The sequence below is a fragment of the Mesoplodon densirostris genome, chromosome 2, assembly GCF_025265405.1.
Source record: "Mesoplodon densirostris isolate mMesDen1 chromosome 2, mMesDen1 primary haplotype, whole genome shotgun sequence".
Lineage (NCBI taxonomy): Eukaryota > Metazoa > Chordata > Mammalia > Artiodactyla > Ziphiidae > Mesoplodon > Mesoplodon densirostris.
In genome coordinates this window covers 114891131-115179488 of record NC_082662.1, presented here as the reverse complement: position 1 = coordinate 115179488, position 288358 = coordinate 114891131, and the positions used below count along the sequence as shown (strand labels likewise).

The 288358-nt window shown below is 46.7% G+C and overlaps 2 protein-coding genes and 1 pseudogene across 4 annotated transcripts; 2 read left to right on the top strand and 1 right to left on the bottom strand.

The window, feature by feature from the left end:
• The first annotated feature begins 8263 nt into the window (after window positions 1-8263).
• On the top strand, window positions 8264-26275 carry PMVK (phosphomevalonate kinase). 3 transcript variants are annotated; one of them, XM_060088057.1, is made up of 6 exons: window positions 8264-8537; window positions 10721-10784; window positions 13439-13591; window positions 16175-16304; window positions 17374-17526; window positions 26257-26275. In XM_060088057.1, exons 1-5 carry the CDS (start codon window positions 8443-8445, stop codon window positions 17508-17510), a joined length of 579 nt encoding a protein of 192 aa, XP_059944040.1. In that variant the 5' UTR covers window positions 8264-8442; the 3' UTR covers window positions 17511-17526; window positions 26257-26275. The 3 variants fall into 3 exon arrangements, with proteins under 3 accessions (XP_059944040.1, XP_059944030.1, XP_059944049.1); XM_060088047.1 differs by lacking the exon at window positions 26257-26275 and having other exon boundaries at window positions 8266-8537; window positions 17374-17894; XM_060088066.1 differs by lacking the exons at window positions 8264-8537; window positions 26257-26275 and having other exon boundaries at window positions 10732-10784; window positions 13558-13591; window positions 17374-17894.
• A 42982-nt stretch (window positions 26276-69257) lies between these two features.
• KCNN3 (potassium calcium-activated channel subfamily N member 3) lies at window positions 69258-239877 on the top strand. The gene is made up of 8 exons (XM_060088035.1): window positions 69258-70166; window positions 120185-120280; window positions 180461-180879; window positions 215563-215704; window positions 222701-222811; window positions 232847-232974; window positions 233721-233790; window positions 239526-239877. Exons 1-8 carry the CDS (start codon window positions 69258-69260, stop codon window positions 239820-239822), a joined length of 2172 nt encoding a protein of 723 aa, XP_059944018.1. The 3' UTR covers window positions 239823-239877.
• On the bottom strand, window positions 104332-114670 carry LOC132483700 (bolA-like protein 3; annotated as a pseudogene).
• Window positions 239878-288358: the final 48481 nt, after the last annotated feature.

The following is a 288358-nucleotide window of genomic DNA, read 5'->3' as shown; positions in this document are numbered from 1 at the left end:
GGCCTTGGATGGGACAAGGACAAGGGAGAGGGAGGAGTCAAGGACACCCTGAGCTTCCCAGCCTCATGACAGGTGGATGACTGAATCCTCATGCAATATCAGGAAAGGAGGAGGAAAGGCTGAAGCTGGTTTTGTAGGCGAGGGGATGGGGGTGAGGTGGAGGTGGGGTGTGTGGGCAGGGTGGGGACGGGGAAGCTGCTGGGCTTGATTGTACAGGATGTGGAATAGGGATAGAGCCAGCCTCCTGGCAGGTCTTCCCTCTGCTCCATCAAGTTGCACGTCCCCACCTCGCAGTCCTTGTGTCTCTCCTACCCCCCACCCCACGCCCACGTTCCTTTCCAGGGCAGGGGCCCTTTGGAGAAATTCTTACCAGTCTGTACACTTACCTTTACTGGAACTGATGGGAGACACCCAGCAGAGGGGAGTGACTCGTCCACTGAGGTCATCACTGAGACCCTTTTCAAAGTCAAAGTGACAGGTCATTGGGTGGGGCAGGACGGGCAGAAACCTGAAGCCATGCACCGTGCAGAGGGAAGTGTTAGACGGGCCCCTTTGGAAGCTCAGTCACTCATGGGCCAAACAGATCCGCCAGAAATGCTTGCTCATCTGGAATGTGGCCTGGGCCCTCGTGGAGGCAGTTTTGTAGGGAGGGCCCAGTGCAGGAACCGTGGCAGGAGGCCTGCAGAAAAACAGGACACCCCTCTCATCTCCCAGGGCTGGGAACTTTCAGAGCCTTTTCTCTACCTTTTATCTCACGGAGTAGACCTTAAAGAAGGGAAGGCCATGAATCTCTCTCTTTTATACAGATGAAGAACTGAGAGAGAGAGAGGAGGTGACTTGCCTCAGGTCCTATCATAGCTGGACAGTGACAGTGGAGGAAGACTGGCCCCCGGGCAGCCCTTAGGACACCAGTGGGCATTTGAAGTGTCTGGAACTGCTGCTTGCCACACCCCCTTCCCCAGAGCTGACCCAGGGGTTGGAAACAATATCTGAGCTCCCATCTGTGGGTCTCTTTAACCAACTCCTCCTCCCTGGGCCTGTGTGTTCCCTTCTTCAGCTACTTGGGGCACCTGGCCCTGGAGGCATTTCCTCTCTGATCACCAGCTGCCACCTGATTGGCCCCAGCTTGTGGGTAGAAGGCCAGCCCTGGAAGGTCCTGTCATGGGCATCAGTCCTACCTCTTTTGTTGTTCAGAGGCGGAAACTGAGGCCCCGAGAGGGAAGTGACTTGTCCAAGGTCACAAAGCTTGCTAGGGACAGAGTGGAGACCAGAGCCCAGGGCTGCTGACCCCTGACTAAGAGTCCCCTGTTCTTCCTGCCTCCGCTCCTCTCTCTGGCTCTTCGTGCTTGGCACTTAGGCTCTGAGGTGAGGTCTGGAGGAGCGGCTTGCTCCAAGGCAGGTCTTCCTCTGCGTCCCCATGAGCACTGACTTCACTCATGGCTCCTTCTGCAGAGATGCCTGGTGGTGGCCACAGGGGGGCAGCAGTGGGAGGGACAGGAAGGTGGCCCTGCGGTGGACTGGGCTGAGAGGGAGAGAGGGACCTCTGAGAGCAGCCCTGGAACCCGAGTAACTGAGTGTGGGGTTATGAGGTCTCAGGCTTGAGGATACCCATAAAGGGCCCTTCTAGCCTCAGGAGTGAATCCAGGCTCCCCAACTCTCTGCCTAAGAGCCCCCATTCATTCACTCATTTATTTATTTGTCAATCACTTATGGAGCACTTATACTCTGTGCCTGGCCCTGGGCTGGTACCACTTGATATTCTTTCCAGCAACCTGGTGGGTGTTGAGTTCAGTGTTGTGGGGAGAAACATGGGAAGGAGTGGCCACTGCCTGCTGAGGCCAGGCCTGCAGGTCCAGGGGGCTGCCCTGGCTGGGAAAATGCTGGCTTTGGAGCCACACAGACCTGGCTCCACCACTTCTAGCTCCTGACTCTGAGGCACGTGTCTCAATATCCTTTGGAAAATAAACATCAACGTTTATCACTAAGATTGTTAAATAACAGTCCCAATGGGGAAAGGTGGGGGCGGAGGGATAAATTTGGAGTTTGGGATTAACCACTATATATAAAATGGATAACCAACAAGGACCTACTGTATAGCACAGGGAACTCTACTCAATATTGTGTAATAACCTTATGGGAAAAGAATCTGAAAGAGAATGGATATATGTATATGTATAACTGAATCACTTTGCCGTACACCTGAAACTAACAGAACATTGTAAGTCAACTATACTCCAATATAAAATAAAAATCAAAAAAAATAAACATCAACCTTTATCACTGACCATTAAATAAGGTAGATGAAATCAATAAATCACTCTTTTTTTGTTTTTTGGCTGCCCCACGCAGCTTGCAGGATCTCAGTTCCCTGACCAGGGGTTGAACCCAGGTCACGGCAGTGAAAGCCCAGAATCTAACCTCTAGGCAATCAGGGAACTCCCCTAAATCACTCTTTCATAGTAGTTGAAGTGGTGTTTGTTCCCCAGCTACAAGGTTGCATTCACCACAAAATAATCTAATGGAAAAACAAAACTATGTCTCAAAATCATGAATCTTTGTTTAAAGAAAAATCTCTGTTCTCTCACTGTATTCAAGATTTAGATGTAGCCACCATCCTTGGGTACGCTAGTTAAATTTTTGGAGCTTATTTCTTTTGAAAATTGGAGGATCCTTGCTTTGCCTACATCATCATCATCGTCATCATCATTATTATTATAGCATGTATGAGAATTTTATTCTTTTGTAAGGCGGAATAATAATCCATTATAAATATGTATCACATTTAGTTTACTCATTCATCTGTTGATGGACATTTGAATTGTTTTCATCTTTTGACTATTGTGACTAGTGCTGCTATGAATGAGAGTTTTATATCTGTTTGAGACTTACGTGCAAATCTGTTGGATATATACCCAGAAGTGGAATTGCTCATCAAATGGTCATTCTATGTTTCATTTATTTTTTGCATAGCACTTTGCCTACATTATGGACGTGATAAAACAGGAGTATGAAGTTAAAAGTATTTACCGACTATAGTAGATGCTCTTTGAATGCTAGAGGCATGTTTTTCTCTCTATATATATATTTAATAATTTCTTTTTTTAATCAATTTATTATTATTTTTTTAAAATATATTTATTTATTTTTGGTTGCATTGGGTCTTCGTTGTTGTGCGCAAGCTTTCTCTAGTTGTGGCGAGCGGGGGCTACTCTCCGTTGTGGTGCGCGGGCTTCTCATTGCATGGCTTCTCTTGTTACAGAGCATGGGCTCTAGGTGCGCGGGCTTCAGTAGTTGTGGCACATGGGCTAAGTAGTTGTGGCTCACGGGCTCAGTAGTTGTGGCTCACAGGCTCTAGAGTGCAGGCTCAGTAGTTGTGGAGTGCTGGCTTAGTTGCTCCGCGGCATGTGGGATCTTCCCAGACCAGGGCTTGAACCTATGTCCCCTGAGCTGGCAGGCGGATTCTTAGCCACTGCGCCACCAGGGAAGCCCCTGTTTTTCTATATATTAATTTACAGATTGCTCAGATTTTATCTTGGCTGTACAATATTCATTGAATTGTGCCTCAGTTTCCTTAGCCATAAAAATGAAGGCAAAATCTCTACCTTACAGTGATGGAAATAATTTGTAGACCAAGGACTGAACAGGAGAATCCAACTTTCCATTGGTCTGCTGGAGGGGTCACACTGTCTGGTGGGAGGTTGGTTGCTCCCCTGGCATCCCCTTGAGCAAGCAGCCTCTCACCTCCAGGGACATCTTCTGCCTGATGCATTTCTTAAAGCTAGAGAACGGGACAAAGTGAGAGCTGACCATACCTTATATTTTCTCTGGCTTCATCCTCACTGGGTACTTAAAGAATTTGGAGGAGGGGGTTCATGAGAGGAGTGGGACCCTAAGTGTCAGATTCTTCAGTTGTTTGTTTGGAAGTTGTTTTGCCCCTTCTCTTTGGTGTGGGATCCCAGGGTTGGGGGCAATGTACAGCAATCTATTTGGTGAATGCCTGGGCAAATCTCTTAGTTATAATGAGCTTCGGTTGCCTCATTTTTAAGTAGGGATGGTATTGTTTATGTCATATGATTGAGAAAAGGTCTGGCACATAGTAAAGGCTCAATAAATATTAACTATTAGCTATCTGAGGGGAGAGAAGTGAGTAAATTGACAGTTACGATGTAGTGTAAATTGCTATGTAGGGGTGAGCATAGGGTATATCAATCAGGAGCATAGAAAACAGGCATCTACGTCAGATGGGATGGGAGGTCAGGGAAGGCTCACTGAAGGAGGGAAGACAAGCTAAGTGTTAAAGTACAAGTCGGAGTTTGTTTCACGGCAAAAAGATGGGAAGGGTGTTTCAGGCAGAGGGAACACCATCTATGAGGATGCATAGAGCCATTTCCAGTTTATACCAGAGCATCCTGCAAGTGGTAATTTATATCAATTTTCCCTCTCCAATTCTGGGATGAAGGCTCTCATGCCCCATTTTTTTTTTTTTTTTTTGGCCATGCCGAGCAGTATGTGGGATCTTAGTTCCTAGACAAGGGCTCGAACCTGCACGCCCTGCATTGGAAAGGCGGAGTCTTAACCGCTGGACCGCCAGGGAAGTCCCTCTCATGCTCCCCTTTTTTTAAAAAAATAAATTTATTTGTTTATTTTTGGCTGCGTTGGGTCTTCGTTGCTGCGTGTGGGCTTTCTCTAGTTGTGGCGAGCGGGGGCTACTCTTCGTTGCAGTGCACAGGCTTCTCATCTTGGTGGCTTCTCTTGTGGCGGAGCACGCACTGTAGGCGCGCGGGCTTCAGTAGTTGCAGCATGTGGGCTCAGTAGTTGTGGCTCGCAGGCTCTAGAGTGCAGGCTCAGTAGTTGTGGCGCATGGGCTTAGTTGCTCCGCGGCATGTGGGATCTTCCCAGACCAGGGCTCGAACCCATGTCCCCTGCATTGGCAGGCAGATTCTTAACCATTGCGCCACCAGGGAAGTCCCTCATGCTCCCTTTTTAAGCTGTCTTGAAATTGCCTGTCTCCCATGAGAATAAATGCTGAGAGTAGGCTCTGTCTGGTTTACTGTTGCATCTCTAGCAGTACCTGGCACGTTTTAGACATTTAAATACATGTTGAATGAATGAATGAATGGACTTCTCTCCATCAGCTTCTCATAGACTCAGACTCCCCCTCTTTTCTTTCCCTGTTGTACTACTTCCTCACAACCCCACCACATTCTGTCCTTCATCTGCCAGGCTCCATTGCCCCTGAAGCAGTGATCGTCAAACACATGAGGACTGATTCACAAGTCACATTTGCACTGATCACGCCAGCAGAGGGGAATGCTTGGGTCAGTTGGACAACGACCATGGGAAGATAAACTGGAACCAGAGCATGGAGCTGAAGCAAGAGTAATTGGTGGTGTTGCTGAGCCAGGATGGCGTCTGGTTCCACTGTGGGACAGGCTTGCCCTGGAGGGGCAGACCTTGGTACCTCCTGCTCAGGGTTCCCTCTGCCTGGGCAGGGTTGGAGGGGCACTGACAAGCCCAGCTCATCCCTCTTTTAGGCTCTGCAGAGCTGTATGAGCTGCTCCCCTGCAGGCTCATCCTGTCTCTGGGTGTGTTAATACAGTGAGCAGGCTTCCTTCAAACAGGGCTTCCTTCTAAGCTGTCTTCTGGGTCAGTGAGGCAAACCTCTCTTTAAATGGTCTGCCCCTTTAGTGAGGGGTGACTCTCAGAGGTAACTGTATTCCTGAGTTCTGGGGGTACTTCTCTGTTTTCGGGGGCCAGCACTGGCTTCCTCAAGTGTCATCTTCTGGAACCCTCATCGGGCAGCAATGTCCGGCATCTCTGGCTTCCAATCTCAGTCCCCAAGAAATCTGGTTGCTCCCTTCCTGGGTGGTCTCCGCTCCTGTCAGACACTCCTGCTCCTTCCCCCTTTCCTGCCTCACCCTCTGCAGCAGCCTGGCCTTTAGACCAGCCTGTTCTACCCTAAAAATAGTGCCTCACATTTGTGCAGTCCTGTACAGATCAGGAAAGCTTTCCACATATATTCTCTTATTTGATTTTCCCTTTGGTTGTGGAAGGAAGGAGGAGCAGATGTTATATAGCATATGAAGAGTTTCATGGGCCCTAGGAGGGAAGCACTCCTCTGGGGAGTGCTTGAGCAAGTGACCTTGGAGGGTAGGGTGGATGGGTGTGTGAATTTGCAGGTTGAATGGTTTCTGGTGATGACAGGGCCCAGGGTGTGTCCATGGGAGCTGGTGTCTGAGGAGGAGAGGAAGAAAAAGCCTTTGGACATCTGAGGTCAAGGCTTTGAGCTGTCAGGGTGTTGGATGGGCTGACCACTCGGATAGTGAAATCACTGAGAATGACGATGGGAACCGGGTGGAAAAGAAGACAAGGCGCCAGTGGCTGAATCTCAGTACATGAGAACGACCATCAGGATTGGTGGTTGTCAACACTGAAGAGGGGAAAAGGGTAGCTCAGCCAGGTGGTATGAGTCTTAGAGAAGCCAGAGTTTTCCAAGAAGCAGAGGAAGAATGGTCTGGAAGCTGAAATGGGGCGGGAGGGAGACGACAGATACCAAGTTTCTGTATGCTGAGGTCTGAGGGCTGGGGGAGAATAAGAGGCCTCCCATGGGAGGGTAATAGGGGACAGTGAGGTTCAGTTGAGGCAGGGAGCAGGAGAGAGCTACTGAGAAGAGGCTGGGGTGTGGGTGATGTTTTCTGATCACTGGGAATTCCAGGGGGCTTTATTCTAGGAGGGGTGTGGGGAAGGGGTGGGGTGTAGTTTGGTCAGGTGAGGGAAGAGACTCTGGGAGTTCTGACTTCTTAGTGATGACTCAGGGAAGAAGGAGTGTGAGTGCAGTTAATCCTTTTTAGTCTCTGCTGGCAGAGGTGGGATTGGTGTTTTCAGTGGAGTCCCAAATAAAGGCTTGTTGAAGGTGAGCCGGGAAATCTGATCCTGTGTTGGAGTATAAACTTTGAAATCACACAATGCTCAGAATAAATAACTCCATATTTGGATGACACTTGAAAACATACAAAGCATTTTTATTGTACTTTATCATTTTTCCCCTCATTTCCTTCTTATTGTAACCCTGTGAGGTGGCTACATTCCTGTGAAGTGTCAGAGCCGGGATTACAACTCCATGCTGCCTTCTAAGTGCATGGATATGTACAGAGTGCTTTCAGAGTTGCTTACAAGAAAAAAGACCTTCCCGAAGTCCATTCTTTGTGCACCTGACCATTGACCATTCTACTTTCCTTAGCTTCTCCTGTGCCATCTTTTCAATATTCAGAGAATTAATGGTTTTTTCCAAAGAAAACCTCACTTATCTTGATATGATAGCTTGTAAAATGGAGGCAGTCATGGGTTGCAGGCTCTGTTTTGACAAGCTCAGAGAGATACAGGGCAGCGAGTCATAGCTAAAGATGACTCCACTTACTTAACTGGGACTAGCTGTCAGCTGCTGTGGGCAGAAGTGGGAATTCAGGGAAGGGGCAGATCACCACCACTTATTTTTGCCCCTTGAACTCCTGGCTGACAGCCGGACTCCAGATAAAACTAGGTAATCTCAACAAACAAACAAACAACCAAAAAACAAAAACCAAAAAAAAAAAAAACCCAACTAGGTAATCTCGTCCAGGGGTGGCTTCAAAGCCCCTTTTCAACCTATTCTATTGATGTCATTCCAAGCTCTCTCGCTTCAGAAAACCTTTGGAGAGGAGGCTGCGGCTAGAAAAGCGATGTGAATCTTCTCGCTGGGCTTAAAGGGTCGAACTGTAGTGGCTTCTCCAGTTATAAAACCCGTTTAACGATAATATAACGCGTTTGTCTAAGCTCCTCCCCAGCATGACGTCACAGACACACCCCTCGAGTCCTCGCCTCATTTCATATGCAGAAAGGCCTATTTTCCCTGTGGGGCATATACGGATTTGCTTTAGCACATGCATGAAAATGCACGGATAAACAGGCAGTTTTGACAACTTTCTCAACATGAACACGTTTATTCTTTTTTTTTTCATGTTTGTAGGGTTGAGTGGAAGGCAATGTGAGGTTCACTTAGGAAACTTTAAGACGTCACCCCCCCTCGGAGGAAAATAGTTGCGTCCATTCCCGCCCCGCCACGTGTCACGCGTGTCGGCTAAGAAGGCGGGACCGTGACGTCAGAGTCTGGGCGGTTTGGACGGTTCCAAATGAGTTCTGGTAGGGGAGCTTCTTTAGGCTAGAAGGCTGCCCTAAGAATTAACCTTCTTTCTCTCCATAATCCATTTGTGCAGGCTTTAATTTAAAGTCACGGAAGCACGTGTTGCGGGCTGACAGTCCTCTCCACGGCCATGAAGAAGACGGGGGCGGAACCCCTCCTTGTTGCCACTCCACCGAGTGGCCGCGTCCATTCTGGGCCCGGTGGCCTGATTTAAGGGGTAGGGAAAAGTGTCAGTTTTAGGGATCTCAAAGGGTGGCGGCCCCATGGCTCCGCTGGGAGGCGCCCCGCGGCTGGTGCTGCTGTTCAGCGGGAAGAGGAAATCCGGGAAGGACTTCGTGACCGAGGCGCTGCAGAGCAGGTGTCCGCGGGGCGGGGAAGGGGGAGGACAGGGGAGATCCCGAATCACGTGACACGAGGGGTCTGTTGGGGTGTGATGGAGTGAGCTTTGGAGTTGAGGTCCTCGGGTTGCAGGGCAGAAGGAGCGCTGGGCGGCGAGAAGTGAAGGACTGTCACCGTCACGTAAAACAGCAGTCTGCACACGCCCACCTCAAAGAACCAGGCGGCCACCTCTCCTAAGACTGTAAGCTGTAGGTCTCTCCAAGAAGCATTAGTAACAGTTACTACCACGGCACTTTTTATACATTATTCTTAATCCTCCAGACAGTGTTGCGAGGTGATGGTTACAGAAAAGGAAACTGTGTCACAGATAAAGGATTTGCCTCAGACCACACCTCAGTTGTATCAGACTTCAAAGACGAATCCTTGCCCAACACACCACCTAATCGCTGCGGTTTACTGAGCTTTTATTGTGTGTCACATAGTGTTGTTAGGTACTGCGTGGTATTATTAATCAGTATCTCCATTTCACAGATGAAGAAACTGAGACTCTGAAAAGTTAAAAACAAACAAAAACCCAAACCCAAACTTGCCAGAAACACAAAGTAATCAGTAGATCCAGAACTCAAATTCAGCTTTAGCCTAGCTCCAAGGAATGGGTTCTTTTTGCTTTACCTCACTGCTTCTCCTAATAATACCTTTTGCTCAGGTTTTCTTCCAAAGCAAGGTGTTCTGTGTGGGAGCATTTTTGTTGGGCTAGGAGAGCACAGAAGCCTGAGAACGTGGAGTGGGGCTCCTCTCCTCTTGAAGGCCAGTGTGGTGAGGGTAACAGGAGGCTGCTTTGGGGCACCATGGGGGTTCTAAGAGGTTGCAGAAAAGCCCAGGGCAGAATTTGCCGCCCTAATCTTTCACCACTAAGTATCCGCCACCTTTTCCTAAGTAACATTTCTTCTTACCACCCAACACATAAATCAATTCGTGATCAGAAGCACAGGCTCTGGAATTAGACTGCTGGGGTTCGAATCCTGACTCAACCACTTATTCGATTGTGATCTTGTACAAGTTTCTTTTCTTTTTTAATAAATAAATAAATAAATAATTTATTTATTTATTTTTGGCAGTGTTGGGTCTTTGTTGCTGCGCACGGGCTTTCTCTAGTTGTGGCGAGCGGGGGGCTACTCTCCGTTGCGGTGCACAGGCTTCTCATTGCGGTGGCTTCTCTGGTTGCAGAGCACGGGCTCTAGGCACAGGCTTCAGTAGCTGTGGCACTCGGGCTCAGTAGTTGTGGCACATGGGCTCTAGAGCGCAGGTTCAGTAGTTGTGGCGCATGGGGCTTAGTTGCTCCCCAGCGTGTGGGATCTTCCCGGACCAGGGCTCGAACCTGTGTCCCCTGCATTGGCAGGCGGATTCTTAACCACTGCTCCACCAGGGAAGCCTGTACAAGTTTCTCATGAGAAAGTTTTGTCATCTGTGAGATGGAGATAATAATAGGGTGATTGTAAGGGTTAAATGAGATAATGCACATGAAGGGCTTGGAACAATTCTTGGCATTTAGTAAAGGCATAGGAACTAAATGTTGGCTTTTATATTTATTTTACCCACATTGGCTTTGTTACTTGCAACGGTGCTTTGGGTGAGTCAGTTTTCCTCACTCAACCTCAGTTTCTCATCTGAAACATGGAAATAAGAACATCTATCTCACCATGTCAGTGTTTAAGTGAATCTGTAAGGTCAAGGTCAGGGCAACGTCAGGGCAGAAATCATGTATCTTATTCACATTCGTGTCACCTGGATCCAAATATAGAACCCAACAAATGGTTGGTTGAGTAAATTGAACAACTGAATGAATGAGTTATTTATGTGTGGTGACCAAGTCACTTGAGACTGAGATATCCCTGGCTGTGAGAGAACTAGTTCAGGGGCCCAGCAGTAACTGAATCCAGCCAGAATATTGCCAGGATGTTCACACTGTAATTATGCTTTTATTTGTTTTCCCTGTTAGTTTCAGGGCTCTTTCACATTCGAATTTCATAATAATCCTGTGGGAGACAGAAAAGAAACTGTTATCCCCATTTTACAGATGAGGAAATCAGGGAAGTTGAGACCTGACAAAGTTATATAGATGCCAGTAGCAGAAATGGTGCTTCACTCTTCTGGGGCCTGGAAGCTTTAGGTTAACGGGGTTCGGATCTCCCTGTCTCACAGACTTGGAGCTGATGTGTGTGCTGTCCTCCGGCTCTCCGGTCCACTCAAGGAGCAGTATGCTCAGGTAGGTGGTGGTTCTGTGGCATCTGGTGGGTTGGAAGAAGCCAGCTCCTGAGCTTTGGTTGCTGTGCTGTTGCTTGAATCACTAGCAGCGTCTCTCTGACTCCTTTTGGGAGGGTGGCAGACGGCTCTCCGCTTTCTATAGGTGGACCTTTTGGGGGCATTTTCTGTTTAAGTTTCTTTCCCATTGGCCTTACTCACTTCAGGCCACCTCCCTAGAGCATGTTCAGGAAAGTGTGTCCAGAAAAGGCTGTAGACGTGAGTTGGCAGCTATGATGCCATGTTATTGGTAAGGGTCTGTCCCCTTATTCACAAAATATGACACACATCACCCCCCTCCCCCCATTAAAGCTGGCCAGCAACCACCCTTGGAATTCTCCCCTTAGAAATTTAATCACATGAAAAAAGCAAGATGTAGAACAGTGTATAGAGAATGCTGCATTTGTATAAAAATGGGGAAAATTGTAAATATATTTGCTCATATACTTAGCCATTCAACCAATATTTATGGGGTGCATTCAGCACCGTTCTAGGCGCTTGGGATGTGTAAAAGCCTGGGCAGGATACATAAGAGACTGGACCATTGGCTGCCTCCAGGGAAGGGACCTACATGGCTGGGGAATAGGGGAGGGAGAGAGATTTTTCACTGTAAACGATGTTTATCTTTTGAATTTTGAACCATGTAGATTAAAAAAAAATAGGACTGCAAAAAATAAGTAGGAACTCTCAGGATCTTAGACTTCAGAAAGGGAGCCTGGAGGTTGGGATTAGCTCCCCACACAATGAAGAGCCTGATCTTCGCTTACATTTCTGTCCTTGACCTCTAGGTGCACCCTTCCAGGGACTTGTGCTCATGGCCCCTTGGTCAGTTGGCCTGAGACTGAACTTCTGGGTCCACACAAAATGAATTTGTCCCCTCCTTCCATATGACGGCCCCATCTCCATGGGAAGCATTCTCCTGAACCATCGGGTCTTCTCCCACCACCTAAACAGACCCATTCATAGGGTGGCAGCCTGGGGGATCCTGGGAATAACAGATTCAGTGGTTTTCAATTTTCTTTTTTTTTTTTAGTGGGAACCTTTCCCAAATGAAATTGGATGCAGAAATTCCTTGTATCCAGTAGATAGACTGGGAGTGACTCTGAGTGGAGCGGAGGCACTCAGCCTTCCCCAGTGGGTCTTGGGCACCTCCAAACCCCAGGGCTCAGAGGAGCAGTTTGAAAACCACTGATCTGCTTCCCAACTTCCCAAATTAGGCCCCACTCCAGACCAGTGAGCCAGGCTGGAGGGTGGGGTAGGGTGAGTGGGCAGGAGTTTGCATTTCTAAAACCCCAGTAGGAGATGGATAGGCCAGCCTGCGCCTGCTGTTTTTAAGTCCAGCACCGCTTCATCCATTACTCCCATTTGAAAACAAATTCAAAATGAAATGTTAATGCATTGATTTTTTTAAGTTGCAATGGGGAATATAATTGACAAGCAGACCATAATGCTCCTGGTGGCTAATCTCCCCCTGTGGTAAAGAGTACATGGCGGGGCTTCCCTCGTGGAGCAGTGGTTAAGAATCCACCTGCCAATGCAGGAGACACGGGTTCGAGTCCTGATCCGGGAAGATCCCACATGCCGCGGAGCAACTAAGCCCGTGTGCAACAGCTACTGAGCCTGTGTTCTAGAGCCCACGTGCCACAACTACTGAAGCCCGTGAGCCTAGAGCCCGTGCACCGCAACGAAGAGAAGCCCCTGCTCGCCGCAACTAGAGAAAGCAGCCAAAAAAAAAAAAAAAAAAGTACATGGCAAACTAGTTTATAGTTTATAAATGGGAGATGGCTGCCGGCCCCACTGTGGAATAGGGTGCAGGTAGGTGATTTGACTTGCTGGGTCACGGCCCCTTCAGTTTGTACATGAAGAAACTGAGTCTTTCGGGAGAGGGTCTTGCTGCAGTGAATGCCAGGGGAGCTGAAACCTGAACTGAGTGATGTTTTTCAGACCCCCTCCCATCCTGGGGCCCTCTGGATGGCCCCTCCTGCTTGTCAGTGTCCCTGGAGAAGGGAAGGCTGGGTCTGGAAGGGGTTCCCTAGGGTAGTCAGAATAGCCCCTCCTGCTCCAGGGGTCCAGGAGTGCACAAAGCCAAATGTAGTGATGCTGATGCAGCAAAGGTGGCAGGAATTTGGGGATGAGGAAGGGGGTGAGGGGAAGGGGAGAGAGACAGGGAAGCTAAGTCTCCTGGGCTTTGGGATGGGGACAAACGATGCCAGAGGGGTTGTGGAAGGACACAGAATGTGATGTTTTCAGATTTCCCACTTTAGTTGAAGACTAAGCCTGTGCCCAAGGGAGGTAAACTAATTTCAGGTTTAGTTTAAGCCAGAAATGATTGGGAAGGTAAAACCGTTGCAAAAGAGAAAACCGCATCACACATTTAAAGACAAACTGAAACAATCTCTGGATTATCCCAAGGTGTTTCTTCCATCTGCCAGTGTTTGGGAGTTCTTAGTTGCTAGGGCCCTTTCCCCTGCAGGCCTCTGGCCTGGCAGCAACCTCACGAGTCCTTGCGGCAGCCCTCAGGGAAGGCAGGTGAGGGGAGGGGTGGCCCTCCCTCTGTTTTAGGGAAGACCTAAGCGAGGTTGAGAGGGTGGTGGCATAAACAGAATGTGCGTTGGGCAGGAGCACGGCTTAGACTTCCAGAGACTCCTGGATGCCAGCACCTACAAGGAGCCCTTTCGGAGGGACATGATCCGCTGGGGGGAGGAGAAGCGCCAGGCCGACCCAGGCTTCTTCTGCAGGAAGATCGTGGAGGGCGTCTCCCAGCCCGTCTGGGTAAGTGGGCTCTATGGCAGCATAAGGAAAATCTGTCTCCCCAGCCGTCTGCCTCTCCCCAGACATATCTCACATGTGTCCATTTCTCTCTTCCCACGGCCACTCCCCTGGTCCAAACTCCTGCTGTCTCTCACCCAGACAGTCGTAGTAGCCCTCACACTGGTGCCTGCTTTGGCTCTTGTTCCTTGTGATCCATGCATCACACAGCAGCCAGAGTGACCTTTTAAAAACATCAACCAAGTCATGTTTAGAACCCTTTGTTCCACTGTTTTGATGGACAAAATCAAAATCTGTAATGTGAACTTCTGGGCCTTGAATGATTGGCTCCTGCTGCCCTTTTAGCCTCCTTACTCCTTAAGCCGCAGCAACACTGGCCTTCTCTCTGTTCCTCAAATAAATCAAACCCCTTCTGGAATCAAGGCCTTTGCCCGTGTCCTTCTGCCTGCCCGGACTGCCCTTGCTTTCCCTCTTCACCTGGTTAGCTCCAGCTCAGCTCCCATGGCACCTCCACAGGGAAGACTTCCCTGATGCCCAGGTCTTAACTGGCGCTCCTGGTCAGGTGCTCCCATAGCACCTTATTACCCTTTTCCTTCCTCATTCATTCTGGCAGCCAGTAGTATCTTCTTGTAGCAGGACTGGTTCCAGGTGATTTGGGGATACATCATGTGAAAATCTGATGAAGTCCCTGCTCTCAGGGTACTTACATTATAGCTGGGGGCAGAGGGAGTTAGGCCCTAAAAAAATATAGAATATGTCAGGTGGAGATAAATACTAAGGGACAAAATAAAGCAGGCCAGGACTCTGAGGAGGGCTGGGTTGCTGCTTTATTAAGAGTATCAGGGAAGGTCTCATTGATGTGATGACATTTGAGCAGGACCTGAAGGAAGTAAGGGAGTGACCCAAATGGGTTTTTGTGGGTGAAGGGAGAGTGGCAGGAGGTGAGGTCAGATCATGAAGATTCTCTGGAAGAGCCTGGGGTTTCTCTTGAGTGAGATGGGGACTCACTGGAGGGTTTGGAGCAGAGGAGAGGCATGGTCTGCTCTAAGGTTTACAAAGCTCTCCCTGGCTGCTGCGGGAGGTCAAGAATGGAAGCAGAGAGGCCAGGCAGAGGATCTTTCCACAAGACAGCAAAATGGCCGTGGCTCGGCTCGGGGTGGTGGTAGAGTGGAGAGAAGGGGAGGATTCTGCACAGATTTTGAGGATAGAACCAATAGGATTTCCCGATATGATGGCTCTGGGAGACAAATCCAAGGGTTTTGTTCAGAGTAGCTAGACAGATGGAGTTGTGATTTTCTGAGACAGGGATGGTGTGGAGGAACAGGTCTGGGGAGAAAATCAGGAGTTCAGTTTCACAGTGGTAAGGTCGAGATGCTTGTTGATACGCGCTGTGATTACATGGTAATTAGTGAAGCTGCATCTTTAGAGTCTGTCTCTCCCACCAGACAGTGAGCATCCTGAGGGCAAGCACCAGGTCTGTTGTGCTCACCACTCTATCCCCAGTGCCTAGCACAGTGCCCGGCACACAGTAGGTGTTTGACATAGTACTTGTTTAAGAGCTGGGTGAATGAACATGTCCACAGCATGGACAAAAACAGCTGACCTCTTTATTCGCTTATTCATTCGTTCATTGACCGTGTGCTCCTGAGTGCTCCTTATGTGTCAGAGGGTGCTAAGGGCCAGGGATAGAGCAGTGAATGGAGACAAAGTCCTTCCCCTCATGGAGCTGACTCTACAGAGTGCAGATCAGGCAATAAACACACAAACAGATAAATAGTGACGGTTTCATGAATACTTAGTGCTCAGAGAAAAATAAAAAGCATATAAGAATTGAAAGGGACAGGAAGAGAGCCAGGAAGGATGGTAGGGACAGCCTCTCCGAGGAGGTGATATTTGAGCAGAAACCTCCATGAAGCAAGGGAGCCTCCCTCATGATTATCTCGGCAGAGGAAGTAGGATGTGCAAAGGCCCTGAGGAGGAGACCTGGTTGGTATGTTTAAGAAACAGCAAGGTTTTCAGTTGGCTGCAGCAGAATGAATGAAGGGTAAATGATGGGAAATAGGTGCCAGATCTTATAGGTCCTTGTAAGTTGGGGTGAGAGCTTTGGATTGTATTAGAATTATGGGAAACCTTTGAGAGATTTAGGGCAAGGGACTGACAGGAATCACATTTACATTTTAAAAGGTGCTGGGGGCAGGGACCGATTAGGGTATCTTTGTTTCTGGCCCCAGTTTGCTCATCTGTCAAATGAGTGCATTGGACTGGCTGATCTGACTTCAAAGCTTGAGGCCTCTTCTTCAGCTCAGCGATGACTGACATGACCGTAGAATACAGTGTGGGCATATCGGGCTGCAGACTGCAGCAGTCAGGAAAGGGCTGCCTGGAGGGAGGAGGGGATGTCCGTCCCAGCTGGCTGGGTAATAATGGGGAATGGGGCTACACTTTTCTGGGTTTTGTAGTCCATGCTCCTGTTTATTTGGACTGGGTCTGGGCCTTCCCCTCTTTCTCCCTTACCCCCAGTGCCTTGTCCTGTTGCTCCCTGCACCATGCCCCTGTTGGTCACTTGTTTGTGTCCTTTCCCTGCAGCTGGTGAGTGACACACGGAGGGTGTCTGACATCCAGTGGTTTCGGGAGGCCTATGGGGCTGTGACGCAGACGGTCCGCGTGGTGGCCACAGAGCAGAGCCGACAGCAGCGGGGCTGGGTGTTCACACCAGGTGAGCTGCTCACAACCTCTACCCCAAGGCTCGGCACGCAGGCCAGCCGCCCCACCTGTAGACCAGGCCACCCACTCCTGGGCTCTTGGTCTGGTCTTCCGCTGTCTCCCTGGCAGGATGTGGGGAGTGAGCAGGGGATTATAAAAAGGAGTCTGAGGCCTGGGGCTCAGGAGCACCTCCAGATTAAAAAGTGGAGTTGGGTAGAGGATGGTATCCTTGGGGATGAAGGTTGCCCTGTGACCTTGGCCTGGTATCCTTACCTGGGCTGCCTTCTCCAGGCCAGTGGGCTTCTGGAGGTCTGGCTGGGACCCATTCCCCTGGTCCTTCACCTTTGCTTTCCAGCCTGGTGGGGGGACTGACAGTGGGTCAGAGGGTGGGCCTGACCAACTTCACTCCTGTTTGATTAACAGAGTAGGGGGAGGGGGAAGAGGAAGCTCTACTAGGCAGCCTTACTGGTGCCAGCCCAGGACCTACTCTGTGGCAGTTCAGAGGCATAGCTCATATGTCTTCCCTGCCCTAGGTCATTGTGACTCGGGGAAGTTCAGATCAGTGGGTACGACCCTTCCTAATGGCTGCTCACCTCCTGGGCACTCACTCTGGCCAGGCCCATGCTAAGCCCTTTAAACATTATCTCACTTTATAGTAGCAGCAAACCCACCAGGTAGATGCTCTTATTACCATTCTCATTGTCAGGTGAGAATGGCACACCCTGCCTTCCAAGAGAACTGAATCACAGATACAGGGATAGAAATGGACACAACCAGCTTCACATAAAATGAAAACAAAATGGCCATTTGGGTTGTCTGTGGTTTGAGATGGCAGTGACAAGTGAAGACTTAAGTCAGCGGGACCCTCTGTGGGGCTCAGGTGGCTGTGGACTGCTGAACCTGCTATCCTGGTGTTTCATGGGGTGGGGAAGTGCCCTCTGGGGTAAGTGGAGCTTGGTTCCGGAGGGACCGAGGGGAGTGCGAGAGAGGGTGGCTCCATGTGGGGTCAGCAGGCCACAATGCCCGATGCCTGGTGTTTGTCAGGAGGGATGGGGCCTGACCTCGCCATACCTCCTCTGCAGGGGTGGATGATGCTGAGTCAGAATGTGGCCTGGACAACATCGGGGCCTTCGATTGGGTCATTGAGAACCACGGAGATGAGCAGCGCCTGGAGGAGCAGCTGGAGCAGCTGATAGAATTTGTCCGCTCCAGGCTTTAGCTGGCAGGTTCTAGGAGTGAGTGGGGGCTGCCAGGGTGAGGGTGGGCTCCCTGGGCCGAACATGTGGTTGCCGATGCTGGCCGAGGTTGGGGGAGCAGACAGAGGGCCTGGGTCAAGGTTTCTGGGGGCTGGTAGATGTCAGACAAGTTAAGAAACCACCAGGGACCTCATTTCTTTGCGGAAAGGACAGCCCTACCTCTTTACAAGGAGACTTAAAGGGCAGAGGGGTGTGAGTTGGCTGTGCTTGAAGCAGAAGCATCACCACCTCCATGGGCGCCAGACCTGTCAGCCTGTGGTGGCCTTGCTTCCCCGTCTGGATGCTTTCAGCCTCTTGTTCTCGTCAAGAGCCTGGGGATCCCCAGTGTGGATACTAATAAACCTTCTTGGAGCACCTGCTCAGAGCTGGACATCTCTCATTTCCCAGATGACAACCCAGCCTGTGTGGCTCCGTAGGGCCTGGGTTGTCCTGGTGGCTGTGGGTTTCTGCTCTGCCTCCCAGCTGGGCGGGAACATATCCTGCAGAGGCTGACCTTGATCCGGGCCAAGTGGGTAAAGGCTTGTATGTGTCTGAGGCAGGATTGGAGTCTGAGGGTCTTATCTTCTGGGATGGCCCCAAGAGAGGCTCAGCATTCCACAGAAAGTGCCACCAGCAAGTACCCAGAGGGACTGGGGTATCATAGAGGGGCAGAGGCACCAGAGCTTGATGGCACCTGGTAACCATTGTTTGGCCCTGGGCAAGTCACCATAAACCTCAGCTTTCCCGTAGAAGGCCTTGGACTTGACCCCTTTTATTTATATAGCCTTATACAATTTCTAAATTTCTTCCAGATTCTTCACAGCCACCCTGTGAAATATTCAAGGAGGGCATTTTCATCTGCATTTAGCAGATGCCAAGGACTCAGAGAAGTGAACAACTTGCCCAGGGTGGAGGGTTAGTATGTATTTGTGCTCCGGCCAGGACACAGGCTGCCTGACTCCTGACCAGGCCCCTCGGCCACGTGCCTTTGGGGTACGGTGCAAAGACCTGTGGCTCCTGGCCGTCCTCAGGCCTAGCCTGAACCCGCCAACTCTCTGGCCCTGGCTTTGTTCTCCTACAAATCCTGTGGGTTCTCACTGATAAGGGGACAACCAAAGAAATTCCATCAGTTTCACCGTGACCCAAACTGAACTCTACATATTCCTGCCCACGTCTCCTCCCTACATCACCTCTTCCTGATGCTAGTTCCCTGGCTCTTCAGTTAACCAGGCCTGAAAGCTTGACAGTCATCATGGACTACTCCATGTCCCCTGACCCCCGGCTAATCAGCCCCCAGGTTCTGTTAACCTGCCCTCCCTGTGTCTGCTACTGTAGGGAAGTCTGTGTGCCCGATGTGTAGTGAGGCCAAACAATACTAAAACCTCAGAGTTTGGAGCAGAGAAAGGTTTATTGCAGGGCCGTGCAAGGAGACAGGTGGCTCATGTCTTAAAAACGCTGAACTCCCCTCAAGCTTTCAGCAAAGCCCTTTTATAGGAAAGGTGAGGGAGGGCTGTGGTTAGTTGTTGCAAACTTCTTTGGTATCAGATCCTTTGTTCTTGAGGTCAGGTCACGGTCAGGTCACGATGTTCCTGTAATCCTCCACCAAAACAAATGTTATTCTCTGTTCTAACCAGAAAGGGCAAGGTCCCAAAGGCTCAACTTTTACTCTCTGAGGTCCAGGTCCTGGCTAAGAGGAGGGGGTCCCTGCAGAGGTCAGGTACCCTGCCGGGAGCGTTGGTTAAGCACCTAGTCTGGGTCTTACCGCCAGTGCCCAGGCCCGGCTGAAGAGGCAGATCTCAGCTTGCAGCACCCTCAGGGCCAGGTCCCCAGACCCTGCCCAGCCATCATCACTGAGGGAGCCAGGTGCCCAAGGACCCAACTGGCCCTCAGGCTCCTCAGGCCACCCAAACGGCGGGGCCAGGTCACGCAGACTACGAGCCATGTAGACTGCTGCTGCCATTAGGGTCGCAGAGGCGGGGATGGGGGAGAGGTTCACTGCAGCCTCAAGGCCTGGGCCCAGCCAGTGGGCGGCCATGGAGCGGGCGTGAGCTCTGCAGGACACAGACTTCAGCCTGTCGCTGGGCGCCCAGCTCATCCGCAGGCCCCGAGGCCAGAAGGCCTGGAGGGCCCCGGGGAGAAGGCTGTGACCCGCCTTTTACCGCACTCTCTGACACAAGGACCACTGCCAGGCCGACTGTTGGTGGGGCGGGGCCACTAACCGCGGCGCTCAGGGTCTCGCACTAACAGGCGCGAGCTAAGGGCTGCGTCCCCGCCCCGCCCCTATTACGCGTCTTCTCTCTGGGATTCTCACTGGAAGGTAAACTCCCTGATGGTTGGGGCGTGTCTGTCTTGTAGTTGTAGCCCTGCCTCCCAGAGTTGTAGGCCCACAGTGGGCACTCAGAAAACGGATGTGATTGGATGCACGGTGAGGCAGGACTGTAGGAGTCACGCTGGAATCAGGTGGTGATCATGCTGTACATGTTTCCTCATCTTCACCTGGAGGCTCTGACCCAGCCCCTGGGGCCTGGTACCTCTGCTCCCCGCTGGCATTGAGCCAGGACTGGCTTGGAGGCCACTGGGGTCCTTTCCAACGCAGAGACTCCGCCTCCTCGGGGCTCTTCTCAGCGTTGACAGCCGAGGCTCTTTGTGAGGTCATTTCCCCCTCCGTGTGGTACCAGACCGAGAGATCACAGATATGTTTTTTTTTTTTCTTCCTAGCTTTATTGAGCTATAATTGACATAATTGACATATAATATTGTATAAGTTTAAGGTGATATGATATCACATGATATATATATATATATTTTTTGCGGTCCGCGGGGCTCTCACTGCTGTGGCCTCTCCCGCTGCGGAGCACAGGCGCCGGACGAGCAGACTCAGCAGCCATGGCTCACGGGCCCAGCCGCTCCGTGGCATGTGGGATCTTCCTGGACTGGGGCACAAACCCGTGTCCCCTGCATCGGCAGGCGGACTCTCAACCACTGCGCCACCAGGGAGCCCCAACATGATTTTTTTTTTTAAATAGGTACTTTTATTTATTTATTTATTTATGGCTGTGTTGGGTCTTTGTTTCTGTGCGAGGGCTTTCTCCAGCCGTGGCAAGCGGGGGCCACTCTTCATCGCGGTGCGCGGGCCTCCGACTATCGTGGCCCCTCCTGTTGCGGAGTACAGGCTCCAGACGCGCAGGCCCAAAAATTGTGGCGCGCAGGCCCAAAAATTGTGGCCCACAGGCCTAGTTGCTCCGCGGCACGTGGAATCCTCCCAGAGCAGGGCTCGAACCCGTGTCCTCTGCATTGGCAGGCAGAGTCTCAACCACTGCACCACCAGGGAAGCCCCCCAACATGATATTTTGATACATGTATATATTATGAAATGATTACCACAGAATAAGGGTAGTTAACACCTCCGTCACTTCACATAACTGCCATTTTTTTGGGTGGTGGTGAGAACTAAATGCAACCTCCAGGTATATAATACAGTATCGCTAAGTACAGTGACTATGTGGTACATTAGATCCCCAGAACTTATTCATCTCATAACTGGAAGTTTGTAACCTCTAGCCAACATCTCTGCATTTCTCCCGCTCCTAGCCCTTGGCAACCACCATTTTACTTTTGTTTCTATGAGTTCAGCTTTTTAAAATTCCATATATAAGTGAGATCATGCAGTATTTGTCTTTCTTTGTCTGAATTATTTCACTTAGCATAATGCCCTCAAAGTTCATCCATGTTGTTGCCAAAGTCAGGGTTTCCCTCCTTTTTTTTTCTGGTTGAATAATATTCCATTCTGTGTATATATATCACACTTTCTTGATCCATTTGTCCACTGATGAACAATTAGGTTGTTTCCATATCTTGGCTATTGTAAATAATGCTACAATGAACATGGGGGTGCAGATATGTCTTTGAGATAGTTATTTCCTTTCCTTCAGATATATCAGATCTATCTATCTATCTCCTTCCTTAAATATCAAGGAGGCAGGGATGAAGCAGAGAAGGGGAGGTGGCTCTCATATGCCCTTGGTAGGGGTACTGAGCTGGTTCCTGGCTCTGGGTATTTGGAAGAGTCACAGGATGTGACTTGGGAAGCCAGCGGGTCCACTCCCCACCCTTTGACAAGTTGGCACTGATGCCTCTTAACATGGGAGGCCCCAGTGGCTAACCAGTCACTTCTGATGGACTTGAAGTTTTTCTACACTTAAAAAAAAATCCCAAACTGATATTTCTCTAAATATCAAAATCAGTAATAACCCTGACTTATGATACCCTATGTTTTGATGAGAGCTTTAGCTGCTTTTTGTTCAAGACATTTTGTCTGTGGTTATGATCTCGGAGTATAGCTCTTATTTTTTAATATTATGTATATGTTCTTATATTTTTTATAAGATTAAAAAAAATATATATATATATATATTTATTTATTTATTTATGGCTGTGTCGGGTCTTCTTCGCTGCACACAGGCTTTCTCTAGTTGCGGCGAGCAGGGGCTACTCTTCGTTGCGGTGCGTGGGCTTCTCATTGTGGTGGCTTCTCTTGTTGTGGAGCACGGGCTCTAGGCCCACAGGTTTTAGTAGTTGTGGCTCACGGGCTTAGTTGCTCCATGGCATGAGAGATCTTCCCAGACCAGGGCTCTAACCCGTGTCCCCTGCATTGGCAGGTGGATTCTTAACCAGTGCGCCACCAGGGAGGTCCCTATATGTTCTTTTAATAATTATTTGTATCACTAACATTCTCTTAAAAATTTTATTATTCCACTTCTAAACTGCTGAGTTGAGGCGTAGTTGGCATGTAATAACTGCACATATTTAAAGTGTACAATTTGATAAGTTTTGACATTTGTATTGATATATATCCATGAAACCAGTATCATAATCACAATGAACATATCCATCACCCTCAAAAGCTTCACCATGTCTCCTTCTCTTGCCTCTCCCAACCCCTGTCCCCAGGCAGCCACTGGTTTGCCTTCTGTCTCTATAGATTAGTTTGCATTTTCAATAATTTTGTATAAATGAGTCATACAGTATACATTTTTTTTTGGTCTGATTTCTTTCACTTAGCATAATTATTTGAGATCCATCTACATTATTGCAGGTTCATGTCAATAGTTCATTTCTTTTTATTGCTGGTGTGTGGTATGAATATATCACCATTGTCTGTCCATTGACCTGCCGGATGTTTGGGTTGTTTCCAGTGTTTGGATATGACAAATAAAGGCAGCTATGAACATTTATGTACAAGTTTTTGTGTGGACATGTATTTTCATTTCTCTTGGGTAGATACCTTCTTAACTTTTTAAGGAACTGCCAAACTGTTTTCCAAATTGGTTGTACTACATGTCCACCAGTACCGAATGAGAGTTCCATTTGCTTCATATCCTCACCAATACTTGGTATGGTCAGTCTTTTTAATTTTACCTATTCTAGTAGGCATATAGTGGTACCTCATTAGCATTTTATTTGCATTTCTCTAATGATTAATTTGTTACAAATCCTATGTTCAGTTTTGATAAAATCTCTCAACAAACTAGGAATAGAATGGAAGATCCTCTACCTGAAAAAGAACATCTACAAAAGTCCTATAGCTAACAGCACACTTTATAGTGAAATACTAAATGCTTTCACTCTAAGACTGGGAATGAGGCAGGGTTGTCCACTCTTATCACCTATTCAACATCATATTGGAGGTTCTGGTCAGTGCAATAAGACAAGAAAAAGAAATAGAAGGCATCCAGATTGGGACCGAAGAAGTAAAACTGTGTTTATTCATATATGACATGATCATTTAATAGAAAATTTGATGGAATCTCCAAAAAAACTACTAGAACTGATAAGTGAGTTCAACAAGATTTCAGGATATAAGATCAATACATAAAAATCAATTGGGGCTCCCCTGGTGGCACAGTGGTTAAGAATCCGCCTGCCAATGCAGGGGACATGGGTTCGGGCCCTAGTCTGGGAGGATCCCACATGCCCTGGAGCAACTAAGCTCATGCACCACAACTGCTGAGCCTGCGCTCTGGAGCCCACGAGCCACAACCACTGAAGCCCGTGTGCCACAACTGCTGAAGCCCACGTGCCTAGAGCCTGTGCTCTGCAACAACAAAAGAAGCCACTGCAATGAGAAGCCCGCGCACCACAATGAATAGTAGCCCCTGCTCACCTCAACTAGAGAAAGCCCTTGTGCAGCAACGAAGAGCCAACACAGCCAAAAATAAATAAATAAATTTACAAAAAAAAGTAAACCTTTAAAAAAAATAGCATAAAAACATGGAATAGAGATAAATCTGATAAAAGACATGCCAAACCTGTACACTGAAATCTATAAAACATTGCTGAGAGGAATTAAAGAAGACCTAAAAAACAGAGATTATACCATATTCATAGATTAGAAAACTCAATATTAAGATATTCATTTTTATTGACATCATTACATACAGTGAAATGTACTGATCTTAAGTGTACAATTCAGCAAGTTTGACAAATGTGCACACCTGCGGAACAAAACTCCTTTATAAGATAGAGACATTTCCATCACTCTAGGTTTCTTTTTAACCCTTCCCAGTCAACCTCTGTCCTCCCAGAAACAACTATTATTTTGATTTCTTTCACCATAGATTAATTTTGCCTATTCTGGAATTTCATATAAATAGCTAACATCCAATTTTAAAACACATTCACAATTATTTATTATTTATTTATTTATTTATTGGCCATGCCATGTAGCTTGCCAGTCTTAGTTCCCCACCAGGGATTGAACCTGGGCCACGGCACTGAAAGTGTGGAGTCCTAACTACTGGGCCACCAGGGAATTCCCCAACGATAATTTATTTTTTAGACTTAACTGGTCTACTGCTCACTTTCAATTCTTTAATGATACCTCAACTTCCCCATGTTTGAATTTTGTATTTTAATTTCTCTCGAGACAGTTGATGTGTCTTCAAATGCTTTTTTCAAAAAGGGCATGTGGGTGATATAATTTTCTGAACCCCTATGAAAGAGAGAATGACATTCTGTTGCCTCTACACGTGGACAATGACTTGGCTGGCTTAGGATTCGTGACCTGGTTCCACTCTCTGCTTGTGTTTGATATTGCAGAGTCTGAGGTCACCTTGAGTTTTGTTCCTTTGAAGATAACCTTCTTTTTCTGTCTGGATGCTTTGGATTTTTTTTTTTTTTTGGCCTTCATTTTTAAAATTCAAATTCTGGCATTCTCCAAGGCAGAATGTGGACATGTTTCAAGAGAAAAAAGTTGGCGCTCATTGTTCCCTATAAAGTGTTATGGAGAAATGAGATGGAAATTTAAATGGTTTCATACATCCAAGTGCCTGCTGCGACGTGAAGTCCCCTTGACAGATGTTGCCTCTCTCAACGTCTTGGGGAGCTCCCCTCTGGTTTGAGGAGTTGGTCTCAGGGATGACAAATTCTCACTCTCTGAAAGCATATTTGGGTTTTGGAAACAGCCAAATGAAATCTGGTGCTAAATTCTGCTGAGGGGAGTGAGGTGAGAGATGCACTTTTTGGCTAGAATAAATAATGCCTATAGTGGAACAACTCTAAAACTTCCTCAAGGCCAGTTCTAGAGAGGAATTTTTAAAAGTTGTCTTATTGTCCATGCCTCTGTGCCTTTGGATATGCCATTCCCTCTGCCTGCAGTGCCCTTTCAGTGGCTTTCACTTGGACCTTCACAACTAAGGGTTGGACCACTGCACTCCCTGAGTGTCTCGTAGTGTGTGCTTTCTCACTGCTCCATCACTCTGTGAGCAATTCAGGAAAGGTTTTTTTGTTTGTTTGTTTTTTGAATCTTTGTCTGGTGCCTGGCATGTAGTAGGTCTTAATAAATGTTTGCGGAAATGGAAAAGCTTTTTAAATGTTAGGAGAGAATATGACCTCCCAAGCTTACTATCTTGAATTCGTCAATGTTCGTTTGGACATATAAAGTTATGGAGAGTGTGTCTGAAGCAACAACTCACTGACTCCTGTTGCATTACTCTTATTTATAAACAGTGGTGTGCTGGTAAATGTTGAAAAATTGGCTCTCTGAGGGGAAGAAAGACCCCATTTGACCATTTCTGTGATGTAAATACTCCTGCTATGGCTGATTTCAAGCTACTAACGTCATGTCAACTGGCTAGCAAAATTCCTGAACATTTAAAAATTAGCTCTTGCAAGCTTGCTCCAGTACATCACCATGAAAATTCTACACCTCTTTTTGTTTTTCCACCATTACCCAGTTTGTCTGGGTGGCTTTTTTGCTGTTTATACAGCACATGTGTTGTATATTTTATCCCTTGCATCAGTCCAATTATTACTCTTATCCTCAGAGACTAAGGGACTTCTCCAAGGTGGCAAAGCTTTCCTGTCTATTCCTGGGTTTGGTCTCTGTCTGGAGCTCACTGCCAGCACCATGAGGGGCTGGAGAGATATGTGTTTTGCCCAGTCTTCTGTTTGCTGGTGTTGAGGTGAGCTGCCTGGAAGGACCCAAGGACCTGTTCTTGGCCCAGGACGTCCCTGCTGGCAACCAAGCTGTGACGTTTGATGGCCTTTGTCATGTTCACTTGTGACCTGATGAACAGGTGACAAGGAGGTTTGCAATTTTTATTATATGGGGATGAGCAGCTGTCACTTTCATGGCCTAATTCAGGATCTGGATGGTGCCTCATTGTCTGACAGCTGAGTGAAGTGATGCGCTCCTCTTTACAGTTTAGAGTTTTAACCTATTTCTTCCAGGTGCATCCAGGGAGTGTCCAGTCAAAGCTGAGTTCCTCAGGAGCCCAAGCTGAGGGCGATGAGGGCTCCCCCAGGAGGTGAGAGATGGACCTGCTGCCTGCCTCCTGCTTTGGTGGTGGGTTTTTTTTTTTTGATGTGCACCATTTTTAAAGTCTTTATTGAATTTGTTACAATATTGCTTCTGTTTTATGTTTTGGTTTTTTGGCCGTGAGGCATGTGGGATCTTAGCTCCCCGACCAGGAATTGAACCCGCACCCCCTGCATTGGAAGGTAACGTCTTAACCACTGGACCGCCAGGGAAGTCCCTCCTGCTTGGTTTTTGTCTTAAATGATAACCAGTTTCAGGGCCTGTGGAAGGTCTGTGTTAGGGACTGTTAGGTTTTCTGGGGAGTCACCCAGATATGTGACATCATAGAAAGCAAGTACTGTAGTGGAACTCAGTGATCTAGCTTCAGATCCTTCACTTACAGATGAGGAAACTGAGGCCCAGTGAGGGGAAGTGTTTTGCTCAACGTCATACAGCAATAGTGGCAATACCAGGACTAGGCCCCAGGGCTCCTGACTCCCCATGCAGGTCTCATCCCCTGCCCTTCGTTTCCCTGTGGGAGCATGAGCCTTGTGCCCTTTATCAGAGGGTGGCAGAGAAGGCCCAGCTTGAGCTCTTGGGAGCTCTGCCAGGTTCCCTGCTTCCTGGGTTTTTCCAGACTTCCCTGAGGAGGCTGGGCCACCTGCCTATGCCACCTGGTGTGTTCTGTTTAGATGAGTCAAGCTGTACCAGGAGAGGCCACAGAGGCCGCTTCCCAGGAGGGAACACTCGTGGCGTGAGGGGGATGAGGAAGGGAGAGATGGGTGTACACCTGGACCTGCCGTTCCTCGGAGGCTGGGGCTGGGATGCTGGAGGTGGAGGGCCGTGCCCTGCACCACGGCTGCTTTCCATCTGGGCGTTGACAGTGTCTGCTAGGTGGAGACCTTCCCAGCAATGTCCCTGTGTCGTGAAAGCTCTGGTGAATTTCCAGGCACACCCAGACCTGAGCCAGTGGTACTTTTGGCAACTCATGTTTCCTGCTGCTGTGGCTGGCTGGTCCCGTAAGGTGGTGTGGAGGCCCCAGGACATCTGGCCTGGGCTGATCATTGTCCTAGCAGATCTGGGATGTTCCAGGAACTATGATAAGCCCTGTTGAGTATTGGCCAAGCAAGCCAGGAAGGGCAGGGAGCTGAGGCCTTGGATCCATTTGGCAAAGTCATTCTCAGCACCTGCCCTCTCGAGGGAGCACCAGGGAGGGGAGGCGCTCAGACCTTGCCCCAGTGGGGGGAGGGGCACAGGGAGGATATTAACTCGGGCGTCAGGCTTTACAGTTTACCATGTGTTTTCATGCATATTATTTCATTCCATTCTCCCAGTAGCCCTATTATTGTTCCCATTTTAGACTGAAGAAATGGGGACAGAGGAAGATGAGTGACTTAGCCCAGCACGCTTTGTCATCAGGCTTGAATCCCACGTGTCATTATCCAGGTGTGCAACCTGGAGCAGGTTAGGTCACTTTCTTGATTCCCACCTGTAAAACGGGAATCTTGCTACTACTGCAGAGGTTGTGCAGGTAGCACTGCGCTTGCCCTTCGGGAGCTCAGCTAATGAGACTTCTTCTTTTCCCCCCTTATCCCAAACCACATGGCCAGCAACCGGGGAGTTGGGCCTGGAATTTAGGTTTCTTTCCCTCTGATATGTGTGAGATAAACTTGGCATTTTTGGAAAAGGAATTCTTACTAAGAGATAAAGGGAAACACAAACACAGAAATGAGTGTGTGAACTTAAGGGCAGAGTGCTGAGGCCAAGTCTGTGGTGCTGAGCCTCTGGCTGGCTTGCCTGGGGCTCACCCACACCTACCTCTGGCCCTTTGTCCCCTCTCAGTGTGTCTGGCTGGCCTAGACTTGCATGGGCACCCTGGCAGGTCCTCCAGGGTCCTTACGCCTTCCCAGAAGTTTCTCCCACCTGCTCTGGGATTGGACCCTCAGGGCGGGCTCGCTGATGGATTGTCTGAGCCCACCTTGAACTGGGAGGGAGTGCTTAACCAGAATCAGCCCTGGAGCAGGCTCAGCTGTGCCCTTTGGAGGCCCCAGTGCCCAGAGCGGCTTCTCAACACACCTCAGGATGCCCACCCCTTCCCACCCTGGCACGCAGGCCACAGAGGTTTTTCAATTGACAATCAATTGACATCCTGAGGTCCACACTCAGGATGGTACTGGGCATGCAAGCACAAGTCAGGTGCGATTCAGCGCTTGTTCAGACCTGGTTTACTTCTGTCAATCATTCCTTTTTTAAAAAAAAATAAATTTATTTTATTTATTTATTTTTGGCCGCGTTGGGTCTTCGTTGCTGTGCGTGGGCTTTCTCTAGTTGCAGAGTGGGGGCTACTCTTCGTTGCGGTACGCGGGCTTCTCGTTACAGTGGCTTCTCTTGTTGCGGAGCATGGGCTCTAGGCAGGTGGGCTTCAGTAGTTGTGGCTCGCAGGCCCTAGAGCGTAGCCTCTGTAGCTGTTGCACATGGGCTTAGTTACTCCGCGACATGTGGGATCTTCCCGGACCAGGGCTCCAACCCGTGTCCCCTGCATTGGCAGGCAGATTCTTAATCACTGCACCACCAGGGAAGTCCTTGTCAATCAGTCTTCAGAGGCCTCACTTTCATGACATCTGGTGGGATTGAACTTGACCAACTCAGAAAAATCCCAATTGTCAGTTACTTTCAGCTTCCATTAAGCCAAGCTGGTACGGGCTCACTCCTCCCTCCCTCCCTCCCTCCCTCCCTCCCTCCCTTCCTTCCTTCCATGATTTTGATGGTCACTGATTTAGCTACTGCAGCAACTCTCCCCTCTCCCCACCACCACTGCCCCCTGGCAAGGGTTATGGATTATATTCAGTACACAATGTACACAGTTTTTTGGTCCCAGGATATGGTGACCTATGGAGGCCTGTACTCATAATTAGGTAATTATTTTTATTTTATTCTGTATTTTTTTGCTAAATATCTCAGGCAGGCCCTGTTCCTACGGCTTCAGTCTCATCCCTTGAATAAATGTTCTGTGCTCTGCTTTCCAGCCATCCTGAACTTATGGATCCCAGTTCCTGGAATCACCAGGCTCTTGCTCATTTCTGTGCTTTTGAGTGTACTGTACCCTCTGCCTGGAACACCGTTGCCCTGTTGTTCTCTTGGCTCACTCCTCCTCCGGCTTTTGTTCTCTGCTTATGTGTCACTTTCTTGTCCCGTGCTCCCTCCCCAAGGTGAGGTATCCTTGCTCTGGAATTCCATAGCCCCCTGGTCTAGCCTTACCATCCCCTGTGAAGGTCTGCTTAATCATGCTCCCTGCTACCCTCTGAGCTCTGTGAGGTTGGGGCCGGTCCCTCTTACTTATGTAACTCCCAACACTCAGCGCAGTACCTATCACATAGTAGCAGGCAGTAAATATTGTCAAATGAGTGAATGAGAGAGTGAACCATGGCCAGTCAGGAGGCCACGATTATGACCATGAAAGTGACCAGGCTCTGGGGCATACGGGTCCCTTAGCTCAGATGCCAGACACACGGTGGTGGTTTGGCCATGCTGATGTTGTCTCTATTCCAGGCTGGGGAGGTGATGGCAGCCAGCGTGGCAGAGCCCCAACCTGTGTCCCCCACCTCCCCTCCTCAACTCCGTTCTTCTTCTCCCGCCCCTCCTGCCTTGGTGGTGGAGGGCCTGCCCTGGTTCTCTTCAATGCTTCACTCCCCACTAGTGTCCCATGCCCGCTTCTAGGGCTTGGCTGCATCAATTAGCTCCTTTCCCTTGGATTTCCCAGTTTCTCCATCTTCCACTATCCTGAAACAGCTTCCCTTCCATCTGCTGACCCCTCAAGTACCATCTCGGTTCTCTCCTCCCTTCACTCCTTAACACTCTACAATTGGACCTTTGCTCCCATCTCTTATGAAACTGCTTCTTATAGGTGACCCACCATGCACACAGTGTTTTCAGTTCTCACTCATGATCTGCCTGCATCAGCAGATACGACCACCCACTCCCTCTTTCTTTTTATTTATTTATTTATTTATTTATTTATTTATATATGGCTGTGTTGGGTCTTCGTTGCTGCACGCCGGCTTTCTCTAGTTGTGGCGAGCGGGGGCTACTCTTTGTTGCGGTGCGCAGGCTTCTCATTGCAGTGGCTTCTCATTGCGGAGCATGGGCTCTAGGTGTGCAGGCTTCAGCAGTTGTGGCAAGCGGGCTCAGCAGTTGTGGCTCACGGGCTCTAGAGCGCAGGCTCAGTAGTTGTGGCACATGGGCTTAGTTGCTCTGTGGCATGTGGGATCCTCCCAGACCAGGGCTCGAACCCGTGTCCACTGCATTGGCAGGCGGATTCTTAACCACTGAGCCACCAGGGAAGCCCCCCTCTTTCTTGAATTCACTTTTTTTTGGCTCTCCTGCCTCTCTGCTCCTGCCTTTTCTATTTCTGACCCCTCTTCTCTTCTTGTCCTAGAAATACAGGTGTTCCTCAGGCCCTCACCTTCTGTTCTCTCTCTCCCCCGCTCCGTTGGTGAGCTCGTCTTGATGCGGATGACTCCCGAACTTTCTTGCTTTGCTACATGGATGTTCCACTAGTTATACTCAGACCAGCCTTGTCATCACCCCTCAAAGCCTGCTCCTTCCCGAACATGCTCTGTTCCATTGCTCAAACTGTAGCAGGGTGCCCTGGCTGAAACCAATCCCTCAGACTTTTGAAACCTTGATGAAAAACTCTCACGGAAAGGTCACAAGAAGTTTTTGTCTTTAGAGGTGGTGACTTCATTTCACTTTTGGATCAGGCAACTCCTTTGTTTCAGGAAAATTGCCCAAAGCAGCCCTTTCATTACGCACATGTGAAGTAAGCATTTACCCATTGTTCTCAGGGAGAGGTGAAGTCATGGGTTCCCTGAGTGCACTCACAGCTGTGCAGTCATTCTGTTTGGTAACAGCAGCTCTTGCATATAGTGGAGTCAGAGCTCTGCCTCTGAGACATTGTCATTTTGGGGGGCGGTGGAGGGGTGTTTGCAGGGGGAAGTATTTCTTGAATCTGTGTGAATATAGAGGACACTGAGCTGCAGACTGCTGTTTGTTCTTGGGCGTTTTAATTTTTTAAAACTTTATTTGGCTGTGCTGTGCAGCCTGAGGGACCTTAGTTCCCCAACCAGGGATCGAACCTGTGCCCCCTGCATTGGGAACACAGAGTCTTAACCACTGGACCGCCGGGGAAGTCCCTGTTCTTGGGTGTTGAGTGTTCTTGTTGGGCCAGTAGTCTGTGGGGCATCCAGAGCCGAGTGAAGGGGCCTGCTGGCAGGACCCACAGCATGCCCACCACACCTTGCTTGGAGGAGAGACTGAAGCCAGAACAGTCTGGACCTGGCGTACCCCACCTGGACTGGATGGGCTGCAGGTGCTCTCTCTGTGTGATCTGGTTTCACCTCCCTACTAGACTGAAGGCAGCATGAGGGTGGGGACTGTGCATCTGCCAGATGAATTAATGGATGGATAAATACTGTGTTCTGCTGTACCTGGGGCCATAGAGCAGGAGCACCCTCTCTTGGTAGGCTGGGGTTTCTCCCAAGGGTCCATCATCCCGGGAAGAGGATGCTCCTGGGTAAGGAGGGCAGGTATCTGCCAGGCTACGGGGAAACCATCTTTCTTCCCTCTGCAGGTGGGCTGGGAGTGCATCATGGAGGGGCCCACAGCCCCTCTGTGTGCTTGTCTTCCATCACTCTCAGTAAGAGTCTGAAGGCACAGCCAGTGGGCCTGCCCATCAGGTTTGTGGGGCTGGGGCGAGAGGCCTACATAATACGTCTAAATATTTAAAAGTTACAAAGAAAACAAACTTAAATAAAATACCTTCTAACCTCCTACTTTGACAAATATAACTTTATAACGACAAAACTGGAAAATATGTAACTCACAGTTGACAAAATACCAAAATTGATTGAATTTAATTATTTTCATGCATGTCTGTTAATGGTCCAGAAACGATTGGATAAGTAATAAAGATAAATATCATTCATAAGTTATTATATAATGTTCCACAAAATTTATTTTTCTTGTCTTTATTTTAACAATATCACTAATTATATTAATTTGGTCAAGATTTTCCCTAATTTGTGTGCTGTTGACAGCAAGGATCTAAAAGATGAACGTACAAAAAACACTTTCCAAAAAGTACAGTAAATTGAAATAAATGTAAAACATTAAACAAATTAAAATTAATTTCCATATATTTTCAAAGAAATTCCATTTCTTGCAAAGTTGCCATTAAAATAAAAGGCAAACTACTAGTTTAAATGAATTGATGTAAAAAATTTAAAGCAAAATTTTTGAATAAAGCTGATGATTTAAAATTTTATTTTATGAAGATTCAATTAAGTCTTTTTTTTTTTTTTTTTTTTTGGCCATGCTGTGCGGCTTGCGAGATCTCAGTCCCCCAACCAGGAATTGAACCTGGGCCAGCGTGCCCTGAGCTACGCTTCTGAGAGAGGGAGATATCCCTGTGGGGTGTGTGTGTGTGTGTGTGTGTGTGTGTGTGTGTGTGTGTGTGTTTGTTTTATCATTAACAGCTTTATTCTAACAATATTTACATATCATACCACTTGCCCATTTCAAGTGAATAGGTCAATGATTTTTAGTATGTTCACAGAGTTCTGCAACATCACCACTAATTTCAGAGTGTTTATCAACCTCTAAAGAAATTCTATACCCATGAACTGTCACCTCCCATTCTCCCCTCTCTCAAGTCCCTGGCAACTACTAATCTACTTTCCGTCTCTATGGATTTGCCTATTTTGGACATTTAATATAGACAGAATCATAACATGTGGCCTTTTGTGACTGACTTCTTTACTTAGCATAATGTTCCCAAGGTTTGTCCACATTGAAGCATGTATCAGGACATCATTCCTTTCCGTGGCTGAAAAAGATTCCCGTGTTTGGATGGATAGACCACATTTTGTTTATCCATTCACCTGTTGATGGACATTTGGATTGTTTCCACTTTTTGTGGCTATTGTGAATAATGCTACTATGAACATCCATGTACAAGTTTTTGTGTGGTCATATGTTTCTGTTCTCTTGGAGATGTACTTAAGAGAGAAGGGAATTGCTGAGTCACCCATGTTCTTTAACAATATTTGTGTAGATGCGTATGTGTGTGTGCGCATGCGTGCGTGAGTGCACAGGTCCCGGGGCAGGGCCGCTTTGCCTGGGTCTAAGCATGGTGCTGGCAGCATGGTTTCTGCAATGCAGTGTGAGGAATGGAGGCAAAGGCTTTTGTCACAGTGATGCTGGGTGGCCAGCAAGGAGTATAGGACCAGAGTGGTAGCAGTCATCTGTGGAAGATGGCCAATTGTTATTTGGGTAATTTACATGAAATGGGACCTTATTTTGTGGTCCTAGTCTGGTGAGGTGTTATCCTCCTGGTTTAAGGCCATCGCTCTCCCCATCGTCCAGGCTTAAATTTTGCAGCACAGGTTCTGTGAATCCTGTCATATCAATAGCCTTCGTATCTGTCCTCTTCTCTGCACTGCTTCTGCCACTGTCTAGTTCAGCTGCCTGTCATTTATTACCTCTTGCTTACCTTTAAAAAATTCTGGCCACAGAAGTAATGCACAGATATACAAACCCAAAACATTGCAGAAATACAAAATTTAGAAAGTAGAGCCCCCCCGCCAATACCCCCAGAAATAACTATCACAAACGGTTTAGTGTATTCTCTTCCAAAATTTTTATACACATATGAACAAATTATTATTTCTTTTTAAAAACAAAAACAGGATAGTATTGTGTATATGGTTCATCCTGCAAATTGTTTTTCTCCCCTATTGGAATATATTAGACATCTTTCCTTGAAAACACATATAGATCTACCTCATTCTTTTAAGTCTACTGTGTGGCTATACAGTAGTTTATGTAACCAGTCCCCTATTTATGGACATTTGAGTTGTTGCCAAATTTCTGCCATGATAAACAATGCTGCAGTGTTTTTGTATACATTTCTCTTTATGCGTTTGTGGGAGTTTTTCTGCAGGATAAACCCCCAGAAATGAAAATGTTGGGTCAGAGGATATAAACATTGACTATTTTAAATAGATACTACCAAATTTGCCTCCAAAAGCACACCACAGTTTCTAATATCATCATCAGTTCATAGAATGCTGGTTTCCCCGCCCCTGCCAGCACTGGATACTACTGACTTTTGTTATCTTTTACCAATCTTGGCAGCATGTCCTCTTGCCTCCCTTGTGGCATCAGCCTCCTAAAGTTCCCTCTACTCCCAGCTTCTCTCCTTTTGCATATTAATCTTCTAATACCTAGTTCTGATTGTGACCTTGCCAACTCTAAAAGCCCTTTTGAAAAATTGAAATAGGCTTGTCCAGGACACCTTTATGCAGTCAATCAACAAATAGTCATTGACTATTAACCATGTGCCAGGCACTGTCTAAGCACAGCATTGAACAAGAATGATAAGATCTCTGCTGTTGTGGAGTTTAATTCTTGTAGTGGGAGACAGATCACAACAAATGAAGAAGCAAAAAATGATCAGTCAGTCTAGTACTAGATAGTTGTGTTATCCTGAGAATTAATATAGGGAGACATGATGGTTACGAGGAGGCTGGTTGAGATTGGGTGGTTGAGAAAAGAATTTGTGAGGAGAAAACACATACATGAACGAATGATAAGAGCAAAGACTGGGGAAGAGCATGCTAGGCAGAGAGAACAGAATGTGCAAAGGCCAGAAAGTAGGAAGGAGCATGGCATGGTAAGGAGCTAAAAGAAGCCAGAGTGGCAGAGTAGAGTGGAGAGGGTGCTGGGCAGGATAGGATGTGATGAGAGTTGAGGCTTGGTTAGGGGTTGGACAGGTACAGTTTTATGAACCAGGGTGAGGACTTTGAATTTTAAGTGTGATGAGAAGCCACTGGAGGATTTTAATCATGGAAGTGACCTGATCTAAGCTATGTTTTTAGAAATCACTCTTACTGGGTGTGGAACGTGGATTATAACTGGGCAAGAGACCCATCATGGGCAAGGGTGGAAGAAGTGTAGATGGAGAGAAGACAACAGATTTTGGATGGAGTAACTAGGTAGAGGGTAGTGGTATTTATAAGATGGGGAAGACTGAAGGAGGAATGGATTTAGGGGTAGGAAATCCAGAGATCCATTCTGCCCAAGGCAAATTTTGAGATGCTTATTAAACATTCACACAGAGGTGTCATGTAGGTAGTTGGGTATTTGAGTCTAGAATTCCAGAGACATCCAGAGTTCTCTGCTATAAATGTAGATTTGGGAGCCATAAGCATACAGATGGAAGTTAAAACCTTGGGACAGGATGTGGTCACGTAGGGAGAGTGTATAGACAGGAGAAGAGATCCTAGGACCGAGCCCTGAGATCCTCCAATGCTGAAAAATCAAACAAAGGAGGAAGAACTTAGGAGGAGGCTGAGAAGGAGCAGCCTTGGAGGTTGAAGGAAATCCATCAGGAAAACAGGGAGTAGAGAAACCAAGAGAATAATATGATTCAAGGAGGGAATGGTCAACTGTGTAAAATACTGATGGGGGGTGACCATAGGATTTGGCAACATGAGGGTCATGAGTGTCCTTGACCTGAGCAGTCTTAGTGGGGGTGGGGGGCGTTGAGAGAGAATGAGGGACGAGTGGGTGGAGCCTGGGCTGTAGCCACTGTCCTACAGTTTCTCTGTGGACGGGGAGGAAAGCAAGGGTCGAGCACCTGGAAGGGGACATGAGGTCAAGGGAGGATTTTTAAAGATAGGAGATGCTAAAGCGTGTTTACATGCTGATGGGTGGATTTGGTAGAAGAGAAGAAGATCGTGATGCAAGAGTGAGGTCCTGGGCAGGACCCATGTCCTTAAGGAGCGGGGAAGGGTGGGATCTGGGCACCGACGGGCCCAGGGACGTTATCCCTCCTCACAGGAGGGAAGCAGACAGGGTGGTCTTGATGTGAGTAGGCCAGTGGTTTGTGGTAAGGAGAGGAGGGGGTTTCTGTCAGATTGCACCAGGTTTTTCCCCAGGAAATATGAAGCAAGACCTTTGGCGTGGTGGTAGTGGTAGTGGTGTGGGGGAGAATGTAGGAGGTGTGAGGAGGGAGAGGAGGAGAGCGCTTATCATCTTGGAGACTGGGGAAATGTCATTCTGGGGAAGCATGGGCATGCGGGTGCCTATCTGAGATTGACTTACAACTGTCCCCAGCTGTTCACTCAGAGGGAAGCCTTCTGTCCTTCCAGGCCCAGCTGTCCCACTCCTAGCTTTGCTCATTCACCTCGTCAGTTGGGAGCACTAGGTAGAAACCAAGGTGGAGTCCCAACCAGAGAGCTGGAAGGAGGAGGTAGGCGAGGAGGGAGGGCGCACAGTGGAAGAAAACCAAGCCAGTCCCTGTCCCCAGCTCAGGAAGTCAGTGACCCTGGACAGCAGCAGGAGGTCTGGCAGGGCCCTCCCGGGCAGGGCTGGAGGCCGAGCTAGCTAATTTTAGAAGGCCTCCAGGTTCTATTGTTCCGGGTAAGGCTGGGCAGTTGAGGAGGCGGCTTTGCACGGTGATACCAGTGTGGGAAAGGAAGCGTGGCTTCGTGTTAGAAGGATGGAAACTCTGAGGGTGGTGTGCAAGTTTCAGCCCTGGGGACATTCTGCCTCGGTTCCCACGGGGCAGGTAGGAAGTCGCCCCTCCCCTGACTCCTTTCTGCCATTAGTAGCTTTTCCATCATCCCGCTGGGCATGGGGTTGGCTAAAACCCTCAGCTCCCACACCTGCTCCAGCATCGTTTCCCCGCAGCGGGCTTTCAGGCTGGTGGAGGGTAAATGCCAGCCCGTCAGAGGAATGCAGTGGCCCTGCGTGATTGTCCCCACTGCCAGTGAGGCAGCTGATGTCCAGTTCACATGGAGAGATTTGAGGCTTGGACGCATCCAGTGACTGCCCAAGGCCTCACTTTGGTAGCTGAGCCCTGTCATGGTCCACTGGGGGATTCCTAGATCTCTGGAAGGACAGAATACTTTGTTGTCCTGGTGAGGTTTGCTGCTGTTTGTATGGCAGACTGTGTAGGCACAGTGGAGATGCTTTTCTGAGAATTCGTGTAAGAAGAGAGGCAGCGCAGGGGTCCAGGAACGGGCCCCACCAGGTGTTAGCCTCGTGAACTTGAGCAAGCCATTTAATCTCTGGGAGCCTCTGGGTCCTCATCTGCTATTGGGGCCTGGTAATCCCCAACTGGTTCTCAGCTCGGATGAGATAATGTGCTGGAAAGCACTGTGCACGAAGGAACTCTTATCAATGTGAAGCTATAAGGCCACATCAAAGGCTGTATTTTTATCTCAGCCCAAGAGGGAAAGGATTGCTTCTCAAAAGGAAAGAGGATTCATTGTACTTATTTGGGGGCTTCATGACTATGTGGATTTTGTTGTTAAAGTCTTGTGACTGAAGGGCACACAGGGGAGATGGATGAGGTGTGCCCAGGCTGGGAAAATTCCGCACCCTGCTGGTCTCCAAGGCCCTCTTGAAGTGGAGAGCTCTTATGGGCTGGGAAAGCCACTCAGAAGGCAACTTGCATGATTTAAAATTCTAAAGATGACTTGACAGCTGGGTATGTTCTTTGTTGCTTAATAGGTTTTCTCCAGCTAATTCTCCTGGGTTCTTTCCATTTCCTGGACAGAAGGAGTCGGCTTTAATATCTCCCCTCACTGGCAGTAAGCTGCTGCCTGGTGAACGGAGGTGAGAATGTGCAGATTCGTGGGGGAGAGAGGACTGAATGAAAGGATCTCAGCTGCAGGACTGGAGGGAAGTCAGGCTATCCTCAAGGTGACCTGGAGGTCATGGAGGGCCTGCCCTGCTGCCTGACAGATTCAACCCTGATCATTCTTACCTCTCTTGTTTGCTGGTGAACTCCTACTCAACCTATAAATGAAAGGTCAAATGATGTCCCCTTTGGGAAGACTACTCCAATATTATCAGACAAAATTAATGAGCTCTCTTCCATGCTCCTATATCAGTAAGGATGCTTTTGGTTGCAAGTAAGAGGAAATTCCATTCAAATGGACTTAAACAATAAAGAGAATTCATTATTTCAGATGACTGAGAATTTCAGAAGTTATAGCTTCAGGCATGGTTTGATCAGGACTCTGGCTCTGGTTTTTTTTTTTTTTGTCTTTGTTTTTGATGTGGACCATTTTTAAAGTCTTTATTGAATTTTTTACAATATTGCTTCTGTTTTATGTTTTGGTTTTTTTGGCCGCGAGGCATGCGGGATCTTAGCTCCCTGACCAGGGATCAAACCCGCACCCTCTGCATTGGAAGGCAAAGTCTTAACCACTGGACCGCCAGGGAAGTCCCAGGACTCTGGCTCTGTTTATCATTAGTTTTCTAGACTCTATCCTCCTCAGATGTGTTGACTTTGTTTTCAGATTGACTTCTCCCAAGGAGGCACGATGGCTGCCACCAGTGCTGGAGACTACATTCATCCTTCTTGACTTATGGAAAGAAAGAGAGAATGTCTTCTCCGCCAGCCATAGAGCAAAAAACCTTAAGCCTCACTGTGGTTAGACTGACCTGAAGTGGAGAAGAGAATCCATGCACCGATTGACATTAGCTTCTCTTCCTGAATCAGTCAGTGTGTGGTACAAATGATGAAATTATGCCAGGCAGGGACCACCATGGAACTGGGGTGAGATCGATCTCACCCAAGCATGTGGTTCCTACAAAGTACGAGTGGGGTGGTTCCCAGAGGGAGAGTTTTTGTTTGTTTGTTTGTTTTTGTTTTTTTGCGGTACGCGGGCCTCTCACTGTTGTGGCCTCTCCCGTTGCGGAGCACAGGCTCCGGATGCACAGGCTCAGCGGCCATGGCTCACGGGCCCAGACACTCTGCGGCATGTGGGATCTTCCCGGACCGGGGCACAAACCCGTGTCCCCTGCATCGGCAGGCGGACTCCCAACCACTGCACCACCAGGGAAGTCCTGGGGGAGAGTTTTTAGGACAGAGAAGAGGGCAGTTATTGCTGGGAATGTAACCAACTAATGCCCACTATACTCCCATGGCACTTGGGATGATGTACTAAAGTCATGCGCATTTTGTTAGGCTCTCCAATCCCTCTTAATTCTGATGAAGTCCAATTTATCATTTTTTCTTTTATGGACTGTGCTTTTAGTATTGTATCTATTGATCTATAGAGTCAATGAAATCCCAGTCAAAACCCCAGTCTAACCCAAGGTCACAAAGATTTTCTCCTACGTTCTCTTCTAGAAGTTTCATAGATTTAGGTTTTACATTTAAGTCTGCAGTCCATTTTAAGCTGATTTCTGTATGTGGTGTGAGTTATGGATTGTTAAATTTTTCCTTTTTTTGCGTCTAGTTATCCAATTATTCTGGCATCATTTATTGAAAATACTATCCCTTCTCTACTGAATTGCCTTTGCACACTTGTTGAAAATCAGTAGTGCACATATGTGTGGACCTATTTCTGGAGTCTCTATTCTGTTCCATTGATCTATTTGTCTATTTTTATGCCAACTCCACACTGTCTTAATTATTTTAGCTTGATAATTAGTCTTGAAATCAGGTAGTGTAAATCCTCCAACTTTCTTTTTCAAGGTTGTTCTGGCTCCTCTAGGTCCTTTGCATTTCCACATAAACTTTGGAATAAGCTCATAAATACCTATAAAAAAGCCTGCTGGGATTTTGATTGGGATTACATTGAATCTATAGATAATTTGGGGAGAATTGGCATCTGAACAATCTTGAGTCTCTGACCCATAACCATGGTATATATCTCTTCATTTATTTAGATCTTTAATTTTTCTCAGCAATGTTTTGTAATTTTCAATGTACAGATGTTGCATGTCTTTAATCAGATCTATCCCTATTTCATAGTTTTAATACTATTGTAATTGTCACTGTTTATTTCCATCTTTGATGGTTTATTGCTAATAAGTAGAAATACAATTGAGTTTTGTATATTGATCTGGTATCCTGCAACCTTGTTGAACTCACTTATCAGTTCTAGTAGCTTTTTTAGAGAGTTTCATCAAACTTTCTCCATAGATGATTGATCGTGTCATCTCTGAATAAAGACAGTTTTAGTTCTTTCTTTCTAATCTAGATGCCTTTTATTTCTTATCTTGTTGCACTGGCTAGAACCTTCAGTACAATGTTGAATAGGTGATGAGTTTGGATGTGACTCAGTCTTAGGGAAAAGCCCTTAGACTTTAACCATTATGTATGCTGTTAACTGTAGTTTTTTTTGGTAGATGCCCTTTATCAGGTTGAGGAGGTTTGTTCTATTCATAGTTTGCTGAAGGTTTTTAATCAGGAACGTGTGTTGGATTTTATCAAATATCTTTGCTGAATCTATAAATATCTTTTTTTCTCTTTTTTAGTTTGTTAATATGGTGAATTATATTGATTGACTTTCAAATGTTAAACTTTGCTTTCCTTGGCTCAATCTCACTTGATCATGGTGTATTATCCTTATTATATATTGTTGGATTCAATTTGCTAAGTTTTGTTTTAGAATTTTTGTATCTATGTTTATGAGGAATTTTGGCCTGTGTTTTCTTATAACGTCTTTGTCTTATTTTGGTATCATGGTAATTCTAGCCTCATAGAATGAGTTGGGAATATTTCCTCCTCTTCAATTATCTGGAAGAGTTTGTATAAAACTGGTATAATTTCTTCCTTAAATACTGGGTAGAATTCATCAGTTAAGCCATGTGGGGCTGGTGTTTCTTTGTGGGAAGGTTTTAAACTATAAATTCTATTTCCTTAATAGGTATAGAATTGATTATTCACATTATATATTTCTTTTTGTGTGAACTTTAGTAGTTTCTGTCTTTCAAGGAATTTGTCCATTTCATCTAAGTTGTCAAATTTATTGGCATAGAGTTGCTTACAATATTTCCTTAGATAGCTTCTTAATATCTAAGAATATGGAAATTAGTTACATTCCTGATGTTGATGAATATTTTTCTTATTAATGTTTCTTTGGAATAACATCTCTTCCAATAAAAAGAAAGATTCAAAAAGTTCATTTTTTAAAAAAAGTTAAAAGTACATACTGTGAGAAAAACTAAATTCCCTCACACTCAATTACACAAGACAAATAAACTTATATGCTCCTTGCTTTGGCATTCCCATAAATACATATTTTTTTAATGATCAGATAGAATAAGAAATTCAGTAGAAAATAAAATTTTATACAGAAAGTTAGCTGCACATTTCAGTATTAACATAAATCTTGTAATAATTCTCATGCCACATTCAAACATTAACCCCCATAAAAGGAAGTACCAGTGTTCAGAAATAGTATAATAGCCATCTGCTGTAATTTTTCCCCTTATAGTGGGAGACAGTTTTGACTACTTGTTCTTCATACACATGAAGGAACAAATAGGAATACTTCTCTGTTCAAGCACGGAATGGACAAGCCCCTAATAGAATGTCCCACTTAGCCTGAGTATTTCAATTATTATCCACTAATTATACATATATATATATTTCTTTTTTCTTATTAGTCATCCATTTTATATACATCAGTGTATACATGTCAGTCCCAATCGCCCAATTCATTCCCCCCACCCCCACCCCCCAATGCTTTCCCCCATTGGTGTCCATACTTTTTTTCTTTACTTCTGTGTCTCAATATCTGCTCTGCAAACTGGTTCATCTGTACCATTTTCTAGGTTCCACATATATGCATTAATATATGATATTTGTTTTTCTCCTTCTGACTTACTTCACTCTGTATGACAGTCTCTAGATGCATCCACATCTCTACAAATGACCCAATTTTGTTCCTTTTTATGGCTGAGTAATATTCCATTGCATATATGTACCACATCTTCTTTATCCATTCATCTGTCGATGGGCATTTAGGTTGCTTCCATGACCTGGCTATTGTAAATAGTGCTGCAATGAACATTGGGGTGCATGTGTCTTTTTGAAGTATGGTTTTCTCTGGGTATATGTCCAGTAGTGGGATTGCTGGATCATATGGTAATTCTATTTTTAGTTTTTTTTTTTTTTTAGATGTTGGGGGTAGGAGTTTATTAATTAATTAATTTATTTTTGCTGTGTTGGGTCTTCGTTTCTGTGCGAGGGCTTTCTCTAGTTGTGGCAAGTGGGGGCTACTCTTCATCGCGGTGCGCAGACCTCTCACTATTGCGGCCTCTCTTGTTGCGGAGCACAGGCTCCAGACGCACAGGCTCAGTAGTTGTGGCTCACGGGCCTAGTTGCTCCACGGCATGTGGGATCCTCCCAGACCAGGGCTCGAACCTGTGTCCCCTGCATTAGCAGGCAGATTCTCAACCACTGCGCCACCAGGGAAGCCCTATTTTTAGTTTTTTAAGGAACCTCCATACTGTTCTCCATAGTGGCTGTATCAATTTACATTCCCACCAACACTGCAAGAGTGTTCCCTTCTCTCCACACCCTCTCCAGCATTTGTTGTTTGTAGATTTTCTGATGATGCCCATTCTAACTGGTGTGAGGTGATACCTCATTGTAGTTTTGATTTGCATTTCTCTAATAATTAGTGATGTTGAGCAGCTTTTCATGTGTTTCTTGGCTATCTGTATGTCTTATTTGGAGAAATGTCTATTTAGGTCTTCTGCCCATTTTTGGATTGGGTTGTTTGTTTTTTAATATTGAGCTGCATGAGCTGTTTATATATTTTGGAGATTAATCCTTTGTCTGATGATTCATTTGCAAATATTTTCTCCCATTCTGAGGGTTGTCTTTTTATCTTGTTTATGGTTTCCTTTGCTGTGCAAATGCTTTTAAGTTTCATTAGGTCCCATGTGTTTATTTTTGTTTTTATTTCCATTACTCTAGGAGGTGGATCAAAAAATATCTTGCTGTGATTTATGTCAGAGTGTTCTTCATATGTTTTCCTCTAAGAGTTTGATAGTGTCTGGCCTTACATTTAGGTCTTTAATCCATTTTGAGTTTATTTTTGTGTATGGTGTTAGGGAGTGTTCCAATATCATTCTTTTATGTGTAGCTGTCCAGTTTTCCCAGCACCACTTATTGAAGAGACTGTCTTTTCTCCACTGTATATCCTTGCCTCCTTTGTCATAGATTAGTTGTCCATAGGTGCGTGGGTTTATCTCTGGGCTTTCTATCCTGTTCCATTGATCTATATTTTTGTTTTTGTGTCAGTACTATATTGTCTTGATTACTGTAGCTTTGTAGTATAGTCTGAAGTCAGGGAGTCTGTTTCCTCCAGCTCCGTTTTTTTCCCTCAAGACTGCTTTGGCTATTCAGGGTCTTTTGTGTCTCCATACAAATTTTAAGATTCTTTGTTCTAGTTCTGTGAAAAATGCCATTGGTAATTTGATAGGGATTGCATTGAATCTGTAGATTGCTTTGGGTAGAATAGTCATTTTCACAATACTGATTCTTCTAATCCAAGAACATGGTATATCTCTCCATTTGTTGGTATCATCTTTAATTTCTTTCATCAGTGTCTTATAGTTTTCTGCATACAGGTCTTTTGTCTCCCTAGGTAGGTTTATTCCTAGGTATTTTATTATTCTTGTTGCAATGGTAAATGGGAGTGTTTCCTTAATATCTCTTTCAGATTTTTCATCATTAGTGTATAGGAATGCAAGAGATTACTGTGCATAAATTTTGTATCCTGCAACTTTACCGAATTCATTGATTAGCTCTAATAGTTTTCTGGTGGCATCTTTAGGATTCTCTATGTATAGTATCATGTCATCTGCAAACAGTGACAGTTTTACTTCTTTTCCAATTTGTATTCCTTTTATTTCTTTTTCTTCTCTGATTGCCATGGCTAGGATTTCCAAAACTATGTTGAATAATAGTGGTGAGAGTGGGCATCCTTTTCTTGTTCCTGATCTTAGAGGAAATGCTTTCAGTTTTTTTCACCATTGAGAATGATGTTTGCTGAGGGTTTGTCATATATGACCTTTATTATGTTGATGTAGGTTCCCTCTATGCCCACTTTCTGGAGAGATTTTTTTATCATAAATGGGTGTTGAATTTTGTCAAAAGCTTTTTCTGCATCTATTGAGATGATCATATGGTTTTTCTTCTTCAATTTGTTAATATGGTGTATCACATTGATTGATTTGCATATATTGAAGAATCCTTGCATCTCTGGGGTAAATCCCACTTGATAATGGGGTATGATCCTTTTAATGTGTTGTTGGATTCTGTTTGCTAGTATTTTGTTGAGGATTTTTGCATTTATATTCATCAGTGTTATTGGTCTGTAATTTTCTTTTTTTGTAGTATCTTTGTCTGGTTTTGGTATCAGGGTGATGGAGGCCTAATAGAATGAGTTGGGAGTTTTCCTTCCTCTGCAATGGTTTGGAAGAGTTTGAGAAGGGTGGGTGTTAGCTCTTCTCTAAGTGTTTGATAGAATTCACCTGTGAAGCCATCTGGTCCTGCACTTTTGTTTGTTGGAAGTTTTTTTTTTTTTTTTTTTTTTTTTGGCAGTACGCGGGCCTCTCACTGTTGTGGCCTCTCCCGTTGCAGAGCACAGGCTCTGGACGCGCAGGCTCAGCGGCCATGGCTCACGGGCCTAGCTGCTCCGTGGCATGTGGGATCTTCCCGGACTGGGGCATGAACCCGTATCCCCTGCATCAGCAGGCGGACTCTCAACCACTGCACCACCAGGGAAGCCCTCTTGTTTTTTGAGGTAGGCTTGTATAGCTATAAACTTCCCTCTTAAAACTGCTTTTGCTGCATCCCATAGGTTTTGGATCATCATGTTTTCATTGTCATTTGTCTCTAGGTATTTTTTATTTCCTCTTGATTTATTCAGTGATCTCCTGGTTATTTAGTAACGTATTTTTTAGCCTCCAGGTGTTTGTGTTTTTTACGTTTTTTTCCCTGTAATTAATTTCTAATCTCATAGCATTGTGGTCAGAAAAGATGCTTGATATGATTTCAATATTCTTAAATTTACTGAGGATTGATTTGTGACCCAAGATGTGATCTATCCTGGAGAATGTTCCGTGCGCACTTGAGAAGAAAGTGTAATCTGCTGTTTTTCGATGGAATGTCCTATAAATATCAATTAAATCTATCTGGTCTATTGTGTCATTTAAAGCTTGTGTTTCCTTATTAATTTTCTCTTTGGATGATCTGTCCATTGGTGTAAGTGAGGTGTTAAAGTGCCCCACTGTTATTGTGTTACTGTCGATTTCCTCTTTTATAGCTGTTAGCAGTTGCCTTATATATTGAGGTTCTCCTATATTGGGTGCATATATATTTATAATTGTTATATCTTCTTCTTGGATTGATCCCTTGATCATTACATAGTGTCCTTCCTTATCTCTTGGAACATTCTTTATTTTAAAGTCTATTTTATCTGCTATGAGTATTACTACTCCAGCCTTCTTTTGATTTCCATTTGCATGGCATGTCTTTTTCCATCCCCTCACTTTCAGTCTGTTTGTGTCCCTCGGTCTGAAGTGGGTCTCTTGTAGACAGCACATATATGGGTCTTGTTTTTGTATCCATTCAGTGAGCCTGTGTCTTTTGGTTGGAGCATTTAATCCATTCAGATTTATGGTAATTATCGATATATATGTTCCTATTCCCCTTTTCTTAATTGTTTTGGGTTTGTTTTTGTAGGTCCTTTTCTTCTCTTGTGTTTCCCACTTAGAGAAGTTCCTTTAGCATTTGTTGTAGAGCTGGTTTGGTGGTGCTGAATTCTCTTAACTTTTGCTTGTCTGTAAAGCTTTTGACTTCTCTGTTGAATCTGAATGAGATCCTTGCCGGGTAGAGTAATCTTGGTTGTAGGTTTTTCCCTTTCATCACTTTAAATATATCATGCCACTCCCTCTGGCTTGTAGAGTTTCTGCTGAGAACTCGGCTGTTAACCTTATGGGAGTTCCCTTGTATGTTGTCATTTTTCCCTTGTGGCTTTCAATAATTTTTCTTTGTCTTTAATTTTTGCCAGTTTGATTACTGTGTGTCTTGGCGTGTTTCTCCTTGGATTTATCCTGCCTGGGACTCTCCGTGCTTCCTGGACTTGGGTGGCTATTTCCTTTCCCATGTTAAGGAAGTTTTCAACTGTAATCTCTTCAAATATTTTCTTGGGTCCTTTCTCTCTCTCTTCTCCTCTGGGACCCCCTATAATGCGAATGTTGTTGTGTTTAATGTTGTCGAAAAGGTCGCTTAGGCTGTCTTCATTTCTTTTCATTCTATTTTCTTTATTCTTTTCCGTGGCAGTGAATTCTACCATTCTGTCTTCCAGGTCACTTATCCGTTCTTCTGCCTCAGTTATTCTGCTATTGATTCCTTCTAGTGTATTTTTCATTTCAGTTATTGTATTGTTCATCTCTGTTTGTTTGTTCTTTACTCCTTCTAGGTCTTTGTTAAACATTTCTTGCATCTTCTCGATCTTTGCCTCCATTCTTTTTCTGAGGTCCTGGATCATCTTCACTATCATTATTCTGAATTCTTTTTCTGGAATATTGCCTACCTCCATTTCATTTAGTTGTTTTTCTGGGGTTTTATCTTGTTCCTTCATCTGGTACCTAGCCCTCTGCCTTTTCATCTTGTCTATCTTTCTGTGAATGTGGTTTTCCTTCCACAGGCTGTAGGATTGTAGTTCTTCTTGCTTCTGCTGTCTGCCCTCTCATGTTGATGAATTTTTGTCTTTCCTCTTTTTTCCTGATTCTTCTGGCTAGATATTCATCAGTTTAAAAAATTTTTTTAATTAAAAAAATTTTTGGCTGCATTGGGTCTTCTTGCGGCCTGCAGGAACTTCGTTGGGTGCGCTTCTCTCTAGTTGTGGTGCACAGGCTTCTCTCTAGTTGAGACATGTGGGCTTAGGTACTCCATGGCATGTGGGCTCGATCAGGGATCTAAGCTGTGTCCCCCGCATTGGACAGTGGATTGTTTACCACTGGACCACCAGGGAAGTTTCAATTTTTTTAAATGTTTACCAGTTTATTAAAGGATATAAACAGCCAGATACAGAGAGATACATAGGGCAAGGTCTGGAAGGGTCCTGAGCACAGCAGTTTCTGTCCCTGTGGAGTTGGAGACCATTATTCTACCACCATGTGGATGTGTTCACCAACCTGGAAGCTCCCCAAATCCTGTACTATTGGGATTTTATGGAGGCTTTCTCACGTATGTATAATCAATTTTAATTAACTCCATTTCCAGCCCCTCTGCCCTCTCTGGAGGATGAGGAGTAGGGCTGAAAGTTTCAGACTTCTAATCACAGCTTGGTCTTTCTGGTGACCAGCCTTAATCCTGGAGCCAGAGATTCATCAATTTTAGTAATCTTCTCAAAGATCCAGCTTTTGGTTTGATAGATTTTTTTCCTAATGTTTTTACGTTTTCTATTTCATTGATTTCCACTCTGATATTCCTTTCTTTTGTTTACTTAGGTTTAGTTTTCTCTTCTTTTACTAATTTCTTTTTTTAAAGTATTTTTTTAAAATTAATTAATTAATTAATTAATATTTTGGCTGCATTGCATCTTCGCTGCTGAGCACGGGCTTTCCCTAGTTGTGGAGAGCAGGGGCTACTCTTCGTTGTGGTGTGCAGGCTTCTCATCTTGGTGGCTTCTCTTCTTGCAGAGCACGGGCCCTAGGTGCAGGCTTCAGTAGTTGTGGCATGTGGGCATAGTTGCTACGCAGCATGTGGGATCTTCCAGGAACAGGGCTCGAACCCACGTCCCCTGCATTGGCAGGCGGATTCTTAACCACTGCACCACGAGGGAAATCCCTAATTTCTTAATATAAAAGCTGAAGTCATTTATTTGAGATCCTTATTCTTCTCTAAGACAGGTGTTTGGTGCTATAAATTCTCCCTAAGTATTGCTTTTGTGGCAAATTAGAATTTGTGTGTTTTCTTTTCATCCAAAATACTTTCTGTTGTCCCTTTTTATTTCTCCTTTGACCCATGAATTATTTGGAGGTATGTTATTTTGTTTCCAAATGTTTGTGGATATTGCTGAGATCTTTCTGTTATTGATTTCTAATTTAGTTCCATTACAGTCAGAGAATATTTTTATGTGACTTAAATTCTTTTAAATTCTTTGAGACTTTTTTATGGCTCTGGATATACTTTGTCTTGGTAAATGTTCCATATGCACTTGAAAATAATGTGTGTTCTACTATTCTTGTGTGGAGGGTTCTATAAATGTCAATTAGGTCAACTTGGTTGATTGTGTTGTTTAAGGCATTTACATCCTAACTGATATTTTGTTTGTCCCCTTTATTCTTTGTCCCTTTTTTTCTGCCTACTTTTGGATTAATAAATATTTTAAATAGTTCCATTGTTTTTGTTTTTTTTTTTGCCTATCCACATAGTTACCGATTTTGATGCTCTTCATTCCTTTGTGTAGATCCATATTTTCCTTCTGCCTGAAGGACTTCCTTTAACATATATAACTATAGTTCAGGTCTCCTGGTGATGAAACTTTTTAGGTTTTGTATGTCTGAAAAAGTCTTTGTTTTATCTTCATTTTGAAGATATTTTCACCAGGTAAAGAAATTATAGTCTATAGTGCTTTTCTTTCAGTACTTTAAAGTTGTTGTTCCATAGTTCTCTGGCTTGAATTGTTTATGACAGGAAGTCTGCTATCATGCTTATCTTTTTTCTTCTGTATGTAATGTCTCTAGTTGCTTTTAAGATTTTCTCTTTAGCACTTGTTTTAAGCCATTTGATTATTATGTGCCCCTACTGTAGTTTTCTTCATGTTTCTTGTACTTGGGGTTCATTGAGATTTTTGGTTCTGTTAAGTTTATAGTTTTCATAAAATATTGTGAATAATTTTGGTTATTATTTCTTCAAATATTTTTTCTTTTCTCCATCTCCTCCCCTTTTTTCTAAGACTCAAATTAACATATATTAGGCCACTTGAAGTTGTCCCACAGCTCACTGATGCTCTGAGAAAAGTATATTGGATGGGTTTAACAGCAGATTAGATATGGTTGAAGAATGTATTAGTGAACTTGAAGACAGAGAAATAGAAATACCCAACGTGAAACACAGAGAGAAAAAAGACTGAAAAAAAATGAAGCCAACTGACATTTTGACTGCAACCTCATGAAAGACTATAAGACAGAACCACCCAGCTATGCTGGACTCTAATTCCTAACCCACAGAAGCTTTGAGATTATAAATGTTTGTTGTTTAAACCACCAAGTTTTGGGGGTAATTTGCTATGCTGCTGCAATAGATAACTAATCCATCCTCTTTGCATTTTCCTCTAGCTTCTCCATGTGTAAGTCTCTCCTTTTTATGACCAAGTTCTAAGAAGAGAATCATTAACACACTATCAGCTCTACTTTCTTAACTTCCATTTGTCCTTGTCGCACGCAGTCAAGTTACTATTACCCTCCCTTCCACCCACCCCACTGACTCAGCTCTCACTAGTGTCATCAGTGAACTCCTTGTGGCCAGGGACATTTTATTGCCCTCTGTCTAGACCTCTCTGCTGTCTGGGATGCTGTTGATCAATCCTTTTCTTTCTCTGGCTCTTGATGCTCTGCTCTCTCATATTCCTTATTTTCAGCCATATCTTCTGGGTCTCTTATGTAGGTTTCTCCTCCATGACCTGTCCAATGTTTATTGTTTCCCAGAATCTTGTCCTGCCCTCTCCAAATTCTTAGTCTACATATTTCATACACCTTCTCCCAAGGGCATCTCATCCACACATTTAGCTTCAACCACAACTTCTGTGCTACCACAATCTTGTCTATGGCTCTCCTGACCAGTGTCATGGCTTCTATTCTTTGCTTCTGTGTTGGTTATGATGATTTTGGCTCAAGATAACAGAAAATCCAACCCAAGTTGTCTTCAACATAAGGGATCACATTTTAAGAAGTTCATATGACAAGACTAGAAGGAAGCAGCTCTAGGGTTGGTTGATTCAACAACTCAGTGATGTTGTCAAGCACTTAGCCTCCTTTTATCTTTCTGCTCTGCCATCCTTGTGAGCTTTCTTCAAGCTAACTCCATTCATGGTCCCAAGATAGCTTCCATAGGTTTAGGTATCACATACAGATTCAGCAATGTCCGGCATCAATGTAAACTTTCTCAGAAGCCTCTTACAGACTCCTCTTGTCATTCTCTTGGCCACCACTTGCCCATGCCTAAAGCAGTCACTATTAAGGGGAATGGGATCACCATGGGATCAGCATTAGGCCAATTATGATTCAATCCTCAGAACTGGAGATGAGGCACTCCTTCTCTGAGACATATGGCCACATGGTCCAGATGATTTACCTGGACAAGTCTTGGGTTCTGTTATAAGGAGGAAGGGGGACAGTGGTTGTTGGGGAGGTAGCCGTGTCTATGTCCCTCTGTCTGACTCTGCCTCCCAACGTGGTCAGACATTTGACTGTGTCAGTGCTCTGATTAAACATGCCAATGGCTACATAATAACTTCTGACTAAATTTCAAGTACCTAGCATGACACTCCAGGTTTCCATGGCCTGGCCTTTATCTGCTTCTCCAGCCTTATCTCCCAATACCCCCACCTTGCATCAGCAGCACACCATTATCCTTCAATGTTCAGATCAGGCATCACAGCCCCCAGGAAGCTTCCTGGCACTTGCAGGTGATCCAGGCACCTTGCTGTGGGTCCCCATAACACCTGCACATTCCTCCCTTAGTCCTCTCTGATATCGACATTTCTGAGCATCAACCTTGCATTCTAAGTGCTTGACAAATCTTTTCTGAACTGACCTACACACCTGCTGGCCTCTCTCCTGAGCTCCAGGCCCGTTTAACATGTGCATTTGGTTTGGCCCACAGACACCTGAATTTCAACATATCAAATAAGTGGTGTATCATCATCTTGCCCTGATCTCTTCTTCCTCCTGCACTCCTTATCTTAGAGAATTTACCTTCATTGAGCTGCTCAAGACAGGAATTTGGGAATGACCCTTTCTCTCTCTTAATCTATTTTGTCACCAAAGCCTGTCAATCCTATCTTCAAATCCCTCTCTAATTTCCCTCTTTCCCTCCTTTCTCTTCTCAGTGCTTTAGTCCAGGCCCTTATCAGCTCCCTGGATAACTGCAGCAGCCCCCAAATTGATCTTTTTGCCTCCAATCTTGATCCTAGTCTATCCGTTCTCCATACTGTAGCCAGAGTGTACTTTTTAATAAGGTCAGTCTCAGGACTTCCTTGTTGGTGCAGCAGTTAAGAATCTGTCTGCCAATGCAGGGGACACGGGTTCAAGCCCTGGTCCAGGAAGATCCCACATGCCGTGGAGCAACTAAGCCCGTGCGCCACAACTACCGAGCCTGTGTTCTAGAGCCCGCGAGCCACAACTACTGAAGCCCACACACCTAGAGCCCATGCTCCACAACAAAAGAAGCCACTGAAATGAGAGGCCCGAGCACCACAACGAAAAGCAGCCCCGGGCCTCCCTGGTGGCGCAGTGGTTGGGAGTCCGCCTGCCGATGCAGGGGATACGGGTTCGTGCCCCGGTCTGGGAGGATCCCATATGCCGCGGAGTGGCTGGGCCCGTGGGCCATGGCCGCTGGGCCTGCGCGTCCGGAGCCTGTGCTCCGCGGCGGGAGAGGCCACAACAGTGAGAGGCCCGCATACCGCAAAAAGAAAAAAAAAAAAAAAAAAAGAAAAGCAGCCCCCACTCGCTGCAACTAGAGAAAGCTCTTGCGCAGCAACAAAGACCGCCCCCCCCAAAAATAAATAAATAAGGTCACTCTCTTGCTTAAATCCTTTGATGCTTTCCATTCCCTTATCAAACTACCTTTCTTGGTTGTAAAACCCTTCAAATCTCTCTCCTATTTAATTCTTCAGCCACCTCTCAAAGTACTCTTCTACTCATGTGAACCCAAGCCATCTGGGATTATTTCCGTTTTCTCCAAAGCAATTCTGCAAAGCTTTATCTCTGCCTCAAGTGAGAATCTCTTCACTTCTGCCCCTGGTTGGCTCACAAATCCCCATCCTTCAGGACTCAGCTTAAGTTTTACCATTCCTAAGAAATGCTCCCAGCCCCACCCATTTTCCAGGGTTCATCCAGGTGCCTCTTCTGCCATCCACTGTCGCAGCTCCTAGCTCTATACGAGAATTGTCACTTAACAATTTCTGTAGAACCTCTGCACTCCAGGCCCTAGGTTACCCTGTACCCACTCTTTGGAGTTTCTGTTTTAGTGGGAGTTGGGGTGGAGGGCCCCCAAACTAAGCACATACTCTTTGATTACAGTTGAGACAGTGCCAGGGAAGACAGTGCAGGGTATTAATGGAGTAAATAACAGAGGACCTGCCTGAGCCTGAGGATCAGGGGTGGCTTCCCTGAGGAAGTGATGGCTATGTGGGAACTCTAGGAGGAGGAGTTGCTGGCCAGGGAAAGAAGATGGTGGGAGGGGGTGTTGGTGGCATTCCAGGCAGAGGAACATCATGTAGGAGCACCCTGAGTGGTGAGGTCACCTGCTCTCTGAGGAGCTGGAGGGGGCCAGTGTGGTGGGTGTGCAGGAGCAGGTGGGGAGAGGTGAAGGGTGATGCCAGGGAGGAGAGTAAGGTCGGCCCCCTCGGGCCATGGGGCCGCACTAAGGAGGACTTTGGCTTTTACCCTGAGGGCCCTTCGACGCCATTATGGGGTTTTAAGCAGAGGAGCAATATGATCAGATTTGCATTTTCAAAAGATTTCTCTGCTGCCATGTGGAGGATGGATCTGAGGGTTGCGGGGGAGGGTGGCAGTCAGACCAGTTAGGAGACGTTGGGATCACTACTTGGACTAGAGAGGTGAAGAGGAAAGGAGGAGGATGTAGCAAGGCGTTTATGAGGCTGGGTGTCGAGGACGGCTCCCAGCATCTGGGGGGTGATGGGGCCTTCTCTGTCTGAGATGGGGGACGCGGGACAAGGGGATGGTTTTGGGGGGAGCAAATCAAGAGTCAGTTTGGGACATAAGGGTGAGCTCCTCAAGGACAGACACATCTATTATTCACCTCGAATTCCCGGGTATTAGGCCCAGCAGGGGCCCAAGGACTGTTGGTGGAGTGAACGATGGGACAGACGCTCTCAGGCCTGCTGACCTGCTTTTGTCGGTTGAACGGCCAGAACACCAGTGCTGCTCCTTGGATGACAAGGAAATCCCTGTTATGTTCTTTCTCACCCAGCGGGTTATCTGCCCAAATAGACCGCTCTGGCGGTTACCCCAGATGAGAGCGGAGAGGCCCACGTGGGTAGGAGTGGGTGGGTGTGTGGGCGTGAGAGAGCACGCGAGGGACACTGGGAGTTGGGGGAGCTTTGTACTCAGCATCTCATCACCATCCAATCCCTTTACTGCTCAGCTGGGGGCAGGGTCTGGCTGCTGCAGGGCCCTGCTGCAGTCCGAGGACTTGGAACACTTCCCTGCCACTAACACATACCATTCCCAGATTTCCCCAGAGGCTTGGGGTTCTGTTTTGCAGTCAAGGAGTATAACATACAGAAGGGCGAGATGCTGCCAAGGTGTCTGAGCACAGTTCATCCATCCCCCAGCCACGCACCATTCGTTCGTTCACTCATTCACCCTCTGTGTGCCAGGCCCTGTGCTGGGCTCTGGGTGTATCATGGCAACCAGATAGGTCTGTTCTCGGCCCTCTAAGCTCACGCACTTCACATGCATCCATACACCAGTGTGGTGCCACACCATCACAGCCGCCTTTAGGGTCAGCTAGCGGCTTCCAGAGCACATTACCCTTGCTTCCATCTAAGCTGGGTGAGATACAGCACTTCTGGAGTCCATAGATGATGCTGTTATTGGAAGTTTTATCTCCCACCACACACACGTACTTGCTGGGGGTTCAGAGCAGTGATGCTTATAAGGGCCGGAAACTGACAAGTGCCCCCAAATAGTGAATGACTGCGCAAACAATAGGCATAAGATGGGAGAGCAAGATGTTACCTAATAAAAACGCCAAGTTGGGCCTCCCTGGTGGTGCAGTGGTTGAGAGTCCGCCTGCCGATGCAGGGGACACGGGTTCATGCCCCGGTCCGGGAAGATCCCACATGCCGTGGAGCGGCTGGGCCCGTGAGCCATGGCCGCTGAGCCTGTGTGTCCGGAGCCTGTGCTCCTCAATGGGAGAGGCCACAGCAGTGAGAGGCCCATGTACCGCAAAAAAAAAAAAAAAAAAAAAAAAAAACCGCCAAGTAGGTGGGATTATACTGATGTGTAATGAGATGGGATTTAATGTGTCTATGAGATTTCCTTTAATGAAATAAACAGAACATAAAAATTCAGGTATACACTAATCACAACTGCTCTAAAACCTATGCACACACACCATAATCTCAGTTTTGTAAGGAAAACACAATGTATTGCGAAAGACTGGAATATGCCAAATATTAACAACACCTGATTTAGGCAGAGTGTTTATACATGATTTGTCTGCTTCTTTATTGTTTTTATTCTTTCCAGACTTTTTATGATGAGCAAGCTATTACTATGAAAATTCAGAAAAGTAAATAACTTTAAACACTGGAACCCTCCTATGTCTACACATTGGCAGAGATCAGGGATCTACTTCCAGGGATGTAAGAAGAGCTTGGTGATCACTAGATTCTGTTGTCTACACTTGTAATAAAACATACACTGATATTTGAGAGCTGGACTAAGTGGGTGCTAAGTGCTCTTTGGCTCTGAAGTTCTGGGATTCAATTTAATTCCACACAAGTTGAGAAGCTCACCATCTAGTCAGGGGAGCAGACTTATTTATTTATTCATTCAACTCAACAAATATTTATGGAGTTCCTGCTATGTTCCTGGCATTGTTCCAGTTGCTGGGGAACATAAACACATAATTACAATGCCACGTATGAAGTGCTACAGGAGAATTCCCTTACAAAGTGCTAGGGGCACGCTGTAGGGGAAGCAACTGACCCTTTTGGGGGCTGTGGGAGGTCATGGAAGGCCTCATAAAGGAGGCTCATTTGAATAGGGTCTTGAGGGATGAATAAGAGTTCTCTAGGCAGCAAATAGAGGGAAACAGAGCTTATGCTAAGTTGAGAATTATTTCTGGAGAGGCCTATGTGTGCTATGAGGGAAGATGGAATAAACAGATTGTTTGTAGACTCTTGTCCTCATCCCAGCCACAGAAATCAGGATAAGAAGTGAGTTCAAATGTCTGAACTCATAGAGTTAGAATAATTCTTTTGAGTCGTGGCTGTTTCTTCTTCCACCTTTAACTAAGAGTCATGCATGTTCAAGGCCTCTTTGAATAATGACCCCTTTGACCCATCAGTACAGCCTGGTCCAGGAACTGGAAACATCTGGATCCTGCTGGGCTGGAAAAACATTGTGTGACCCCTGGATTCCTGTCCTCATGCAGAAAGAAGGATGGCTATAAGAAGATGACCTGGGGCTGGAAATTCTAACTGGTAAACAAGAATCCTTGAAAAAGTGATTGTCAGGCATCTCCTGTCTGTCTGGTTCTGTTGCTTGTCTTTCTTCCCTCCTTTTCTCAGTTTCTTATTTCCTCTTTCTCCTTTCTCTCTCCTTTGTCACATCTATCTTCCTCCTTTTCTCTTGCTTTTTCTTCTCTCTTTAGTCTCTTGGTCTCACTCTCTGCCTCCTTCTGTTTCTCTGAGTGTTTCTGTCTCTCTCGCTTTGTATATTTTCTCTTTCTTTTTCCCTAATCTCTTTCCTGTCTTCAGGTCACCTCCTTGGTTTTCTCCATTGAAAGGAGCCCCAGCCTGCCTTTGAGGGGACTTGGGGAGGGCAGAGTTGGTGGGATACTCTGAGCTTGTTTGGCCTCCCTCGACAAGCATCTCTTTTTAAGGAGTCTGAATTTATAGTGTGACAATATAAAGAGCTCTTTCATTCTGGCTCTCATATATCCCTACTTGAGCAGAGAGATTTCCAGACAGATAATCATCAGGCTTCCTACAGGAAATTAAAGACCTTGGCGCTGTGTAGCTGCTCATCTCACCTGCGTAGCCCATTAAATTTCACAAAAGACTTTGCTTCCCTGGTATGTGATAGAACACATCTTTGATAAGATTTATTTCCCAAATCTCTCTAATGAAGGCAGTCGTGTGTGTCTTCTAGATAAGCAAGCTCACAGTAAGGCCAGAGGTTCTCATTTTGGTGCAGGAAAGGGTGCCTCACCTTTCTTATCTGGATTACAGGGACACTGAGCTGGCATGTGTCATCAGGGTCCACACTGGGGGCAAGAATCCTTATAATGAAGTACATTTGGACCTCTGGCTGGCTTTGTACATGCAGCACTTGCCTCACTTCTTTCTTGAATCCCCACTTTGTCCACACACTCTGGTCAGCATCTTCTTTAGAGGAAGACAGGCCCCAATCTAGACACCATGGTAATCCCACTACCATGGGACTTGCCAGGGATTGACTTAGGTTGGAGCATACAACCCGTTTTTAACCAGTGAGTTGTGGAGGAAAGTCTAGGAACTTCTGAGACAGTTTTTCCCATTATTAAAAAGAGATCCAAGACAGGCGTACTTCCTTTTATTGTCTCTGGACTTTGAAGCGTAATGGTGGGATGCCTGGAGGTGCTGCAGCCATCTTGTGACCATGAGGGAGTGGCCAACATGCTGAATGAAGATGGTGGAGCAGAAAGTCAGAAAGAACTTACATTCACGGTGACACGTGCCATCAAATTAATGGCCCCTGAAACTGTCTTACCTCTGGAGTTAGTGTGTGTCCTTTTTTTCCCCTTTGGCCGCCCTGCTTGTGGGATCTTAGTTCCCCAACCAGGGATTGAACCAGGGCCCTTGGCAGTGAGAGCACTGAGTCCCAACCACTGGACCGCCAGGGAACTCCCTAAATGTCCTTGTTTTTAAACTTTCTTGAGTTGGGGTTTCTTTACTGGCAACTGAAAGTATCTTAGCAAATACAGACAGGGAGGTCCAAGATGGGCCCACCATGTTTTATAAGGGAAGTGTGAGTTCACTGAGAGAGGGGTGGGGTGGGGAAATGAGCTTTGGGATCAGATGTCTCCGCACTGGAGCACCAGGTTTGTTGTTCCTGCTTATGACAAGTCACGGGCAAATCACTTAACCTCTCTGAGCTGTAGTTTCCTTGGCTCAAAATGAGTATTGAGTACCACACAGATGCTCAATAATTGTCAGTTCTCTTCTTCCTAGATATGTTTCTCTTCCAGCTATTTTTAAAGGGGCAAGAGGTGCCAGGAGCAGAGAGTTATTTAATGACATTTCAGTGCTGGGGAGAGTTTTATACAGAGACCATTCTGAGTCCTTTACCCACAGTTGCTCCAAGTACAAATCACATCTCTAGTGCCAGCAACAGCGCTGAGGGGGAGGCAAATACACCCAATTCTCCATTCTCCATGGTGATGAGAGATGTGGATAATTGAAAACAGCAGATAATCCCCGAACCTGCTTTGAGTCACTGACTTCCACCACCTCCCCCAACATCACTTTTTTGGTGCAGCTGACAAACTGCCACATGGATGCACGTCTCTCTCCTCTTCTGTCTTCTGGTGCATCACTCGGCAAAGCTGCTTCAATACAGCCAAGGCCAGGGCGATGGAGGAGAGGCAAGGGGGCTGATGCCACCTCCCCGGCCAAGAACAGCCTGGAAGCTGCATGATTGAGCTTGGCCTTGGAGTTGGGCTCTGTCTACCCCTTGGGCTAGTTTGACTTCAGTTTCTCCAAGCTCCTTCAGGTGGAGATGAGCACCAGAGGTGCAGGTTCCTTGCCTCCAGTGGGCCCCACTCAGGCCAGTCAGTGCACAATTAACTTCACTTGTACTCAGAGCTCCTCCCCTTATGTCACTCATTTCTTGGAAAGAAGGGTGACTTTTCCTTCTCCCAAGCAATGGCATGAACTAAAATGAATTGTATGCCTTGAATTTAGAGCTTTTGGATTCTTGATCCAGGTAGCAGTGACCCTCTTATTTACCAAAGTCCCCTTTCAGTCAGTGAAACACTTTACAAGAAGGATGAAAAGTGAGGCAAGAAAGAAACATTTATTGAGTACCTATCACGTGCTGGCCGTGTGCTAAGCACGTCACATCTATTACTTTGTGGGGAGACCAGATCTTTCCAGTGAGAACTCGTCTAGCCTGAAGTAGGAGATACTGGCTGCTTGCTTGTCTCTGGCAACCTATTCTGGAAAATTCCTGCCTTGGTACCAATAACACACAAGTCAATTTCCTCCAGTCCTAGACCCGGGTTCAGTTCTCTCAGGATCTCTTGCTATCTTGTCCTTTCTCTACACTAGAAGTTCGATCGGATGAGATTTGTGTGTCTGGGAGAACTGGACAACCTGAAACTTCTTGGTTGAGTGAGGGGGAGTTGCTGGCCTTCTTGATCTTAATCGGGAGATGCAGAAGTGCCCCACTGATCAGAGTCAAGGCTCACAGTGCTGGAGGCAACTAGGATAAGATCTGGGGGGCTGCCAAGGCAGGCTCTCATCCCCTTTTCTCTTCTTTCCCTTCTCTGGCCCTTCTGGCTGGTTCAGAAGCTTCTCTAATGGAAGTGATAAGACGTAAGTAAGAAGCCACTGGCCTTTCTCACTGTCTGGGGCTGACATTTGCCAGATCCTGGAGCCACCAGGAGGCTTATTAATTACTAGGTTTGCAGGAGGAAAAAGGTGTTGTATTCAATACTAAGAAAGAGGATTAGTGCTCACCAGGCCCCCAGGAGCTCCCACAACGGGCCACAGGGATTGCGAGAGCTGCAACTTGTCATAAAATCAGTTCTGGGATCATAGTTTCGGAGACAATCAGAGGAGGCAAGGTTTCCTAAATTGTAGGAAAACTCCTCCATTAGAATAATGGCTTATCTTTGGCACATACTCTTTCTGAGATGTACAACCTCATCCCATTCCCTTTCTGAGCATGACTTCCAAACACCAGATGGGAAAATGGCCAAGATGAGGGTGCTGGGCCTTCGGAGTCTGAATGTCAGTTATTTAATCTTGGACAAGTTCCCTAGGCCTCTCGTTTCTCTTTGTAGAATGGGGACGACAGGAACTGCCTGGCAGAGGGTCACAGGGTCAGTGAGAAGTGGCTGCACCATGTCTGGGGCTTGGTAGGTGCCCCCAAACTGTTGTTTGAATCGGTTTCTGAGCTGTGATCCAGGCCTGGTATTGGGGCGATGGAAGAAGTGTCCTTGAGCAGCCCACATGCCCCCTTCTCCCCATCCAATGACAGGCAGCCTGGAAACCCAGAATGAAAATGTTCTCTCTTCTCTTGACCCTCCAGAGAGTCCACTGAGCTCATTAGCAGGCAGGGAAGATTCCCAAGGTAGAGGGCAGAGGCCAGGTCTGGAAGGACTAGGCTGGCGGCCCACCTGACCTCATGTGTGTAGGGGTCCTGTGCTCATAGGCACTTTCCTAAATTGAGGTCTCCCCACTTCTTTGGTGTCTTTCCTTTTCTTAGAAAAACTTACCAGAGGCTCTAGACTGGAAAAGGGAGTCCCAGGCTGGGCTGTGGCTCCCATCAATGGGGAATTCATCACTGCATTAAGTATCCAGCCAGCAGTGGCTGGGCCTCCTCCTGTCTAGCACTGCAGACCCCCAGCATTCTGGCCCCAAGGTCTGTGATAAGGATTATCTTTGAGTGCCCTGTGGACCAGGATGGGGGGTGATTTATGGTTCTCTTGAGGTGTGGGTTGGAGTTCCACTTGTTATAAAGTCAGTGTTGGAGTGAGTCACTGCTAGTGTGTGAGCCCAGCTGACTGCCTTGAACCCACTTCCTGGGGTGACCTCATGGCCCTCTTTTCAGGGTAAGTCTTGGAATTTCCCTTATAAGTCTGGGGGAGAAATAGCTTTCTGTTCTGCTTCACTGTAGTTAATGGCAGAAATTAAAAAATGAGAGAAATAGTGGTAAATATGGGGGTTTGGAAAAGTTTTTGATCCCTCCCTTCATCAATCTTTTTCAACCTTTTAAAAATGTATGTATATATGGGGCTTCCCTGGTGGCGCAGCGGTTGAGAGTCCACCTGCCGATGCAGGGGACACGGGTTTGTGCCCCAGTCCGGGAAGATCCCACATGCCATGGAGCGGCTGGGCCCGTGAGCCATGACCGCTGGGCCTGCGCGTCTGGAGCCTGTGTTCCGCAGTGGGAGAGGCCACAACACTGAGAGGCCCGCGTACCGCAAAAAAAAAAAAAAAAAAAAAAAAAAAAAAAAAGTATGTATGTATAAACCCATGTGTATACATATATGTGTATGTGTGTGTATGTGTTTAGGTCTCTATCTGTATCTATAGCTATCCATCTGAAGGGTCTTTGGGGATAGAGTTGGGGCTTCCCTGGTTCATTCACACGCTTCCTCCAGGATTAATGAATGTGGGGAGGGGGGTTTTTGTAGTGGGGGTCAGGGCACAGCAAAGCTAACTTTATCCTCCTAATGGCTGAGCTCTGAGACAAGCCCAGCCTCCAGAAGGCCACTCTAGTCATCAGTGCACGTGTTCAGTGACTTGTAGGGCCCAATGTGCTTTCCCGTAGGCCCTCTCTTTAAAGGTCCCTTGTGGCCACTGTGGGCACTGGAGGATGAAGCCAGCTATCCTTCCCAGAAGCGTGTGGCTTTTGGTTGAAAACAAAGGATGCTCCACGTTGGACCTGAGTCGATGGCTGTATGGAATCTCGTGGTCTTGGTGACCTGGTCTGATGTGTAGGTGGGCAGCCGCGGGGCATGGGTAGAGGTGACGATGTTCTGATTTCATGGTGGAGAGCCCAATAGTGGAGAAAAAACGCTCGTCTCAGGGTGGGGACAAGAATAGCAGCAATGGCGTCCTGATCTCTCAGAGGGGCTGTTCATAGAGGGGGTACACTCTGGTTCTCATGGCAGAGACAGGACTAGAGGTGATAGTTCTCTGGTCACCTGGTGGGATCCTAACGGGGGGCACGCCTGCTCTGTTCTCATGGTGGGGAAGCTAGTAGTGGTGATAATGATCTGATCTCCTGGGGAGGATAAATGAAGGGGGCTGTGTGGCAGTGGGGAGTTGAGGTGCTTCTGTACACAGGGCAGCAGGGGGTCCAGGAGTCCAGCTCAGAAAATCTCCCGGACCCATGTTTGTTTTTATATAAGAGCAAAAGGGCTGTCAAAGTCTTTCCCTCAGACACTGCTCATGCACACAGCCATGGGGCCTAGATTCTCCCTTCCCTCCTCTCAGAATCCTGCCTGAGAGATGCTGGCCATAGTGATTAAGTGTCGGATTTGATGGGGATCCTGTTAAGACACTAATGCTCTTCTAATTCTGGCTAAATTGGCATTGGTTTTGTTGATCTACCTACACAGGTTGAGCTTGTTGCTTCCAATTTCAGGTGATTTCCATCTTGTCACTCTCTCCTTCCCACTTCGCCCATCTAATCCTCAGGCTCTTCCAGCTGCCTGGTATCTCCTGTGCAGCATCCTGCTGCCTCCGAGGCTAGGCAATTAGAGACTCAGACTCCAGCAGGGAGGGCGGCTACGGATTATTACTGAGGAGGGAGAGACTTGAGTGCAGTGTCCATAGCAACCCTCCAGCTTTCACCTTTACCAGGAGAGAAGGAAGGCAAAGGAAGGCAGGAAGGCAGCAAGATTCCTGCCCTTTTGCATTATTCATATCAAAGTGCTGGGCACAAGGCCTTGGCTGCTGACTTTGCCCTGTGAATGTGGTGTGGGGAGAGGGGACTTTTCCTCATTTAATAGCAGCGATTTGGAGTGGACATGTAGCTGGGAGCTTGAGTTTGGGATGCACCCAGCGAGACAGCAGGGAGGGATGTAGTGAGCTGTGCTGTTGGGTGTCCAACAGCTACTGAGAGATGATAGGGCCCCTGAAAGGGACACATCACATCAAGGGGATCCCGATTCGAGTCCCAGCTTTGTCCTTAACTCACATGTGAGCTTAGGCAAGTCACCTCCCATCTCTGGGAGGTCTTCTCTTGCTAGTAAGGCTGGGCCCTAGGCATATCTGTGGTCCCTTCCAGCCCTCTCATTCAACGGTTTTATGCTGGCTTACCTAGGACAGATAATAGGGGTAATATGTCCTTTCCCTATGGTGGAAAAGCTCGAAGAACCTGCCAAATAGAGGCTACCTTTGCAAAATGTTCACAAAGGTAAATCCTGGCACCAGATGTAGTCCCCGAGTCTCCATGGAAGGAGGCAGAAAGTTACGGGCGCAGTTTCCTTTGGGGATCTCCCTCCACGCCTCCCAAGGTGCCTGGAGTTCAGAGCTATGTGCACGTGCCACCAGCAGAGGTCGCCACACTCCTCACAAACCCGCCACAGGTTGCTGTGCCCCAAGTGGGTGCGCCCCGGGTGAGCATCAGCTGGGGCCTCAATCTCAGAGCCAGAGCTGGGCGGGGAAACGCCAGGACCTTCCCGCTTGAGCTGCCACTGGTCACCTGGAGTCTGGGAAAGGGCTGATGGCACCGGCTGGCTCAGAAGGCTCGGGCTCAAGTCACCAGCCAGGCTCCAGGGATCTGTCCTTCACTCTCGACCCTAACTGTAGGAGGGTGGTTCATCCAAGGCTGCAGAGTGCTGCTGTGTCCCTTGGTGCCTGGGGCCTGTGGCTGCCCTGGTTCTTGACCTTCTCTTGGACAGCTCAGGTGCCAGCTCTGGGTTTGGGAAACCATTAGAGGTAATTTTTTTTTTCTCTGAGCCTTTTGGGACTGAGACCAGGAAGCTGACTTAATCAGTAAATCTTAATTGAGAGCATGCGCTGTGCCAGGCACTGGGGATTCAGCAGTGAATAAAACAGAGATTCCACCCTCAGGAAGCTGAATCTCTGGTTTGGGGGGGAAGGGTGCCATCATCTACACAGTGTGGGGCTGGGCGTGGACACCCACCCATCCAGGGCAGGCCAGTGATGGGCTCTCTCCGCTGACTTAGCCTTGAGCAGACAGGCCTTTGGACCTGTCCTGGCTTTAGGGATGAGGCTTAGATGCTGAGCCCTGGCCAAACACGTCTACATGGGCTCTCCCCCAGCCACCAAGGTCCACCAAGCTCCTTGCACTTGCCCAGTCCACACATGTAGCACTTTACAGTTTGCAAAGTGTGTGCCCCTATACCATCTCCCTGTGAGCCTGGCAAGGCCTCATGGTGACAAGATGTTGGTGCCCTGTACCCATTTCTCATGCATTCTTTCCAGATACTGTATCAGCACCTTTTATTTGACCTTGGACCCCTCAAACAAATGTTCCCATCTGGACTGATCCATCTGGCCAGAACAGCAAGTTCTCACACCAAAGCCATGGAGAAGTGGTGAGGAGAAGCATTTAAAAATGTATCTCGTTTTTCACAAAACAACCACGGAGGGAGGCATGAATGGGTCCCGTTTTATGGGCTCAGAGTGGTGCCGTGTGGTCACCGGCAGGAAGATGGCAGCTCTGAAGCACATGTATTGGAGTTCCAGCCCAAGGCTGCTCCCGGCGCCCCTGCCTGCCTGCTGCACTCCGTCTTCTCTCCATGTCCAGGACCAGCCCTGCCTGCCACAAAGTTTTTGGAGCAAAATCGTCACCCTTCTTTCAGACAGGTCTCAGTGGAGCTGGTCTGTTGAAACCTCCCCCACTCCTTTTGTCAAAGGGGGTTTCCTGGAGAACCTGGGTAGGAGTGGAGGGCAGGAGGAATCTTTCCTCTGGAAGGGGAAGAAGCCCAGTGGTGGTGGCTGAGTGGAGAGGTGACCTGCAAGTGGACAGTCCAGTTTGGCTCATGGCGTGGCCTCTTCCCTCCTTTGAGAACAAGAGCAAACCAGTTGCCTTCTCTGGAACTTAACTCAGTTTCCCAATCTGTGGAATGGGGATACTAATCTAACCCCACTAGCTTGTTGGGACCACATTTGCACAGAGCAGGCTTTCAGTGAATGCACCGGGCGTGAGATGTTGAGCTGTACATCTCTTTTATAGCGAGACCCATACGAAGTACAAAAGTTTCAGTTTTTCTTCAGCAAAGAGGAGATGGTGGGAAGCTGCCCTAGGTGGCTAAGAGCGGTTGGTGGGTGCCCTGGAGGCAGGTGGGATGTGCTGTGGTCCTGTCTCACTCTTTCTGCCATGACTTGGGGGAGGGTGGGTGGGCTTTACTTAGGAGAGCCCTCACTCCGGGTCTGGATGTTCAGGGAATCAGAGAAAAGAAGCATGGATGAGAGACCTACACTTACAGATCGGCGTTCATTGTGGCCAGTGGTGCAGGTAAGGGGTAAGCATTGTGTCCAGGGTCAGAGTGCCCTGAACTCTCATTCATGCATCAATTCACTCACTCACTTCCAGATTTAACACACAATCTGGGTGTGGGGTGAGGTGCAGTACTGTGTGTGTGTTTTATAATCCACACCACCGGCTCCTGTCCCCAAGGAGCTTATGGTGTAAATTAAAAACGGGAGAAAAGTCATGTATACAGAGGACTCCAATACAAGGCAAGAGGTGAAAAGTATCCCCAGAGAGATACAAATAAAGCGCTAAGGGAATTCAGAAGAGGAAGATGACGTCAAATTAGGGGGAAGGAGCAGAGGAGGGGAGGTGTGGGAAGGCTTTGGGCGGAGGCATCACTGTGCTCTCCTTAAGTTCTAGTGGGACTGGACACCAAGTGAGGGGTGAAGTGGCATTCCAGGCAGCACAAATGGGGAATGGGAAAGAGCATGGGTCTAGGGGTCAGAAGGATTCAGGTTCAAACCCACGACTAACTGGTGACCTTGAGCGAGTCACTTCAACCTTTCTATACTTTAGTTTACGGGGGCGAGAGTGTAAAGGATGGAGCAATAGAGCCTTCCTGGCCTGCCTTCCAGGGCTGCCAGGAAGTGCAAATGGAGTACTTTATGTGAAAGCAGTTGGAAACTATAAAGTGCTAGCAAATACAGGGGTTGTTTTTATTTTTAAAACGTGAACTGATCCTGTAACAGAGCTCCTAGTTAAGAACACAATAATGACGGAACCTGAATGGGCTAATGAGCTGTTCAGCCCAGAGCTGTCTCTGACCCAACCATCCAGGGTCTGAGGGAGGTGTCATTGATCTTTAAGATACTTCTGTTCTTAGAAGGTTAAGGATAGTCCTTAACCACCACTAGCTTTTCTAAAAATCCCACTATTGTCTGTCATTGTATCTAAACTCCATCCATCCACCTATCTATCCCTCCATCCATCCATCTATCCAATAAACCTATAATGAGTATATCCACAGCCAGATAACCCTGATCAGTGCTGGGGATACAGAAAAAATTAGACCCCTTCTCTGTGCTCAAGAAGTCTACAGCTTAGTGGGAAAGACAGCTATATAAACCATATATCATTCCTTTTCTTAAACCCATTTTCAGTCAGTTCTATGTTTTGGGGGTAACAAGTTCCACAGACCATAGATTATAGGATTTTAAAGCTGAGTGATCTTAGAAATCACCTCTTCTATCACACTCATTTTACTGATGGGGGAAATTATTATTTGTGTGGAAAGCACTATGACTTCCTCTTATTTGCCTCTCCAAGGTTTCAAGTTCAGTTCAGTTCAATGAATCTTTGTTAAGCATCTATTATATGCCAGGCTCTGTGTAAGAGCTGCAGGTCCGATGATGGAGAAGACATAATTCCGGCCCTCACAGAGGTCACAGTCTAGGGGGAAAAGGACACACAAAGAGATAACAGCTATAGTGCTTGATACTGAAAAACACAGGAGAAGGGCCCCTGATTTGGTTATGGGGGAGCTTGGGAGAGGCTTCCCAGCAAGAAGTCCTGTGAGCCATGTCTTGAAGGGCAAAAGCAATGTGCTGGATGAAGATGTACTGGAAGGGCTTGCCAGACAGAAGGAATAGCGTGAGCAAAGGCATGGAGGTATGAAATAGCATGGCTTGGTGGAGGAACCATAAGAAGCTGGTGGTATTGGGGCTTAAAGAAGGAAGTGGTGAGGAATGAATGTGGAAAGAAGGGCAGGGGCAGAGCGACGGCACACCTGATGTGGAGCTGGTGTGGCCAAAGGCCACCACTACCTTATTGGGTTTCGTGAGCATGTCCTTGTTCACTTTCCCTGTCTTCTCTGGGCTAAGAAACTCCACCACATCCCCTTGACCTTCATCTTTACAGACTTAAGAGGCATAATTTATTTGAAGAGCCTATCCTTCAAGGTGTGGATTTGGACATGCAGGAAAAAGTCAACCCTGATTTGCAGGTGTAAACACTCCCATCATCACTGATTTCAAGCTATCAGTGTGACATCACTGGTTGTGGAGTTGGGAAGAGAGATACACCTTTGGCTTTTAGGAGCCAGTACCAGCCAGCTCCAGCACACCAGCTTCTGGGCAGTGTGTGGGGCCCGGTGAGATAGCCCACTACTACTGACTTGCATGATGTAGGGACCCTTATCACTCCCATTTTATAGAGTAGGAAGCTGAGGATCAGAAGGTAGTTATCCTGCCTGTGGTTACACAGCCATTGCATGGCAGAGAGGGGCTCCAGCCTGGGCAGTCTGACTCTAGAGCCCGAGCTCTAACCATGATATCATTCACTTCCCATTCCCATAGGGTGGCTGTATTGAAGGGCATGAGCTGCATCAGTGGCATTAGCTGTCAAGCTCCAGCCCATTTCCAGATGAGTCTCTAATCTATCTTTGGCTCTGGTATAGTTTAGTCCCCCACCCCACCCAGGTGTTTCTTATCCCCATCCATGATAGCAGGACATATTCTAACAGTCCCTATGGGATCCAGCTGGTACAGCCGGATGGCCCAGAAAGGTCAACTGAGGCAGAAGACAGGTCATAGCGGTGGAGTGGGCACAGAAATGCCCAGACCTGGAGTCTGCCCCTAAAAATTGATTTTTCACAGCCCAGATGCTGTATCCAGCCCTGAGAAGCAATACTAACAGCATATTTCTGCCACTAATGACATAGTAATGATAACTTATTAGGAAATCATTAAGCCTAAGTATATGATCTGGAGCCTTGAACCAAACAGGTGGCTCTGTTTGGGGATGGATGGAGGGAAACCAAGAAGACAGAAGGGAAGGGGAGAGCAGGCAGGGCATGCTGGAGGGGGTGAGGTGGAGGGTACCAGAGGGCCTGCATGGTCGTGAGAAAACACATGAGACCCCAGCTTGTGTCTGAGCCCCAGCACTATGACTTATAGTGGCAGGGGGTGTGACCGTGTCATTGATAATAATAACAGTAATCAAGATTATCAGGTGTAGTTGTAATTATTCAGGTTTCTGGGGTTGTGACTTACAAGTACTATTTAGCTCTCAATCATTCGGGCTGAGAGGGGTTTGGAGAGGTGAGAACCGGCATGTGGAGTATACTCTGGGCTCTTTTGATGGGAGCCCTGCTCCTTCCTGACCTGGCCACTTGCTGCTCACCATTCAGAACTGCTTTAGAACCTCACTGTGTGTGGGCATGTGTGTGTGTGTGCATGGGTGTATGTGTTTGTGGGCCAGTGAGTGCACACCTATGTATACAGGTGCACCTGCATACGTGTATCTGTGTGTGTGTGTGCATGCATGGCTCTCCTCTTCTCCCTTCCTACCAGAGAAGCAGCTGGACAGAGGCCAAGGGGTGATGGGGGAAGCAAGAGACAGGCAGGAAGATGCCACCCTCCTAAAACCCCAGGTGTGCTTGGGGAATCCCATAATGACCCCTTCTTCACTGATCCCTAAGTCGCTGCCGTTAGAAGTGGAAATGAATTCAGCTGGGTCCCATCTTTTTGGAACTCCCTTTGCACACAGTGGGAGCTTAATAAATACTTGATGATGGCTCTGAACCTGGGAAGCCAGCAGCTGTTCCCAGCTCTGACTCTCAGAGCTCCATGGGACAGATCAGGTGGGGAGCGACCACGGGGGTTTTCAGTCTTCCTTCCAGACCTTCCCATGACTCCAAGTCCAGCTGGAGCCATAGTCCATTTCACACATCTTGCTTTGGGGAGGCCAGTTCTTCCTCCACAGCTTCTCTCTGGCTCTTTCCCACCCCTCATTTGAGCAATATTTATGGAGCAACCACTGTGCACTGAGCATCACAGTGGAAAGGCATCCTGGGAGATGGTATAGGAGCTGTGGGGTCAGACTGAGCTGAGTTCGAATTCTAGCATCCTTAATTACAAAAGGGGGAACATCTGGCAAGCTACTTATCTGTGCTTGAGTGATTTTTTAAAAAACGGGTTTCATCTGTAAAAGCAGAAGGATGACATCATTTTCATAGGGTTGATGTGAGGCTTAGAAATAACAGATGCTCCTGCACACATATTGCAGGCAGTTCAGTATTTACCTGGGGTCAGGAGGATGTGGGTTCCCTCTGCTTCTGTGACCTTGAAGTTGTTACTCAGTATCTCTGAGCATCAGTTTGTGAAATGGGAACACGATGCCCACCTCCTTGCGTGTTTGGAGGATGTAGCTGGATAATATGTGTGAAACAGCCTATCGCGCAGACCCTGACCATTAATAACTGTCTTCCTGCTTCTTGCCCCCGCATCAGGGTGCACAGCTCCCCTCCTTAGGAGGACCTCTGCTCCTCCTCGCCACCGCCCCGCGTGCGCGTACATCCCGTATCGCCGTGCGCTGACGGCTTTCTGCCGTACCTGTCAGAGGAAAGAGGGCAGCTGCTCAGCTCCCGGCTGGGGAGCGGAAACTACATTTCCCAGTCTTCGCTGCGCTGCCACTGGGGCTGGGAGCGGAGCGCGGCAGGCCCCTCCTTCGGGGAGGAGCCTATGAGGGGGGCGGAGTTAGGAGGTGGTTGGAGAGTTAAGACAAGCCAATGAGACCAGCTGCTAATAAGTGGGCTTGGCTTACCCTATAACAGTGGCAGGAGGAGGAGAGCAAAGCTATTGAGCCAGCGAGGAGTGAAGCTGAGCCTGGCTTCACACGCTCCTAGAGGACCACCTCCTGAGACAGAGTTCTTTTTCCCCCTTCTTCTTCTTTCTCCAAGCTCCCCTCCTGCCCTCCCTCCCTGCCCAGTACAATGCATTCTTGAGTGGCAGCGTCTGGACTCCAGGCAGCCCCAGAGAACCGGAGCAAGCCAAAGAGAGAGGACTGGAGCCAAGACACTCTGGTGGGGGAGCTTGGATGCCTGGCTTCCTTTGAGGACATCTTTGGAACGAGGGTGGCTTTGGGGTGGGGAGTTGTGCTGCAGGGAATCCAGCCAGGCCCCAAGATGGACACTTCTGGGCACTTCCATGACTCCGGGGTGGGGGACCTGGATGAAGACCCCAAGTGCCCCTGTCCATCCTCCGGGGATGAGCAGCAGCAGCAGCCGCCGCCGCCGCCGCCGCCACCAGCACCAGCACCACCAGCAGCCCCCCAGCAGCCCCCAGGACCCCCGTTGCAGCCTCAGCCTCCGCAGCTTCAGCAGCAGCAGCAGCAGCAGCAACCGCCGCATCCCCTGTCTCAGCTCGCCCAACTCCAGAGCCAGCCCATCCACCCCGGCCTGCTACACTCCTCTCCCACTGCTTTCAGGGGCCCCCCTTCATCCAACTCCACCGCCATCCTCCACCCTTCCTCCAGGCAAGGCAGCCAGCTCAATCTCAATGACCACTTGCTTGGCCACTCTCCAACTTCCACAGCCACAAGTGGGCCTGGTGGAGGAGGCCGGCACCGGCAGGCCAGCCCCCTGGTGCACCGGCGGGACAGCAACCCCTTCACAGAGATAGCCATGAGCTCCTGCAAGTACAGCGGTGGGGTCATGAAACCCCTCAGCCGGCTCAGCGCCTCCCGGAGGAACCTCATCGAGGCTGAGCCCGAGGGCCAGCCCCTCCAGCTCTTCAGCCCCAGCAACCCCCCGGAGATCGTCATCTCCTCCCGGGAGGACAACCATGCCCACCAGACCCTGCACCATCACCCCAATGCTGCCCACAACCACCAGCACGCCGGCGCCACCGCCAGCAGCACCACCTTCCCCAAAGCCAACAAGCGGAAAAACCAAAACATTGGCTATAAGCTGGGACACAGGAGGGCCCTGTTTGAAAAGAGGAAGCGACTGAGTGACTATGCTCTGATTTTTGGGATGTTTGGAATTGTTGTTATGGTGATAGAGACCGAGCTCTCTTGGGGTTTGTACTCAAAGGTAGGGGCTGCAGTTTCTCTTTATACCTTGAACAAAAGGAATATGTAGGTAGCAAGAGAGAGAGGGAGAGAGAGAGCGCGCGAGTTGTGGGGGGGGGCGCGGAGAGAGAGAGAGAGAGAGAGAGATTGGGGGAGAGAGAGAGATGGTGGTGCTGGGGAGAGGCGTTTGCTCAGTTATATGGAACACTCTAACTTCCCATGGTTTTCCTGCTTAATCCCGGGAGAATTCATTCCTTGCTTCCTTGGGAGGGGGGGACATCCCTACACACTGTGTCTAATTTGTAGACTCTGTGTAGGGAGGATTAAAGAATCCCTTCTGAGAAATCATCTTTCCTCCTGGCTCACTCGTACTAAAGCATAACCTAGCAGCTTAACGCACCAATTAATTACACTCTGCCTTGATGTGCTTGCCAGTTCCTGTGACTTCCCCTCCTCTCCTCCCCTCCCTGCTCCACTCCATTTTCCTGAGGATAAAAAAAAAATAAATGTCTGGGTGTGTGTGGGGGGGTGGGGATTCCATGCCAGTCCCTTCTCTCTCTGTCTTCTCTCTCTCTTCCCAAGTTTCTGTTTCCCTCCTCATCCCTGAGAGACTTAGGGCAAAATAGAAAAGCACCCGTGACTTGAGTCTCCTGGGGGCATGGGGTAAAAATGTAGGCGCAGGAAATCAGCGGTCTTTTCCCTCAGGAAAGAGGACTCAGAATAAACCTGCTGCTGCCTTGTAAACATCCCCTGATAAAAATGGCTACAGGTGTTACCCGGGCAGAGCAGATGGGCGCCGCCTTGGCATCAGCTGGGATGGGGGGAGTGCCTCTTCTTCGGATGGGATGGCAGGGCTTCCTGGGAGTCCCCGAGAGCCCATGCCCCCGGCTCAGCCCCAGTTCTCCCCTCCCACCCCAACTCCTTCTCGGGATAAATAAGGATGAGTGTGTGAGTGCGCGCCCCGATGGAGAACGGCGGCACGGCTTTAGCGGGGGAACTGGCCCCACTGCCCCAGCCTCTGTCCAGTCCCAAGACGGAGGAGGGGGTTTCCCTCCCCGAGTGGGCTTGGAAATCGCGTCCTCCAAGGGAGTGGGGCTTGAGGAAGGTGGGTTTCTGTCAAAGCTCTGCTTGCTGGGAGCCCTCCTGCTGCGAGCTTGAAGGCTTGGAGACCTGGGGAGTCACTGGGCAAGTGGATTTTTTTCCCACTCTACCCTTCACCCCCAATTTGTTGGTGTGAGTGTGTGTGTGTGTGTGTGTGTGTGTGTGTGCATGCTTGCTTGTTGTTTGGATTTCTCTACTTATTTGTCATTTTGGGCAGCGGGTAGCTGGGAGGGGTTCAGCTGTTGGAGGTTTCAAATAGAGCGTGTTTCAGGCTGGGCACAGCTGCTGCGAGACTGTCACATTCCTTGTTGAAATCCAGCCACAAAAACCTAGGAGGTGCTGATCGGATTTCCCCCATTCCCAGCCTCTCGCTAGCTGGAGCAGAGGATGGGCAGATTTGCCCGCTCTGGAAAGGGGTGGGGCAGACCTGTCAGATGACCTGAATAGCCAGAATCAAGACTTCCAGGTGGAGGGTCCCCCAGGGACCTGGCTGCTCAGGAGAGGACAGCCCCAGCCCAGGGCAGCTCCTGGAAGCTGCCTTCGTCTAAATGGCTCAAGGATTTGAGCCCCTCAGCGAGCCGAAGCGAGTGGGGTTTCCCCTGGAATCGCAGCTCACTTAGTCATTCCCTGTAACGAGCCTCTGAATCTGCGGGTCCTTCTGCTCGCTGCCTTCTCCCACTGGGCGCTCCGGGAGAGGGGGCTGCTAGCCTCGGCAGATCTGGCAGCCGCCCTGGGCACAATCCCAGCTCCCTCCAGGCACCCCCTGGGGACCAGGAGCCCTTGGTGGGGGAAGCTGATGAAGGCCCAAGTGCTGGGGGTGGGCTGGGGAGAAGGGGCAAGACAAGCACCCTCTCTTTTAGTGAACCCTGTGGTCAGAGCTCTTAGGGGAATGTCCCTTCCTAGAGACAGCTCCCAGTGTGGGATCGGTCTGTGCACATTTGTTTTAATGGGGCGGGAGGGTTGTTGCTAGAGCAGGTGCCTCCCTGATGGAGTATTCAGGGAAAGGGGCTTTCCCAGAGCCGGAGACAGCAGACTCTGGCGGGAAGGAAGGGTGAGGTGATCCAAGGGGTGGGCTTTGCCTAATTTTAAATTGATGAGCCTCTGGCTGTTGGAAGAATGGAGGGGGCAGCAACCCCGGGAAGTCCTGCCTGCCTCAGCTCCTGAGGCGGCCACCTCCTGTGCACCTCAGGGTCGGTATCGGTTGTGATGAGCAGGGCTCACCCGCTCACCAGCCCTTCCATCCTCTATCCATCCGGGCACTGAGTCATTATTGGAACAAGTATTTTCTGGGTGTCTGCAGCAGGCCCTGTGGACCCAGGAGGGGATAAGGTAGCTATTCCCTCTCCTCCTGGGGGCAAATAGGATTGTTTTAAAGAAGCAGACCAAAGCTTGAACCCTAGCTCTGCCACCTCCAGCGTGCGACCTTGGACAAGCCTGAGCCTTCTCTGAGTCTGTCTCCGCAGCTGTCAAGTGGGGAGAGTGAATTAGTGTAAGGCACTCCATACAGGACCTACTGTTATTGTTGTTAATGATGAAGATGAGAGGAAAAGAGATGTCTTTTTCCTCTGTTATCTAACTCTGGCTCCAGAATTAGTTGGGGCCTTGATAGCTTGGGAACTAGGACTTGTCAGTGGAGCGAGAAGTTGTATCTCGGAGGGGAGAAGTTCTGAGATGGGGCTGGGTCTTCTGACTGGAAACCACCTATAGCATGGGTCTGTTGTAGGGGAGGTGAACATTTGTTCCCCAGCCTTGCAGAGAAAACGGACTGTTGTGACAAGAGGGTTTAGCTCAGAATGAAGAATCAACAGCTGGGGGAACTCAGATGCTCAGTGGACCCTGAGGAGGGATGGGTAACAGCCTCTTTTGCTGGAGAGCTCTCTGTGTCTGGTTGGCTTTGCTAACTGGTCTGGAAGCAGGAGGGTGGACAGGGTGGCCTCAGGCACCCCACCCAGACTGGGTTATTCTGCACTGATGGTGGCAGTTCCCACTCAAAGGCCCTGGGGAGAGGGACACACTTTCTTTTCCCCAAATGATGAAGACTGCTAACCTTGTGCTTGAGCTGCTGCTTTCGGAAGTTCTCTGCTCTTTTCCACGGGGCTGTGGCCTTCCTGTTTGCCTGTCTTTAGCTGATATCTGTTACTGGGGGAGGAATTCACCATGCAGGCCCGGCTCGCTTGAGAAGGAAAATGGCATGGCCCCTGAGCATAGTCAGTTAATGCAAAAGGGAGACAGCCTGAGGAGGTAAGAAATCAGGATGGAATGGTCCTTGGCTCGGCTCTCACAAGCCTCAGGTGATGATGGGGAAGGAAGATGGGCTGAGGTAAGAGGAGAGCTGTTTGTGATCACGCCAAGGCCGTGGCTCCTGATGGTACTGGGTTATCCCTGAACCGAATGAGCGCCCAGGTGTTTTCCTTATGGGTGGATTTACCCTCGAGGCCTTAGCCACCATGATAGGCCAGGTCTAGAGGTCCTGTTGAGGAATCTTAGTGGCATTGTCTCTACTACACTAGCACTGGTCAGGATTAAGGAATGAGGATTTGGGGAGTCTTTCTTGGCATGCTTTATTTTCTTCCAGAGCTGGTTTGAGGCACACCCACTTTGTGGTCTTGCACTGCCTGCTGTGCTCTTTCCACTTGAGTCCAGAGAGGGTTGGGGACTCTGTGGATGCCCCCTCCCCACCTTGCCATCCTGCTGGTGTCTGAGCTGCTGCTTCCATCCAGCTGGCAAGTCATCAGTGGGCCTCATTTCTCAGGGACCTCAGGCATCGGGCTGTGGGGTCAGCCCAGGGGAAGCTGGGAAATGCTGGGACAGCAGCAGGGTGGTTCTCTGTCTCTGCAGTTTTGCACAACCTCAAACCACTTCCCCACCCCCGGCCTCACAATCTGTCTGAGTTTCGCTGCCCAGGTAGAGCCCATCCTCTGCCCCTCTTGTGCCCCACTCCTGCCTCCCCCCCAACTTCCTGCCCCTCTGCTCTTCCAGCTCCCCCTGGGGGCCTTGTTGCTGGGGTCAGCCGGGCCACGGGTGGAGGAGTGGATATGCTGGGGCTTCCCTGTCTACTCCATGCGTGGCTTCCTTTCTTCAGGCCACCTCGTGGGAGGCCACCCTGAAAAGGGCAGCCTTCTCTGTATGCCCTGGGGAGCTCAGTCTCCCGGCCGTTCGCTCTTCCAAGAGAGTGGGGTCCCTTAGGGCCAACTTGTATCTCTTTGCTGACCTCACAGAGGTCCACCCCCAGCTTGTAGCCTGAATGACTGAGTGGGCTCACCGGTCCCCGCTCTTCTGTTCCCCTGCCCTCCCTGTCATGGAGGTCTTCTCTGCAGAAGGGCAGAGCAGCAGCCGAGGCTCTGCTGGGTGAATTGTCTACACCTCCTGGCAGACCCAGGAGCCGCTTTGGGGTAGGGGGGTGACTGTGGGGGGATGTCCTGATGATTGGGAGCAGATGCCTCAGGGCACTCGTGTCTGTGGTTTCAAGCATGCTGGGAAAGTAGGAATAGGTCAGACTCCTCTGCATGGAGCCTCCCTGTGGGATGACCTGCAGGACAGGGTTGCAGAAGGCAGCAGACTCTTTATAAGCGATTGGCTAGAGGTAGGAGCCTGGGAGCCATCCACCAAGGCCCCAGGCATACATTTTATCATCACACCCAGCGTCTTGGCCCAAGGAGGGCAAGAGAGACTCTGGGAGTGTGAAAACGAGCCCCTTCTCCCACCCAGGGTGGTGGTGACTCTATTTATAACCTTTGTGGACAGTCTGCAAATGAGCCAAACGTTTGTAGCCCACAGAAGGGACAGCTAACTTTTATATATGCTTCTCCTTTGCATGTCATGACACTATTTATAACTGTCCCGGGGGAAAGACTTCATAACACATCCGGACTTCCCTTCCCCATGGGCAGTGCTCCCTGCTGCTCCGGCCCTGGCATCATTGCTAGGGCATTTATCGGCTACACAGGCTAATTAGAGAGCTGGTGGATGGCCTTGTATTTCCCTTATTGAGCTTGCAGGAAGGGGAATTTGTGAGGCCAGGGTCCAAAGATCTGCTCTAAAAAACATAAGGTAAAGAAAGAATGAAAAGCAATTGGAGTAACCTCTGTGGTGAAGCTGAGGCAGAGAGAGAGATGTAAAATCGGAACTGAAAGGTTTGGTTTTGTTGCAGTTATTTGTAAAGCACATTTGGGGGAGAAAATGAGTGTGTACTAGAGAGAGAGGGAGAGAGAGGGAGAGAGAGAGGAAGGGGTTGTGGAGGGCGGCTGTATATGGATGAAACACCACCTTCCTCAGCTCAGTGGCAGGCAGACCAGCATGTTCATTCATTCGTAGCTGTTTTTCTTCTCTTTCTTTCAAAACCCCAAAGGCAGAGAGAGAAAGAAGAAAGCCTCCTATTCCTCTTGAAATAATGATTCTAAGACTGCACTGTTCTCGGGAGCTTTGGGGAGGAAAATTCTCGTGCCTTTTTTTTCTGGTAAGGAAAGTCTGGAGGAGGCTGATGGGTTTTGGGGGGCCCCCTCCTCCGACCCTGTCATTCCACCCCCAGGAGCTCAGCTGAGCTCCGAGAGCAAGGAGGGGAGGGGGAGCTGGGGGCAGGGACCACCCTGCTTCATCTCTGGGCCTGGCACTGCATGGGCCACGAATGCTGCTGGGCGATAGGAGCCGGGAGGAGGGGACCATTTGTGCCTCACTGGGCCGGCTTTACCCTCGAGAGTCCTGGAGGTAGGGGGTGGCCATGGTGCCCTTGGTAGAGGGAGTCATGGGGCTAAGCTGACACTGCCAGTGGGTGGCGGCGCTGGAATAAGAGTCCAGGCCCGTTGGACTCCCAAGTTGAGGGCTTTTTCCTTGCCTGCTGCTGCTGGAGAAATTGCTTATCATTCTTAAGAGACAAATCAAGGTTTATGGGCCTGAGAGCCTTGATGCAAAATGTTGGGACGGGATGAACTTTACCGAGAGATAGGCAGGAAGCGGCTTGATGGAGGGTGGCAGATGCCAGTGCAGGTACCCAGAGGAGACAGTGTGCTGGGGGGTGGCCAGGGCAAGGGGGTGGGGCCCTGGGTGCAGCCTGGGTCCAGGGTGAGATGTGGACAGGCCCACGGTCCGTCATCGGGATGCCTCCTTACCTGGAGGCCTGGTAATACCGCCCCAGAGTGATGCTGGCAAAGCTGAGAGGGTGGAAGGTGTGGAATTAGACCCCTCCCTGGGAAGGCCTGGACCGGGAGGGCTCCTGACGCAGCCCCGAAGGGCTCCCCTCCACCCTTGAGAGCCAGCAGGCCAGGACATTTCTGCGCACGGCTCCCTGGCCTCTTGGTCCTCCTGTGAGCTTCCTGTCGCCCTCCTCTCCCCTTTCCAGCACCGGCTGCAGGGCTACTTATTGGGGTGACCCGCGCGGGCTCAGCATCTCATATCCAAGGTATTTCCATGTTTGTTTCTCCTCAGGGTCCCCACCTTGGCCCGGGAGTCATTAGAGTCAGAGTATCTCACAGATGAGAAAACTGAACTGCAGAGGGGTTGAGTGGCTACTCCTGGTGCCCGTGTGAGGAGAGATGGTTCTAGAACACAAGCTCAGGTCCCCAGTGCCTTGCTTGTCTCTCTGTTCCAAACCCCACCACAAACCTCTGCTGGGGATTGAGTGAGGGAACCTTTAAGGGCTGCTCTGTCCCTGCTTCTAGCACTTTCTTCTGCATCCTTGAGTCCCAGTTTCCTACTTCCCCGGTGTTAGGCTTTGTTTAGCTCTGTCAGTGGCAGTTAATGTTAAAGAAAGGCCTGTCTCTGCTTTGAAGGAGCCCTCAAGAGGTGCCTCCACCTCTTGCTTCTGACTTGTTTTATGGCCTTTGTCAAGTCCCTTCACTTCTCTGGGTCTCTGTTTCTCTGGCTTAAAAATGAGGGCTGGGCTTCCCTGGTGGCGCAGTGGTTGAGAGTCCGCCTGCCGATGCAGGGGATATGGGTTCGTGCCCCGGTCCGGGAAAATCCCACATGCCGCAGAGCGGCTGGGCCCGTGAGCCATGGCTGCTGAGCCTGTGCATCCGGAGCCTGTACTCCACAACGGGAGAGGTCACAACAGTGAGAGGCCCGCGTACCGCCAAAGAAAAAAAAAAAAAAAAAGAGGGCTGGACTCTGATGCTGAACTCCCTTCCTGCTCCAAAGCTTTCTGATTCCATCAAACATATATTTGTTGCTGTTCTATCACCAAGACAGCAAGCCACGGTCCTCCAGCTCCTGTTCTCAAGGGGCGTCAGGCCTGCACCCAGGCACCGTCCATCCAGGCTGGGCTGCAGTGGTGTTGGAAGCAGGCAGTCATTCGGGATGTTGGGAGGCTCCCTGTAGGAGGTGGGGTGGCCCCTGAAGGGTTAGACAGACCAAGATGGCAGGGTCATGGGCAGGGGGCCTTTCTGAGAGTGAGAACATTGGCAGCCAGGGTACGGGGTGCAGAGTGAGTAGGGAATGGAGCAGGGGCAGCTTGGAGTACCTGCCATGTGGTATCCACAGGGACAGGTAGGGAGGAAAGGGAAGCCTGGGATTTAATATTTAGTTGATAACTGTAATTGCCGGGGGCTCAGAGTTCTTCCTAGAGTTCTGCACCCTCAGACCCTGAAGACCCACTGCTCTTCTTTTCTCAGAGGCAATACTGATTGGCAGAGGTGGCCTGGCATGGCAGCTGCAGCCGTGGGCTCTGGGTTCGCATCTAGACTTGGCAGCATCCTAAGCGGGGGGTCCTCAGGGAGTTTCCTGAACCTGGAGCCTGTTTCTCAGATGTTCAGAGCAAATCACAGCCCCTGCCTACAGCATAGCACCCAGGGCAGAGCTGGGCACACGCTGAGCCCATCAGCCGTTGCTTTTGTGAGAGCAGTGCTTAGAAGATGATGCCATTAGCCCTGAGTCCCCCAGAGAGCCGTGGAGGGCGCGGGTGCATGTGTCACCCTCCACACAGGGGGCTATAGAAAGGGGCTCTGGAAGAGGCGAACACGTGTGGAACATGCCCCCTTTCTCCTAAAATCAAATGGCTTTACCTTCGGACCTGTTTCTGCCTGGGTCCCTGTGGGTGTGTCTGCACAAGTAAGAGGGAAGCAGACTGCTCCCTGGAAGGTGGGGCTGCAGTGGTGGCCTGGCCTGGGCTTCTGGAGCCTTCTTACCTCATGGGACCCAGTTATTCTACACTCAGCATCAGCAATCTGTGGCCTGGGCACAGCTCGTTGGGTGTGGACCTGCAAATCGGACAGGTGGAGAGAGGACAAAAATAAGCCCAGGGAGCGAGGCCAGGAGGCCCGGAGGAAGGTCAGGGGGACACACGATGACCAGGCAGAATGAGGCTGAGAGCATGGATGACAGCGGGAGGGCCAGCCAGGAGGCCTTCCTGGGACAGAACTGGGCAAGCAAAGAATGCTAAGGCTTTCCTGACATGTCTTCAAGAGAACATAATTTTTCCTTCAAGACTTGCGGTGGGGTACCGTCTTGAATTCAAAAGGTTGTGAGGGCTTGTGAATCAAGGTTCTCCCTATCCTTTCTGCTCTGGCAGGTGTTTAACTCTCCCAACCAGGCGCCAAGGAGCATAAAGAGCAGCTGGGCTGGGGAGGGATGTACCAGGGGATCAGGACTTGCCCTGCGTGGAGGCCATTTTTTTCCCCTGAGGCCTGGTTGTAAGGTAACCAGAGTTGTACTCTGAGCAGAGCCGTGATGACACTAAATGAACAACATGCAAATGATGTGTGAAATAATATGCAAATTGGCGTCTGTTATTTTTGAGTCAGCTCGTTGGGCATTTTTCTTAAAGGACAGGCATTGTGCTCAGTGTCAAATGAACAGAAAAGCTGTCTTACAGGACACTCCCACAGGGGCTGAATGGGCTGGTGCCTGCCCCTCAGAGCTCATGGACACCAGGCCTGCCAGCCAGCATCTTCAGGATCATTGATGTGTAGCTTGAGCTGGTAAATGGAGAAGCCCAGAAAGCTGGGGGTCTTGGCCAGGACTATCCCACAGACAGGGAGGGGGAGGAGACAGGTGATGTGCTGGCTGACCGTGGGGAGTGGGGAAGAGACTGCACTGGGGGCTAATTCTGGCCCAGCCCCTTGCTGCTGGGTGACCATAAGGCCAGTGACTCAAAGTCTCTGAGCCTCAGTTTCCCCATCTGTAAATGGAGAGGGTGGCATTCACCAGCCTGGTGAGAACTAAACGTGATAATGGTTGGGTAAGTGGCCAGCCCAGTGGCTGGCACATCCCAGGCTGCCAACAAATGGCAGTTCTTCTTAGCGCCTTTGCCTGAGTTGGCACCTGCCTGCATCCTCGCAAGGTTCCACCAGCAGGGATTTTTGCACAGCCTTTTCTCCCTTTTAAGAAGATTTCTGATTTTAACAAATTGGGGCTTAGCCATTTTCTCTCTCTTCTGGCTTCCATCGGGTAGGATGTTGGCTTGCTCAGTCAGTCCCCGAATAGCTCCCACATGTGGGAATGCCCGGAGCCACAGACATGGGTGACGTCACCTTCCTCTAGGATGAGGGCTTGGGCAGGGCGTGTTGCTGTGGGTCGGGCTACTGCCTTTGGAGGGGCTCAGAGCTGGATGGCATTGGTGGGTTGACCCAGGGGAGGCCTCCTCCAGGGGCAGCTGCCGGCATATCTGGCCTGGTGTGGTACCATACCTCCCTGAATGGCCAAGCTCCATGGGCCCACCAGGTGTGCCAGCCTGGGTGACATGGCCCCTGTACAGGCCTCCCACCTCAATGAGGAAGGCAGGGCAGAGACCATCCTCCTCTTTACAGGATCCCAAGGCCCAGAGAAGTTATGTGACTTGTCCAAGGCCACTCAGCATTGTGAGTGGCAAGGGTGCAGCTAGAATCCAGGAATTCTGGGTTTTAGTCCCACTGAACACCTGCTATGTGGCAGGCCCCAGTCTAGGTTCCAGGAGTGCAAAGGTCAGTGCCCTTAAGGATGTGAGTCAGCTATAAGGGTCTTTCCTCAATGAAATGTGTTTCTCTCTGCCTCTTCCTAAAAGAGCTCAGACTTTCAACACAGACCTGGATTCAAATCCTGGACATGTGCTGTTGAGCTGTATGGCCTTGCGCAGTGGCCCCTTTTTTGGAAAGTGGGATTATAATTCCTTTTGCTGAGGGTGGAGGTGGAGGATTCAATTAGGCACAGACCTGGCCCCCGGGGGCTCTTTGGTCCACACTGGTCCATGGCAGGCTTGCCATGCTATTTCTTTTGAGAGTTCGGTGGCTATGGGTTTGTAGAAACCCCTTAGAGCTGGGCCCATGACCTCCTGCCCCTCTTGCTCTGGGCTGGACCGGGCGTTCAGCTCTGCCAAGATGCTCTCCGCTGCTCCTGGGGTAGTAATGATGCTGAGCCGGGTGGGAGGACATTTTGGCACAAGACACCAGACTGGTCCACGCTGTGTGCCAGTGATGGAAAGATCCCTCAAGAGTGAAATGAAATTGATGTGAGTGAAGAGCAAGTCCAGGATGGAGGTTGAGTCATGAGGGTTTCCTCTTGGGTGGAGGGGACCATCTCTAATGCTTCTGTCCTCAGCAGCTCGGCAGAACGTGCCTCTCTCACAAAATGGATACTTCTTTCCCCTTCCGTAAAAATGACTCCAAAGCAACTCTTAGGAGTGTAAAAAGGGGTAAATGGAGGAGGAGGAGAAAATGAACATTTATGAAGGGCCTACAACAAGTGCTTCCACACACCTCGTCTCGTCTAATCCTCACAACAATCCTTGTTTTACAGATGACTGACCCAAGGATCAAAGAGGTTAGGTGACTTGCCCAGCGTCTCACAGCCAGGAAGTAGTGGACTTGGGGCTTGAACACATGATTTTGCAGATCACCTCCTGGCTTGGGGCTCTTTCAAGCCAAAAAAGCTGTTCTTGTTCTCTCCACCCTTGCCCACCCCACCCCTTTTAGTTTTATGCCACCCTCACGGTCCCATTAGCCTTACCAGAGCCTCAGTGGATGCTTTGAGCTCTGGAGGGAGGAGAGGGAGGAGAGGGAGGGGGAGGCTCTCAGCTTAGATGCAAAAGTCTGTTGAACCTCCATGAGCCCTGGGTACGTTGACAGGGAAGACTGGGCTCTGGGGCTGAGGATGGTCTCCCTCAGGCTCTGGGGGGGTCAGCTGATCAGTCAACAGACAAGCTTTGGTGTTCTTGTTCCAGCTCTGCAGCTTCTTGGCTGTACAACCTAGATGACAAAGTTGACTTCTGTGAGCTTCAGTCTCCAGATCTGTGAATAGGGATGAGGATGTTTGTCATGAGGAGCCAATGAGACAAGACCCAGCACTGGGCTCATGGTAAAGGACTGGGGAAGTGCCAGCTGTTCTTATCGTTAATTTTCTCATTGTACAATCTGAAAACTCCAAACACAGACTTAGTCACCAAAGCCCAGAGGACTAGATAGAGTCACTGACCTTGTGCTCCTTCCTGGCCAGATCATCTGTTGCCGGCCTGGCCAGCAGGCATCTTCCTGGGCCCATCCCGTTTCATGCACATTCCAGTGCCTCCTTCCCCCCTCTCCTCTGTTGGTCCCACTCCATGTCTATCCCAGGACCCCACCACCCCTTGCTCCTCAAGCCCTTGGTCCCTCATAACTACTCATGAGGGTCGACAGGTGCCCGGTTGGCTCTCGGGGTTCAATACTTAACAAGACACGGAGCTCACAGGCTAGTCAGGGAGGCAGGCATCGACCAAGTTATGACAGGTATGATGAGAGTTTTATAGGAGACAAAACCACACACGTGTCCTGGATTTGACCCGCCAACCTGGCTGAGTCTCCCATTCCTTCTGCCTGTTCCCCCGCCCTCTATTCCCTGCGGGTTCACCTCACCTTCACTTCTTTCATCTTCCCTTGTATCTATCTCCCAGCTGCCCCCCGCCTCTTATATATGGCAGCATAGCCTGGTGTTAGGAGAACAGACTTCCACATGACAGAGCTGGGTTTGAATCCTGACTGTCACGTGTGGCTTTACATAAGTTGCTTCAATGCTTTGATTCTATTTTCTTGGGGGTTAATCCTAACCCTATTTCTGGGGCAGTTGTGAGGATTAAATTAGGCACCACTGTATGGAAAGCATGTGACATGGATTGTGGCCCATGCTGAGCACCAGTAAAGATTGTGGGTGAAGAGAAAGGCCCTGGACTAAGATTGAGGAAACTTGGTTTCTGGGCCTCTGTTTTGTCATCTGGAAAATGGGAGAGGTGAGGTTGAGGATGATGATAATTTCCCCGCTGGCTATTTTAAGGGAGGAGGGTTATGAGGACCAGATGGAATTAAGGAGCGAAGGGGAAGAAAGCTGTGATGCCTGGAGTGAAGGAGCGCTTGGCTGATCGGTGGGTGCATTTTGGAGGGGGGTGGTGGGCTGGAGAGGTTTTTTTTTTTTTTTTTTTTTAACGTTTTGCTTTCTTTCACTCTTTTTTTTTTAAAAAATAAATTTCTTTGTTTATTTTTTGGCTGCATTGGGTTTTCGTTTCTGGGTGCAGGCTTTCTCTAGTTATGGCAAGCAGAGGCTACTCTTCGTTGCAGTGCATGGGCTTCTCGTTGCGGTGGCTTCTCTTGTTGCGGAGCATGGGCTCTAGGCATGTGGGCTTCAGTAGTTGTGGCACACGGGCTCAGTAGTTGTGGCTTGCGGGCTCTAGAGTGCAGGCTCAGTAGCTGTGGCTTAGCTGCTCCGCAGCATGTGGGATCCTCCTAGACCAGGGCTCGAACCCGTGTACCCTGCATTGGCAGGCAGATTCTCAACCACTGCACCACCAGGGAAGTCCGGCTGGAGAGGTTTTATCTTCCTACCCAGGAGTGAAAACCTGTGAAGGCATTGTGGCTAAGTGGATTTTCTCACTATCAGGAGATGGCTGAGACAGACCCTCCCGGCCAGCCTCCCTCCCTGCAGGCCAGCCCTTGGCATGAGGCCTGTTCGGCTCCTGAACCCTCCTAGCAGCAGGGATTTAATTACTATAATGTCAGTAGCCATGGCTCGAGGCTTTCTGGTGGAGGGGAAACAGATTTGTCTTCTCACTGGGAGAATAAAAATCGATGGGAAGGAAAGGAAATGTACCTCCCTCTGAAGTACCCACTGCTGTTGGGCTGATGGGTAGCTTTGCTGGAGGTGGGGAGAGAGGAGCCTGGACAGCAGAGGGGAGGAGACACAGGGTCCACTTCAAGGACCCTTGGTTCTTGCTTTTGTCTTTTGTGCCATGACTCAGCTGAGCTGCCTTTGTTTCCCCAGACCAGCCTACCAGTCATATATCAAGCAACAACTGTATGCCTGCCACTGCTCTTTAGAAATTTCTAGCAGAGTAGGGAGGCCAGGCCAAAAAATACGTAACTTTATTCATTCAATAAATAGTTATTGAACATCTATTTTGTGCCAGCATTGTTCTAGACAGCACAGATATAGTACAAAGAAACCATAAATTATAAAAAACCCTGGCCTCTGGAACATATATATATATATATATATGTATATATTTTGAATTTTATTTTATTTTTTTATACAGCAGGTTCTTATGTTATCTGTTTTATACATATTAGTGTATATATGTCAATCCCAATCTCCCAATTCATCCCACCACCACCACCATCACCACCCTTGCTTTCCCCTCTTGGTGTCCATATGTTTGTTTCCTACATCTGTGTCTCTATTTCTGCCTTGCAAACCGGTTCATCTGTACCATTTTTCTAGACTCCACATATATGTGTTAATATGTGATATTTGTTTTTCTCATTCTGACTTACTTCACTCTGTATGACAGCCTCTAGGTCCATCCACATCTCTACAAATGACCCAATTTCGTTCCTTTTTATGGCTGAGTAATATTCCATTGTATATATGTACCACATCTTCTTTATCCATTCATCTGTCGATGGGCATTTAGGTTGCTTCCGTGACCTGGCTATTGTAAATAATGCTGCAATGAACATTAGGGTGCATGTGTCTTTTTGAATTATGGTTTTCTCTGGGTATAGGCCCAGTAGTGGGATTGCTGGGTCATATGGTAATTCAATTTTTAGTTTTTTAAGGAGCCTGCATACTGTTCTCCATAGTGGCTGTATCAATTTACATTCCCACCAATAGTGCAAGAAGGTTCCCTTTTCTCCACACCCTCTCCAGCATTTGTTGTTTGTAGATTTTCTGATGATGCTCATTCTAACCGGTGTGAGGTGGTACCTCATTGTAGTTTTATTTATTTATTTATTTATATTTATTTTTGGCTGCATTGGGTCTTCATTGCTGCATGCGGGCTTTCTCTAGTTGTGGCGAGCGGGGGCTACTCTTCATTGTGATGTGTGGGCTTCTCATTGCAGTGGCTTCTCTTGTTGCGGAACACGGGCTCTAGGCACGCAGGCTTCAGTAGTTGTGGCATGTGGGCTCAGTAGTTGTGGCTCGTGGGCTCTAGAGTGCCGGCTCAGTAGTTATGGTGCACACGGGCTTAGTTGCTCTGTGGCATGTAGGATCTTCCTGGACCAGGGCTTGAACTCGTGTCCCCTGCATTGGCAGGCGGATTCTTAACCACTCTGCCATGAGGGAAGCCCCCATTGTAGTTTTGATTTGCATTTCTCTAATGATTAGTGATGTTGAGCAGCTTTTCATGTGCCTCTTGACCATTTGTATGTTTTCTTTAGAGAAATGTCTACTTAGGTCTTTTGCCCATTTTTTGATTGGGTTGTTTGTTTTATTAATATTGAGCTGCATGAGCTGTTTATATATTTTGGAGATTAATCCTTTGTCCGTTGATTCATTTGCAAATATTTTCTCCCATTATGAGGGTTGTCTTTTCGTACTGTTTCTAGTTTCCTTTCCTGTGCAAAGCTTTTAAGTTTCATTAGGTCCCATTTGTTTATTTTTGTTTTTATTTCCATTACTCCAGGAGGTGGGTCAAAAAAGATCTTGCTGTGATTTATGTCAAAGAGTGTTCTTCCTATGTTTTCCTCTAAGAGTTTTATAGTGTCTGGTCTTACATTTAGGTCTTTAATCCATTTTGAGTTTATTTTTGTATATGGTGTTAGAGAGTGTTCTAATTTCATTCTTTTACATTGTAGCTGTCCAGTTTTCCCAGTACTACTTATTGAAGAGACTGTCTTTTCTCCATTGTATATCCTTGCCTCCTTTGTCATAGATTAGTTGACCATATGTATGTGGCTTTATCTCTGAGCTTTCTATCCTGTTCCATTGATCTATATTTCTGCTTTTGTGCCAGTACCATATTGTCTTGATTACTGTAACTTTGTAGTGTAGTCTGAAGTCAGGGAGTCTGATTCCTCCAGCTCTGTTTTTTCCCCTCAAGACTGCTTTGGCTATTCTGGGTCTTTGGTGTCTCCATACACATTTTAAGATTTTTTTGTTCTGGTTCTGTGGAAAATGCCATTGATAATTTGACAGGGATTGCACCGAATCTGTAGACGGCTTTGGGTATTATAGTCACTTTCACAATATTGATTTTTCCAATCCAAGAACATGGTATATATCTCTCCATCTGTTTGTGTCATCTTTGATTTCTTTCATCAGCGTCTTATAGTTTTCTGAGTACAGGTCTTTTGTCTCCTTCGGTAGGTTTATTTCTAGGTATTTTATTCTTTTTCTTGCAATGGTGAATGAGACTGTTTCCTTAATTTCTCTTTCTTATCTTTCATTGTTAGTGTATAGGAATGCAAATGATTTCTGTGCATTAATTTTGTATCCTGCAACTTTACCAGATTCATTGATTAACTCTAGTGGTTTTCTGGTGGCATCTTTAGTATTCTCTATGTACAGTATCATGTCCTCTGCAAACAGTGACAGTTTTACTTCTTCTTTTCCAATTTGTATTCCTTTTATTTCTTTTTCTTCTCTGATTGCCATGGCCAGGACTTCCAAAACTGTGTCGAATAATAGTGGTGAGAATGGGCATCCTTTTCTTGTTCCTGATCTTAGTGGAAATGGTTTCAGTTTTTCACCATTGAGGACGATGCTGGCTGTGGGTTTGTCATATATGGCCTTTATTACGTTGAGGTAGGTTCCCTCTATGCCCACTTTCTGGAGAGCTTTTATCATAAATTGGTGTTGAATTTTGTAAAAAGCTTTTTCTGCCTCTATTGACATAATCATATGGTTTTTATTCTTCAATATGTTAATATGGTGTATCACATTGATTAAGTTGCATATATTGAAGAATCCTTGTATCCCTGGGATAAATCCCACTTGATCATGGTGTATGATCCTTTTAATGTGTTGTTGGATTCTGTTTGCTAGTATTTGGTTGAGGATTTTTGCATATATATTCATCAGTGATATTGGTCTGTAATTTTTTTTTTTTTTTGTAGTATCTCTGTCTGGTTTTGGTATCAGGGTGATGGTGGCCTCATAGAATGAGTTTGGGAGTGTACCTTCCTCTGCAGTTTTTTGGAAGAGTTTGAGAAGTGTGGGTGTTAGCTCTTCTCTAAATGTTTGGTAGAATTCACCTGTGAAGCCATCTGGACCTGGACTTCTGTTTGTTAGAAAATTTTTAATCACAGTTTCAATTTCATTACTTGTGATTTGTCTGTTCATATTTTCTGTTTCTTCCTGGTTCAGTCTTGGAAGGTTATACCTTTCTAACAATTTGTCCATTTCTTCCAGGTTGTCCATTTTATTGGCATAGAGTTGCTTGTAGTAGTCTCTTAGGGTGCTTTGATTTCTGTGGTGTCTGTTGTAACTTCTCCTTTTTCATTTCAATTTTATTGATTTGAGTCCTCTCCCTCTTTTTTCTTGATGAGTCTGGCTAATGGTTTATCAATTTTGTTTATCTTCTCAAAGAACCAGCTTTTAGTTTTATTGATCTTTGCTATTGTTTTCTTTGTTTCTGCTTCATTTATTTCTGCTCTGATCTTTATGATTTCTTTCCTTCTACTAACTTGGGGTTTTGTTTGTTCTTCTGTCTCTGTTTCCTTTTGGTGTAAGGTTAGATTGTTTATTTGAGATTTTTCTTGTTTCTTGCAGTAGGCTTGTATTGCTATAAACTCCCCTCTTAGAATTGCTTTTGCTGCATCCCATAGGTTTTGGATCGTTGTGTTTTCATTGTCATTTGTTTCTAGGTGTTTTTTGATTTCTTCAGTGATCTCTTGGTTTTTTAGCAACGTATTTTTTAGCCTCCATGTGTTTGTGCTTTTTAGGTTTTTTTGACTGTAATTGATTTCTAAAATCATAGCATTGTGGTCAGAAAAGAGGCTTGATATGATTTCCATTTTCTTAAATTTACTGAGGCTTGATTTGTGATCCAAGATGTGATCTATCCTGGAGAATGTTCCATGTGTGCTTGAGAAGAAAGTGTAATCTGCTGTTTTTGGATGGAAGTCCTATAAATATCAATTAAATCTATCTGGTCTATTGTGTCATTTAAACCTTGTGTTTCCTTATAAATTTTCTGTTTGGATGATCTGTCCATTGGTGTAAGTGAGGTGTTAAAGTGCCCCACTGTTATTGTGTTACTGTCAATTTCCTCTTTTATAGCTGTTAGCATTTGCCTTATGTATTGAGGTGCTCCTATGTTGGGTACATATATATTTATAATTGTTATATCTTCTTCTTGGATTGATCCCTTGATCATTACATAGTGTCCTTCCTTATCTCTTGTAACATTCTTTATTTTAAAGTGTATTTTATCTGCTCTGAGTATTGCTACTCCAGCTTTCTTTGATTTCCATTTGCATGGCATATATTTTTCCATCCCCTCACTTTCAGTCTGTTTGTGTCCCTAGGTCTGAAGTGGGTCTCTTGTAGACAGCATATATATGGTTCTTGTTTTTGTACCCATTCAGCAAGCCTGTTTCTTTTGGTTGGAGCATTTAATCTATTCACATTAAGGTAATTATCGATATGTAGGAACATACATTTTTTTTGGCGATTTTTTAAAACCCTTTTTATTTTATATTAGAGTATAGCTGATTAACAATGTTGTGTTAGTTTCAGGTGTACAGCAAAGTGATTCAGTTATACATATACATGTATCTATTCTTTTTCAAATTCTTTTCCCATTTAGGTTGTTACATAATATTGAGCAGACTCCCCTGTGCTATACAGTAGGCCCTTGTTGGTTATCCATTTAAAATAGAGCAGTGTATACATGTCAGTCTGGAACTTACATTTTAGTAGGTAAAACTGACAATAAACTATATGTTAATTATCCTTTTTGTTAGATAGCAATAAATGATACGAAGAGAAAGAAAGGTGGGATGGGAGGGCAGGGAGTTCTGAGGGAAGAGTTATGATTTTAAATATGTGGGGAAGATCTCACTAAGAAGGTGACAACTGATGAAAGATGTTTAGGAGGCAAGGGAGTGAGTGAGCCACGGCAGAAGAGGAAACAGCAGTGTGAAGGCACTGGATCGGCATTATGCTTGACATGGTCTGGGCAGCCTTGTCCAGTAAAAATATAATAGAAGCCACATCTGGAATTTTAGATTGTCCAGTAGCCATATTAGAGAAAGGAAAAAGAGAAATGTGAAATTAATATTAGTGATATTTTCTATTTAACCCAATATAGTAAAAATATTACCATTTCAACATATAATCAATGTAAAAAATTATTGAGATAGTTTAGATTCTGTTTTTCCTACAAGTCTTTGAAATCTGGTGTGTTGTGTATCTTACAGCACATCTCAACTGGACACTAAATCTTCACTGGAGATGCCTGATCTGTGTTTAGAGCTCATAATATTTACAGTTAAAAAAGTAGACTCACACACCCAGGTTGTTGCAAATATATTTAAAAGTTTTCCAATAAATGAATGGAGTATCATTTTTAACATGTAAGTTATTGAAAATGAAATACATTAAAAAATTCCGTTACACTAGCCACATTGCCAGGCCTCAGTGGACATGTGGCCAGTTTCTACTGTGTTGGACAGTGCAGGTCTTGGGCAGTGAGGTAGACTTGGTGAGTGATGGGGGCATTGAGGGAGCTGGGGTTATGAGGTCAGAGAGGAGGTGGGACCCACTGCGGGGTTCTGTAGGCCATTGTGAGGAGTTTGGCTACCACCCTGGGTGAAATGGGAGCAGACGGAGGGCTTTGAGTGGAGAAGTAACAAGATCTGACTTACGTTTTAGTAGGATGGCTCTGGCTGCAGTGCTGGGAACAGACGAAGGGGTGGGGGCAAAGGCGCCCAGTTAAGAAGCCATGGTCACAATCCAGGTGAGGGGTCCTGGTGTTTCGAAGCCAGGCGGTAGCAGTGAGATGGTGAGAAGTGGTTGGAGCCTTGGAATTTTTGGAAGGAAGGCATTCCTGATGAGCTGGATGCAGGGATGTGGCAGTGGGGGAGGTGGGAGAGAAAGGGGAAGGAAGGTCAAGGATGAGGCCAAGAGTTCGGCCCAAGCAAACATAAGGATGGAATTTCCATTAATGGGGTTGGAGAAGACTGTGGGAGAAGCAGTTCTGGAGAGAAGGTGAGAGTTTGGGGTTGGATTTGCTAGGTTTGAGATGTGTCCATTTCGATATAAGGTGGGTGGTGTGTGCCCTGAGGCTGTGGGAGGTCAGAGGCCTGGGACATGGCAGGCTTCTGCCCAAACCCCTGCACCATACGGATGGCTCCCCTCCCATTCCAGAGTGCAGTTCTTGGCACAGCTGAATTTTAAAAACTTTCAGATAAATGCTCTGTGCCTCCAGCAACATCGGTGCTTACTCCCTGAAGGTCACTGGAAGTTGCTAGGGTCCTCTGGGTCAGAGCCATATTTCAAGGTCACATCTCCCTGCTCCTAGCTGACCCCAGAGCAGTATGATGAATAAAAAGAGCGATACATGGTCAAAATCTCCCCCAGCATGCTGGGAAAGCCAATTTTAGGGGAAGTTACTGAAACAGTACAAAACTCTGAAGACACGCATTCCTGATTTCCTAGCACTTTAACTCTACAGGGATGTGGAGGAAGGGATTAACGTGCTATACAGGTGGAGAGGGAGTGGAGAGGCGGGCGACCTCTGCCAGGTCTCAGAGCCAGAGCCAGGGAGGCGGAGAGGCTCGGCCCCTGGGACCCCCCCCCCCCAGCCTCACTTCACCAGCCGTGTCACTGAGTGCCTGGGGCTCTCAGGGACCATGCCGAGTGCCATCACACCTGCTCCCTTTCCAGCTGGGAGGAGAGTTGGGAAAGGGGGCAGGAGTGGCCTTTAAGGTCTTCTCCCACCCCTACTGGTGTCCGATGCTGGGACCTGGGCCTGGAGGGTGAGGGTCTTGGGACCTGTGGACCAAGGCCACTCCATTCTGGTAGTGCCTGCTGGGCACGGGTCTTCTGACCTGGGTTCAGATCCAGAGACTGACCCTTATTGGCTGTGAAACTTCAGTGATTTAATTTTTGAGTCCGTTAGTGTGTCTCTTGAATGGGGGTGATGGTGCCTGCCGGGGCGGTTTTGTGAAGTGATGTTAATGAGTGACCTTAGCTCTGAGATGTGACACTTAGTGAATGTTGACTCTCAGTAAATATTGATTCCCTTCTTCCTTCCACGGATGTGAGAATTGCCTGTGGGCAGGCCAGTTCTGCCCCCCGAGCGGCGCGAGATGGTACAGAAGGGAACATCTGTTGTAGTGTTGGATTGAGGATACCCAATGAGCAGCGAGTATGGGTAGAGGAGAAGGAAGCACCTGCCTGAATGGGGGAGAGTGAGACCATGGGGAGTCTCCTGCCTTCTGCGAGGCTGGGATTTTGCCCTGTGCCTTTATTTTTATTTATTTATTTTTATAAATTTAAAATATTTATTTATTTATTTATTTATTTATTTATTTTTGCCATACGCGGGCCTCTCACTGTTGTGGCTTCTCCCGTTGCGGAGCACAGGCTCTGGACGCACAGGCTTAGTGGCCATGGCTCACGGGCCTAGCTGCTCCGCGGCATGTGGGATCTTCCCGGACGGGGCACAAACCCGTGTCCCCTGCATTGGCAGGCGGACTCTCAACCACTGCGCCACCAGGGAAGCCCTATTTATTTATTTTTGACTGCATTGGGTCTTCGTTGCTGCGTGTGGGCTTTCTCTAGTTGCGGCGAGCGGGGGCTACTCTTCGTTGCAGTGCACGGGCCTCTCACTGCGCTGGCTTCTCTTGTTGCGGAGCACGGGCTCTAGGCTCATGGGCTTCAGTAGTTGTGGCTCACGGGCTCTAGAATGCAGGCTCAGTAGTTGTGGCGCACGGGCTTCAGTAGTTGTGGCTTGCGGGCTCTAGAACGCAGGCTCAGTAGTTGTGGCACATGGGTTTAGTTGCTCCGTGGCATGTGGGATCTTCCCGGACCAGGGCTCGAACCCGTGTCCCCTGCATTGGCAGGTGAATTCTTAACCACTGAGCCGCCAGGGAAGCCCCATCGCCCTGTGCCTTTAGATCGTGGTTCTCAACTGGGGTGATTTTGCTCCCCAGTGGGATGTCTGGCAATATCTGCAGACATTTTTGGTCATCAAGACTAGGGGAAGGCTGTTACAGACATCTCGTGGGTAGAGGCCAGGGATGCTGGTAAACATCCTACAACACACAGGACAGTCCCCACAGCAAAGAATTGCCCGGCCCCAGTGTGAGTAGCTCTGGGGCTGGGAATCCCTGCTTTAGATGACTCATTCTCACAGGCTTCTTGTGAGGAGAAATGAGAAAACAGATGAGATTGCTTTATCAGCTTGAACATGCCATTCTAATCCCTCTCTCCCCCTACCCTTTTCTCAGGGTCAGCCCTGTGTCATAAAGGGCTCTGGACCAGGAGTCGGAAGACCTGAGTTCAAAGCCCGACTCGGGGAAGTGTGTCCTTGTGTCTGGGCTCCGTGTCCTTCATCCTTGCAGGTCTCGTGTGTAAACAGGACAGCGGTGTCTCCACGGTGGTGGGCTGTGGTGTGGACACAGTGAGAGTCTGCGTGGGGAAGACGCTCCATCACCTGGGATGTGCTGGCCAAGCGGAGGTGGCGGGATTAGAGCCTTTCTACATGTGCATGAATGATACTTTAGGAGAGGGGAGCCCGGGGATGCCCCTCTGCCCCTGCAGGGCCACGTGCCTGTTCCCCCAGGCCTGCTCCATTTCACTTGTTTTGTGTTTTCTTGAACAGGTGGAGCTAAAGTCTCCATTTGGGAAGATGGAATTTGCAAGGAAGTGCCGAGCTATTATTTCTGGGCTGTGTGAGTGGGGGACAGAGCCGGCTGAGTGGCAGATTTCCTGGCAGGGGAGAGACAGCTAAGTGTTTCAGCCTGGGCATTGCTAGAATCCTTTTGGGGTGAGTGGGCCAGGATTCCCCAGTAACCACCTCAGGAAACGAGTATTTGCTATGAGCTTAGGACTGGCCGCAGGGAAAGACAGGCCCCACTGTCAGGGAAGGATCTGCATTGATATGTTGAAGGTCTGAGGATGTTCTTCTGGGTAGACTTTCCCTGAAGCCCATTCTGTGCCAGGCACTGGCCCCAGAAATGCTGGGGGACAAAGAGATGGACAGTCCGTGGTTGGGGGTTGGGTGGCCAGGCTGCCACGGCTCTGAGGAGAGACAGGCTGTGACAAATGCCCTAATGAGGTGTGGTGTCACATGCGGGCATGCCGGTGACTCCTCACATGCGGGGGCTTCTTAGAGGAAGTGGGGGTCATGGGGGCTTCGTAGGTAGGGAGGGCTTCATGAGGCAAAAGGGAAAGAGTATTCCAAGCTGATGGCACAATTTGGGCAGAGGCTCAAAGTTGGAGAGTGCCTGGTGTTCTCGGGGGGGGGGGGGGTACAAAGGAGGCAGATTTTCCTGGAAGTGCTGGGAAGAAAAGACTGGAAAGGGATGTGGAAGCTGCCCATGGGGCTTGCACACCAGGCGGAGGAGTCTGCACTTTTTTAAAAAATTAATTTATTTTTATTTTTGGCTGTGTTGGGTCTTCGTTTCTGTGTGAGGGCTTTCTCTAGTTGCGGCAAGCGGGGGCCACTCTTCATCGCGGTGCACAGGCCTCTCACTATCGCGGCCTCTCTTGTTGCGGAGCACAGGCTCCAGACGCACAGGCTCAGTAGTTGTGGCTCATGGGCCTAGTTGCTCCATGGCATGTGGGATCTTCCCAGACCAGGGCTCGAACCCGTGTCTCCTGCATTGGCAGGCAGATTCTCAACCTCTGCGCCATCAGGGAAGCCCAAGTCTGCACTTTTGTCTAAAGGAACAGGGAGCCATGGAAAGTGTTTGAGCAGACAAGTGGTGTGATCAAGCCCCGGGAGAGGATGGATTGTTTCTAAAAGAAGGAAGCTTGAAGCAGGGAGACTGGTTAGAAGGTTATTGCAATAGTTCTACAGAAGGAGAGGTGAAGGCTTGAACCAGGCTGGAGGCAAAGGGAGGGAAGATGGTGGAGAAGGCGGGGGCTTTAGGGAGGTAGGTAGTATGTGGGGGGCTTCACATTTCTCCACCCTGGATGTGGTGTGTGAGGGTCAAAGCGAGTACTGTGCCCTGATCCCCTCACTGCTCTGCTCAAAACCAACGCCTTCTTGGAGGATGGGAGGCTGTGAGCACTGAAACAGCCTGCCAGTCCCAGAGGGCGGGGTGGCACAGTGCCCACACCAGCCGACACCAGCCACCCTGGCTGGGGGGCTTTCCTTCTGGAACCCACAGTGCTCAGCGCTGGCCTCCTGCCAGGCCCGAGGGAGATGGAACACACCCTCTTCCTGCTCGTTTTCAAAGACAGGGGTGGAATAGCGGCAGCGTGCCGGAGCCAGCTCCACTTGGGCTCACACCACAGCTCGGGTGCTGACAGGCTGTGTGTTTGGGCAAGTTGCCCAGTCTCCCTGAACCTCAGCCTGTGCATGTGTGAAATGGGGGTCATGGTGCTCAGCCCACAGGGTGTTGTGAGAGAGGATTAATAAGGACACAGGTGTAAAGTTCTTAGCTCAGTACTTGGCCACTCTTTCAATTTACAAGACACGGTGACAGACTGGTGTGACGGGGTGGGGAGAGCAGGGCCATGTTGCCTGTAAAGGAGATGGAGCCCTGGGAGGTGGTCGAGATGATGAGTTCTGTCTTGAGTGTGTCGGCTCTGAGGGGTTCGGCGGGGATCCCAGGAGGATACCCTTCAGGAATTGGGTGATGCTGGGGGTCTTCCAGCAGTGGGGTTCACAGGAACCACCGTTACTAGCTAGCTTGGAATCAGCTTTTCAGAACCCCAGCGTCACTGCAGGTGGTCCCAGTGTGGTGCTTGGGAGCGGGGTTAGTAGGGCCAGCCTGGCCTTGGTCCTCAGCGCCTCCTGCCCAGAGGCTGGCCTCACCTCTGCCCAGGGCCCCACTGAGTCTTGGCCCAGTGCAGGCTCCAGAGAAGAGAGAGCCCTGGATTTGGGATCAGTGGCCTGATATCCGCCCTGGCTCTGCCCTTTCCCTTTCAGGGTGACCTGGGCAGGTGTGGGCTCTCTGGGGGGGACAGCATGCTCATCCATAAAGTGGGCATGGTTGTTGGGAGGATCCGTGAGATGAGGGCTGGGAAAGCCTCCCACAGGTGCCTGGCTCATAGGGGCTCTTGGCAAGTGTTTGGTGAATGAATGGAGGGAAAGCCGGGCGGAGGGCAGAGAGGGGTGGTGGGAGGCAGCCCCGAGGAGAGGCCAGGGGACAGGGTGGGCGGCGAGGGGGTCGGGTAGACCTTGGGTCAACTCCTGGCTCTGCCACTTGCTTCCAGGTGTCATCCTCATTGCCGACGTGTGTGGGTGGTGGAGACAGCTTGGGCTTAGGGGCTGCCCTCATGCCTACCTTACCACGTGGTGACGGGTCTAGAGGGATAAACAGCACCAGGGACACACAGAGTGCCTAGGAACATGCATTCCTCCTTTAGTAAGTACGATAGGCAGTTAGGGCAAAATTACCCGCCAAATGCCTTTATTTCCCCAACTATGGCACTGTAAAGAGAAGTGGATGGGGGAGCTTCTGAAGGCCGGGCTTTCTCGCTGCCCTGGCTGCCGTCATGTATTCCTTTGCTCTGTCCTCTCCAGAAATGTGAGCCAGCCCTGTAGACGCTGGCTGCAGCCACCTAAGGGCAGCAGTGCACCACGGCTGGGGAGGGGCCGTGGAGGAGCAGCCTGCTCCCAAGCGCACAGTGCGGGGGTATGTTGTCTGTAGAGAATGTAAAAAAATAAGTGAGGGCTTCCCTGGTGGCGCAGTGGTTGAGAGTCCGCCTGCCAATGCAGGGGACACGGGTTCGTGCCCCAGTCCAGGAAGATCCCACATGCCGCGGAGCGGCTGGGCCCGTGAGCTATGGCCGCTGAGCCTGCGCGTCCGGAGCCTGTGCTCCGCAACGGGAGAGGCCACGACAGTGAGAAGCCCGCGTACCGCAAAAAAAAAAAAAAAAAAAAAGTGAAAGTAAAGAAAACCAGCTAAAAGTCCATTGATTACTACCATCACTGCTCAATAAGGTCAGTGATAAACTCTTCCCCCTCTAGGGCCAGATGCTCCCACCCCCTGCCCTTGGTATTCCCTGCCTAGAGGTCCTCCAGAAAAGAGCCTTGGAACTGTCAGTTCCAGGCGGGGAACTCATGGAGCCGTGGCCGAGGAAGCAGAGACGATTTGGAGAGTGAGGCATTTATGATTGCAGTGGCAGCTCAGATTTGGGGCCCAGGAGACCTCGCTGGGAAGTGAGGGGAGAGAAGGGCGTGGGGAGACGCGGGCAGTGGAGGTGCCGGCTGTGAGCTCAGGCTGGGGAGGCATTGTCTAGGCCCTTTGGACGTGGGCATGGAGAGGGTGTGTTCCATCTCCCTCGGGCCTGGCAGGAGGCCAGCGCTGAGCCCTGTGGGTTCCAGAAGGAAAGCCCCCCAGCCAGGGCGGCTGGTGCCAGCAGGTGTAGGTACTGTGCCACCCTGCTCTGTGAGACTGGCAGGCTGCTTCCCATCCTCCAAGGAGGGACTGGTCCTTCATCTGGGGCGGGGAGGGGCCAGGGCTGCCCTGGGGCTTGGGGAGCTGGGAGGGTTTGGGGAAGATGGGAGACATGGTGGGATTCACATTTCTCCACCTGGCAGAACAGGATGTGCATGAGGGTCAAAATGAGCACTTTTAGGGTTTAATGATGATGATTTAACAGGTTTCCTTGCAGGGGTGTGGGAGGGGCCCACTGCGGAAGGATTGTGGGAGCATCTCTCCAGTCTGGAGAGCTTCAGTCGATGTACAAGGGAGGAAAGTGTGTCCCTGGGGTTGGATGAGGCCCAGGGCCCAGGGCAGTATGTGCTTGGGATCTGGCAGTGCTTGGCCCCTTTTCTGTATGAACCTCTTGCCAGGGATCAGCAAGGCCTGGGTGTGCTTTGGAACCAGATACGTTTGGTCCCTGCTGTATCTGAAGCAAGTGTGCATTAGTCCAGATGGGCCTCTGTGGTCCTGTGTCATGGGGCCCCTGCAGTGAGGAGAGCCCAGACCTTTGAGACTTGGGGGCATGAGGGTCCCTCTTCTGGATCTGCTCCCTAAAGCAGGTGCGTCTGGTTCCATTTGGAGCCCATTTGGAACCAGTGAGTGGGCTTATGTGTGGCTGTCTGTAGCTTCTGGGGCTGAGCAGCCAGGCTAAGCTTAGCCCATACGCACTTCCCAGAAACTCATGGCACCATCACAGTATTGGCTGGGTATTGAGGAGTTGGCAAGATGTAGTGTAGGAACAGCAAACAGGTTTTATCTGGGCAACTGGTACTAGCCGCCAGAAGGGCTGTGTTGAGAAGGATCCTGAAGTGCAATCTGAGTGTGGTGGGATGAGGGCTGTGATTGATTTGTGATGTCTGTCCTGGGCAAGGAAGGATGGAGGAGTGGCAAGGTATTTGCCATCCCTGGTATGGAGGAAAGACAGCCTGTGTTTGCTTTTTGATGAGTAAATTTTACCTCTCTGGGCCCCAGCTTCCTCATCTCTAAAATGGGAGTAAAAATGTCTCCCTTCCAACCGGATAGACTTATTGTGGAAATTGAGTAAGAGAGTGGAGTGAAAGTACTGCATAAAATATAAAAAAGTGATACAGGTGAAGGGTGGGGGTTTTGTTGTTACCAAGTCACCCAGTACCCCAGATGACCTAATAACAGTAGTGTCTGCAGTCACTACTTTCTCTGGCGCACTGGACTAGACCACTCCGTGGTCTGTGCAAGAGCCATGACTGACAGGGTGGGTCATCTGCACAGTGCCTGGCACCCACGCCCTTTATACACTCTTGGCCAGGGTGTCAACAAAGTGTTTGGTCATGCGTCCAATTGGAAGTCACTTCATTTCTCTCACTGACCTTCTCCCCAACTTAAGATTTAGAGTCTGTTTTTATGTTTAGTGAGAAAAGGACAGAAAACCTCTCCCCTTGACTCTTACACTCCATTAAAGATAGCAAAATTGCTTTATAAAGTCTGAAAGCCTGACAAGAGCGCGTACTAATAAGGCATGAATTATGCAAATCTGTGTAGTCACTTGATTTGCATAATGGAGGGACTGGAGGAGGGCTGAGGAGGGGAAAGAGTGGGAGTGAGAGCGCCCGCCCAGGTCTGTGTGTAACGGGGGACACTCATTCTCTTCTCCTTCCCCAACCGCTCCTGGTCCTGAGGGGGACTGTCAGCCTTTCCCAGCTGGCCCTGTGTCTGTCCTTCTGCCGCCTGGCTGCATGGCCATCCCTCCCCCTCACAGGGGTGTCACCGAGACAGGGGCACACTGCCCTGTGCTCCCCTCTCATGTGGAACTGGCTTCATTAAATCTCACAGCAGCCCCTCCGTGTACAGACAGCTTTCCCCGGGAAGTCCCCCGGGTCATTATTTCTCCAAACTGTTCTGTCTCTCAGAGGTCGTAGACTGCCATCTGGACCTGTAACCATTGTCAAGTGCCTTTTGCTCCGGCTCTCTGGGAAGTGAGGGTGAGAAGGCACCTGGAGGAGAGAACTCACCTGACCTCCCTGGTTTCTGATCATTGCTTTGAAGGGTTTGGACCTCTGGTTGGGCTGGGCTCCATCTTCTGCTTTTCCCTCCTGCCCTCCCTGAGCCCTTGCTGATCTTTGACTTCAGCTTTGATGAAGGCTGAGGTTGGGACTGAAGGTACTTGAGGTCTGGCTGCTGTGGGTGCTGCCTGGAAGCCTGGGCAGCTGGGGGGCTCAGACAGAAGGGGTGTGGGTATCAGCTGCAGAGGTGGGGCGGTGGGAGGGGCTGGGCAGGGGGCTTCTCCAGAAAGTACTAACACTTCTTATTCTGGGGAAGGAGGACGTTCTGCATGGTGGCTGCAGAGACCAGCCCTGGTTAGGGAGTGGGTAGGGGCATCTAGTTTCTGGAAAGGCTGAGCAGCCTGTGAAGGCTGCCAACAGGCTGGGTTCAGCTCAGTTCAACATACTTATTACATGCCTTGCTCTGTGGGCCAGGGCTTGTGTTAGGTGCTAGAACCATGGAGATGAGAAAAGCGCTTGTAGCTCTTACTGAGCTCCTACCCTAGGTATAGGCTCTGTGCTAAGCCCCTTGTTTACATGTGTCATCTCATTTAATATTTACAACAACTTGATGAAGTCTCTGCTCTTATTTCCCCATTGTATGATGAGTAAGTTGAGGCTTGGTCACAGGGCCAGTAAGTGGCAAAGCAAGGCTTGAGCCAGGTCCTTTGACTCGGTAGCCCATTCTCCTGACTACGATGCTTTGCTGCCTCTGTAGACTCCTACCCAGACCCCTCCCTCGAGGGTCTTATGGTAACGGAGGTGTAAGCAGATGATGGGTAGGGTGAAGTATGGTCAGTGCAAGGAGAGAGGTTTGAGCCAAGAACAGAAGTAGCACAGAGCATTTAATTATGTCAGGGAGGGCCAGGGAAGGCTTGGAGAAGGGGTGGCCCCTGAATAAACCACAGAGGGGAAACCAGATTCTATCCGGCACTTGAGTCAGTGGGCTGTGGTGGAGAGTGGGGGGCTTTCAGGTGAGCAGGGCAATTCCAGATGCTCTCAGCCCCCTCCTGCGCAACTTGCAGGGTGGGACTGGGTGAGGGGGAGCTGACAGATTTCAGGGGATCATGGCTGGGACAGGCAGGTGTGGGGTGCTGCCCCAGGGGCTCCTTTCCCATATGTTCAGCAGCTGTGCTGACCTCCCTGGCCTGGCCACACAGCCCTGAGAGCCGGGGGCGTCTGGGGGCGCCTGAACTGTGTATGGACTCTGCGTGCCTGGGGTGAGGCCTCAGCTGGTCCCATACCCACATCCACTCAGGCCTGAGCATGGGGCCGCCATCAAAGCAGCCCTGGGAATTTTTTGCACTATGGCGCACAGGCCTGAAAGGACCTTCTGTCACACAGAGGAGGGGTCAGAGGTTCAGAGGGGAAGTAACTACCCCGAGTCCAACAGCCGGTGAAGAAGCAGATCAACCCCAGAGCTCAGACCTCGGGACTGAGCACTAGCCCCTCACCTGCTGGCTCCCCAGGGCTCCCACCCTTTCCAGGCTGTGTGTGCCCTGCTTAGCACCCGCTGTCCTGTATTCACGCATCTACACACATATACCCTTGCTGTGTTTCCCTCGTGCCTGGCCATCCTCTTGGGATCCTCTTAGGCCAAGGCTTTGTTCTGGAGAGAACTTAAGTGGATGAGGAAGGAGCAGAACCTACTAATTACATTACTCCTGCGAGGCCCCTCACATACACTCAGCCCACTCTCCCCTGCCCCGCCTGCCCGTGGCGTCCTTGCTCCTGCCCTGGGGATGCTCTGGAGAGGGGAGAGCAGTACCTGGTAGATCTGAAAGACTTTCTGTAGGAAGTTTGGAGTGAGGGGGGCTCCATACTGGAATCACAGAGGTGTGAGCTGGAATCCCGACTCCATCACCTACAAGCTGTGTGACTTTAGGCAAGTGACTTAATTTCTTTGAGTGTCAATTTCCTCATTAAGAAAATGGGAGTAATAATACCTTCGTGTTTCCCAAACTTTGCTACATTTTGGAATCACCTGGGAATCTTTAAATAGTGCTAATAATGTCTGAGTTCCAGCATTCTTCCTTCTGATTTCATTGGTTTGGGGTGCAACCTGGTATCAGGAGTTGCAAAAACTTTCCAGGTGATACTGAGCTGCAAAGTTGTGAACCACGTCATAGAGTTTGGTGGGGGGGGGATTAAAGGAGATCATGCAGACACGTGGGGAAGACTCAGTCAATGGAGGTAATTATTTTTTAATTCAGTTCCCTGTCTCTCACGCCACTTATTGTGGGATCTGAAGGGAGAAGGAGGGTTTTCATTTCTTCTCCACGGTGGGTTTGCCTTGAGTGCTGACCCTGAAGTGGCTGACTGTGGCCCATCTTTACTAGAAAAGCCCTTCCTTCCTTTCCCCCTCTCAGATTAAAACAGAAACTGTCTCTGCAGCCCTAGGGCAGGCCTCCGGCTTCCTGACAGTCTCCAGGGATCAGTTCATGATCAGACCAGGATGTCTGAGAGGGAAGCTGGAAGGAGTGGGGGTTGATGGCACATGACCAGGCCTCCATGAGACTCTTCCTGGTGGCTTTGCAGATGGAAGGGCTGGTCCCCACGCAGATCTCTAGGAGACAGAGGGCCAAGATGCTGACATGTGGTACACTAAGTCTGGATGTGGTGGTCTGATCTGGCGTGGGGCTGGGCTCAGGGGAGGGTGTCCGTGGAGACAGAGTTGGGGAGGGGCCCCTTCCTTGATACCCTCCACTCTGCTCCTTGGCACCGTTGGAGGCTCGGCAGACCTGAAGTGGAGGCCTTGAAGGAAGACACATTTCCCTAGATTCCTCAGCTGTTCTGACAGGAAGTTGTGCATCAATGGGCTGACAGGAAGGAAATGGCTGTGCTATTTGGAGAGAAATAGAGAATTCTGACTGGGGCTGGGGAAGAAGGTGTTTGCTTGTAGAAGATGTTTTATTCCAATATAGGGACTCTTTCTCCCCTCAGGCCCTTGCTCCCTGTTTATCTTCCTTTGAATGACAAAGATTGAATTTAGCTAATGAGGAGCTGAGAGAGGGAAGTGAGAGGGGTCCTGTGAGATTTCAGGAGGTGGAGAGCCTTCGCAGGACTTGCATCCTTCTGCTTTTAATCTGCATTTCTTACCCAGCTTCCTGCTTCGGGGAGCTGGAAGGCAACAGAGCATTTTGTGATCTCACACACCACTCTCTTCTCCATCCACAAACCATACCTTGGCAAATGCCTTTGATTTCTATTTCTTTTTACCACCCGCAAAAAAACACAGTGAATCTTTTAATAGCACAAGGCCTTTTGGATCACTAACCAGTCGGTCACCAAATCCTATCCATCTGAGTGCCTAAGGTGCACTCAGAATAGACACTTTTAATAAAATAGATTCCCTTTAAGCCAGGATAAACCTGTGAAATTTGTACATTTCTTTGAGAGCATCTCTACAAATTTTACAGTATTGAAATCGCCACCCAGTGACCTTTCAGGAAGTACTAGATAAATTATAAGAGACAAATAGACAGACCAAAAGGAGAAGTACAGTTTCCAGTGCCTTTCCTGCCAGGTTCTCAGGTTGAGTCTTAGAAATCCCTGGCTCCCCGTGTACCCCTCCTCAGCCTTGTGGCGGCCCCTGCCCGCCTGCCTCTCTCCCGCCTGCCCGCCCGGGTGTCCTCTGAGATGTTTGCAGCTCTTAAAGGCAGCTCTGGTATGTGGCTCCTGGCACCTTTTCCTGTCTGTGTTTGCCTCTGCGCTCCAATATTCAAAATGTTTCCACCGGTGGCCAGAACCCCCCAGAAATGCCCTTGGGGCTGGCCGGGGGCTGCTTTGGAAAGGCTCAGATTCTCTGCCAGCCGGGTCTGCCCCATGCATGTGGCAGGGAGTCCTTGGCCTTGCCAAGTGAGAACCAGGCTGGGGTCCAAGCCCAGCCAACCCTCCCAGTGGTTCGAGGCCAGCCCTTTGTGCGTGGTTTGTCCCCTTTGTGGATCTCCTCACCCCCGCCCCTAGGTCAGGTCCCCGCTGTCGTCTCTCCAGGTTGGGCACCTTCCTTCCCTACCAGTTGGTGGTGCTCAGGGGATGTAAACCAGGTATAATATGCTGTTCATACTCTGTGTAGGGAAAATAGAATTTGGAAGGCTAATGGCCTATCACGTCACATGACTTAGAGCCCCCGAGGGGTCTTCTGGAGACTCGCTGCTCTTTTGGGCTCTGGGATCTGCCCCCCCTACAGAGCAGGTACCCAGAGACTTGGAGCCGTGCTGTGGGGTGGTGTCGCACAGCTGTGCCCTGCTGCCAGGGGACTGCTAATTGCAGAGTCCTTGATGGCAGTGGCCACACGCTGACATGCTCGTTTCATGGAAAAGTGAACTCAGTAACCAGTCTGGCTGCTTTGCCATCACTGTTCAGTGACCTGCGTTCACATAAGCTGGAGGCGTTACTCAGGGCCTCTGGATCTCAGTTGCTCTTTTCCCCGCAGAGATACCACCTCACATGACTCCTGGTTGTGGCGAGACCCCGCCGCCCTCCCACGTGGGGAGGAAGGGAGATCAGAGAGAGAATCGGGGGTTGAGTATTCTGAGTGCAGCTGGTCCTTCTGGAGGTTAAGTAGCTTCATGAGGAACATAAACAAGGCACTATCAGTGCTGCCCAGGGGTTCACTCACTCCTTAATTTGATAATTAATTCTGCAAACATTAATGGAGTTTTTCTCACATACTGGGCACTCTGCTAGGTGCTGGGGGTCAGGGAGAAACCGGAGGATGAAAAAGACATTGCTTCCACACTCAAAGAGCTCACAGCCCAGTAAACAGATACTTAATGCACTTAGATTGTTTCCCAGAGAGGCCTGATGTCCAGCAGAGGTAGCACAGAAGAGGAGGTGGCTCGGGAGGGTGGGGCAGTGGGAGTAGTGAGAGCGTATTTGGGTCTAGGTTGACTAGGAATGCGATAGGCCAAGAGAGGAAGGTCACTCCTGGCCCAGAAAACATGTGCAAAGGCCCAGAGACATGACAGTGCAGAGCATTTTGGAGGAGTGTGAATAAAGACAAAATGTGGCTTGAGTCTATGGTGTGATGGGGCTGGAGAGGTAGGCAAGGGTCAGATCGTGCAGGTGCCTTGCTTAAGGGGTTCACCTCTATCCTAGAGGCCGTGGGGAGCCACAGAAGGGATTTAGGCAGAGGGTGGCATAGTTTGTATGTTTTTAAAAATTTAGGTCTTTTAAAAAAATTTAAATTAAAACTTTTTTATTATTGAAATATAGTTGATGTACAATATGATATGTTACAGGTGTACAATATAGTGATTCACAATTTTTAAAGGTTATGCTCCAGTTATAGTTATTGTAAAATATTGGCTATATTCCCCATTTTGTACAATATATCCTTGTAACTTATTTTATACATAGTAGTTTGTACCTCTACTACCTCTGCTAATCCCCTACACCTATATTGCCCCTCCCCCTTCCCTGTCTCCCCTGGTAACCACTAGTTTGTTCTCTACATCTGTGAGTCTGCTTCCTTTTTGTTATATTCACTAGTTTGTTGTATTTTTTAGATTCCATGTATAAGTGATATCATACAGTATTTGTCTTTCTCTGTCTGGCTTATTTCACTTAGCATAATACTCTCCAAGTCCATCCATGTTGCTGCAAATGGCAAAATTTCATTCTTTTTTATGGCTGAGTAGTATTCCTTTGTGTGTGTGTGTGTGTGTGTGTGTGTGTGTGTGTGTATAGATATAGATAGATAGATAGTTGCTTCCATATCTTGGCAATTGTAAATAATGCTGCAGTGAACATTGGGTGCACGTATCTTTTCGAATTAGTGTTTTTGTTTTTTTCAGATATACACCCAGGAGTGGAACTGCTGGGTCATATGGTAGTTCCGTTTTTAGTTTTCTAAGAAACCTTCATACTGTTTTTCACAGTGGCTGCACCAATTTACATTCCCACCAACAGTGTACAACGGTTCCCTTTTCTCCATATCCTTGCCGACATTTGTTATTTGTAGACTTTTTGATGATGGCCATCCTCACAAGTGTGAGGTGATATCTCATTGTGGTTTTGATTTGCATTTCTCTGATTATTAGGGATGTTGGGCATCTTTTCATGTACCTGTTGGCCATCTGCATTTCCTCTCTGGAAAAATGTCTATTCAGTTCTTCTGCCCATTTTTTTTTTTTTAGTTGTCTGTTGCCTTTAATTAACATCTAAATAGATACCGTATTCTTCTATAATTACAATATGGAAATGTCTATGAATAAAATAGATAAATTTTTTGTCACATGCCTAGGAAAGAATGGTGGCAGTAAGATTCATCCAAGGTTTTAGCAGCAACATCTACACAGCCAGGGCATGGTCAGTGTCTGGGGACAGAGGTAAATATCTGCAATCTATGCATACCTTTTTTTTTTTTAATTAATTTATTTATTTTTGGCTGTGTTGGGTCTTCGTTGCTGCGCGTGGTCTTTCTCTAGTTGTGGTGAGTGGGGGCTACTCTTCATTGAGGTGCATGGGCTTCTCATTGTGTTGGCTTCTCTCGTTGTGGAGCACAGGCTGTAGAGCGCAGGCTCAGTAGTTGTGGTGCCTGGGCTTAGTTACTCTGCGGCATGTGGGATCTTCCCAGACCAGGGCTCGAACCTGTGTCCCCTGCATTGGCAGGTGGATTCTCAACCACTGTGCCACCAGGGAAGCCCCGTGCATACCTTTGATTTCTTCTTTTAATGCCTGATTTACCATCTGGTGCTGTTGGACCATTCTCTTCTCCTTAAGTTCTTCCAATTCAATTTGAATTTCATACATTGCCCCACAGCCTCCTGAAATGTCAGTGACTTTGATAGCTGTAGCTCGAGGAAACTTTTCTTTGAGAATTTGGGTCACTTTGAGCTCCCCCTCAGTCTGCGAGGCAAACATGCACTGAGCTCAGTGGAGAAGAGGAAGGCGGTGGGTTCCGCTGAGCAGAGTCGCTGCCGCGGCCTGGCTCCACGCTGCTATGACCGGCCAATGTGGCCTGCCGTCCTTCTGCCCTTTTTAAAAAAAACATAATTAATTAATTTTTTATACAGCAGGTTCTTATTAGTTATCTATTTTATACATATTAGTGTATATATGTCAATCCCAATCTCCCAATTCATCCCACCACCACCACCCCATACCCCACTTTCTCCCCTTGGTGTCCATATGTTTGTTCTTTACATCTGTGTCTCTATTTCTGCCTTGCAAATGGGTTCATCTGTACTATTTTTCTAGATTCCAAATATATGTGTTAATATACGATATTTGTTTTTCTCTTTCTGACTTACTTCGCCCTGTATGACAGTCTCTGGGTCCATCCACATCTCTACAAATGACCCGATTTCGTTCCTTTTTATGGCTGAGTAATAGTCCATTGTATATATGTACCACATCTTCTTTATCCATTTGTCTGTCGATGCCTTCTGCCCATTTTTTTTTTCTTTCCTCGGTATGCGGGCCTCTCACTGTTGTGGCCTCTCCCATTGCGGAGCACAGGCTTCGGATGCGCAGGCTCAGCATCCACGGCTCACGGGCCCAGCTGCTCCACGGCAGCACAGGCTCCGGATGCGCAGGCTCAGCAGCCATGGCTCACAGGCCCAGCCACTCCGCGGCATGTGGGATCTTCCCGGACCGGGGCATGAACCCGTGTCCCCTGCATCGGCAGGCAGACTCTCAACCACTGCGCCACCAGGGAAGCCCCTTCTGCCTATTTTTTAATCGAGTTGTTTGGTTTTTTGATGTTGAGTTGCATGAGCTGTTTATATATGTTGGATATTAACCCCTTATCGGTCATATCGTTTGCAAATATTTTCTCCCATTCAGCACAGTTTGTGTTTTATATTAACTGCTGTGGAGTCTACATGGTGTGGCGGAAGGAGCACTGGAGTAGGGGGTCTAGGGAGCTAGATTCTAGATCTGGACCTAGCAGCTGATTGACCTCAGCCAGGTCTAGGCTTCAGTGTCCTGGTTTGTAAGCAGAGAAGGCTCCAAGAACTGTCCCAGCTCTGACACTCTCCACACCCATGACCACCTCTGTTTTTGGCTCCCACGCCTTTTCTTCTGTACTTGTCTCTCTACCTCTGGCCGCCTGACCCATGTCTCCTGGCTGTCCCACCTTGCTCAGCAGCTGGTAGCAGCTGGAGGGAGAGGGGTGAGTTCTTCAGGAAGAACGTGCACCTCTGACCCTCATAGCTCACAGTTGCCTGGCGTTTTCCAGCCCTGCAGGAATACCTTCTCTCTGCACCCTCCACTCGCCCCCCACCCCTGCCCCAGCCCAGCTGGCTCCCCACAGCTCACAGTCCTGGGCCCAGCTGGGTTTCTTCAATGAAGCAATTCATTCCCCTGGGCCTAACCCTTCCCCACGCCCCCAGTCCACTTGGCCCCAAGTGACAAGAGGCAGCTGATTTGGAGTCACCGCCCGGAAGCCAGGGACATCTGTGTGGAGAGATGTCAGTGCCTTTGGCCTGTACAGTCTTTTTCCTTTGCTTTGACCCGGGTTTTAAAAGCTTAGCAAGTCATCAACTGCAGTGGTTGTCCGGGAGCCCCAGCATTTGCTCTTCCTCTCAGGGACCCCCAAGCCACTTCTGCAGAATTGAAAACGGCTGTGGCTGGAAAGACAGGTTTTCCTCACAAGCATCATTTGTTCCACCGCCTTTGCGGGGTTATCTCTCTGATCCTAGAGCTTCTCCAGGCTGAGGAGCCTGGGGGGAGAGCTTGGCTGCAGTTTCTGTTTTCCTAGGCCTTTGATCACACCTGTTATATTTAAAGGCTTAAACAATGGATTCTAAACAAATAAGTATATGTTCAGTCAGTGGAATGAGGAATTTAAAGGTGACTCAGACTCCCCTCCCTCCCCTACCCCAATTCTAATCCCCCCCAATTCTAAGTGCTATTTACTACCTGAATGATGAGACCTGTAATGGAATCATTTTGCTTGATTCTCCTCTCCTTGGGAATTTGGCATGGTATTTCATTCATTCACTCACTCATTCATTCATTCGAGTACTTATTGAGTATCCACTACTATGTGCCAGGCCCTGTGTGAAGTAATGGGGAGAGAGAGACAAATAGGACCCAGACCCTGCCACAAAGCAGCCTAGAGTCTGGGGTGACTACCCAGTGGGAACCTGGGGGCTCCAGCACAGTGAGTTCCATTCAGACCTAGAAACTCTAGCTGACAGTCTTAAACCCTGTTTCTGGAAAACAGGGAAATAGAAATAATGCAAGAGGGAAGAAATGTGGGTGAGGAGAGTGAGATGAGGGCGGAGGAAAGAGAGAGATGGAAGAAAGGAAGCAGCAAACTTTCCCACGAGAGACACAGCAGACGGCCCCCCAGGTCCCTGCGGCAGCTCACAGCCACGGGCAGCAAGAACCCAGCAGAGGGGAAGGCCCTCCGCTCCCTCTCAGCTCGGCCCTGGCAAGCTGGGTCATAGGCAGGGCACTTCCTGCTTGGTGCCTCAGTTCCCCCATCTTTAAAATGGGGCTTTGGACTGTGGGATCTCGGAGATCTTTGAACTAGCGTTCTGTGACCGGTGCAGGACATAGTAGATATGGAGCAGGAGCCCAAATAAAGGCTCTGGAAGTAGAAGGAAGTGTTCCCCTGGCTTCTCTCATCTCAACACTGAGACACCCTTAGGTGTCTGGGGCCTGTGGGTGTCCTGCCATCCCCTCGCTAGCAAGAGGTGCCTTCTGGCTACTCTCCTTGCTGAACAGTGGAAGAAGGAAGGTTCTGGGTCTCCATGTTTGTATATTTTTCTGGTGTGGACATTTTCTTCTTGGAGTTTCTTTTCTTCTTCTTTCTGACAGTAAGGCCGCTTGAATTGCTCCAGGTACAGGGTGACTCTGCATGGCGAGCATGCAACATCTGATGCATTGGACTGACTCCTTGGCAGACCTGCATCTGGATGCCCTCAGATGCTGTCCCATATGCCTCGCCCTGGGGCCAGGTCAGACTACTGAAGCCCAAGGGTCACGTTCCGAAGGGTTCCAGTGCAGGTCACACTCATTGATTGCTAAAGAAAACAATGTTTTGGCAACACAGTGTTCTAAGAATTGGTGTTCCTAGCTGTGTGACCTTGGGTAATTGCTTAAATATTCCAAGTCTCAGTTTTCCCATCTGTGAGATGGGAGTGGCTCTCCCTATCTCTCAGAGATCAAATAGGAAACTGCAAGAAAGCGCCTCCTAAGCGGGGAGGCTCTAAACTGACATCACAGGGCAATGATTCAGCAGCAAATATATTCAGCCTTCTCCATGGTTACAGCCTCTTCTGTGCTGAGTAATTCAAGCCACAAAGGGTTAAGGCAGCTAGGCATGAGATTGTCCATAATTGATGGAATAAACCTTAAAGGAGTGACCTATAATTGCAGTTAATCCAGGCACTGTGACACTGCCCTGTTAAAACTGTCTACCAATGATTACTTTGATCTAACAAAATGATGCCTGTCTGTGAGCCTGGTAGCAGGGACCCTGGCCAAGGGTCTGCAGCACTGAGCACCACCCCTCCCACTGGACAAGGTGGGTGTGGGAGCTGGGAGACATGGAGGCCAGAGGGCAGGGAGGGGCCCCCAGTTCTCTCAGACCCTAAGGCAGCAAATGCTACACATGTAGAGTGATCGTGTGATTCACTCTACATATGCACTGTCTAAATGAGGACACTTTTGAGAGTATGATATTAATAATTGCTACTCACATTAATAATTATGCTAGACAACAGACAGAAGCTGGTCTCCCTAGAGCAAACCTGGATATGTATGGTCAACATGTGCATAGACTGTTTTGAGCTCCTGGGAATCCCTAGGTGGTTGAGCATTTCCACAGTTATGATTTGGTCTTCACAATAACTCCGGAAGGAAGAAAGGATTTTTACTCTCATTTAATGGATATTAAAAATAGTGCTAGAGACAAAGCAGTCCAGCTCTGATCTTTGCCATGGCTTCCCTGGTGGCTGAGCCAATGCAGGTTGAGGACAGCTGGCCAGGATCAGGGAGCTCTGGGGCTGGGGAAACACGTGGTGCTCAGAGGGAGAGACCCAGCAGCTCAGGCTTCAGAAGAGCTGCAGCAAAGTGATCATACCCACGGAGAGTGCAGGGCACACTTCCCAAAAGGGCCTTTGCCAGGGTCCTCTCCAATCCTGAACTTGGAATCAGAAGACTCCTCCCTTTACTAAGCATGTGATCTCAGCTAATTGTGTGATCACTGTGTGCCTCAGTTTCCTCATTTGTCAAGTGGGGACAATAATTCCTTGTTGTAAGGATTAAGTGAGATCCTATATGAAAATGGGTGGGCTCAGAGACTGACATGTCATAGGTACTCAGTAAATCCTTGTAGAGTTTGAATCTGGAGAGAGTTCCCAGAAGCAGTATCCTTTAGGGAACCGTGGGGATCCTTCTGTCTTGGGCCAAGTAGGGTGGATGTGCTCCAGCCTTGAGATCGGGGTTGCCTCAAATTCTTGCAGGGAGGAGGTGGATAAGAGAAATACTTGGGGGAATTGAGAGCTTCCTGACTCCCCTAAGCTGTGATAATCTACTGCATGCTCTGTGCGAGGTGGGGACTGCACCCAAGGAGGCTTCAGGCCTTGTGATTCCCTTGAAGCTCTGCACACATGAGCAGCCCACGTTGGCCAGCAGCCCTGGCCTTTTAGGCTCGAGGATGAACTTGCTCGGACATGGGCGGGAAACACGGCTCCTGTGGTGCCCTGTTGCTGGAGGTGATGGCACCTCAGAGCCAAAGGTAGGCGGGTTGGCAACAGTTTGGTGCCAGAGAGCTAGTGAGTGAGAAAGAGAGATAAAAGTGCCACGTTCAGCCTATTAATAGCCGTGTTTGGTCTCCCCCACTTCTATCAACATCGTCCATCACATCCAAACAATCGAAAAGCTTGTGCCAAATGGCTAGGAGTTAACAACTCATGGCTGTGCTGAATTTCTGAAAAACAGTATTTCCACTTCTGATGCAGCTTTGAAATGCCAATTGTTCCATGCCAACTGGTTATTTTTCCAGACCATTTCCCTTTATTTATGTTTAAGCTTTTAGAGTTTTAGGCAAAAAGAAGATGGAGAACCCGGACTAGGTGACTATTATTTCTCCTGATTTGCCCTTGAGAGCCATAGAAGAAACGTTCATTCCCCAAACGTGAACTGAGGACTTGCAGAGGGGTGGGAGAGGAATCAGACAGGGGTACTGCCCCTTTCAGGAGTGTGCGACTGATGGGCAGGCAGAGTGGGGACGTGGGAAAAACACCAGCCCAGGCCTCAGAAGACTCAGGGCAAGATTAGCCCTTTCTGTTACTGCTGTGTGGCCTTGGCTAGGACAGAGCCCCTCTCTGGGCCCCCATTTCCTTGCCTGTAAAGTGGGGGGAGTTGGACTAGACGGCCCAGGAGGCCCCTTCCAGCTGAGTCTGTGCGTTGGGTTGGAGGACTTGCTGTCTCACGTTTACTGGCAAGAGTGCGGGTGTGGAAGTGGAAGGAGGGTGACGCTGTCCTCGGGCTGCTGCTCTGGGAAGCCTGGAAACGTGGCAGGGGAAACACAGGACAGGGCTGTTCCTGATCCGGGAAGCTCCAGCCTTCAGAGATGTCTGTGGAGCCTGCCAGGCGGTTGTTTCTCTCACCATATGTGATTTCTGGGCGTCTTAAAATTTTCATTTGGCCCAAACATTGCCAGGCTCAGGGGTTGATTGTACCCTGCGTGGGGATGGAAGTGGTCTTGCCTCTGGGCACCAGGCTGGGAGTGGGCAGAGAAGTGGGCTGTGCAAACCTCTGATGAGGTTGGAAGGTGTAGGTGGGATCATGGTGTTGCTTCTGCCACCGCAGCAGCCTCTGGTGCGGAGAGAGGCAGGGGCTGGAGGGTGAAAAGAGGGAAGAGAACTGGGGGAGGGGGGGTGATGGGGCTGAGAGATGAAGGGTGGGGGTAGTCTGTAGGCCTTGCTTTGTGTCTTTAAAACCAACACATGCTTCTCTGTGGCTGTCAGGTGGTGAGAATTCTTATTTCAGATTCTATCCATCTGAAGATGCATTTACCGAGTTCATTGCAATTGGTTGACCACAGCTCCTGCAGAGAATCCAAGAGTCTGGTGTATGTCCTGGGGCAGGATGGGGAGAGAGAAGCCCAGTCCTGGGTCAAGCCCTGTCTGGGCTGGTTCGGTTCTAGCTGGGAACCCAGTGTGCACACACAGCCTTCTGCAGAGCAGAGTGATTTCCTGCTGTTTTATTGGTTTGGGGCCCAGATAGGTTTTTTTTTGTTTGTTTTGTTTTTGTGGTATGCGGGCCTCTCACTGTTGTGGCCTCCCCCGTTGCGGAGCACAGGCTCCGGACGCGCAGGCTCCGGACGCGCAGGCTCAGCGGCCATGGCTCACGGGCCCAGCCGCCCCGCGGCATATGGGATCCTCCCAGACCGGGGCACGAACCCGTATCCCCTGCATCGGCAGGCGGACTCTCAACACTTGCGCCACCAGGGAGGCTCCCAGATAGGTTTTAATAAGAGAAAAGAAAACAACTTCAAAGCAAGCCATCCAGAAAGCACAGTTATTTGTCCCCAACATTCTAGAACATTAAAAAAGGGGGGCTCCTGCAAGTTGGAGGAAATATGGGGGCCATGGTCTTGGTGAGGGTAGCAGTAGATATTTGCAAGGAGAACCCATCATGGTGATGGCAAACTGAGCAGCCTTCTGGCAGGGCTCTGCCACACCTCGTGGGTGAAGAAAGATTAAGTGATTCTCTGTAATTGAGGACCCCCCAAGTTGCCAGGATGCATGTTCTGACTAGGACAAGAGACCTTTCGTATGTGCTTCTCCCAAGATGATGGCAGGGACTGGGACCTTCAGAATGAGATGCATAGTGACAGGTGTGCATTCATCAAAGCTGGAGAAGGCTGTATGGGCTTTTTGACACCACAAGAGTGATGTTAATTGCTGACTGGCCAAGAGTGCTCACATTCCACAAGCAGAGGAGGATGAAAGGTAATCAGGAGCAGATTGTTTATTGGAGAAGGAAATAAAGTGGCTACGTGAGAGGTTTGGAGGTGACTTCCAGTATAAGGATCTAGGCTTTTGGAGAACAGATAAATTTAGAGTTGTTATATCTTCAGAAACAGGGGAGACAGGGTGGGCAGGGATGCCTACCCCGTGAGCATAAGCCTGGGGGACCCAATACCCAGGTTCTAAGCTTTGCTTCAACACAGGCTGGTGTTTGATAGGGGCCGAGCCAGCCCCACTGGGCCTCAGTGTCCTCATGTAGAATGAAGGGTGGGGATGAGCTGACCTCCAGGGGTGCCTCCAGGCCTGGTGTCTATATTTTTATTGGTATTTGTCTTGGGGAGGGGCTCACTTATTGAGGACTTTTGCATAGGCACATATGATGCCAAAATCAGAATGAGGCTTCACAGAGGCACTTGTTTGTTTAGCTTTATTGGGGGCTAAGCACCTGAGAAAGCTGAAGCCAGATCTGTGAAAAAGTCAGAGCCTTTCCAACATAGAGATAGGCTGCCTTGATAGGAAGTGAGTTCCCTGTCCCTGGAGGTAATCAAGCAGAGACTGAATGACTATATGCCAGGAATCTTACAGAGGAGAGTCATGAGCCATTTAACTAGATGGCTTTTACATTTCCTTTTTTTTTTTTTTTTTTTTGCGGTACGCGGGCCTCTCACTGTTGGGGCCTCTCCCGTTGCGGAGCACAGGCTCCGGACATGCAGGCTCAGCGGCCATGACTCACGGGCCTAGCCTCTCTGCGAGGCTGTGTGGGATCTTCCCGGACCGGGGCACGAACCCGTGTCCTCTGCATCGGCAGGCGGACTCTCAACCACTGTGCCACCAGGGAAGCCCTACATTTCCTTTTAACTCTAAGGAGCTCCACTGCTTATGCATATGACTAACTGTTCAACAGAGTCTCCTCAAGGCTATGATGTCAGCCCCAGCCTTCTGCACTTCTTTCTTGTGCCCCTAGAGCAGCAGTTCTCATCCCTGGCCTGCACATTTGAATCGCTGAAATAGTTTTTTAAATGCCAGTGTCCAGGCCTCACCTGCAGAGATTTGATTCAATTATTCTGGGGTGGGGGTCAAGGTCCCTCAGTTCTAGAATGGCCTGGGCTGTTGGTGCCTGGTGGGCATCCTTCCCACCTGCATACTCCCTGATGGGGTGAGGAGACTCAACCCCCCTCTGGTTTCATTCTGCCTTGGTATAGAGCTCAAAACTTTGACCCTTCCACATTCATTCACCCAACAAACATTTGTTAAGTGCTTATTTCATGTTGGAAGAGTCCTAGTAGGCCAGCTCTTGGCTACTTTAGGAGCAGCAAGCCCCAAACTGCCTTCAGAAAGACCTCATCATGTGTATTCCTACCTCCTACACTTAGCACAGTGCCTGGCACATGGCAAGTATATAATAAAACATTTTGACTGAATTGCATGGAATCTTTGCCGATGTTGTAAGTGGGGCAGGAAAATAAATGATAAGCAAGTGTGCAGTAGAGAATTCATGATATGCCATTTCCCCTCTGCTCAGACCTTGTAAAGGAAATCATCTCCTTAATTGGAATTATGTTTGTGGCCTTAGGGGTGACCCATCTGACTTGATATTTTGGTAGCGTGGTCTCCCAAATGACCATTTTTTCCTCCTTGGGGCATCGCACAGCAGGAGAGCCGAGGCCTGGGGCGGATGATTTCTTCTTAATTGGGGTCGTTGTGCTGGTTTCACTAACCATTACCAGGCCACCCTCTACTCAGACCCGAATGCCCTTGTGTTAACTGCATGTTGTCCCTCAGCCATCAGGTTCCATCTCCTTCTGGGAGTGACAAAGTGGAGGGCCACAGAGAAATGAAACTTGACTTTATGATGTTGACTTTTTGAGTTTCATTTTGAGACCATTGGCATCCTTCACTCCACAAGCATTTCCTGCCTGCCCGCCCCATACCAGGCCTGGTCTGGGCTGCACTCGCAACAACGATGCAGACCCCCAGCCCTGATGTCAGGCTGGTGACTGTCTGTCATGCTACTAAGTGACCGGGGTTTAATGGTGACATGACCGGGGCCTCATCAGAGAGTGGGGTGAGATGGGGAGATTAGTCCTGCCCAGGAAAACTGGGCATGGAAGGCGATGTTCTGATGACAGGCAGCCTGTGTGTCATGAGACTCTCTGGGTGGAGAGAGCACAGACCTTTGGGTCTAACTTCTGCCTGGGTTGGAACCTGACCTCTACTCTGTCCTTGCTTGGGGATGGTGGGCAAGTGACGGAACCTCCCCGGGCCTCGCATGGGGTTGTTCCGAGGATCTAAAGCAATTACAACAGCGCCTGGCAATGGTAAGCGCACAGTAGATGTAGGCTGTTGTTTTTATCATGTTCCTTTAGTTGTATTTGGGAGTTCAGGAAGGAAGTGTCTACCTCCTTGACACATCTCAAAATTTTGTTCCTTTCATTCAGATATTCAGCATTCAGCTGATACTTATTGACCTGCTATGTGCCGGACAATGTCTGAGGCGCCAGGATGTAGAAGTGGACAAACAAATTTGTTTTGTTTTGTTCTGTTTTGGTTTTTGCGGTATGCAGGCCTCTCACTGTTGTGGCCTCTCCTGTTGCGGAGCACAGGCTCCGGACGCGCAGGCTCAGCGGCCATGGCTCACGGGCCCAGCCGCCCCGCGGCATGTGGGATCTTCCCAAACCAGGGCACGAACCCCCAGGGTTCACCCTCCTACCCCATCGTGACAGCTTTGCCTGTTTCCCCTGTTTGCAAATTGGACATCCAAGGACGCAGAGGGTCTGAGTGATTCCATTCTGGACCATGAGTGACCAAAATAGGTAGCTGACTTCTGGTAGGAGCCAGGCTGGGTAGTCACTCTGAGAATGCCAGGAAGAGCCAGGGATGTACTTAAATCAGGCAGCTCAACCTGGGACCATGAGCCTGAGCTAAGAGATGAACATGAGGGTGAAAGGTGTGGAGAGTGGACAAGAATGAGAGATTATGAGAAAGAGGCAGGATGAGAGCAGAGGAAGGAGGAAGGCAGGGGCTTGGCACTGGTATGAAAGCACCAGGTTGAGGAAAGAAGCTCTGTCTCCTCAGAGAACAGCAATCATGAATGCAGTCTTCCTGGCTAGTGGATAAGGGGCTGGTTTTAATTTGCATAGCATTAATTAGCAAGTGTCTAATTAGGACAACCATTACAGAGCCACAGTATTAAGCTGATGCTGAATGTCAATCAATTTGGGAGCCTCTCCATGAAATTGGAGGAAAAGTTGACCTTATTAAACTGAAAAGATTTCTAAATCAATTATTTCCCAAGTCGAATGCACAAAACGTAAATCTTAATTCAGTAGATACAGACTTTAGATGATATTACCTCTTCCCCTTTAGGGGTTCCAGCCAGTGACAAAGATCATGAATGGATCACATATGTACACACACACACACACACACATACACACACGCACACACACGCACACACATACTTTGGGGAAGGCACCTGCACATCTTTACCTGATATTTAACTTCTGTTCAGTGCCCCTCTAGGACTCTGCCTGCATGGTTTTCTGTTATTTTCAAACGTTCCAAACAATATAATACATTTAGCTTCAAAGTCTCTGGAAAATCTACCGTAATCATTACAATTCTGGCTTGTCTTTGGAAGCTACAAGGCGACCGGGAGAGCAATTTGTATGGCTGGCTCAGAAGCTGGGAACACACTCCATCACAGTCTGCACAGCCTCGGGGGAGGAAGGGCTAGAGCAGTTCTGAGAAGCCTCATTGAAGGAACTGGAGGCTGGAAAGGCCTGACCAGCCGGGCAGGTGGGGTGTTGGTGCACAGGCAGGGCACAGAACCTGGAAGTAGATGATCTGGAGTAAATCCTGGCTTCTTCAATCCTGACTTGGCCATTTGTTGGCCATGTCCTTGGACAAATTAGGTAACTTCTTGGAGCCTCAGTTTCCTCCTCTGTAAAAGTGGGTTGCCGATGTCCACCTTGCATGGTAGGCCCCTACAGTAGTGCTTTATAACAGATTGTTGTCATCAACAAGTCACAGATCTGTGAAGGGCTGGCTCATGGCTTGGAGCAGAACAGGACCACGTGGATAGGGGCATCTTGCAGGAATGTGGTTCACCCTCCTTCCCTGCTAGGAATCCCGTCTACAGCACCCTTGATGGCTGTAGCCAACCTCTCCTAAGATGACAGGAACTCACTATCTCACATGGGAGCCTAGTTCATTTTGAAGGCAGGGGGGAAGCGTGGTATATAGAAAAATCTGATATATAGCTAAAGTCTGGGCTAGCTGTATGACCTTGGAAAAGTCACTTTGTCTCTATGACCCTCAGTTTTGTTTTGTTTTTTAATCAGTAAAATGGAGACATTATGACTTCATCTGTAGGGTGAGAATGCGAAGTAATCTGTATAGAAGGCATAGTCTAGGACCTGGTATGTAGTCAGTACTTAATAAATGTTAGGTAAAAATAAAAGTACTATTATTAAGTAGTTTCAAGAAGCACTTATTAAGCACCTATTGTACTCAGATCATCAGAGGTAATACAATTGAGTACCCTGACACTTTATAGAATGACACTATATATTTGCAGTCTTTTTTTACATTAAAAAAGTAAAAAAGTAAAAAATAATTGGGAATATACCATATTTACAGTTTTGGGGTCTGGGTTTTTTTGTGTGTGTGTGGTATGCGGGCCTCTCACTGTTGTGGCCTCTCCCGTTGCGGAGCACAGGCTCTGGACACTCAGGCTCAGCGGCCGTGGCTCACGGGCCCAGCCACTCCGCGGCATGTGGGATCTTCCCAAACCGGGGCATGAACCTGTGTCCCCCGCATCGGCAGGCGGACTCTCAACCACTGTGCCACCAGGGAAGCCCGGGGTCTGGGTTTTTGACTTGATATTATATCATGAACCTTTCCTGATATCTTCAAATATTCTCTGCAGAAGTGGCTTTAAGTGGCAACATAGTGTTCCATCACTGGCTATTCTCCAATTTACTTACCCACTCTAATATTTTGGGGCAGTTAGGAATAAATGGCTTTAAAAAAACATCTCTCATCTGTTGGGATATAATTCTTAAGCATTCCTGTGTATTAAAGATATTACTCTATTGAAAAATTCTGAGTTGCAGGGGAGAAGTGTTGACCAGTTGACCACAGGACTCCCTTCCAGCCCTATGAGTCCCTTTGGCCCTTGGATAGCAGTGAGTGGGGGCTGAGCAGGTGTGTGTACATACACACATGTGGTGTACGGCAGCTAATTAGCCAGCCCTGAGTTGCTGCCATCACCCAAAGAAGCATATCAATTTCAAGCTTCACTGGAGTTCAGACAGCAAAGAAAAGATGATAATTCAACATTTTAACAAATAGAAAACATTTCTAATCCAGCCAGATTTCTTTGACGTATTTTCCTGCTATTAAAAATGGTTGATGGTTTATTTTTTATTGACATGTGGTTGATAGAGAATGCAAGGAAATCTGTGAAGTAGTGAGCATTCCCACTGATCCAGTGCACACTCGTCTCCCCATGGGGCTGGGGCTGGCCGATGAGGTTTTCACTGGCCAAAACCAAGAAGCAGGTGGAGTTGCCTCTTATGTAAAGGCTTTGAGTTTTAGAACAAAAGAAGAAGCTCAAAGGAGAGGAGACAGCATCTGGCCCCTTTCCCTTCACCTCTTCCTCTAAAAATGATGGAAATAGACTTGGATTCCGATTTCAGTTACTTTCTGCCAAAAGAAATAAATTAGAGTTTGAAATGTGCAGCTGATCCCAAACCCTTCCCTGGGGAGGCATGATGCTCCCCAGATGTCAGACCCCTTTGAGAAGAAAGTTATGGTCATTTCTGGCTCGAAAACATCATGATCTGTCCCCAGTTGATTCCTGTAGGGAGGTAGTCTTTTCCTAAAAGTTTGAGTGTCCCTGAATTCACCACCTGCTCTCTTCAGCCCCAGTAGTCTTGTGGTTTGGGTGATGTTTCAGGCATCCAATAGTGCTTTCAAAGAGTGGAACCTACCTGAGGGCTGGAACTGTGTTCTGTTTTCCTTTGGGCCCTTAACTGGAGCAGCAGAATACCCCCCAAGGCACCTCTGTGCATGTGCACTGAGTAAATGATTGCAGGCTGCTTTTCATTAAGTGTAGAACATGCAAGAGGCTAAATGAAAAGTGGATTATGCTTAGACCGTCGTCTCTGGGCAGGGCAGAATGGAGAATTTTCCCCACAGCTGGATGATCCTGTACAGTGTAGAAAGCTGGGGTTTGTGTATAAGCCAGATTGGAAACTTCTGGTGGGCAGGGACCCTCTATAAATATCCTGCAGTATCTAGCACACTGTTGGACATCTAGCAGGTGCTCAAGAAATGGGAAGTTGTTGAAATCGTCATGAAAGAAAGAAAGAATGAATGAGCTCCTTCATTAGTTCTCCCTTGGGTCCCCAGCACTAGCTTGTGTCTGGCACAGAGTGGGCCCCAAAACTATATCAAATAAATGAATGGTAGATTGGCAGACACCAGGGAGAGCTGCTTCCTTTCCATCTCAGCCTGCAGAGGGTGGTTGAGAACAGGGACTTGGGCATCTGGGAGTCCTGGGTTTAAGTCCAAGCCCTCCACTGACTCTAAGTGGCTGCCATATTGGACGCACCCCCTAACGCTGGAGATCTCAGCCACCTCTCCCTCTGTCTCTGAAAGCTTGCTTTCTTGGACAGTGATGTCTCCCTCCCTAGCTCTATTGTAGGTTTCACGTGGTAATTAATCATATCCTACCTTCGAAACACCTTCCATTATTGTCTTAAGTAGTCATTTGGGTCTGTGTAAATGGGCACTTCTCACATTTTTACTGTTTCCCATTGAGAGTAGGCCTGAGGGCTTACGGGCAGTGCTCTGGGCTGGGAGTTAGGCTGAGAGTCAGAGGTCTTGGCTTTGAACTCTGGCATGAGCCACTCACCTCTCTGAGCCTCTGCCTGTAATATCTATAAAGCTGGGCCAGAGGCCAAGGACTGTCTCAAGGATGGATGAGAACAAGATGTGAAACCACCTTGTAAACTGTAAGGTGCTTCACAGACATCAGACATGTTATGATTCTGGAGCATGGGGGCTGTTTCTCATGTGGCGTGCCTCTCTCAGGATGTGTGAGGCCACAACACAGTGCTTGGAAGTACTGCCTGGCTTTCTGCTACCTTTGCTCAGGGCTGTGTTCCTGCCTTCCTTTGGGACTGGGAGCTGCCTCTACTCCCTGGCTTCCAAATGCCCAGGAGGCACCAGCCCTGTGGAGGAGGTGAGGTGGATGATAGTAGCCAGCCCTCACAGGGCCTGGCACTGGGCTAGGCATTTTACATAGACAAATGCCTTTATCCTTCACAGCAGCCCTGAGAGGTAGGTACTGATGTTATCCCCATCTGATGCCTGAGGCAATTGAGCACAGAGAGATGGAGTGAGCAGCCTGAGGTTACGGGACTAGTAAGCAGCTACGTCAGGGTTTGGATTCTGTGGGCTGGTCCCAGAGCTCTTGGTGCTACCCATGTGACATGGGTCCCCTAAACTGCCCTGGGGCTGGAGGACTGCAGTGAAGGCAAATGGCCCACCCTGCCTCCCCCAGCCTCAGCTGGAGGGACCCTCAGGGCCTTTCTCCTGCCCAGGACCCCTATCTGCTCCTGTGCTCGGCCCCCTTCTCTTTCCAGTAGCTCCTCTGCCACCCTCGCTTCCCTCCCTGCCCTTGGCCCTAAAACGGGAGATGAGAGCTGCTGCCAGGACATTCTCATTCATTCCTGAAAGAACTCTGCATTGTCAGAGATGGAAGGGACCTCAGAATCCTCTGGTTCAGGTTTGTTAAGAGAAAAGAGAGGCTCAAGCTGGCACAGCATATAACAGCAGCATAGAAAAGAATTATGTTCATATGACTTCTGAGCATGGAGGCAAATATTCTAAAAAACACATCAGCAAACTGAATCTAGGCATGTATAACAGAATATATCACGCCCAAGCAGGTTCATCGCAGGAACGCAAATATGATTTAACCCTAGAAAACAGAGACTCAGAGGGCAGCTGCTGAGACAGAGCCGGCCCAGGGCCCAGCCCAAGGTACTTTCGGGGCTCAGGCTACCTTTGTGCTGTATCCCGCTCTCAGGAGGCGCGGGTGACAGTCTTTTCTTTGCCTTCACTGCCCCTCATGCCCACCCCTTAACACAGCCTCAGAGTAAAATGAGATGCTCCATCCCTGATTTCCCTAATCCTCTCTTTCCCTTTCTCCTGCAGGATTCCATGTTTTCGTTGGCCCTGAAATGCCTTATCAGTCTGTCTACCATCATCCTTTTGGGTTTGATCATCGCCTATCACACACGTGAAGTCCAGGTAGGTGCCCTCGCCCACACCCCTTCATGCAGGGGCTATTCCTTTGCTCCAGGCTGAGCCCGTCCCCCTTCCCAAACCCACCCTTTCAGTAGCTACTTGGGTGATTTCACCAAAAGGTATCTGAGATTGTGGATCTTCTCTTTTGGTTTGGACCCTCGTGGGAGAGGGAATTGGGAGGCTGCCCTGTGGCTTTAGAACAACTGTGACGTTATCTTCAAGTGGGGATCCCAGAGGCAAACACGACTTCATGATTTGGGGGGCAGTCCTGCTTAGAATTTTCATTTTGCACCATTCTACTGTGAGACTTGCTTTGTCCTTTCTGTCTCTTGCTGGATCCTTTCTGAACTTGAGCCGCTGAGTCCCCCAAGTGAAACAGACCTGCCTCCTGTGCCCCTGCATACACACACACACACACACACACACACACACACACACTGCACCAGATACCACCGGGAATCTGTATTTCTGACTGGTGTAGACTTTACTCCCACTGGACTCTGCCAGGGAGGAGACATTTTCTAGATAGAATAGAATCTGCTGTAGTTGAGGGGGCCTCTGTTTCTTGCTTCCCAGGAGTTACTTGGCACCCAGAGAGATATTGGCTTAACCTCTGGGGTGCACTCCAGTTTGGCCGATGTAAGGAGGATGGTTCGACCTGGGCTGGGAAGGGCAAGCAGGAGTGAGCAGATCTGTAGCATCTTCTCATGACAATGGGTCTCCCTCTCAATGGGCCCTTCGGGCTGACCTGCTCTGCTGGGGCCCTGGGTAGTTCTAAAGTATCCAGATGTTTTTTCTCACATGCATACGCATCTAAATATAACTCCCGTCATTTGGCTGGAGGAGCACAGATAGATCCACATCTGGGCAGCAGGCAAGAAATTGACAAAGACCAGAACTCAGAGTCAGAAAAGCTGGGGCCGAGTCTCACCCATGACCTCTTCTTACAGCGTGTCTTTGGCCAGCCCTGAGACCTTTCTGGACTGGAACATGTGAACTTTTCCTCGACTGGAACATGGGGGGTTTTATTCTGCCATTTATGGGTCGTTGTGAGGATGAATGGGGAGTGTATGAGAGAGCTCTGTAAACTGTAAAACACTTCAAATCTCATCGCTTTTGTCACTCAACATTTCTGGGCTGAGCGGCTGCACAGGCAGAGACAGGTCGGTGCCTCCTGCTTCTGGAGGGGCTCTGCTTTGTCACTGGGTGTCAGGGACCTCTGCGGATGGCCTGGGCGTGGGAGCCCTGGCTCCAGGCCCCCTTACCTCCACTCTGTTGATGACCAGAGTCATCAACAATCTAGAAGGTGGGGACTCTTTAATCTCTGGGGGGATCACAGGTTCGGGGACTGAGTTTGTGCTCTGAAGGCTGAGAGTCCCAGATGCCACCAAGCAGCTTCCTTCATGGGGTCTGACCTGGACAACGCAGGTGGGCTTTAACCCAGACCGTGGTCCAGTCAACCCCAGAAAGGAGCCATGAGTACAGGCAGGAGGAACGGGCCAGGATCAGAGACAGGACCATGAGTCACAGTCGGGGGTCCAGGCTGGGTTCACCCCACCCCAAACCAGCTGTGAGACCCATGTATCTCCTCAACTTCTCTGAGCCCCTGAACCCTCATCTAGAGGGCATCTATACTACTATGTATCACCTTGACCTGTGCAGAGGGGTTGCAGAGGCCAGAGAAAAAGGCAGAGTCATGAATTCATCTGTGATCCAGGCTTGAGGGAGGGGAGAGGAGCTGATCTCAGCCTCACGCCCGCACGATGGTTCCACTCAGCCTGACTGCTGCTGCTTTCTACTCCAGGCATTGGGATGGGAAGAGCCAGGCATCCCTCCCTCTGATTCTCTTGGGGTCCTGCCCCACCTCCCCCCAGGGCTTGCAGCCTTGGCTCTCAGACCTGATCCCACCCAGCTGCAGTTGTGACCTCAGTTCTGGCCTGGTGGCAGGGCCATGATGCTGATAGGCTAGCACCTCGCTGGGCACACTTTGTCCATCCTCAGCTCATAGCCAGTCTCTGCTTCACCCTAATTATGGGCAGCAGAGGATGCTTTTCAGTCACTTGTCTTGGCCTGACACTCACAGTTTGGAGAAACAAAGTGAAGTCAGTGGCATTAAATCCTGGCTCAGACGCTTCAGCCTGAATGACCTTGAGCCAATAACAACTTCTCTGGGCCTCGTCGGTTTCCGCATCTGAAGTATGGAAGTCATATCACCCACCTTGCTGAACTCATAAGCAGGGCGGGTAACAGTTGACAGTGCAGAGTGGGCCTTCGTGAAATGGAAACTGGTCTCTTTCCTCTGACCTCTGTCCCACTGCTTCCAGCTGGACCTCGTCCATGTACAAGCTGTGCCCACCAGATGGTCACTGTCACAACTGCCTGGTACTGGCGGGTGGTTGGACTTCCTCCCTGCTCTGGCCTAGCCCTGCCTGCACTCTCAGCTCCCACTGCCCAGCCCCTTATCCTACCTGGCCCACCGTCACGTGGGGAGTCACCAGAACCTGGCTCCCTCTGTGCCTCTTACCTGTCCAGTGAAGTTCTTTCTTCTGGAAAGGTCTAGTGGGACCTTCTCCTGCCAGAGGGAAATGGGAATGGTTTGGGCCCAGACAGTCAGCAGGACCCTTGTATGCACTCACCTGACCATATTGTGATTTTCTGTTCTGTATCCTTTTCCCCACCCCCAGGGACAATGAGGCTGTTAATCTTTGTATTTCCAGGGACCCATGGTGTCTGACAGAGAGCAGGTGTCTGCAGGGCATATTTTGAATGAAAGAGTGCTGGATTCAAGCTATCTGGTTTCCAAAGCCTTTTAGACCATGACTCAGCTCTGTGGTCTTGGGCCTCAAGTTTCCACATCTGTTCACTGGGGATCCTAAGCACCCATCCCGCCCTGCCCCCTCCCGATTCTGTAATTCTCTGGTCGAGGTTGGTGTCCGCCGGCTGGGGGACCTGCTTCCTGAGAGTGGTGGGAGGGTTATCCCAAGCGTGATTGCCAGTGCTTATCCAGAGGGGACGCTTGGAAAGCCTCTTCAGTAGGGAGAGGCCAGCTGCTGCTCACCTGCTGGGAAGTAGGGCAGGGTGAGGGTATGGCTCCTCTCCTCCGTGAGGTGAAGTCAGGGGCCTGTGTTAAGGATATGCTTGCCACTTCCTCATCAACACCAGTTACTGGTCACTTGGCTAAATTTAAGCAGGAACCAGATGACCGTGTTTCCACCTCCCCCCAGCCCTGCCCCAGTCGCTCACATCCAGGCCTCTGGCCCTGGCCCAGCACACACAGGAGGCTAGGCTTACCTTCTAGAATAGTGTTCATCCTTGTTATTAGTTTGGACAACTTGTGTTTTTGAGAAAGAAGACTCTGAAACATTATTGGGAACCTCTCAACCAAACTCTGGCTTCAAGTCATGCACCTGAGGCTCGGTAGGTCCTCAGAGGTGACAGGAGGGGGGTGCACCCCTCACCAGTGCAGGAGGCCCCTCCAGCCTCTGTGGGCTGGCCTGTCACTGGGACTCACTGCCTCTTGAGGGAGGCTCTCCCTGGCTGGACAGTGTGAGTTCCAGAAAGTCTGCCCTTCCGCTGAGAGGAAACGGGCCTCTCTGAAAATTCCACTCAGCCCGCCTCTCTTCTGGAGTAGGGAAAAGAGGTGCCTGTGTTTCCCATGAGGCAGCCCCTGTTGTTTGAGGATGGCTGCCCCGTGTCTCCTTGGTCTCCTCTTCTCTTGGCATCTTGGAACACGGAGCCTTCAAAGGCCTGGGCATCTGTTCTCCTTAGGCTAGCGTGTCCTGGAAAGAAATGAAAAGGAAAATGCATTGGTTGTTGTGTTATTTATCAAAACTTTGAAAACTGCGCTCTCCCTTGGAGAGTCCATTTATTCCTGTGGTTTGGCGATCACCAGCACCTCCCAGGTCGGCAGTGCAAACCTCCTCTTCCCAGGCTGCAGACTCACGTTTTAGGGGCCATCGGCACACCCCTGGCTCAACATGTAACTCCCTCCCTCCCTTCCTCTCTCCCTTCCTTCCTTCCTTCCTTGCTTCCTCTTTCTGTCTCTCTTTGTTTCTTCTCTTTTCTCTCTCTCTTTGTTTCTTTTCTTTCTATTGAATATAGTTGATTTACAACGTTGTATTAGTTTCAGGTGTACAGCAAAGTGATTCAGTTATATATATATATTATTTTTTAGATTCTTTTCCATATGGTTTATTACAGGATATTGAATATATTTTCCTGTATAGCTATAAAGTAGGCCCTTACTGTTTATACAGTTTATATGTAGTGGTGTGTATCTGTTAATCTCAAACTCCTAATTTATTCCCCCTTTGGTAACCATAAGTTTGTTTTCTATGTCTGCGAGTCTGTTTCTGTTTTGTAAATATGTTCATTTGTATCATATTTTAGATTCCACATATAAGTGATATATGATATTTGTCTTTCTCTGACTTACTTCACTTAGTATGGTAATCTCTAGGGCCATCCATGTTGCCGCAAATGGCATTATTTCATTCTTTTTTTATGGCTGACTAGTATTCCATTGTGTGTCTATATAATATCTTCTTTATCCATTCATCTGTTGATGGACAGTTAGGTTGCTTCCATGTTTTGGCTATTGTAAATAGTGCCACTGTGAACATTGGGGTGCATGTATCTTTTTGAATTAGAGTTTTCAGCTTTTCTGGATATATGCCTAGGAGTGGAATTGCTGGATCATATGGCAACTCTATTTTTAGTTTTTTAAGGAAGCTCCATTCTGTTTTCTGTAGTGGCTGCACCAATTTACATTCCCACCAACAGTGTGGGAGGGTTCCCTTTTCTCCACACCCTCTCCAGCATGTATTATTTGTAGACTTTTTGATGATGGCCATTCTGACCGGTGAGACACTGAACGCTTTATTGCTCCCCCAATATCCTCCCTCCTCTACCCTTCTTACCCATCTAGTGCCTTCATTCATTCAGTGTGCACTTAACGAGGGTCTACTCTGTGCAGAGCCTGGGACAGGGGCCCAGTACTCTGTGCTGAAAACCCTGAAATCACTTTTGCTTCTCCAAGGGGTTGCCAATGTTGAGTGAATCCATGGCTCTAATGTCTTTAGTGCCATCCTGGAAGGCAGGACAGAAGGAGGCTGAGAACACAGATTTTAGAGTAGCCCAGCTTGCGTTCAAATCATGTTCTTTGTCACATTGTAGTATGTATGGTAGCCTTTAGCAAGTTACTGAATGCCTCTTAGTCTATTTCCTTTCTGAAAAATGGGACTGATAATAGTACCCATCACAGGGTTGTTGTGCAGATCAAATTAGATAATACGTGCAAAACACCTCAGCTTCAATGAGGACGTGTTTGCCGGGCTGACAGCATGGAAAGGATATCCCAGGCAGAAGTCTCAAAAGGAACAGAGACCCTGAGATGAGAAACTGCAGAGTGCATTCAGAACGCCTCCAGGACAAGGTCCTGGGCAGTGGGGCCGGTCTACTCTGGAGCATGGCAGGACCAGCAGGAACTCATCTGCCTTGCTGAAGAGTTTTGGAACTGTCCTGTGGGCAGAAGGGAGAACCATGGAAGGAGTTCAAGCAGGGGAGAGAGATGATCAGATTTGCATTTTAGCTGCAGCATGGCAAATGTTGCAAGGACCAATTTCAGAGGCAGGAAGACTAATTGGAAGCATGTTTCCGTGGTCGAGATGAGGGATGGTGACACCCTGAATCAGGCCAAGACAAGAGCCAGGACAGGAGAGACTGTGCATAAAAGATGTTGAACAAGTGGAATTGACCAGACTTGGTCAGTTATTAGGTTGGAGGTACTGTCTGTGGGGAAAAGAGGGGTCCAGCAGTTGCTTGGGTAACTCAGTGGCTGGGAGTGCCATTCATTATAGTTGAAACCGCAGCAGGAGGCTGAGGTGGGGAATGATCACCAGGTTAGTTTGGGAAGTTGAGGTTTGGGGGCTGGGCATCCAGCCGCCTCCAGGATAGTGATGCAGAGGATAGGCCTAGATGAGCAGGGGGCAGTGGGATGAGAGGAGGCATGGGACAGGTCCCCAGAGGGACATCATCGAGTGAGAAGTGGGAGGAGCCCACAAAGGAGAATGGAGAAGTCAGGGAGGTCAGAGGAGACCCCAAAGGGAGGGAGTCACAAAGCCGGGACAGAGAAGGAAGTGTCGGTTATGCCACAGGGGGGCCAAGGAGTTGGGAACCCCATTGGTCCTTTGCACCAGGCTGTGGGAAGGTCATTGTACCCTTCCTCAGCACAGTCACTGGGAGTGACAGTCACAGGGCAGTGGAAGGGGAAGCAAGGACCAAGTAGGAGGTGAGGAACATGGAGACACTGAATACTGGCCAGTCTTCTAAGAAGTTTGGCTGTGAATCGAGCGAAGGCAGAGTGGCAGCTGGAGAGGACACACTGCTGAGGGAGGGATGTTGGTCTGCTTGTGTAGCCTGGAGAGACTGCATATGTCTCGCAGCTGTCAGGAAGAAGCCAATTGAGAGGGAGAGGAAATAACCAGGGGCCAGGTTCTTGTCCAGGAGCACACAGGAGGGGAAGGGATCAAGCGCCCCAGGGAGGAAGTGCCCTGGCTCAGAGCCTGGGGGACATGATGGGGGGATGGGGGTGGGGTGGGAAGTGCAGACACACCCACACCTGGAGATGTGGAGCCAGCCTTGATGTCCTTAATGAAGCTACAGGGGCAGGAAGCTGCAGGACTGTGCCTGGCACACAGCATGGCTCAATTAATGTTTGTCTAATTAAAATGGAGGGACTGCTGTGAACCTAGGATAGGACATAGGCAGTGGCAGATTTCCCATCATCCAGTGTGTGGATGGGAACTTATAGATCATTAATTTCAGTTGGTGGTTATTGGCCATATTCAAAGTAGAAAGCATCAATCAGATCAAAATCTGGTGTGGGCCTCCAGAGGCTTCCAGTCCACTTCAAATCTGACAGAAGGGCTTCCCTGGTGGCGCAGTGGTTGAGAGTCCGCCTGCCGATGCAGGGGACACGGGTTCGTGCCCCGATCCGGGAAGATCCCACATGCCGCAGAGCGGCTGGGCCCGTGAGCCGTGGCCGCTGAGCCTGTGCGTCCGGAGCCTGTGCTCCACAACGGGAGAGGCCACAACAGTGAGAGGCCCGCTTACCGCAAAAAAAAAAAAAAAAAAAAATCTGACAGAAATATAACTATAGTGACAAGATATAGGTCTTCAACCTCATGAATTTGAAACAGGAGACCAATAAAAGGGGAGACTTTTAAGTTATTAGATGTGTAAAAGTGGATATTTTTATTAAATAGCAATAGAGTTCTCAGCTGACAGGGAAATTACTTCAAATTGTAGGACATAAATTATATTCAAGAGACAGCTCACATTGCAAAAAGGCTCACATGCCATGGCATGATGGTCCCATAGGTTGGAGCATCCTCCTGGATATGTATAACCTGCTGTCACAGGAACAGGGGCATCTGGAATGCAGGAAGTGTCACTGGTCCAGATGCCTTGGGGGCCCACTGCTAAATGAGTCAGGGGCGTCTTCCCATCAGGGAGTGGACTCGATGGTTCAGGCTGAGTCTTTTTTTTTTTTTTTTTTTTTTTTTGCGGTACGCGGGCCTCTCACTGTTGTGGCCTCTCCCGTTGCGGAGCACAGGCTCCGGACGCGCAGGCTCAGCAGCCATGGCTCATGGGCCTAGCAGCTCCGTGGCATGTGGGATCCTCCTGGACCAGGGCACGAACCCGTGTCCCCTGCATCAGCAGGCGGACTCTCAACCACTGCGCCACCAGGGAAGCCCCAGGCTGAGTCTTGCTCTGTGCTCTCACTCTCCCTTCTCCCTGTAGAAGAAAGTGGGCTCAAGTCATATCCTGAACTTATCTGTAAGGTAAGGACTACTATGTGTCAGACATTGAGAATCCAGAAATAATTCAGACCCAGTCCCTACCTTTGGAAGCTGCTTGTCCTAGACCTTGATCCACTGTGACCCAGGCTGATAAGCCCTAAGGTATGAGGTGTGTGTGAAATACCATGTGGCCACAGTGGGCCAGTCAACTCTCACGGAGAGAAGAGGCTCTAACCAAGCCATGTATTCACTAGGAGCAGAGGCCTTGTGTATGTTTGGGATGAAACTGGCCTGGAGCATTTCAGGGGCGTGAGAGAGAAGAGAAAGGAAGGTGTGTCTGTCCTCCAGGGGAGATGGCAGCTGCCTCACCCTGGTGGGGCTGGGGTCTCTCCTTGCAAGCCCCCGATAGATATTTCCTAAGGTTGTCCCTGGCTGGTTGGCTGATGGATTTGAATCGCCTTCACTGGGCTCACAGATGGGCCAGTGGCCAAGGGACTCCTTTAGAGCTGAGCAGATTGGGGACCCCTGAGATCCCAAGACCTCCAGATGGCCCTGTCAGCCTGCTAGGTCTGAGGACATGAGCTCCTTAACCCAGGTGTGCTGCACAGAGAGGAGGAGGGAACTCTAGGCCCCCAGGGTGGCTCCAGGACCATAGGGCTTGACAGGAAAATTCTGGATGGTGGCCTCCTCTGCTGAGCTCACGGCCATCTCCTACTCCATGCTAATGAACACTCCCTAGACAGATGGCAGCACACGAGGGAAATTGGAAATGGGGTGTGTGTCCAGGGGACAGGGCCTGGCTAGGCCACCGTGCATGAGCTGAGGACGCCGCCTGCCCTCCCACCGGCCCACCTGCACCTGTACAGCTGGAGAGAAAGGAGGAAAGAGGGGGCGAGTAGCTGCTCAGTCCAAAGGCCATGAGTCCTTGTCAGACTGCCCTCCAAATACAGAAAGCTGAAAGGATGACGCGTTAGCAGCCATGTCGGTGATAACGGTGTCACCTCATCTTGTCTAGTGCTTTGTAGTTTTGGGAGTGTTTTCACATGTCTTGTCAGACCTCTTGCCTGCCTGACTTCGCCTCTTTGACTTTTAGGGTTCAGCACAGATGCTTCCTCCTCTAGGAACCCTTCTGGCTGCCCCCTCTCCCCGGGCAAGGCGCCCCTTCTAGGAGTTGGCTGGACATGGGCTCTGACACGGTATCTCACGTGCACCCGCTCTGGCTGTATGTCCATGGTGGTGGAGGCTGACTTCGATTCACTGCTCTGTCCCATAGCCAAGAGCACCCAGCACATAGCAGGGATTCAATAAGTGTTACCAAATGAATGAACAGCAAGCCTGAGGGGCAGACAGGCCGATTTATTCCCCTCGCTCCATAGAAGAGAAAACTGAGTCTCTATAAGACTGAGAGACAGGCCTGAAGTCCACAGCTCTGGCTTGTGCATCGTGAGGGGTCAAGGGTCTCAGCGGGCTGTGACCTGTGAGCTGGGCTGGCCATGCCCTCTGTGACCCTCCCCACCATCCTCTCATCCCCTCTCGTCCCAGGCCTCAGTCCCAGAGCCTCTTCACTCTCGGATCTGTGGCTGGCCATGGATTGCCACGGTTACCACGTCAGCCCTGGCAGTCTCTGTGTGACATTTTGGTTTTCTTTGCTAAATATTTGAACACTTGGCTTTAACCCTCTCTGCCCCAGAGAGGGCTTTCCTGCCACTTTGCCCCTTCCCTAGGGGCGATGGCCTCCTGCTGCTTTCTCCGGGCCCCAGAGACCATGGGGCTGGCGTGCCTGGGGGAGCAGCAAGGCTGTTTCTCAGCTGCCTGTGTTGACTTTCTGTTTTGTCAGTTGGAAATGTCATCCTGTGTCATGCTTCTTGACAGGGCATGTGCTGTGTCTGTTAACAGGTGTGAAAACTGTTGCCCTGGGCATGTTGAGACTTGCCCCAGCCGGGAGGGCCGGTCCCAGACTTCCGGAGTCAGCTGCCTGCGGCTCCATTGCCTTCCTGGCAATTGCCTCTTGCCAAGTCCTCCAGAAGCTTCCTCAGCTCCAGGACTCCAGGATGTCAGGGGTGTCCTCTGCCCTGAACCCTGGCAGGGGGACAGAGGGGAAACTGGTTTCTGGAGGCATCAGTGTTTGTAAATGGGGAGGTAGTGTCACCTGCCCTCCCACTCCTCCTCCCTGCTGGTGCCGGATGAGGTGGTGCTGGGAGGCTGAATCCACCAAGCTGTGTGTTACCTTGGAAACCACACACCGTCCTCACCTTGGGAAGTGAGGGGGTGCCGAGGAAGCTTCTCAAGAAGCTTCTGCTGTAATTCAGGGATACAAGAGATCACCGTCCAACATGGGCAGCTAAGTGAATGACAGGGTTGAGAAAAACAGCCCGAGAGCCTGCCCCATCCAAGGCGCTTCCACCTAGCAAGCCTCTGCCCCCTTTACAAGGTGAGAGGGACCTGTGGCCTGGTCTGTCTCGGGTACCAATCACCGTGCGAGCTTGGATAAGCTACTTCTCTCTCAACGTGAGTTTTGTCATCTGTAAAATAGGCAGATTGGATCAGATGATCTCTGGGGCCTCTGACTGTATCCAGGATTCCATGCCTGAAGGATGCTCAGTGACAAGGGGACAAAAATGTGGGGAGAGTAGCTATGAATGGTTTTTGATAACAAGAACTGATAGAGTTTGCATTCAGGAGGCCCTCATACGGGACTGTCCCAGCAAACTGTCCCTTCTCCTAACTGCCTTGCTTCTCTGCCCAGAAAGGGAGCTGGCTGTCCCCTTAATATAGCCTTGAACTTGAAATAGCAAACAATCGAAAGAACAGTTCTTTGGCTCCAACATCCTAAAGTTTAAAGGTGACTCCTCTTAAATCTCTTACAAATATAATCTGGTCAGACATCGTAAAGCTTTTAGGATAATTAAAGTCAGTGACCGTGTTCCCTTCCTCAGTGTTCAGTTCCAGCTTCCTTCCATGAATACAAACTCCCATTTCTTCAGAGTCACTGGGGAGCGAGTGTTCAGCTTAATTCTGTTTCCCTGAGAGTGCCGATGTGTACTGTCCGTGACTTTTTCAGAGTTAATTCATTCTATTTTGTATTGTTGTTATTACTATTTTCAAGTGATGATCTCTTCCGTTTTCCATCAGGGATGGGCATCAGATCCCCTGTGCAATGTCTGGGCCCCACAGGCTAGTGAACCCCACTGACTGGGGATGTGTGTTTGGAAAGCACCACAGGGTTCCAGGGCTTACTCCTGATTAAGAAACATCGTGCTAGCTATAAGCTCCGCAAGGGCCATGTTTTCTCTTAATCGTCTGTGTGACTGTCCCTGCTGTGCCAATAAAGGGGGTTGTACGTAGTGGGAGTGTGATGATTCTAAATCCGGGCTAAAGATAATTGACTCTCTGCGGATTTGGGAAATTGGAAGGCATGGTAGAATTTTTAGTGTTTGGAGACTTCCCTACCATTTTCATTGCATTATAAGACCAAGAAAATTCTGATAATTCTAGTCTCTGTTCAGCAGGAAGCTGAAGTCACGTCTTTTTGCTTTTAAGAGAAACGATGGCAAAATCACCACTGCTCAAATTCTCCCAAACCCAATAATTGGAAAAGAGATGAACTGTGCCGAGTTTATCTCTGAATTAAAGAATTCAATACAATTCAGCAGAATTCCATTTCCTCTGAACATATCACCAATATCACCAATACAAACCTGGTGGGTGGGTGGGAGGGACCCTGGGTTTGTGGTCAGTAGACCTGGGGCCAAGTTGTGACTTTGCCATTAAAACTTTTTTAAAATTATTGTAAATGTATATCATGTAAAATTTTACCTTTTTAACCACTTTTACGCGTACAGTTCAGTGGTTAAATTCACCCATGTTGTTGTGCCACCCTCACCTCCATCCATCTCCAGAACTGACTTTGTCATTTTTAGGTAACCTTCAGTCACCCGATGGCTCGTGGGTGTGGGCTCCCCTCTGAGTATGGTGGACTTTTTTCGTACACCGCCCCCTACCAGCATCCCCCGAACTTGCCTTCACCCTGTCCCGACATCCTCATATCACAGGCCCAGGTTCTGATTCCAAGTTTAGATCTGGAAAAAGGTTTGTAACTCCACAAATGATAATAATGACAGGCTCTATTTTTGATCTCATATGTGCGGGGAATTGTGCCCTTTATGATCTCAATGAATCCTCATGTCAGTCCTGTGAGGTGAATTCTGTTACTATCCCTGTTTTATAGATAAGACAACTGAGGCCTAAGAAGGTAAGCGATGTGGCCAAGGTCATGTGCCTGGTGAGAGGCAGAACTGGACTCAAGTGGGCTGTCTCCAAGCCTGTTATGCTTCACTTGGGGAGAGCGCTCCATCCTTGGTCTGTCTCTCCTGCCCCTAGTTCCTGCAGTACCAGAAGGCGGCTTGGAATTTGGGCTCAGCCATGGGGACTCCCCTCCAAAACAGGGCAAGGGCTCACATGACGAAGCCAAGGGCAGAACAGCAACCCTGCAGTAGCGCCCAGGGCCCTCAGCCCCAGCGGCACCTCCAGAAGGGACCTCCAGCCTCTGTTCTGCCCTGGGGTGGCTCCTGTGCCTGTTAGAAATCGCTTCCCTATCCTGGTTTCCCTCTTGTCTTCCTCTTGGGTCCCAGGTCTACCCCAAGGATGAGGTCCAGCACCTTCAGGGAGCTGGGAGCTTGCCAACCCCAGGTAGCATTCCCAGCCATCAGGACTGGATGATGCTTTGGTTTCCCCGCCTCCCCTCCTGATTCCTGCTTGGCTAGAGCCTTCTTTGAAGCTCTGGCTGCCTGGCTGGGCCCCACACTGGGTCTTATTCTTTTTTGCCCTCTCCCCACCCACCGGCTTCTGAGAGGCTAGTTCTTGCTTCCCTGCCAGTCCCTTGGCCCTCAGGACCAGCCAACGCCTATCTGGGCTGCGTCTGGTCTTCCCTTTGGACACTGAGCCTTGGGCCGCCAGTGGCTGGGGTGGGTCAGGCTTCAGCAGCCCCCTCAGTGTCCCCACCCCTCTTTCCTCCTCGTCCTGACTGCCCCTGTGGTAAGGGGCCAACAGCTTCATACCCAAGCCCCCCTGGGTTGGACACAGGACTTCCCAGGGTTTTCTCCTGCCCGCATGAAACATCCCCAGCTTCCCTGGCACTGTTAGGAGCCCTGTCTCCGTCCTGTCCCCACTCCTTTGCTCAGTGCCCTTGCTCTGCACCTGCCCAGGGGTGTGAGCTGCTCAGGACAGAGGACCACCTACCTGCTTTCTCATTCCGTTACTGCAGCCAGAGACAGCCAGTGCGCCTGACTTGCATAGCAGCCTGTTAGTTCACATGGAGTGGAATGTTTATTAAAGCCCTCTGTCTTCTTCACAGAGCTGCCAAGCCACAGGCCTTCACCCCCTGCCCCTGATCTCCCACCCTTGCTTGTCCAGTTGGCTTTTGGGGACGAGAGCTGCACCTGTCGTTTGCCTCTGTTCCTTTTCCCTGAGTTTGTTTGGTTTCAGCCCTTCGTTCTAATCTGTCCGGGTCTTTTAGCATCTCACTCAGCAGCCCATGTTTGGGGCCCTCCCAGCTTCCTGTCCTCCCACATTTGATGAGCCTGACTGTGATAGCTTCATTCAAGCCATTGATACAAATGTGGAACCAGAAATGGAATCTGGGGAAGTAAACTTCCTTTTGTTGGATTAAAGGCAGGAGGAATGGAGAAGAAGAAATTCAAGGCTTTGCAAATCTTTCTCATTCTAAATATTTTGTGGCCTCCCCATAGGCTGTGGTTTTATGCTCCCTCCTAACCCACCCGCCAAATAAGTCCGGCTGTGCAAGCACATCGTGTAAGTGTTTACTGAGTGCTGCTCTGGTGCGGGATAGAGCTGTGAGCTGCCGAGTGGACCCTGCCTCTGTGCTGCTCAATGGTCTGTGAATGAAAGGGTGAGGTGGGCGCTTGGCCACCTGGCAGGATTGGGTTGTCATAACGCTGCCCCAGCAGGCTGTGTCACGGGAGAGTGTTGCCGGACAGCCACATGCCCCTGGGGCTCCAGCGTTCCTGAAGCCACTCTCACTGCAGCAGCTGGACTTGGCTGTGACTGCCGACCTGTGGCTGCACTGCTCACAGCCACAACCAGAGATCAGTGACCAGCCATGGTGGAGCCATCGCCAGGTGCAGGGCAGCCGCAGCCTCTGAACTCAGTACCCCGAGGCAGCTCTGTGGGAGACTGGCTGGGGAGACAGGTACACCCCTGACGCTGGTCTGCTGCGTGAGTGCCCGCTGGCCCTGCCCCTCGTGGCCCTCAGGTCCCCAATTTGTGCAACCAGGGCGGAGAGCTAAGTGCTCTCCAAGACTCCTCCCAGCTCTCTCTGGTGCCTCTTGCTAGAATGTGCTAGAAACCTTATTGATGTGAGAGCAAAGAGAAATGACCACCCCTGGGTGTGTGTGTGGAATGGTGGGGGATGAAGCGGGGTTGGGCAGGGCCATATTTGTCTTCCTGCTGCCGTTAGAAATAGCAACCGCTTTCCACCTCCCCTGAGGACTGGACAAAAGGTGATTAATTCATCTGACACGGAGCTATTGAAGGTCCTGTTCTGAGCCTGGCACCATGCGGACTGCAAGGTCCCTGCCCTAAACGGGCTTGGGATCTAATGGGGAGATAAGCACTCAAATGCTCACAGGCCTTGGCTGCCAGGTGTTGGGAGCGCAGGTGCGGCGGGTACAGCAAGGCCTTCCTCATGGGTGGGAACGAGGCCTCTGTCTCTGGGGCATTTGAGATGGGCCTTGAAAGCTGGGCGGAGTTTCACAGATGCAGGTGGGGTGAGGGGTGCTTTAGGGGAGGGGACCTGCTGGAGCAGATGTGGAGAGCTGGGAAAGCTCAGGGCTTCTGGGGAATGGGAGAGATGCAGTTGGCCATAAAGGCAGTGGTAAGAAGCGAAAATAAAAAGAAAGTCTGTACCCAGAACCTGGCAAGTAGGATCAGGAGAGATTAGGCATCCTTATCTACAATGGTAGCAGCTCCTAGCTGTCCATCAGAAAGGGCTCAGGGATGGCAATCTGATGGGGGGGTCAGAGAGGCCAGAGAATTGATCCCCAGGTTGCATTAGCAAAGCATTTTACCTAAGATTGAGAAACCATCAATAGTCAGCATTAAGACCAAGAGGTGGAGCTGGGGGTGGGAGGACTGGTGGAGATTACGGTGGGAACCCGCCCCCTCTGCAAGCTTAAGCACCTACTCTGACTTTAAAGCATAGCATTGAGCTTGAGAAAACGTTGAAAAGCTCCTTCCTTGGGGGAACTTTAGACATAAAGACGACAGCAACCTGGTACACTCTTGTTCGAGAGGGAGAGGAACGGAAAAATACCCCTCCAGAATCTGAGGTTCTGTGATCTTGTTAACGGAACATGACCCCACTGGGAGCCCGGGCCTCCTGGGGAGCCCTAGTTTGTCTTGTTCTGTCGGATCTTCTTAGATGTTTAACTGCACGGATGAGATTTACAAGAACCTCAGGATTTTACAGTTTGGCTCTTCTCTCATTGTTCCCTAACCCAGGCTCCCCAGCGGCCTCCCTCAGGCAGGGAGTTCGTGTCCTTCCTCTGCCTGTGGGATCGGGGAGGGGGTGTGGCGGGAATGGCCACCCTTCTGGAGTGCTGGCAGGATGGGCTCCTGTCCCCAAGGCCTGGTTGTCGCCTGCAGGAGCAGTGATATCATTCGAAACTGACATGGGAGCTTCTCAGTTTGTAGTGGGCTTGAAAGGTGCAAACGCCGGGGAAATGGAGGAGACGTGCTGCCTGAAGCTTGTAAAGGAGCCGCTGACTTCGAATAGGACCCCATCGTAGCTCTCGTGCCCCCGATGGCTTATCCCGGGAGACCCTGCCACAGCTGCCCGGCCCCATTGCTGTTTTTTTCCTCTTCTCAGTTTCTTTACAACCCTCTTATCAGCATCTGCCTCTTTCCACCTTCTCTTCCATCTTCTCTGGCTCTCCTTTCTCGCTCTTTCAACATTTCCTGTCTTTCGTATCTAAACATGTGGTACCTGTCGCTGTGGACTGGCATCACGTGTGTGTGGCTTTCAAGCTGAATTGACAGGGCTGAATTGACAGCCGATACTCCCTGGCTCTGGCAAAAGAGAGGAGGACAATGAGGGACAGGATATCTTATAGCAGAGAACATTCTGATCTGGGTGTCCTTTCAGGATAAATTTAGTTCCCAGGGCTGGTACACGTTCTAATTTGGTGGGAGTCCTTGGGCGCCCACGCTGGGGAGGGGATGAACCTCTCCTCACCTGCCTGGTCCACTTCAGGGGCCACGTGAAACCCAGGTTTGTGATCATTATGTAGAACTGCGATTATGGCAACCCCGAGCTGACACAAGATTTATTCATCTGGGACCAGATTCCCTTCAAGCCCCTTTTTAGTTGTTTGTAGTTTTTAAAGCTTCTACATTTTCATGGCTGGCCCATTTCAAGGTATAAATACAGATTAACTGTCCGTACTAGCTGTGTTCTCATCCTCCCAGGATTAAATCAATAATGACTAAAATAGGGCTTCCCTGGTGGCACAGTGGCTGAGAGTCCACCTGCCGATGCAGGGGACACGGGTTCGTGCCCCAGTCCGGGAGGATCCCACATGCCGCGGAGTGGCTGGGCCCGTGAGCCATGGCCGCTGAACCTGCGTGTCCGGAGCCTGTGCTCCGCAACGGGAGAGGCCACAACAGTGAGAGGCCTTCGTACTGCAAAAAAACCCCCCCAAAAACCAAAAAAAAAACCACAAATAGAGATAACAATAGTACTTACCTAGGGTTGGTTTGAGAATTAATGATTTTATCTATGTAAAAGGGATTAATCAGAAGAGTGTCTGGCACATGGGAAGACTGTATAGGTATTTGCTAGTATTACTACTCTTGCTCTCCCTGTTCTCTTAACCTGGCCCTGTGGGATTCAATTGTATTCAGCAAACACTGATGACCTACTGGGTGCCAGAACAGGAAGGAGTAAGAAGTGTTTCCTACCCTCAAATAGCTCACGGTCTTGGGAGGGAGTGAGGGGTATTGAGAAGGAGTCAGACGGGTGGGCAACTCGTAATACAGTGTGAAAAGTTTGAACCAAATTGCTAAGGGATGAGAAAAATAGGGACATCCATGATGTGGGGATTCAATGGGACCACGGATTGTGAATTCTAAGCACTAATAAAATCTTAATGGGTTTTGTCCCTACCGTCTACACTTGTGAAGTTTGGTCTGTAACACTTAGACTAGTTGTGTGAATTGTGAATTCAGGTCAATTGTGTTAGTGCTAGCTAGTCAATGCATTAATATGTCCCAATTCCTGCTTAAGATGCCCCTGATGGGAGAACTTGCCCATGAAGAAGGGGCTGGTTCCCTGCCAGGAAAGGGTTACCATCCCAGATTGCAGCTGGAGTCCAAGGAGGGCTTGTCATGCAAATGAGGGGGGGGTGGGCGGGATGGAGGGGGTGGGTGGGTGTGGTCAGGGAGGGCAGTGGCAGCAGTTAACAGTGGAGTTTGGAGTTGCTCAGAAAGCCCTAGGCTTGGGCTTAAAACCCCCAAGGAGAGGGATAGAAAGTGCCCGGATGGGAAGCTTGGTTGTGAAGGTGGCTGCGGGGTTAGTGGGAAAGGAGAGGGCAAATCCTTGGTGGGAGAGGCTCTTTAGAGAGGAGTCCTCCCATCCCCTCCAGCCCAGTGGCTGTGGCTCCACCCACGGCCCTCTCTTGGCTCGGGGCTTCCTTGCTCAGTGTTGGCCCTTGTTGCTGGCCTGCAGCTGCAGCGTATCTGCCAGCTGTGGGAACAGCTGTGCACCGACACTGGGCTGAGTTGCCCCCTGGCACCTTTCCCATCCCGCCTGGTTGAACATGCTTAGAAACAGGACTCAACACTCCTTGGGTTCTTACTGTAAAATATGGGCTCAGAGGCCCAAAACTCCTGTCTGCCTGTTGAGGACAGTGCAGCGAATGCTTGATAGGCTTGTGGGTTTTCTGGTTTTGAAGAAAATCACCTGTCTCGGGCAGACAGACGTTGATGAATGTGTTTATAGGGGCTATACTGCAAGCCAATAATGATGCCAGATCATTACCGAAATGACAGGCATCAATTCTGACCTGCAGCTCAGAGGGTTTTATTGTCAGAAACATCATTTAGACCCCCCCTCTCTTGGGGCAGCCTGCTCCATGCTGCTGACCTTTCAGCCGCGGCCCTGACCTGACTTGTGGCAAAATGTTTGCAGTTGGCTGGGGCGCCCTGCTAATCCATCCATGTGCCTTGCTGGTGGTCAGTAGTGTCCCTTTTTGTTCCCCAGCCACTGGAGTCTCTAGGAATCTGCACAGGGAAGAAAAGCCCTCGGGCTCATTGGTGGGTAGGGCCCAGGGGGATTTCTGAGCCACTTCCTAGGGCCTGGCCAGGGCCCAAAGCCCAGTGTGGTACAGCTGGAGCAGAGGCAGCATGACAGGGAGGGCTCCACCCCCAGCAAGAGGCACTTCACAGCCTTGGTGAGATGGGACAGAGGGCAGAGCCATGACGTGTCATGTACATGGAAAGGGCCCTCAAAGACAGACAGGCTCTCCCTTCCAACTGGTCAGAACACCTACGTGAAGAGGCTAGAGAATAAGGTCAAGGAAGAAGCCTCCGAGTGACAGCCAGAGGAAACCGGGGAGTGGGGGCCACTGGCATGGTCTTGGGGTCCCATGCGTGCCTGAGTCAGCAAGTGGAGCCCTGCAGGCAAGCACAGGTTTCCTGGGGTTGAGTATGATGCCTCGCAGTGGCTAGAGTGTTTCAATAAATGGATCCTATTTTTTTTCTGTAATATTCTAGATATTGTGTTTTGCCTCATATTCTCAGGGTTTTGAATGGTAGCCTGCAGCTGGTAGTCTTCCTAAAACATGACTCTGAGTAGGTCATCCTCTCTTCACACACTCTCACCCTTTGGTGACTTCTAGATAAAGCCGAACCCCTGAGCCTGGATTTCAAGGCGCCACAGTGTGGCTGGCCTCCATGCTGCCTGGGTCCTGCCCCAGGCCAGCTGCCTGTGGTCACTGAACACGGACTAGATCTTACCCGCCCGCCTCCCTGCAATTATGCAAACTCTCCTCCTTCCTGGCTGGCGAGTGAGCTCCTGGACATGGGGTAGTATCCTGTGCTTCTCTGCGCAGGTTTGGGTGAGCACTGCCTGTTTGTACTGACCAGGTCAGGATACATACACATCGATGGTTAGTCCCTCTCCAGCCGAGACACAGTGGGTCTGGTATAGATCCAACTCTACCTCTTATTAGCTATATAATCTTGGGCTAGAGGTTTAACTCTCTGCCTCGATTTCCTTGTCTACAAGCAGAGTCACTTTATTACCTTCCTTAAGGGGTTGGTGTGACCATTAGACGAAATAATGCACAGAAAGCACTTGGCAGAGTGTCTGGCACAGGGTATGAGTTCAGTGTGGTAACTGCTATTAGTTTTGTTGCTACTTTAATTTCATCCCACCCCCACTGTCAGTGCCTGGCGACAGTAGGTGCTAATAATTGCAGGATCAATGTGAATCAATGTTGAGCTATGTTCTTATTCCCCTGCTCTCGTGGCTGTAGCCCCTTCCCCTTTTGGTGCCCACGTGCCTACCCCTCGCACCTGGCCGTCATGAGCATTCTCGGAGCACCTGGGCTCTGGTGGAAGCAAATGGAGCACCAGAGGTCAAGTTCTTCACACTTGGATTGCACATCCTCTTGGGGTGTCAGCTCTTCGGGCTCTTCTCAGGGACCTTTTCCAGGTCCGGCAGTTGTTGGCTGGAGATGCCAGCTATGGAAGCAGCTGTGCCTCCACCATCTTGCCTTATTCTCCCCCCTGGATTTTTTGCTCTCACTTTAGCAGGCAAGTGCACTTAAAAATAAGTGGCAAAAGCTGCGCTTGTTTGAAGTGAATGTAAGATATGTCACTCTCAGAAAGAGATTTTGTTCTTGCTGTATAAAAGTATAAGAAATAGATATCTAGTTAAGGAACTTTTTGGGCCAGCTCTTCTTTCAGGAGGTGGGAGCGAGCGTCCTTTGTCCTTTTGGCGTGGGCTCCAGGGAAGAATGAATGTACCTGCTTCAGAGCTGTCAGCACAGCTGCTCAGGGCTGGGGTTTTCTCATTGATCTATTTCCCTCCAGTGAATGGGTTCTACAGAAGCTGCAGAGAGATTTCCCCCTAATGATTGTGGATAGAAAAGAATAAAAAGTGACTCTGGGGGTATCTTGAGACCTTAACTGTCATTGCATGCTGACACTTCATTTCAGAATATAAAGGGTCTTCTCCCATTTTGCCAAGATAAATGGTTCTCTTTAGTCAGGAACAGAGAGCAAAGAAACAGGGCTTTCCGTGTAAAATTGAAGGGCCTCCTCTGTGTGGGGTGAGGGTGTCTCCCCTCCCTCATCTGCTGGTCACTCCCAGAATATCAAAGAGAGGAAGCTGGAGGTTGGAATCCACTGGCCAGCTTGGGCCCAGGACAGCTCTGTGGATAGAGTCTTTTTTTTTTTTTTTTAAATAAATTTTATTTATTTATTTATTTATTTATGGCTGTGTTGGGTCTTCGTTGCAGTGTGCGGGCTTCTTATTGCGGTGGCTTCTCTCATTGTGGAGCGCGGACTCCAGGTGCGCGGGCTTCAGTAGTTGCAGCACGCGGGCTCAGTAGTTGTGGCTCACAGGCTCTAGAGCACAGGCTCAGCAGTTGTGGCGCACGGGCTTAGTTGCTCTGCCGCATGTGGGATCTTCCCGGACCAGGGCTTGAGCCCGTGTCCCCTGCATTGGCAGGCGGATTCTCAACCACTGCGCCACCAGGGAAGCCCTGTGGATAGAGTCTTAATCTGTTTCCTCTTTGCAGTTTTCTCTTGGTAAAGCCTGGAGTCCAGGGAAGGGATAACTGCTTACTGGACCCTTGGGAAGACCACTTCTCAGACTGGCTGGCATCATAACTGGTGCCCAGAAAGGAGCTGCCAGGGTTGGTCTGCAGAGGGCTGGGTGATGTCTGCTTTCCCTGTGGGTCCTGCGTCCCAGCCGGTTGTAACAAGGCTAGCTCCAGAGCTCTTCACTGGGCTCCATAACAGCCCCTGGCCCTGAGTGCTCATCTCCTGGGTCAGGGTTTGGGTCCCCTGAGCCAACTCTGGCTTCCGTGTCCATGTCCTCTAGTAGAGAAGCAGCTCTGCAAGGACAAAGGGAGTTCAGCTGTGGTGTACCAACACCAGCATAGGGCCCTGCCCTGGTGGGGATTCAATAAATACCTACCTGCGATTGAATGGATGGACAAATAAGAGAACTGACAGCTTCTTCAGCAGGGGAGGTGGTCACTCATGATTCCAGGCAGTGGCGTGGTCTGCTATGTGCTGGGGGGGTCAGGGCACAGGGAGGGACAAGGCCCTCCTTTCATTTCAGAGTGAGCTGCTTATGTGGTCCATTTTGTAAGAACGCAGCCAATGAAATCATCCAAAACAGCATGATGACAATGATGACTATGGGGCCCCATATAGTGAAGTCAAATCCCCTTACATTTTTTCAGGGCTCTGCAAAGCTGTCTCCCAGATACAAGCCACACGCCTAGACTGGCATTTAGCCTCTACTTACAGATGAAGTGGTTGAGGGGCCAACAGGTCAAGGGACCGCCCCAGGACTGTCCAGACTGTAAAAGGCATGCAGGGTGGCTGTCCCCCCATTTGGGGTGCAGAGCCCTGGATACCCCGACACTCAAAGCCATTTTAAATCCAGCTGCGGAAGTAATCTCGGTGACCTTTCCCAAGTCCTGCATTCACTGCCTGATCCTTTGAGGGGTGAGGGCACCATGCCGACCAGGAACTCCAGGCCGTGACCCACTCACCATCGGCCACAAGTCTCCCCCTCCCAGGGCACTTGCGTGAGACAGTGGAGGCTCTCTCTTGCCTCAGTAGGAGCTCAGCCCGTCTACCTGCCACTCTTTACAGCACTTACAGCTGAATCCCTATATGAACTTATGCAGGGGAGGGGACATGACCCTGGACAGCCTTACTTTATGGGCTTGGAGTCTCCCTGGAGACTCTGGCTACACTGTCTGGATGGTTCACAGGGGTTGTCCTCAGAGGCCCCCGACCAGAAAACGGCAAATGCCCGGCACCGCTGTGCATTCACCCACTGGGTGACAGTGATCTTGAGCCTTTGACCTAATCCCCGAGACCGACCTAATCCATTTGGTGTCAGTGCTGGCTGAGACTGGAGAGCACTCGCCTCTTTCCAATTCAGTTTGATCATATTGTAAATACTGTAATGGTATGAATCATTGTATATAGTATGCTTTGGATATATGCATATGGTTAATGTTATATTAATATAATAAACGTTAGTGTCATATGATTAAATGTTAATTTAGCCCAGTAGTCTCACCAGCCTGCCCAGGATATGGTGAGATGGTGGAACTGGATGACTAGAGTTAAGAGAGACCAGGGTTGAAATGTTGGCTCCACCACTTCCTAGCTGCATGACCTCAAGCAAGTACGTTGCCTCTCTAAGCCCCAGGCTCTTCATCTGTAAAGTGGGTACAGTATCAGTGCCTACTCACTGAGCTTTTGTGAGGATAAAACCGGAGAGTGCTTGTGATGTGCTTAGCACTGAGTCTACTTCACCCTTAGGAAACTCTCTGTAAGTATTAGCACTTTTCAGTGCTCTTATTATTCCATTAGTGTAAACAATGCTTCCTCTAGAGGCTGCTCCTGAATTAGCGGTGTCTTCTTGCCATCAATTACACTTGGGGTATATCCTGATTAACGGTCACAGAGAAGAAGCCTGACGTCTAAACTCCACCAGGTTCTTCAGTGTGGGAGATTTAGAGTCAGGAGGGTCGGCTTTATTTCCTGCTTTGGTACTTGCTGCTTCCCAGGGGCTGCTACTAACATGCTCTTCTGGTCTGTGAGTGGGTATAATGGTATCGCCCAGGCTATGGTGAGGACCAGACAAGCTAGTGATGCCAAAGTCCCTGGCTTAGGGCCTGGTGCATGTGCATACCCAACGCTCTCCCTCCCTCCCTCCCTCCCTCCCTTCCTGTGTTCTCAAACCAGTCCTGAGGCTAAGCGGTGATTCATGGTGAGTCCTCTGGGCCTGATGCTGGGCAGCAAAGGAGTGGGGTTGACTGTTGGCTCTTGCCAGTGCTCACTTCTTCCGAAGGATTGCACCTGGGCCTTTCGGGTTCATTTTATACAGCATTTGTGGAGCTGAGAGTCACACACACAGGATCGAGTGATGGAGCTGGCCTTTCTCTTAGTCCTTGTCAGTTCAGAGCCCATGTGGAGAATCAGAGACAGTTAGAGCCATGAATGCTGGAGAGGGCCCCAGCGATCATCTTCAGACCATCTTCCTCATCGGACAGATGAAGAATCTGAGGCCTAGAGGTGGAAGAGGCTCACCTAAGTCCACACAGCAAGTTGCAGAGATTTTCTCCGGGCCAGAACTGGGCTCCCAGGTCCATGCCTCTGGGATTTCCAGGTGTCTGGGTCATACTGGCCACTATTTCTTGAACATCTACTGTAGGCCAGGCACCATGTTCCCCATTCAACTCATTTACCCCAAATTTAAAGAGTGCCCACACTGTTCCAGGCAGTGGGGATACAGCCATGAATGAGACAGGTATGATCCCTGCCCTCATAGAGCTTCCAGGGACAGCGTTAGGGACAGGTACAGCGTCAGACAATCACAGGTGAGATATCAGATAGGTCCGTGTAAATGCAGATGAGGACAATGAACAAAATGGGACAGTGATGGAGAATGATGCGAAAGGAAATTACTTAGGGTTGGAGTTTCAAGAAAGACCTCTTTGAGATAATGGTTTGGTGTTGTGATTTATTTCTATTAACATTATCTCCTTTCTGTTTGTACTACAATATTATCTCCTTAGGAAAGTAAGGCTCAGATGGGTTAATTAACTTAACCAAGATCATACAGCTGGTCAGTGGTGGAGCCAGAATTTGAATCCTACTCTGCCAGACTCCAAAGTCCAAGTTCTTTCCACCGTCCTTGATTGTCTCCAGAAATTAGGAAAGCCCTGCCCTACATGTTCATAGTAATATGGAGATCGTTGGTATGAGCGTTAAAAACCCCAAGGCCAGGCTCTCTCTTCATCCTTTTCTAGGGGAAGGATGAGGTGGACTATCCAGGTGGCCTTTCCCCCTCCTCTCCTGGGACTGGCCTCATAGGGAGTAAGAGGACACTGTCCCCAGGCCAGCTTTGTTAGGTCACAATTTGTCCCAAGCTCTTTATGAAGACAGGCAGAGCCTGCCCTGCTTCCACAGGCAAACCAGGCTGATATGCTTATGTCCCAGCTCCCAAATGCTTTTTTCATTTCCCGGTTTACTGATTGTTTCAAATCTACCAGCCTCATTTGAAAAACTCTTTCATTCATCACAAAGGCAAACCACACAGTCAAAAGCCATATCCTGTCCTCTGGGCATGGCCTCATTTCCTGCCCCATGATTGACAAGTGCCCAGGAGCACCCTGCACACCTGGGCAAGTGATTGCTGTGCACTTCAGCCACTGGGGCTGTCCTGCTGGGCTGGGGGTTGGGGGACTTGGTCCTCCCCCAGGGCTTCCAGCCTCAGACACTTCTGAACCCGCTGCTTTATGGACAAAATCGGTTCTTGAATCATGACTTGCCTCCCAAACCGCAAATTTGCAGCCAGTTCCCTGTGAGCCTTTGCAATCAGATGAATTGTAGCCAGGGCAGTCTGTTTACCTAAATTTTTCATCCAATTAAAAATTATATTGAGGGACTTCCCTGGTGGTGCAGTGGTTAAAAATCCTCCTGCCAATGCAGGGGACATGGGTTCAAGCCCTGGTCTGGGAAGATCCCACATGCCGTGGAGCAACTAAGCCCGTGCGCCACAACTATTGAGCCTGTGCTCTAGAGCCCACGAGCCACAACTACTGAGCCTACGTGTCACAACTACTGAAGCCTGCACGCCTAGTGCCTGTGCTCCACAACAAGAGAAGCCACAGCCATGAGAAGCCCATGCACTGCAACGAAGAGTAGCCCCTGCTCGCAGCAACTGGAGAAAGCCTGCAAGCAGCAATGAAGACCCAACGCAGCCAATAAATAAATAAATAAATAAATAAAATTAATTTAAAAATATTATATTGAAACACCTATGTATGCACAAAAGCACATCTATCTATCCTTCCTTCCTTCCTTCCTTCCTTCCGTCCATCCATCCATCCACGGTTGGGTGTCAGCTACATGTCAGGAACTGTGCTGGGCTGATGGGAAATACAGAGGTGTGTGGATTGCCAGCTCTGCCCTCAACCTGTTCTCAGACGGGGTAGGAGATGATATTCTGTGGACTGTAATTCAAGGAAGACAGACTAGTAACAAAGAGCTATGTAGACTAGGGGCAGGGGCAAGAATTCAGATATGGAGTGGAGACCAGGAAAAGGGCCCTGGAGGCTGGGCTCTCCAAGAGTTTTTATTTATTTATTTAATTTTGGCTGTGTTAGGTCTTTGTTGCTGCAAGTGGGCTTTCTCTAGTTGCAGAGAGCGGGGGCTACTCTTCGTTGCGGTGCACAGGCTTCTCTCGTTGCGGAGCACGGGCTCTAGGTGCGCGGGCTGAGTAGTTGTGGCACGCGGGCTGAGTAGTTGTGGCACGCGGGCTCAGTAGTTGTGGCTCATGGGCTCAGTAGTTGTGGCTCGCAGGCTCTAGAGCGCAGGCTCAGTATTTGTGGCACAAGGGCTTAGTTGCTGTGCGGCATGTGAGATCTTCCTGGACCAGGGATTGAACCCGTGTCCCCTGCCTTGGCAGGCAGATTCTTAACCACTGCACCACCAGGGAAGTCCCTGCTCCAAAAGTTTATGAACTCTTTCTTTGTTGTTGCTGAGTGTTTATCTTCTAAGATAAGATGCCTTTTTTTTTTTTTTTTTTTTTTTTTTTCTGTACGCGGGCCTCTCACTGCTGTGGCCTCTCCCGTTGCGGAGCACAGGCTCCGGACACACAGGCCCCGCGGCCATGGCTCGCGGGCCCAGCCGCTCCGCGGCATGTGGGATCCTCCGGGATCGGGGCACGAACCCGCGTCCCCTGCATCGGCAGGCGGACTCTCAACCACTGCGCCACCAGGGAGGCCCAAGATGCCTTTTGATTGCAGCGTTCACTGACTCTGCTCGTCTCCCCACACCGGGGCTCAGGTGGACTGTTAGGGCAGCCTCCAACTGGTACCCCTTCCTGCTTGCCCTCCTTCTACCACCCCACCCCACCTACACTGCTGCCGATGAATCCCACAGACACATCTGACCTTGCCCTTGTCTGAAAACCTTCAGCAGCTCCTCACTGCCCTTCGAATACAGTCTAGACTCCCCAACCTGGCACACAGGGCTCTCTGGAAGATAGCCCTGTCCTCTGGGCAGCCACATCTGTGCCATTTCCTCCTTGGACACTGTGCCAGTCCCCTTGGGGTTCCCTATACCCCACTGTTCCACATCACTGGACCTTTGCATGTGCCACCCCTCGCCTGCTCAGTGAACACTACTCATCTCTCCAGCCTGAGCTGCCCCCATTTTGGCACCCCCATGCACACAGGCCTCTCTTGTTGTGTCTCCCGTGGCACCCGGTTCTCTGTTTACATGACGTTCCCTCTCAGTGAGCTCTGTAGGGCATCCAGGCCCGGCTGCTCTGAATCCCCCAGGCCTTATACAGCGTCTGATAGAAGACATGTCTCACGGAATGTTTGGCAAATGAGTGAATTATCTACAGCTTCTGCTGACCTGTCATACTTGAATTCGGGAGGTCCTGGGATTGAGCCTTGCTGTCACAGAAGCCTTCCCTTCACGCTGCGATCAGCAGGCAGGGATTGGCCACTGTCCCTGCGGAGGTGCCTCTACTGTCTGCTCTGTTCTGTCCTCCTATGTTTACAAAGTGCTTTCTTTCAGGTGGCCAGCCTACAAAGTGCGCCTAGGTTCTTTCCTCAGAAGCCAGTCAGAGAAGGGACGTGGCTTCCCAGATCATGACCTAATGCCAGAACTTCTGTTTTTGTTTAACCAATAGCTGCACAAGTGTCCTGAGACCACAAAGACTGGGACTTGGGCATTGTGGGCCCCCTGTTCCCCATGGCACCTTAGGATGCCTTTCTCTCACACGGTTCCTTTAGCAGTGCTTCAGAGAATGTTCTGGAAAAATGTGATGCCTGCCTCAATAACTTAGACATAGGCTACTTATGGAAACATCCAGCTATGGGAAATCCAGCCATAACCACTAACTGGGAAGAAATGGACTCCCTTATTCCACAGAGCACTTGCCCTCACAAATTGGGCAGGGAACAGCTCTCCAGTAGGTCAGTGAACAAGCCCGCCTGCCTCCTCAGAGCAGGGTGACCAACACATGACAGGCATGCCACTGGTATCCCATCTGCACCCAGAGCAGACATGACTAATTGATCCCAGCATCCTTTCTAGATGATTTCAGATGTCTTCCCAGAATTCTTCTCACTGAGCACTCTGGGCAGGCACCTCCAGTCATTTGGAGCTGGCCTGAGAGAGGAGCCTGGCATCCCTCCCTGCACTAGTGCTTCCTCCCTTCTGCTGCTCCTCCATGCTTGATGCCCAGGCTGCTGTGTAAGGTACTCCTGCGACTCTGTGACTCAACCATGGACCACACGCCTGCTCCTTCTGGGCCATAATAGCTTACTCATTCAAAGAGAGACCAGAAAGGCAATAACGAAATATACTGGGCATAACAATTGTCTCCCCTCCACGGTCCAAGTCTTTTCTCCTCTCAGAGGATCTCTGACCCCCACCAAAGGACCCAGTTCCTCACTCTAAAAACTGGTCTTGCAGGAAAGGCCTGTGGAGTCATTTACATGGAGGATCAAATAGTGTCTCTTCCACCTGTGCGTGAGTGCTCTTAAGGTATACTTTATTTTTTCACTTATAAAGTATTTATTAAAGACCTAGTATCAAGGGCAGGCTCCGGGGAGACAATGGAGATAGAAACAGATATGGCCTCTGCCCTCAAGTAAACTTACAGTCTCATAACAGTTCAGACTTTAGTCAGATAGTTGCACAAAGAAGTACAGTTGCAACTACAATAAATGTCATGAGTGGCCTAGGATTGACTCAGTCGATAGGAGGGTGAATAGATTCTAACCTGGCACAGAGTGAAGGGAAGAGCATTCTAGGCAGAGGGACTAGCATTGCTCAAAGGCCGTGTGTCAGCAAGGAGAAGATGAGCATGGCAGCCTGCAAGATGGCCAGTGTGGTTGAAGTGGGGAGAGTGAGGGGTATGAAACGCAAATGGAGGCTGCGGAGAAGGAGTGACCCATTCCCTCCGCACCCTGCAAGATGGCCAGTGTGGTTGAAGTGGGGAGAATGAGGGGTATGAAACGCAAATGGAGGCTGCGGAGAAGGAGTGACCCATTCCCTCCGCACCCTGCAGGCCCTGAGAAGATGACTTGTCTTCATTTTGCACAACAGGAAACCACTGGGCAGAACCACGGATTCTGTGTCTCCAGCACCTGGGACAGTGCCACGCACATGTCTGAGGAATGGATGCATCCCATCAGTGAGGGATGAAGGGATCCGTGGGTGGAAGGATTGAGCACGGGGCAGGGGGTGGGGGCGGAGTTGGGGTGGGATGAGGGACGCTCTGTGGAGTACTTGCAAACCCTGGACTAGATGCAGTACCCTCCCCCACTCCAATGCTGATCTCGGGGATCTGGTGTAGGCTAGAATTTTAACTTCTGCTCTTTGACGTTTCTTGACTAAGTCAGCTAAGTTACTGTTCTGGCCATTCTTACAGGTATTTCACTGCAGGCATTTTGTGTTCTATTTTTGCCTTTTTTTTTTTTAAACTGTTGAATAATAGTCCCTAGCATCCAGAATAAGTTAATATTCATTTGTTGTTTTCCTTTTAATTCAAACTATTATTAATGATCTATTGAGAATTTGAGGTTTACAGTAATAACCATCATTAAAGGTAGTTCTTTTATATGGTTTATAACTTTCAAATGGGGTCTGTCAGTTCCCAACCCTGGTGGCTTTGTCTGTAGGCTGGATTGGGGTCTGCCACCCTCACTGGTTGCTCTTTTCCCCCTCAAGCTCCCCACAATGCTCCCCTATCCTCCACCTTTGCTGTAAGATGCAGGGTTGGAAATCCAGGTGTGAACTTTTCAATGTCAGCCTCTCTCCAAGGACATTTGGCCAAGAAGCAGGGACAGCACTTTACCTGGCTCTGGGCCTTGGCCATGGGCAGGAGCAACCGGGAGGCTGTGAATTCAACACACCTCTCCATTTGCAACTTGCCAACTTTTCATTCGCTGGTTTGCATGTCTGACACCTCACTTGGCCATGATTTATTACAGCTTTTGAATATCCCTTTCCTTCTCGATTGAACTGTCCGTGTCCATTTGGAATGGGAAGATTGGCTTCTAAGTGTTTGTGGTGAGAATGTTCCTGGGTGCGATGGTTTTAGGCTTGGGGCTTCCTGTTCTTAGTGCTGAACCAAGGACCATAACCCAGGAACCGCCCTTGATCTGGCTGGAAATGAAAGAGATGGGGAGGGACACACCAGAAGCCACCTGAGACCTGGCTGAAGGAGGGAGCATGTGCAGAGAAACCCTTTAGTTTTGTCAACACCTTCAAGGATAGAAAAACATCAAACTTCTACCTGGATCTCAGACAAGGGAAGGTAGTTCCATCTAAACAGACTGGATAGGCTTTCAGAATCCATACAGGACTTACTCTCCTGGATGCATAGGTTGGATTCCATTTTGAAAGCACTTCCCTTGGGGGAGTTTCTCCAACATATGTCTTTCTCTCTCTCTTCTTCTGCAAGGTTTGACAGTCTCTCTAACCAAAATCCCTCTTGCTAGAGTTAAAGCCTCTTAGGGACCAGTTAAACTGGAGTAAAGGATGGATATAACAAAACATGCAAATTCCCTTTCCTTTTAAAGAAAACTATGTCTCATGGATATTACCTGAATAAACTCATCAGTTTGTTATTACCATTCTGGGATTATAACTGGGGAGGGCTGCAGAAATCTCTGTGAAAATCTTCCATGCTCTGTATGGGGAGGGCAAGTCCTACCGGTTTCCTGTGGAACATTCTGGTTCCTATTGTTACCCTATATTTATAGACTGGGCTTCACTAGGAGCCTACCTCCTTCTGTCTCTGGTTGAAAGGCTATTTAATACAAGCCCAGTCAAAGGAGGAAGATTTGCTGTGGTTGTAGGAGCACGGCAGAGAGAGGGACACGGAGGGAGTAAAGTACTCCGGGGTGCTGCATGAGTCACCTGACCCTCTGCGAAGGGACACCCATTAGCAACAGCAGGGCCCTTATTTCCCTTTCAAGATTCCCACAGTGAGCGCCACCCATTTTTACCACAACGGTGACAGGATTTATTCTTGTGCTCGTCTGCCTCCACCCACTCTCAATTCTGAAGCCTCAATGGCTTCACCCTCCACTGATCATGACATAGGTGCCACCTGCCACTCTAGCTTGGATTTTCTTGCAATCACATTGTTTCCTGTACTGTCCCCCTGGCGCAGTGGAAGGATGCTTTTATGGACAAGATATAATTGGCAGGTTGGCAGGTGAGGTGATTTCTGAGGGGCTGGCACGATGCCCAGAGGGACGCAGGTCAGCTCTTGGAGTTTGGTTCCTCTTCCTGAATTCATGCAAACAGCAGAGAAGTTTAAAAAATCCTCAAGTATCTTATTTGGCAACAGAGGGATACAACAATCAAAAAGCCTGGGTACTTTAAGCCATGGAAGAGGCATGGTGTCACTCTCAAGTAAAAGGGGGCTCAAGTTACTTGTAACATTGACATCAGAGCCCTGTCTGCCTTTCAAGATTTCTTTCAAGGACGGGTGAGAGACATTGTTCATCACAACGCAACTGAGTTTATTCTCATTTTATCTGCCTCCACCCCATTCCCAATTCTCAGTGCTTTTATTGTTTTTGTTTTTAACCAAGCTTGGGGTAGCTGTTTAGCCACCACTGTGGGGCTTCTAGAAATGCCAGCCCACAGCTTGGGGGAGGCAGCAGAATCACCCACTCAACCCATCCAGCAGTCATGGGCAGTTTTCTGTTGAGCCTGTTCTGTGCACCAGCCTGCACAGATGTGACCCCTACCCTGAAAGAACTCTCAGTTTCGAGCAAGTGTCCTTTTTCAAAAACTTGTGCTAAAATACACATAAGATATGCCATCTGAACCATTTCTTAGGTTACAGTTCAGTCGTGTTAAGTACATTCACGTTGTTGTACAGCCAACCTCCAGAAAGCTTTTCATCTTGCAGAACAGAAACTCTGTACCCTCCCCTCCAGCCCCTGGCCACCACCATCCTTCTTTATGTCTCTGTGAATTTGACTACTCTAGTACCTCATATAAGTGGAATCATACAGTATTTACCTTTTTATGACTGGCTTATTTCACTTAGCATAATGTCCTCAAGTTTCATCCATGTTGCAGCATGTGTCAGAATTTCCTTCCTTTTCAGGGCCAAATAATATTCCACTGCATAACGTGTTACTTATCTATTTATCTATCAATAGACACTTTTGGTTATTGTGAATAATGCTGCTTTGAACATGGGTGTGCAAATACCTCTTAGAGACCTGGGTTTCAAGAGCAAGCATTCTTTTTTTTGGCTCCTCCATGCAGCTTGTGGAATTTTAGTTCCCTGACGAGGGCTTGAACCTGGGCCCTCGGCAGTGAGAGCATGGAGTCCTAACCACTGGACCGCCAGGGAACTCCCAAGAGCAAGCATTCTTAACTTGGGGTTTGTGAACTCCCAGAAACTATCTGCAAAATGTGGTGTGTAAATGCATCTTGTTCTGGGGAAGGCAGATCCCTAGTGGTCATCAGGTTTGCAGTGGGTTTAAGATGCCAAAAGGGTTCAGTCTAAAAGGGAACAAGAGCAGCCCCTGCTTCAAAAACTCCTGAGCTCAGAGTATATATATGTATATATAACTGAATCACTTTGCTATACACCTGAAGCTAACACAATATTGTAAATCAAATATACTTCAATAAAAATATATATTTAAAAAACCCTAAGCGCCCCCCCAACCAACCCCCCTGAACTCTCTAGTAGCAGATGCAGGGGTGCAGGAGCAAGTCGTCCACATTTATCATGCTGTGCCATTTCCTACCTGGATGAACCTTGGCAACTCTTTTGACTTCTTGGAGCCTTAGTCTTCTAATCTGTAAAATAGGGATAATGACAACATCCTCCAAGAACTGTTGAGAAAATTAAACGAACACAGTGCAGTGGTTAAAAGCATGGTGTGATAGGCTGAATAATGGTCCCCCAAAATATTCAGGCCGTAATCCCTGGAATTGGTGAATGTTACCTTATATGGCAAAAGGGACTTTGAAGATGTGATCAAATTCAGGCTCTTAAGAAGAGGAGATCATCCTGGATTTTCTATGGGGCTCCTGCATGTCATCACAAGTGTCCTTATAAAAGGGAGGCAGAGGGAAATTTGACTACAGAAGAGGAAGTAAGAGATGTGACAACTGAAGCCAGAGGTTAGAGGGCTGGGGGGAAGGGTCTGTAAGACACAAAAGACAAAGAAATGGACTTTCTCCTAGAGCCCCCAGAAGGAGCCAACCCTGCTCATAACCTTGACTTTAGTCCAGTGAGACTGATTTCAGACTTCTGGCCTCCAGAACTGGAAGAGAAGAAATTTGTGTTGTTTTAAAGTCACGAATTTTGTGGTAATCTGTTACAGCAGCAATGGAAACTAATAAACAGGGACTCTGGAGCCAGACTGCGTGGGTTCCTTCCAGGCTCCACCATTTGCCAGCTATGTGACCTTGGGCAGGTTACTTAACCTCATCAGGCCTCAGTTTTCTCATCTTTAAATGGGGATAATAATAGGGCCCACTACATAGGGTTGTTATGAGGATAAAGGAAGTTAATATTTGTAAAGCACGAGAACGGTGCCTGGAATCTAGTAAGTAAAGTACGTTCATTTGTTAAATAAAATACCTACAAAGCATGTGGACACTCCTGGCTGACAGGAGGCCATTGGACGGAGCCAGTTGACATTGGCTTCACAGGTTTGGTGTGCTCAGCAGAGCCTGTTGAACAAAGCAGGGGAGTATGTGGTGCCTTTCAGGAAGACTGTCAGCCATCTCAGTTCAAATGCAGCATGGATGCCTGCAGGATGAACTTGAGTTCTCTGCTACAGTGATGGCCCCACTTGAAAGACTGCTTTCCAGTCTTCCTTGAAGCATTAATAGCTGTTACTCTAATAGCTGGTCAAATAAGTTGGAGAAACTACATTTCAAAGCTGACTGGTGGGCTTCCCTGGTGGTGCAGTGGTTGAGAGTCCACCTACCGATGCAGGGGACGCGGGTTCGTGCCCCGGTCCGGGAAGATCCCACATGCCGTGGAGCGGCTGGGCCCGTGAGCCATGGCCGCTGAGCCTGTGTGTCCAGAGCCTGTGCTCCACAACGGGAGAGGCCACAACAGTGAGAGGCCCACGTACCACAAAAAAAAAAAAATGCTGACTGGTTTCCTTTTTTTTAGGAATTCTCGAACATTGCATATGCAGATGAACCTAGTGAATCCCCAAGAGACATTTCTCAAACATTGGCCACCAGACCCCTTTCTGTGGCACTTCCTACAGGACTAGTGTTTTATTACAGAGCACACTTCAGAGCAAGTCTGGAGGCCTGGGGCTGCCACAGAAGGTGGGGAAAGGTAGGACAGACTATCTGAGAAGGAGTGTCAGGTCCTGTTTGCCTGACCTCAGAACAATCTAGAAAATATAGCTGCTGCTGTATAGATATACCCCAGACAGTCAGAAAGGACTACGGACAGACCCACCCCTGATATCTGCAGGGCCTGGGGCCAGCCTTAAATGGGGGCGTCCAAGCCCCCAGCCCTCATTCCCTAGCATGCCCCTCCTCTTCCCTCCCCTGGCTCAGCCAGTACACTGAGGACTCTTGTGGGTACCTTAGCCCTCAGGCCCAAGCTCCATCCAACCCCTAACCCAGCTGCCCCTTGGCCGCCTCTCAGGCCTAGGGCCACATCTATAAGCCATGGTCTGCCTGCCTGCCAGAGGACAGATGGGGGAAGAAGCGGTGCCGGCCATGGAAGCAGGCTCAGATATGGAATTTAGGGTCCTGGATATCTGAAGGGTGGTTTACAAGATGGGAGTGGATTCAGCACCTTGGCGCCCGTGGGCTCCTGGCTCCATGGGGTGAGGTGTGACCAGAGGAGGCACGGAGCATGGCCCTCTATTTGGGGAGGCCCAGAGCAGGAGCCCCAGGGGTCTGGGTCTAGGGTGGCACCAGGTGTGGACACTGACACTGCAGTGTCACAGGACCCTGAGTTGCGGGTAGCGCTCTTCCTCTGCCCCTCAGCACCAAGCTGGACACCTCTATAGCCTCGTCCTTCGTTATGTCTGGTGACTTCTAAGCTCCCGGTTGGGCAGACACTTGCATCCTAATCTCCGCTGTAACCCATGGGGCCTAGCTCTGTGCCTGATACCCTGTGGCCATGTCCCTAGTGAGCCTTCCCAACAGCAGTCGCCCCCTGCCCTGTCCCTGCCCCCTCCCCTCCTGAATGGAGGGAACAGTGGAGTGCGATTTATGTTATGAATTGTAGGAGGGCCACCTCTTCCCATGGGAAGCCCTGGCCTCTGCCCATGATGGGCGAGCAAGGTGGGCTGCTGACTAGCTCGGCTTTCAGGACCTGCAGTGTAAATGTGCCCAAGAGTGTTTATGTATAGCTGATACACTTTGTTACAAAGCAGAAACCAACACACCATTGTAGAGCAATTATACTCCAATAAAGATATTAAAAAAAAAATGGGCCCAAGAGGTAGGCCTTGAGATAAGTGCCTTTGTTAATTTTTGTACGTGAGAACTATTTTTCACAGGGTGGTTTAGTCAGAAGGGCTATGGAACAGGTAATGAAGTTGGCCTTAGCGGGAGGAGCCCTGTGAGAGGAGCCCCGCTATTGACACTTTTCAGTAGGGCTTGTTCACAGCATCCTGGTGGGAGTCAGGGGTGGGAGGCTCCTGGGGGCCTCGAAGCTCTATATGGAAAATTACAGAGCAGCAAAGGCTCAGGGGATCATTGTCCCTCCAAGAATGGCCGTGCTTAAAACATCCCCATTAGCTTCAACTAGTGGCTTCCCCCAGGCCAGTTCTTTAAAAAGAAGACTTTTTTGGGTTTTCAAAATTACCAAAGCTTGTTTTAACACAGAGGTATGTTCTAGTTATTAAAGGAAAAAATAATTAATAGTTTCCCTGACTCCCACCCCCTTACCTCCTCAGAGGCTCTGGTGTTAACCATTTGGTGATTAATCAGAGGGTTTTTACCACCTTTTTGTGTGTGTGTCCATATACAAAAATATACCAATATGTATATACATATAGAGGAATTTTTGTTTTCACATGTTGGTGTTTGCTTTTTTAAAAAAAGAGGAATCGCACTACACCAGTTATGCTGCATTTTCTCTTTTGACTTAATAAAATATCATGAACATTTTCTAAGTCTATACAAATAGATCCACTTCATTTTTAAAAAGAGCTACATAATGTTCCACAGTGTGAGTACCGTAATTTATTCAACTGTTTCCCTGTTGATGTGTATTCAGGTTGTTCCCAGGTTTGTTTTTTCAATTATTAGCAGTTCCAATAGCAGCTCTTATTAGCAGTTCTAGTTTAAATATTCTTCAGTTTCTTTCTTGTGCATATGTTGCAAAAGACTTTTGCCTTAGGAGAATTATAGAAATGGTGGACAATTAAAATGTTTTCCTTTACCGTCACACTGATAGAGTTTTGAAACCTTAACTTGTGGCGTTTTCAGAATATTTGCCCCAATTATGCATGCATTGGGACAGCCTGCGTCTCCTGAGCTCTGTGCGTGGCCCTGTGGCCAAGAAGACAGTCTGTCCTCAAGGAGCCATGTGTCAGGTGGGTGTTGGTGTAGACAGGTGGGTGGACTGGAGCATCTATGAGGCAGCTCACTGGGAGAGCTAGAGGATTAATAGATGGTGGCGTGGACTCTGGATTCAAACCCTGTCTCTACCACTCACTTGCCGTGTGGTCTTGGGGAAGTTGGCTCATCTGTAAACTAGGGAAAACAATAGGACTTTTCTCATGGGACTGCTGTGAGGACAAAGAGGGTTAATTAATGTAAAGAAAAGTACTTTGGACCAAGCCAGCAAGTCGGAAGCCCCAGTGGGCTGTAGTTGCCGTTTGCAGTGGCCCCCCTGTCTGCGGGGAGATCAGGAAAGTTCCCCTGAGGGTGGACATTACAGCTGGTCCTTGAGGATGAGTTGAAGGGCATTTTTGTCTGCTGGGGGAAAACAAACACTCCCCACCCACCACCAACACCTGGTCCTGACCTGGTTCTCCAGCACCCCATGTGGTTGACAGATCCAGAAACCTCTTCATTTTTAGCTGCAAAGCCTCCCTCTGCGCCAGGGTTAGAGATCTTCTCCCTAGTGGTAAACAGGTTCATGTTACAATGGAGCCAGGTCTGGCAGCCCCAGTGATCGTGCTGTTACCCCGAAAACATTCAGCAGGATCAGTTCATGTGTCAAAACAAAATGGAAACTTATCAGAGACTTCCTGTTGAGAAAACAGTTCTTCTCACCCCAGACTTAGCAGGTGCTCAGAAACCTTCTAACTCTCCAATCTGCCAAGGCAGCTAGAGACCCAGAAACACTCTCCAGCCTGGTCTGAGTGAGCAGGCACCAAGGGTCAGCCCCCCTCACATAGCTGGGCACCAGGACATAGTGGTCAAGACTGTAGCCTTTGGAACCTGTCTTCCTGGTTCTAGAGCCTAGGTCTGCTCCTTATTAACTGTATGGCCTTGAACAATGACTTAATCTCTCTTAGCCTCAGTTTCCCTATCTGCAAAATGGGAATGATAATACCTATTCCCAGAGCCCTACTAAAGACTAAATGAGATAATGCCTGTAAAGCACACAGCACAGGGCCTGGTACAGAATGAGGCTACAATACCTGGTGTCTGTCGTTATGGGTGCTTATGGAGATGGCCACTCTGCCTCCTCCCTACCTCCCCTGAAATTGGGGCTAGCACTCCAGACCTTCTGACCAGATGCTATCTGAGAATTGGCTCTGTGACAGTGTACAGTGACTGGGAAATCCCCAAGGGGGGGCTGCCTAACCCTGTCTGGGGTTGGGAAGAGGCCTGCTAAGACATGTGGAAAGGAGAGATGCTCTGTCTGGGCTTTCAATGATGAGAAGGAGCTCCCTGGTGAAGAGGCTGAGAAGAGGGAACAGCTTGGACAAAACTTCAAGGGACAAAGTTTGGGAATCACAAGTAACTTGGTTTGGCTGGAATGAGATGCCAGGTTTGGGGTAGGGGACAATGGCTGGGACCACGTGGGGAAGGGCCCTTTTGCCAAGTACAACTAGGAGGTTGAACTTGATTCTGAATGCTCTGGGGAGCCATTGAAAGGCTCCAAGAAGGGAAGTAACACAGTTTGGTTTGCATTTTAGACCATTCGCTCCTGTAGCAGGGTGGAGAATGGATGGGGTAGGGCATGTTATGATACCAGGGCATGGCCAATCTAACCCAAGTGTTATCTGGGGTCATCTTGTCCTTACTGCTTCTAATAGAATTGGGCATGAACTCCCACCCCAAGCAAGGAGGGGACCCAATGTCTCCCCACAGGTCTCTGGGGATTCTTGGGAACTTCCATTTCTCTCTTGGCAGCTCCCCTGATGCCAAACTCCTGCTTCTACTGAATTCTCCAGTTCCATCCTGCACATAGTGACCCCCATAGGCACTGGGTCACCTCCTGGTTGGTCCCTTCATTCCCACAGGACTCATGATCAAGGCCTGACTTCCCTGTGGGTTGGGAGCAAGGGGAGGGCATGATGTTGCTGGTGGCACAACAAACAACATGGCATTGAACTTTGCATAGTGTTGTATTTAGAAGTCTCATGACTGTTCCTGCCTCAACGGGGAGAGGAGGAGTGGTCAGAGGCAGCTGCTTCTAAGTGGGCTTTACCTTCCTTGCTCACTCTGGACTGGCCCCCGGGAGATGAATGCAACTGTCTTACTTCCACAGAGACCAATCTGGACTGCTAATCACAATGTGGGTTTCCCAAGGTGGTGCAGACCCAGCCTATTTTCATTGTATGTTGATCCCGTGGTCAGTGAAGATTCTTCTGAGAAATGAACATTTAAAAGAGTGGGCTTGGGGCTTCCCTGGTGGCACAGTGGTTGAGAGTCCGCCTGCGGATGCAGGGGACACGGGTTCGTGCCCCGGTCCAGGAAGATCCCACATGCCGCGGAGCGGCTGGGCCTGTGAGCCATGGCCGCTGAGCCTGCACGTCCAGAACCTGTGCTCCACAGTGGGAGAGGCCACAGCAGTGAGAGGCCCATGTACCGCAAATAAATAAATAAATAAATAAATAAAATAAAATAATAAAATAAAATAAAAGAGTGGGCTTGGGCTTCCCTGGTGGTGCGGTGGTTAAGAATCCACCTGCCAGTGCAGGGGACACGGGTTCAAGCCCTGGTCTGGGAAGATCCCACATGCCATGGAGCAACTAAGCCCATGTGCCACAACTACTGAGCTGCACTCTAGAGCCCACGAGACACAGCTACCGAGCCTATGTGCCACAACTACTGAAGCCTGCGTGCCTAGAGCCTGTGCTCCATCACAAGAGAAGACACCGCAATGAGAAGCCCGTGCACCACAATGAAGAATAGCCCCCACTGGCTGCAACTACAGAGAGCCCACGTGCAAGAACAGAGACCCAACGCAGCCAAAAATAAATCAATTAAATCAATTAAAATAATAATAATAACAAATAATTGATTAAAAAAATAATATAAAAGAGTGGGCTTGAGTTTTCTTTAGAATAAAACAAACTAAAGCCAAAACTGGCTAGTCCCCAACATAGAGGGTTCTGCTTGGTGGACTGGCAGGTGAAAGGCATATAGAATGCAGAGCCGAGAGACCTTCAAGGAGTAAGACGTGGAGATCACCTTCCTCCCCACAAATACATCAGAAATACATCTACATGTGGAACAACTCCTACAGAACACCTACTGAACACTGGCAGAAGACCTCAGACTTCCCAAAAGATATATATTTTTTCCTTTCTCTCTTTTTGTGAGTGTGTACGTGTATGCTTCTTTGTGTGATTTTGTCTGTATAGCTTTGCTTTTACCATTTTTCCTAGGGTTCTTTCTGTCCATTTTGTTTTGTTTTGTTGTTTTAATATAGTTTTTAGCACTTGTTATCATTGGTGGATTTGTTTTTTGGTTTGGTTGCTCTCTTCTTTCTTTTTTTTATTACTTTTTGTTGTTTTATTTTTAATAATTTTTATTTTAATAACTTTCTTTTTATTTTCTTTCTTCCTCCCTCCCTCCCTCCCTTCCTCTCTCTCCCTCTCTCTCTCTCTTTCTTTCTTTCTTTTTTTCTCCCTTTTCTTCTGAGCTGTGTGGCTGACAGGGTCTTGGTGCTCTGGCTGGGTGTCAGGCCTGTGCCTCTGAGGTGGGAGAACCGAGTTCAGGACATTGGTCCACCAGAGACCTCCTGGCTGCACATAATATCAAACAGCAAAAGCTCTCCCAGAGATCTCCATCTCAACACTAAGACGCAGATCCACTCAACAACCAGCAAGCTACAGTGCTGGACACCCTGTGCCAAACAACTAGCAAGACAGGAACACAACTGCACCCATTAGCAGAGAGGCTGCCTAAAATCATAATAAGGTCACAGACACCCCACTGGACACAGTCCTGCCCACCCACCGGACACAGTCCTGCCCACCAGAAAGACAAAATCCAACCTCATCCATCAGAACACAGGCACTGGTCCCCTCCACCAGGAAGCCTACACAACCCACTGAACCAACCTTAACCACTGGGGGCAGACACCAAAAACAACAGGAACTACGAACCTGCAGCCTGCGAAAAGGAGACCCCAAACACAGTAAGTGAAGCAAAATGAGAAGACAGAGAAACACAGAGCAAATGAAGGAGCAAGGTAAAAACCCACCAGACCAAACAAATGAAGAGGAAATAGGCAGTCTACCTGAAAAAGAATTCAGAATAATGATAGTAAAGATGATCCAAAATCTTGGAAACAGAATGGAGAAAATACAAGAAACGTTTAACAAGGACCTAGAAGAACTAAAGAGCAAATAAACAATGATGAACAACACAATAAAAGAAATTAAAAATTCTCTAGAAGGAATCAATAGCAGAATAACTGAGGCAGAAGAATAGATAAGTGACCTGGAGGATAAAATAGTGGAAGTAACTACTGCAGAACAGAATAAAGAAAAAAGAATGAAAAGAATTGAGGACAGTCTTAGAGACTTTTGGGACAACATTAAATGCACCAACATTCGAATTATAGGGGTCCCAGAAGAAGAAAAGATAAAGAAAGGGACTGAGAAAATATTTGAAGAGATTATAGTTGAAAACTTCCCTAATATGGGAAAGGAAATAGTCAAGTCCAGGAAGATCAGAGAGTCCCATACAAGATAAATCAAGGAGAAACATGCCAAGATACATATTAATCAAACTATCAAAAATTAAAGAAAAAATATTAAAATCAGCAAGGGAAAAACAACAAATAACATACAAGGGAATCCCCATAAGGTTAGCAGCTGATCTTTCAGCAGAAACTCTGCAAGCCAGAAGGGACTGGCAAGACATATTTAAATTGATGAAAGGGAAAAACCTACAACCAAGATTACTCTACCCAGCAAGGATCTCATTCAGATTCGAAAGAGAAATTAAAACCTTTACAGGCAAACAAAAGCTAAGAGAGGGGCTTCCCTGGTGGCACAGTGGTTGAGAGTCCGCCTGCCCATGCAGTGGACACGGGTTTGTGCCCCGGTCCGGGAAGATCCCACATGCCATGGAGCAGCTGGGCCCGTGAGCCATGGCCGCTGAGCCTGCGTGTCTGGAGCCTGTGCTCCACAACAGGAGAGGCCACAACAGTGAGACTCAGGCCCACATACCGCAAAAAACCAAACAAACAAAAAAAAAAACTAAGAGCATTCAGCACCACCAAACAAGCTTTACAACAAATGTTAAGGAACTTCTTTAGGCAGGAAACACAAGAGAAGGAAAAAACCTACAATAACAAACCCAAAACAATTAAGAAAATGGTAATAGGAACACACACGTTGATAATTACCTTAAATGTAAATGGATTAAATGCTCCCACCAAAAGACATAGACTGGCTGAATGGATACAAAGACAAGACCTATATACATACTGTCTACAAGAGACCCACTTCAGACCTAGGGACACATACAGACTGAAAGTGAGGGGATGGAAAAAGATATTCCGTGCAAATGGAAATCAAAAGAAAGCTGGAGTAGCAATTCTCATATCAGACAAACTAGACTTTAAAATAAAAACGATTACAAGAGACAAAGAAGGACACTACATAATGATCAAGGGATCAATCCAAGAAGAAGATATAACAATTGCAAATATTTATGCACCCAACATAGGAGCACCTCAGTACATAAGGCAAATGCTAACAGCCATAAAATGGGAAATCGACAGTAACACAATCATAGTCGGGGACTTTAACACCCCACTTTCACCAATGGACAGATCATCCAAAATGAAAATAAATAAGGAAACACAAGCTTTAACTGATACAATAAACAAGATGGACTTAATATTTATAAGACATTCCATCCAAAAACAACGGAATACAGTTTCTTCTCAAGTGCTCATGGAACATTCTCCAGGATAGATCATATCTTGGGTCACAAATCAAGCCTTGGTAAATTTAAGAAAATTTTAATTGTATCAAGTACCTTTTCCTACCACAATGCTAGGAGACTAGATATCAATTACAGGAAAAAAATCTGTGAAAAATACGAACACATGGAGGCTAAACAATACACTACTAAATAACCAAGAGTTCACTGAAGATATCAAAGAGGAAATCAAAAAATACCTAGAAAAAATGACAATGAAAACACGACGACCCAAAACCTATAGGAAGCAGCAAAAGCAGTTCTAAGAGGGAAGTTTATAGCAATACAATCCCACCTCAAGAAACAAGAAACATCTCAAATAAACAACCTAACCTTACACCTAAAGCAATTAGAGAAAGAAGGACAAAAAAACCCCAAAGTTAGCAGAAGGAAAGAAATCATAAACATAAGATCAGAAATAAATGAAAAAGAAATGAAGGAGGGCTTCGCTGGTGGCGCAGTGGTTGAGAGTCCACCTGCCGATGCATGGGACACGGGTTCGTGCCCTGGTCTGGGAAGATCCCACATGCCACGGAGTGGCTGGGCCCGTGAGCCATGGCCGCTGAGTCTGTGCGTCCAGAGCCTGTGCTCCGCAACGGGAGAGGCCACAACACTGAGAGGTCCGCATACCGCAAAAAAAAAAAAAAGAAAAAAAAGAAATGAAGGAAACAATAGCAAAGATCAATAAAACTAAAAGCTGGTTCTTTAAGAAGATAAACAAAATTGATAAACCATTAGGAGACTCATCAAGAAAAAAAGGGAGAAGACTCAAATCAATAGAATTAGAAATGAAAAAGGAGAAGTAACAACTGACACTGCAGAAATACAAAGGATCATGAGAGATGACTACAAGCAACTCTATGCCAATAAAATGGACAACCTGGAAGAAATGGACAAATTCTTAGAAAAGAACAACCTTCTGAGACTGAACCAGGAAGAAATAGAGAATATAAACATACCAATCACAAGCACTGAAATTGAGACTGTGATTAAAAATCTTCCAACAAACAAACGCCCAGGACCAGATGGCTTCACAGGCGAATTCTATCAAACATTTAGAGAAGAGCTAACACCTATCCTTCTCAAACTCTTCCAAAATATAGCAGAGGGAGGAATACTCCCAAATTCATTCTATGAGGCCACCATCACCATTATAACAAAACCATACAAAGATGTCACAAAGAAAGAAAACTACAGGCCAATATCACTGATGAACATGGATGCAAAAATCGTCAACAAAATAGTAGCAAACAGAATCCAACAGCACATTAAAAGGATCATACACCATGATTAAGTGGGGTTTATCCCAGGAATGCAAGGATTCTTCAACTTATGCAAATCAGTCAATGTGATAAACCATATTAACAAATTGAAGGAGAAAAAACATATGATTATCTCAATAGATACAGAAAAAGCTCTTGACAAAATTCAGCACGCATTTATGATAAAAACCCTCCAGAAAGTTGGCATAGAGGGAATTCACCTCAACATAATAAAGGCCATATATGACAACCCCACAGCCAACATCATTCTCAATGGTGAAAAACTGAAACTATTTCCTTTAAGATCAAGAACAAGACAAGTTTGTCCACTCTCACCACTATTATTCAACATAGTTTTGGAAGTTTTAGCCACAGCAATCAGAGCAGAAAAAGAAATAAAAGGAATACAAATTGGAAAAGAAGAAATTAAGCTGTCACAGTTTGTAGATGACATGATACTATACATAGAGAATCCTAAAGATGCCGCCAGAAGACTACTAGAATTAATCAATGAATTTGGTAAAGTAGCAGGATACAAATTAATGCACAGAAATCTTTTTCATTCCTATATACTAATGATGAAAAATCTGAAAGAAAAATTAAGGAAACACTCCCACTTACCATTGCAACAAAAGAATAAAATACCTGGGCATAAACCTACCTAAGGAGATAAAAGACCTGTATGCAGAAAACTATAAGACACTGATGGAAGAAACTAAAGATGATATAAACAGATGGAGAGATATACCATGTTCTTGGATGGGATGAATCAACATTGTGAAAATGACTATACTACCCAAAGCAATCTACAGATTCAATGCAATCCCTATCAAACTACCAATGACATTTTTAACATAACTAGAACAAAAAATTTCACAATTTGTATGGAAACACAAAAGACCCCGAATAGACAAAGCAATCTTGAGAAAGAAAAATGGAGCTGGAGGAATCAGGCTCCTGTACTTCAGACTATACTACAAAGCCACAGTAATCAAGACAGTATGGTACTGGCACAAAAAACAGAAATATAGATCAATGGAACAGGATAGAAAGCCCAGAGATAAACCCACACACATATGGTCACCTTATTTTTGATAAAGGAGGCAAGAATATACAATGGAAAAAAGGCAGCTTCTTCAGTAAGTGGTGCTGGGAAAACTGGACAGCTACATGTAAAAGAATGAAATTAGAACACTCCCTAACACCATACACAAAAATAAACTCAAAATGGATTAGAGACCTAAATGTAAGGCCAGACACTATAAAACTCTTAGAGGAAAACCTAGGCAGAACACTCGATGACATACATCACAGCAAGATCCTTTTTGACCCACCTCCTAGAGAAGTGGAAATAAAAACAAAAATAAACAAATGGGACCTAATGAAACTTAAAAGCTTTTGCAAAGCAAAGGAAACTGCAAACAAAAGGAAAAGACAACCCTCAGAATGGGAGAAAATATTTGCAAATGAAGCAACTGACAAAGGATTAATCTACAAAATTTACAAGCAGCTCATGCAGCTCAATATCAAAAAAAACCAAACCAAAACAAAAAAAAACAATCCAACCCAAAAATGGACAGATGACCTAAATAGACATTTCTCCAAAGAAGATATACAGATTGCCAACAAACACATGAAAGGATGCTCAACATCACCAGTCATTAGAGAAATGCAAATCAAAACCACAATGAGGTATCACCTCACACCAGTCAGAATGGCCATCATCAAAAAATCTACAAACAGTAAATGCTGGAGAGGGTGTGGAGAAAAGGGAACCCTCTTGCACTGTTGGTGGGAATGTAAATTGATACAGCCACTATGGAGAACAGTATGGAGGTTCCTTAAAATCTAAAAATAGAACTACCGTACAACCCAGCAATCCCACTACTGGGCATATACCCCGAGAAAACCGTAATTCAAAAAGAGTCATGTACCGCAATATTCATTGCAGCTCTATTTACAATAGCCAGGACATAGAAGCAACCTAAGTGTCCATCGACAGATGAATGGATAAAGAAGGTGTGGCACATACATACAATGGAATATTACTCAGCCATAAAAAGAAACGAAATTGAGTTATTTGTAGTGAGGTGGATGGACCTAGAGACTGTCATACAGAGTGAAGTAAGTCAGAAAGAGAAAAATAAATACCATATGCTAACACATATATGTGGAATCTAAAAAAAAAAAAAAGGTTCTGAAGAACCTAGGGGCAGGACAGGAATAAAGACGCAGATGTAGAGAATGGACTTGAGGACACAGGGAGGGGGAAGGGTAAGCTGGGACGAAATGAGAGAGTGGCATGGACTTATATACACTAACAAATGTAAAAATAGATAGCTAGTGGGAAGCAGCCGCATAGCACAGGGAGATCAGCTCGATGCTTTGTGACCACCTAGAGGGGTGGGATAGGGAGGGTGAGAGGGAGATGCAAGAGGGAGGAGATATGGGGATATATGTATATGTATAGCTGATTCACTTTGTTATAAAACAGAAAATAACACACCATTGTAAAGCAATTATACTCCAATAAAGATGTTAAAAAACAAAAGTAGAATGCAGGGCCCTGGGCAATCGATTTAACCTCTCTGGGTCAGTCTCTCCATCTGCAAAATGGGCATGATATTACTTCTTTACAGGAAGGTTGTGATGTTGCAATGAGATAGTATGTTCAGAATCACTTGGTTTGGCCTGTAGTTGGGCCTTGGGGTAATTTGGACACATATGGACACTGTGATGAACTGAATTGTGTCCCCCTCAAAATCCATACGTTGAAGCCCTAATCCCCAATGTGACTATATTTGGAGATAGGGTCTTCAGGAGATAATTAAGGTTAAAAGAGGTATAGTAGTAGCCCAGTCTGATAGGACTGTGGCCTTATAAGAAGAGACATCTCTCTCTGTCTCTCTCACTCTCTCTGCCATGTGAGAACACAGTGAGAAGGCAGCTGTCTACAAGCCAGGAAGAGAGTCCTTGCCAGAACCCGACCATGCTGACTACCTGGATCTCAGACTTCCAGCCTCCAGAACTGTGAGAAAATGAAAAATTCTGTTGCTTAAGCCACCCAGTCAGTGGTACTTTGTTATGGTGGCCCAAGCTGACTAATGCAGACAAGTATTCAATCTGTGTACAGTCTGTCTTCAGAAAGTGGTGATGACATGGACTTGGCCCTGAGGGGGTGAGCCTGTGGTCTCCCTGCCCCTCCAGCTGCTCCTACCCTGGCTTCCCAGGTCCCAGTGATCTGGGTCCTGCTTGCTACTTTCTTGGCCTCATCTGGTACCACCCATCACTTATTTCCTAGATTGGCCTTCTTTCTTTCATTTCTCAAATGCTCCAAGCTCTATCCTGCTTTGCACATGCTGTCCCCTCTGCCTGCAGTGCTTACCTTTGCAGGGTTTACCTTTCACTCAAAGGTTCAGTTCTCAGAGAGTCCTGCCTGGACTGCCTGTCCAAGACAGCACAACTTCTACCCAGACTGCTCTTGTTTCTTCCTAGCAGACATCACGTACTGAAATTAAATGGTTTACCTGTTTCTTATCTGTTTTTCTCCATTAGAACGTAAGCTCCATGATGATAGAGGTTTTGTTTACTTGTTCTTGCTGTATCCCCAGAGCTTGGTATGGTGACTGTCATATATTAGGGACTCAACCCAGAAAGAAAGAGAGAAAGAGAGAAAGAGAGAGAGAGAGAGAGAGAGAGAGAGAGAGAGAAAGACAGAGAAAGAATGAAAGAGCAAACTGATCTGGTAAAAGTTCCATGCCCGTGCACCCAGCATCGCTTGAAGTAGATCTAAAGCACCTTGATTTCCAGTACCACAACTTATCCCTCATTGTAACTAGAGGCCAACTGGTCCAGCCAACGGTTTTTCAACAGAAGGGTTCTATGGGGGGTTATGGGCTACCACAGAGAGCTAGGCAGAGGACGAGGTGAATGAGTTGGCCTTTTTTTTTGTCTTTTTGAATTTTATTTTATTTATTTTTTTATACAACAGGTTCTTATTAGTTATGCATTTTATACGTATTAGTATATACATGTCAATCCCAATCTCCCAATTCATCACACTACCACCACATCCTCCCGCCACTTTCCCCCCTTGGTGTCCATACGTTTGTTCTCTACATCTGTGTCTCTATTTCTGTCCTGCAAGCCGGTTCATCTATGCCATTTTTCTAGGTTCCACATATATGTGTTAATATATGATATTTGTTTTTCTCTTTCTGACTTACTTCACTCTGTATGACAGTCTCTAGATCCATCCACGTCTTTACAAATGACCCAATTTCGTTCCTTTTTATGGCTGAGTAATATTTAATTGTATATATGTACCACATCTTCTTTATCCATTCATCTGTCGATGGGCATTTAGGTTGCTTCCATGCCCTGGCTATTGTAAATAGTGCTACAATGAACATTGGGGTGCAAGTGTCTTTTTGAATTATGGTTTTCTCAGGGTATATGCCCAGTAGTGGGATTGCTGGGTCATATGCTAGTTCTATTTTTAGTTTTTTAAGGAGCCTGCATACTGTTCTCTGTAGTGGCTGTATCAATTTACATTCCCACCAATAGTGCAAGACGGTTCCCTTTTCTCCACACCCTCTCCAGCATTTGTTCTTTGTAGATTTTCTGATGGTGCCCATTATAACTGCTGTAAGGTGATACATCATTATAGTTTTGATTTGCATTTCTCTAATAATTAGTGATGTTGAGCAGCTTTTCATGTGCTTCTTGGCCATCTGTATGTCTTCTTTGGAGAAATGTCTATTTAGGTCTTCTGCCCATTTTTGGATTGGGTTGTTTGTTTTTTTAATATTGAGCTGCATGAGCTGTTTATACATTTTGGAGATTAATCCTTTGTCCATTGATTCATTTGCAAATATTTTCTCCCATTCTGAGGGTTGTCTTTTCATCTTGTTTGTAGTTTCCTTTGCTTTGCAAAAGCTTTTAAGTTTCATTAGGTCCCATTTGTTTATTTTTGTTTTTGTTTCCATTACTATAGGAGGTGGATCAAAAAAGATCTTGCTGTGATTTATGTCAAAGGGTGTTCTTCCTATGTTTTCCTCTATGAGTTTTATAGTGTCTGGTCTTACATTTAGGTCTTTAATCCATTTTGAGTTTATTTTTGTGTATGGTGTTAGGGAGTGTTCTAATTTCATTCTTTTATGTGTAGCTGTCCAGTTTTCCCAGCACCACTTATTGAAGAGACTGTCTTTTCTCCATTGTATATCTTTGTCTCCTTTGTCATAGATTAGTTGACCATACGTTCATGGGTTTACCTCTGGGTTTTCTATCCTGTTCCATTGATCTATATTTCTGTTTTTGTGCCAGTACCATATTGTCCTGATAACTGTAGCTTTGTAGTATAGTCTGAAGTCAGGGAGTTTGATTCCTTGAGCTTCCTTTTTTTTTTTTCTTTTTTTAGAGAAATTGCAGAAGAAACCAGAAGTTTCTAGGAGGTTGAAATGAGTCTTTTTTTTTTCTTTTTAAATTTATTTATTTATTTATTTTTGGCTGCATTGGGACTTCGTTACCGTGCATGGGCTTCTCACTGCGGTGGCTTCTCTTGTTGCAGAGCACGGCTCTAGGGTGCAAAGGCTTCAGTAGTTGTGGTGCATGGGCTTAGTTGCTCCGCAGCATGTGGGATCTTCCCAGACCAGGGCTTGAACCCATGTCCCCTGCATTGGCAGGCGGATTCTTAACCACTGCACCACCAGGGAAGCCCTCCAGCTCCGTTTTTTTCCCTCAAGACTACTTTGGCTATTCAGGGTCTTTTGTGTCTCCATACAAATTTTAAGATTTTTTGTTCTAGTTCTGTAAAAAATGCCATTGGTAATTTGATAGGGATTGCACTGAATCTGTAGATTGCTTTGGGTAGTATAGTCATTTTCACAATGTTGATTCATCCCATCCAAGAACATGGTATATCTCTCCATCTGTTTATATCATCTTTAATTTCTTTCATCAGTGTCTTATAGTTTTCTGCATACAGGCCTTTTGTCCCCCTAGGTAGGTTTATTCCTAGTTATTTTATTCTTTTTGTTGCAGTGGTAAACGGGAGTGTTTCCTTAATTTCTCATTCAGATTTTTCATCGTTAGTGCATAGGAATGCAAGAGATTTCTGTGCATTAATTTTGTATCCTGCAACTTTACCAAATTCATTGATTAGCTCTAGTAGTTTTCTGGCAGCATGTTTAGGATTCTCTGTGTATAGTATCATGTCATCTGCAAACAGTGACAGTTTTACTTCTTCTTTTCCAATTTGTATTCCTTTTATTTATTTTTCTTCTCTGATTGCTGTGGCTAGGACTTCCAAAACTATGTTGAATAATAGTAGCAAGAGTGAACATCCTTGTTCCTGTTCTTAGAGGAAATGCTTTCAGTTTTTCATCATTGATAATGATGTTTGCTGTGGGTTTGTCATATATGGCCTTTATTATGTTGAGGTAGGTTCCTTCTATGCCCACTTTCTGTAGAGTTTTTTTCATAAATTGGTGTTGAATTTTGTCAAAAGCTTTTTCGGCATCCATTGAGATGATCATATGGTTTTTCTTCTTCAATTTATTAATATGGTGTATAAATTTGATTGATTTGCATATATTGAAGAATCCTTGCATCCCTTGGATAAATCCCACTTGATCATGGTGTATGATCATTTCAATGTGTTTTTGGATTCTGTTTGCTAGTATTTTGTTGAGGATTTTTGCATCTATACTTATCAGTGATATTGGTCTGTAATTTTCTTTTTTCTTTTTTTGTAGTATCATGGTGATGGTGGCCTCATAGAATAAGTTTGGGAGTGTTCCTTCCTCTGCACTTTTTTGGAAGTGTTTGAGAAGGATGTTGTTAGCTCTTCTCTAAATGTTTGATAGAATTCACCTGTGAAGCCATCTGGTCCTGCACTTTTGTTTGTTGGAAGATTTTTAATCACAGTTTCAATTTCATTACTTGTGATTTGTCTGTTCATATTTTCTATTTCTTCCTGGTTCAGTCTTGGAAGGTTATACCTTTCTAAGAATTTGTCCATTTCTTCCAGGTTGTCCATTTTATTGGCATAGAGTTGCTTGTAATAGTCTCTTAGGATGCTTTGCTTTATGTGGCGTCTGTTGTAACTTCTCCTTTTTCATTTTTAATTTTATTGATTTGAGTCCTCTCCCTCTTTTTCTTGATGAGTCTGGCTAATGGTTTATCAATTTTGTTTATCTTTTCAAAGAACCAGCTTTTAGTTTTATTGATCTTTGCTATTGTTTTCTTTGTTTCTATTTCATTTATTTCTGCTCTGATCTTTATGATTTCCTTCCTTCTGCAAACTTCAGGTTTTGTTTGTTCTTCTTTCTCTTGTTTCTTTAGGTGTAAAGTTAGATTGTTTATTTGAGATTTTTCTTGTTTCTTGAGGTAGGCTTGTTTGCTATAAACTTCCCTCTTAGAACTGCATTTGCTGCATCCCATAGGTTTTGGATCGTTGTATTTTCCTTGTCATTTGTTTCTAGGTATTTTCTGATTTCCTCTTTGATTTCTTCAGTGATCTCTTGGTTATTTAGTAATGTATTGTTTAGCCTCCATGTGTTTGTGGGTTTTTTTCATTTTTTCCTTATAATTGACTTCTAATCTTACAGCATTGTGGTCAGAAAAGATGCTTGGTATGATTTCAATTTTCTTAAATATATTGAGGCTTGATTTGTGATCCAAGATGTGATCTATCTTGGAGAATGTCCCATGAGCACTTGAGAAGAAAGTGTAATCTGCTGTTTCTGGATGGAATGTCCTATAAATATCAATTAAATCTATCTGGTTTATTCTGTCATTTAAAGCTTGTGTTTCCTTATTAATTTTCTGTCTGGATGATCTGTCCATTGGTGTAAGGGAGGTGTTAAAGTCCCCCACTATTACTGTGTTACTGTCGATCTCCTCTTTTATAGCTGTTAGCAGTTGCCTTATTTATTGAGGTGCTCCTCTGTTGGGTGCATATATATTTATAATTGTTATATCTTCTTCTTGGATTGATCCCTTGATCATTACGTAGTGTCTTTCCTTGTCTCTTGGAACATTCTTTATTTTAAAGTCTATTTTATCTGCTATGAGTATTGCTAGTCCAGCTTTCTTTTGATTTCCATTTGCATGGCATATCTTCTTCCATCCCCTCACTTTCAGTCTGTATGTGTCCCTAGGACTGAAGTGGGTCTCTTGTAGACAGCATAAATATGGGTCTTGTTTTTGTATTCATTCAGCAAGCCTGTGTCTTTTGGTTGGAGCATTTAATCCATTCAAGTTTAAGGTAATTATTGATATGTATGTTCCTATTACCATTTTCTTAATTGTTATGGGTTTGTTTTTGTAGGTCCTTTTCTTCTCTTGTGTTTCCCACTTAGAGAAGTTCCATTGGCATTTGTTGTAGAGCTGGTTTGGTGGTGCTGAATTCGCTTAGCTTTTTCTTGTCTGTAAAGCTTTTGATTTCTCTGTCAAATCTGAATGAGATCCTTGCCAGGTAGAGTAATCTTGGTTGTAGGTTTTTCCCTTTCATCACTTTAATCCCTTTCATCATTTAAATATAACATGCCACTCCCTTCCGGCTTGTAGAGTTTCAGCTGAGAAATCAGCTGTTAACCTTATGGGAGTTCCCTTGTATGTTATTTGTCATTTTTCCCTTGTTGCTTTCAATAATTTTTCTTTGTCTTTAATTTTTGCCAGTTTGATTACTATGTGTCTCGGCATGTTTCTCCTTGGATTTATCCTGCCTGGGGCTCTCTGTGCTTCCTGGACTTGGGTGGCTATTTCCTTTCCCATGTTAGGGAAGTTTTCTACTATAATCTCTTCAAATATTCTCTCCAGTCCTTTCTCTCTCTCTTCTGCTTCTGGTACCCCTATAATGCGAATGTTGTTGCATTTAATGTTGTCCCAGAGGTCTCTTATGCTGTCTTCATTTCTTTTCATTCTTTTTTTTTTATTATTCTGTTCCTCAGCAATGAATTCCACCATCCTGTCTTCCAGGTGACTTATATGTTCTTCTGCCTCAGTTATGCTGCTATTGATTCCTTCTAGTGTAGTTTTCACTTCATTTATTGTATTGTTCATCTCTTTTTGTTTGTTCTTTAATTCTTCTAGGTCTTTGTTAAACATTTTTTGCATCTTCTCAATCTTTGCCTCCATTCTTTTCCAAGGTCCTGGATCATCTTCACTATAATTACCTGAATTCTTTTTCTAGAAGGTTGCCTATCTCCACTTCATTTAGTTGTTTTTCTGGGGTTTTATCTTTTTCCTTCATCTTGTACATAGACCTCTGCCTTTTCATATTGTCTATCTATCTGTGAATGTGGTTTTTGTTCCACAGGCTGCAGGATTGTAGTTCGTCTTGCTACTGCTGTCTGCCTTCTTATGACTGGCCTTTGAATGCTCTTGTCTACCCTTTCAACCAGAAGAGCTCTGAGTTTATCTGATTCCTGTATTGGGCTTTAATGAAAAGTCTCACTAGAAGAAACAGCTCCACAGCTAGGAGAAAATGGAAAACCACAAATTGGATCCAACCCTTCATGTTACAGATGAAGAATCTGAGGACCAGAGAGGGAAAGGGACTTGCCCACGCACAGATGTTCAGTGGCAGAGCACTCTATCCCCGATGGTGCCGTGGTCAGGCACCATTCTCGTTAATGATTCTTGTTATGTGAGTGAAAAATACTGGCTTCCTCAAATGCTGTAACTTGGCTTTTACTCTCTATGAACTGGGGACAAGAAAGGGCTTAATAAGGTTACCACTGGTCTCTGGCAGTTCCGAACAAATTTCAGGCTCAAGGGTCCCATGGGTTCTCATGCCCACTGCAGGAGACCACATATGAACTCTGCTAGAGGCACTCAGGAGAACCCTGACCAGGCCAAAGAGCCACCAAAGAACATTACACGTGGCCCAGTAAGTCGTATCTGTTTCAGAAGGGGAGGATTTCTTCTTAGAAAGACTCAGAGCTGGCTAGCATGGACTCCAACCCTCTGAGAGTCTTGTTGGTTGTAGAATGATAGACTTTTCTGACAGCCCCCCTACTTGCTGACCTCTCTTTTACCTTCCCTTCTTTTCCTTCCTCCCTTTCTTCAGCTAGTTCCAAGGAGCATTTGCTGACTGGAAATTTTATGTTAACCATTACTGCAAACCTAGACATTCGTTTCATCACTGGCAATCAGTTCTTGTCCTTGGGGAAACCTAATTAGGTATTACGGGACTTTTGATGTCGTTTCCATGGAAACCCCATAGTAATGATGTACATGAAGAATATATGCTCCAGGGAGTTTGGGAAAAAAATACATATATATTATTATTGGATTTTAAGAATATCTTTAATGTTTTTCTCTTGCTTTTTTTCTGCATATATATTTTTTTAATCATGGAAATTTTCCCTGGATTTTTTTCTCTCACAGAGAGAGAATAGTAGAGAACACAAGGGCCTTTTCCATTTTCTCTCCTTTAATTAAAAAAAATTCATAGTTGTGCAAGAATAAAAGTTTTTCAGATGGGTCAGAAAATGTCTAAGCAGGATCTCCCCTACTAGCTGAGAACATTTTAAGGAAAGATATTGCTTAAATAAAGAATTGAAAAGGCCTCATGTCTTTCAAAATAGAAGGGGGAAACTAGCAAATCCAATGAATCAACTCCAAATGTATTTACACTAAAGGGGGAAAAAAAAGGGCAGGTTCCCTGGTGCTTGGTGCTCTGTCAGGTTGACACTGGGGGCTCTGGGACATTCTCCTTGTCTCCCTGTCGAGACAGCCTATTTCCAGTCCTGCAGCTAAGACATGGTGGGCTCCAGTGATTGCACATGAAATGACCTATCCTGGGGTGACCAGATGACCCTTCAGAGTTGGCCCCCATGGTGAGCTGGTGAACCACACGATTACTCTTTGAGAAACTCCAGTGTGGGAAGCATGCAGACCTGGTCTGACTGGTGCAGATGGAAGAGCCCAGAAGACTTTACAGAGAGGGAGCCTGTTACACACCCATGTGCCACAGCTAAAATTCAAGTGTTCCTGGAGAACCCATAAATAACTGAACTGTTTTCTTCGATACCTCTAATTGGCCACTCAAGGATGGAATGCCCACACTGACCTTTTTGCTAGCTGCCAGCTGATCAATTTACCCCCCAAGTTTGCCAACAAGATTCACTGTTCCCAGAGTCCCTGCAGTTTTTCTTCTTCACACCCGATAAATTCTGTTTTGCCTTTGCTCCTCGATTCAGTCTACCAGCTGACTTCCTCGCCTGTGAGAAACACATTGCATGCAAAATAACACAGCTGCTTGCAAAATAATTTTTTAAATGCTTTGAGTTATTCTTTGATATATGAAATGATGTGTCCACTGGGTGGGGCAGGGCTGGGGGAAGCTGGCCTGGCCCTTGATCATGATCCCCTCTTCATCCAGTTACCCCGTTACTTGAGATAGACTGGCCATCCCTGTCTGATTAACTATGCGGGGTGGCAGGGTGAGGGTGGAAGTTCCTTCTAGGGGCTGTGGCATGAGAAGTTGAAAGAGAAGTGTTGGGCATGGCAGGCAAATCACCCAACTTCTAATATGCGTGCTAAGTAAACGCGTGAATTAGATTTGTTTATGTATTAGTTTTGTTGCATGACAAAGCACCCCCAGAATTAATGACTTAAAACAATAATCACTTAGCTCACGATTGTGTGGGTCAGCAATCAGGGCAGGGCTCAGCTTGGTAGTTCTTCTGCTGTCTCACTTGGGGTGAGCTTCTGTCACGCAGCTGGTCAAGGATGACCTCACTCGTGTGCCTGGCAGCTGGTGCTGGCTGTAGGCTGGGGTGACGGGGAAAATGGGGCCATGTGTCTACAGCAAGCCCCATCATACTGACATTCTACAAACCTCAGCTACATCACATTATCTAATGTCCCTTTGGCCAAAGGAAGGCACATGGCCAGGTTCAGATTCAAGGGAGAAATGGACTGTACCTCTTGAGAAATGGACTGTATGTACCTCTTGCTGGGAGGAGAAGCAAAGTCACATGTGAAGAAAGAAACAAACGGGATGGGAGGAATTGGTGGCATTTTGGTGGCACCACACCAGGTTTGTCTGATACAGGCCTTCCAAGCACTACTGAATCCCTATCTTGCCTAAGAAGCTTTCCATGATGGGCCCTTATCATGCCTCTCTTATGCTAGAGCTCCTTGAGGTTGTGAGCTGATTCATGGGACATGTGTCTGATTCATATTTATATCACCACAGTGTTCTCACCTAGTTGGTTCTTTTTCATTGAGGTATAATCGACAGATAAAATTGTATAGTGTACAGTGTGTTGATTTGATATACATATACATTGTGAAATGATTACCACAGTCAAGTTAATTAACACATCTACCCCCTCACATCATTACCTTTTTTATTTTTTTGAGAACACATGATCAGCTCTCTTAGCAAATTTCAAGTATTAGTTGGTTCTTACTAATTATTTTCTTGAATTGAGTTGAGTTGAATTGACTGAGTTGGTTCTCCTTTCTTTCTAATTACAAGCTCCTTGAAGGCAAGTTTGGAATTGCTCTCTCACATAAAATCTCCCTCCCAAAGCTCTTGGAATTATACCAACAGGCTGAAAATCCCGCAGGCTCTTAGAACCAGTTAAGTGGCAGAGGATCAGGTCTGGAGCCAGCTCTGTTCAGGACACTATCTGGGGTAAGAGTGGGACTTGCAGGTGACCACAGGCCCTGGCACCAAAGCATTCCATCTTCAGTCCGGCCATACCCCAAATGAGCGGCATCACCATGTGAGGCAGAAAGACACAGCAGTTTGGAGATCGTGGCTTTCCTTCCTCACTCAGGGGAAACCCAGGCCAGGTCAGGAGGAAACATGTTTGTCAGCCCCCGGCCTCTGAGGCTTCTACTCTGTGACATCTCAGAGCAGACCCCACACCCCGAACCCCCACGGGCCCTCTGGCCCCCCTTGTCCCATGCCAGATCCCATCCATATCACCTCAGCACTCTTCCAAAATTCATCAGGGTGACCAGTCAGGCTGCTCTAGAACCAGTCATGGGTGGCTGAGACCCAAATGGAGGGAAGGACAGTCCTTTGCCACCCTCCCCACTCTGGTCCAGCAGTGCTCCAGCACTTCTCCAGCACCTTCTAAGGCTTGGAGATCACCTGTGACCCTTTATTCCAGATTGGACCACCCCCTGGGAATAGGAGGATGTCCTTCCTATGGCATAAGATAAATCGTCAGGTACTTCATTACTCACAGGCTTAGCAATGAGTTTTCTATGGGAGTTTCCATTCTGGGTGGTTAAAAAGGGCCACTGGCCACCTGTCCTTTTCTTCACATGACACAGTCGTCCACCTACCCACCCGTTTACTCACTAAAATTCTATTGACTGCCCACTGTGTACCAGGACCATCTCAGGCCTTGGGGAGAGGTGAGATGAGCCAGGCATGGGTCCTGTCCCCTGGGAGCTCATGTGCCCCGAGACCACACACGAGGTCTGCATAGGACCATGGAATAAGGGCTCTTCAGAGCAGAAGGTACCTCGGGGATCATCCAATCTATCCTCTCATTCCTCAGAGGAGGAAACTGAGCCCAAGAGAGGGGTGTTTAGTCATCCATGGTCACACAGTAAGCAGTAGTTATTGATTCACTACGCAAGAATTTACCCAACACCTATATATGCTAAGATCTGGTCTGGCACTGGAGATACCACAGGGAACAAGGTGGACACGGCCCTATCCCTTTGGCAGTCCAGCTGTGACTGGTGGGTCTCAATCCAGGTTACACTTTAGGCTTACCCAAGGAAGCTTAAGAAAAATCCCAATGCCAGGGCCTCATGCCCAGAGGTTTGGTCTGGGGTCCAAGTGTGGGTATTTTTAGACAAGCTCTCCAAGTGATTCTGATGTGCAGACAGGTCAAGAACCACTGCTCTGGGGTGGGGGAGACAGGCAAAACCCAAGCAAACATGAATAAATACGTAACTGAAATTTGTGATTTGTAAGGAATGAACAGGATGCTGAGTGAGGACATGGCAGTGTGGGGTACGGTTACCTGCCTAAGTCTGAGTGAGGCTACACTTGGGGAACTGTGGTTCCAGGAGTCAGATGGGAGCAAGCACAAGGGCGTCCTCATATGGGACAGCAATGGAATCTTCTGGGCCATATTGCCCACACTGCTGATCCACAAATCCCTGCACTGGAGCCCTGTCTAGCAGAGGCTCTCAATCTGCCACCTGAAATATCTCCCTGCTGGCCCCCATACATACTATTTATGAGTGCCTCCCAAGCCAGCCGGATTAATAATCCCTCACATTTTAAGAGTATAGTCATCCCTCGGTATCCACAGGGGGTTGGTTCCAGGAAACTGAGGATGCCCAAGTCCCTTATATAAAATGGTGTAGGACCCTCAGCCCTCTGGATCCACAGTTCTTCAGCCATGGATATGGAGGTCCAACTGTAGTTGCTAAAGCACATTCCCTCTTATCTGTATTATTGGATCCTAATGCTAATCCCGTGTGATGGACAGGGTCAAGGTTAATAGTCTGATGATAGAGATGTAGAAATAGGCTCAGAGAAGTGGTGTGACCTGCCTAAGATCACACAGCAAGTATCTGGATGTGTGAGACTTCAGTCTAGCTCATCAGCCTCCAGCTCCACTACCCATGTCGTCCCCCCACCCCAAGCCGTGCGCCAGGAAACTGAAACAGAAGCGGGGCACCTGGGAGGCAGGTAGGGACACCACCCCAGGGCCAGCACCCTCCTGTCAAGCTGGGCAGAACTGCCGACGTGCCTCACCTTTAACTTGGATGGTATACAATCTCATTCTCCATCAGGAAATTCAAGGAACCTGTGACTCTTTACTTCAGTTCCTGCCCAGAATGAACCCGGTTGCTATAGTAACCTGATGCAGTTCTTATAGGGTGGATGGTTTTCATTTTGTATTTGAAGAGTCTGGCCAGGCAGTCGCGTTGCCATGGCTCGGCCTGTCGGCAGCAGTTAGAAACAGAGGGAATCCTTTGAGCAGCCTCTAGGTCCCTCTAATTGATGGTGGAAACCTGGGTCTGGAAAACCCCCCAGCTCAGCTGCGCTGGGGAAGGAGGGAGGGGGAGTCTCGGCTGGTGTTGTGCTGGGTACCCTCTCCTGTTCAGAGAGCACACCTTACTAATTACAGCCGCTTGGGCAGAGGTCAGCCCCTCAGCCACTTGCTCCCATAGAGCCTTCTAGTTCCCTTCCATGATCTTCATCACAGGGGGCCATGCTCAGAGCTGTTTCATTGAACCCTGAATGCCCAGCTCCCTGGCAAATAGAGGGCCTCCAACATATGTTTGTTGAATGAATGAATGAATGAATGATCTTTTGTAGTTTATGAAGCCCTTCATACCCATTATCTCCCTTACTCCCCATGATAGCTGTGTGAGGTCCCAGGGCAGAAGGAAGAGGAAACTATGGTCCAGAAAGGTGAGAGAGGTGCTCTCACAGGCTGCCTCCCCTCCCTGTGCACTTTTGTATCTGCCCTTGCCTCTGGGCAGCCCACTGAGTTGCCTAGCACTTGCTCCATGAGGCAGACAAATATCACAGGCACACCCTAAAAGTAAGGCAAGCAGGAGACCCCTGTTCAGGTCATGTGACTTGATTGGTTCACCTTGAATTTGTCTCAGACATGACACAGATCCTCTTTTTTTTTTTAAGATTTTTTTGATGTGGACCATTTTTAAAGTCTTTAATGAATTTGTTACAGTATTACTTCTGTTTTATGTTTTGGTTTTTTGGCCACGAAGCACATGGGATCTTAGCTCCCCTACCGGGGATCGAACCCGCACCCACTGCGTTGGAAGGCGAAGTCTTAACCACTGGACCACCAGGGAAGTCCCCCGACACAGATCCCTTGATGGGCCCTTTTTACCCTCAGAGGCCCCAGACATGGGTGCCACGGTTTTCTCTCCTGGGTCCTTGGTTGTGGGCATGGTGGCCTAGAGGGCAGGCAGTGAAGGAGGGAGAAGAGAAGGGTGCTTGGTGACTAACTTCAAAACACAGCAGAATGTTCCTTTGGCCCAAACTGCAGAGAAAACAGGGGGACACACAGAGTAAAGGGCCTCTCCATTCCTAAGCTCCCTGTGAAGTGGGGTGAAGTGTGAGGGCAAGCAAGGCTTAGCTCAGCCTTCAACCAGCACGCCCAATCCACGCTGACCCAAACTCTCTGTTACTCCCTCCATGCTGAAGGGTGTATTTCCAGGTTAAATCAAACTTCTTCCACCCAACCCTGGCCCCAACATTAATTTCTTTCTAAGGCAGCCTAATTTCCTTCTGGCCATGAATCCTTCCTAGGATTATCATGAGGATAAATGCTTCCATTGCCTCTCATAAGTGAGGCGCATACCTGTCCAGGAGGTCCCCATGACCAGCACAGGCCCCTGATTGCAGACCTCACCTTCTAAGAATCAGAACCTTCAGATGTCCAAGGTGGACCTCAGAGGCCTTGCATTTCACAGATGTGGAGACTGGGGCCATGGAGGGGAAGAACATGAGGCCCCCTTCACAGTCATTGGGTGTGGGAGACCCCCCACTGTGGGACCTCCTTGAGAACAAGCCTGGGCCTTCCCAGTATGCGAACCCAGCACTGAGCCCAGGCTGGGCACATAGCAGATGCTCAGTGAAGGCTTGTTTCGGCTGCTTTGCCAGTCCTCCTGGTGCGACAGTGGGAGCCTCATCTTCGTGGAAGGAAGGTTAGGGCCGGAAGGGAGCTTAGACATCACTGAGCCCAACCCTCATGAACAGAAAGAGACCCCATGGATTAATAACGCTAAAAATAACAATAGCTAATACTTACAGAGCTGGGTGCTAGACAGGATTCTCTGCACTTTGTACGTACTAATCCATTGCAGCCACATAGCGACCACTATGCAGCAGGTATTATTATCATTGTCCCCAGATGAGGAAACTGAGGCACAGAGAGGCTCAGTAACTTGCTGAAGGTCACAGAGCTAGTTCGTGTTGGGATCAGGATCCAGACCCAGGCAGTCTGGCTCCAGGGCCCACACCACTAATACCCCACCACCGACAGAGAGCAAAGTGCTGCCAGCAGGCACTTTTCTCCCAGTGGGAAGAGGAGTCTGTGCCAGCCCTATGAGTTCACTCAGGAAACTTAGCTTTTTCATCTCCGCATCCCCCTCAGGGCTCAGCGCAGGGCCTGGCAGGGGCCCAGGGACCTGTGTTCAATACAAGTGAGCTGTTCATCTTCCTAGTCATGAGACAACCAGTTTAGGGGCTCCTTGGAGCTGGAAGGAATCTTGGGAAGCAATTTACAGAAATGGAGGCCCAGAGATTGACGTGTCTTAGCCAGGTCTCCTGACTCCCTGTCCAGGGCTCTCTTCACCCAGGCGAGGCCTCCAAAGAGGGCCCTGAGGCGGATCAGCTGCCGGATCCTCCCTCGCCCCCGCTGTGTGGTTCCATCCTGGCTGTGCTAACAGGCTGTCTGCTCCCACAGCTCTTCGTGATCGACAATGGTGCGGACGACTGGCGGATAGCCATGACCTACGAGCGCATCCTCTACATCAGCTTGGAGATGCTGGTGTGCGCCATCCACCCCATTCCTGGTGAGTACAAGTTCTTCTGGACGGCGCGCCTGGCCTTCTCCTACACACCCTCACGGGCGGAGGCCGACGTGGACATCATCCTGTCCATCCCGATGTTCCTGCGCCTGTACCTGATCGCCCGCGTCATGCTACTGCACAGCAAGCTCTTCACCGACGCCTCGTCACGCAGCATCGGGGCCCTCAACAAGATCAACTTCAACACGCGCTTCGTCATGAAGACCCTCATGACCATCTGCCCCGGCACCGTGCTCCTCGTGTTCAGCATCTCACTGTGGATCATCGCTGCCTGGACCGTCCGCGTCTGCGAAAGGTATTCCAGCGGGTTGGGTTCTCCACTCGACCGGGGCCTCTGAGCACACAGTGCATGTTAGGATGGGGGAAGGGAGGAGGAGCGGGGTCGGGGGGGCCAGATGTATGTGGTCTGATGGAAGAAACAGGCATGTACCCAGACACCTCAGGAGAAAATGGGAGAGGAGAGGACCGGGTTGGGGCTGAATATGAACAGCAACATTGAAACATTGGAACCAAGGTAAGCTGGGAAAAATGCATATATAATCCTCATTTCCTATTCTTTGTAAACCAGTATATCTCAAAGCATTCTGGTTATATCATTACCCCTTTCTCACATATAACACTTTGCAATTTCTGCATTATGTCTCCCTCTTGGAGATTAAGGATGTTCGCTAGCATTTTAAAGGCTCTGAGAAGTCCTGCAGTAATGAAACTGGTTTAATTTTGTTTAGTCCAGATTTTCTCAAGAGTATTCACCCACCAACGCTTTTCATTGTACATCACTATGGATGCCTCACTACTCAAAAATTTGGTCCACAGACCAGCAGTATCAGCATCACTGGTAACTTGTTAGATTGCAGAATCTCAGGCCTCACCCTGGAACTACTGAATAGAATTTGCATTTTAACAAGTTCACTGGTGATTTGTATGCACCTTAAAGTTTGAGAAGTACCTCACTGTTGGAACATACTTTGGGAAACATTGTTTTGGGAGGTTGGTGGCTGGTAGGAGAGAAGGGGGATATGGCCTAATAGAGATCTGGGGCTCTAGGGCATCATGCCAGCCCCTCAGAACTGCCATCATCAAGGCTCAAGGGTAGGTCTGTGGCTACCCGTTTCCACCGCCATCCTCAAGCTGCCCTTACTGACTCCTCTCCCTTTCAAGCTTGTCCTGGATATTCATTTTCTCTGATTTCATATGTGGAGTCTGAACACTGAGGTTAAAAACCTGGATTCTGCCCCTAAGTAGCTGTGAGACTTGAGCAAGTCACTTCACCTCTCTGGGCCTCAGTGTCCTCATTTAAAGTGAGGATCACTTGAGATAGAAGGTAGATATATATTTACTTGAGAGAGGTTATTTTTAGTATGCTGGGAGGCCTGGTCAAGCGTCCTGTGTAATTTACTCAGATCACCCTTCATTCATTATCACATAAAATTATATTGTCAGGGCTTCCTTGGTGGCGCAGTGGTTGAGAGTCCGCCTGCCGATGCAGGGGACATGGGTTCGTGCCCTGGTCCGGGAAGATCCCATATGCCGCGGAGCGGCTGGGCCCATGAGCCATGGCCGCTGAGCCTGTGCATCCGGAGCCTGTGCTCCGCAACGGGAGAGGCCACAGCAGTGAGAGGCCCGCGTACCACACACACAAAAAAATTGTATTATCAAATCTTCCATGTACCAGTGTCCCAGGAGGGATAAAACAAGCAAAAGAAGTCTGGAGGAGAGTTAGTCTAACAATATCTCAGGGGTTCACTGAACCAGATTTCCCACCTATTTTGAAATGTTCTGTGTGCAGACAGTTCTTTCAGATGTTTGGCCAGAAGACACACAGTCAGATAAAGAGGCCATTCTGCTGCAGCCAGACAGGGACCCCTGTGCATGGCAGGGTCAGTCTCTGAGAGCCAGTGCCATGCTGGGAGACATTTCTCACATACAAAGCCTGAAGGACCCACGATACCCATGTATTCAGAACCCCATCATTACTCAGCAGCTGACATTATAACATCTGCTCTAAGTAGGATCATAATTCACCAGGCTTCATGAATTTTCTCTGGTAAGCAGACACTCTTTCTGCAATGGAGAAAGCATATGTTTGGGTTCCAACCCCAGATTCCTCATAGTTCCCTTAGCTGAGCAATATGGTGCCAGTCTGGGCCTCAGTTTTCTCATCTGCAAGCTGGGGATAATACCAACTTTATAGGATTTGTTGTTGGAGTCAAATAGATAACGTATGTGAAGCGTACACTGTGATCATGATAGTGACTATTCATACTAATAACGGAGATCTCTTGATAACTCTTGGGAATCTTGTGGCTGCCTTTTTATAATTAGAACAACCCAATTCCTACTATATGTGGACCTATGCTCTTCCTGTTTTCCTTTTTAATTGATCAAAGCTGAGTCTTCTAACAGCAATAATAATTGAATTTGCATAGCCCCTTAAGGTGTTTGAAATCTTCCGCGTCCTCAAATCGACCCTGTTTGGTGTGTATCGTTACCCCATTTTTCAGATGCGCAAACATGGAACAAAGTACCAGCAAGTGAGTTTCATTGTTTATTGAACCTGTCAGAAGTCTGGGTGATGATTTTTTATCGGATGATGAGCGTGCTTCATCATCCGAGTGTGTAGTTTGCAGAGTACTCTGTTGCATGCTCTTTGGCACTGAATGACACTCTATGACCTCCACACTGGGGCTGGGTTGACCTGGCCTCCATCAGACCATGGGCCTCTGTCTTCGGAGATGACTGACATGCCCAGCTGAAGTCCAAGGCAAAGGCACAGAGAAGCAACGAGCAAATCAAAGGTTCTCCTAAAGCTTCCCCTTCTCTTGTGAAAAGACCCTTTGACCAAAAGGCTTTTGCTTAGATCTCACATGAGATATATTAAAACACGTGGGGTGTTATCATTGCCCCTGTTTTTGGGGAGCTTACCCTGTGCCAGTTCTGTGTGAAATACTTCACTGTTATCTCCATTTGCCCTCCCAGTAGCCCTGTGGTAGAGGCACTGTGATTGTCCTCATTTTAGAGCGGAGGAAACTGATGTAAAGTAACTAGCCCGAGGTCACAGAGCCAGTAAATATGGAGCCAGAATTTGAACTTGCTTCTGACTCTGAACTTCATGTTTGTCTCACCAGCCCAGGCTGAATCCTGCATTTACAAGGAAACTGTGGCCTAGCCTCCCCTGGCGACTTTCCCGATCTGAGTGTCTCACAGCCACTGAGACTGACACTTAAATCCCAGTCTTGCTGTTTTGCCTGCCTCTGATGTCTGTGCTTTTAACCATTTTACTACCCTGTCTTCAGGGCTGCCTTCAGGTTAAATTCAAACATAGCCGAGTGTAGTGGATGCTGTGGTACGCCACCCCGGGGCCCCCTTTCGGCCCAGGCTCTCACTCCCTCGGCTGGGATTGTCACCTGTGGCAGAATTGCCCTGGATGAAGGGAGCTGCTTCAGCTAAGATCAAGCCTCCTGCCCAGGGCAGCAAGCATCCAATGACTTGTCAGTGTAGGAGTTGAAAGGCCCAGCCCCTTTACCTCACAGCTCTGCAGGGCCTTCCTGGCTCCAGGGCTCCCGAGGGATCACATGGCACTTCAACCCCTCCCTCTCCCCAGTCCTATGTCCCTCAGGCCCCATGGGTGTTGATCCTGAGAGCAGCCCCAACAAACCTCCCACACTCAAATCGCAGCGTCCCAGTGACTCTTTCCCAGGAATCTGACCTATGGAGCTGTGGAAGCGTTTATGAGTAAGTATATTCTTTCCTAATCACGCAAAGTGCTTCTTTTAAAAAGACCAAGCAATTTCTTTTAGAATCAAGCTTAAATGAGCATTGTCCTTCCCCAATGTCAAATAATCAGCAAGATTGGCAGAGACTGAGATAGGAATTATTCAACCAGAGACCGGACAGAAACTGGAGGCAGGCAGTGCTTTGGAGGACTGAAGCCTCGGACCAGGGTGGAAGGACCCGCCCTGTCCAATGTGGGCAAGATTCCATTTTTCTCTCTCAGCCTGATCAATGACAATTCTGTCATCTGAGACAGCAGAGAGAGTAAAGGACTCGCCCAAGGTCACATAGCAGCATGACAGGCTCTAGAAAAACTCCCCTCTGCTGATGCCCAGAGCAGGGCTTGTTCACATTCCAGGTGGGTTTCATCAGCCCGGATACATCTCTAGCTGTGAACACACACTTCTGAAGTTGCTATGGAAATCCCTCTTCAGCAAGACTCATTTTGAAAGACATTTCTCATATCTGGGGTTGGCTTTTATGTGACAATAAAGGTTTTTCACATTTCCTCCTTCCAAGGAGGGAGAGGGAATCAGTAATTACCCAGAACAGCCTGCTATGGGGAGGGCAGCGCCTGGTTGCTGGGAGGGCGGCATCAACAGCAGGCTTGTTTTCCTCGCACCCCAGTGAAACATTACATCATGGGTTCTGAGGCCTGACAGTGTGGCACTCGCCATTCTCTGGGATTCTCCTGGCCACGTGCCCGCCTCCCACAGGCCTCCCAGAGCCCATCCGAGGAACCTCCTCATTAAACACTGTCACATGCCAAGCAGCTGAACTGGTGGAGAGACCACGGGGTGGGGGGGCCCAGGCCTAAAGGCAGCAAGGCAGGAAGGGGGCTTTCCTGGCACGCCCTGAACGAAGCCTGCCAGCTCACATGTGGCTGTTTATCTCCCTGGGAGGAGCGACAAGGCCTCCCATGACACTGACAGAGTGGGCTGAGTCTTGTGATCCCGAGCCAAGTTTTGTAAATGACCTCCTACCCTCGTGACTGGAATCCCTTTGGCCTCTTCTCTCCTGAGGCTCCAAGTTCTGCTCACAGGCTGTGTCAGTATCTCAGGCCTTCCAGCCTATCAACAGGTCTTTGGTGATGGTGTGAACTTTCATCTAAGTCTGTATATTGGCATTTTCGTGAGAAAATGGATTCTGGAGACCTGGCTGCTGGAACTGGAGAAAAACAATGAGTGGCCATTCTTTCTCTCATTAAAAGAGAGCCACTCCTCCCATCATAAGGAAGATAAAAAGAGGCTTCCTTCCTCCAGTCTCTTCTGCTTCTGTCCCAGACACCCAGGTCTGCACCAGCCGGAAGCTGGGAGCAAGAACAGTTCCCTCCTCCTCCCCGTCTCCTTCCCACAATCTCCTACCACCTCCACCAGGGGCTTCAGCTCCAAGAAAGAAGCAGAGAGAAGGTCTACAGAAGGAAGTACATAGCACGAGGTTGACACATGTGCCCAAATAGAGCCTTTGTGTGCTGGGCAGAGCTGGGAAGAGCTCTGAGAGCAATGGGTTCTCACGGGCCCTCTGATGCCAGGCACAACCTCCAATGTGTAACACGTGCACAGTGACCCACTGGGACGACGGGAAGAAATGATCAGAGTTTCTATTCATAGTTATTTTTATCTAAGAAAATTAATCTTTGCTAATCTTAATATGCAGGTAGACTGTAATACATGTGGACAATTTATAATAAATATACATATAGCAGGGGGAGGGTGCATGCTCAAAAATTTTTTACTAGCAGGAGTCCATGACTTTAGAGGATACAAACCACTGGTTTGGGGAATGAGAAGACTAGTTAGTAAGGATAGGAAAGTATCCTGTCACATTGGTTGAAGCCTGCTAGAACTGGAACCCTGCCCTCTAGCTAGAGGAAGGGGAAATCAGCACCCCGCTGGGCAGAGGAGCAGCCTAGGGCAATCCTGCTGCCGGGTGCCAGGTCTGGATAGATCACTCCTAATTCAAAGATGGATTCCCGGCAGGGGTTCGGTAGGGGAAACTGAGGAGGGGAGGGAAGGGGAATCATACAGGAGGCCTTGAAACAAATGTGCACCATTAAGAAAGAGGAAAATAATTCTGAAGATGCAGAATAACGTTTAATCATGAGGAACAGAAAGCAACATTTGAAAATTCTTGGGCATCCCTTACAGGGTGCAAGAAGATGTGATCTCTGTGATAGAGAGGAGTGGGCAGATATGAAATGAAAATGTATCTGGTTCACATAAGCCTAGAGTTCACAGAAAATGAAAATGTTTTAGCAAAAAGAAAATCCACATTGGGGCACTGAATTTTTTAAAATGCGGAATGTGAAGGACAAACAAAGTTCTCTCCAAATGTAGAAGACAAGAACAAAGAGATGAGAGAAGAGGGTGAATAGGACAGAATTGGAAGCTGCAGAATCAAGGCTAAATCCTAGCTCTAGAGTTATTTTGGAGGAAGAAACCAGAATGATTTGGATAAAAGCAAAATCAAGGACATACATGAAGAAAACTTTATCAGAATTGGCCTGCCAGGGCGGTGGTGGGGAGGTTAAGATTATTCAGATCAAAAAGTTTCCTGTTTTCCACTTAGAATAGGGGGAAAAATAATTTTTTTTCTGGAAAATGTTCTGAATCATAAGGTTAAACAATCCTAGAAGCACATAGGCAACACAGAGCTGACTTTTCCTCAGAACCCTAAATTCCAGGAGACATTAGGGCATTCGTGTCATTTACATGAGGAAACAAGAGGAGCAAAAGTCATTCTTGGAGTTTTACGGGCTCAGAAGGCTACAACCTACACTTTTTGGGAGAGCTTGTGTGTCCGTTGACCAAGGGATGAATCACGATTAAGATCTTAATAATGGAACTATATGAAAGAAAGACAGGTAGACAGTATTGAAACCAGGTAAACATGAAATCCAGACTACATTTAAACATGATTGTAAAACGAAATTCTAATGTCAAAGAAAAAGTAGATTCTGGAAAGAGTAAATGTATGCAACAAAATAATAATTCCATAATAATGAGAGGGTTGCTAACTCTCAGATTAAAAAGTTGAGAGAAGGGACTTCCCTGGTGGCGCAGTGTTTGAGAGTCCGGATGCTGATGCAGGGGACACGGGTTCGTGCCCTGGTCTGGGAAGATCCCACATGCCCCGGAGCGGCTGGGCCCATGAGCCATGGCCACTGAGCCTGTGCGTCCGGAGCCTGTGCTCCGCAACGGGAGAGGCCACAACAGTGAGAGGCCCGCATGCTGCAAAAAAAAAAAAAAAAAAAAAAAAAAAGTTGAGAGAAGTTGTCTAGGAAGGATTAGTAAAAGCATGATAAATTCATAATCTTAAGTAGAAAAGAATTTTAAAAGCCTTATGTCTCAATTTTAATAATTAGAGAAATATAGTTTAAATCATTTTTTAAAGCTAAAGGCAACCACAGGGAGAATTTAATAAGTATAATAATGATAACGATAGCATCAGCCAGGTGTTATTTCACTTAATCCAGACCACAGCTCTATGAGGTACAGGGACTATCATTATCTTCATCTTACACGTGAGGAAATGGAGGCCCAGGGAGGTTACCGTTATGCAATGTGCCTTGGGTCATGGAGCCAGGGGTCAGCAGACCAGGGACCCCCAACCCCCTGCCTGAGAGCCTTGCTTTTCCCTACCTTGAGAATGTGCATTTTCCACATTCCTGGATGAGACACACAAACATCATCAGAGACAGAAAAATAAAGGAAGCAGGAAGGAAGACTTTAAAAACAGAAAGCCTGAAACAAGATGAGAGGAAACCAAACTTAAAATTTATAACAATCAACATAATTGAATTTACCTCCCCAATTAGAAGACAATGTCCCTTACTTAGATAGGATTTAAAAGCAAAATTTAATTTTACGCTATTTACAAGAGAGGTACCTAAAACGGAAGAACCCAGAAAAATAAGTGAATAGCAAAATTTATTAGTTAAGTACAAACCAAACGGCAATTGAGTAGAAATCCTCATTTTAAACCAAGTTGAATTCAAAGCCAAAACCATTAAATGGTCCAAAGGAACCATTTAATATGGATAAAAATATTATACACAGGAAAACTGTGAACTTTTATGCAAAAATAAATAAGGAGATAGACGATCTGAGTTTTTAATGTCTTAATTGACTGATAAATTTTGAACTTTGTAGCCTATAAACAAATAATACATTTTCTTTTTAAGCATCCATCGACATTTACAAAAATTAATCAACTTCTTGGCCACACGTTTCAAAACAACAGAAAAAAAATTTCAGGCAACAACAACAAGGCCTAACAACAAGGCCATAAACTTCAATTAAAAGGAAACTTTGGCGGGGGGGGGCTTTTAAAGCAGTCTCCTCAATTACAACTTGGTCAAAAGAGAATTATTCAAAACTACCATTGAAGACTATTTGAAAAATTATAACAACTCTATATATTAAAACTCAGATGTGACCAAAGTTGTTCTCAGATGAAAAATATCCTTAAGATTTTTCATTTAAAATAAAAAGCATGAAAATAAATTGAATTCATTAGAAGAACAGAACAAGCCTCAAAACAAATTAGCTTTATAACAAAGACAGGAATTAATGAATTTAAAAAAAAGAAAAACAGAATTTGTGAATCCAAAAGATACCAGTTTCTAATAAATCTAATCAAGAAAAAAAGAAAACACAAACAAAATTAGAAATTTGAAAGTGGAAACCTACTGATTCTGAGGATGTTTTAATAAATAAAAGAGAATAGCTTAATTGTTTTTGAAAGAGAAGACCTTTGATGGGCACTTTCTCCACTAGATATTAAAATGTGTTACAAAACTAAGGTAATTAAGTCCCTGTGGCATTACTGAAAAATCAGTAATGACAGATCAATGAAACCTAATGGAAACTCCCGAAATAAATCCTAGTATGTGAGAACCCAATATTTGAGGAAAAAACCAATTAGGAAGGAGTAGATTATTCCATAAATGTTAATGGGAAGATTGGATACTTGGATGAAAAATCAAATTAGAACCCCACCTCTCACCAGCCACCAAAATAAATTCCAGGTGGATTAAAGAGTCAGATGTAGAAGAAGAAACCATGAACAAACTACAGAAAACAAAGTAAATATTTAATCAGTCCTGAGATGGGAGAGAATTGTTAAGCTTATAATCTTAGAAGAGAAGAAATGTGAAGGAAAAGACTGGTATATCTGATTATATTATACATACAATTCTGGATTTCTGTCCTTCAAAAAATATAAATTTATTTTAAAAAGCAAATGTTACACTAGGAAAAATATTTGCAGCAAACATGAGAAGAGGTAAATATCCCTATTGTACAAAGCAGTCTTAGTTACCAATCAGAAAAACTCATCTCCTCGGTAAAAAAAAAATAGGCTAAAAATAAAAACGGACAACCACAAAGGAAGAAATACAAATAACCAATAAAATGAAAAACACAGCCTCTCAAATCAAAGAACTACAAATTAAAACTACAAGGAGAATTGCTTTTTCTCCTCCAGAATTGACAAAAATTTAAATAAATATAATTCGATGCTGAAGAAAGTTGTTATTGTTTGTGGTGGGGTGGATGGGTTGTTTCATACTGATGGCAAGAAGGAAAATTAGCACCATTTTTCTGGAAAACAATTAAATAGTATGTCAGGGGAGCCTTTACAAGTTCATAAATTTAACCCAGGAATTCACCTTCTAGGAAGCTATTCTAATGGAATAATCAATTATGTCAAGATTCTTCGGCATGATGCGTTCTACAACAGTGGAGAATCAGAAACCAAGCAAATGTCCAGGGTTTAAACAGTTAAATAAATCATAGCACATCAATATGATGGGTAGTTAGGCAACAATTTTAAAAAATCATCCTTCAAAGACTATAATAAGGTAGGAAAATAGTCGTGATGTAATATTTTTTAAAAGAGCACACAAAGGTATTATATAGGATGTTACCAATTAAAAATACATAGATGTATAACAAGCATAGAAAATGCTAGGAAAATAAATCTATTGTTTTCTGTGGGATGTTACATGTGATTTTTTTCATTACATTTTATTGTATTTTCAGTGAGAATGCATGGTAATATGTGTGTGTGTGTGTGTGTGTGTGTGTGTTTTACTGTAAAGAGGGAGCATTTTGTTTTTTCTCCCTCCACAAAGCCCCTCTTCTCATCTTGCACAGGAACTCATATTTTATATCAACAGGGCTTGGAATGTGAAGTTGAACGGCTCACTCAGTTTTTACATATAATTTTCTCAGAAAAGCTCAATAAAAGTTCCTTCCTAAAGGGCTCCCCTTCAGACTTAGCCTCCAGTGGCCTTAGTGGACAAGGTAGGGGGATGACGTGAGCCTAGGCTGGGGTCCTCTCTCCTCGGCCGGGGGTGCCACTTACAGCCCCTCTGTGGCCGCGGAATGATTATGGGAGGACCTAGAACCAGTGTCCAGGCAGGTGGAGTTATGCAGGTGAGGTGTGGTCCGAGGCAGGGCTGCATTAACTCTCTAGCACCGGCTCTAGGCGGGCCAGGCTCTGGGATCCCAGCAATGACGCGGAAGGCCCCATCCGATAGGGAGAAACAGCCAGCCGGTAGGTGGTTCCCTCAATGCCAAGGCTTTTGGGAGGAGGCTGGTACCGGGGTCAGGGCCGAGGCTCGCTCCGCCAGGGGGCGCGGGGCGGGCGGGGGAACGCGAACAGGTGGGGGCCGGTGGGCGGGGTCTCACGGGAAGGGGCGGGCCGAGGGGGAGGAGCCAGTCGGCCAGCTCCTGGCGCCGCCAGAGTTCAGGTTTAACCCTGCTGTGGCGCCGGCGCCCAGGGCAACAAGAATAAACTTCCAGACTGGGTCCTCTGCCCCAAGGTTGCCTCTCGTTCCTGCTTCTAGTAGCGTCCCATTTTTATTTCATGTGCATGTTTTACATTTTCCCCCATCCTTACTACCTCAGCCCACTTGCTCTTTCTCTGTTATTTTTGATTCAACAATTCTTTCCTTTCTTACTGGCAGTATGTTTGTGCTCTTTGACAATTACGCACGGAAATCGTTAATTTGTGACTGGTTTCTTGGTATTTTTATTTATATTAAATAATATATTATTCACAAATTATAAGTAATGAATGACACCTCTTAGAAAGGAGAATCAAGAAATGAGGGAAATGCCCATAAGGTTAGTTTGGGACAGTGTGGGTGCAAAGTGAACTCCACTGCACTGAGAAACCATTCCATTTTTCCAGTCAAGTCAATCCCCAAATTACTCCAACTTGTGTTACACTAAACACTAGGTTTCCATAAACTCTCTCTGCTGGGAGGTGGCCAGTGCCTTTTCACCTCCAGGATTTTTGCCTTAGGTAGACCCAGCTAAGGACAGGGTTCTTTCTCCAGCTGGGAAGGATCATCCAACTTTTCTCAACTGAGATCTGAGAATTAAGCCCTACAGAAATGGGCTGGAATGACCGTCTTCCTGATTCCACCAAGGAAGGTACACAGCTAGTACCACCCTTGATGTATAAGGGGGAAGTTGCTTGTTTCTTATCATGGATGCCTAAGGGCACCCAGGCTTGAGTCTTATCCCCAGGACCAGTTGAAAAAGGTTGTACCACTGGGAGGAGACAATGCCAAAAATCTTACAAGGGTGGGAATCCTTGGAGGGAGCCAAGGTGAGGAAAAGGGAGGGTTTCCTGTAAGCCACGTCAGCCACATCTATTTGTGGGCTGACATTAGTCAAGACAGGAAACCCACATTCTGTCAACTTTTCCACTTTTCAACTTTGGGGTGGTTTTGTTTGCCCCTGGTGATCCCTTGGTGCCCTGCATCTCAGTGCAGGCACCCACAAGCAAGGGACTGGACCCTCACCCCACAGGCCTTCTCCATGTGTTTGGTGGCCTGGGACACGTCATGTGTGCACTCCTTGCCATTCTGTGCTTTCCACCTCCCTCCACTGCGGGCATGGCTGCTGCCACCCAAGCCGATGGGGAGCCCTGCATTCCCGCTCTCATAGCATATCTGCTAGGGGATTTTTTCATGAGATTTTCTCCTTCCATTTAATACAGGCTCCTCCGTCCCCTGAGGCTTGGCCCCAGTCCCTCAGAGGCTGAGCTGGGAGGGTATATGGGCGAGATATGCTATACTGCAAATGGAACCTCACTGAGCATCCCCAGCCCTACCCCACTGGGCTCCACCTCCCACCCCACCTGGATGTCTACTTCCCAGCTCTGTGCACTGCCCAAGAGTTTCCCTGGCAACCACATCCCCTGGTGGCCTGGGAATAGTGGCCCTGGGAACCCACCAACCCTACCACACCAGGTCATTTTGTTTTCCCAAGAGGCTCATAGGAGCTGCCTGCCGACAAAGCCCCTGCAGGCTGGCCCAGACAGGCCCAGACACACTAAGAAGGGCCATATGAGCTCAACACCCCTACAACAGAGGGGGCACAGAGCCTACTGAGTAAAACTCCTTTTGAAAGTGTTAAATATGCTGCAGCTGAGCCAATACGTGCAGTGACACAGCGTGCAGAGGCTGGATAGAGCCTGAACTCAGGGTTAAAAGACCATGTGGCTCCTGGTTCCACCATTTACCTTGGACATCATACATGTACTTAATCTCTCCAGAGTCATGCAGCCTCTACTGACCATGCTCTGGGACAGGGAACTCATCACTTTAAAAGACCATTCAATCCATCTGCAGACAGCTCTGACTTAGAAATATCTTCCTAATATTGGTTAAAGTTAAACTCCTCATAGTTTCTGACTTGGGTCCTGACTGTTTTCTGTAGCCACACAAAAATTCAAGCAACATAGGCTGGTGGTTAAACCATTGCCATCTAGGCAGATATGGGCATGGGGTCTTGCTCAAGCTCTTACAGCCGTGACCTTGGGCAAGCTAGCCTCAGGACATCCGGGAAGTGGGATAATTCACAAAAAGTGCTTAGCCCAGGGCAAAGCATTTAGCACATGCTGAGCACCCAGTGAAGCAGGCTGATCTTCCCTCTTCCGCTGAAGGCCCCTTAAAAGTTTGAGAATTCAGGTTTCATCTTCTTCAATCTAATGGTCTCTGATCCTTCAGCAAGTCCTCACAGGACTCAGTTCCCATCAGACTCCACTCTCTTTCTCACCCTCCTCTTTGGTCATCAGTGTCCCCACAAATTGGAGGCCCCAGACCGAACACAGTGCCCCAAAGATTAGGCAACGTCCCATTTTCTCGGCATTATTCTCCTTTTAGTGCAGCTTGAGAGTGGCCCATGGGAAGAGCAAGCATCTCCCAGAAGAGGCATAATGACCTGGGAATTAGGGATTGAGACCCAGGGCACTTTTGACAGTCCCAACCTACAGCCCCATACGCTGTTGTTAATATTTCCTCAGTACAACTGCAGAGGCCCCGCTTAGCCTGTGCCCTATGACCAGCACCCACACCCCACTCAGCCTGCCACCTGACAGAGCCACAGCTGAATTTAGGCCAAAGGGTTTTTTTGTTTTTGTTTTTGTTTTTGTTTTTGTTTGCGGTACGCGGGCCACTCACTGTCGTGGCCTCTCCCGTTGTGGAGCACAGGCTCCGGACGCACAGGCTCAGCGGCCATGGCTCACGGGCCCAGCCGCTCCGCAGCATGTGGGGTCTTCCCGGACCGGGGCATGAACCTGCGTCCCCTGCATCAGCAGGCGGACTCTCAACCACTGCGCAACCAGGGAAGCCTTAGGCCAAAGAGTTTTAAGTCAAGTGGGGAACTAGTTAGGACTCTAAGTGTCAAGAGGCTCATATCCTGCTTCCAGCTTTAGCAAGGAGCTCTGGATCTGGCCTGGTAGCCCAATTCTCTGCCTTAGTTTTCCTGCTGATAAAAGCAGTGGTTTTTCAGGTCCTTGCAGATCTTTAGACAGGGGTTGCCCCAGTGTTGAGCTCACTCCCTCCACCCTCTGCTCTCTGGACCCATCTCATGCTGGTCTTCCCCATCCCCTTCTTTTCTCCATCAGAACTGCTTCCTAAAGGACATTCTCCACCCTTTGGCATCTCTCTATCATGCTTGCCCCCAGAGAATGCATCCAGTCTCACAAGAATGCATCCTCGCCTCCGAAGTTTAAACGTTGAGCCAAGCCTTTTCCCTGAGATGTAATGCTCAATTCCGAATGGCTTGCTAAGTAGGAATAATGTTAATAGTTGTTGAGCCCTACTATTCACTAGGCACTATGTTAGCCATTAAATGTACCTTAGTAAAGCACACGTGATTTTTTTCCCCTCATGGGGCTTATAGTCTACCAGGGAAGACCATGTAGACCAATAACAACTCAAGACACAAGTAGGTACTTTCAAATCTGTGGTATATACTGTTGAAGGTGTTAAAAGAAACAAGGTTGCAATGATTTTTTTTTTTTTTTTTTAAGTAATGGGGTTGGAGAGGAATCCTACTCGGCCGGGACCTGCTTGGAAGGTCTCTCCAGAGAGGTTATGTTTCAGCTGAGACCTGAAGGATGGGAAGGAATGAGTCATTTACAGACCAAGGGGATGAGCTCTCCAAGAAGAGGGAACAGAACATACAAAGGCCCTGAGCTGGTGAAGAGCATGGTGTGTGGAGTGGCTGGAAGGAGGGTAGTGTGGACGGGCACAGGGCTGTGGCAGAGCCTGAGCTGCAGAGGGGGCTCCGGGGACTGTGTTAAGGGATTGAAGACAAGTGCAGTGGGAGGCCTCTGAAAGCTTCAAGTCAGAGAGTAACACAACCCCATTCATTCTAAGAATATCACTCTGGCAACTTTGTGGAGAATAAATCGGAAGTGGGCAAGGAAACTACTAGGAGGATGAGTTAGGAGGCCATTGCACAGGCCAGGGCAAAGGACATGGTGACTTAGAAGGGTGGTGGTGGCAGTGTAGGGTTCTTAGATACGTCCTATGTACTAGGCCAAGACTGAATGTCCCATGTATCAAGGCTCTGTTCAGACTCATCATGCTGCCCCTCGTTTCTCTCTGCTTCTCTGTTTTTCTCTTCTTTTTCTCAGGAATTTTCCAGTTAGTATTAGTTTTTGGCTGCAAGTGACAGGAAACCCAAAATAACTGCAGCTTAAGCAAAATAGAAGTTTCTTTGTTATGCAAAAGAACACTGGAAAAGGGTCACTCCAGAGCAGTTATGGTGCTCCATGGCATTAGGAACCCAGGCTTCTTCTGCCTTGTTGCCCTGCCGGCCTTGGTACATGGCTTCTTCCTCATAGTTCAAGAAGGCTGCCAGAGTTCCAGCCATCCCATCTACCTTCTCGCCAGCAGGAGGGAGGAAGGGACAAAGTAAGGTGTGCTCTTTCTCTCTAAAGACATTTCCCAGAAGTGACATGTGTCATTTCCATTCACGTTCATTGGTCACTCACATGGCCGGAAACATGTAGTCTTTATTATTGGCAGCCATTGCTCATTCCTGGGCTCTTTTACAATGAAGAAGGGAAGAAGGACTATCAGGCCATAACTATCTCCTATGCTCATAACCATTCACTATCTTTGTGCCTATGCCCACGCCCATTCACCCCTTTATTCAGGCCTCAAGCCCTGGGGTTCTCGTGCTGTAATGTCTCTCAAACTCATCTCTTCCTGCTACCTCACTGACACAGATCCCTGCCATCTTACACTGGACTATAGAAGTAGCTTCTCTGGCCTCAAATTATACTACCAGTAGATACATTCTATTACCCCTGAAAAACATGCAATTGCTCCCTTTAGAAGATTAAGTCCATATTCCTTGCTTTAGGGTCCAAGGCCTTCTACAGTCAACTCATGATAAAACCCATTTGGTTCAATTTCAGTAATACTAGCAATGATTGTAATAACACCTCACATTTCTATGTGAGGTTTTATTGCCTACAAAATTGAAAGCGGTGACATCTGAAGTCAGAAAACCCTGGCTCACAGCCTAGCTTAATAGTGCACCAGCTATGTGACCTTGGGCAAGTCACTTACCCTCTATTAAATAAGACAAGTGCCTATGATTGTAGCTGGTTCTTGGGGAACACTGGATCCTTTCCTGAGCCTCATTCTTCTGATCCGTAGGTTGGAAATATAAGCCTGTCTTACCTATTTCCTAGGTGAGCATGAAATTCAAATAAGAGAGGGAACGAAAAGCTGGGGAAAACATAAAATCAAGGACTTAATCTCTTCTGCTTCTCACAATGGCCCTAAGAAGTGAGCAGGTGAAATAGAGTCCAGAGCCCCCTGTTTAGTGGATTAGGACATAGCGACTCAACGAGACTCGGTGATTTGTCCTGTCCCCTGACTCATAGGACAGTAGAGGCCTGGGACCCCAGGACCCTGACTGCCTGCTGTAGGGCCCTTGGGATACTTGTTAAATTAGGGAGTTGTCTTGTGTGACTGTGTTGGGGCCAAAGGAGAAAGAGCAAAATGGGCAAAGTGAATTTAATTTTTCTTTCAGTTGGCGCTCTGAGGACAATTAATAATTTGTTTGAGGGCATGCTATCTGGTACCTAGATGGAAATTGTGATTGGTGCTGTAGAAAAACAGCGATTTTTAGCGGGAAGCCACTTCCTGTTAGTGGGTACAGGTAGAAACGGCCCATCATCCTCAAATGCCATGATGTCAGTTTTCAGGGGGCCGGGGCAGGCGGGGTTGGAGACTGGCTAGGCATTTTCTGAGAAAGTATATGTCAAAATTAATAAAGTAAACAGCTGTATTGTCAAACTTACAGAGTTAAGTAAATGTGAATACAGTTAACTGGGGAGTAGCTTTGTAATTATTTTGTCAAGTTTAGCATATGAAATTGCTCTCACTTAGTTACCAACATTCTTAATTTGTTTCGTTCTTGTTTATAATTTAAACTGTGGATTTTATTTAGGGAGTAAATGTGTCTTGAGGCTTTTCATTATTTCAGAAATAAGACTATACCCTCCTGAGGTTGCCAGACTGTTGCTGCGGCCAAATTAGGCAAAGCTGGAGGGCTGGTGAGACTGAGCCAGGGTCTCAAAAGCCTAGTTAAGGATGACCTCAAGCCTGAGGAAGGAGAAAGAGAGCCGTCATTTGTTAAGTACTGGTTTCTTGCATTCATCATCCCATTTAACCCTCACAAGAATCTTGTGTGATGTTATCTCCATTTCACTGATGGAAAAACTGAAGCCAAGGGCAGTGGGGTAGCTCACCCGCCATTGTGTGAGGTTGCTTGTTAATTGCCTCTCCCCCAGCAGATGGTAAGTTTGTAAGAGAATGTTTTCTAGAATGCCCAGCACTTGTAGGAGGTTAGGCATTAATTTTGAATAAGTCAGGAACACTGTCTTCTTGCTCACAGCTTTTCTGTCTATGCACTTTCTCCTCTGGGGCCAGCACTCTGTGGGGTGGGCAGGGCAGGAGTAATTTTCCCATTTCAGAAACTAGGGAATGGAGGCTTTGAGAGGTATGTGAGGCAGAATCTCACTGCTGGTCCAGAGATCCTGCCTGGAGAGGGAGGGTCCTCCACCCATGACACTCCCGTGCCGAGCTCCCGGCACCTCGCTCTGAGGTCCCCTTGGCAGCCAGGGAGCCTTCCAGCCTGGGCGTCTCCTGGGCCTGGCTCTCCCAGATCTACTCAGTGCTTGAGATTCCAGAGCCCAAGGTCACTTAAGCTAACAAGTGAATCATCCTGTATTTGGGCAAGGGGGTGATGAAAATGGCTGCGAAGATCTTTGTTTTAGGGAATAATTGTTATTTCCTGGAAAGTCTGTGGAAAATCGTGCCATTGCTTGAGAGTGTTTAATAAAATCACTCATCAAAGTAAAAGCCGATAGATAAGTGTTTGCCTAAGGAATCATCATCAGTATCGTTACCATCATCCTCCTTATCAACAACCTCAACTCTAATCATGACAGATTTGACCAAAAATAAAATAAAGGAGGCCTTTCGAGGACTTGACCTGCGGAGGGCTCTCCTCCACGTCACCTTCTCTCTCTGTCTCCCTCATTTCAGTGAGTCAGTTTTTCCTCCCCATCTGTTTGCTGTTTGGTAATTTATACAACTGTCTGGGCTCTTTCGTTTTGCTTCTGCAATTGCTCAGCTGCGACGTGTTCCCTCCTGACGCTTCTCCTTTGTTCTGGCAGGCTCCTCTCATCTGTGGTTTCCAGCCCTATGAAGTGTCAGAGGTGGGTTGTAGTTTTCAGGCAGCATTTTGTTGCCTGGCAACATGTAACAAGCATCTTCTGTGATGGCTGCATCCTGGAAAACAGAGCCAGGGCTGGGGTGCTGGGATGGAGGAGGCTCCAGGGGCCTCTCCAGGCTGGCTGGGGAGGAAGAGGGGGTAGAGAGACAGGCAGGCAGACTCAGGTGACTCCGAGTGTTGCCATTCTGACTCTTTTATAATAGCTGGCACACTAACTCACCCTCTCCTGTTCTGTTTCAGGAATCACAGGTGTTCACTGGTCAAAAGTCTTGGTTAGGAGCCGTCAGAGGTTCTGTGTAACTTGGTGGCCACCTGCTGCAGCTGCCCAAGGGGTGGCTGGCTGGCTCTGGGTGGAGGCTGCTAGGTGGTTTCCACTTGAGCAGAACTCTTCATCTTGTTCTCCATGGGATGTAAAAGGCCTCCTGTCTGTGAAGATGACTGGCTTCTGTGTCTGCAGTCAGCCCAGCCAAATGCTCACCAGAGACCGGGTGGAGGTTGAGTGAGGGTGTGTAGGTGTGGGTGATGGTAGAGTGTCATCATAGAAACACCTACCTAAGAACTGGAAAAATCCTCACGTTTTACATGAAGAAACCAAGGTCCAGAGAGGGGAAGCGACTTGTCCAACGTCACACAAGTTGGAGAGAATCTAAGCTCCCTGTTGAGGGTCTTTCTCCTGGGACTGACCATCCCAGGCTGACATGACTGGTGCTAGTAGAGTAGGAAGAGGCAGCGCAGTGATGAGAAGTACGATGGACTTGGGCCCAGCATGCTCCTCTCTGGCCTCCATTTCCTCGCCTGAAAAGAATGAGGTTTGTCTGGCTAAAGGTAGCCCCAAGACTCAGTGACTCCCAGAGACAAAGCCTACCCAACAGGCAAAGCACCTCCTGCCCAGGTCTTTGATGTTATGTCAATGGCTGTTCTCTCCCCTCCCTAGAAAAGCCCAGAGGCTGGGGAGTCCTAGGCCTCTGGTTAATGCTCCTTAGGAGAATGCCATTCTGTAGGCAAAACCCCTCAGCACAGCCACACTGTGTTCCTAAGGACACTTGTCACCATCAGGTCAATTTAGGGTAAGTCTCTGAGAATCTGTGTCTTTACAAATATGGCCCCGTAAAGCAACAAACGTGCTCCCAGGGTATTTCTTCCATCCTGTTTCTGTTTGTTCTTGGTCACTGACCACTCCCCTACCTGGCCAGCTCTCTGTCCTGTTTGGGGGGTTACAGTTGCATGGGGCTGGGGACCAGGCCCCCTCATTTCTCAGAGGAGCAGATGGAGCTCATGAGGAGACCGCTGCTGTGCAGGGGATTTATACCATCCTCTTCATGTCCTGAAAATGAGAGGAAACGTCCAGATGGGTCATCTCCCCTGTGTCTTGCTCCTTCTCTTTCCCCAGCAAGAATCTCTCAGTTCAAGAGGCAGAAAAAAGGAGTTTGGATGCTGCAGGCTGTCTTTCCCCAGCTGCATCCCTTCATTCTGCTCCTGGGGCCACAGAGATGAGCAGGGAGGCCCCAGCACACGAGCCTTTCCTTCCAGCTGCTGCTCTTGTAGATCTTGGGGCATGCCAGCTGCGGAGATTTAGAAGTTCCTCTAGCAAGAAACCCCCGCTTGGAGGGGTGCAGGTGCTGGGTGTCTCCATTCCCTTCTCCACACAGTCCTGAGCTTTCAGAACTAACTTTCTTTCTGATGTGTTCCAGGACCTTCCAGTTAATCATATAAGCCAAGTCTGGGTGGTTTGGCTGTGGGACAGGTGAGCCTGGACCAGCCCCTGAGACCCTGCCCGAGACTTTGTCACTCTTCAAGTGGCCAGAGTCCACCCCCAGAAATCCAAGGAGTGCCATCTGGATGCCCAGGCATGTGGAAAGAGGTTAGAGGTTAGAGGCAACTGCCCTCCACATGCAGGCTACTTGTGGTCAGAGAGATCCTGCAGCCCCCGGAGCACTGCAGCCATATTCCCCAGATGGGGGTGGTTGTCTCTGCTGAGTTAGACTTCTTCCTACTCACCTCTTTGGCACCCCCCTCTTCTCAGTGGCAGGGGAAGCTGTCCAGCCAGAGCTCCCATGTCCTGCCCTGGAATCCCCACTGCTCTGGGAAACAGTAACAAGAAAACTCCTTCCCAGCGTATTTCTTCCAGTCTGTTTCTCTTTGTTCTTGGTCACAGAGCGGTCCCCTCCCTCCCACACTAATGCTGCCCAGGTGAGACCGCAGCTCTGTGCCCTCCTCAACATTTGTGCGCCTGGGCAGCTGCCTGCCTTTAATTCTCTTTGGAAAGCATAACTGAGAGGAGAAAGACACCCTTCTTTCCTTTGAGGCTCTAGCCGGGACCACTGCCTACGCGGCACTGCCCTCCAGGGGGCGCCATTCGCATTGACGGCTCCACGAATGGCACTCCCTGGAGTTGCACAGCACACAACCTACGGTGCTGAACAGGGCAGCCCTGGCTCTGGCTCACTCCCTTGTGAAGCTGGCTCGTTGTAATACACATCCAGGATCAGATGCCTGAGAAAGGGAGCATCCCCAGTAATCTCTCCCATCAACCTCACTGGGTCTTCACTTCCTCAAAGGCATAATATGGTCAAAGATGGGGCTGAGGAATACACCAGACCCAGGCTCACACTTAGGCTCTGCCACTTGGTAAATGTTTATTTTGTGCAAGTTCCCTAATCTGGCTGAGCCTGAGTTTCCAACTCAAGAAAACAGGAAATGACAATTGCAAATCTTGTTATTGTGAGGATTAAATAAGATAATGCACACAAAAGTTTGGCCCACATGGCTGGCACTTGACAAATGGTGATGATGATTGTTATCTTTTTAAATTTTTTAAATTTATTTTTTTGGCTGTGTTGGGACTTGGTTGCTGTGTGCTGGCTTTCTCTAGTTGTGGGGTGAGCGGGGGCTACTCTTCGTTGCAGTGCGCAGGCTTCTCATTGCAGTGGCTTCTCTTGTTGCGGAGCACGGGCTGTAGGCGTGCGGGCTTCAGTAGTTGTGGCAAGTGGGCTCAATAGTTGTGGCTTGTGGGCTCTAGGGAGCAGGCTCAGTAGTTGTGGCGCACGGGTTTAGTTGCTCCGTGGCATGTGGGATCTTCCCAGACCAGGGCTCGAACCCATGTCCCCTGCATTGGCAGGCAGCTTCTTTACCACTATGCCACCAGGGAAGCCCTGATTGTTATCTTTTAAAATAGGGCTATATATCCAGTCCTACCCACCTCATAGAGTTAGTCCCAGAAATAAAATGAGATGAGAAATAGATCATCTCTAAGTTCTCTGAGGAAATATTTGGCAAGAGTCCCAACCACTGGTATTCTTGTGTATAAAACACCAAGAGCTGTGAAGCCCCTTTGCTTCCAAATCACACTCTGTAACTAATGTCAGGAAAAGGCTCAACCAGGAGAGAAAAAGCTCCCAGGCTGAAGACTGAGGCCCCTGGAGGGTGCAACTGAATGAAAACCAAAGGCAGAAGCTGTGAGAAAGCAAAGGCTCATGGAGGGGAGTGAGATGAGACCAAGTTTGAAAGTCACATCCCCTGGACCTTTGTTCACTCACTACCCCCTTCAGTGGATTCTCAAAGCTTCCTCCAAGTGCCAGGGCCCCAGGACTGGCACTGGGCCATGCGGAAGGGCAAGCCCCAGGAGCAAGCACATGATTAGATCCTGCAGTAGGAGGTGACAGAGAGGACCCTGAGGCTAAGGGTGCGCTGCAGAGGGTGCTTGATCCAGGAAGGCTTTCTGGAGGAGGTGATCTGGGCCTGAGAGGACTCCAACCAGAGGGACCAGCACAAGCAGAGCTTGGAGGTGGGGGAGCACAGGGTGGGAGAGAGAATAAGCAGTTGCTTGCCAGGGGGTGTCAGTGAGAGGTCGCAGCTGCACTCAAGGTTAGAGAGGTAGGCAGGGGCCAGGCCAGTCTAAAGAGTTTGGACTTAATCCTTTATCACAGCCAACAGTTCCCAACCTTGTTTATTTACTTTTTCCCTTTATTCTAGTGACGCAGGAGAGATGGTATTGAGATACCTGACTTCTGCTGTGGGTGTGCCCCAGCTTATAAATCATTTCCACCAGCCTAGCCGGAGTCCTAGCCCTTCCTTTCCACTGGAGAAAGCAAATCAGAACATAAGACTGAGAGAGTGATGTTATCATAGGGGTAACCTTGAAACTATCTCGTAAATCCTTCACAGATGTCAACTCTTCAACCACTCTTAGTCCTGGATGGATTGTTTGTGTGTCTCCACGCTGAGGCTGAGGAACACCCCATGCCCCTACCCTAGGCCAGTGGGAGCCACTAGTGGGTTTTGAGTGGGGGAAAGTCCTCTGTTTTGGAAAGGTTTCCCTGGCTGCAATGTGTGAGGAGAACACAGTGATGACCATGAGTTAAGGAGACCGGTTGGGAGACGGCTGCCATGATGGACATGGGATAGGATGCCACTTCCACCAGGGAGGTGGTGGCAGGGATGATGAGTGAGGGGCAGGTCTGAAAGAACTAGAGGAGGGGCTTCCCTGTCGGTCCAGTGGTGAAGACTCCGCGTTCCCGCTGCAGGGGACACGGGTTCCATCCCCGGTTGGGAACTAAGATCCCGCGTGCCTCATGGTGCGGACAAAAAAAAAGGGGTGGGGGGAGAACTAGAGGAGCCCAAATTGACACGCGGACTCACTGGATGTGGGGTGACAGTGGAGGAAGTTCGAGACCAATGCCCAGTGTCCTGGCGCGGCTGGGTGGTGGTATTGCCCACAGATAGGAGATGCAGGAGGAAGAGGATGGGTTTGGAGGGAGTCCGGGCACAAGGCAGGGGGCAGGTAATGAGCAGGGCTCAGGATAAGCTGAACGTAATTTACCTGCTGTCCCCCCGGATATGCCCCGTGTTGGTAGGTGGGTCCACGGGTCTGAAGCTCAGAGGGGAGGTTTGGGCTGGTCTCAGAGGCCTGGGGGTGGCAGCTGAAACCACGAGTAGGCATACGGTCGGACAAGCACGTGGGTGCTGCTCCTGGTACAGCCCTGCCCACTTCCCATCCCAGGAGTCTGACTCTGCGGGGGGGGGGGGGGGAGGGGTTCCTGGAGCAGGGACCCTGGGCTCTTTCATCTCATGCCACTGGTATCTGGCCACCCAGTAGGTGCAGAATACAAGTTTGCTGGATAAGCAAAACCAACCTGAGGCCAAGAAAGACTGGTGTCCCCACGGGAATTGTCAACCCCTTGGTTGGAGACAGAAGCCCCCGCCTCTCCTCGCGGCGGGGCTTTGCTCACGAGGAGAGGAAGAGAAAGAGACTGAGCCGGTGAAGGGGAATGAAAGAGGAGACATAGAGGGGGGCGGGGAGGGGGGTGTTTCAAAGGAGGGAACGAGAGAAAGAAGGATGAGAGAGAAGACAGATCGGCAATGGAAAGACAGACGGAGGGGGGAGAGGAAGGGAAACAGGGGCCCAGGGAGCCGGTGCCAGGGAGGCCATCAAAGCCCAGTGCTGGTGCTCGGAGAGAGCATCCTTCATCCGCCCTGCCTCTCCAGCCATGTCCTCCCAGTTCCCCCAGCCTTCTCCAGGGCAGTCCCTCCACCTGGAGCACCTCCACCCCGGCCCACCCCTCTGCTCCAGCCTCATCCCTGCTCGTCCTGGGTGGCTCTGTGTAAAGGTTGCATCCTCAGAGGAGGTCCCTGCTTAGGGCACCCCATGCTGCCTCTTGGCATGCGTCTCACTTCTAACTCGGCCTTTTTCAGCTTTTAGCGTTGCTTGGTGTCAGCCTCCTTCACTGGACTGTAAGTTCCCTGAAGTAGGTGCCAAGTCTGACGCATAGTAGGGGCCCGCTCACAGTTGCTGACTGAATGAGTTCATGTAGTGAGCCCCCAATAACTGCCAGGCGCTGCACGGGGTCTTATATTTGTTATCTCATTTAACCACCTACATGATCCCATGAGAGAGGTTTTACGTTTTGTTTTACAGAAAGAAAGCCCAAGACATGGAGAGGTGAGCGCCTTACCCAGGCCACGCAGCTAACAGGTGGCAGCGTTGGGATCTGAGCCCCCATCCCCTCTCCGCCACGCCACCTCCAAAGACCGTGGAAGACATGTTTCCCATGGGAACAGTGCTTCTTCCAAACATATTGTTTTTCTCCATTTTCATGCATTTTATTAAACATTTCCAAATGAGGAAACATGGAAATATTTTTTAATAAGAAGAAAGAAAACATTGCAAAGAGTGAAACTGACTCAGAAAGGTTTGCCAGATGAACCATCTGGTTTTTAATTTAATAACCATTCAAAGAGGTTGACAGCGCTCCTCTTTGTGAAGAAAACAGACCGTGGAAGGAATGGCAGCTGGCCTCCCTCAAATGCTGTATCCATTTGCGAAGTGGGGAAGTTGAACAAAACTTCTTAGCCTAACAAAGGGAGGGAGAGACCCAAGAGAAGACAAAGACACCCCAAGAAAAGCTGAGCTGGCATTCTTGTTCAGACTTCCCTGTAGAGAGGTTGCATCCAGATGTGTGACACCAGCCAGATGTCCCGACTCTCCCACATCTGGCAAAAGTCTCCAAGGAAAACTGCCAGAGGAGGCATGCATGCCACCACCTCTGAGAGAAAAAGGCAACACCCACCGTAGTCACAGAAAGGGGATGAGCTGCTTCTGTCTGGTTGTTTGTTGGAGTTGTCTGTTTTGGTGGTGGTGGTTTTCTCCCCTTTTAAAAATAACCAGAGGCTTTGCACCCATGCTGTTAGTTCTTGGGGCTGGAAACAAGAGACTAGATTTAGGTTTGCCTTGGAAAGATTCAACGCTGTTGCCTTGAATTACCTGGTGGAGGGAAATGTCCTTATTTTCCTAAATTCAAAGACAACTTGTAAAAAAATAGAACACTGGCTATAGGAATGAGGCAGATGAGGGAGTGACTTCGTGGATGCGTGTGTCATCAGACATGTGGTCCAGTAGGCTGGTGGTTAGCCCTGGGCCTCCAGGGCCATTTATTTTATATTTTAAGATGTTTATGAGGGAGACTGTTTTTAAGAAAAGAAAGAATTTTTTTTTTTTTGGTCTTTAAGTGAATTCACTTGTAGCTGGAATAACGGAGTAGCTCTAAAGTCACTGTAATAAGCCATTTATTCCTCAGCTAACTTTGAATTTCAGTGGTACTCTTTCATATACCTCAAGCATTTCTCAAGTCCTCCTAAACTAAGGCTCATAATATGCTTAAGAAATGGTGATTTTCTCCCCAACGCTGGAATCACATGCCCTTTCATGATGAGGGCCCTTGATAATTAGGAGTTGATTATATTGGCAACCAAGACAAAAGTAGAGGTAGGGATGGGAGTAAAACCCAGGACTCCATGAAAATGTCTTCCCTTGGGAAGAGTTCTCAGGCCCCCTGATCCCAGCTGGTACTCACTCGCCAGTCACACACAGTCCCCTGGCCATTATCCTACTGGCAGGGACCAAGCAGGAGCTCCGCGTTGCTAGGACAGGCTGGCATCTGCCCAGGCCCACAGATGCTGCCACCACGCCCCACCCTGGGTCCTGCTCACTGCAGCCATTTCTAGAATCAGAAAAAAGACGGGTTTCTGGCCCAGTTTTTTCACTCATTTGCTCTGAGAAGTTAGGGAGGCCAGTTAGTCTCTTGAGCTTCTCATTGTTTTATTATAAAATTGGGATAACAGCCCCTGTCCCTCTGACCTTGTCCTGCTGGCTTGTGATAAAGACAAAATGGGATCATTCATTCATACATTCAACAAGTATTTCACTCCTCACCACAGCCTTGTGAGATGGTCAGGGCAGACATTATCATACCCTGATTCGGTAAAGAGGAAACAGATCCTGAGACAGTAATTTGTTCAAGGTCACAAAGCCATTAGGGCATGAAAGGCCGTTCTTCAGCTCCAGATCCTGCATCTTTTCTGCTATGACAAGGCCAGGCTTATACACACTAGATTGTAACAGCACAACAATAGCCAACATTTTTTAGTGTGTCTATGTGCCAGGCACTGTTCTAATGGTTTAGAAATACTAGCTCATTTAACCCTAAAGGTAACTCTGTGTGAGCTGGTACAAGTATTATCCCCTTTTACAGATAGGAAAACTGAGGACAAGGTCATGTAGATACTAAGGAGCAAAACCCAGATTCAAACATAGGTAGTCCACCATGACACCTAACCATGGTCCACACCGGTGGTCTCCTACCAAAGACAGTGTGTAGGCATCAAATGGAGAGTGCAGAAGCTGAGTGGTGTGGGGTTAGAGACAGAGAGCCCACATTGGCTGGGTGGGTCAGGGTAGGCTTTGAGCTGCTTCTTGAAGGGTTATTTAGAAGGGAACAGCGAGGACAGTGGCAGGCATGAGAGAAGCAAGAAAGGTGTGACGCAAGCTTGGAGCACAGCAACACTGAAGAGGAGGCCAGAAGAAGAAGCCAAGAAGGATGGTCAGGGCAGGAGGAAGGCAGGAGAGCAAGCCACTGAGGATGCCAAGAGGACTGTTCTGAGGAGGGAGGCACCAATAGGATCCAAGGCCACCAAGGGGTCGAGTCAGGTACATGTTGGGTTTTTCACTGGAGAACTGAGCAAGCACGGGCTCCACAGCTCAGTGGGGCCTGGGATCTGACTGTGTGAAGCTGGGGAATGACTGGAAGGTGAAGACAAAGAATCCACTTGGCTTGATTCCTGAAAATTCCCAGCAAACAAACCAGACCCAGGACAAATGGCTAGAGCCATTAAATCACTAAGATCCATATGAAAAGAGCTAGGTCACAGCTACTGTCAAGAAGCTGAGTCCTTATGAATAGTGAGAACCAACTTCAAGCCCAAGGAATTTGGCAGCCAATTTGACAAAAGTTTATCTGCCAAAGAGAACAGCTGAAGTCACCTTAACATGAGTCACTGAATTACTAAAGCAAACATCGCTTTCACAAAGGGACAGGAAAAGCAACAAGTAGGCCATATTCATTCCACAAATATTTACTGAGCACCTTTCAGGCCTTAGGCTCTGAGAAGGTACCCAGAAAAGGTTACAAAGAGGAGTATAATGTAACTCCAGGGTTGGACAAATAGGCCAATGGAACAGAATAGAGAACCCAGAAATTGTTTCACTTTCACATATAATCTATATCACAGAGGTAGCATTCTCAGTGGGAGAAAGGATGAACTACTTGTTAAGTGGACCTGGGATAATTGGTTATCCATATGAAAAAAGATGAAGTTGTATCCCTACCTCACACCACACACAAAATCAATTCCAGGTGAGTTGAAGACTTAAATGTGAAAGACCACATTTAGAAACATTTAAAAGAAAGTCTTATAACCGCAGATAGGAAAGGATTTCTTTAAAAAATTATACAAGTTGCTAATTATAAATGAAAAGGATGATAAATTCAGCTATAGTAAAATTTTAAACTTCTGTTCATTAAAAATACTATAAAGCAAATAAAAAGACCTGGCACAAACTGGGAGAAGATATTTGCTATACATAAACTGTCTAGATAAGACAAAGTTCTTATCTAGAATTATATAAAGAGCTCTTATAATGAATTAGAAAAAAAGAAGAACAAACCAATAGAAAAATAAGCAAAAGTCATGAATGGTACCTCACAGAAGAGGAAACACAAATGACCAATAAACATATTAAAGGATACACAGCTTTTATCAGGAAAATGTAAAGTAAAAGCATGATGAGATACCAGTTTGCCCACTGGTTTGGCAAAAATTAAAGTCAGATGACGATGTGTTCATAAAGACATAGAGCAACAGGAACATGTATTCACTGCTGGTAGAAACCTAATGGTGCTGCCGTTTTGGAAAATAACTTGACATTTTCAAAGGAAGTTAAATATGTACATGCCTTACAAACCGTAAATCCACTCTTAGCTATGTGTCCTAAGACTCTAACACAACCAGGAACTATGATTAAGAATGTTTGTAGCAGTATTGCTCATTAGAGGAAAAACCTAGAAACCACTCAAATGTCCATCAATAGGTGAATGAATAAATAATGGTATGTTCATATGATGAAGCACAGTACAGGAATGAGAATACACTATAGTCACATATATCAACATATATGTTGAGTGGAAAAAAGCAATTCAGAGAAGAGTTCATTGTATTAGTTATCTACTGCTGTGTAACAAATTGCCCTGTAATTTAGCAGCTTAAAACAACAAACATCTGCTGTCTCACAGTTGCTATGCATCAGGAATTCAGGGACAGCTTAAATGGGTACCTCTGGCTCAAGAGGTCTCATGAGATTGTAGTTCAGGCCTGTGGTCTCACCTTAAGGCTTGACTTAAGGGGTTTCTGCTCCCAAGTTCACTCACCACTTGGGTGGCTTCTCCCAAGGGAGAGCAATTCAAAAGAGAACAAGGTAGAGATCTCCCAGACAGAAGCCACAGTCTTCCTATAACCCAACCTTAGAAGTGATAGCCATATTCTGCCATATTCTATTCCTTAGAAACAAGTTACTAGGTCCAGCCCACACTTAAAAGGAGGGGATTACAAAAGTGTGTGAATACCCCAGGAAGAGGGAGAATACCGGGGGTCATTTTAGAGGCTGCCTATCACACTCTTATGGTACGATTTCATTTTTATAAAATTCTGAAGTAGGCAAAACTAAATTATATATTGTTTAGGTAGGTATACATAGCTAGGTAGAAGCACTGTGAGGAGTTTGAGATTAACATATACACACTTCTAAATATAAAATAGATAACCAACAAGGACCTACTATATAGCGCAGGGAAGTCTATTCAATATTTTGTAATAACCTGTAAGGGAAAAGAATCTGAAAAAAAATATATATATATATAACTGAATCACTTTGCTGTAAACCTGAAACTAACACAACATTGTAAATCAACTATACTTCAATTAAATTAAAGAATTAAAATATTTTTAAAAAGAGAAGCACTGTGAAGAAAAACAAGAACACAGACATGAAATTCAGGATGTTGATGATCTCTGGGGGGACATGGGAGGCTGAGAATGGAGAAAATGCACAAGTGGTTTCAACAGGACAGTGAGTTCAGGAATGCTTACTTTTATGCTTTGTAACTTAATTTTATGTTATATATATTTGTGGTCTTTTTCTCTTAGGTTTAGTTTTGTGTTTGATATTATGGAAGTTATACCTGCATACATTTAGAGTCAATTGTTCTGTGGTATTTGCTGTCCTCCACCAGTTTTTCCCATTTATGCCTCCCCACGGGTAGTGCTTTTACCTTCTTTTGCTAATTAATTTTAACCTTTTCCTCCATGTCTCTTCATAACACACTGTATTGCTGCTTTTCAGTGCTTTGGTTTCGGCATCATCTATCCCCTTCCCACAGCGGAAGATGAGGATTTAGTTCCTTTTCCTCCCCTCCAACTCTTCCCGTCCCCCCATCCTCCTTTCATCATTATATCACGTTTTTGGTTAGATCAGTAATCGGTGTTTACATTACTCAGCCAACACTAATTTGACTCTATTCAGAGCTGAGCCTTGTAGTAAAGGATGATAGCTTTTCCTTCCCTGCATAACTTTTTGTTTCTCCTGGTTAATTACCATGTTTGTTCATTTGCTTAGTTTGCTGTGTATTTATCACTAACTCAATTCTAGACTCTGACAGTTGTCTAAATTTCTTCTCAGGATGTTCAGGCACTGCAGGTTTTCTATCAATTTCATCTTCTTGGAGAAATACCTTCCAGAGCTGTCTGACCTGCTCCAGTCTGGACGGGTTGCCCTCCATGCCTGGTGCGTGGCCGTCACCCAAGGACCTCCTGGTGCCATCACCCCAGGCCTCTCTCCTCTGTGGATCCCCGGTTTCCTCCATCTCAGGGCTTCCTCCTTCTGGGTTTACTCCTTTGTTCTGGTGATGCACACCCTCCTGTAGCTTCATGAGAAAGGGTGCAAAGGAGGCAAATCTTCGAGAGCCTTGGCTGGTTTGGAATTCTGGTTTGGAGATAATTTTCCTTCAGAATTTTGAAGCCTTTATTCCATGGCCTTCTAGCTTCCAGTGTTGCTGTGAAAAAGTCCAGAGTCACTCTGACTTCTGATTCTTGCGTTTGACCTCTCTCTCTGTCTCCCTGGAAGCTCCATAGCATCTTCTCTTTTCCCCCTGGTGTTCTAAAATTTCACAATAATGTGCCTTGCTGTGAGTCTATTTCCATCCACTGTGCTGGGAACAGTGGGCCCTTAATCTAGAAACGTGTGTCCTTCCGCTCTGGGAAATTTTTTAATGGTGTCTTTAATGATTACTTCTTTCCTTCTTTTCCTTTTTTCTCCTCCTCCTTCTTTTTTTCCAGTTCTCTCTTTCTGAGACTCTCGGTATTTGAATTGGTAGATTGATTCACTAATTTTCTCGTATTTTCATCTCTTTCACTGTCTTTTGGGAAACTTCCTCAATTTATTTTCCAGACCCGTGGGAGGACTTTTTTGGTATAGCATGCCATTCTTGTCCCATGGGTCCAATATCTTGTTTTATCTCTCTTAAGATGTTAACTACAGGATTTGTTTCAAGAGTTCTTCTCTGTTAATGGTCAGTATTTGATCCAGAGTCTTTTTTCTTTGTTTGTTTAATTGACTGATTTGGTCTGTGTCTTTAATGTTTGAGACTTTCCTCAGATGTCTGGGGATTCCTGGTTGTCTGCTTATTTTTAAAAGCAGGAAACTAAAACTGTTAGTTGTAGAGGGATGTGAAGAGAGAGCAAAAGTAACATGTGTGTTTCATCTACCGTCTTTACCCAATTGTACAATCTTCCATATCTGTCATTTATTTCATAATAGTAAAAAGTGAAAAAAACCATAGTCCACACACGCTAATGATAAATTAATAACTATAATAACCCTAAAAAAATACCTACACCTTTTCCTCCTTAGCCTTTAAGGAAAAACATGGGACTCTTTTCTCCAAAAAATTCTCTATTGCAAAAAATATCATGAGATTAGTTATGTGAGTTTGTGACAAGTGTAAACCACTCTAAAATTGTGAATAGATTTGGAAACAATTTTTCCCTCCTCTCCACTCCCACAGTCCTGAATCACCAGCCCTGCTCTCTCACTCATCACTTCCTGCTTGGTGAGTTGCATGCGTGTCTTATCTCCATGATGATGCTCCAAGCCACGGGAGAGCAGGGTGCATGTCCGATTCATCTCCAGATCTTCAATAGCCCCTGTCAGAGGGGAGATCATCAAAGTCTGACAAACGATGAATGAATAACATCCTCAAGATCTGCTTCTCCTCTCCTCAGCACACATAGTTAGCACCAAGGGATTTTAAATGGTGAATGAAAAAGAAACCCACAAGAACATAAAGAGAATTTAGAGAAAAATAAAGCAGTAAATCAAACCTCAACTTTAAAAGAGAGACACATTACTGGTTGCTTTTATTTAATTCCACTTTGAGTTCTGATCTCTTTTCCTCGGAATCCACCCACATATGAATAGGATGGGCCATGGTCCCGAGGGCAGCTGAGCAGCTCAGGAACTCTAGTTTAAGCAAAGAAAGGAGGACTTTAGAGACCCATGTCCACAGCAAAGCCAATAAGTCCACAGAAGATAGGCTGCAAATTAAGTCCAAACCCCATAGTTCAGCATTCAAGTCTCTCCATTGCTTCTCCTTGGGTACCTGCAAACTTTCTAGAGGTTCTCACTGTCTGGGGCCTGTCTTCTTTAATCAGTCTTACATGTAGCTGCTAGAAGAATCATTCTCAGATACCAAGTGTCTTGTGTCCCTTCTTTGTCCAAGAACTTAAAGTAGATTCCTTTCATCCCTTCCTCAGATAGTTTTCCAGCCTAAATGCCAAGACATCTTTATCCTCATCCCCCTTTATCTTCATCCCCCCACTTCATCTTCATTCCCCCCTCCATCATCATCCCTCCCTCCATCTTCATCCCTCCCTCCATCTTCATCCCTCCCTCCATCTTCATCCCTCCCTCCATCTTCTTCCCTCCCTCCACCTTCTTCCCTCCCTCCATCTTCATCCCTCCCTCCATCTTCTTCCCTCCCTGCTGGGACCCTCTACCCACTGCACTTGTAAATCCCTGCCACTGTATTTTTCTATAGATTGTTTCTCAGACTGATAACACATACCAATCTCAGCAATAATGGTAATTGCTGACACTTAGTGTGCACTTACTCTGGGCCGAGCACTGTGCTAATATTGCTGGTGAATTATTTTCCTTACTCCTCCCATCGGCAGATAAAGAAATTGGGTCACAGAGAGGTTAAGTCATTTGCCCACAGCCGTGGAGCTACTTAAGGTGGAGCTGGGGCTCAAAGCCAGGGAAACTGAGCCCGAGACCACAGGCTCGCCTCCTCTCTACCCACTGCCTCAACCTCACTGTCATCAGACCTGACCCAAGACCCCTTCCAGGAGATGACGACCCCGGCTGTACTCTACACATGTGTTTGCTTGTTGCTGGCTTGTGGCATGGAGCCATCTTTAACTCTTGCCCCGTCTGTGTCCCCACAATCAACCTGTCACTGGGTCTCGCTGCTTCACAGACTCCAGAGTCCATCCCTCCAGGGAAGGAATCCCTACCACTAACCCCAGCACAGGCCCTTAGAGCCAGGGTCACCACCATTCTTCCTGGCCAAAGAGAAGCAGGCTGTGAGTGGAGGGGACCACATCAGCCCAGGGGCCTTGCAGAGACCCAGGGCTGTGGGGAATGGGATGGGGAGCGTGGCTGCCCATCCAAGGCCATGTCAGACCTGGGATGGGGCTGGTGTCCCGGGGCCGGGCAGGGCACACTCCCTCTTGGGGATCAGACCTGGGCACCAACAGCCTATGCTACTCCAGCGTGGCCAGATGAGCAGACACAGTGCAGCCCTGGGGACATGAGGCCAACTGGAAGGAGCAGGCAGCCAGGGTGCCATCTGGGTAGCAACAGAGTATCACTGGGGAGCAAGCAAAGCAGGTGGGGGAGGGCAGGTAAGACAACCAGCAGAGCTTTGGGGAGGGATGTCTGCTTTTCAGATGTCGCCCCTAGAGTTCTGGGCATGCATGCCCTTGTGCAGACAGCTGTGAAAGGCTAAAGCCACCCTCCTCTAGTTGCTGGTAGAGGATTCAAGCTGGGGCTGGATGGCCCACCAACGAAGTGCTTACCGGGATCTGCTTGGGCCAGGCTCAGGTGGGCCATGAAGGTTGCTGCCTGCACCTCCCTCCTGGCTTTGCGCATTTGCTTCCCACCTGACTACCCCACCCCTGTGCTGCATCTTTTTAATCAGTCTACTTACCACCTACAGACCACTCTTCCCAGTGGGCCGTGTCATCTTGTCATTCATCTGCTCAAGAACCAAGAATCATTTCCAAGGCCTCTAAGACCAGATCCAAACCTCTTATCCTGGAATTCAAGGCGTTCCAAAATCAGACCCTTGGTCTCCATAGCTACCTCATCACTTGCTACTGGAGCCCAGGTGCCCTCCTGTTGCTAAAACTTCCTCATCATTCCCCAAGTCACACAGCAGTCACTTCCATCTCCCTGATGCTGAGGGAATAGCGAAAAAGGCATGGGCTTTGCTTTGGTTACTTCCTGTGTGTTTCCAGGCAAGTCACTCAATGCCTCTGTGCTTCCAGTTGCTTTACAGGATGTGAGAATCTGAGTGTTTGTACACAAAGTGCTAGCTAGCCACAGGGTAATGTGTATTGTGTGACTCCTGCTAATACAGTGTGAGTCCATAAACGGTATCCGTCATAGAGTGCCCTTGGTGTTCCCTGCTTACGTGCCCTCCATCTCCTTTCTGACTAGCAGACTTCTGCCTCCTTTTACGCTGATCTCCAGATGTACCTGTATCTGCAGCCTTTCCAGCACACCTGACCTGGGGCGGGGGTTAAGGGTAAGAAAAGCAACATTTGTCAATTGCCCACTGGGCGCCACACCCTGTGGGTGGGGGTGTGGGGCTCAGGGAGAGCACTGACAGTAGCAGCTAATACTTTCTGGTGGCCTCCTTGTACCAGACCCCATCCCAAGCACGTCATGTAAGCCTTGCTGGTAACTCAGTTCTGTAGATTAAGGTTCCTAAATGGCTTTCTGCTCTATCCAAACAGGATGGTTTGGTCTCCCTGGCCCCATCTCACCTTTCCCATCCAGTGGCCTCCAAGAGGCTGATGGGAAGAGTTTAATCAAGGAGTGATGTCAGGCTCATCCTGTTAGAGAACATTTTGAGAAAGGACCCGCCTTCATCTGCCCTGCCACCCCAGGTGCAGCCAGGCCCACCTGCTGCACTCAGGTTGGGCCCTGTCTTTTCATAAGGGCATTCCCTCTGCCTGGAACTGCCTTCCCCCTGCCGGCCTGGAAAACTCAAGCCTCTGACTAATCCTCCTACATTTGAGTCGAGGTCATTGCCCTTTCCCTCCTGTCCTCCAGGTGCCTCGTCCACTCACTTACTGACGCTTTCACAAATGTCTGCATCCTGGATGGACCCTTGCCCTGGGCTGAGAACCCTAAGGCAGGGGCTGTATCCTGTTCATCTTTCTAACTCAGTGCCTGGCACAGAGCCTGGCCCACAGCGGGCCTTGGTGTTTGGGGATGAAGGGAGGGAGGAAAAGGATGGGGTGGAATGGGTATCCGGCAGAGGGAATGGTGGTGATACATTTCCAGCTGGTTACTCCCAGGGCGGGACAGCCACGAGCCTCCATCCAGCTCAGAAGGGGAGGCCATGGCTCCGTGGAGGCTCCAGAGCCTCCCCTGGAAACAGCTCCACGGGAGCCCCGGCTACTGCAGCCTCCCTCCAGACACCTGGGAGGTGCCAGTCTTTGGGCTCCATCAGCCTTCTTAGGGGAAATTGCTAAATGCGTTTGGTGATTTTTTTTTGACATTTTCCTTGTTCGGGAGCTTGTGATTTCAGATTAATCACATCCACATACATTTAGACTGTCAGCTTGGAAGGGAAAATCTAAATTTTGTTACTGCATGATTTCATCCAGAGGTATTTGACTGAAAGGACGTCCATGATATGGTGCAAATCATGACAAAACATTTTACCGCTGGGACCAAGCTCGTGGTGGGGGGTTGGGGGAATGGACGGAGAACTGTAGGCAGGACCTGGGTGGGCAGAGTTGCGGCAGCTTCAGTCTCCGGAAGAGGTCCGTGTGCCACCATCGCTGCTGTCTCCATCTCAGCAAAATGTCACATTTCCTTCTTTGTCCAGGTTTACCCAGAGCCTTTACTCCCGGGAATGGCAGTTCCACTAACTAACTCCTGTCTTCCCCCCCGGCAGGTACCATGACCAGCAGGACGTAACTAGTAACTTTCTGGGTGCCATGTGGCTCATCTCTATCACATTCCTTTCCATTGGTTATGGGGATATGGTGCCCCACACATACTGTGGGAAAGGTGTCTGTCTTCTCACGGGCATCATGGTGAGTACCTGCCTCGGCCAGTTACCCTTCCCCACCCACCGAATGCTGCTAGGAGCAGCGCCTTTATGGTGGGTGCAGGGGGCCCTCCTCATCCGGGCATGGGGCCAGCTGCTAGTTAACAGGCCAGCATGCGTGTCCCTGCACGTAGAAAGGCAGATGTGATATCTGCGTGGCTGCTCACCGTTTCATTTCCTTGTCTAAGATAGGACTATGTCCCAGTTGCTGACATCTAATGGCCTCTTCATAGCCCCCCAGAAACGGGCCGAGTGAAGCTGGCCATGGGGCTTACCCTCTGCTTCCATCCACCAGCCCCGGTGAGCATTAGGGCTTGCAGTTCATTGTCCTCTTTCCTATCGCCTGGGCCCCGCAGACCTTGGTACCACATCTGATAGAGTATAGCTAGAACTCACTGAGCCGGCCATGAGAGACCCGTGTCCTAGACTGGGTTGGCCACTGCTTCGGTCTTGGTTTGATGACATGGCCCTGGGCCAACTCTTGGCCTCTGCATCCAAACGTTGAGGTGCCAGGTTCTGAGTGCCAGTTCCCTCCCAGTGTTGGCACCCGGCTGTCCTGTGACTGCATCCCCACCTCTCCCCAGGTGTCCAGCAGCTGTGCTGCCTCCTTTCAAAGTATATATTCCTCCCACCCACCACCCTGCCATCCCCCACCCTGCCATCCCCCACCCCTACACACACTTGTGCCCATCACACGGCCACACAGCACGGAGTTTGAGAGAGATGTGCGTAGGGAGTCGGACCAGAGTCTGAGTCCCCGTTGCTCGCTGCAGCGCTGGACCCTCCTACTCTCCAGCCCCACAGCCGCAGTGCTCTGACCCCATGACCTCACTGTGGACTCCAGGCAGGGCACTTGGCCTGTTGCACCTCAGCATGCTCGAGTACAAAGGGCGGATGGGAGGCCTGCTCTGCCCTCCTCCCTGGCTGGTGATGGGGATAAACTGCAATGCTTTATGTTCACGCACTCCGTCAGCAACAAGGAGCTGCGCCGCCCTCGGTGCTGGCGAGTCCTCGGCGTCCCTGCCGCCACTCCTCCTTCACTGGCCGGAGGTGAGGGCTCCTCACCTTGCTGTGCTTTCTGGCCAGGACAGGCAGCCCTGCCCTTTGACCTCCTTCCCAGAACCCCAGAGTACAGAGTAAACACACCGGGTCCTCTTTTCAGAAGAGGAAGCTGAGGGTCAGAGAAGGAGCGGGCAGCTAAGCCTGGGTGTCGTGGGGGTGACGGTGGACAGGAGGCCCGTGACTTGGTCCTAGGTCTCCGCGGTTGGTTACGGCAGCCCTCCCCAGGGAGCCCTCTCTGCACACCCCCCCCATCCTCAAAATCCTTCCAGGGCTCCCTCAGATTTCAGTCATCACCCCCACTTCTCCAGGAGGACACAAAAGACCCTCCTTCTGAAAGGGAAGTGACGCCTTTCTGCAGTGGGAAGGGGGTTAAGCCCTCGCCAGCCTGGCGGCCTCCTGGGACTGATCTCAGTGACAAGGCAGCTCAGAGCAGCAGAGGCCATAGGGTCAGAGGCCCGGGGCCGTGGGGCTGGTGAGCAGGAGGGGCCCAGTGCTGCCATGTCACGGCTGGACACCGTCCTCTCCCCTTTGGACTGAAATCCAGAGCCAGTGCATATTAGCAGGTCCTGGGCAACAGTTAATGAGAAAAGGCTTAGCGCTGGGGTTGGGATAAATCACGGGTAATAGTAAGCCCTCAGAACAAATACCTCCCATGGGTTAGTAGGAGTCTATCTGGCACAGCTCCAGCTGTCACCAGGAAACCAAGGAATGATTCTTCCTTCCAGAAGGGAATGAAATGCCGCCCGAAGGCCAAAGCTTTCCTGTCTCAGAGCCGCTCGTGGGGTGCAAGCACCAGCTCTCAGCCAGTCCCGCACGGAGCCAGGCTGCCAATAGGTGGATGGCCCTGCTGGGAGCCTCCGTTATTTTTAAATACAAGCCATTTGCCCTCTCAGCACGGAGCTGTGCCCCATCCAAGAAGCAGCCCCATAGCCACCATTTCCCTGGTTCCCTCACTCCTGCGTCTCCGGGCTTCTGCTCTGGCATGGCTAGGGGGTGGGTGGGCAGGACCCCTGGGCCCCTCCCTGACTTCTCCTGGGGTGTGGTCTTCAGCACCCGCTTTTGCTTCTGGGGCTGTAGCAGCTCCTTAGAAAGGAGTGTTTGTTCCTTGTGGAGAGAGGAGTGATCAAAGTGGAAAGAACAAACAAGTGAGGAGGAACCGATACCCACCCCCCATATTAAAAATACAGCACATGCCTTTTATCTTCTCCTTTTGCACAAAACCTGCTGCTTAAATATATACCTATCTATAACAGAGACAGGGAGCTCCCCTCCTCTCATTGTCAGTGTGTTTACCCAAATTCAAATCAGCTGCCTCCCTCTGGGGTCTGACAGTGAGGAACCCTGGGGGCATTTTTACTAACAAATGTGACTTTTCCAGCTGAGTCACTCCTTTCCAGGGTTTCGCATGGCTGAGAATCCCTTCCTCCCCTCTCCCAGCCTCCCGACACTTTGTACATCTCCTGATTATTATTGAAAGTGCCTTTACTAAAGGTAGGGCTTCCTGTTTGGTTACCATGGACACCATGCAGGCCAAGGCAAGGCCTGCTCGGGAAGGGAAAGGAAGAATTTGTGTGTGCGGGCTGTAAATAATCTTAATCATTGTTTTCTCTTGGCAATCCCAGTAACGGTGTAATTATCAACCATTAAGCAGGGTATATAATTGTCTGAACAACTTGACATTGTTGGCACAGACCTGGTGCGTTTGAGAGATTTCATCCACAAAGGCAGGTATCTCAAAGTGCATCATCTTTCCATAAAGAATTTTATGATGACAGTTACAAGGTAGAGAGAAAGCTGGCAATATTTAGTACCAGAATGGGCCTTTGAAGGCTTTTTGGTTCTGCAGGCATCTGGAAGACTTTTGGGGCCCCCAAGACTCCTTGGTAGGAATCCCATTTCAATACAGCCAGTTTCTAAAGCTGGACTCACTCTGTGGACCCTTCATGAGTTAGGGACAAATAGACAAAAGCTTCCAGGATATCTGTGGGGGTCACTGAGCTTTTCCCCGAGGCTTCATGAGAGAGGCTTCTTTGAACTGCAAAAGGAAAGGGATGATGAAGTAAAAGGTAGCACAAATTGAGTCATCTGGGGAGGAGGGAAAAAGAGGGCTCAGTAAGACATCTGCTTAATGTCAGTTTTAGAAGATGAGCTTCTCCCTGAAACACCTTGGTTTCAAACCAATTGATGTTATTTTAGTTGTTACATGGTATCTGTTGCAGAAACAGAATCCAACTGTAAATCCTCCAGGCTTCCCTCCTCCATTTGTCATTTTCATTTATGTTTTATTTTATTTTACTTTTTGCTTCTTTAGTTAAGTACACCTCATACTTTTCCCCTTGGGATACTTGTTTTTTGAGACTCTAAGGTTTTCCAGCTGGAAAATGTTTCTTGGAAACGAGGAGGAGGACCAGAGTGGAGGAGACTGGGTCTCTGATTTGGGTCCAGACCTATGGACGAGTTAGGCATGCTGACCCCAGGCCAACCGCTCCTCTCTCTGTTCACTCCTGTACTCCTGCTCACCACGTACCTTGCCAAGTACGACCTCATTAGAGGTGAACCCTCTCCCCTCCCACAGCCCTCCCATGGAAATAGCGTTAGACAGAGAAGACCCAGGGAATTCAGCTGGTGTCAACAAGGATTCAGGACTTGGCACCTCTGAAGGCAAAAGTCTGAGTCATGGATTTGCTCCACAGTCTGACCCCATGGAAGTCATCCTAGCAGCTGCTTACCCTCTTCTGTCCCACTCCGATCTCTCCTCACATGGCCCCCCTGCACACCAACCATTTCTGAGATTCCACACGAGGACAGCTAGGACAGCAGGAGCTCTCACACACCCAAATGAGCCAAGCCCTTGGCAATTTGTCTCTTAAAACCAACCCGCATCCCTGCCGTATCACACAAGCATTCCCAAACTGCTAACAGGGCCCTGTCAGGCTGATAAACTCATCTAAGTAAAAAGGCCCAAAAGGAACATAGGTGATCATTATACCACTTGAAAGGTGAATACAACAGGAGGGAGGGGGAATCCCATAGTACTTCCTTTATTTCCTCTAAAGAGCCAAAGTTGACCATTAACTTCTGACTCAAGTCTTAGGCTCCTTGTTTTTCCTGCCTTCCACTCAATTCCCATCAGCCCATCCTTTTTCCTATTCGTCTGCTTCTTCCTTTCCACTTCCCCTGTCCGTCCCATGCTGTTGTGGAGGCAGCACAACTTGTTCCCTGTCTCAGTCTCTGCTCCAGCTCTATATCTCTCTGCATCTCCCCTCTCCCCTTCCCTTCCCCTCCCTTCCCTCCCCCGCTCTTCTCTCTCTCTCTCTCTCTCTCTCTCTCTCTCTCTCTCTCTCTCACACACACACACACACACACACACACACACACACACACACTGGAGAGGATCAGTTTGCATTTCAGCACCCTGAACACCACTTTCAGAAGGTTGCTGACGTCTGACCCCATCTTTACAAGGTTGCCTCTTAATGGGAATGACCAGATTAGGCTTCATTATTGGCTACTTCCCTAATTCAGCCAGATGATGGATTTTCTAAAAGAAAAGTTGAGAGTATCCACTGCTATTTATTCAAGTTAGAATCAGGGGTTAAGAACCAAGCATCCTTCAGAGAAATATCCATAGGAGAGCCTTGACATCTTTAAGTTGAAAGAAACTGGGAAATGTCATCTAGCCCAGCCTCCTGCCTCCACGCAGAAATGAATCTTAATCATATAAGATAGATGGTTCCTTAGTTAGAACACTCTAGCTTCTCATTAGAACCCTTCTGCATTCAGCAGCCTAGGTTGTGAGCCATAGCAAGAACCATGGAGCAATCCTTCTAGACCCTGGAACTTCGGGATTGTGGAAGGTTGATTGTTTTAATGAAACCTCCAAAGTGGCGTGGTGAGCAGGGAGACTCCTTCAGGCTAATTCTGCCCCCAGCTTTCAGGAGTGATTTAAGCAGAGTTTCCCTGGACCCAGGGTAATGAGGAAGCCTGGAGCCTAGGAAGAACCCTCTCCATCTGATGTTCCATTTTTAACACAGTGATATATCCCTTTTTTGGGCGTTCAGCCCAAAGTTCTTTTGTAGCTCCATACAAAAGAGAGGGATTATATACTCGGTCTGCTTGATGGGAAATGGAGCACACATCTTCCCTCCAGAACAGCTTCTTTTTAAGCTATTTTTTGCTTTTAGAGGCCTGGCTCAATTGATGACACCTACAGACCAGGCTGTCCAACTGCCCATACATATCCTTTGAAAACTGGGCACAGTCTCCTGAAAGTCACAGATGCCAAGAAAACAGGGCCGTCCCTGAACAAGAAAGGAAAATGAGGTCAGAAAAGGAAAGTTCACACAGGCTCCTTTCTTTTCAGTTTGTTGTGCTAGAAATGGGTGGCTGACCAAGTGTACCGAGAAACATGAGATTGTTTTCATGGGAACCCTTGTAAAAAGCTAGGGGAAAGCGTTGCCAACCTCACCTGTGCCAAAACCTTGCACCGACCAACCTTTGCCAACCTGTGGCAAAGGAAAGAGATTATGAAGGAGAGAGTAGGGGATTAATCTACCATATGCATTCCGCCCAACTCTGGTGCGGATTATAGTACCTTTGAAAACAGTCTTTAAGGTTTCCTATGCATTCCGTTAAACTGGGTGAGCCCTAAATGTTATTGATGGATTCCTTCAATCCTAGGACCTCAGTTGCTAAACTGAGCTCTGTGGCAACTATAATTACTGTTTGGCGTCTAGAGGCTCAGACTGCTGACTTTTCTGAGCTTATTGTCTCTTTCCGTGAGTGGAGGTCAGGATGGTGCAGGGTCTCACGTGCAGGAAGAGGGTGATGGTCAACAAGGGGCGTGTGCTCTCTTCCAAGAACCAGGCAAGGGTGGGGCTGTCATCTGCTGCCTGCAGGAGAAGCAGGGCAGGAGCAGTTCTCTCTCGATCCCCCCCACCGCCAGGTCAAGATGCACAGCAAAGAGGACTTCAAAGTCCTTTGGAAGAATGTTGGGATGAGCCCATTTCTGCTCATTTCTCAGACAGTCAAGCAGGCGCCCAGAGGATTAGGAGAGAGAAAGTGAGTCCTGAGGAACTGGCCTCTTTTGCTCACTCTCCCTGGGCTTCCCTGGAATGGACCTTCCAGAGCAGAATAAGAACGCTGGTCTGGAGAATACTGAGCGCCTTCTGCGGGTTCCCTTAAAATCCTGATTTGAGGCAGGTGTGTTGTTATCGTCTTTTAAATCTCTGAAAGATGGTGAATTCATGAGCCTCCTGGTGAAAGCAAGAAGGAACTGAATTTCTTGTGCTGAGTCATAGGCTAGACCTCCAGTAAAAAAGACCCAGCTGGGAGCAAGCTCAGTCACTGAGTACACAGACTCATGCCAACCAGTGTAGCCCTGGGAAGCAGTCTTGGCGGGGTGATGCTTTGCCTCTTCGTTAGATTATTTTCAGGAAAACTCTCCACCACCAACAGGTGATCCATCCAGACTGCACGGCTTTCTTTCCTCCTGGCCCCCTGCTCTGGAGCTGGCGGTGGGGCTGGGATATGCATGAGGGAGGGGGAGGAGCTTGTGTGGATTTTCTGTCTTCCCTGCACACCCTGGCAGGTGACCAAGTGACTGTTCGGTGTTTTAAATTCCCCCAAGCCTCAGCCCCATCCAGTCTCCTGCTCCATGAAGAAGTGGCCAGCTTTATGAAGGCTCAGTCTCCCAGAGGTCAGCTCTGCAGCTAAGCCAAGAGCACTGCAGACCCCTTCATGGGTGCGGGAATCAGGCCCCTGATGGGTTTTGTGGCTTGGCCTTGTCCAGCCAGAGTTCAAGTCCCCACTCCACTCCTGGAGACCCCATCGTGGGCCCGGGGCACGTGGAGTCTTCCGCCTGACCCCTGCCTCTTAATGATGTGCTCTCTCCTCTGGTCCTTTTGTTGTCCCCTCACAGGGTGCGGGCTGTACTGCCCTGGTGGTGGCCGTGGTGGCCCGAAAGCTGGAACTCACCAAAGCAGAGAAGCACGTTCACAACTTCATGATGGACACTCAGCTCACCAAACGGGTAAAACGCCACTGTCCATGTCTTAACGGGGGACTTAAGACCAACATGGGAGCCAGTCAGAAAGTAGCCACAGTGGGTTAGGGCTACACCTTTCAGTGGAGGGTGGAGGGAGCCCCAGACACATGCCAAGAGCCAGCGCAAAATGGGCACCATGTCCCGAAGCTGAAGGCTCCTGTCTTCTCTTAAATCACTGTGCATGGTTCAGGCAACCAAATAACTTTCCTGATAATTAAATCTATAGCATACAATGATGTAACCCGCCCCCCTTACCTAATGGTACCGAGTAAATCACCCAGCACGAGGTGTTTTTGCTTATGCTTAAATATTTTCATGATTCTCATTAGGAAGGGCAGTAGAAAGTCTTAAAAACAATATTGGGAATGTATCTAAATCCAACCCTTAAAAAAAATCATTACAGACAATCACTCCTAAATAACATTCATCAAAATGTCATCATCCAATGTTCCCCCTTTTTGGGTTTTCCAAATAATGTTTCTCCCTTGTAACGTCATGAAAGTGGGTAAGGAGGGTGAAAAACTGAATATAAGCAGGAATGGGGCGATCATGTAGCAGCTCAAAGTCTGACACCCCACTGAATTGTCAGAGAAGAAAAGGCCCATTTAGAAGAGACAGAAACGCGCCTTCCAGGATAACAGCAGGCCAAATGAGCAAGGCAGAAGCTGTTTATTTAATGACAGCTTTTATGGAAAATTCTTTAGAGCTGCAGGCTGAACGCAGGTCAGTAATATGATTTCCTGCAAAACTCTCCTCTTTCTGAAATGAGAGCGAAGCAAAACCCTGTGCTGGGGTCTTGGCCGCTCTCACAATTTTCTCATTTAGGATTAAAGTGGGTTAGGAGACCCCTGAGCAACGAGATTTCGATGGGGGTCTTTGAAAGCTGGAGAAAATATTCAGTGATGAATGTTGCAGCACAGTAAAAATGTGTTCTAAATAGAGACAAAGGCAGGAAGGGAGAACAAAAAGAGAGGGAGAGTGACAAAGGGTGAGCGCGCTCACGCAGAGGGAGGCGCGGGGGAATGGGAAGTTGCCAAGGCCTCTCCAGTTTCTCAGCAGAATTATTTATGGTGTTTGATTGTTTGGTCTTTGATTACATGTACTGGATTCTTTAAAGAGCCTCCATAGATGTGAAAAAGAAGGGGTACAGGCAAATAGTCTTCTGTCGCTGCCATACAGATGGTTGTATATGGTACATCCCGGCACTGAGCTGTCCGTGGTACAAGAGAAAACATGATTTGTATCATCAAGATGGCAGAATGGAGGGCCATACCCGTGGGTAGGCCAGCTGGGTTCCACCCAGAGCCCTGTAACCTAGCTGCTTTCCTTCAGCCCCCTAGTAAGCATGCAGAAGTCATGTTAAGCATTGAGCAAATTACCAAAGTTGCCTCTATTCTCCTGGAACAATTTGGTGCAGGAGTCAGGGGCAAGGGAGTCTAGCCTCCAAAACCTTCTCAGAAGCTGTTTCTTAGAGCAGAGACGTTAACAGCCTCTCTGTTTATTCGATTTGCTTTTCGAAACCAAGGATATACTTTGTATATCATGTTATTCCTTTGTCCTCTCCATTTTTCACTCTGTGAATCAGACATTAGAGGAAAATAAAGCCGAGGAAAGCCAGCTCCCTCACATGACAGGAAAATAAACAATTTTTCTGCATTATAATTGTACAAGGAGATGAAATTGTGGTTGCTGATTTCGAGCTTTCAAAAATAATTCTCTAAAATCCTCCTCAAGTCTACTTACTTTTTGAAAAGTGGGACTGAAAATCAAATCAACAAATATTTATTGCCCATCTATGAGTACAAGGCATCTTTTTATCGAACAACATCTCACTTTTCTGAGAACACTTAAATCTGTTGAAATGTCCCTTTAATATCTAATATCTTTTCCCAGAGAAACAAACAACACGAAAGGAGTGGCTCTTACAGAGAGAGGATTCTCAAAGCTGGCAAGACTGGAAAGTTTCTTTTACCTAACCTTGATCGAAAGGAAGCTGGCTGTGAGCTTGGCCTGCTCTGGTTTCAGCTCCCCTTGACCTGGTCTCAGAGAAGCCCACCTTTCTTCCCCTGGCGAGGCCTCATCCATCCTCTGTCCTCTCCAGGGGGCCCGCTGTGTCCAGCAGGAGTGGCTCATGGGTCAAACAGAATTCACAGTGAATTCACACTGAATTCTCAGTGAATTCGCAGAGAAAGATCCGGTCTTTGGAGGAGCTGATTGGGACATAATTGCAAACCTCTGAAGAGTGGACAATTAATAGATTTAACAGAGAAAAGCCATCTCTTACAATACATGCAATCTTTATTCTTCAAACCTCTAAGCAGAAAAAACAAAAACGAGGAATTGTAACCTATTAATCATAAAAATACTCAGATGGTTCTAGTCTTTATTTACTCTGCCTGTCTTGCTGTAAAGGCTTCAGCCCAGACTTTTCCACTAGAGTCACACTGTTTTTATTCATTTATTTGCCAGGGAGGCGGGGGCAGGTGCGGCGGTGGTCTGATGGCACAGGGTCGGAACTCAGTTTCTGGTTTTCCTGATTCCCGTGGCTTTTCTACTCTCACTTGTATAACTTGTCAACCCTGGTGGCAACGTCATTTCTGTATTTAATGCAATCAGATCTTCCCACACTGACTTTGCAGTGTTACTGCCACTGTTAATCTAGAATTATAATTTATTGCTAACCTCTGGGCTACTAGGTAATATATACGTAAATGACACACAGAGAGACTATAAAAACGATACTAGATCCCCACCTTTTCTCCCACTCAATGCAACACATCCCCCTGTCGCTGTTTTAGGTAACGAAACACACCCATCACAGCTGGATGGCCCTCCCTGTGTTCTGGGGACACCAAGATGAGTAAGAGATGGTACCTGCCCTCATACTTACTGCCTGTCCTCAAAGAGCACCTCTCCTTTCTAAAGAGCAAGGTAGCTGCCCATGGACACACTTGACTTCAGAGGCACCATGGACAGGAGACGTTCTGTTTGCCACGCCTCCTCTCCACATCAAACCTGCAGAAACCTCTGCGGTGTGTGCCACTGGCTGAGGATTTTGTCTCCTTATCCTTGCCACGATGGGTTCCTGCCTCAAATACTTCATCCAAGTACATTTCCCCATGAAATCAATGAGTAAGACCAAAACCAAACCCATATCTTCCCTACACTAGTGCCTTCTCCTGCCTTCCCTGTTAATGACATCATCGTTCTTCCAGTCTCCAGGCCTGAAAGCTTAGCAGCATCTCTGACTCCTCTCTGCCCTGGTCCCCACAGGGGTCCGAGCAGCTTTGGAGTCTGATTCCACCAGGCCACACCAGCCTCTCCAGGTCCTCTGCCCACCATACTCAAAGCCACCATCTCAGTCATGTACCATCTCAGTTGCTTGCTACCTTCTCATCTCACCTGGTCCTCCCTTACCCAAGCCATCCTGTACTTTGCTTCCTTGTGACTCTCCTTAGACTCTGAGACTTAGCTCTGAGCATATCACCAACCTGCTCAAAAACCTTTAATAACCCCCCAGAACCTACTGATCCACTGATAAAAAAGACTTTTCTTTATTTTTTATTTCTTTAAATAGGGGCTAATTTTTTTTAATTTTACTTATTTATTTTTTTGAATGCATTGGGTCTTGGTTGCTGAGCACAGGCTTTCTCTAGCTGCGGCGAGCGGGGACTACTCTTCGTTGCGGTGTGCGGGCTTCTCATTGCGGTGGCTTCTCTTGTAGCGGAGCACGGGCTCTTGGTGCCTGGGCTTCAGTAGTTGTGGCACATGGGCTCAGTAGTTGTGGCTTGCGGGCTCTAGAGCGCAGGCTCAATAGTTGCGGCGCCCGGGCTTAGTTGCTCTGCGGCACGTGGGATCTTCCCAGGCCAGGGCTCGAACCTGTGTTCCCTGCACTGGCAGGCGGATTCTTAACCACTGAGCCACCAGGGAAGTCCCGAAAACTTTTCTTTAATTATGAGCGTGTGTCAAAGTTTTATCACAATCCTGCTGGGGGAAAAATTGTTTTCTTTTTCCAGCAGGCTAATTGAAAGGTTTACTCATAGTAGGGGTCTTTTATAGGAAAAGACAATGGTAGTCATTGTTGTACAGGGTACAGAAAGCCTGGCTAAAGGACACAGACTCCTGACTGACAGCTGGTAGGGCCCATGAGTGGATTCCCAGAACAGGTCTTAGTCTTTTAAAAATTTATCAGATAATCAATTGAGCAGTTATCAAGAATGCTAATTCTCCCCAGAAGGGGATTATAAATTATATCACCCACTAAAGTTCTGTCCCAGACAGACTGGGTACAGTTTTCTTTAACAATAGTCATAGCAACATGGAGCTTTTGAGCTGGAAGCGTTCTTAGGGATGAGGCTCTCAGGCCCAGAGATGGGCAAGTGTGGGCCCCCAGCCATATGCAGTGAGCTGGGTCCCAGCCAGGGCTGCCATTTGTTCTCAGGCTGGCAGGCAGCTCTCCAGCCATAACCCAATGGGTTTCCCAGAACAGCCAGTTCCTTGGAACTCAGAATGGTGGTTAGGGTCCCAGGTCTGCTGGAGAGAAAAGCCAGTTTACCTCCAAACTAGCTGAGCATCACATTAATAGCATTATGGAATTAGCCGTGGTCCATTACTGGGCTGCTGTAGGGAAAGACTGCAAACTCCGACTTTGAACCACAGAAGTACATCCCTCCGTGCTCCCTGTCCCAGTGTCCTGCCAGCCACAGGGGTGGAGCCCCCGTTTCTAAGTGTTCGGTGAGGGCTTCTGGGTAAGGCGGGCAGAGAAGCCTGAGAAGGGAGTGTGGAATAGGATGGGGGAGAAAGAAGAGTGGGTATGAGGGGGGAGATGAAAGAGATGGCAGCAGCAGGAAGCCAGCAGGAAGTGTGTGTGGGTGAGCGTGAGGGAAGTGAGGGGCTGGTGGATGGAGAAGAGGGGACCCCCTGGTTATAATGGACACCTTCAGTCAGGTGTCTGAAGACGGGCCTGACCTGAGGGCTCTAAGATTGCGATTTTATCATCCCTTTAGATTTATTCATCTAAATTCAACCCCTGGAACTTCTTGAAGTTGTCTAAGTTACACCCACTTGCCAGGCCTGATCTGCCCTCCTCTCCAACTGCCCTCTCCCTGGGAGGGAGTCCTGGCAGCATGGAGGGCATGCTATGTCTTTCCCAGGGGCCCATCAGTAGGGCTCCTGGAATTTCTCTCCCAGGGCTCCCTGTGGCTGTTGGGAGCACGGGGGGAGGTGAAGAAGGGTGCCCCTCGTCTGCCCCACACGTTCCTCCTGCACCAGCCTACACGAAGTCTGGAGAGGCAGGTTACCCTGGCAGAGAGGCAGCCAGAGCAAGTCGTTGACATGGCTAATACGGCCAAGAGCTCAAGGAACAGACATGTGTGTTCTGTTTTATGTTTTCTTTTGCTGGAGGTAGGGGAAGAAGCTGACATTTGTTTGGGGAAAGGAACATCAGTAAAACTACTGTGTACTGAGGTACGGTGCAGCCAGGCTGTGTGCTAAGTGTTTCATTGAATCAACACCACAATCCCATTTCACAGATCGGGAGAACTTGCATCACTCTGTAGCACCCTACTGTGCTGTAGTTTTCTCTGAAGCATTTATTACCTGACACTATATTACACAGGGCATGCTGTCCCCATAGGATTAGAAGCTCCTTGAGGGCAGAAATGTTATTGGTTTGTGCATCCCAGTTTTCTTACTTCCTAAACAGTATCTGCCCCATTGTAAGGGCTCAGTAAATGTTTTGGGAAGGAATGAATATGAAAATTGAGTCTCAGAGAGGTTCCGCAACGGTCCAAGGTAGAGATGATCATTCATCCCCTTGTGAGGTTTTCTGAGGGCTAGCGGAACAATGTAAACAGAAAGTGTTTAGCATAGAGCCTGGCACAGAGTAAGCACTCCGTGAATGTTAGCTGTCAGTATTATATGCAAGATCTTAGTTGGATGACTTTCTTGCCTGGGCTAATGAATCTTAGAGCCCTCCCTGAAGGACATAGGTCACTGAGCCAATTCTCTGGCCACCATCACAGTGAAAGCATACAATTCTTGGGAGAGAATGAATGGGCCCAAAGAAAACAATTAGCTCGCATGCTTAGGGGTTTGGGGGACAAAACAGCCAGTCTTCCATGCACAAACGGCCCTCTTCTAACCGTCCCTGAGCCCGTCGGATCATGGCCAACCTTACCCAGTCCTTCCCAGTTCCCTGACCCACCCACTCCCACCCTCACCCTCAAGTGCATCTTTTGGCCTTGGTGCCCCACCCACTAGGAGAGCTCAGTGGGTACCCAAGTCCCCATCAGGGAGTGGTGCTTGGAAGCCCTATGGAAGCTCAGTGAATCCCAGGAGGGGCACACAGCCTCAACTGCCTCCCACCCCGGCGATGCTTAAAACAATCAGCCAGGTGAATTGGAGGGAGAACCTGGTCGCAATAGCATTTACTGTCGACGTGGGAAAGCACAATGCAGTTAAAAGCCTATTTCTTTTTCTCTTGCATGTTTTTTTTACATCTTTATTGGAGTATAATTGCTTTACAATGGTGTGTTAGTTTCTGCTTTATAACAAAGTGAATCAGTTATACATATACATGTCTTCCCATATCTCTTCCCTCTTGCGTCTCCCTCCGTCCCACACTCCCTATCCCACCCCTCTAGGTGGTCACAAAGCACCGAGCTGATCTCCCCCTGTGCTATGCAGCTGCTTCCCACTAGCTATCTATTTTACGTTTGGTAGTGTATATATGTCCATGCCACTCTCTCACTTTGTCACAGCTTACCCTTCCCCCTCCCCATATCCTCAAGTCCATTCTCTAGTAGGTCTGTGTCTTTATTCCTGTCTTGCCCCTAGGTTCTTCATGACATTGTTTTTCTTAAATTCCATATATATGTGTTAGCATACGGTATTTGCTTTTCTCTTCCTGACTTACTTCACTCTGTATGACAGACTCTAGGTCCATCCACCTCATTACAAATAGCTCAATTTCGTTTCTTTTTATGGCTGAGTAATACTCCATTGTATATATGTGCCACATCTTCTTTACCCATTCATCCGATGATGGACACTTAGGTTGTTTCCATCTCCTGGCTATTGTAAGTAGAGCTGCAATGATCTGCTTAGCTTTGTGCCAGGTTGTTTGCTGGCAATTAATTCAGAGTCAGCATCAAGGCTTGCATTTAACATCACTTTCCTGAATTCGCAGGGGCCTCCCGTTCAAACCCATAAAGATGCTGTGACTGCTTTGCTCAGCTACCCCGGCTGTGCTGTGATTTCAGTACCTTATATTTGGGATAAAGTTAAGTGCAGGACCTGGACTCCCTGTTCTGTCATATTGCTAAGTGAGGGCCATGATGATTAAAAACAAATCTAATGTCCTTTCCAGTTCCTTGATCCTGGAAAACAGGAAATAATTTTGTTTGTGTAGAGATGACATCTAGTCAGTCAGGTCTTTCTTCAGACCACATGAAAACCTTATGCTCTTTTTGGACCTGGCTCTTGTTTTGACTTTGCCATTAGCTAGCTGTGGGATTCTGGCCCTCACATTCTATCTCTGAAGCTGTCATTTCCTCACATTTTCAATGGGGGTTTGGGCCAGATGATGATAATTAGTATCTTTATGGTACTTTATAGTTTCTATAACACTTAAATCCACACTGACTCAGTTTGCCGTTTATAACTTTACGGTCTTGGTCTCTGTCTCAGTTTCTTCATCTGTAAAATGGGGATAATATTAGTACCTGCCTGAGAGGGTTGTTGTGAAGATTAAATGAGTTTACACATATGTAAAGTGGCACCCGGTAGATGTACGCTCTTAGGCTCAGCACCATCAGCACCATGGTTATTGCCTCATTTGGGCCTCATAACAACCCTTAAGGTAAGGATTTATTTTTCCCTTCTTATAGATAGTTAAGTACTTACTCCTAAACTGGCAGAGGAAGGAGTCACCGGCAGCCTCTCCAATTTCAAATGTTTGTTCCACACCAACACAGAGACAGTTGTCAAAGGCTCATCAGCGCTGACATGCCATGGCTCTGTCAGTGTTCCAAAGACAAGACCCGTGTAACTGGGGCTCTGCCGATCATCATACACGCTGGGCAGGTTTTTCCCTCCTGTTCTTCTGTGAGGCTTTCCTTGGAGGCTAAGCACCTAGGGAAACTGAAAAAACCACCTGTCAAGTTGCCCTCTCCCCACAGAAGGGCAGCAGGAGTAGGCACTCCACAGAGAGAAAGCCTTCCCTTCTATGCTGCTTCTTTTGCCAGGAGGCTGATGTCCACTCCAGCTCCTGGACAGAACCCCAGTGACCACACCCTCCTCTACTTCCCCCCTCCTCACCTGGACACTTACCATTTCCAGCTTCTTCTCACCACCACCTGCTTCCTTTCAGGCAAGAAAGTACCAAAGGTGGACAATTAAGTCATTTAAAACCATCTTCACGGTAGATTTTTACTGAACAAAAAGGCAGTATTTATGTCACTTAGACATTTCTGAGAAGACCTAGCTGTTCTTTTAGAATATCACTTCAGCGCCAATGGAAAATATAATCCAGCCTTAGTAATAAATTTTTAAAACATACACACAGAAGTTATCAGCCTGCAAAACAATGTTTCCCAGGCCTTCCCACACGTCTCAGTATTTTAACAACGTCCCATCTGTTGATGTCAGTCTGAAGAAGCAGGCCTGTACTCTCCAATTTTATTAAAATCCTTCCTGGCTAGTAACCTGATTTCTACTAGGCTGGCCTACTTACTTCCAGGCCCTGGGCCTGTGGGCCTGTGCCAGTGTGTATGGCTGACAGAAATGGGAACGGTTAATCAAAAATCTGTTTAGCTTGTGCTTAATAAGAAATGTTTCCTCTTGCTCTTGTTACTAATTGCTGAAGATGACTGTGTTTGGATTAAAACTTTGTCCCCTGCCATCTGGATGCCATTGATATGTCTCAGCTCTGCCGTGAGCCAGGTGATATCAGTGGTTTCCATGTCAACAGATGACAGCGTCATATGTTGAAATGTGTGACTGCAGTGCAGTGAAAGAGCCAGCCTTGGGAAAGAGGCTGCTCTGGTTTCACACCAAAATATCTTCACTGATTTTCAGATACTGCTTGGAAATGATTTCCGTTTTATGCCAGTTACATTTACATGTAAAATTGCAGTGTAAATGTTTTTTGCCATTTGGGAAAGGAAACAATGGACTTGTTAATACCTAGAGTTCTATTCGGTGGGAAAGACATTTCCTCAAAGAGGCCTTGTAAAATCTCCAGCTGAAGTGAAAGAAGTCAGACGGAGAAAGACAAATACTGTATATCACTTATACGTGGAATCTAAAAAATACAACAAACTAGTGAATATAACCAAAAAGAAGCAGACTCACAGGTAAAGAGAACAAATTAGTGGTTACCAGTGGGGAGCAGGGAGGGACAACATAGGGGTTGGGGGAGTGGGAGAAACAAACCACTGGGTGTAAGATAGGCTCAAGGACGTATAGGACAACACAGGGAATATAGCCAATGTTTTGTAATAACTGTAAATGGAAAGTAACCTTTAAAGATGGTATATAAATTTTAAATAATTTTTAAATAAATAAAATATCTAGCTGATAGGAAATCTGTTTACTCTGTGAATCCAAGAAATGTACCATGTACACTAAATAGAAATCCCACATAGAGCATGGAACTCTGCATCCAAGGGCAGCAATGTTTCATATTTATCTATTCAAAGTGTGCCCCAGGCCTCCAGGTCTTGGTAATGTAGCCTGTCTAAATATAGCATCAACAGTCGATAGGCGGTCCTGAAATAATTAAGAAAGAGACAGGATCCACCCCTCAACTTCGGGCTCCAGTCTACTCTGTCCAATACAGGATTAATAAGAGATGAATTTGAATGATCCTTTCTAAGAGTTCATGATTTCATTAAGGAAAAAGATCGTTGCAGAATCATTTCCTTATAAGGCAGACTATATCGACAGACATAAAAAACATGTTATGTGAACCTAGGGAAATTTACCTGATAGCAGCCTGTTTTATTTACTTTTCCTTAGATCAAGAATGCTGCAGCCAATGTCCTTCGGGAAACGTGGCTAATCTATAAACACACAAAGCTGCTAAAGAAGATTGACCACGCCAAAGTCAGGAAACACCAGAGGAAGTTCCTCCAAGCAATCCACCAGTGAGTAGGCCGGGGCAGCTCAGCCACCAGAGGACCAAATTAGAAGTGGTGGGTTCCCCAGAGCTCCATCAGTATCTTCTTGTATACTTAGAGGAGCAGGAGAAATCCATTCTTTTCCACTCAACAACCACTAGGGGGCGGTGAACTGGACGCAGATCAGTCTGTTTATTCACTTATTGCACCTGCCACTGCTAGACATTGGACAGACTGCTATGGAAGGTAAATATTAGGTAAGAGCCTCAGGGGTCTCTCATAGTCTACACACACACACATACACACACGCATACACACACACGCATACACACACACACGCATACACACACATTACAACTGGAAGCAGAACAAATTGTGGTCAGTGCTTTCTATAAGCTAAGTATTTAAAAAGTATAGTGGATTTTTAAAAGTAGAGGATGAGAACATTTATTCTGACCTGGAGGCTTGGGAAAACCCTGAAAGGCTGAGAGTAGGGCACTTAAGGTAGAAGGCACAGCCTAGATAAAGGCATAGAAGCCGGGAGATGGTCTGAGAGTGGTGAGGAAGCTATAATGACTGAAGGCAGGCACGCGTGGAGGCAAGAGTTTGCTTTCTTGGGGACCTGCCAAGCCCTTGATTCTGGTCAGTTGTCACCCATGTTCGAGGTCCTGGGCTGGGTTCCAAAACCAGATGAATTGATGTGGGTGTGGAATCTGCCCGTGGGGCTGAGCCCAGCGCCTGAAGAGCATTGCCGTTACGACTCTTTCCCGCAGACTGAGGAGCGTCAAGATGGAGCAGAGGAAGCTGAGCGACCAAGCCAACACCCTGGTGGACCTTTCCAAGGTGAGTGGCAAAATCCAAAGACCCCGTAAAGGGTTCTCAGGTGCTGGCATTTCAATTTCTCAGGTGTGGCTGTGAAGGCCTGGCCTTGGCCAAACTGGACAGTGCAGGACCAGGAAAGTAAAGACTGCTTCCTCCTTTGTTAAAAAACCATCTGGGTTCGAGTTCTTGACACTGGCAATCTACTAGTGCATGTTGTTGACTTTTAAAACCTGGCATGTGTTTCTTTTTTTGTTGGTTTTTTTTGTGGTACGCGGGCCTCTCACTGTTGTGGCCTCTCCCGTTGCGGAGCACAGGCTCCAGATGCACAGGCTCAGCGGCCATGGCTCACGGGCCTAGCCACTCCGCGGCATGTGGGATCCTCCCGGACCGGGGCACGAACCCACGTCCCCTGCATCGGCAGGCGGACTCTCAACCACTGCGCCACCAGGGAAGCCCCTGGCATGTGTTTCTTAAATTCAGTCACTCAGGTCAGTCTTTGCTGGGATTTAATTAGCTGACCTACTACATCTTTTCAGTGTGTTGCTTGATTAGCTGTACACTGAGTTTGCACAGGGTGAAGCACTCTGACGAGACCAAATGGTGATAATGGCGATGCTGCTGCCTGGGTCACACCTAGGAGGATCCTTCTGGTTTGCTGTTATAATTGCAAACTCATTTTCTTGCATCCTGCAGTCCTTACAACTCAGCTTTTCTGGACGCAAATTGGTGGTGGTGGTGGTGAGGGGTGCATTTCTTTCTTTCTCATGAAGATGCCAAAAACGAGAGCCCTCCTGTCATTCTGTGTTTCTGGCCCTGAACTGCTGTAAATACTGTAAAGGAACTCTCTCCTTTTGCAAATCTCTGGAGTGAAGGAATCGGGGGCTGCACTGCTGGCAGAGCTGAGTATAGGCGCCAATGAAGAAAGGGCCTCCCCTCCTCAGCCCCTCCTCCTCATTGCCTCTTTTTTTTTTTTTAATTTGTTTTTTATTTTTGGCTGCATTGGGTCTTCGTTGCTGAGCGCAGGCTTTCTCTAGTTGCGGCGAGTGAGGGCTACTCTTCGTTGCAGTGCGCGGGCTTCTCATTGCGGTGGCTTCTCTTGTTGTGGAGCACAGGCTCTAGGTGTGCGGGCTCAGTAGTTGTGGCTCGCAGGCTGTAGAGCACAGGCTCAGTAGTTGTGGCGCACGGGCTTAGTTCTGCGGCATGTGGGATCTTCCCAGATCAGGGCTCGAACCCATGTCCCCTGCACTGGCAGGCGGATTCTTAACCACTGCGCCACCAGAGAAGCCCTCTCATTGCCTCTTGATAGAAACTGTATATCAAATATATAGCCCAGGGCCAGGCTGGCAGAACATTCCAGCAGATGTCGATTATCATCATGGAACACATTCCCTGGGTAAGCAAGAGAAGTTCCCTCAGGCCAATTAAGCCCCCTTTGAAAAGATGGTGCAATCACAGAAATTGCCAGTTCTTGGGCCACGTGCAGGCGCCTTATTCAATGAAGGGATCAGGCCAAAGAAAGGGCCTCCTAAGCTTGGGAGGACTTCAATCAGGGAATGTGCTGCTGGCACAGGTGGGGAGAAGCCCACAGGCTGTGTGCTTTGGAGGGGGCGCTGTGGTGGAGTGCAGGGCTCCTGGGAGCCAGGAGGAAGCAAGGATGTGAATGGAACGCCCAAGTGCAGAAGGGAGCCCCCCATGGTCTTGGGTGCACTGCTTAAAACTCTTGGGTTCCAGTATCAGAAACCCATTGGAAGTAGGTTTTTAAATGTAGGTGTTTATTATAAGGATACAAGGAAGTCTCATTCCAGGTAGAACCTCAAGGCAGGCATGTGATCAGACTTCAGGAAGGAACTACCTAGAAGTGCCCCTCACCCTGGAAAGTATTCGCTCACCTTCTTTTCTCTCCTGTTCAAGTGCCTGTTTCAGTTCTCTCTCTCTCCCTCTCCCGCACCTCCTGACAACTTTCTATGCCCCCTGTCTCCATGGCAGACCATGGCAGGCCCCTATCCAGAGAGTACATGTTCTAGTTCTAGCCACAGGCAAAGACGGATTGGCCATCCTCCTATTGGTCTTAATTCTAAATTCTCAGAAGGGATGAGATGACTGGCCCGTTTGAGTCACGTGTCCACCCTTGGGCCAATCAGCTGAGGCCAACAGGGGGTCGGGTAGGGCAAACGTGGCTGGGGACCCACGCTGGGAGGTGCAGGAATAGCCCAACAAGCCCCAAGATATTTCTTTTACAGGTAGCCATGTTTCTGCCTCCCCTCTCACCTGGCAGGACAGGCTGTGGCTGGTGTTCTCCTGGGAATAGCGGGCACACTGGACTTTCAAGCCTGCGTTTCTTCAGTGCCAGCCACCGCCTCTCACAGAGACAGGGCCCCGTGCAGAGCAGACTGGGTGAAGCAAAAAACTCAGTGAACTGGAAAGAGGCTCATGTGAATTGGGTGGGGGAACTAAACCATCAGTAACCTGGGAGCAAGTTACCTGGAAAGAAAGGGTGTGGAGGAGAGGGTGAAGGGAGAGCGTCTGCAGGGCTACCGGGAGTGGTGTGGGACCTGCAGGGAGGGTGCACTCTGACATCCATCCAGTCTTCATCTTTCCTCCCAGGAGACTCAGCCAAGGTCCTGGCAGCAGCCTAGCGTCTCTCACACTGGTCCACCTTCCCCCTGGTATCCTGTCACCAAGCAACAGAACAGGGGAGACAATAATAACACTGGGTTCTCTCCCTTTTCTTTCTGTGCTTCGTCCTCCCAGCTCACCACCTTCCACGCCTGTCCTTTGGTCCTTTCTAGATTAAGAAAAGGGCGTGTGGCCTCCACATAACACTTGCTGTATTGAAGAGCTCGCTCATAGGGTGGCAGAGATGGGGTGGGGGAGCGCTGGGATGCTTTATATGCTAGCTTCAGTGTCTTCCATTGAAGTGTAAAAATCATTCCCCACATCTGAGGCTCAACTGATCAAATAAGATGGTATCTGTGAAAATGCTTTGTGAACTATAACGGTTTTGCATGTGGTAGTTCTGATTAGGAATATAGATGAGGAAACCAAGGTCCAAAGAAACAAAGAGACCATCCCAAGGTCAGGCTGTTGGAGAGCTGCAGCACTGGGGCTGAGACCCAGGGGCCCAGATTCAGTCCAGAGCTCGTTAGGGTGTCCCTGCGGTCAAATAGATTTGTGGTGTTGTACATTCTGGGAAGAACATACACCCTGAAGAGGTTCTGTGAATGTTAATTAATGAAGGAAGCACTCCTGCTTCTAAAGTCACGCTCTCCTCTGAGGCGGCGCAGAAGAGTCCTGCCCTTTGCAAAGGCAGGGCTGCCTCACTCCACCTCTGTGACGGCTCCCTTTGGGGCTGCAGCCAATTTCCTGGTGGGAAGGTATCACTACATTTTCAATCCCCCTTCTCCCATCTCCTTTCTGGCTTCTCATATTTTGCCACCTTCCTTTACTTTTTTTTCGTTCACCTCATTCCCTACTACCTTGGCCCCCGCGGGCACCCATGGTTTCTGCATCTTCCTGGAGTAACTTGAAATTTCAGGTAAAATAGGATCAGGGTGTCACTGGCAGATAACCAGAAGCCCCTAGAGCCACAGTGCCTGCAGGTGGGGTTTGGGAGGGTACAAAGCAACTGCCAACCTGGCCCACAGGAACACCCAAGAGCATGAAGTCTCCCAAGAGTCTTGCTCCCAAGTCTGATGTCGCTTGTTAGTTTGCAGGGAGAAATGTGACTGTCACATGGATAAGGGCTCTACAGACCAACCCGGGAAGCCAAATTATAACCAGAAAGTTGCCTGGTAAGAGGATAGTCAGAACCATGGTGGTACAGTTTGAACAAAAGTGGTTTCATTTCAATTAAATGAATTGAATTTGAGGGATAGTTAGATGTAGGGTGGGCAGGACTTTGTACTGGTGAGATATGGGGGCTGAGGGAGAGGATGACGCCCAGGTTTCAGGTGGGAACAGCCTGAATGAGTGGCCTCTCATGGAACCAGGGAGCACTGGCAAAGAGCAGATGTAGGACCGAAAATGGTGCACTTGGCACAAGCTGCCTTTGTTTAGTGCTGCTCTGACCTGGTTTTATAACTTAACTCTCAGAAGACGTTTATTTTATTACATTAACATTTTATTTTATTGGCAGTTCCCTGGACGTACCCCATTTTTGCTCCCCTGCTCTCACGACCTTGTTCAATGTTCATTCACAAAAGCTTACAGAACACCTGCTCTCCAGAGGCAGGCCCTGGGCTGGGCGCCCTTGGGAGTCTTCTCTCCTTTCCTTCAGCCACTCAGGTCTCGGTGGGAAACGCTGAGAAACTTTCCAGGTATATGGAAATAATCTGTGGCGCAAAAGGTCTTTTCCCATCAGTTAAACTCCTACATTGGCCAAAGGATGGAAGGGACAGTGATTTTCCCCTGTGCCAGCACTTTATTCATTCATTAGTTCTACCAACATCTTTTAGTGCCGACCATGTATGACAGACCCCCTTGCTAGGCATGTTTATGTACACTTGTCCATCAAAAAATGTTAGTTGAGCATCCCCTATGTGCCAGATGCTGTTTTAAGGCCTTGGGACACATCCGTGAACACAACAGGTGAAGGTCCCCGCCCTGGAGGAGCTTTCCTTCTAGTGGGAGAAAACAGACAATAATAAGCGAAGAAACAGCAAATTAGCTAGTGTATTAGAAGGTGGCATGAAGAAAAGAGTTGAGCAGGTTTAGCGGGATCGGGGTAGGGGTGGGAACAAGGTGCCGTATTAACAAGGGCATGGGGGGAGATGATTTTTAAGGGGAGGCTGAGAGGAGGTGAGGCTGTCGGCCATGGGATGTGTGGGGAGTGAGCAGTGGTGACAGGGCGGGTCCCTGGGACGCTGGGAGATGGCACCGAGAGCAGGAGGTTTACTGGGGGCACCATCAGGACAGCACCTGTTGGGGAGCACGGGAAGCAGGATGGGGCAGAGGGAGAGTCTGAACTGTGATACGATTGACAAAGGCCTCGACCAACCCACGGGAGTTCCGGAGGTGGACTGGCCCTTCAGGGGTGTCCCAAATTGAGGCAATGTCCCTCCTCATTGACCAGGCAGCAGAGGGGCTGTAACCTCAGCGAGGCAGCTCCCTTTCACTACAGCCCAGTCCTGAGTGAGTTACGTTGTACGTTGTACATTCTGGCTGCTGTGTTGAAAGTTGGGGCCGGGGGGAGCAACAGCTTTATAACTATGTGTTGTTATTATTAACTCCTATTTCATAAGGAAACCAAGCAGAGGGGTTAAGGGGCATGAGGGAAGGCACATTATTAGTGAGTGGCAGACGTGTACTTGAGCCCTGGCCTACCAATGGTAAGTCTATTGCATTGTCCGCTCCCCACCACAGAGCCGTCTCTTTCATCAGTAGGTGCCATTGCCATATGAGCTGAGAGGTTGGACGAAGTAAGAACCTGAGGACACTTCAGGGACTTGTTCTATTTAAGAAGAAAGTGCTGCCTTTCCAGTCTATATATTTTCTAATCTATTTTTATAAGTAATATACATTATTTTTGTAATAAAACAACAACAAAAACACAGACATACAAACCCACTGTGCCATTTGAGCCTCCAAGTCCTCAGGAAAGTAAACTGTTTCTCTGTCCTTGGCCAGATCCGACACGGCCGGTGTGGAAGTTGATCCCTGGAGGAGTTGTATTTCAAGTGTAATCTGGAGGAGTATTTCATTTTTTCCATTGCAGATTCCTCTGCAATGACCTGTCGTCTCCCTGTCTCTCCAAACAGATGCAGAACGTCATGTATGACTTAATCACAGAACTCAATGATCGGAGCGAAGATCTGGAGAAACAAATCGGCAGTCTGGAGTCTAAGCTGGAGCACCTCACCGCCAGCATCAATTCCCTGCCCCTGCTCATCGCGGACACCCTGCGCCAGCAGCAGCGGCAGTTCCTGTCTGCCCTCACGGAGGCCCGGGGCGTCAGCGTGGCAGTGGGCACCACCCACACCCCACTCTCCGACAGCCCAATCGGGGTCAGCTCCACCTCCTTCCCAACCCCGTACACGAGTTCAAGCAGTTGCTAAATAAAACTCCCCACTTCAGAAGCATTACCCATAGGTCTTAAGATGCAAATCAACTCTCTCTTGGTCGCTTTGCCATCAAGGAACATGCAGACCAGGAAACGTAAAGGAGAGAGACCGAGCTAATTAACTAACTCATGTTCATTCAGCGTGCTTGGTTTGATATGCCTTGAAACCAGAAATCTGATCTCTGTTTAGGTGCCTCTACTCGGGAGCAGCAAGAGGAGATGACAGGAAGCGACGCCTCTGGTAGGGCCCTTGCGGCACAGTTGGTGGAGAACAGACACCCACGTTCAATCTCAGGTCTTCACGTGGTGGTGGGGGGGAGCTCAGATGCACTGAAGTAGCCGGCAGTGAAGCCAGCCCGGAGGAGGGTCCCGCGGAGGGAGGGCATGGTGTCAGGCTTGGGGGATGGGTTCCTCACCCCGGGGTCCTCCAGCCCACCTGTCTGCGTTCCTTCTGTCTAAGGAAGCCCCTGGATGACAAAGTAAGGGAGAGCTGCCCACAGCTTTTGCCAAGACAGACATGCTTTCCTGCCATCCCTCGCACAGTCATAAAACACAATTGAGACTGAAAGAAAAATAGACAAATAAAAAGCCAGACTTTCCATCCAATATTAATACCCATATAAACCCGTGTATTTGCAAGCGTGTGCATGTACACACATACACATCCCACAGTCAACCCAGGTCTTTTCTGGTTTGCACTTGACCCAAATAAAGAGGGACCTGGTAGCTTACCCTGCACACAGTAGGCACTTTCTAAATGCACGTTGAGTTGGTCTGAATCGGGATGTGAGTGCTGTCAGTTCAGGTAGTTTGCCAGTGTCGGCCGCATCCTGAGCTTCACTGAAGATGCAGGTTGCTTCAAACACAGAACAGGGTGCTTTGCCCTGGGTATGCACCATGCTTGCTCTGAGATGAATGACAAGCCAAAATTGGCATTCTGGAGAGATAAGCAGCCTTCTAAAAATAACAGCTTCTGCAGAGTTTTCATCTTATATCCAAACAAGCTGTGTTCCACTGGAGCACATGATCAGGTGTACGTGTGTGAGGGAAGGGGGGTGGGATCTGTGCATGTGTGCACACACATGTACCAACAGGTGCGACCCCAGGACACCTGCATGAATAGAAGTATTGTCTGGGGGGGTTTGCTCAGTGATATTTATCCAGCAACAGGTTTACAGCCCCAGATGTTAGGAGCGCAAAAGGGTCAAATGCCTCACCTGAGAGCTGGGAGAAGTGATGGTGAGTGGCCCAGCTGGTCCCTTCTACCTGACCTAAAACCACCTCGAAGTGTAAGGTTATGAGGATAAAGGGAGCCTCTAGGGAACCCTGTGGGTAAGATAAGGTGACAGGGGTCTGTCAGTATCCTGTTCCTGCTGTGCCACATTAATCTTGGTGCAGAAACTATTATAATACATCTCAAACTCCAAGGGACTCCAGAAACATCCAGATCCAGTGTATGACAGGCATTGTGAGGAGAGGGCATGGGGATGCATGATATTTTCCACACTCCATCATCTAACCATGCATAATGTTTGTGATGTGAAAACCATCATACTAATCATCACATTTCTCATTCTGAGGTCTTTGACGTCTGCTTGTGGGGACTTAAATCATACTGTAGGGAATATTTCATCCGTTTAGGATAAAACAGAAGGGTATCATTTGTGGATGGCTGTCCTGTTGGGTTTCACTTTGTACAGGACATCGCCACTTTTCCAAAGGCAGAGTCTAGCTGTGAAGACTTTTCCTCTACAGCACTGGCCTGGTCTTCTAAGGGCAAGGGAACCATCAGACAGCAAAAGGTAGACCACCCTAGAAAAGCCACTCTTTCAAGAAGATCTGGTCTCTTGTTCAACCTCTTCTTATATCTCTTTTCATTGCTGTGCTCTTCCCTTGATGCCCTCATTTTTATCTTGATAACTCCTTTGAGCATTTTCCTTGGTTGCTTTGTACACCATAGATGCCACACTTGCTGCTGGCTTTAAAATTTTTTTGCTTGTTCTTTTAACTATTGATTATCTAAAAGATCCTTCTCCTTTTTTATGTCCCAGGAATGGTGCTCCTGTTTTCAGTGACAGCTGATCATATAAACAGACCAATAAGCAGATGAAATAACCATGCAGTTTCTTTGTGGCGTTAGCTCATTTCACAAAGAAATGAAGTGAAGAGCACTGACAGGTCAACCTGAGCATGCCAATACCAGTCATCTAACCTACAGCCCTTAATTCTTAATTCCTAGTCACCCTTCCCATTCCCCCGTAACCCTGTGATGTGTGTGTGTGTGTGTGTGTGTATGTGCACGTGCACACAAATAGGGATTTAATCTGAATTTCAAACAAATGGCATGCAAGATTCCACTGCTACTCCTCCTGCCAAAAAGTGTGTGCAGACTGTCACTGACCCACCACTGTCTGCGGGTGACTCTTCTTTAACCCACCACTAATGCTATTCACTTAGGTAAATCCTGATGACCAACCTAGCAACACTAGCAAAGAGAGTGGTTGGAGATATTTCCAGTAGCAGTAGCCACTGGCATCCTAGAAACATATGGGCATTTGTAGCATGACTGGACCTATTGGTAGTGCAATAGCTACGTATGGTTTTTATCCTTGACGAAAGGGTACTTACTCTTCGGAAAAAAAAAAAAAAAGTGATCAAATCTGCATGTTGATCCTGCAGTGGTAAATGGGAGGCTGCTTCTCTGTACTGGTTTTTCAGCTTTATGTGGGGAAGTTGCCCATTCTCCTGCAAGTACAATCAACCCTTGATGACTTAGGTATTGATTATCCAGGGTGTAGCTCACCCAGGTTTCCTTCCTACAGCCCATCTTTTGGCTAATTCCACTGAGCCTCAGCATCTTAGTCAGATGGGAAAAGGGGGCAAGTGGATTCTCATGCCATGCCTTCTTGTTCTGTAATCTCAAGTTTGGTGGTGGAGGAGGTTTAATTATCTACTCAAGAATTGGCTATATGGAAAAACTATTAATTACAGTAACCTCAGTCCAGTACTGAACTGATTGAGTTCTGCCCACTCCTGGAAGGATGACCCAGTGGCAGAGCCCCTACTATAATCCTTCTGATGACTCAGTGTCAGGTAAAAGTACTCTAAAATTCCCTAAAATATCTAGACACTTGAATTAAAAATACAGAGCCACCCCCTCATCGCTTAAGCCATATTATAGCTTCATGTACTGTAAAGTCAGGGATGTACTGTGATACTTTAAGACCACTAATCTCAGTGGAATTTCAGGACATAGCATCAGTTGGTAAATTATACAAGACTAGGGACTCACTCCTCCTTAGATTGAAGTCCAAATAAAAATCTGCATCTTTGGATCAAAGGCCACATATGTGTGATCATCATCAATAAATTTATCATGAAGTGTCTATGAACTGCTCTTGCCATCCTCATAATATGTAACTTCATGACATCATATCTCTAGAAATGCTTAATGCAATGCAAAAGAACAAGAGGGGTAAGGCCCTGCATCACCACTAACCTCTGACCTCAGCAAGTACCAGTGGTGTAACAACAATCTCATAACTGAAGAGGTATGGAAAATGTCTGTGCAAGTAATTTCCAAAGTGCTGAGCAAGTGTAAACTATTGTTATTTATTAAAGGCCAAGAAGAAACAGCATTGAAGAAACAATGATTTTAATATATAATATTTGAGGCTTTCCCCCTTAGATTTTTGATAATTTCTTGTGAATAAGTAATGATGGAAGAGAAGAAAACTAGAGATGCAGAATCAGAGTAAATAAAACTCTAACACTGGATCCACATCTTTGGCCAATGAATATAACCACCTCATACCTCAATTTCTCTATGCTTAAAATGAAGGTAATAGTTAATATTCTTAAGTACAAAGTATTCAATAGATTTTAAAATGAAATCACTATTGTCAACAACAGCAGCCCAAACTGACTCTGTCAAGCGCACACTTTGATGTTGCCTCTGAATGTAGTCAATATTTACCAAAAAGTAATTCTTACATATCAACCTATGTGAAATTAGCAGGGAGAAGTATGGGATTAGCACATAGTCCCAGGACCTCTCTCCTTCAGAGCATACCTCAACGAATAGTGCACCCCAAATTAAGAATCAGTGTTTCATCCCAGAACCCATGGTGTTGCTACCATCACAGTACCACAACTGAGACACTATGAAGTCATTGCACTACCAGTAGGTTACTGCTCTTTTAAAGTTACTGCTTTTAAGTCCTAAAATACGTCCCAGTTCTACACAATCATCCTACTTCCTTGGATGTTGCTTAGAAGCAGATGAAGGCTCCATCAGTGGCCATTTGGCTGCCCCTATTGACTCTGCGGCATTCGGTTTCAGTACCTTAGACAGCTATCTGGTGGCTTCCTGGTAGGCGGGAACAGCCCCTTCCCTTCCCTGCAGTCAGTCAGCTTAATGACGCCCTGGACAGTATCCCTTCCTTCTCTACTGCCGCCAAAGTAAACACTGTGGGAACGGGATCATTGATACCACTAAGAAAGGAATGTTACAGGGATAGCAATATCAACTGTCTGCCTCTGGCAGTAGAATATAGGTGAGTGCTCTTCATTCTGAAAGCTTGTGCCAGGCTGCATGAATAGTTAACACTAAACTCCTGTCAGACAAGTAATACGTAGATTTTTACTAAAATAGACCGAAGCTTATTAAAAGTACTCAGTGCAATGGTATATAAATATATATACAGATAGAGAAAAAAATAACTGTGATGTTTTTTTCTTACACCATTACTGGAAATGCCCAAACATGAACTGGAGTTCCCTCTGAACAAAACCATTATCAAATCATCAACGTATGACCTCCAAATCTAGGTGCCAAGTGCCCTGCCACAGTTGTTTACACACCTGAGAAACGTGTTCTGGAAGCTGTACTCTTGGGCCTGGACCATGTGTTGAAACAAACAAAAGAGACGTTGTGACCAACCAAGCTGATGGAGGAAAAGCACAAAATTCAACATCAACCTATAGTTCGGATCTCAAAGAGATGCTGAATTTATAGCCAAAAAAAAAAAAGTATATATATATATATATTTTTTTTTTTTTTTGACAAAGCAAATATCAATCTGATCGGAGCAGCCAACATCCAAGTTCACGAAGAAGGACAGGGAATAAACAACATTCTCTAGCTGTGTCATATTGTCTCAGTTTTTGAATCTCAACCAGGACTGATCCACCTTCATCAGACACACTTTTTAATGGCACAACAACTCAATGCTGGTCCCAGACTCTCCATTCTGCACTGACCAGAAGAGAACAACAAAAGAGAGCAACAGGATGTCAATGGAGGAAATATTTTCATGGTGAACTCGGAAACTGATGTGTTTATATTCAGAATCAGATGAGCTTCAGTATGAATTTGCATCTTGCCTCTGTACTGCTTGCTATTTTTTAATGATAGGAGAAAGTATAACAGTTTATTTTAAATATGAAATATATTGCTATATTATAAAATATATTGTAACTTTCAACTAACATTTTGTATCAAACTAGTCTTTAACAGGTCCGGTGTCAGCCTGCTCTCCCAATGACTGTTTCTGAGTACACATCACTGTTAGTGATTGCCTGACACCCAGACCAAGGGTCCTCAGCCTACAGAACTGCCATATTCTAATTCTCTGAGACATGACTATTAGACACAAAAGAACATTGTTCCCAGCTTAGATGACTAATTCTACCCTAAATTCTTTCAAGCCATTTCAGAAGAGATTTTAAAAGCCATCACTCCTTTAGTAGCTGTGCAAAGCCAGTTTAATAAAAGTGCAGGCTCTTTCTATATAAATGCAAAGACCCTCTTCCATAAATGATATGTCTCAAACACAGTCAACTGGTGTTTCCTTTGGCAATTTCAGAAGGGGGCATAAGGAAGACTCTTGTTCTCCTGTGACACAAAAGACTCAAAATTCTAGGCATTATAAGTTTCTCTGTGTCAGAGTATAACTGGGATTGGAATTCCATTTACCCAGGGCCCAATGAGAGGCTGGTGTGCAGGCATACTTTCCTGAGTCAGCAGTGCCCTAGAGGGTGCGAGGTTTGCACATGTTTATCCACAACACTGAGCACAGCTTCTGAGGGACTGAGGGGAAGAGGCGGGACAAGCAGAGAGCTGGGCTTCCTTTTCTGCTAGTTTACTCCAGCTGGGATGAAGGAAGAGTTTCAATCAAGATATTTTCCTTTACTGGCAAAATTGTGGCAAGTTCTCTACTTTGGCAACTATGATATCCATGCCCCGCCTTCTCTGAGACACGTGTGGAATTTCTCACTTCCCTCCTTTGACTGACCAAAGGACTATTTGTAGATGAAAACAGGATGTGTTTGGTTATAGAACAGAGGTTTCCTAGAATCAGTGGGACTCCTCCCAAGGAGGACCCTCATTTGTTACCATCACTCTGTATAGTATTGCACAGGTGCAAACCAAGTAGCATCAGGGTAGATTCAACTGAGTATGTGCATCTCTTCCCTTCACAATCTCTGACAATTCACACAGATATACTGATAGTGCAAAATGGCAGGTTTTCTCCTGGGAAAAAGTCTGGAACCCTCTCACACTTCCATTCATTTGAGCTTAAATATAGGTAAGACTGGGGCTTCAATGGTATTAGTCATGCCATTTGAAAGAGAAATATCTAAATGTCCAGTTTCAATCAGCTTGTGTAGCTGAGACCTAACTTGGACACACATTTTATTTTTATTGAGCTGAGTTCTCTCAGTTCTCTCTCTCTCTGTACTGCTCCTCAGTTACATGTTAGGCAGAGCTCCATTAAAGCCATCAGAACTCCAGGGCACCAGTTTTTAGCAAGTTACTCACTCACTGGGTGATGGAAATTAGTTTATTCTCAAGTTTATAATTGACTGATGAATGTACTGGTGGTAATTGATTTATCTCGTAATACTTTTCTGCTACTAAATAGAACTGTCTCTTTTGGCTTTTCCTTCTAGCCTTTCTCAGACTAAGACTTGTACATTTATAGAGAGTGTTCTGATTTTCTACTCAAAGTTATTATTCGATCTAGAGTCAAGGAAACCAATACAAATTCCTGATTTGGGGAAAACAGACGTTTTGACAGTAATTCAGGTATATAGCTATATGCTAGCCCTTGCCAGTCAAAGCATGGTCCATGGACTGGCAGCATTAGCATCACCTGGGAACTTGTTAAAAATGCAGAATATCAGGCCCCACACCAGACCTACTTAATCACACTGGGCATTTTAACAAGGTCCCCAAGTGATCTGTATACATATTAAATGTTGAGAAGCACTGGCCTCACCACACAGCAGTGGTAACCAACAAAATTAATAACCAGAAAATCAAGCCATTTCTTCCTTGACCCTCATCTACAGAATTATTTGAGGAAGTAAAGGTCCTATATGATCATAACGATAAAAACAAATGCATCTTAAAATTCCCCTTGAGGTCATATAGCTTGGGTGGTGTACACAAAGAAGCAGTCTTTTCCCAGTCTAATTTTAAAAGTACTCACTTCATTGCCTTGAGCCACCTCAAAGCACCTTTCTAAGGTTTTCATTTTAGTGTATGCTGGCAGGGCCATCGGAATACCAGGTAGCTCCTCAGGGCAGGTCCCCTGGAAGGCCACCTGGCTTTCTGCTCAGCATAGTACAGAAATAGCTGCATCTGTGTTCCTTCCTTGAGAAACTCACCATCCCACCAGTGGGAACTCTCCTCCCTACAGGAAACTAGCAAGAGGAGTTAGTTTAACCATCTAGAAACATTCCTAATCTCTTTTAAAACCAAGCCTCTTATTCACTACACCAACCACACACTCCGAAGTAAGCAAGGAAAGATGTGAATTGGCGCCGTAAATCGATATGTACCCAGAAACAGTTATGTTCTGAATTAATGGCTTTAACCTGTTCATTGTAAAAAGTGCCTTGGACTTCAATCTAAAGAGGTCAGTATAAATATATATGTGTGTGTGTGACATATGTAGGCAAATATTTACATATTTATACGTACATAGGTGCACACACATATACCCGCACATTCATATATAATATATACATACATATATAAACGCTTCATATTATATCATATTGCTATTCGCAGCTCCATTTCTTTTGTCTGGTCCTATGTTTATTTGTTTAGTGAGACCTTTACATAGAGAGGTTCTATTCAGGACATCGATGTATTTTTTTGTTTGTTTTTTACTTTTTATTAAAAAGGTAAAGGATATTAAAAAAAAAAAATCAAGTGCCTGAAGGTTTTGAATGGAATTGTGGTCAACTTTCTCAGGTCACCAAAAAGGAAACCGAATTTGCCTTTGGGAACAATTTTTCTGTTTCAGTGACTTTGTTTTCCCTTTGCAGGAGTGCATAAGGAAGAGTGGTTACAGTGATTCTATAATTTCATTATAATCCATTTTAACCATTTTAACAAAAGCAAACCTTTTGTTCAGTCTAGTGCCCAGGTCTCTTCACACATCAGCATCAGAAGGGGCTGGTCTTTGTGAGCTAGGCATGGTTTTGTTAGCATTGGACAGACTAAATTGCAGGGGATGGGGCTTAAATCAGCTCTAAATATTGCTTCCTTTTTAGCAGCACACACAGAAGGACAAATAGGAAGTTCTCTCCCTGAACCAGGTGAGAACCTGTCCTAGAAGGCCAGCAGAGGGACCCCAGTGAACTTTCTAGAGCTCCTGTGCCCTGCCTTTCTACAATAATACAGTCACCTGTATCAATCAGCCTGTCTACCTTAGCCAAAGGTCTTCTCTTTCTATGGTGTGACAGCTTGTAAGGGACCCACCTCTCTGGTTAGAAGCCCTCCAGAGCCCCAGGGGGGAAGTCATCAGGTTTCCATGGCTCTGCTCATGAGCTCAAGGAGGGATTTTACTTCTTCAAATCAACTAAATCTTCTCTCCAGTTCCCTGCCCAAGTGGCAACGCCCTCATGACAGCCAGGGCCAGGCCAGAGCAGCAACGCCCAGTCACGGTGTCAATCAGAAGAGACACTGCAAAATATCAGAGGGGACCAGAAAGACAACAGGTCTCTCCAGCTGTCCTCACAGCTGAAGCAACATTTGTGGAATCGTCATTAAGAAGGCTTGGCAAATCAAGTTCCCCAAAGTGAAACCCCCCCACCCTTACTTTCCTCCCCATGAATTTTTCTGTAGCTCTAGACAAAAAGAAAAAAAAAAAAAAAGAAAAAAAGTGCAATTTAGGTGCTTTCAAAACCAGTATCTAATATTTGGGACTTTTTCTAAGTTAAAATATTTTAAAAATATATATCTAGCTATATTTCTGCTGCTCTTCCCAAAATTCCTTATGAATGAATACATTTACCAACTCAGTGATTAAAAAATAACAATACTTCGTACTTATAAACAATTATATGTTTCATCCAAGGACCTCAAATGTCAAATGTCAATAAGTTGTCACTCTGTGAGGTGGATGACAAACATTATTCCCATTATTCAAATGGGAAAATTGAGCTAGAGAAAACGGAGCAGTAAATGACATCTAAGTCAGGAGCTAAGCTGAAAATACAACCAAAGATTTTTCAGCACATTTGCGGGGGGAATGGAAACTTGGTGGTTCAAATTCTATTGCTGGCCACCTTTGGATGAGTAAGACCAAGAATGTATGTCGACCATATGCCCAGACCCAGGCTTGAAATGTAAATGGTGGGCTGGTTTGTGGGTTTGGAGGTCTGGGTGGGAGACTGCATCTCTTTATTTGTGCGAAGTTTGAGAGTTGTGCCGTTGGGGGTAAGCTGAGTCTATGGCCTTTGCCACTTCCTCTTGAACTGAAGCTGGAGAGAAAGGGCATTTTTTAAATGTTCTGGCAAATGCTGATACAGTATGACGACATTAAATAAAAACAAGAAGGGAACTGACACAAACACAAAACCAAAAATGCAAGTGGCTGATTTCCTTTAATTTTATCTTCTTCCTTCCCTATGTCTACAGTTGTGAAAACAGGAATTTTTAAAGGAGGAAATCTTAATTTAGATTGGAAACAGAGCCCCCTGGAAAAAGTTGCCTCTTTAATCAAGGGTTACCCTGGCGTCGATGGCTGTGTCTGACTCAGGAGGTTGGCCCTGCCAACAAGTAAACACGTGAACGGCTTTAGTGCCTAACCCAGTTTTGGTTTTTGGTTTATTTTTTTGCCTAACCCAGTTTTAACAACCTAGAGAGAAATTGAGAACTGTGCCCAAGGTGAGCAGCTGTTATCAATGAGGATGTATAGACACACTGATGGGTGATAAAGCCGCTTGCTGCTATGTTCAAATAAAGGATCAGGCAGTAACACAGTACAGTCATTCCATTTATCTGAGCAAAGGTTCTCAATCTCGGCTTCACGCTGGAAGCACCTCAGAAGCTTTTGAAAACATCCAACCCAGTGCCCCCAAGCACCAAGATTCAGAAGGCAGAGTCTGGGGTGGTGCCCGCAAATTTCCCTGAAGCCCCGCAAGGGGTTCTAAGGGGCTCTCAGAGTTGAGGGCCGATCCAGAGCTTGCTGAAGTGACACCCGCAGGTGCCCAGCCTGGCCAGTGCCCCCTGGGATCTCTATCCTCCCGAGTTGGCAAGGAGCCATTGGGGAGGGGGCAGGGGAGACAAGATTTGTATAAAGACGGGGATTTGCTTGAAGCTACGTTCCTTTCATCCTGCCCTCGTTTCTTTTCAGTTCTGGACCCATGAACCTGTGTTCATTTGCATTCGGCTCTACACGTATTGGCAAACAATGCCGCCAGGTTATTGTTCACTCAGTATTTCTCCGCCTGGCTGCCGCAGCCTCTGCTTTTGCCTGACGTACAGTCTGGGGCTTAATGTCTTTCTTGGGGCTTAATGTCTTTCTTTGGCCTTAGCTGTGGGCGAGGATTAGCGGAAGGGCCATCCCAACATTTTTCATTAGGCAAAAAAGGTTAAGATTAAAAATAACATGTCCTTGCTAGTAGGTGTCTCATTAAACCTAACGAAAACAGGGTAAGCTGCCATGTGACACTCATGGATCCTTTCCTAACTATATTTAACCATTAAGTCAAATGGCTCCTATCCTAAAGAAAACTTGACCCGTTATTACATCATGCATACCCACGAAAGCTGGGGGAAAGGGACACTAGAACCGGAAAGTGGGCCCCGTTCTCAGAACTGGACAATTCTGCTAAATTCAGGGCCCTCTGAGTAAGACTGCCCCCTGCAGGTCAGACAGAAATACAGCAACCGAGGGAATAGGAAACTCCTCAGGCATCCGGGAAACTCATTTGTCAGTCACGTCCCTCACCTTACACAGAGGCAATGGGGGGCAAGAGAAGTGATTGGCCCAAAAATCAAACAGAGGATTTCTGCCTAATTGGGCAGAAACGGGACTGGAACGTTGCCACCCCCTGTTGAGAATGCCTTCTGTGCGGGTGTGGAAAGCTGAGGCTTGCCCAGAGTCTCGCCACGTTCTTCCTAGATTCATTCTCATGGTCAGTTATCAATTTTGTAAATGTTAGATAAAAATAAAAGGCCCTGCTTCCCCCACACACATATTCACACACACATACACACACCACATTATTAATCTCTCACTGAAAACAAAGATATGCATATTGCGACTGGCCAAATTAATTCATCATGTATTTTATATTCCAGAGGCATTGATAATTTTCACTGTTATCTGCCTTTAGTTAAAGAATTTGGAGCTAATACTTGCAAATCTGCAAGAACCCCCACTGGTTAGGAAACATTAGATTATTAAAATGATGCAATTTTATATCCAGCATTACAGTGGATTATGCTAATGGTGGTCAAGGTTATTAATCTTTATTTCAGTCACTACTGCAAATAGTACATAAACATTAGCCCAAATTAGCTTTATCTTTTATCTTTGTAGCATGAATTTGAAATTTACACTTTATTTTTTTCCAGGAACAAGTCACACTTAATAGCATCTCTTTAAAATGCAATTCTGTCCCCTAGAAAACCAAAGATGGAAAACCCAAATGCAATATGTTACTGCTGCCTATGGGCGATTTCCTCTTTACTCAGGTAAAGCTTCTTTCCAAATCTGTTCTACCTCCTACTTTCCAACACTGGGGTATCACTTAAAAGCCATCAAGTATTTCTCAAGAAAGAGTACATATAGCAGTGGGGCACCCACACCCCAGTCACTCATCAAGGGAAATGTCAGGTCTTCTGTAAGCTCCTGTACACCATGATTCAATTGCCCTTTCTTCTAACACCCTCCTCACCTCCCACCTCTTGGAATGAGAAGGTAGGTACATAGCTCTGCCTGAACATCAGAATTTAGGAATCCTAACAGATTTATACTTAAGGTTTCCTAGAGAATTTTTCTAGGGATGAAAATGCAATGTTTACTTGACTCAGAAATTTGGGAACCTAAGATCCGGTTTGGTTTTGGTTCAAATGAGAAAATAATCATCTAGTATTGTCTGAACATCAACAAGAGGAGCTGACATCCATTATTCATTACCTCCACAACATCCATTCCCCCAATTCTGCAGCCCATAGTACATGGATTTTAATTTGATGAATTTACCCTTCCCCCATCTCCACCGTGCATTTGGGTAGCAGTAATCCTATTTCCAGACCCATGGTGGACCAAGGCAGGCTAAGGCAATTAGAGGGACTCATCACCCTCACTAAGGGATGGGCACATGGCCCAAATTAAGCCAACATGAGCAAATGAATCTCAGAGCCAAGGCTTAAGCAGGAGCTACCAGGGAATAAACAGTCTTCCCCAGGAAGGTATGGTACAGATTTTGTCAGGAACTGATGTGCCCTTTTGTTTCATGAGGGAGAGGGTGGGGTTGACAGGGGGCCAACACGTGGAACATGAGGTTGAAGCCAAGACCACAGAAGGCAGAGAGGAGAGGAAGAGAGAAATGGGGGTCTTGGTAAGTTCCTTGGAGCCACTGACTCTTCTAATTACCTGAGCCAGTAACTTTGCTTATGATGAAGTCATTTGCAGGTGGATTTTCAGCCACATTCAACATAAAGAGTTCTGGTGGAGAAGAACCAACCTTCTACACACATGTATGATTCCCCAGAGGAGTAACCAGAACGAGAAAGGGAAATGCCTATATAGTAATTCTGACATTTAAAACGTTTAAAACACAAAAACTAAATAGGATAACAAGAAAATTGGAAATGTCAAAATTGACTCTAGAGTGTACATTGACCGGCAGGGTAGAAGGGTGATGGAAGAAGGAAAGAGCCATAGAATGAGATTCTGTTCCATGAATCAAGAGACTAAAATGGACAATGATTGATCAGTCAGGTGGTGGAGAGGAGTGCAGTAAAAGTGATCTAGGTATTTTTTGGAAGGAAGGTAAGTATTGATAACTTCAGAGTTAGATAAGTAAAATTATAATCATCTATATCATTGAAATGGAGTCTATAACTTCCAAATTAGTAGAGGCTGAAAAACTGAGGGAAAAAAATCAATTCAAAAGGAGAAAAAACACAGAAAAGATGGAACAAATTGCAAGGACAAAATAAAATGGAATAAATATACCCAACTATTTCCATAATCACAATGAAAGTAATGGACTAAATGCTCTAGGCAAAAGAAAAGGATTGTCAGACCAAATGTTTTCAGTTATCCAAATAAATGCTATTTATAAGGGACGCATCTAAAACATAAAGAAAAATTGAACGTACAAATCTTAAAAGGTACACCAAGTATATTCTAACGAAAAGAAAGTTGTGTAGCTATACAAATATCATGGGGAAATATACTTTAATGTAAAAAGCACTGAATTCACCAAGAAAATATAACAATTCTGAATTTCTGTATTTGATCATTTGGCCTCAAAATACATAAAACAAACATTTATGGAACTATAGAAAAACACAGACAAGCCCACACATTTAACAATTTAACAATTTAAATGTGTTAAATTTTCCTGTGTTAGTAGGAAAATGTAACACATCTCTCTGAGTAAGTAGTAGATCAAGCAGACAAAAAAAATCTGAAAGGACATTGAAAATTTGAATGACTTAATAATTATAAAATCACACCTTTTCCTAGTACATGGAACATTAATGAAAATCAACCACTTAATGGGCCATGAACACATTTGAAAGGACTCGTACCATCAAACAACATTCTTTGAGTACAATGTGATATATACTAAAAATCAGTAAAACAAAAACTTATAACCAAAATATGTCTTTTGGAAATTAAGAAACATACTTATGAATAACTGATGAATCAAAAAATAAATCATAATGGAAAATTTCAAATATGTAAAACAGAACTTTAATGAAAATACATTACATTTCAAAATTAGTTGAATGCAATTTTAAGAAAAGCAGAATGAACGAATAGAGACAAGAGCAGAAATTAAATAGAAAATAAACATACACCAGGTAAGATTTTTAAAAAGACAAAAGTTGATCCTGTGAAAACAAGTAAAACTGATAAACCTCTAGCAGGATTGAACAAAAAGAGACAGAGAAGGAAGGGAGGGAGAGGGAGAGAGAGAGAAAACACAAAGCAATCTTAGGAATGATGCTACAATCACCAAAAAGATAATAGGAACAGTGTTTGGAAATAAAAGGAAAAAAATAGATTTCTAGAAAAAGACTACTTACCAAAACTGACTCAAGAAAATAATTAAAAAATAGAATAGTCATAAAATCATTATAAACAAATAAGTAAATGCTTCAAATTTTTCCCACAAAGAAAATGCCTGGCCTGGATGATTTTACCAGCAAAGTCTACCAAATATTCAAGGAGCAAGATAATTCCAATCTTACACATTTTTTTCCAAAGCATAAGGAAAAAAAAAGTGCTGTTTCCAATTCATTTTATGAAGCTAGCATAGCATTGATATCAGAACCTGATAAGGACAGTACAAGAAAGGAAATCTATAGACCAGTTTTATTTATGACTTTAGATGCAAACATCCTAAACATACTATTACCAAACTAAATCTAGAAATAAATGGGGAAAAATACAACATAATTAAATTAGGTTTGTCCCAAAAATGTTTGTTTAACATTAGAAAAATAATGAAATTTGCCACATTAATAGATCAAAGGAGAAAAATCATTTAATAATAATTGATTTTTAAAGAAATTAATTAAAATCAACATTGGTTAATTTAAAAAAAGCAACACTGAGCAAATTAGGCATAGAAGGTACAGTGTAATCACCCTATGATTCATGTCTTTGTATACTCTTCACCTCTTGAGTGTGGGTGGGACTTGTGACTACGTCTAGCCAATAGAATACGGCAAAGGTAATGAGATGTCCTTCCTGTAATTAGGTTTTGTTACAGAAGACACTGTCTTATGGACTGCGAGAGTCTCCTGCTGACTTTGAAAAAGCAAATAGAAATGCTGTGAACTGCCCAGGGAAAGGGTCTGTGGCAAGGAACTGTGGGTGGGAGGCCTCTAGCAGCTGAGGGCAGACAATAGCCAGTAAGATGCCAGAACTCTCAGTCATATGAGGAAATGAATTCTGTCAACAATCGGAATGAGCTTAGAAAAAGAGATCCTTCCCTAGTTGAACCTCCAGATGAGACTGCAGACTGATTGCACCCTGCGAGAATCTGAGCAAATGACCCAGCTAAGCTGTGGCCACACCCCTGACCCATGGAAACTGAGATGATAAATGTGTGCTGTTCTGAGCCATTAAGTTTGTAGTAGTTTGTTATGCAACAATAGAAAATTAATACAAAGGGAACTTCCTTAACCCAATAAATGATATCTACAAAATCGTATCTTCCTAAAGCACGCACCATATTTAATGATGAAATCAAGATGCCTGTTATTACCACCTCTGCAGTGGAGTTCCTAGCTGTGCAATATCAGTAGAAAATAAGAGGGAAAGGATCAGAAAGGAAGAAAATTTTGTCATTACTTGCAGCTGATATGATTGTCTGCTTGTCTACCCCAAAGCATCTGAAGATAAATTATTAGAATTAATCAGAAAGCATGGTTGCTGGATACAAATTCAATAAATAAAAATTAATTTACATGTCTATACCCTATCAATAAGAAGCTATGGAATGAAATTTTACAAAAGCAAACATTTATAATAGCATCCAAAAATATTAAAAATCTAGCAATAGGGACTTCCCTGGTGGCACAGTGGTTAAGAATCCACCTGCCAATGCAGGAGACATGGGTTCGAGCCCTGGTCCAGGAAGATCCCACATGCCATGGAGCAACTAAGCCCCTGTGCCACAACTACTGAGCCTGTGCTCTAGAGCTCATGAGCTGCAACTACTGAGCCCACACGCCACAACTACTGAAGCCCGTGCACCTAGAGCCCATGCTCTGCAACAAGAGAAGCCACCGCAATGAGAAGCCCACACACCGCAACGAAGAACAGCCCTCGCTCGCCACAACTAGAGAAAGCCCACGTGCAGCAATGAAGACCCAACGCAGCCAAAAATAAATATATATATATATATAGCAATAAACTAACACTATATTTTAGAACTTTACAGATAAAATTATGAAATGTTATTAAAGAACAATACAGAAAACAAATAAATGGGAAAATATTCATGTTCAGGATTGTAAACATGTTTATTCTCCCCCAAATTAATCTATAAATTTAATGCCGTACCAACCAAAATCCAAATAGGTTTTTTTGTGTGAAACATGACAATCTGATTGTTAAATTGATACAAAAACAAAGAGGTCTTGACATTTCTGAAGGAAAGCAAGGTAGGAGGACTTACCATAGATCAAGAAGGTTTGTCATAGGGCTTCCCTGGTGGTGCAGTGGTTGAGAGTCTGCCTGCCTAATCAGGGGACGTGGGTTCGTACCCGGTCTGGGAGGATTCCATGTGCCGCGGAGCGGCTGGGCCCATGAGCCATGGCCGCTGAGCCTGCGTGTCCAAAGCCTGTGCTCCGCAGCAGGAGAGGCCACAGCAGTGAGAGGCCCACGTACCGCAAAAAAAAAGAAGGTTTGTCATAAAGGTAATGTGGTTTTTGTGTAGGGAGAGGAAGACAAATTGAACAATGAAACACAACAGAGAGCTGACAAACAGACATACATTTATGGAAACTTGATCTTTTATAGAGCTGGCTTTGCCAATCAATTGGAGAAAATGGACTATTCAATGAACAGCACTGAAACAATGACTACCTAAATTTATACACAAAAATTAATGCTGGTTGAATTAAAAACATAAAGAAAAAATGTGATACCTTCAGAAAACAATAGAAAACATTCCTTAAACAAGACTCCAAAAGCTCAAACCAAGAGAGAATGACAAATTTGAGTATATTGACTTTCTATTCCAAAAATGAGAAGGGAGTTACAACTTGTGTGACTTACAAAGTCAAGCAAACCAATAGGGGAAAAAAAAACAGGCAAAAGAAAGGAAGATGGGGACTTCCCTGGTGGTCCAGTGGGTAAGATGCACTGGACCCCCAATGCAGGGGGCCCGGGTTCGATCCCTGGTCGGGGAACTAGATACCGCATGCATGCCACAACTAAGAGTCTGCATGCCGCAACTAAGAAGTCCACGTGCTGCAACTAAGACCCGGCACAGCCAAAATAAATAAATTTTTTTTAAAAGAAAGGAACATGAATTTCACAAAAAAGGAACCACAAATGTCCATAAACATATTAAAAAGGTGGTCACCTTCTAGTGATCAAGGAAATGCAAACAAAATCACAAGTTACTATTTCACATCCATTAGAGTGACAGAAAAAAAGTTAAAAATCAGGTACTACCAAGTGTTGTAAGTATGTGGAGCAACTGGAACTGTCACCCATCGCTAGTGGGAGTATAAACTGGTATAACCACTTTGGAAATCCGTTTGTCATTATTTAGATTGGTTGAGTATGTGCATATCCAATGACCCAGTATTATTTGTAAAACAAACAAGCAAACAAAATACCACTAGAATCAACCCAAAACAAGAATAGAATGAGTAGAAGAATTATAGATAATCACACGATGGAATGTCAGGCTGCAGTAAAAATGAAATCAATGAACTACAACTGGGTACACCAGCAGGAATGACTCCGGTTACATGATATTAAGGGAAGAAACAGCCCAGAAAGAATACACATTGTATGTGCCTGTGATATGATGTTCAAAACCAGGCAGAACTAAATAATATCCTGCTTAAAGATACAGACATTGGTGTGTCACGGGGAAAAAAAGGGAGATGAGATTGGAGAAGGGTGTCAGGGAATTCTAAGCTTCTGAACATTTCCTAGCTTTCAATCTGGGTAGATAAGATACAGATGTTCATTTTATTATTCTTCTGTAACCTGTACAAAAATGTATACATACATTCTTTTGTATACCTGCTATGCCTCATAGTTTTTTAAAGTTAATAATGCAGCACCTAGCACATGCCAGGTTTTTCCTCTGGTCTAGTACAGCTGGTCGGCATATAGGCAGCAGCAGCATCTAAGATAAGTAGAAGGAATGACCCAACATCCAGGAAACCAGGACAAAGCTGAAGGTACACCCCTGGAAGCCTCTGATGCTGTTTTAGACTTTAGGAGACAAAAGAGATGCCCATAAATGACATCCATACTTCTTCAGTTAGGAGCAGAGCTTTTATCTCCAGAGAACTTTGACCGTGAGCACACGGCAGACCCTCCTGAACACTGAGGAGAAGGGAAGAAGGAGAAAGCAGTCCTTACAGGTTTCCATAAAGAAAAAGGAGCCCTGCCAGGGATGTCTTATTTAATCAAGAACAACTGAAGTGGGACTTCCCTGGTGGTCCAGTGGCTAAGACTCCACCCTCCCAATGCAGGGGCCCCAGGTTCAATCCCTGGTCAGGGAACTAGATCCTGCATGCTGCAACAAAACATCCCGCACGCGGCAACAAAGATCTCGCATGCCCCAAGTGCGAGAACTAAGACCTGGTGCAGCCAAATGAATAAATAAGAACAACTTAAGTACCCCACACCTAGATTTAGAGTCAGCTAGACCAGGGTTCTTATTGCTGACTTTGGTGCTTACTAGCTGGTGACATTCTGTGAGAAAGAAGAGCTCCAAGCGTCATTTTCTCCATCTGTAAAATGGGAATACTAATAGCACTCCTACTGGAGGGTTGCTATGAAAATTAAATGCAGTAACATATGTGAGGTCACCTCCCACACGCACAGGGCTAGTCCAGTCTCCAGCTGCTTGTGTAGAGTCACTTATTTCCAAGCTTTGTGTTTTACCCAGAGGGAGCTGACTCAACCATTGCTTCTTTTCATCTAATGATGGTGCTTTCTAGTCTCTGCCATGCCTAGATTCAACCAACTCTATCAGCATAAAATAAAGAGGGCTGGAAATCCCAACACAGTGTCCCAGGGGCTGCAAATCAAGAATGCAGCTCAAATGACTCTTATTACACCCGGGAGTCTAAAGCACATCATGCACTGTGATTAAAAAGAGGCTTTACTGCCTCAAAAGTACAATCTTGCCAGTCCTCCCAATCATCAAGACATCATAAGGACTAACAAATGTCTCCTCCCAATCTCATTTTACAGAGGTCTGCATTCAGAGGGAGGCATGGATCATTCAGGAAACCCAAGGGGCCAGGGCGGCAGCAGCTCCTGGTTCCCTCGGAGGAGATGCTGGGGAAACTCTTCCTACTGCATCTCATTCCCCTCATCCCCGTGGAGCCTCTAAACACCAGCGTCCCCAGGCCAGTGGGGGCTGGGCTTCTCCCCACAGCTATGAGCCTTTCTGCCTTCCCTTTGCCACCTTCCCCCAGGTAAGGCACAGCAACTGATTTCCCCTAATCGATCCTCCATATCCTCTGCTGTGAAAATACTCTCTCTCCCTCCATTTTCTTCCAAAATGAGGTAAGTCAGTGAAGTAACAGCCACTTCACAGTGCATTCAATTTTCAACAATCCACTCTCCTCTCACCAAAAGCGCTAAGATGCTTCTGGCTAAATTAATTATAAATTGTGATCTTCCTTTTCCTGCTTATGTTTATTTTCCTTCAATATGTCAAAATTCTTAGAATCAAAAAGACGAGCTTCGAAATAAAGACCATGTAGAGAGCGAATTACGTTCTGCCCTGCATAGAAATTCTTCAGGTGCTCTCCCTGTCTGTGGGATCAAGTCTACATTCCTTCGCACGATTTCTAATCCTATCCCACCGTGGCCCCAATCCACCTTCCAGCCTCCTTCCCTCTTTCTACCTCCCATCCTGCTTTCCTCATCCGTCCCTCCCTCTTCCGTTACCCTGTCTCACACTCACTCACACACGGCTGGGTCTCATAAACCTGAGTTTCAGGGCTTACCTGGTGGCGCAGTGGTTGAGAGTCCGCCTGCCGATGCAGGGGACATGGGTTCGTGCCCCGGTCCGGGAAGATCCCACATGCCGTGGAGCGGCTGGGCCCGTGAGCCATGGCCGCCGAGCCTGCGCGTCCGGAGCCTGTGCTCCGCAATGGGAGAGGCCACAACAGTGAGAGGCCCGCGTACCGCAAAAAAAAAAAAAAAAAAAAAAAAAAAAAACCTGAGTTTCACATACTTGTGTTCCCTAAGTGTTTACACATGCTCTTCCTCCTGCCTGGAGAGCCCTAACCTCCATTTTGCCGAGAAAACTCTACCCCATCCTTCAAGACCCACTTCTCTAGAGGCCTCTCCATTTCCCTCACTCCGAGGATAACAGCTCTCACTTGTCTAAACACCTACTGGTTCTCAACCTGCACATCAAGATCACCTGGAGAGCTCTCTAAAAATACAAATTCCTGGACCTCGTCCCAGACCTTCTAAGTCAGAATCTCCCCAGTGGGAACAAAACACTCCAAAGCCTCACAGGTGATTCTAACCCACAGCCATGGCTGAGAAGCTGTGCTGTGTAGCAACTGCGATCATGGGCTCTGGAACCAAATACTCTGGATTTGAAGCCTGGTTCTGATGCTAACTGGCTGCCTGACCTTGGGCAAGTCACTCGGTTTCTCTGTGCCTCCATAAAATAGGCATGATGATGATAAATACTGTCTGCCTTACAGAGTTGCTGTGAGTTTTAAGTGAGCTAATATAGGAAAAGTGCCTGGCACAGGGTCAGTGTTTAATAAGTGTTAACTATTTATCGTGTGTCTCTGGCACGCACTTCAATTAATCTTCACAATAGCCCTGAAGGATAGTTACGATTAATTGTAACTTACAATGAGGGAGCTGCAGCTCACAGAGATTAAGCAAACTGGGATTCACACCCAGATCTGCCTGCCCTCAGAGCCTGTGTTGGTTCCAGTAAACCACATGGCACGTTATGTTTGCAGTAGGTGAGTCACATTGAAATGGCCTTACCATTTGGATGGACCACTTGACATTGGATGTCAAGTTCCTTGTAGGTTGGATACATGACTTGAGCACCTTTGTATCCCCAATACCTAGCACAATAAAGGACCTCAGTAAATATTGGCTGAAATGTGAATTCATAAAGAAAAGGGGGCTTTCCTGGTGGCGCAGTGGTTGAGAGTCCACCTGCCGCTGCAGGGGACATGGGTTTGAGCCCCGGTCCGGGAAGATCCCACATACCACAGATCGGCTAGGCCCGTGAGCCATGGCCGCTGAGCCTGTGTGTCCGGAGCCTGTGCTCCGCAACGGAAGAGACCACAACAGTGAGAGGCCCGCGAACCCCCCCCCCCAAAAAAAAGAAAGAAAGAAAAGAAGGAAAGGAGGGAGGGAGAGAATCAGTCATGGAACAGTGGTCCGAGTCCCTGAGCAGCTCCCGAGGCTAGAATTGTGCCATGCCCCACCTTTGGAGAATGTCTTCACAAACGTTATCTCCTTCACAAGAACTCCGGTGGCAAGGATAGCATTCTCCCTATTTTAAAGGTAAGAAAATGGAAGCAAAGAGTAGTAATCGTTCATGAATCGCTTGATTTCTTTTCTTTTCTGTTATATATTCTATTCTCTGTGTATTTTAATGTAGTAAGTCATTTTCAAATCATCTATGAAAACAGATAGTATATAAATCGATTAACAAAGGTTTGTTATTGATATTGTTTTTACCCAAATTTACCTCCTTGAGAGAAGGGGTAAAAGTCTGAAATTCCTACTTGCTGATGTTCTCTAATTAACAGAAATGGAAACAATTGTGATGCATTTGCCATGGGGTCTATCTTTGGGAAGGCTTGAAGAATGTATGTTTGTTGGGTTTTTTTTAAAACATACGTGTCAAATGGAGGAGGCACGGGGGTGAGTTGTGGGTACTTCACTCACCCAGGGGGTCCTGGAGAAGTAACTGGTCAAGGGAGCAGCAGCAGAAACTGAATTTAACAAAGAGGGATCGTTCTCTGGTGGGTGGAAGTCATGTGACTTCAGCTCCTGCTGGCCAGGAGAACAGTAGTGGCCTCCACCTGGATCTGGAAACAGAGCCCGGGGTACCTGCCCTAACCGGCAGAGCCAGAGTGCAGTGATGTGCAACAGGGACCTGTGTTGGAACTCAGTTGGTAGCAAAGAACAAAGGACCAGGAGTCAAGATCACACCCCACCATCAGCGCCCGTGAAAGCCGTGTTTCCCAACCTCCAGACCACCAAGTAATATTTTCAAGTATTAGTTTTGCTTTGCCTGGGATAAGCTTTCTGGTTTACGGTCTTTCTTTTGTTGCATTCTGTTCCTCAAAAGCCTGAATCTCCCCCCTGTGAGCTCACATTCCCTGGGAAGCACAGTGTGTCAGGATAAGGGGCTGAAGCTCAGCCCCAGACCTGTGACCCTCCTGGTGGGCTGCAGCAGCAAGGGCAGGCTGGGAGGGCAGGTGACGGTCCTCTGGACACACAGGCTGTCTCCATCCTCCCTGTTCCCAGGACCCTGTCAGGTGACCTCGCGGCTGCCCCAGGCAGAGGCATTTCTCTTTTCCAGGTGCTTGGTTATAACCCCTTTGGGGGAAGGTGGTAGAAGGAAACATTCAGGAACCCTCAGGTCTGGAGCAGGCTCTGGAAGTTCAGATCACACAGGTTATAGTAACCAAGTTTCTCCTTAGAGATAGTGACTCCAGGCAGCAGGTGAGAGTCACCTAGGACTAGAAGGGGACAGCATGGCGAGATCCTACCTGTTAAGGGACCCAGCTTGCCCGCCTCTGGCCCTCCATGAACTATTCATAAGGCCTCTTTGGCAGCATTTTAAAGTCCAGGTTGAGCAAGTCTGTTCAGTATGGACCAGACAGGTGAGACCTGATTGTTGAGGAGTTAACAGGGGCCAAGCAAGAGCCTGGCCAAAGGAAGAAGACGGTTTCGTTCAGGCAGACTGGAAGCCTCAGCTTGAGCTGAGGTCGTCTCTCTCTTTCCATCCTCCTCCTCTGTGTCCCACCCCTTCTTCACAAACATTTAGAATAAAACCCATCCCTGGCTCTGAGAGATTAGGTTTATTTATTTTTTTTAATAACACTGAGGAGAGAGAGTTGGAGGCAAGTTGTGCCTGAGTAATAAATATAGAACAGGTTCTCAATACATCATAGGCTGACACATCAGGGACTCAGCAATGACTGGAACCTGTAGCCAAGTTATTAATTTGCTGATTCACTTCTGGAGAAAGCCCACCAGCTTTGAATTCCTCATTAATTTCCATAAACAGTGTCCTCTGTCTCAATGGGCAAGCTAATGGAGTTGATAATTACTTCTGCCTTACTATTCTAGTTTCAGAGTTGGAGTTTGGTGATTAAAATACCTATAACATCAATATTTCATTTCCAAAGACATTTGAATTTTAAATGAATAGTGCAAAGCTTCGGGTACCTTCATACACAAGTGCACCTGTTTATTCCAGTTTGTCAGTTTTCTTCATTACTTCTGTACCAGAGGAATTGCAAAGATTAACTGTTATTGCTAAACTCTTAAAAATTAAAAGCATTACACTGGTAATGGACATTGTTTCATATTTGGGGGAGCCATATGATTCAGAGAAACCCCCAAAGTACAGATGCATTCTTTTTCTTACAGATGGTTCAGTGGACAGAGCAAGGGTTTGGAGTCAGAATGACCAGGGTTCATATTCCAGCCCTCCACTTACTAGGATGTGTCAGTAGGCAAGTTATCTCAACTTCTGGATCTCAGTTTTCTCATCTGCAAAATGGGGAGAGTATGTGAAAGGGCTGCTGAAGATTAAATGTGATTGTTTAAAGCAGTGATTTCCTAGACCAGCAGCATCAGCACCACCTGGGAATTTGTTAAAATGCAAATTCTCGGGCTTACCTGGTGGCGCAGTGGTTGAGAGTCCGCCCGCCGATGCAGGGGACACGGGTTCGTGCCCCAGTCCGGGAAGATCCCACATGTCGCAGAGCAGCTGGGCCCGTGAGCCATGGCTGCTGAGCCTGTGCGTCCGGAGCCTGTGCTCTGCAACGGGAGAGGCCACAACAGTGAGAGGCCCGCGTACCACACACACAAAAAAAAGCAAATTCTCAGGGCTCCATTCCAAACCTACCGAACTAGAAACGCTGGGGGTGAGGTCCAGCGATCTGTGTTTTAACCAGTCCACCAGGCGATTCTGATGTCTACTCACGAATGAGAGCCCCTGGTTTAAACCACAAAGCATACAGCAAGCGCTCAAGTGTTCCCGTTTCCTTCTTTCTCTTTAAATAGCAACTGTTCTTTGCATCTAATGACTTGCACGTGGAATGAGCCAGTGATTTCAGCCTACCTGCTCAGTTTTAGTTAACACAAATTCTAGACCTAAATAGTCCTTTGGGGATGGATGCCCACAGTCCAAAAACATCACATAATTCACCTCAAAGAGGTCATCTTCCGGGAAGCACACTGGAGAGAGGGTGGGCAGTTAACATTATATGTTATTTTGTGGAGGGTTTCTTCATAGGAGGGGATCTGAAGTACTCTTTTCATTTCAGGAAGAAACCAGGTACTTTCAAATTCCCATACAGCCAGGCCACTGGTGGGGCTGGAGCCTTGACTAAATGCTGCCATCCTGTGGGCAGAAGCGAGACACAGTGCATGACCACCTGGCCATCCCACAAGCACTGACCAGGCATCTATAACACACCAGTCCCCAGACTGGGTCCAGACAGGTGCAGACATTGAAGCCCCTGCCGTGAGGAGCTTGCAACAGACTAGTGAATAAGATGAGCCTGTAGGCAGATAAGTAGGTAGTCGGTGCAGGAGCCCAGAGGAGGGAGGTGCTCACGTATAAGTGCCTGAAAAGACTATTTAAATATACAATCTGTTCCCTAAGGGCAGCAGAGAATTTGCAGAACTATTAATAAATTTTCACAGAACAAGAAATATACATATTTTTTAATGAGAAACTAAAAAGTGTGATTTAAAAAAATGCTATTCAAAGGCTCAGGTTCTAATTATAGTCTCCTAATGGAGAAAACATGGAACGGATTCATTTCTCCTGATATAACAGACGCTCAGTGAGAGCTCCCATTGATAAATTGGTGCTCTCATTTGTATCTGCATGTAGCTGCATGATTTAAAACTCTAAGAGGATATTTCATTTTAACACAAAATACCATATTTTGAGCAAATGCAATTAACTTAAATTCTATATATACCTAATTCAATCTTTCAGATAAGTAAAAAAATACCATCTACCAAAACAAGAAATTACTTAAAAGAATGGTGGAGGATGTCAAAAAGATTTGGAAGGCAGCTTGAAAGCACTCCCAATGGACAAATCTAGAAAAATTAGGGCATCAAAATAAGTAATGAAGTAACATATTACACCCCATTGGATAAAATAGGAAACATGACCCTGTACTGATGTAAATAAATTAAATGAATAAATAGAAATTTTTATGAAGAATAGGATCTTTACATAGTTTTACAATACCACCCCACAGAATGTAAATGGGTATACAGTACAGAAAATAGTATGGAAGTTCATCAGAAATTTAAAAATAGAACTACTGTATGATCCAGCAATCCCACTTCTGGGTATATATCCAAAGGAAACAAAATCAGTATCTTAAAGAAATATCTGTACTCCCATGTTCATTGTAGCATTATTCACAGTGGCCAAGATATGGAAACCACCAAAGTATCTGTTGACAGATGAATAGATTTTTTTAAATGTGATTTACATACACACACACACACTGGAATATTATTCAGCCTTTTTTTAAAAAAAAAAAAGAAAAGGAAATCTTGTCATCTCTGACAACATGGATGAACCTGAAGGGCATTATGCTAAGTAAAAATAAGCCAGACACAGAAAGACAAATACAGCATGATCTCACTTATATGTGGAAACTAAAACAGCAGAACTTATAGAAGCTGAGAATAAATTGGTGGTTGCAAGGGGCTGAGGGGTAGGGGAAATGAGATATTGGTCAAAGGGTACAAAGTTTCAGTTATGCACGATACATAAGTTCTGGAGATCTAAAGTACAGCATAGTGACTATTGTTAATAATACTGTAGTATTTACAGTTCTTGAAATTTGCTGAAAGTAGATTTTTTTAAGCCTGCAAATGTATAATTTATTTTGTTTTGTTTTTCTTCCAGTTTTACTGAGATATAATTGACATACATCACTGTACAAGTTTAAGGTGTACAGAATGATGATTTGACTTACATGCAACATGAAATGATCACAATAAGTTTAGTGAACATCCATCATCTCATATAGGCATAAAATTAAAGAAATAAAAAAAATTTTTCCTTTGTGATGAGAACACTTAGGATTTACTCTCTTAACAATTTTCATATATAACATACATCAGAGTGGATTATATTAATCATGTTGTACATTACATCCCTAGTACTTATTTATCTTATAACTGGAGGTTTGTACCTTTTGACTGCCTTCATCCAATTTCCCTGTCACCCCACTCCCTGCCTCTGGTAACCACAAATCTGATCTCTTTTTCTTTGAGTTTGTTTCTTTGTCTTGTTTTTGAAGTATAACTGACCTACAGCACTATGTTAGTTCTTGTTACACAAAGTAGTGATTCGATATTTCTATACATTTCAAAATGACCTCCACCATAAGTCTAGTTATAATACATCACCATACAAAGATATTACATAGTTATTGACTATGTTCCCCACTCTGTATATTTCATACCTGTGACATTTATTTTGCACCTGGAAGTTTGTACATTTTAATTTCCCTTACCTATTTCTTTCCTATTCCTGTCCCTCCCCTAGGGCAACCACCTATTTGTTTTCTATATATGTGACTCTGTTTCTGTTTTTTTTATGTTCGTTCATTTGTTTTGTTTTTTAGGTTGCACATATAAGTAAAATTGTACAGTATTTGTCCTTTTCTGTCTGACTTCTTTCCCTTGGCATAATACCCTCTAGGTCCATTCATATTGTCACAAATGGCAAGATTTCATTCTTTTTTATGGCCGAGTAATATTCCATTGTATCTATACACCATATCTTCTTTATCCATTCATCTGTTGTTGGGCATTTAAGTTGCTTCCATATCTTGGCTATTAAAAATAATGCTGCAACAAACATAGGGGTGCAGAAAATTTTTCTAATTAGTACTTTCATTTTCTTCAGATAAATACCCAGGAGTGGAATTGCTGGATCATATGATAGTTCTCTTTTTAATTTTTTGAGGAATCTCCTTATTGTTTTCCATAGTGGCTGCCCAATTTTTTTACTGAGATATAGTTGATTTACAATATTATATAAGTTTTATGTGTACACATAGTGATTCACAATTTTTAAAGGTTATATTCCATTTATAGTATTAGAAAATATTGGCTGTATTATCTGTGCTGTACAATGTGTCCTTGTAGCTTATTTATTTTATACACAGTAGTTTGTACCTCTTAATCCCCTCCCCCTGCATTGCCCCTCCCCCTTCCCTCTCCACTATTAACCGCTAATTTGTTCTCTATATCTGTGAGTCTGTTTCTATTTTTGTTACATTCACTAGTTTGTTTTATTTTTTAGGTTCCACACATAAGTGATATTGTACAATATTTGTCTTTCTCTGACTTATTTCACTAAGCATAATACACTCCAAGTCCATCCATGTTGTAGCCAATGGCAAAATTTCATTCTTTTTTATGATAAATAGTATTCCATTGTATATGTATACCACATCTTCTTTATCCAGTCATCTGTCGATGGACACTTAGGTTGCTTCCATGTCTTGGCTATTGTACATAGTGCTGCTATGAGCATTGGGGTACATGTATCTTTTCAAATTAGTGTTTTCACTTTCTTCAGATGTATACCCAGGAGTGGAATTGCTGGATCATATGGTAGTTCTAAGTGGCTGCCCAATTTACATCCCCACCAGCAGTGCACAAGGGTTCCCTTTCTCCACATCCTCACCAACACTTGTTGTTTGTTGTCTTTTTGATAATAGCCATTCTGGTGGGCATGAGGTGATATCTCATTATGGCTTTGATGCAGTTTTTTTTTTTTTTTTTTTTTTTTTTTTTTTTTTTTTGCGGTACGTGGGCCTCTCACTGCTGTGGCCTCTCCCGTTACGGAGCACAGGCTCCGGACACGCAGGCTCAGCGGCCGTGGCTCACAGGCCCAGCCGCTCCGCGGCATGTGGGATCCTCCCGGACTGGGGCACGAACCCGTGTCCCCCGCATCGGCAGGCGGACTCTCAACCACTGCGCCACCAGGGAAGCCCTTGATGCAGTTTTAAACGGGGTTGTTTTTTACTTTCTTTTTCTGATATTTCATTGTTAGTGTAAAGAAATACAACAGATTTCTGTATATTAATCCGGTATCCTGCTACCTTGCTGAATTCATTTGAACCATCCTTGTGACCCTGGAATGAATCCAACTTGATCATGATGTATGATTCTTTTTGTGTGTTGTTGGATTTGGTTTACTAATATTTTGTTGAGGATTTTTCATCTATATTCATCAAGGGTATTGGCCTATAATTTTACTTTCTGGTAGTGTCTTTGTCTTTTGGTATCAGGGTGATGGTGGCTTCATAGAATGACTTTGGGAGTGTTCCCTCCTCTACAGTTTTTTGGAAGAGTTTGAGAAGGACCAGTATATGTTCTTTTTTTTTTTTTTTAACAACAAAACCCATCTAATTTAGTTCCTTTTGAAATACAGTTATTCAAAGTGATAGCATGAATCAAGATATTACTCTTTACAGAATAAAATAAAATATAGTTTGAAAAAATATGTGGCTATTTCTTTAATTAATTAATTTTTATTGTAGTATATTTGCTTTACAATGCTGTGTTAGTTTCTACAGTGCAGCAAAGTGAATCAGCTCTATGTATACACATATCCCCTGTTTTTTGGATTTCCTTCCCATTCAGGTCACCACAGAGCATTGAGTAGAGTTCCCTGAGTTATACAGTAGGTTCTCATTAGTTATCTATTTTACACGAAGTATCAATAGTGTATATATGTCAATCCCAATCTCCCAATTCATCCTACCCCCGCTTCCCCCCTTGGTGTCCATACTTTTGTTCTCTATCTGTCTCTATTTCTGCTTTGCAAATAAGATCATCTACACCATTTTTCTAGATTCCACATACATGCATTAATATACAATATTTGTTTTTCTCTTTCTGACTTACTTCACTCTGAATGACAGTCTCTAGGTCCATCCATAAGTTCTTCTTTGTATTGATATGCTTGGTAGAATTCCCCAGTGAAGCCATCTGGTCCTGTGGTCTCATTTGTTTATTTTTGCTTTTGTTTCCCTTGCCTGAGGAGACATATCCAAAAATTATTACTAAGCCTGATGTCAAAGAGCTTACTGCCTCTGTTTTCTTCTAGAAGTTTTATGTTTCAGATCTTATGTTTAAATCTTTAATCTATTTCAAATTTATTTTTGTGCATAGTGTGAGAGAGTAATCCAGTTTGATTCTTTTGCATGTAGCTGTCCAGTTTTCCCAGCACCATTTATTGAAGAGGCTGTCTTTTCCCCCATTGTATTTTCTTGCCTCCTTTGTTATACTAGATTAATTGCCCTTCTAAGTGTAGGTTCATTTGTGAGCTCTCTATTCTGTTCCATTGACCTATGTGTCTGTTTTTGTGCTAGTATCACACTGTTTTGAGTACTGTAGTTTTATAGTAGACTTTGAAATCAGGAAGACAAATATTGTATGATCTCACTTATTTGTGGAATCTAAAACAGCAGAACTCACAGAAGCTGAGAGTAAATTGGTGGTTGCAAGGGGCTGGGGAGGGGGGGAAATGAGATATTGGTTAAAGGGTACAAAGTTTTTATGCAGGATATATAAGTTCTGGAGATCTAAAGTATAGCATAGTGACTATAGTTAGTAATATTGTAGTATTTACAGTACTTGAAATTTGCTGAGAGAGTAGATCGTAAGTGTCTTCACCACACACATACACACAATGGTAACCATGTGAGATGACAGATGTATTCAACCATGTGAGGTGACAGCTTGATTGGGGTAACCATTTCACAATGTATACCTATATCAAAATTTATAACTATATCAAATTATATCACATTGTATGCCTCAAATATACAATTTTTATTTGTTAATTATACCTCAAGAAAGCTGGCAGGGGGTGTGTGGAGAAAGTTAGAAAAACTACAATAATCCCAAATAAAATAAAATATAATATTGCCCCACAAAATATTAATTCCAGACAGGAAAAAGTGAAAGAGCCTGGCAAACACCACCTAAATCAAGTGATGGAAGTGTGTACATTATTAATAACGGGGCAAATCAGAATCTTGTCCCACCTGGTAGGGTGCAGTGGGAACACAACACCACTTCTGTATGCATAACCTGAATGTAAGCATGAGAGAACAGCAGACAAACTCAAAGTGAGGTTAAAATTCTTGTAATCTTCAAGAATGTCAAGGTCATGAAAGTCAAGGAAAGCCTGGGAAACCATTCCAGACTGAAGGAAAATCAAGAGATTTAAGAACTAAATGCAAGATGTAGTTAGTTCTGAACTGGATTCTTCTGCTGCAAAGGTTATTATAGGGACAATTGGCAAGACTGGAGTGGGCTTTAAGGGTTACATGGTGGTTACATATCAGTGTTAATTTCCTGATTTTGATGGCTGTGTTGTGGTAATGGAGGAGAATGTCCTTATTTGGAGGACAAATGCTAAATACAAAGACTAAAGTATGTGAAGGTAATAGGGTATCAGGTTGACAACTTACTCTCCAGTGATTTGGTGGTAGGATGGGGCAGTTCTTTGTACTATACTTGTAAGTTTTCTGTAAGTTTATGATTTTAAAATTAAAAAGAAAACTACTCTTTTTTTTTTTTTTTTACAGAATATCAGTTCTGGAGTCTGGGTCCTTGGTTTGTAATCCAGTCTCTTATAGTAGTTACAGGATCTTGGATAAATTACTGAACTTCTCTATGCCTTCATTTTCATATCTGTACAATGGTAGTATAGTAATACATACCATGTGGGGTTATTGTAGGGATTAAATGAGAACAGTAAATGTTACAAGTTAATAGGGTAACAATTTATAATAAGAATCATTTAATTTATCATCCAAACAGGGATTCTTTTCAGAGTAAAAGGGTGTCAACTGCTGATTCCTCAAGGAGATCATCAAAATAAACTGTTTATCAGCAAAGTTAGGTTTATTACTTAATGAAGCAAGGGAGACCACTACCTGAATAGTGTCTCCAAAGGAGGAGGTTGTGGGTGGGATATTCAGGTTTGGAAATCGGGTTTAAATTGGATCTTTCAATACAGGGGCCCGGGAGCATGACTGGGATTGACCAAAATCATGATCTAATAGTTTAGGATTGGTGGATACAGGGAGGAGAGGATTTTGAAGGGAACATCGAGGAGTAAACAGGTGTTTCACAAGCCAGATGAGTGATCTGCTGCTGTGAGAAGGGGGCTATTATCCTGATGAGGGCTAGCTGAGTAGTCTACGTTCAAACAAATGGATTTTTCTAGAAGTTCCTGAAATAAACAACAATGCTATTTTCAGCTTTCTGGGCCGGAGTTTCTTGGAGTTCAAGTCATGTTAATGCAGTCTTGGTTCTTAATCCTATTAAACTACGTGTAGTTGGTTTCCATTCTCAGAGGACACTAACCAGACACGACTTAGGAACAACAGGCGTAAACCCGGATATATGGTTACCCTACCTACCACTAGAGAGATACCAAACCCATATAGTACAGGAATTATTATCCCCATTTGACAGATAAGGAAATTGAGGTTTGTGGCCAATTGGAAAGGCAGCTCGTTGAGCCTTGGCAGATGAAGGAAAGCTTCCCAGAGGAGATTAGAGTCAAGTTTAGTTTTGAATAATTAGCAGGAGCTCATTAGGTGACAAAGGGAAAAGAGGAAGAGGTAGAGGGTAGGGGGGCAGGAGGAAGTGTACCCAGCCAAAGGAGCCAGGGCCTCCTGGGGAACTACAAGCACCTCAACTAGGGGAGAGCTGGCGTGGGAGCAGGGAGAAGCCCTGGGATGCCTTGTTATGGAGTTTGGGCTCTATTCCAAGGATGATGACAAATCATCTCAGGGTGGTAAGCAGGAGTGACATGCTTAGATGAGCATTTTAGAAAGTTAAACTTAGTTGCAGTTGTGGAAAGATGGATTGGAAAGGAGCCACAGTTATGAGGCTGTTTTAGTAATTCAGGAGAGGAATAAGGAGGACTTGAAATAAATTTGAATCAGTGAGAGTGGGAGAGAAGTGGGCAGATGGAAGAGAAGGAAGCAGATCCAACAGGACTTAGTGTTTTGAGTAGCAGGAGGGGGCCAAGAAGAGGGAGAAGAGAATTTTATTGGAATTGCAACTGACATGATAGTGAGTCATCCTATCCATGAACATGTTTCATTGGTGGTGCAGTGGTTGAGAGTCTGCCTGCCGATGCAGGGGACGCGGGTTTGTGCCCCGGTCCGGGAAGATCCCACATGCCGTGGAGCGGCTGGGCCCGTGAGCCATGGCCGCTGAGCCTGTGCGTCCGGAGCCTGTGCTCCGCAATGGGAGAGGCCACAGCAGTGAGAGGCCCACGTACCGAAAAAAAAAAAGTTTTACAATTTTCTTCATAGAGGAAAATTGTCCACCAACACCACACTGCCCTTTACCCTTGTTTATTCCTATATATAACTAATATTGTTTCGCTATTATAAATGGTATTTTAAAGCCTCAATTCTCCTTCTTGAGCTGATGAACTGAAAGGCAGCTATTAACAAAATGACCTGTTTTATCATTTGGCCAAATGCCCAGCCACTTTGGGACGCCAGCATTTAAAGAAAGAACCGCACCATCCATGGTGGCAGCCAAGTGGCCAAATAGCAAATGGAGTGGTTCCCTGGCTGCTTTCCTCAAAGACAGCAGGACCACAGCTCCAGCCCCACAGCAGGTGTCAGAGCTGTAGTCAACGCAGGGGGAGCCCTGATCGCAACCTCCAAGGTGGGTGAGAAAAACTGCCAACACCTGGCCAAGAGAAGATCCCTGAAAGAGTCTCTCCAGGAAGCAGTGTGCCACTGGTTGAAATGTAGCTTATCATTAGCGGCAGGCAAGGAGGAAGGCCTTTGGCTTATAGAGAGCTCCAAATCCATAAAGGAAACACATTACCCTCGAATGTCTAAAACTGCACATTTTCACATTTCCCTAACTGGGTTTTTGTTGTTGTTGTTTACTTGGGAACTAAGTAAGGGAGTCACTCTACTAAATTTGCATAGAAGTGATTGAGTACAAACAAATCATATTTTCGTAATTAGGTGTATAAGTTCGAACAAATGAAGGAATTTTTCAGAAATACTACAGAATGCTATGTGGGTGATAAAGTAACATTTTGATCTAGCCCTTGTTCATATCCAAAGCCCTTTTCTATCCATTATATCATTTGATTCTTACAACAACCCTAGGAAGTCAGCAAGAAGAATATTACTCTCCTGGTTTTATAGATGTGGAAACTGAGGTGCTGGCAATTTCAGGACTTGCCCAAGGAGGGTTGTTGTGCTGGCACTCAACAGAGCCAGGAAGCAAAGGCCTGATCTTAGGCCACCAACACCACACTGCCCTTTACCCTTGCCTGTCGTATAGAAATCTATTCTTGGCTCTTCCAGGTCCCTGGACAGCTTGAAAATTGAACATAAATATTTGTTAGAGTAGAAAACAAGAACTAAACCAAAGATAGGCATAGCTACAATTTTTATGCTAACCTAATGAAGTATTTTACCCCATTTATTATGAAGTCATGAGAAAGTTTATGGTAAAAGAGACTCTCCGGATAGCTAACATGCCATAGGAGCGTAAGTGAATTTGTCCTCACTTGGCATTGTTGTACAATAGCATTCACCTAGCAAGGACCCTCAGCTGGCTTCCCTAAGGCCATGGACAGCTGCCCAGGTTGTGTTGGATCATTTCTCAGTTGATGGAACTTTGAACGAGTCATATTTCCACGGCAGAGCATCCTTCATTCTTGGGCTGGGAAGACAGTTATATAAAGTATGTTTTGCTTTTATTTAATATGCCGTTAGACAAGATGGGTTCTTCCCCAAGATAACTACATTACTTCCAGTAGAATATAGACTAAATGGTTCTTCCTGAAATAAAATACGCTGGAGACTGTTTGGTGCCAGCATCCAAATTAGCTTAAATCTTTTTCCAAAATATTCTAAAGACTCTCTAAGAAGAATTGTGTTTTTTTTAACCATTGGGTCATTAAAAGAAATTGTATACCAAGAACACAATAACAACTGGCTTTAATCTACACTGGCTAAGTACAAGAGAGCAATGAGGGAATCATTTGAATGATGTATTGGAACCATTTGGATTAAGTGAGTTCACTTCAGATCTATAACAGGCAATAGCTATCATTATTTCTCCTGTTTTCAGTGTTTTTATTTTTCCTAAAAAGTGGAGATTTCTTCACACAAAAGAATATTTTGCTTATATATCAATCTCATCCTTATTAATTTCTTCCCCTAATAATTTAAAGAAAGACCCTAGGGCTTCCCTGGTGGCGCAGTGGTTGAGAGTCCGCCTGCCGATGCAGGGAATATCGGTTCGTGCCCCGGTCCGGGAGGATCCCAAGTGCCACGGAGCGGCTGGGCCCGTGAGCCATGGCCGCTGAGCCTGCGCGTCCGGAGCCTGTGCTCCGCAACGGGAGAGGCCACAGCAGTGAGAGGCCCACGTACCGCAAAAAAAAAAAAAAAAAAAAAAAAGACCCTAAATGTAGTCTTAGGACTTATATTTTACAAGATGTTTATTTTAACTAGTGGTTACCTGTGAGGAGAGCGGGGAGGAAAGGGGCAAGATAGGGATAGGAGATTAAGAGGTACAAACTATTATATATAAAATAAATACGCTACAAGGATATATTGTACAGTACAGGGAATATAGTCAATATTTTATAACAACTATAAATGGAGTATAACCTTTAAAAATTGGGAATCACTATGTTTTTCATCTTAACTTATACAATATTGAACATCAACTATACTTCAATTTAAAAAATCAAAAAAACCCCATGACTGGAAGGGTAAGCTGTGACAAAGCGAGAGAGAAGCATGGACATATATACACTACCAAACATAAGGTAGATAGCTAATGGGAAGCAGCCGCATAGCACAGGGAGATCAGATGGGTGCTTTGTGACTGCCTGGAGGGGTGGGATAGGGAGGGTGGGAGGGAGAGAGACGCAAGAGGGAAGGGATATGGGAACAGATGTATATGTATAACTGATTCACTTTGTTATAAAGCAGAAACTAACACACCATTGTGAAGCAATTATACTCCAATAAAGTTGTAAAAAAAATTAAAAAATAAAAATAAAAGCCCCTCCATGTGGCCCATCCCGAACAAAAACAAAAAACAAAAAACAAAAAAAAAAACCCATGACAATTCTGCATAAAATATTTGCATTCAGAATTATTCACAGGGGCTTCCCTGGTGGTGCAGTGGTTGAGAGTCCGCCTGCCGATGCAGGGGACACGCGTTCATGCCCCGGTCCGGGAAGATCCCACATGCCGGGGAGTGGCTGGGCCCGTGAGCCATGGCCGCTGAACCTGTGCGTCTGGAGCCTGTGCTCCACAACGGGAGAGGCCACAGCAGTGAGAGGCCCGCGTACCGCAAAAAAAAAAAAAAAAAAAAAATTATTCACACATACATAATATATAGAAAGATAAAATTTGTTACCTCTAAAAAATTTTTTAATAAAAGACATTTGCTTTAAAAAAAAGTTAAGGGGATATGTTTGGTTGATTAGTTGACTGGTTAGATCTCAGAGGTGGCTTTTAGTTTTTGAGACAATTGACTAAGTTATTCTGGAAACTTAAACTCATGTTCATTAAGAAACCTCAAGTCAAATTACAAAACACAATGACTTCAACCTTGAAATGTTTTCATAATATGTTTCATTTAACTTTAAAGGGACTTTAAGAAACTATCTGTTGTCAGCATTTCCTCCAGTTTCATTTAAATTTTGCTTTATTTCTACTAAATTCAAACAAAGTTCAACATAATACTTATATTAGGTAAGACTCCCTTGGATACAGATCACGGAAACTTAAGCAGTAAAAGGGAATTTGCTGACACCAAAAATTGAGATGGCCAAGGATATATCTGGATCCCAGTGAATCTAGGCATGGATCAGAGATGTCCTCAGGGCTCTGCTCTCTTCAACTTTCAGTTTTATTTATCCCTCCTTGGCTATGAAGCCAGACATCCACACCCCAGATGGTAGTGAGATAGCCTCTGGAAGGCCTTGTCCCACACAATCCTAGTTTAACAACCCAGAAGAAGCAGCCATCATTAGCTCCCCCTGCAAAAGCTTAGAAAGACTCTGATTGGCCCCCTGCTTGGCTGAGTTGCATACCCAGCTGTGAACCAATCTAGAAGGCAGAAGAGTGGAGGAGGGTTCTGACTGGCCAGACATAGGTCACAGGACCACACCTAGAAAGAGAATGTAGGCCCAAACTGACCATATCAGATCGATTCCTCACAGGAAAGAGGGCTTCTGTGCAAGAAGAGAGCCAGAAGTAACATGAGACAGACCAAAACAGACATTCAATTCCATATTTTAGTTTATCTCTGGATGGTAGCAGTAGAGGCAAATTAATTTTTATGCTTTTATGTATATGTCAGATTTTCAGCTAAGACCATGTATTGTTTTCATAAACAGAAAAAAAGCAATGAATATAATTTATATTTCTAAAAATGTCACAGATATATGGAAGGATGGATTGCTAAGTGAAAAAAGGTAAGTTGTTGGACAATATCTATAGTATGATCCCATTTATGTCAAAATACTTCTTAAGTGCATAAGGAATGCTTGGTAGTATCTACCCTAGAGAGTAGGCAGGAACAGGTTAAGGTAGCCTTTTACTTTTTACTTTTTGACATTTATACTGTTTTTTCCATCATGCCCATGTATGTTTTTTATAATAAATTACAAACAGTGTGGATAATAAACAAGGACAGAATAATAAATATAGGCTGGTGTATTAGTTATCTATTGCTCTGTAACAAACTGTCCCACAACTTAGTGGCTAAAAAATATATATGTATTATCTCACAGTTCCTGTGGGTCAGGAATTCAGGCATAGCTTAACTGGTTCCTCTGCTTCAGAGTCTTTCACAAGCCTGCAATCAAAGTGTCAGCTAGGGCTGCAATCTCATCTGAAGACTCAACTGGGAAGGATATGCTTTCAAGTTCACTCATGTGGTGGCTGGCAGGATTCAATTCCTCATGAGTTTTTGCACTGAGGCCACCCTCAGTTCCTTGCCACATAAGCCTCTCTGTAAAACATCTCACAACATTAAAGTGAGCAAACAAAGGGGCAAGAGAGAGTGCCAGCAAGAGAGAGCATGCTAGCAAGACAGGAGCCATGGACCTGATATCTCATTAATTTTGCTCTATTCTATTTGTTTGTTAGGAGCAAGTCACTAGGTCCAGCCTGCACTCAGGGGGAGAGGACAATACAAGGGCATGAATACTAGAGGTAGGGAGTATTGGGAGCCAGGTCAGATGCTTCCTATGACCACTGGAATAGCCTGAAAGGCTTCATGGGGGAGGAACTTGAAAGGTGCAACTAGAAAGAGTGAGAAATTGGGCAGAATGAGAGAAAAGTGGAGGGAAATATGGAAGGGAAGCACAGAAATAAAGAAGATATAGGGTAGAAAAGTGGATAAGCATTTTCAGGGAAGGGACTAGACCAAAGACCATATTGTTGAAAAACATGAACTTTTCTTGGGAGTAATTAGGCTGGAGGAGTAAGTTAGGAACTGAATGACAAACTAAGGAATTTTAAGTTTTTTCTCTGCAATGGCTAGCCATGCTAGTCATCAATATCCTCACCAAAAACTTATTCTCTGCTAGTTATGACATATTATTAATGACTTAACTTATGGCTCAGGAGGGATCATGACTTTAAGGGAAAGTATCACATCATAATACAAAATTCACAAAGTAGGTAATATGCTCATAAAAAATGGAAAGTTGGTTACATATTCTAATCTCATCATATTGCTTTGATTTCATTTTGTAGTAAACGTCAGCTGTCACATAAGGAGCCTAAAGGTTTTGGAAATATTTTTACAGTGAATGATATTGATTACCCTGCTTTCAATTAAATAAATATTTAATATATGTATGTATTCAGTGTGGAGAGTGGAACAAACAACAAGTTTGAAGCCAGGAAGAGAATTTTAATACCATTTGAATCTACTTTTACTTTTTTTAATTGAAGTATAGTTGATTTACAATGTTGTGTTAATCACTGCTGTACAGCAAAGTGATTCAGTTATACATATATATACATTCTTTTTAAAATTTCCTTTTCTATTATGGTTTATCATAGGATACTGAATATAGTTCCCTGTGCTATACAGTAGGACCTTGTTGTGTATCCATTCTGTATATAAAAGCTTACATCTGCTAAGCCCAACCTCCCACTCCAACCTCCCCAACCCCTTGCCCCTTGGCAACCACCAGTCTGTTCTCTATGTCCATGACTCTGTTTCTGTTTCATACATAGGTTCATTTGTGTCATATTTTAGTTGAATCTACTTTTTTGATGTTTCAGGGAAGTGGATGTGATAAAATGTGCTGAATATCATTGACAGGTCAACTAAGGCAAGGACACCAAAATGTTCATTAAATATGGCTACATGGAAATGGTTGATGGCTTTAACAAAAGTAGTTTTAGTGAAGTGATAGGAATGGAAATTTCAACTAGGGTTGAAGAATTAATGGGACTCCCATCCTGGCAATATGGAAGATAAGTTATTATTCAAAACACAACAAAACAAAAACACTCTTCTGCTAAAAAAACAAAAAAAAACTCCTAAAAATACTAAATAAAATTTTTTTTTAAATCTCCTTATATGCATAGCTGAGCAGGCAAGAAACTAAGGGAATTTCTCAGAGACTAAAATAAGTCAAAAGCATAAAATCAGAGGGTGAATGAGCACTGAATCCAGCCACCTTCTTAAGGGCATCTCATGATCCCCAGTAACCTAGAACTGGAGTTTTATCAACCATGCTAGGAAACAGAAGGCCAAGTTTAGTGCCCTTGCAATCTGGAAAGTTGGTTTTAAAACCTTCCATAAAGCCAGTACTCTCAAAGGGCTATACTCTCAGTAAAGAAAAGTTTGCTGTATAAAGGGGGAAGGACACAGCTCCAAATAGAGTGAGGTAAAATTTCCCCCAAATAATTCATAAGCAACAAGTTGGCCCTCACAAAGGTTTGGTACCCAAATTCATGCTACCTGCTTTGTCCAAAAAACTAAGAATTTAGTTTAAAGTGGTCCCAAGTTTTGGACTGTCCCTGACATGGTAAGCAGAAGGAAAAGCAAACCCCTTCTAAGGGAATATACCCTTAACGTAGGCCTCAAATATTGCTCACAATACAGTTTCAACAAACATGAGAGGATGATAAAAATTACAGAATATGCAAGAAAACGACACCACATGAGAGACTCAGAAGAAAAACCAACAGCAAAATCAGAGCCACAAATGCATGCAGTATTGAAATGATCATACAAACAAAAACAAATATATAGTAGTTTTTTAAAGACTTAGAAACATGAGTAAGGAACAAAAGCTATAAAAACAACCTTGTAATGAAAAAGTGCCAAACTGAACTTCTAGAAATAAAAAATTGGTGAAATTAAAATTTTAAAAACCTAAAAGGTGGGAAATTAATTAGAGACATGGAGCTCATAAAAATAATGAGCTAAATGTCCAACTTAAGAAATTAGAAAAAGAACAACAGAATAATCAAATTATGAGGAATGTAGCAGGAAGAAAATAATAAGTAGAGAAAGTAATGAAATTGAAAACAGAGGATCAACAAAGCCAAAGTTGATTGTTCGAAAATTGATAAACTTAAGGCAAACTGATTTAGTTTAAGATAGAGAGACAGAGATAGAAAAAGAGAGGCAAAGCAATGTTGCCTTTTATGTCATAGCATTGGAAATCACTCCACAGCATTAGTTCGGCCAAATTTTATTCATTAGAAGCTAGTCACAACAGCAACCTTTATTCTCCCTTTGTGGGAAGAGTGTCAAAGAATTTGCAGATGTGTTTTAAAACCACTACTTGCTATATTACTGTTTCTACCCAGAACAATAAGACCAAAAAGAAAAAAGTAAATAAAATGTATACAGACTAGAAAGGAAGAGTCAAATCTGTTATTCACAGGACAGATTATTTACATGAAAAACACAAAGAATAGATGAATCAGTAGAATTTAAAAGTCTGAACATAAATATACAAAAGTTAATTGCATTGTTACATACCATTAATAACTGATTAGAAAATGGACTTTTAGGGCTTCCCTGGTGGCACAGTTGTTAAGAATCTGCCTGCCAATGCAGGGGACACAGGTCCAAACCCTGGTCCAGGAAGATCCCACATGCCACAGAGCAACTAAGCCCATGTACCACAACTACTGAGCCTGCGCTCTAGAGCCCACAAGCCACAACTACTGAGCCCACGTGCCACAACTGCTGATGCCTGTGAGCCTAGAGCCTGTGCTCCGCAACAAGAGAAGCCACCACGATGAGAAGCCTGCACACCACAACGAAGAGTAGCCCCCACTCACCGCAACCAGAGAAAAGCCCACGTGCAGCAACAAAGACCCAACACAGTCCTAAATAAATAAATAAATAAATAAATAAAATAATAAATAAATTTTAAAAAAAAGAAAATGGACTTTTAGAAGGAGAGCATTAAGAACTGCAGCAATTAAAAAAAGATACAGTGGGACTTCCCTGGTGGTGCAGTGATTAAGACTCCACACTCCCAATGCAAGAGTCCCGGGTTCGATCCCTGGCCAAGGAACTAGATCCCACATACATGCCGCAACTAAGAGTTCGCATGCCACAACTAAGGAGCCCTTGAGCTGCAACTAAATGAGCCTGCCTGCCACAACTAAGACCCAGCACAACCAAATAGATAAATATGAGGGAAAAAAAAAGATACAGTGAAACCTGCTCACCAATATAGGCATCTCCTGTTAACGTCAGTAATCCAATCCTGAAAATCAGGTATTCTGCACAAAAATACGAATCAGGGCCTATTTCCCATTATTTTAAAAGGAACAAATTATAATGCATTACATTTCAAACCAAACTCTCCAATCAATTTCCTGAAACTAAACTAAACGCAGTAAAACACCTGTAAGTAACAAATGATCATAGTAGGATATAAAATGCTAAAACCCGCAATAATTAATGTAATCATTAAAAAATAGTTGTTCTTCATGCAGTAGCATGGCTTCTTTTAAAACCAATGTCCCCTACATGCATCTCCTTTGTTGACACTGGGCTTACTTCTCAAAACACCTGATTCTGATATTCTGCCAATGATACTGACATTCAATTGTTTTTGGAATGTAACTTGAGAATTCTGCTGCACATTGTTTTGTAAAAACAATCGATTTGAGTTGGGGGAGACATAAAAATACATTTTTACCATACAACCACTGGCCAAAACCACTGTATTCGTAATTTAATTTCTGGAACACATTCATCACAGCTATCTTAAAGTCTGTGTATGATAACTCTAATATCTGGATCTCCTGTAGATCTCTATTACTTGTCTTGTCTCTGAATTTTTGTCAAAGTCTTCTCTTTTTTGCATCCCTAGTTTTCATTAAATGCTAGACACACTGTATGAAAATGTAGAGATAATTTGAAGTACTGGACAATATTACTTTCTCCCAGAGTATTTATTCTTGTTTATAGGAGAGGTTAGGATAGGGACAAACCACCTAAATACATCTAAGATTGAATTGTTTCAAGTTGGGTTTCAGTCTTCATGAGAGCTGGATTTTGGTTCATCCTTACTCCTAGGGTATAGCCCTTTCGGATCCCAACTCTAAACCTGAGGTGTTTACCAGGACCCTTCTCATCAGTGAGTTCTAAACTTCAGTTATTGTCCCTCTGTGAAACTTCCAAAAGCTCTGTCCAGTTTCTCATCCTCACAGCTTTGATTTCATAATTGGCAAATACATTAAAGGGGGCCAAGTGTTGGTCTCACTTCTGTGGGATTCCCTCTTCTCTAGTCTCCTCACTCCTAAATCCTTTGCTGTCTCAGTAGTTTACCAATGCTTTCAAACAGATGTTTTTAAAATATTTTATCCAGCTTTTCTAACTGTTCTTCCTGCGAAGTTTGGTCTGATACAATCTTGTTTGAAATGTCTTTGGATGATTTTAATTTATTCTACCTAGCTCAGAGAGTCTGAAAAGGGAAGTCCTTAATAACACCCGGAGGTGTTTCTCAAATGTAAAATTATGCGAACAAAAACTTCAAGAACCCACCAGAACATAACAAGACACTCTGATCTGGCTCTCTTAGATATCCTGACATATTCAGCACCATTCCTGGCAGGGATGCTGAGATGGGCCATTCCAAAGACTTTTTTTTTTGCCTTAGTTTTTTGTCTCTCCCAAACTGTCACAGCAAAAACATCTATGCCCACAAACATCCTTTTCCTCTTCCCAGTAGCCTGCTCCCTCTATCTGTAATTACTCCCAATGTTAGAAATTCAAATTCATGTATATCCAACCTGAAATTTGAGCATACAGAAAAGGCTCACAGAGGTAAAAATACATCTTCAAGAGTTCACATAAAGGAAATCTCCAGTTTGAAAGAAATGGCTATTCTTTCTTGCATCTCCCTAAAGGAAGAGTCCTTTCTTCCATATTGGTGCCTCTAAAATGTTGTTCCTTCTATTGAGAACATTCTCCCTCTTTATTTCTCATTATATGCTTCACTTCAGACTCCCTTGGCCTCACATATAATCCTTGCTCCAGCCACCCCTGTTGGGGCCAACTCAGCATAGACTCCACCCAATTTCATGCAAGCACACACTGACAGGCGTCACTCTATACTAACACCACACACTTCTTCCCTCCTGCCCTGGGGCTACACAGTTGATGCAGAGAAGTCAGACACCAGGGGATGCACTGAACAGCGCAGAGGGGCCGGGGAGTTAACCCTCATGATAGAAAGAAAGCAAGAGTCAGTAGAACAATTTCTTCTTTCCCCAAAACAGTTTACTGAGTGATTGAAGACATCTTTAAAATATTCTCCCAGGCAAACTTTCCTGAGACACACTTCATATGACTTCTTGGAGAACAGTCCCATAACATCAAGCTATCCCAGTTGCACTTAGCAGCAGCTAGTTTGTAAACACATCCTCGTATTAACTCTTCTTCTTTCTCTGTATGTAAACCCAAACAAATATTGTCTGTGTAGAATAAAATGACAATGAACAATTTGTGAAGTTAAAAAAAAAGACAGAACCAAAAATTAGGCAACAGTGCTGTATTAATCAGACGGGGTAAAAAAAGTGCTAAAGTATTCAAAAGCTCTCGTACTGTGTAGAAGAGGATGTCAACACTGTGTTTAAACTTTAGACCTTATTAAATTAAATGCATGATAAATTTTAAGGGTGACCACTAAAAAATGTATGCATGATTCCAAATCTTTAGAAAGAAAAATATGGAATAGGAAAAAAGTTCAAAAATAACTCAGTTAATCCAAAAAAAAAAGAAAAGAAAGAAATAAAGCAAGAAAGAAAAAAGCCAGAAACATAGAAAACATGGAACAAATAGAAATCATAAAGTAAGATAGAATCAAAGTCCAAATATATCAAAAATTACTATAAATATATGTGGACAAAAGTTGACAGTTACAAGACAGAGATTATCAGAATTTTTTTCTAATCCTGCTGGATTTTTTAAAAAGCAAACGAACTTGTATAGATTAAAAGTAAAAGGATTGAAAATGATATTCCAAGCAAACACTAAAAGAAAGTCGGTTTGGCCATGTTAATATCAGACAAAATAGACTTGAAGATAATGAGCAATATAGGGATAGAAAGGGATAACCATGTAATGATTTAAGATTTAATCACCATAAATAACACAGTTCTAAAAATATAAGCATCTAATAAAATATGCTCAAGATATATAGAGTATAACTTGATAAAAACTTCAGGGATAAATGGACAAATATACCATCACTGCGGGAGATTCTTCAACATGTCTTTATCTATGTCTGATGATTCAAGCAGACACCCCACCCCACCCCCCAAAAAAAGTATCAGCAAAGATGTAGTATATTTGAACAACAAAACTAACAAGCTTGTAGTAATGGACATATATCAATTTTGCACCCAGCAGTGAGAAAATACAAATTCTTCTCAAGCACATATGGAACATTTACAAAATTAGATCATGAGTTAAGCTACAAAGCAAGTATCAACAAATTTCAAAGAAAAGTATCACAAAACTATGTTCTGTTCACAATGCAAATATTTTAGAAGTTAATTTAAAATCTCCGTAGATTTTGAAATTGAAAAGCATGCTTTTAAAATAACTCATGAGTCAAAGAAGAAACCATAATACAATTTTAAATATATTTTACAACTTAATGATAATGAAAACAGTATATATTAAAACTTGTGGAATATGAAAAGTGTGCGTCAAAGGAAATTTATTGCCTTAAATGTTTTTTTATAGAAGGGGAAAAAGGCTGAAAATTAATGAAATAAATCCATAACTTAAGAAGTAGAAAACAAACAACAGAATAGACTCAAAGAAAGTGGAAGGAATATAATAATTATAAGAGCAGAAGTAGGAATTTAAAAAATGAAATAGGAAACCAAGTTACAATAGAGAGAATCAACAAGGCCAAAAGTTGGTTCTTTGAACAGACCAACAAAATAAACAAACCTCTGCAATGATTTATCTAAGAAAAAAAGAAGAGAAGACACAGACAAATAATTTATCAGTCAGTTTTCACTATAATATGCTGTGGTAACTAACAAAATCCCAAACCTCAGTGTTTATTTTTTGCTTGCTGTGTATGCCACATATCTTCTGCATTCTCAGATTCCCAGTGGAGGACATGCCATTCTCACTGAAGAGGGAAATGAGCAAGAGAGCTAGTGGAAACACACAGAGAATATTTTTTAAAGATTCCGGTCAGATGTGAAGTCATTGTGACCAAACCCATTGTCAGTTGGGTGGATATGCATATTCCCAAAAGGGGCAGTTCAAATAACATGGCAATAGGTGGAAATGTGTAGTGCTCTTACAAGAAGGAGAGCAAATATTTGAGCAACTGTCTGTACATCAACAGATAAATGGATAAAGAAGCCACAACAAAGAATGAAATAATGCCATTTGCAGCAACATGGATGGACCTAGAGATTATCACACTAAGTGAAGTCAGACAGTGAAAGACAAATATCATATGATATCACTTATATGTGGAATCTAAAAAGATGATACAAATGAACTTATTTACCAAAGAGGCATAGACCCACAGACATAGAAAACAAACTTATGGTTACCAAATTGGGGGGGGGGGATAAATTAGGAGTTTTGGATTAACATATACACCCTACTGCATATAAAATAAATAAACAACAAGGACCTACTGTATAGCACAGGGAACTATATTCAATATCTTATAATAACCTATAATGAAAAAGAATCTGAATATATATGTATAATATATATACATATAACTGAATCACTTTTCTGTACATGTGAAACAAACACAATATTGTAAATTAACTATACTTCAGTCTAAAAAATGGTTAAAAAGGAACCTTCTTTAATCTGACAAAGGGGATTTACAAAAAGCCTTCAAAATATTACTCTAAATTTATTTACCAAAAATATTCTACAAAAATAATTCTAAATTTCCTTTTCAAAAATCAGGATCAAGTCAAGAGTGCCCAAGTAAGAATGTCAAGAAAATAGCACCATTTTTATTAACATTGTACTGGAGGTCCTAACCAGTGTAATACTTTAATAGGAATAAAAGGCAATAAGGGCTGGATAGGAGGCAAAATGGACATAGATTTCAGATAATAATTGTTTACATAGAAAAATCCAAAAGAATCTAGAAATGAATTATTGGAAGAATCAATAGAAAAATTATAGAAAGAATAATAGAAAAATTATTAGAATCAAAGACAAATTATTGTTTCCAGCAAAGTGACTGGACACAATATCAATATACAAAAGTCCAATTTATTTCTATACTAGCAACAAACAATTACAAAGCATAATTTTTATAGGATATCATTTACAATAGCAACAAAAACAATGTATCTATGAATAAACCCAACAAAAGATGTACAAGATCTGGACAAATAAAATAAAAAACCTCTACTAAAAGACATTAATGAAGACCTAATAAAAAGATATCTATTCCTTGCTCATGAATTGGAAGACTCAAAATCATAAAGATGTCAATTCTCTCCAGATTGATCTACATATTCAACACAATGCCAGTTAAAATCCCAACAGGTGTATGTGTGTGTGTGTGTGTGCAACTTGAGAAGCTTGTTCTAAAATATGTATGGAAAAACAAAGGACTAAGAATAGCCAAGACAAAAGATAAAGAAGAAAAATAAGGAAAATTTGCCCTACTAAATAATCAAGACTTTTTATAAAACTATGGTAATTAAGTAGAGTGGTGTTGGCACCAAGATAAATTGTCCAGTGGAACTGAATAGACAGCTCAGAAACAGACCCATATACATAAATGGGATGTTGACACATGACAAAGCTGGCATGACAGATTAGTTGAGAAAGGTGGGGCTGGTCAACAAAGAAAGCTGGAAAAAAATCTCAGTTGTACGTAAAAAGTAAAATTGAATTCCCTACCTCACACCATAAACAAAAGTAAATTCCAGAAAGATTAAGGATTAAAATGTCAAAAGCAAAACTACATATTTTTAGAAGTAACAGTAAGTTAATATATATTAGGGTAGGAAAAAACAGTATAAGTATTTATAAGTTCAAAGTTAAGTACATCTATTTATCAAAAAAAAGTGAAGGGCTTCCCTGGTGGCGCAGTGGTTGAGAGTCCGCCTGCCGATGCAGGGGACACGGGTTCGTGCCCCGGTCCGGAAGATCCCACATGCCGCGGAATGGCTGGGCCCGTGAGCCATGGCCGCTGAGCCTGCGCATCCGGAGCCTGTGCTCCACAACGGGAGAGGCCACAACAGTGAGGGGCCCGCGTACCGCCAAAAAAAAAGAAAAAAAAAAAAGAGCCAATGTTGGGCTCTGTATATAGCCCCCCAAGTTGTTTATTTCTTCACAGCAGGCTAGGACCAATTAGCTCAAAAGCCTGCCTGCACTAAAGTCAAATTTTTACATATCTAGTTGTTTTAAGCATAGCCCAAATAAGCAGATTTTTAGCCATTTAGAGCTGCCTGCCTGCCATGCATACTTCACCAAAGTGCACCCAACATCTGCTAGTCATAGATAAGATAAACCCTGTGGTTATAGACCCCAAGCTGCTGCTGCCCTTTGGAGCTTTCTGACCCAGAGGCTCTCTGTTAGGCAGCTGAGCACATCACATAAACATGTAAGTCCCCTCTCCTCTGGGAATTTCCTTGTCCTCTCCTTCCAGATGCCTCCCCTCCCTGCCCCTACGTAGTCTCTGAATTATCAGGTTCTGTGCGGGACTTCCCCTGCCTGCAGACCTGTCAAAACTTGTCCAAATAAAGCTTGCCTGTGCTACTGCCACCTCACCGTCATGCCTTTTTCCTTGATCTGCCTTGAAACCCCTGAATGCCCTACACTGACATTTCATAGAAAAAGAACTACAGATAAAATATGTAAGAGATGCTTAACTTCAGGGATATGCCAATAAAGCCAGGATGAGACACCATTTAACTCCCATTTCATTGGCAAAAATCAAGAAGTCTCAAGTATTAGGGAAGATGTGGATGCCAGTAATTGCTAGGATTGTAAACTGGTATAACCACTTTGAATAAAGATTTGGCACTATCATCACACAGAGTTGAACACTGACATACCCAAAACCCATCAATTCCACTCCTAGGTAAATATACCCAAGAGAAAAGTTTGTATAGAGGAAACAAAAGGCAATGCTCATAAGCAGCACAGTTGGAAAAAGCAAAACAAAAACAAAAAGACACCAACAACTGGAAATTGCATAAATATTCAGCAGCCAGAGAATGGATAAATAATGGTACACTCACAAAATGATTTGTTATATAGCAGTGAAAATGAATGAAATGCAACTTCACTCAACAAGAAGAATGAATCTTAGTGCTATGGTCAACATTTGTGTTCTCCCCCAAATTCATATGTTGAAATCCTAAGGCCCAATGGATGGTATTAGGAGGTGGGGCCTTTGGGAGGGGCTTAAGTCATGAGGGTGGAGCCCTCATGAATGGGATTGGAGTTCTTATAAAAGAGACTACACAGAGATCCCTAGCTCCTTCTGCCATACAAG

Coding starts and splice junctions, on each gene's coding strand:
- KCNN3 (XM_060088035.1), top strand. CDS start 69,258: ATGGACACTTCTGGGCACTTCCATGACTCCGGGGTGGGGGACCTGGAT. Junction 120,281..180,460: donor ATCACACACGTGAAGTCCAG/GTAGGTGCCCTC, acceptor CTGCTCCCACAG/CTCTTCGTGATCGACAATGG. Junction 222,812..232,846: donor ACACTCAGCTCACCAAACGG/GTAAAACGCCAC, acceptor ACTTTTCCTTAG/ATCAAGAATGCTGCAGCCAA.
- PMVK (XM_060088057.1), top strand. CDS start 8,443: ATGGCTCCGCTGGGAGGCGCCCCGCGGCTGGTGCTGCTGTTCAGCGGG. Junction 10,785..13,438: donor TCAAGGAGCAGTATGCTCAG/GTAGGTGGTGGT, acceptor TGCGTTGGGCAG/GAGCACGGCTTAGACTTCCA. Junction 13,592..16,174: donor GCGTCTCCCAGCCCGTCTGG/GTAAGTGGGCTC, acceptor CTTTCCCTGCAG/CTGGTGAGTGACACACGGAG.